Here is a 227,555-nt window from a genome sequence, read left to right as displayed (position 1 = left end):
GTGGGGCTGGGAGCCAGGATGGGCGCAGGGCATCGTGCTGCCAGCTGCAGGGTCTGGACCACAGCAAGATGGGGCAAGGAAAGACGTCCCAGAACTGTGCTACTATTGAGGTGCGGTTGTGTTTGGAGTGCAGGTGCCTCGGGCTGGCTGGCACAATGTGCCTGCTCCTGTCTCTTAAACAGGTTACTGTCCATGTTATTCCTGCACTGCAGGCCTGGACCTTAACGTGGATATGAAAGTTGTTTCTCAAATGAAAACAAATACTGCTTGGTATTAAAGTGGTGTTCAATACGTGCACTTAAAATTCTGTGGAAAAGAGGAAAAATGAGTAACAGTGACATCTTGGTTAAACTTTGTGAAGAGGGAAGAGATTAAGGAATTGCACATCCTCTGTTTCCAGAGAGCAGCTGCTGGCTGTGCGCCAAATACACTCTGAAATTTAACTTAATCAGGAAATTTTTTACATGTATACACACACAAACATGCCTACAGACACTGCTGTTTCCTGATTGTCTTTTCCTATATCTCCTGCTTGGTTCAAGGAGAGGGAGTGCTCTGCAGAATTTCCTTGCTGCCCTCTGTTGCTACATACAACTAAAGAACTGCACCAGAAGCATGTGATCTTAGTATACAAATGAGGTATCCTGAATTATCTGAATATAGTATCAAGTAAAAAAAAAAAAAAGCAAAGGGGGATATTAAATACCAAAGATAGATTATTAGTTAAAATATTAGCCCTAACAATAACTTAAGGTCTCACAGATGCCTGTTTGCTGCCTCCAAAAGGCAGCAGTGTGTAACCGTTGTGCTTCCAGGCTGCAGCGGGCACTCAGTAGGTCAGCTTTGAGGCTCTGCTGTTGTAGCACGGTCTCTCAGTCAAAGCTGATGCAGCATTTCTGAAGGGAGAGCTGTCGCTTCTCACAAGAACCAACTCCAGCTCTTGGAAGTCCTGCAGTCTGGCAACGTCCTTGTCCTTACAAAGACAGAACAGCATTGCCCCTCAGCACACCCGGCCATACTTGGCACATACTTGCAGTAGCTAAAGAAAGTGAAAACTAAAATTGGGGAAGTTCAGATGTGATGACAGGAACACGTGATGGACAAAAAGCAGCCCTATCAGTACGTGCTCTCAAAGCGTGGTTTTGTTCTCTTGAACCTTGTTATCATTTGACTGCGTTTATGTAACTGAACTGAGAGTTGGGCCCAAACACATTTCCTTTACAAACTATAGAATTATCTCTTGGGACCATAAGAAATGCTTGTTTGCTAAAGGCTTGTCTATAAATTATGCAAATACCAATTTTTGGTATTTCTTCCCCTTGTATTTTTCTCCTTAAACAAGCTAATACTGAAGCCCTACACGGCAACCATGGTAGTAGTACAGTAGTGAACCCTGATATATTAAAAAAGAAATAGATCTAACATTTTATGTGCTTGAGGAGCTGGAATAATGGCTTTCTTTGACAATATTTGAAGTGAGGTGCAGGACCAGTCCACTGTTCCTTTCAAGTTTGTGAGCTTAAGTCGGTTTTGTTTTTCAACATGTTACACTTTGCTGATTACTTACAGAAATATCTTTTCTGGTGCCTGCAAAGCACACAGTCAAATCATCCCCCCTCCACTTCCTACCTTTCTCAGCACTGTGTTTGGTAGCTTCCTGATCCTCTCTACGTGCTGAGGATTAACGCCCAGCTCACAGCAGCTCACTCTGAGCAGATCCTGGTACGTCAGCTCCTGTCTGTCCAGTTCAATTTCAATGAAGTCGTCGTCTCTGAGGTTCTGCACTCTCACCTTAAGCACAAGTTCTGATTTAAAACAACAAAAACTGATTAATTATTTCCCTAACAACTGAAGAAAACCAAACTACAATACTACAATTATCTTTTGAGCTCAGGTTGTACAATGCAGTGTCTGTTACCTCACTGCGCAATGAAGGGAAGCGTTCATTCAGAGCAGCTGCAGCTGAAGGGCGCACGCTGGCAGTGCTGGCAGTCTGACCCCCCCTGCTGCCACCAAACTACCCGTGCTCTGTTCTGTGCTACGTCATATTGTGCAAAATTTGAGGTTTTCTGTTGCTTGGTCGTAACGACTGAGTAAAGGAATGGAGTGTGCAGAGCATCACTGTGTTTAAGATACAGTACAAGAGTATTCTTTCTTGCATAGAGCAGGAAGAAAAAAAAGTTCTGTGTATCTGTAGATTTGTGGCCAAACAAATCAACGTCCCCACCTCTGGTCAACATTGTGAAACTGGAACGAATCTTTAACTTCACCAGTAACAAAAACATGGAACAGTGCAACAGAAGGATGAAAATTCCCCTTTGTTACCTTGCATGCTGTATGGGAAAGTTCCAGTAAAGAAGAAGGGCTGAAATGCAGGTGCAGGCCCAGGCGGTGGGCGGCCGCTCAGCAGCGCAGCCTGGCTGGGTGCTGCCGGCACAAACAGAGCAGAGCTGTGTGCTGGGGGCTGGCAGGAGCTGCTCTGTAGCCCCAGCTCTGTGCATTCTGCAGCTGAGGGCACAGCCGGCAGGACGGGCAGCTGTGCTGCAGCAGGAGGGCTCTCACTGGAGCACGGTGTGGATGCGCACACACTTTCAACCTGTGCTGCTGAGGAACGAGGACTGATTTCGCTCTGGGAAGCTGGAGAGATGGAAGTGCTTTCGTTCGGAGACTCTGCTGAGCTGTGCGGGGGGCTTTCATCTGGACAGCTGTGAGGGAATGGCGGGGCGGCCGGGCAGCTGGCAGCAGCTGGGGGTGTCACAGCGCTCACGCCTTGACAGTCCTTTTCTTCTTCTGTGACTGAAGTTCAGCAATGGAGCATAGGGGATAAAGAGAGAAAAGCCACTGTGTTACTGAATGCATCTCCCTCATTTTGAATACAGTTTTCATGTTAAAGATACACCACAGTCCAAGGTAAATAATACAAGGATAATACTAAATTACTGTAAGGATGCAACATCAGGAAGACAAGTGGCTATGAAATGAAAGAAAATCCAGAAAAACACAAATATCTCTGAAATGTACTATTTAAAACAAAGTAGGAGAAGAAAAGCCATTGAAAAACGGCATTTCTAGAAGTGCAGTTCATGTTACTCCAGAGCTGACCAGTGGTATTTTGCTATATCCCATTTTGCAGTGCTTTTAATGCAGCACTTAAATGGTTTATTACGGCCCACACCAGGGTATTAGCCACCGGTGAGGGGATGCAGCTCCAGGCCTCGTCCCGCTCCTCAGCCCTGCAGGAGGCGGAAGGAGGAGTTGGGAACTCGGCTCACAGCGAAACCATCGGGCAGGAGGCGAGCGGCAGGCGCCGTTCCCCGAGGCCACGGAATCGGATGCAGCCCGACCCAGAGCCGCGCGGGCCCACGAGGGGGGACGAAGCCTTACGAGACCGAGAAGACGGGGCGGTACCTCCCAGAATCCTGCGGATGTGCGGTTTGGCCGTCAGCTGCTCGGCCAGCTGCCCCGCGCCCGTGGGGATGCGGCGGTCGGCGCCCGCGTCCAGCAGCAGCGCCACCACCGGCGCGTGGCTCCGCTTGCAGGCCCAGTGCAGGCAGGTCCTGCGGAGGGACGCGGCGCCGTCAGGGCCCGCGGGGCGCAGCGCACACGGCGCGGGCTCCCGGCACGGAAAGGTCCCTTCAACTCCGCTGCTACGGTTCTAAGAACCCCCGGAGCCGCGATGTCCGGGCCGCGCTTTGCCCCTCCGCGGTTCTCCGGCGCAGTGGCAGCGGGAGGAAGGGCGGCTCGGCATCTCGGAGCCGCCGAGCAGAGCGTTTCTTTCCGTGTCACACCGGGATGCGGACGGACCGCTCCACGGGTACAGCGCGGCGGCCCATCCCGCAGCACGGCACAGCACAGCCCATCCCGCAGCACGGCATCCCGCAGCCCAGCCCACCCCGCAGCACAGCACAGCCCATCCCGCAGCCCAGCCCATCCCGCCGCAGGCCCCACGCCGCCCCTCACCAGCCGTCGATCTCGTTGCGGGAGTTGACGTCCGCCCCCGCCGCCAGCAGCCGCCGCACCTCCTCGGCGTCCCCGAGCGCCGCCGCCTCCCGCAGCCGCTCCTGCAGCTCCTCCGGGCCACCGCTCATCGCCTCTCCCGGGCGCGACCTTGCCCGGCGCCGCCGCCCGACCCGCGGCCGCGGATCCCGTCACGGATACGCGGTGTTACGCGGGGCCGGGCGGCCGCCTCCGCTCAGCGCCGCTCCGCCGGGCCCCCGCCGCCCCGAGCCCGGCCCCGTGCTGCTGCCGCCGCCATTTTGTGCGCGGGGCCGCGCGTCGCCCCCCGGCCGTGCCGTCCCGCTACCGCCGTCCGGGAGGATCGCGGCCGGCCGGGACGCGGCGGCGCGTTGCCCCGCGGGCAGCTCCCGCTCCTTCCCGGCCCATCGCTCGGGGCCGGCACCGCGGCGCGACACCTCCGAGCGATCCCTACGCGCGAATCCACGCGGTGCGGCGGCTCCCCGCGGCCACCGCTAGGGGGCGGTGCGGCACCGCCGCGCTGGGCTCCCCGCTCCGGCCCCCGCGCCGCTCCCACCCCGCGGAGCGCCAGGCTCTGCGCGGCACCGACCGCGCGGTTACACAACGCGCCTCTGCCCGCAGTCATAAGATTTCCTCCCGCGAGAAAGGCTGCAGAAGAGGATTAGGACTCAGCGCTCCCGGCTGCCGCCTTTGCCCTTCCTGCTCCGAGCCTCGGCCCAGCCTCGCCCTTTCCCCACTTATTGCCGCTAGCACACATGCATCACAACCGAGCAAGGCCGAGAACTCCCCCTTTCCTCCCTCCTTTCCCCTCTCAGCCGGCAGCCCACCATCCCAACCCGCGTGTGATTTCTGCACACTGAGCAGCAGGGCCTGTGTGACCACGTTGCACAGCAGCAGCTGTTTGCCATCACCTGGGGGCACAGCTGGGATCCGCACTGTGTGCTGGTGGCTCCGCTGCCCAAAAGACACCACTCAGTTGGCTTCCTGAATATCCCTCTGAAACACCCTTGGCCTTCATCAGCAGCAAGCCGAGCCCCTGCTCTGAGCCACAGCAGGAGCCCAAGGCAGTGATACTTGGTTTCCGTTGGGACTCGCAGGTGCTCACCACCTGTATTCAGCTCCCTTTGGGTATCAGTGGAACACATAGCAGTGCCAAGCAGAGCTGAGATGTGAGGCACTTCGACAGCTTGCGGCTCACAGCAGCCATGAGGAACCCATCCACATCTTTGGGCCACCCTTTGTCCTCAGAAGTATGCTGCATTTAATTGGCTAATTTGTAATAGCTGCCTTTTTGCACACTGCTGGCTGGGACCGAGCTTCTGCAAGGATTCTTTTCTCCTTTTTTGGTGATACCACCAGCCACGCATTAAATTTGAGCTCCTTTTTTCTTATTTTAAGGCTTGTGAAGTCTTTCGCTCCTTCTGCATTTCAGGTTTAATTCCCCAACTCTTTGACCCAACCTCTCAGCCATTTAAAGTTATTATTAAGCACTGTTTTAAAGATTTAACCCCCAGTTCATCAATGAGCATAGATACAGCTGTATTACTGCATTTAAAACACCCATTCCCCACCCAAAAAAACAACTCTGAGGATTTTCACCAGCCCTGTACTGGCAGCAGGGTAAATTGGTACATTGGAAAATGTAGGGATAACCCAAAAATGTACCCACCACACTTAAAGTGCAACTGCACACACAGGTACAAAGCCATAGAGCACAAAGGGGCAGGCAGACGGCAGGGCTGGCAGGGAATGAAGGTGAAATGAATGCAAAGCCAAGCCCAGTACTCACACTGGCTTAGTTAGCTCAGTGCCTTTCTTCTGCCCTAACCTCACAGCTCCTCCGGCCGAGATGCACAGATGGTGGTACAAAGTGCTGGGAGCGAGGGCAGCTCTCATATTTTTCCAGCATGTTCTCCTCTTCCCTTCATTTTTGCTCAATCTGCTCAGCCTGACCACTCCCTTCAAAAGTTATGCAGATTATTTATTTTTCCAGTTGTTAGTTTGACATTGTTCCTATCTGCATGGCAAACAAATCACCTCTGAACAAACCGAACTGGAACCTGAGGGGGGTGGTACATCAGCTCAGGGACTTGTGGTTAAGAAGTTGGTAGATTTTGATAACAACTGGAAATTGTTCAGTGGATTAGTGGCTAAAGCCAGTTTGGCTTGGAGCAGCGACAAGCCTGAGCTGCAGTGCATGGATCCAAACTTCTGCCCTGGGGTTGGGCCCAAAGCCCCCTCTGAGCTGAGCGGCATCCAACCCAGAAAACCAAGCAGCTGAGGGGATCTCTGGCTTTTCTCTGGACATTCTGCTGCATTCCTCCCCTGCCCAGGCGTGGAGACCCTTCCCTTGCTCTCTCGGGCCATGGAAGTGGCCTCTCAGGGGCACACGGGGCTCCTGTTCAGTGTCCTGCCTGCGCATTTGGAGCCAAGATGTTTCTGTGGGTCTGCTCCAAGTTCAGCTCCTGATGGCTTGTGTAGGAAATCCACATGCTGTTAGCAAGACACTGGAGATAGTTTACCTGCATTTACAAACACAGCACTAAGGATTTTGCTAAGGCAAGGCCTAAACTTATTCCTATGGTGCTGTGGTTCTTTCAGGAGATCCTGCCCCATGCACAAGACCAGAGCAAGGCCCAGATTCCCCTTCAGTTGCATTTTAACCATCACAGAGGAAGCCACAGATGCGAGTTATAACCAGTCACACTCAGGAGCTTTGCCCTATGCACTCCTCACAGTGCTGAGGTGCAGCCAGCTGAAGCTACACATCAATTAGAAACTCTCCATTGACTTGGATGGGCTTTCAACCAGACGCTATTCAATTCCACAGAGTAATTAGCAGAGCTGTAACTAAAGAGGTCTCCATGGAGATTGACAGCATCACCTCTCAGCTGGTACATTCTCTGCCTCCTATTCTAAATTTGTTCTTGCTGTCTTCCTGGCTCTAATCCATAAGGTTTGCTAAATCTTCCAACGTTTGTGATACATCAAAGCAGTGGAGAGAAGGGCAAAGGCAATGGGGAGGGAGCAGAGAAGGAAATAACCCGGTGCTATAAGGAAAAAAAAAAGAAAAAAAAAACAGGAACTGTTCAGACACACAGTCAGAGTTTTGAGAATGGGATTAGGCAGAACAGCACCTCTGCCTGCCTGTCACTCGCAAATTCTTGCTAATACTTTAGGAGCTTATTGGACTCAGCACCAAACACCCAAACAGACTAATCTGTATTATAGACACATAATCAAAGTCACAAGGTTTTACATAATATATATTGGTGACACAAGAAGTGTTTGTTCGCATAATTTTGTCATCAAGATTAGCAGCCATGAAAGCCCCTACTGTGCACTAACCTGGTTTTCTATGGCCACCCCATTGGTATGCAGCGATTCCTCAAAGAAATCAGAAGGCACTGAGAAAGTGCAAACCAAGTATGTGCTCTGAAGCAGCAGCATGAGTAGATGGCACAGCAAGGATTGGGCTCCAGGTGGATAATAATTCCATATCAACAAATCTGATCATTTTTTAAAATAACTTTGTTTATGAAATGCTCAAAAGTATTTTGAAAGTCTGTTTTTCCACTGCACGCACAGAGCTGCAGTCACAGCTCCAGCCGTGGGTAGCAGAGGTGATGTAAAGATTTTGCAGGCACACAGATCAGCTCATTGTCATGCCTGAGGCACAGCAGAGCAAAGCAGAGGTCCTGTGAGGGTGCCCCACATCCTCCCATCCCACTCCAGGCAGCCTGGTCAGAGTTCACCCCTCTGAACTGAAGCGCCCCAAAGGAATCCCATTGCCCTAAGTGTCCCCGCTGTCAGAGCTGTGCCAGCAGGACGCCTGCAGTGCAAACCGGAGGGCTGAGTCGTCCTCTGGGTTTGCAGCAGTCCACACATTGCTCCCATGTGAAGCTGAACTCGCTCCTGAAAGCTGCTTTGTAGAGCAGAGCTCTGAACTGCCTTCAAGTTGAAGAAAAACCAAGCACTGGTTGGGATCTCCAGGGGGGTTGGCTACAAACTCACCCCACTCTACTTTGAAATCAGGAGAATATTTACCATCCTCTTCCATCAGAGAAAGAAAAAAAAAAGAAAAGAAAAGAAAAAAAAACAGGCCGTCATTACAGAACACGTTTGAAACATTTGCCTCTAATGATGCTACAATTCCTTTGTACCTCACGACTCACAGAAGGCCTGCTGCGTTCACCATTAAAACACAGCCCCAGCAATTGGTTACAATTGGTTCGATAGCACAGTGAGCACAACACGCCCAGGGAGGCAAGAACTATTAAACCACACGGAGCTCTTAAACGTCACCTGCAATTGCTGTGCCGTCACATCAGGGCTGCTTATCTCCAGCCCTGCCAGCAAACAGCGAGTGCTGCGGCTCATCAGGTCCCGCTGCACCGCAGGTGGACTCCTCGTGCTGCACACAGGGAAAGATTAAAAGGAGAATGTGCACTGAATAAGCTGAAACCAGAATGAACAGCAATGAAAAAAAGCCACGAAATACAGACAAACATCCTGTCAGCAGGGCAGGCGGGAGTCCCACACATGAAGACCCATGGAAGCTGAGCATCGCAGCTCGGCGGGCAGCACCTGCCAGCTGTCTGTGTGCTCAGATCCATGCCCTGTTTGTACCATTGTCTGCATTTGGTCACCATTGGCTGTTTCCAGCAGTGGTGCCAGTGGCCCAAAGCAGATGTAGGAGCTGCAGCTGGTGGCCTTCACCCAGGTTTGGGCTCTGCAGGGCACAGCGTGCCATGGAGCTGATGGTGAAGGAGCACACAGAGCAGCTCAGTATTGAGGGCTGCTAAGATGCCCAGCTCTGGGTGTGGGGCTGCTCCAGGCACAGCCTGCACTGCAAATGAGACCCGGGAGCGGGGGTGTGCAGCCAGGCAGAAGAAGGCAAGAACTCTGCAGCGAGGATGATTTTTGTCCTAATTTAGATTTAAATTCCAAAAAGACAAAATGGACTATGAGGATTTCATGGTATTTGCAGAAATAGAAATAGTTCATTCTGTGAACATTAGTTATTGTTTATAGCTGAGTTTTGGATACCAAACCCTCAGAGGAACTCTGGCACTTCCAGGTTATCCATAGAGGCTCCCAGGGCCCCGAGCTGCTGTGGGTTGACAGGTTTGGTGAAACCTCTGCTCTGCTGCAGCCGACTTCGCAACGAAGCACAGAGACGGGCAAATCTGCAGTAGTTTTATTTCACCTTACAATACCACAGCTCAGACCTCCTTCACTAAAAGGGTTTGTAAACTTCCTAAAAGGAGCAGCTCAGAGTGGTGATGAGATACTGCCTGCACATGGAAGTCACAGAGAATTCAGTACAAACTCTGGCTTTTCAGGGGGGGAAACATTGAAGCTGGGGGCTTAAATTAGCAGCACTTGCACAGCAGGTTAAAGCTGTGCTGCTCACATAAGTTGATTCACATCACAAACAAAAGCAACAAGACTCTTCTCTATTAAATTAGGTTTTTGAAAAGCAAACAGTGCCTGTGGGGTTGGAAGCAGAGTCTCAGACTGCAGCCTTTCATGGCTGCTGCTGTGTGATTCTCAGCAAGTGGCTTCCTCCCGGCTTTAAATTCCTTAAAATAAATAAGGGAGGTTGAAATAGGGTCACTTGCAGACTGAAGTGGGTCTGCACAATGGGTTTAATGATACTCATTAGCCTCCTACAGCAGTACATGTGGAACTAAATTAACTGACGTTCCTGGAAGGATGTTCCATGCTCTGGTGAAAGGTGAACTGAGCCTACATCAGGCCAGTGCTGGCACTTTTGTTCTGAGTTTGCACTCAAATAGAGCTGAAAGCAAGAAAATCTGAAGATCACCACTGAAATGCTGTAATGCTATAACGCGATGGAGAGCACAGCAATAGCAGCAGAGTGGCACAACCCTAAGCTACAGCAAATGAGAACAAGCCCAAATGCAGCAACCAAAGACACAGAAAGAAAGGAAGAAAAACTGCTTACCTTTGGAAAGCCTCAGATACACAGAGATCTCCAGCAAGATGCCCCCACCTCCCCTGCCAGCTGTTAAATGAGGGCTGGGTAGGGGTGGATCCTGGCTCCATCCCTGCTGATCAATCAGGTTCATTGCATGCACCTGAGCTCCCCTGGGTTGGCCGTGTCTACCCACCAGGTGCTCAATCACTGCTTCAGGCCCTGACTCAGCATGTCCACTACAACCACCAACAACCAAGGTATCTGTTCACCAGTGAGGATCGCATCTATCATGTACGGAGAACAGCAGTGCTGCAAGACTGGCAATGTTTCTGTTTGCTCCCTTTGCCAGAGTGTCCTTAGGTGCTGTTATCCAGACTAACAATCCTGATGTAAGGCAGGATGAATGCATCCCCAACATTTGACCTTTGCAGTCTTTACAACCCAAAGATGCCAGCTGCATGGCCTCCCTGAATTATCTATGGGATACCTGAGCATTGCCTCTGAAGGAGAGACAGAGAGACAGGTTAGTGGAAAGTAGGCTCCTGCATCCAGCCTTCTGCATATCTCACTGATAACGGGTTGATTCTCTTCCTTTGTACTTTCTTTGCCTCTTGCTGTGCTGTTTCAGACAGAATAAACCTAGCAATAATGAACCATCATCAAACTGGCAATTGCTTCCTGCCCGGCTTACGTTAGCAGAGAAAGAGAAAGCAAATGATGATTAGTCGTATGTCTGCACTCAAAGATAAAACCCCCGAGCAGAAGCCATCTGCCGAGGCATAAAACAATAATTCTGGCACCGGCCTCGTCTGAGAGCAGTGCCATCAGCTCTCACCAAAACCAGTGCAGTGCAGGCCTAATGCTGAGTCCTAGCAGGTGGCCCATAACCCTATAATAAACTCCCTGACATTATTGATTTTTCCCCCCGAACCGATCCCTTTTGTCTAACTACATTAACTTCTACTCACTGAGCATCTGCACGCCAGGCAGGGCAGGACGCACACCCACAGTGGCTCATTGTGGTGAGCAGTCACTGCTCTGAATGTGCCCCACGCCTGCCCTGCGAGTGGTTATCTGCTCACGTGGCTGATTTCTGAAGCCAGAACCAGCACCTGTGGGTAATCGCAGGGAACACTGGCAGAAATCTTAACTAGTGGCAATGTAAAATATGCTTCCATTGCTAATTACACATACAGATAGCCCCACAAATAGGTTCCAGGCACACCAGTGCATCCCTTCAGCCCAAATATGCCTCTGGAGCTTTCTGTGTCCAATACAGCCTTTGCTGTGATGTGCAGAGGTGCATCGCACGATGCCTGCAATCCCTGCTCGCTTGGCCACCCCATGGCCAGGGCGGGTGTGAGATGCCCTGCTCTGAGCATCCCCTGTGGCCCAGGCTCCAAGCAGGTCCCAGTGGTGTCAGTGGGGCCGTGCAGCACTCACAGGGGAAGACGTGGCCCTTTGCAGGCCCTGGGGAAACTAAAGCCAAGGCTGCAGAGTCATCATCCATATTTTGCTGTGGGTCTGGAAGCAACGTGAGACAAGAGCTCGGCCACTGCGCTTCTGGATGGACCTGGCAGTGAGGCTCCCTCTGAGATACTGAGCTACCTGTACATGCAATAAGGCAGAATGCGACACTGCTCCTTTCTGGATGAGACAGAGGTTTTTTTAAAAGCACTTTTCCACTCAGTGACATTCGCATCTGTGAGGTGACCAGGGCCGCCGAAGGTCCGTGAGCGGTGCTGGTGGGGCTGTGGCAGACGGGGCTCCCCGTGAGCTCAGCACCCCGGTGCCCTGTGAGGCCCCACCTGTGAAGCAGAGGCTCCCGCCGCCCATCCCCCGGTGCAGCTGAAGCCACCAACCCGCAGGGGCTCCTGGTGGCACAGCGCAGTGAGCGAGCTGCCAGCCGGCAGTGCTGAGCGATGGCCGGGCCTGGAGAGGGGCCGCAGTGTTTGTGTGTGCTGTGTTTGTGTTGGCAAAGCGGGCTCCGAGTGGCTGCCGGCCCAGGCAGCACGAGAGGGCGAATTCGCAAGGGCCCCTTCGCCATGACAGAGATCAATGGGAGAAGGGAGGCTGAGCATTGCAGGGTGGCAGCTCCTGCCAAGAGCCCTTCCACAGTAACGCCAACAAATCCATCTGCCACCCGCCTGGCAACTCCAGGTGAGGATTGCTCGTTTTGCCTAATAAATACCATCAACAGCTTACTGTTCATTTCAGAGCAGTTTAAAAAGCAACATCTCAACCGTACTTTATCCTGTTTCCCTCCTCAGATGAAGGGGCCACAGCAAACACTGGATCAGTGTTGGCACGGTGGAGAGGAGCAAGGACATCCCATTGGAGCTTGGGAAGAGTAAGATAAAGGGCAAAGAAATTATCGTCAGTGAAAACAGCAGCAGTTAGGTCACAGCCCTAACCAGGAGCCTGGGCATCCTGGGATGGATTTCAAGGCTGTGGTGCAGTGTCAGATGGGCATCTGTGGAGTGTAGAGTGGGCTGCATGAGGAATGAGCCCTCGGTGAAGCCCCAGGGATGCTGGGTGCATTAATCCCACAGAGCCCAGCCAACCCAGGGCTGTCTGTGTACTCGTGTCACCTCCTGGATGTGCCAGGCTGGGTCATGGCCTTTTGGTGATGTCCTGGCTGTGACAAGGCAGCTGACTAGGGTTATTCAGAGCCCTCGCTGCTTCCTCCGGCCTTGGGAGCTGCCTGCCCCCATCGACGGGAGATTTGTGGGGCTGTTGTCCTCACTCTGCCGGCGATGTTTGAGTGGCCAAGGGCTCCCTGTCCCTGCAGCAGTGGGACTCAGGGGGACACAATGTCTGCCCATGTCCATTGGATCCAGACAGGGTTTGATTCCCTATAAGGCTTCTTCTGAAAAGGTTTGGCTGAAAGCCTGATTTCTAATTTAACAGAAATCTCCTGCCTTATTAATGTTAGTCCCATCCAACCGCCCCTCCAGATGGATACATTTACCCACTCCTTTTTTATCTCCATCAGCCTGGAGCTGAATATATTCATGTTGAATATGAGAATACGGAACTTGGGTGCCAAAAGACACAAGGGGAGTTACCTGTTCTGGGAGAAGATCCCTCTGGATGGAGATGGCCATAGCAGAGCAAAGAACTGCTCTGTTTGCCACCAACATGCACCTGGTCCTTCAGAGCCCCGCTCTACTCCCCCACGGCTGAAACACTCATCTGGGCCACCGATCCTCAGTCTGGAAGGGGAAAAATAAATCGGAGTTATTCCTTCCTGCTCATAGGCAGTCTCACTTGGGGTGCACCCCCTGGGTCTCTTATCAGCACAGCCAATGCATGCAAGAAGGTGGCTTTGTGGCACCAGGCAGGGACCGATGATGCAGACCCACATTTGGCCCATCACAGCCCCGGAGGACCTTGGTAGGGAAAAATCACTTCTCCATGGGAGCTACCCCATGGACTGAGGACAAACCCTGCCCTCCCTGTGGCTGTGGGTAAGACCCCGTGCTCATCACCATCACCAGCACTGTGACAGCCGCACGGCGAGCCCCACGTACAGCTGCTTTCAAAGCCCGTCTGTAGTCAGTTGTACAATATAAAGTGTCTTTGTTTAGTCAACAGAACCTCTAATACATGTGATTTTGTTGTTAATAGAGCTGTAAGAATTTTAAGTACCTCTTGGGAATGTGTCATTTTGGGTTGGCTTTTTTAGGCATCGCAGGGTGCTGCGCTTGTCTTTGTAAACAAGTTTTGAATAAAACATTTGCGCACAGCCGCACTTTGTACAAGTGTCATGCAGGTTTCAGGAGTTTCAGAGAGAATAAATCAACTACAAACTGCTGCCTGGTGGTTGACTTCACTCCTTATAAATAGCTAATTTTGACAACTTTTCTCTGCATGTCATATGAAATCTAAATGCTGTGCCTATCGTTCCTGTGGGCGCACGAATCCCAGCAGCTTGAGCCCCTCTCATGAGCCCGGGGCGCTACAGAAATGCCATAGGTGGGGGAAGACCCAACCAGGTTGCTGACCTTCCTTTAGAGGAAATTCTCAGGGTGTACCAGCAGGTAAACACACCGGGGAGGAGCAGGAACATCAGCTCCTGGGGCATTCCCACATTTAGGCCTGTCCACAGCAGCTGGTTTGCAGCCATCGTCACTGAGGAGAACGGGGTCCTTTCTCAGCCATTAGAAGCAGCACTGCTTGACCAAACCCAGCAGCACGGTGGCCATGCATGCCATGCAGATGCAGAGCCTTCCCCACCCCCCGCTCTGCAGAGCCCTGCAGGGATGCAGCTCACCTGGAGCTCCCTGGGCACTGCAAGCAGGGGCTGCTCCTGGCAGGTGCTGAGCAGCTCCGACCTCTGCCACTTGTTTTGAGATTTTGGCAAGCATTCAGCATGAAAAGGATTGGCCTCTTGCTGTAATAATCAGTGTATGAGGAACTCAGTTTGGCTGAATTTCCACCTTTCCACCCCCCCCCCCCCCCTCCTCAAATGCAAAATTGCTGTACATTCCTTTATGCAGGTTTCCATAGAGTTGAACTTTTTTTTTTTTGTGGCCGTTAAAGGGGTCAGCAGTCACTGAACGCCGGGATCTCACTGTTGGTAAATGGGGGGTGGAATTTGGCCACAATTTAACATTTTGCCGGTGGGGTTGGAGGGTGGCATTCAAAGCAGCATCCTGGAAACCTCAGCACCACGGAGGAGAAAAAAGCCTGGAGGAGCCCAGGGGAATTGTGAAGACATTCTGCTTTGCAGATCCTAAGTTTAAATAAGTTATTTCTTCCCTACTTAACTGGGTTAAAATATGATATTCTGGCTTTAATTGCTTCAATCCTATTACTCGTTCCTTTTAGCGAGTGATTGTGCAGCCCCTTGCCGTGGGGAAATCCCCTGATCGCGGGTCCCTGTTATTCAGACAAGTACTCTTTCAGAAGTAAATGCCATTCTTAGCATAGGGAAGTACTTTAGGTCTAAAGGGGTTAAGAAGGCCTCCCTGCATTCAGAAACATGCAGGGGTCCCACCGTGCCAGTTCCAGCCTTTTAAACTCTTTCCAGCTTTTTTTCTTGCAACAAATCTGTCTGACTGCCACCAGGACATAGGAAGCGTGTGCCTGTCAAAGAAATCAAGTTTACTTTTTCTGACTTGTTAACAGAGGCAGGGTATAAATAGGGCTAACTCTGCTCAGACCATTAGCATTTCTCTTAAAATTAGGGGTGACTTCCTAGGACCTTCAATCCAATGAGGTCCAAACCAAGCTGCTCTAGCAGGACAGGCAGCAAAGGAGCTTGCTGAAGCTTTTACAGAGATCAGGTGCACTCGGGTTCCTCGAAAATTTAAGGCTGACCGAAAGCAGCACCCCAGGCAGACAGGCGCTGCCTCCGCTCGGTCACTGCCGCTGCCCAGGAGAAGTTCTGAGATGGTGTTGGTGTTGTTCACGCGGTGGATGTGGATCTTGCTGGGGAAGAGCAGTGTCCTGTTGCTTCTGGAGGTCTCTCTGCAAGGGAGAGCTTTACCCCCGATCCGGTACTCGCACGCGGGGATATGCCCCAATGACATGAACCCCAACCTGTGGGTAGACGCGCAGAGCACTTGCAAGAGGGAGTGCGAAGCTGACCTGGTGAGTGATGCGCTTCTGCACATCTGTGCCCGGCGGGCGGTGGGTTTTGTTGGCGTCTTTGTTGCAGGCAGCAGAGCAGCAGCACCGCGCAGGACTTAATTCAGACAGCACACGTATTTAATTGACCTGTGACCTATGTATGGTAGACAGGGTCTGACAAATTATCAGCTAGGCGAGGAGGTGTGTGACAGCTCTCACTTGTGCTGATGTGGGTACAGGGCTCATTCTGTTGGATCATTTTTCTTGCTTTCTTGTCAAAAGAAACATCAGAATTTGATACTCTGGAACTCAGCGTGCCGTGGGGTCGATCCACAGTATTTTGCAGCGTCACAATGTTCTTTATTGTTGGTAGCTATCATCAGTGCTTAATACTCCTGTGGGGAGCTGCGTATGAAATCATTTGATTTAACACGTAAATTGTCAGCCTTTGCTGCACTTGAAACATGAAGCATGCTTGGCGTGCAGAACAGGAGTGCAGCTAAAATGACCAAGCAGATGTTCTCTATGATGCTCCCAGCTCTAAATGTGCTCAACTCACAACCCTAAAACACATTTTTCAACCTGTCAGCACTGCAGCTCAAGCTGGCATCTGACAATACCTGCTCTTCCTGCCTCTTACAGCAACAGCAAAGCTCCTGCAGCCCAGAGCAGGCTGACAGTGCACGTACCAGGCAGGAAGGAGTCCCTGTGTCCGTGCTCCATGGCCATGTTGTTTCTGCAATGCTGAAAGCAGGGGGAAAAAAAAGAGGGGAAAAAGGCTGGTCATCAAGTGAACAAAGAGATTTGCTCCACAGATCCCACGTGTTATGAATGAAAGTATTCTTTCTACTTTTGCCCTTCTCAATTAAGCCTTCTTTATTTCAACTACCAGGTGCAGCAATGAATATTAAAAGCCTTGTAAAAACCCAGAAGCAGTAGCAGCAGATGATATTGTTTTAATAATTTACTGAAAGCTAGAAGTCGCTGGATAAAAATACTCATTTAGCCTCGTGTGCCTGCGGAGACCTGGGGACTCGTGTGCAGTGCAAACAGACAGAGCCACAGGCTTTGCTAAACCATGCTCCTTAACCTCATCTGAAACCATTTTGCAACTTTCCTTCTGAAACCTAGTAATGTGCAGCTGGAAATGGGGAAAGAGCTGTGTTATTAGGTCATCTTTTTTCCCAATAAGGAAAGGATACTGCACTCAAGGGAAGCTATTTAGTTTGGCAGCTTAAAAAACACGCTGTTCTCACTTACAGAGAAATTTGGTGGACTTCAGGGGGGTTGTGGAGGTTTAACACACACTGGAAGTGTGCCCTGTTTGTAGCAAGGTTCTTGGTCACTTAAAGTGATCCATACCAACACGGCAGCTGTGTGTCAATGGACACAAATCAAATACCTTTTCTGTACAAAAGACAAAAATCCTGCTAAAATTAACCACAATTTAGAGCTGACGGTGGCTAATAAATCATCAGAAGAGCGATGCTGCACATCGGCTAAAATAGGACAGAGAAGCCATAATGGGCTGTTTGGGGTTTGTTTTTCTAAATACCATAGAAAAATTATTTTGGGAGCAAGAATTTCCTTACTTTTGAAATATTCTATTATTTCCTCTACAATGTGAACAATTACAAATCCTTGGCAGTTTCACCTCCAGGAGTAGGCTGTTAGTCTCGGGGAATTCAAATAATACTTTACATACTTTTCTGGAAAATAAGACGGATTACTGCCTACAGCCATATGATAAGTCTTTCCATCCGCTCTTGTTTCTCAAGGCTTGTCCTCGGGCATTTCGGAGAGTGCCGAAGGGGGGTTGTTAGCTCTGTAGTCAAGGAATCCACGTGACTCTAGGAGAGACTTACGATGTTTAAGAAGTAGCAATGCGTTCTCCTCTCTGGAGGCTTCTCTTGGAGACCTTTGCAACCCCCGCATGCTGAGCCTCCTCCTGGGAGCTGCTGCAGAGGGTGACACGTTGCCGGCGGGGACTCTGAGTTTTGGACCACGGATCTCTGTGGCAAAATTGGGTCCACTGAACTTGAAGCCTTGAAAGTTTCTGGGCTCTCTGCTTGTTGAGTCCCTAAAGGGGTCTTAGCTCTGTCCCCAGTAATGATCAGGTTGCTTTCTTTCCCTGCAGGAGTGTGAGACCTTCGAGAAGTGCTGCCCCAATGTCTGCGGGACGAAGAGTTGCGTGGCGGCTCGGTACATGGATGTCAAGGGGAAGAAAGGGCCGGTGGGAATGCCCAAAGAGGCAACCTGTGACCGCTTCATGTGCATCCAGCAAGGCTCAGAGTGTGACATCTGGGACGGGCAGCCCGTCTGCAAGTGCAAGGACAGGTGTGAGAAGGAGCCAAGCTTCACCTGTGCTTCTGACGGGCTCACCTACTACAACAAGTGTTACATGGACGCAGAAGCTTGCATAAAAGGCATTACTTTGAACGTAGTCACCTGTCGATACCATCTCACCTGGCCGAACACCAGCCCAATCCCACCAGAAACAACAGCTCGCCCTACTACGGCCTATTCCGAGACAACAATCATCGACATCTTGCCACCGGCATTAGTGAACAACCCCGTCCATCAGTCAGTCTATGTAGGAGAGACTGTCAGCTTCCTCTGTGATGTTACAGGGAGACCCAAGCCAGAAATTACGTGGGAGAAGCAGGTTGAGGGGAAAGAAAAAGTCATTATGAAGCCAAATCATGTCAGAGGGAACGTTGTGGTCACTAACATAGCCCAGCTGGTCATCTACAACACCCAGCTGCAAGACGCGGGTATCTACACCTGCACTGCCAGAAACAGCGGTGGCCTTCTCAGGGCTGATTTCCCACTGTCAGTCATCAAAGGAGAACCCGCCTCCAAAGAAGCCTCCCAGAACAGAACACACTTTCCAACCGATGAGTGCCTGAAGCAACCAGACAGCGAAGACTGTGGAGAAGAGCAGACCAGGTGGTATTATGATGCAAAGAAAAACAACTGCTTCACTTTCATTTATGGGAACTGTAACAGCAACCTCAACCACTTTGAGACCTATGAGAACTGTATGCTAACGTGCATGAACGGCCCAATCAACATTTGCAATCTACCAGCCCTCCAAGGTCACTGCAAAGCCTACGAGCCCAGATGGGCCTACAACAGCTTGACCAAGCAGTGCCAGTCCTTCATTTATGGTGGGTGTGGAGGTAACGAGAACAACTTTGAGAGCCGGGAGGCCTGCGAAGAGATGTGCCCTTTCCCAAAGAACACGCACTGCAAAGCTTGCAAGCCACGCCAGAAGCTGGTGACAAGCTTCTGCAAAAGCGACTTTGTGATCCTGGGCCGTATTACAGAACTGACCGAAGACCAAGACTCAGGACATGCCCTGGTGACAGTGGAGGAGATTCTCAAAGATGAAAAAATGGGATTAAAATTCCTGGGGAAGGAACCCCTGGAAATAACGCTTTTCAACATGGACTGGAGCTGCCCGTGTCCCAATATGACCACAGTGGACGGTCAGCTCATCATCATGGGAGATGTCCACAACGGCATGGCTGTCCTACAGCCAGACAGCTTTGTGGGGACCTCCAGCATCCGGCGCGTACGGAAACTCCGTGAAGTCATCCACAAGAAAACCTGTGAGCTTCTGAAAGAGTTTCTAGGGTTACATTAACCTCCTTCACACATGTCGGCCTTCCAGACCTGTGTGTTACGTAGGGCTAACAAGGGCTAGGCTAGTGCACAAACTAAACAAGCTGCTTGAAGATACACTGTAGAAATTATGCAGAACCCTTATTTTAATCCATTAATGATGCTTAGCAACAATGTAGTATGGTCTTTGGCAAGCACATAAAACAGCAGCAAAAGGCTATTAATCTTGCATTGAAATAAATTTGTCCATATAGGAATGCCATTTAACTAGATGACTCACTGCAGTAATTATACAATTTTTATATAGCTTCCATCATATATGATGGAATTCATAGCATTTGTGTAGCTAACTGATACACAGCTAAATAATATATAATATCAACTTAATCTGTCTCATTTACAGTATGTGATGGTAAGTTGTTATAAATAAGTCATATTCTTGTCTCCCCATAACAGCACTAATATATTTCAAGAGAAAAGCCTGTAAATTATTGTCTGTATTTACAATTGTGCAAATCTAACCAATCTATGCACTATCAGCTTGCTTATTTTAATTCCTAACTGATTTCTTTGCATTGTATCTCATTTCTGAATGGCAACTACTGCCTGTCCAGTAATCCTCATTTGAGGAAATTCCCACAGAGGAACTCCCTAGATCTGAAATGCAGAACAACAGGTCCATGTAAAATGCCAAGGCACAGTCTCACCCCTGAAATTACTTTTCTATCATAACAATGTCAGCAAACACTCTTACTCTATTGCACTTTTCTATTTTTGTTTTAATCAGTATGTCGTCTGTCTCTCATGCAAACTCCAGGCAAGGAGCTGGCTCTGCACTGCCAGCTGTCATGCTTTTGAAAATCCTTTACATTTGCAGCATCACATGCAGCGATGTGTTGCTTAATTTCATCAGAAAGCCTGTTTCTATAGTTGAGAAAGTAAAATAAAAGCAGCCAGAATGAAGTTCAAGATAGGAAAGTGCCACTCAGTCTGCAGAATGCTTTTTGTGTGCACAGTCATAAAGGCAGTGAAGGGCTGCACAGACACACGCAGTGGACGCTTTAAAGGCATTTATCAATCTGATCATTTTAGGGCACACTTTCAAACTGCTGAAAACGTTTTGCACAGAGCCATGTGCATGAATAAAAACCCTGAGAGGCAGCATGAGCTGTGGGTGTGAGTGTGTGTGTGCTCATTTTAACATTTGCACGCCCAAAATGTGTAACTTTTGCCTATGCAAAAATCCTTAAATAAAGAAAAGGCTGTTCCTGGAAAAATTCCTTCCTCTGATGGGGAATAGCCGGTCTGGCAAAGAGGGGAGAGCTGCATGGTGAGTCTTATCCGTAGCACCCCTTGACTGGGTTGGGTCACCTCGCCCATAGCACCGCCTGGCTGTGTCACCTCATTGCCCAATGTGCCCCACTGCGGCACTGGGGGATCTCAGGGCTGGGGAGGGAATCGGAGAGCAGGGAGGGTAAATTGAGGAGGTAAAGGTGGTGCCCATCTCCTGTTTTCCTAAAGGGTTTTGTGCCCAGCAGCCATGCTATGGTCAGGGTCCCCAGGGTGGGCTCTTCTGGTGGCCTGGGTTGCATTCAGAACACACCAGCAGCAGGAGCAGATGTAAGTCTCTGCTTAGCTGTACAATGCCAGAAGAGGCTGGGTGGGAGGGAGGGGAGCCTGGATCAGATTGCTGGTCAAGTAAACACCTGCTTGTTTTTTCTGTTGTACCTTTCTTAAGTGAATGTAAGGAAAATCCCAGTTCAAGGCTCATAACATTTGTGTGTGTTCTGCTGAGGACTGCTCTCTGGAGCTGAGCGGTGCCAGCCCTGTGTCCCCCAGCTGTGGGCAGCCCTGCCAGATCAGCCTGGGTTGTGACATCTGTCATTTCCCAGGGAAGCAGCAGGACGTGGTGAGCTCTTGCCATACCTTCCAACGCTGAGGCACTGGGGGACAGAGCTTTAATAAAGATTGACTTTATATGGTTCTTTCTTCCAAAAGCTGAAGGATGGGAGTGGGAGTGTTAGAGAGGCTCTGGAGATGCGCACCCAGATGTTCCAGAAGAGCTGAGAGCAAAAAGTGGCCCCTTCGTGGCTTTTCCAGTGAGCACAGCGCTGTGCCTAAGCCTGGGCTCCAACTACACGTCCCTGAGGCAGGAGGAGCCGTGCCATGGGCATCCCATGCAGGGGGAACTCTGCTCCTGGCTGTCCCGGGGCACAGGGCTGCCCTAACCAGGTCCTCTCTACCTCCTGACCCTGGATAGCTAAGCTCACCACTCCAAGCTAAAATTTTAGTTCTGCCTCTTAATAAATCCTTAAGAAGCCTAAAATTCAAGTCTGACCAGTCCTCCAGCTGTCGAAAGCACACGCACAGGGCCAAGCACTACAAGATGTTGTTAAAGCCCTAGCAAGGCTAATGGGTGCCTGCGTGTGGCTCCTGATCAGAAGATTCCTCTTGCATTGCTCACACTCCCTTGTCCATCCTGTTCTCTGGGTGCACGTCTCAAGGTGATCTTAAGGTTGTCAGAAATTTGAAGGGACATGCCCATTTGTATTAAACACACGGGAGAAAAGGAAAAGCCTGTGTGTCACTGCTGGCCCAGGAGGTGGGGAGGAGACCGACCCACGTCTGCTGGGCCAGTGCCATGTGGGGGAAGGTCTGCAAGTCCTGCAACCCACACCAAGCTTTGCAGAAGGAGAGAGCCCACGGTATGGAAGAGAGGGAGCAGGGATGGAGACATGCAGGGACAGAGGCCCACAAAGATGGAGACTCCCTGGGTTCCCCCCCCCAGGGCTGAGGGATGGAGCAGGAGGTGCTGTTGGATCAGGAGCACGCAGAGCCGCTTGCCCACTTCCCAGTCTGAAAATGAAAAGTACAACACAACAATCAGCAAACCCTGCGGCTAAAGCAAGATGGAAACCATCCAGCATATGGATCTGAAAATGAGTCACAGGTTATTGTGCAAACCATCTGCACAGCCAAGCTCTATTAGAAGGACAGAATAACAACAAAAAAGTGACGGTGAGCAGCTTGTGACAGCGCACCCAGAGTGCAGGTCCTGGCTGGCATAAGGGATGGGTGGCAGGGCAGCTACATACAGGTAGGAGATGGCATCAACACAAACCCGGAGTGGCTGAGGTCAAAAAAAAGAAGAAACTGGGAAGGAGGAAATATTCTCATTGCAAGGGCTGGGGATGAGGTCAGGCGGAAGTTCTGATGGGTGATCAGCTCCAGAAGTAGAAACAGAGATGGTGACACCACTGGGGTGTGATTCAGACGGCAGAGGTATTTAAGAGCTTAGCTCACAGTTGTTTGGAAGCAAATCAGGGGCTTCTGCAAGAACTTGTGCCTGCCATGGGCCCAGATGGGCACCACTGCCTCCACCTGAAGCACCTCCTGCCCCACATTGCTGTAATTTACGTGGTGTGTGCAGAGCAAGAAATTCTCAGTACAGACAATTGCTAGGAAAAGAGTATGGCCAGGCTGGATATCCACATCGTGGGTGCTGGGAGCTTCTGGAGTCCACTAGAGCCCTTTGCTGCTCTTCAGCTGTGAGTACATCGCCCAGGGTGGAAGCTGTGAATGTGGAGCCCATGTTTTTATACCAAATATTTTGTGTTTTCCCTTCACAAGCTCTGGTTACTTATTGACTATAAGTGACCTCCAGCTGCCTTATAGATTTACAGTTGCTGTCACAGGACAAAAAATGAGTCCTGTGTCCGGGGCCTGAGAACCACTCTGAATGGAGGTTGCACAACTGAATAAATGTTCCGCCAGCTCTTTAAATCTTTGGAAAAAAAAACAAAAAAGCCAGCTTGGGCTCCTGATCTACAATGCAAACACCAGTGGGATATGAAGATAACACTGTGGCATTATTGGACGTAACTATCAGCTCCAAAAGCAGCCCAGCCTGCTCAGTTCACAGCTATTTATGGCTCGGCAAATGATAAGACATTCAAACTTGAGAGTTTGGAAATGGAATGGAAAGTCTTTCAAAGGTTTGGATTTCAGCCAGCAAACCCCAGTTGTGGCATTTCGCTCTTTGCCTGTCGCAGCCTCCCCTCAGCCAGCTCTCCTTGGGCCAACACCGAGCACTGCTTACAGGACTCACAGGGCAAGTTCTCACCCCATCATTTGTCACAGTGATGGCAGACAGAAAGGAGGAGGCTGGAAAAAGAGAGAATGAGGAAAAGAGAGAGGAGAGGGAGCAGTTCTGCACCTTAAGCTGGCACAGCAACATGGTGGTTGGGTTGCATAACTGGCAGGAAAAAGAACTGGCCCTTCAGAAGTTTGTATCTTCTCTCCCTCCTTTGCTCTGCTCTTAGTGCGCTCAGACCAAAATTGGTATTGTAACATGTGCAAAGGACATTACTTCCTCTACTGCTTGAAATAAATAGAAAAGCAACAGTCATAAATCTCCAGAATCAGACGGTATTCACCCAAGGGTAAAAGTAAGAAATTGCTTAACTATTAACTGCAGCAGATAACCTTTGCTTCAGTCTGCTGCAGGAGCAGAGGGCTGGGGGTGGCACAGGCTAATTTAGGATTCAGTTCCTAGGGACTGGGCACCAAAACTCAGCAAGTCTGGTAAAAAGGGTCAGAGATGGTAAAAGTCACCAGGCTGACCAGAGCGTGATACGGAGAGGAAGAGCCTGCAGATGTCAGCAGGGCAAAGAGATGCTCCAGAACTTTCTTTGAAGCCACCACGAGAATGGTTCAGCCTGGTGGAGCTGACGTCGATTTCTGTAAGGCTCCAGGGGAAGTTCTCATCCCAAAAGTTTAAGGCAACGTGACTGCCTTGCAGCAAGATGAGAGGCAGTCTCCTGAGTCCAGGACTGGTTAACACAGGACAGGGTGAGAACAGGAGGTCAGCTTTTCATCGGGGAATCCATCGGCGGTGCCCCACAGAGCCCTGCGTGATGGCCAGGGCTGCTTCATGTAAGTGGTTGGGAAAAGGGACTGGAGAGGATGGTTACCAGTTCTGCTGCTGGTACAAGATATTTGGGCTGCAAAAAGGGAAGCTGGCTGCAAGGATACTGCATGATGAGCTGCAGGATATCGTAATACCCGGCAGCAGGATGACAGAACAGCAGATGAAATACAATATTGCTTAATAGTCTACACTGGATGGAAAAATGAGTCCTAACTGCACTGCTGCGATACCTTCAAGCAAGCTATCCTCGTCTGAGACCTGAGTGATCCATCATCAAATTTGAGACTGAATTTCCCCAGATTTGCCACGCTCTGTATTCTGGGTCCCCACCTCAGCACACGGGGGCAGAGCCCAGCTCTGCTCGGCAACATCCAACCACAGGAATGTAATTACAGGAGCCAAACCCGAGCAGCTGCTCCCACCGCGCCCCGGCGAGCGGCACCCCGGGTCTCGCACAGCCGCCTTTTCCCATTCGTGCACTGCTTGTGGCTCAAAGTGAAAACTCCTCACGTCCCGGCGCCGAAGTGACGCCGGAGGGCCGCAAACTGGGCCAGGAGCCGCGGCTGCTCCCCGGCCGGACGCGAGATGGCGTGCGGGATCGCGCTGCCGGACCTCTGCCTGCAGCCCGGACCAAGCGGTCTTCCCCGTTGGGGTCAGTTGGCCTCGCCCTGCTGAATTTAACTGTTTCGCAGATGCTTTGCTGTGTAATTCAGATTTTCCGAGGGGAAAACAGACCCCACGGAGCTGGGTCACATCGCTGCTTCCGTCCCTGGCTGCCTGGAAAGACAGCTGGATGGACTGAGGCTTATCGGGAAAAATAGATGTAGTCAGGATGTGATAAGGCAATCAAATCCATCTCCAGAGCCGCAAGAAAAGGACGCAATGTATAATTTGCTCAGTGCTTTTTGTCTCCCTGTTTGCAGATTGCTTGGTTTCTAAATATATTGGTCCAGTTATTCAAAATTACTCATGGATCTCTTCAGTTAATAATACTTGACCTGCAGATCATCCAAAAAGTGAATATTGCAATCAGATTCTCAGTTTCTGCTGTCGTTTCTTGTAGCTAACAGATGTATGTGACTTAGGTAATTAACTCAGGAGGAAACTCGAATTGTATATTTGATTATAATATTTGCAGTTCAGTTTGCACTGTGCCCGCTCAAGAAGTCATCCAATCAAGAGATGGGCAAAAGGATCTCATCTCTGCCATAATGCAAGGGCTGCTTTTTCCGCTCACTACACAGAGCTGCTGCAGGGGGAGAGCTGAGTGCGGCCTCACGGACCCACACAAAGTCATGGCAAACACACGAAGACTGGGCGCCAAAAGGTAACGGCTTTCCACATCTACAGGTGTGCAAAATGAGACTTACACCAAGGGTGTTCTCATCACCAAGGTCTCTGATAACTCTTTCTCCAAGAAGAGACTTTAAACTGGAAAAGACCTTAACATCACTTCCCCAGGCGGCCCATCCCAGTGCCTCACCTCTCTCTCATTAAGTTCTTCCTAGTGCCCAATCTAAACCTCCCCCATCACTTGTGATGTGATCTTTGCTTCCTCACATCCAATCTCTTGCACCTGCCTGAATCAACCCTTGGGTGCTTCGGCTCTTCTTCCAATTTGCCATCAGACTGCGGAGGCCTCCAGCGACCCCAGCATTAAGCTGCTCTTTGCCCCCACCAGCATTAAACGCATTCTCTTATTCCCATTTTTGTTTGTAAATGGAAGTTTAAGGTCTCACTTAATCACATAATCTCCAAAGCAGGAGCTTTAGGAGATCCGTCGGCCACGACAAAGCTCACAGTACTACAGCGGGGTCAGAAAGAGCAGTGTTGCCATCTAGGGACTTGCTGTGAGCTTTAAAAAAGAAGAGGTAGGTTTCTTTGGATTAGATGCTCCAATGTTTTCCATACGAGTAGTGTCAGTTTGCTTGATCACTGTAGGTGTGCTGGGGGGGCCGGTGGTTTTGCAATGGCCTTTCAGGCTTGCCTTTTGTTTTCCTGCCATGCGAGGAGCCCTGCATGCCCTGTGTGCATGCAGGAAGCCGCAGCCAGCAGCTGCTCCACCGCAATCTCAGGTCCAGGACCGCAGCCATCCCCACACGCACTGCGCCTGTTGCTCACTGATGCTGCTCTTCATGTTTACTGGAAGTAATTTTTCAGTGGAGAAAAATGGAAGGAGGATTTGCTGCTTCTGCCCTGGCAGGAGGGTTTACACATGAGCGAATGGTTTGTAACAAACGCACTGTAAGATCAATGGAGCTGTTCCTCTTCTTCACAAATTGTTCACTGTCCATGGGCTTGAAGAGGAAGAAAATTTTCCTTGTTTTGTAGAACACACACACACACGTTTTATTATTATTATTATTTATGACTACATTCGCTGGAAAAAAGCACTCCTGAGAGCACCTTTTGCAGGATTATTTTGGCTAACATTTGTAAACTGGAGAGAGGACAAGTGTAGGGTATTTTTTTCCCCCATTTCTCCCTTTTTTTTTTTTTTTTTGTAATTGTCCTGACCTATGAGCCTTCTGTCACGGGTTTGAGCCTCTGGGCACTGGGAGGTCATAAGACTTTGGCCCACCTTTCCCTGCGCAGTGAGTGTAGCGTGGAACTGCTCCTGAGCGGTGCTGGGGTAGCACAGCTCCTCCAGCCTCACTCCGCCAAAGCCCAGTTTCTTCACAAGGAGCTCTAAAACCTCTGGTTCTCCATGAAGCTCTGAAAACAATCCCCTACACCACAGCATGCTGCAGGCTGAAGCCCTTGTCTATCTCTACTACTGGGGTGGTTTTGTTTCCTGGATAAAGCTTTCTTTTCCTTCCACAGCTGGAATGGAAAGGCACTAATGTGCCCTTGGCAGTGCACAGCTGTGCTGCTGTGTGTGGGACGTGAAGCCCCCCCGGCCCAGGTAAGTGAGGCTGCTCCAAGCCCAGCTCCTGTGGTATCTGCATCCTGCAGGAGTCACGCAGCCTCATGAAACATGCATTGCTACAGCCTGCCTAACAAACCTAGCAGTTCGTTAAAAAGAAGGAAAATATTATATTTTTGCCCTGAAGATCCAGGCAGTACCAGGTGCTAAGTAGGTCACTATTGAAATCCCTGTCTTCGTTCCAGATGTGGGCATGTGTGCATATTCTACATATTGATTTGTGCAAACCATGTAACATACACAGAACTCATTGGCCTGTGAGCTCAGCAAACACACAATTGCTCTGCAAATCCATCACTGGTAGCAGCAGTTGGGTTGATTGCTCAAATAAATGCATTTGCAAACTCTTCTGGGTCTGCTTTAAAAACACCAGTTTGTTTGCATGGTGCAGTACAGCCAGCTCCGCTCCACAGCCCTCCAGCCTCGAGCTCAGGTGCTTTCAGGTTTGCATACAAAAATTCCGAACACAAGTACATTTAAAAAAAAAAAAAAAACCTCTTTTGATTTGTAATGTATGAGCAAATCATTGGTTTTTTGCCCAGCAGAGCAGGAGCTGATGTAGCACCCTTGGCTTGTGCAGGTTGGTTACCTGCTTAGCACCTCCTGGCTTGTCCAACAAAGCAGATTCATGCCATCTTGTTCTCCACACACAGATTTGTGCCACCATCTTCTTCTCTCCACACAGATTTGTGTCGCCATCTTGTTCTTCCCACACAGATTCATGCCGCCATCTTGTTCTCCCAACAGCTGCTGCTGTGTGCTCCTGCTCCACCAGCGCCCCTTCAAACAGCCCCACGAAGCAGCCATCCCCCCATTTAAGCCCATCCTAATCAATCAGAGGTTGTTGTACGGGCCAAAGAGTGAATGACCCGGCTCTCCCTCTTTTTCCAGCCTGCCCAGATACACACCGTGATGGGGAAGGCTGGGAATCTGATACGGGCTGCAGCCCAGCAGTGCTCATGGGGAGGGAAGCGGCGGCTCTGGGTGAGGATATCTGTGGCAGTTATATGACTAATCCCGACATCTACGGATGTTTTCCCCTGCGCCTGTAAGAGTTATGTGATCCTAAGCTTCCTCGAGGAAAACAAGCCCATTCTGGCTAGATGACTAACTGCTAGCAGAAAGCACGTATATTTTTCCATATCTGATGAGAAACCAATGTGTCCAAGAGAACAGTGCCCCACGGAAAAGCTCATCAAAGCCACTGAAAGCTGGGCACCTGAGAACAGCTAGGTGCTCCGCAAAAGCAGCTGGGAGCCAGAAAAGCAGGAGCCCTTTTCCTGATCCTTTCCTCAGACCAACATAACCTCGGGACTGGGAAGAGCAAATAGGTGTTAAATGTCCCTGGGGCTCCTCGGAAAATAGGCAATGTTAAAACTCTAGCTCTGAGTGCTTTGGGAAAGTCACACCAAAGGTTCATGTTCCCCATCTCCACCTCCACGTTGCTCGCTTTCTGATTTCACCGGGAAGATATTCAAGTACGCAGAGTTCATTTCTGCTGGCAGCAAAACTCCAAACCCAGAGATCTCTGACCAATGTACAATGTAATGTACACAGAGCACATTACCCACAGCCCACACGTGGTGAGGAAAAGAGTCTGGTGGCTAAAGGCAGAAACACCTCATGCAGTGCAGGTTTCCCCCTTCGGACTGCCCTGGAGGTGAGCATGGTTTCCTCCTCCCATGCTGAGCTGCAGAGATGGAGCATCATCTTCTCAGTAAGTGTGGGTATTCTTAGACTAATAGGTTCCACAAATTGTTTGTAAAGGAGCTTGCTTTGCCTGAAGCTCCTACTTCTTCTCAAGCCTCCTGTGATGCAGTGTAAACCAGGTTGCTAATAAAAATCAGTCTTTAATTTGCTTCCTGAAAACAGCTGACAAAATACACGATTTATTTGGGAGTGTCTATACACTCTTCTATTTCTATCCTTTTTATTCAACCTCAGAGAGCAGCAAAGAGAACTGTGAGTACAGAGAGAGACAGCCCTGCCCTGAAGAGATTACAGTCTCAATCAGATAATGCACTGCAAATTATACGTGGTGAGGCAGAGACCTCAGACAAGCTGAGTGGGGAGTAGGCTTGGTTTGAGAAAGAAACTGGGAAAAATAAATTTTAAGGAAGACCTTGCAGGAAAGTAGAATGAAAAACTGAGGAAAGGATCTAGGAATATCAAATGGATGAGAGAGGATGTAGTGCAGAACTGAAAAAAAACTGAATAGTGAAGATGAGATCTAGAACCTATGTTTCACTTACTTTGGGCACCAAATTTCACATGGTGCTTACACTTCTGTTAATTGGGCTAACATTACCTCCGCTAACTCATCAAGGCTATGCCTTTGTTTGTAGGCTCAGCTGAGCAGGAATAGGGACAATGGGTGCAGCACCGTGTTGTAGGAAAGACAGTGCCAGATGTAAGTGAAGCAAGGGCAGGGAGCCGGAACATCATTTATTAGGGCAGCTGGCACACTTGGAAAAACTAGACATGCTTTCAGGCACATCAGGCTTCCTTGGGTCTGAAATAGAAGCAATAACCTTAGAGCTAAATACAGGTTGAGAATAATTGTTCTGAGTTAGACTTCATTATATTAATGAATTAGGCAATTTGAGAGAAAGGACGATTGGTTCCTGTTGATCAAAGGGAGGATACTAGCCAGAGGACAACTGATAATGTCATTTATGGCACAGAGTGGGGGCGAGAGAGATGAGAATAATTATTGCCTTGGGATGATTGGCAATAGCAAAAATTATAGTGTAATATGCAAGCAATATCTGTGTGATTGTTATATCCTAGAGTCAGGAATTCTAGTACTCAGATGGTCTTTTGAAGTTCTGGAGAGCTTCCTTAAAGGTTAGGAGTGAGAGGTCAGGGACACGGTGGCTGATCTGTCTCTGCGTGTTTCTGTCCTTTACCATTTTGTAGGAGTTAATTTGGGCTGGTTACCTTCAGTTGTTGCCACTGCCAACTGCTGGATCCACAATGCAAACTGCACACCAGTACAGGAGAGCAGCAGACAGAAGGGCGGTGGTGGCCTCAGTCGTTCAGTATCACTTAGAGATCTGATTCAGTTAAGCAGCTGCGGCTAACTGCCAGCACTCATGAGTTCATCAACACCCATTTTTCTGTGGTGTGCCAGTCCCTGGGAGCCCATGACTTCCTATGGATCTAAATTTTCACCTAACAATTAAGTCTTTTTGTAGCGTTGCATAGAAAAGCTTGACATTTCTCAAATTTATTTACATTTATACCCAGAAGATGAGTTGATATGGTGCAAAGTTGATTGTTATTTATAGTTAGCTCATAATTTCTAAAATATGCTTGGAGGCCTGGATTGGAGCTTCTCCAGTGATTTGGTTTGACAACACTGACAGAAGTCTTTAAGGACAGCACTGTGACTTTCTAGAGGACCCAAATCGAGAACATTGTTCTGTATTGTGCAAGAATGAAATTCAGTCGTTCTCAACTAAAATATGATCTCTGGCTCAAAGCAGTTAATCGCTATAACATGGGATTCACAAATCATCTGCAGGGCAGGGAACTGCTCCAGGCATTAACGTTTTCAACTGCAGTCAGGAAAATCTGCGCTCTTCCCACTAAAATGCCAAACCGAGGTGCTGGATACACCTGGTCAATACTGAGAGATGCAGGTGGAGTGAGAACCTGTTGGCTTCAGAAATAAGCTGCAGTTATCTACAGCATCTGAGACTCAGCAGGGAGCTAAGGCTCAGCTATGGGCTCAGAAGTACAGAAACCACTTCTGGCAAGGCTGAAGCAATCTGCTGCAGACTGCTCAGAGTTCACAGCCAGCGGCAGAACCTGGTAGCCTCGTCTCTCTGCTTGCAGGATGCTTAATATTATGGTCTATTGAAAATCAAAGGGGAATTTGCTTTAGTTTGTAAAATCTGTATGCAAGCCTAATTTTGACCAGCAGCAACTTCAGTGAGTAGGCTGGTGTAACATTTTCACATGATTTGTACTGGAGGAATATATACTTCTATATCTATAGAAACACCCACAGAAATTCTTTTAAAGAATCACAATAGTTGGAATGTGAGATCTCACAGCTCTAGAGGCTTTCTGCTCCAATGGTGGGTGAACCAAACTCCAGAGCATGGACAATGAGAATTAAGTGTTTTACTTGTATATGCATGCCTTACTTCTAAATGGAAGGTCACATACCTTAACTGAACTGTACAACAGAGAAGACTCAGCTAAAGGCAGTAGAAGGGGGGGAGAGACATGTCAACCTCAGATGTTCCTGTGGCACACAGAAATCAGATAAAGTTCAGCAGAATTGACAACAAAAAGGCAGCGATAGCCAGCAAACATCAAACTTGAATTTCAGTGGTGACAGAGACGGAAACCAACACAGAAAAGGGCAGTGACTCACCCAGAGTCTGAACTGAAATGCCGATGCCCAAATTGTCATCCATTGTACCACATTCCTCACTGAGCTGCCACCTCTTGTTCCCACCAACAGGACTAAAACCTCCCAGCCTGTTGTATTATTAGGCACGGCTGTCCAAGCAGCAATTTCACCCAGTTTCATAAGACTGCAAGAACGAATGTAATTCTTAACTGCATTCTGACATTCAGTAGTTCCTTATGCTGCCTTTTTATACAGTGAAGTGGAGCCAGCCCAGAGGAGCTCAGTGCATGCAGTGTACACAAGTGACCGGAAGGGATGGAGCCAGGATCTCCTCCTTTGCAGCCCTCATCTAAGGGCTGGCAGTGGAGGTAAGGGATCTCACTGGAGATACCTGCATAACTGAGGCCTTCCAAAGGCAAGCAGTTTTTCTTCCTTTGTTTCTGTATTTATGGCTTCTGCAGTTGGGCTTGGTCTCATTTGCTGCAGCCTAGGATTGTGCCCCTCTGCTACTATTGCTATACTTTCCATCACATTACAGGAATTATTATATTCTGCCAAGGAAAAAAGGTGGGTTTCCAGGGTTGTTCTCAATTGCGTTAGTCTTGTTGCTATAACCCTCTCAAAGAAGCTTCTCCAAGAAGGTACTAAACCATAATTAAGGCACTGCATTCCCAGAGATCTCTTTTGTTTTATGCTATGGGTAATCTTTAAGCTAAGGGGAACGCGGAATGCAGCTCAATGAGCTCCATGAGGGCACGGAGCTGACAGACTGTTTAAACATAATGGTGCCTCTGCTCTCAGAGGAGCAGAGGATCTCTGATTTTAGGCCTCTGAAGTGCTCAATTACTGAATAAAAACTACGACGAGTTCCCTCAAAACTGCAGCCACCAATGTTACGGATTGTTTTCAACAAACAAAAGATGACAGAATAAAGGATGGGGGTGGGGGACGTCTGCACTGTATGCCAAGGTTTTTCTAAAAATATTTTACACCTGCTATTCGTTGCACACACTGATCATATTTTGTCTGTGAGGTAAAGAACTCGCAGCGCCAAGGGGAACATGGTTTATGTTCCTGAAGCCTTAATGCTTTTTCCCTTCTGTGAGGCAGAACTCCTTACTACCTTCACTAAAATAAAGCCAAGAGGACAAAAGTCACACACAGGCTGCCACAGTAACAGTTTAACCATTCCTCTGGCAGAGCTTTGGAAACAGTCCCTTCAGCGGGATTTTACTGCTCTGGCACTTCAATTTAGCAAACTTTTTATGCAGCTCATGAGAGGAACGGAGCCAACTCTGTACACTCAATTTAAATCAACTTGCTGATGGCAGAAAAAAGAATGCTGAACCGTCGGTTTGCTTCATCTGGTCCAAAACTACCAACACAAACTCTGAGGTATTTATTACTGAAAGTTAATAGAACAGTCTGGGGCACGAGCTCAGTGAATGAACTCTGGTTTGATCCCATGCCGGCTGAAAGAGCTGATTTAACAACTAGTTGTTTGGTTCCTTGATATTTCCGAAGCGCAGAGGACGGTTTGCTGTCGCAGGCCGCTCTGTTTGTGGTGCAGGGGAGCACAGAGCCGTGCTGCTGCTGGGCGAGCATCTGCCTGTGGCCTGCAGCAGGATGGTACCAGCCATGCTTCAGAGCTTGCTGATTTTGCACGGTGAAGAGCAGGGAATGATCCTTTTGTGACTCGAACTATAGTTCGTGTAAGCTGACTGTTTACTTGAAGTTGAGAGAACCACAAAAACCTGCACTCACCAAGACTGCAATGCCAGGCCAGCCCATGGCCTCCGGGTTCACCGCCGCAGGTGGGATGTGGAGAACACGGTGTGGCAATGAAGCAAGATGCGTTGTGAACTCGACCCATGAACCGGCTCTCCCTCATGAAAATAATCACATCCATTTAATTTCGGCTACTACAACGAGATCCAGAGTGAGCTCTGTCATTCATCCACACAACAAACGCAGCCCAGACCGTAGCTGTCAAGCCCTCCCTGCCCCACTGTGCCAAGCAGCCCCTGAACTCAGTTTCACTGATTCCCCCATTACAATTTTCAAAAGTAATCAACTTGTGCTGAACTGAGTCAGCCTTACAAATGAAAGTGCTGCCACCCCTTATCAATCACTACACCAACGCTCGAACACTAACCTTGTTTTAATATAGCATGATTGTTTAAAAAAATCTTAAATGAAAAAGCAAATTAATACAACCTTCATTACAGCTATAACTTTGTCTTCGTAGGGTAGCAGGCATGGCTTAGGTCTGTCAAATTCCATAAATCTGGCAGATTTGATAATTATTATTTTAGGTTTTGCGCTCTGTTGAATTCTCATTGTAGAAAGAATGGATATTTTAACAAATTAACCAGACGGTGGGAAAAAAACAAACCCCGGTATCTACTGATTTTGACATTTTATAAAACCAGAAGAAATACCTTGAAAATACAGCCTTGCATCTTTGAAGAGATCTATACAAAAGATAGGTGTAAGCAATAAATACTGGAAGAGGGAGGCGTGCTGCAGTAAACGTGGGCCTCCAGCCACTCTGACACTGACACGGCTGTAGTCAGGGTCTGAGTCTGGTTCTGGTTCAGAAGTTAAGCAGAACACTATTGCTACTTCAGATTGTTGTAGGGATTGTTTTTGAAACTTGTGCTGCAGACTCTGAACGAAGAGACAAGATGCACTACGGGGGACGCGTCCTTACAGCATCGCCCTTTTCTTCACTGCAAATAAAAGACATCTTCTGAGGTTTAACCGGCACCTGCGATTTTAAGGAAGCGAACTGCACGTTCACAAGAGAAAACACAAAAGAACTCGCACAACTGAGCAATGCTTCCTTTTTTCACCTTCACTCCATTTAGGCCCTTTCTCTGACAGCAAATGTGCTTACCTGAGAGCAGGCTGCAGGAACAGAAATGCAAATCAAACTAGAGATTGAGTGGGCACTCATATGCTGCAGTGTCAATGTTTGAGCTAACAAGTTCAGCACTAAGCTTTAGTAAAGGATGATAAATAAATGGATGAAGTGGACTGAACACAAAACAGTAAAAGCTTTAATTTCTAGAAGGAGTATGAGAACACATTAAAAACGTTATTTGCATTCTACAAGAGCACCAAATGCTTTTTCTCCAGATTGTCTCCTCGCAAAGCACCATAAACAACCCAAGAAGGACAAAAATCTGCTTATTAAGATCTGCTTTATATTACGAGGTGCTGCTGTATGCAGACACATAAAAAAATAATAAGCATCTTTTTTTTTTTCCAGAGTTTTCTCCCAGCAACGACTGCCTTCATTGCAGAGCTGGTTATGGTGACAGTGAACAAATCAGAATGGAAAGAGGGTAGTACTGCTGGATGACCTTTAAAACAAATGATCTTAGCTTAAATCACAGGAACATAATTACAGAACACAGCCTCCACTATCACAGCTGCTCAACCTCTTTGCCAGGTTAGTTAGATTACTACGTTGTGATTATTAAACTTACAGGAGCCTTAAACTTTAGCCATATAAACAGAGTAATACACAAATCAATCAATCTCCATGTTTCAATAATTTTAAAAATTATACACGGTTCAGGGGCCTTTTAGAAGCAAAAGCACACACTTAAAATTAGTGATAACGCTTTTAAGTACAGCTCTGCCCACTGATGTGCCGTTAGTGAAAAGATAAACCAGATGGCAAACTCAATAAAAAGCAGCAGACAGATGAATGCCTAAAAAAACGTTCACTCCACTATTGCTTTGGAATTGGTTGTCATGGCATTACAAATTGATAGCACGGCCAGCCTCACACCTCCAACCCATCCATTTGCTAGCACAATACTTCTTCACAGCTTCACTCTGTCCAAAGCAAAGACCTCAGTGCTGTAGAAATATGCTCCTCCTCACAGCACCAGGTTATTTCCACCAAATCTCTGTTCTCCTCCCACCAAACCGGGTAGGTGTGTGTGTGGCACAGGGCTGGCACTGGGACAACTCACGCCTTTCATAAAAGCAAGTGCATCAGACAAGCAAAGAATGATCTGCATTCTCAAACACCAATTTCAGAACCGTAAAGTTCAGACAATTTTAATTCTGTGCTCCTTTTGTAGCTCAGAATTCATTGTTGTGAGCCAAAGCACAACCCACTGAGCATGCATCTTCTCTTCGTGCAGCTGGAACTGGGATGGAAAATAAGTTGCTGGTTAAGAGTTCGGCATTAAGTAAGCAAGTTTCTCTTCCCCATGACAACATCTGTTAGCAAGGAACGCCATTTGTCAAAAAGACAGAAAAGAGAAAGGGATGCCATGGAAAATCTGGTTTTTGTCACCTTCTGAGTTCTTTGTCCTCCCACTCACGTTCATGTTTTGGAAACCTATTAAGTTAAAATTGGTAAAATCCACTAGAATAAAAACCTTAGATTGCCACACTGTTGTTGCATTACATTTCTCATTTTAATAGAGGCATATAAAATGAAGTTTACAATGAGTGCAGTAACTGTACGTCAGCACTTTTATTCAGCTGAGCTTCTGAGTTATTCATCCCCAGTACAGAACCAGAACGCTGATGCATTGTCTGGGGCCTCCCGAGATAATAGTTCAAATCCACTCTGCTAACACAGAAAGTGAGCTTCACTGAATCACCTGAGTACCTTCTAGATAGGTCACATCACACAACCACTCCACACTCACACCGCTTGCAGTCTTAACTCTCAGGGCAAAAACAACTCATCGCCTTTCGACTGGTGAAGCCACAGCTACAGAAAACAAGCAAAAACATTTGCTCAGTCGCAGGCAAGCAGTTCATCAGGCCGTGTGCTTTGTCAGAAGCGTGTCAGGTGAGCAACCCATTGTTGTGGTGCATCCATATGGAACCCTGCCATCGCTTTGTGATGCACAAGTCACTTCTTTGCACGACGAGCACTGAGCACACAACAACCACAGCACCGCGACCTTCAGCACAGCGGGAGCACAGACCACAACAGCCAAGTAATTTTAAAGGATTTTAATACAAACTTAATATAAACTATTTCAGTCCCTCTTAACATGTAAGACACTGACTCAAAATACTTTTATACCTTTTTTCAAGTATTGCACAATGTAGGTACAAAATTAATATTTACGATTACATTTTCTTCCATAATATATAGCAAAAATCTTTAAACTTTTAACAGAAAATACAATTTGTGTTTCTTTTGAAAAAAGCAAATATTTCGTACATTTTTGATTCCACCACTAAGGAATATTCTGTACACAACTTTTTATATTTTTTTTAGAATCGATGTCTTTAAGATGGATATCTTACAATTTCAGTAAAAAAAATACAACATGAAGCTGCTGCAGCTGTCACAGATCACTGTAGTAAAAAGATATAAATGCAATACCATGTTGTAGAAACAATATATATACTCTGATATTTTACAAACTTTGTACTAAATTAAATTATACAATTAGAAAAAGACCAATAAACCCACTTACTAGTGCCAATTTTTTAATATATATATACATATGTTTGCGTGCATATATATATATATACACACAAAAAATTAGCCATGTCCTTGCTATATCTTAAATACTGTAAGAGGCCATATTTTGAGAGTATATTTTTTAATGTACAATCAGTATAAAATAATTTTGTGCTTGGTTGGCAAATGAAAAAATGATGCATGTTGTATTTCTCTAACCAAGCTTGAATGTATTCATACTACAAGCCTTAAAAAAAAAATATATCTCAAGAGGTGGAAAAAAAGATACACCCTTGGGTACGTGCATTTTTACTTGTACAATAGTATTTACTCGTATGTCACTTCTGTTTTATTTTTAGTTAGCCATAACTGGCTGAAATTGCTGGTTAGAATACTGCATGTTGTTTAAACTAAAATTCAAGCCATCCACAAAAGACTTTTCATTTAGACCTCCATAGGCTGCAAACATATCAAAGGCATTACTGTACTGGAGAGGACTGAGGTTAAGGGGGCTGTCACCAGGAAATACGCTACCGGTGCTACCTTGACCCTGCATGTTGGGGAAAATAAACTCCTTTGCATTAGGAGAAAGGGCAGAAGTCTTCTGCTGTTGCTGCTGCTGCTGCTGATTGCCTAAGCCAAGCCCGTAGAGAGAGTGCATGGAGGAGGAAAGGGCTTTCTGCTTCAACAGGTCATTGACATTCAAGCCAAGGTTGGTGGGAGAAGTGCGGGCGACCTTGTTGCTACGGCCGCTATTCTTCATTTTGGTCGAGCCAAACTTGGTGGCAGCAAATGTGGCAGTGGTGAAGGTTAAAGGCTGAGTGGAGCGGGGCATGAAAGTTGGGCTCACAGCAGCAGAGTGACCAAAGGGAGGAGAAGGAGAACTAGACACTGAAGATGCTGGGTCACTAATTGGCATGAACACCTGGGCCTCTGGGTTAAAGCTGTTCTTGATTTCCTTATCCAACTCACATCCATTTTCATTATCATCCACATAAAGCACTTTCACTGGTCCCTTTTCACCAATTTGGTATGAAACCTCAAACGGGTCAATCCAAACACTAAGATCCTGAGGCAAGTTGCCACGAACATCATCAATGTCCAAACCACTCTCTTTGGATGCTTGTTCTATGACTGGGTCCACTTTCTCCCCTATATGTATACATCTAAACCCTGATCCTTTGTATGGCTTTTCTGGATACCAGTGCCCTTCATACTTCTTCTTAAGAAGTCTTTCAAGCTCTTCACCAAAAATGTTGACACGTCGTCTGGGAAGCTTATTGTACAAATATGAAATAATAAAATTGAGTGCTACTTGGATTTCAAGCTGCATAGCTGCTATGCCACAAAGGTGTAAGTCTGTTTCAAAACACGAAGAAAGTGTTCAAGATGCCACAGGGAAACAAAATTTCCTTCAAAGTGCTGATGCTAGTTGATTATTATCCTTCACCTTGAGTACTCTTGTTCCTTTAAGAAAAAACAAAAGCAAACACATCCAAATAAGGGAAGATAAGATCAAGGTTCAAGGCCTATTCTTTCAGCTTCACTTTCTGCATAAAACAGGTTATGTTTTAAGTGAAAAAACTCGCAAACTATTTATGTTTGTGCCTGCGAAAGCTGAGGGTGTCAGCTACGTTCGGTATGACTTACAAACAACCCTGCAGAAGATGCACCAGGCATGTGTTTACATACGCAACACGGGGCATCTCAAAATAACATGAGCTTGCAGTTTAGCTATTCACAAAGCAGCAAGTGTAATTCTTAAGACATCACAGGACTGCCAGGTCTGTCAAGGGTTCAGTTACCAACCCGCACTTGGCTGATTTATAGTACTCAGCTGCAAAATTTACCACTGGACTATTAGTTTAGATTGAGAGGTCCTAGTTTGAGGATCATTTATCACTTTAAAGTTTGCAAACACAATGGTCACACCGTAAGCTGCAGAGATATAGAAATACTTCCAGTTGCTTTAGAGAACTTCAGACAAGAACTAAAAGCATGCAACACATTTTAATCCCAAGGCAACCATCCGCATAGACTGCTGGAACTATGCTGTGGACTGTGCTGCACTGGTGAAGTTGCATCAAGCGAAGAGAAAACGTCCACTGTTCATATACAACACTTCTTCCTTTCCTCAGAAGAGCTAAAATGATCATGCAGGCAATGCATACCAAATAGGTGCATCGATTTCCTGCACTGGGAATGGCAATGACTGTGAAATTAATTACGTTTTTTTTCCCTACAAATTATTCCATTACATATTAAATATACATACTGCATTTTCTACAGTCCAGATTGCAAAAAGCTACAGCCAACATCGGAGCCAATGGGGCTTCGCAGAGCTCCAGTGAAAAACAATCGCCCTCCTCCTTCTCCGCGACTCCATTTTATATTTAATATAAAATATGGTTGTTGGTCCTTTAAAGGACAAAAGAGAAAGCAGCCATCTGAAGTTAAAAAAGGGGCAGAATGAGGTATCAGCACACACTGCTAAGGAGAATCAGCAGCGCTCCGACAGGGCGCCCAGCCCCCGGGGACACCTTGGCATACAAAGTTCCAAGGAAACAAAACACGTCTATTTTGTGAAACACCCAGCACGAATTTCAATTAAGGGTGTGCTTTTCTGCACTGATCGCCAGGGATAAAATTCAGTGAGGCTGTCAGTAAAGATTAGAGAAATCAAAGTCAATATCAAAATCCCATTATTAAAAAAAAAAAAAAGCTTTGTATTTACGCTGTTGTTTCCTGCTCCAAATAATCTCCTTTAAAGGCTGGAACCCTATTTCCAAGCCACTCGCGCTCTCCCCAAGATGGTATGGGAATATGTGAAAGCCTGCACGATAAGGCGACCTTTAAACGTTTGCTGGATCAGCACTGGGTGGGGATAAGGAAAAGATCAAGGGCAAACAGAAGATATTTACAAAAGGGACACAATCGGTGCAGAAAAGCTGATTGGGTGGTTCAGAGGGGCATTTAAAAATGATTTATTAATCCGTCTGTTTTGTTTCCCCGCTTCCGCGTCCCCTTAGGAAAGAAACGAGCCTTTCAGGGCGCACCGGGAAGCCAGCGGCCCTGGCGGGCAGCGAGCGGTGCGGGGCCGGCAGCCCAACTTCTGCCCCTGCTTAGAGGACAGCGCTCCGACGGCCCCGGGCCGCAGCGGCGTTACATAACAGGCGGCTGGGGCTCATTAGATTTCTGCTCACAGCCCAGGGAGCTCCGGCGGCGGCGGCAGCAGCAGGAGGAGGAGGAAGGGCGCTTTCCAGGCCCATAAGGGAGAAAACGAAGCCAGGTGCCCGAGGCCCGCTCCCTGCGGCGCAGCCCGGAGCTCAGCGCGTCCTGCGGGCGCTCCGTCAGTCGGAACGCCGCCTCCTCCCCGCCGAGAGCGGCTCCTCCCGGCCCCCACCCCGGCCTCGCTCCGCGAGGGTCCCGCCGCCCTCCGCCCTCCCCGTCCCGGCCGTGCCCCCCTCGCCCCCGGGGCCGCCTCGGCTCCCTTCACCCCGCAGGGCCGCGCCCGCCGCAGCCCCCGCCGGTGCTCGGGCCTCCGGGGCCGCCCCGCCCTCAACGAGCGGCGCTCCACGAGCCGTACCGGTACTCACCGGCGGGGCGCGGCGCGAACGATCCCGGCGGGCTGCGAGTGCCGGGGGCGGCGGGCTCAGCAGCCGGCCCCCATCTTCGAGAGCCGGCTGCCTCGGCGAAGACGGGAGGGGAAAGAGAGACGGAAAAAAAAAAAAAAAAAAAAAGGAAAAAAAAAGAAAAAGGGGAGGGGGAGGGTTGGAAAAAAAAAAAGGGGGGAGGGAAAGGGGGGGGAGGGCTGCGCTGCTCACACCCCCACGACGGCCGCGCTCCGCCGCCGCAACTGCGCTCCTTCTGCTCCTGCCCCGCCGCGCGGCGCGCCCCTATATATGGCCTCCCTCGCCCCGCCCCCCCGCCCTGGCCCCGCCCCCTCCCCGGCCCCCGCCGCACACCGCATGTCCCGGCCCCGCCCCGCCCGCCGGGCCCCGCCCCGCCCCTCGCCCTCCCCTACCGCCGTGGAAGGCGCCGCTCTCTACGTCAGCGCGCGGCTCGCCTCGCGGCAGCGCTGCGTCACAGCACGCGTCAAAGCTGCCCTCGTCAAACCCTGCCCTCGCGGCCCTCGGCTCCGCGGGGAGGGGGGAGGGGCCTGCGCCGAACTACAGCTCCCATCGCCGCCGCGATGGCCCCACGGAGCTGGGAGCCCCCGATCACGGCCCGGGGAAGGCGGGCGCCTCGCGGAGCAGCGCAAAGCAGCGCGACCCCTCGCAGCCCTCCCGCGCCGCCGGGGCTAAAAATACTCCCCGCAGGTAGCAACGGCGTGCGATTGGCTGCCTGCCCGCCGCGCCGCCTCCCCATTGGTCACTCGGTATCGAGGAGGACGACGTCAAACGCCCGTTTGAGGGGAAAATGTCCCGGGGGGGCGCGGGGCGCTGCCCTCGGAGCGGCGGGGCGGGGCGGGGGGTGCGACGAGTCTCGGTGCGTTCTGCTGTTTGTCTGATAATAAAGCATTTCGGCACCGGCTTTTCACGGGACCCAGGTTTGGAAACGTCGGAAGGAATGGCAGCCCCGGGGCCTCTGTGAAACGCGGCTTCGTTCGGGTGCATCAGCGGGCGCTGCCCCTCCCGGGAATGGCGGCATTGCAAGCAACGTGAAAATCCCAATTCGGGCCACTGCTTCCTATTATTTTTATTATTATTATTCAATATATAATCCCACTGTAAAGGCTTGCGTGTGCTGTCAGAGCGCTGTGACTGCAGGCGGCGTCACCTGGAGCTGCCAGGACCTGCGGGGCTGGGGATGTGGGCATTGCCACCGCGCTGGGACGGGAAAGGCAAAGACCGCATTTTAAAATGAGAACGTAGCAATCTAGTGGGGACAGCAAAGGTTGGACAAATGGGCGGATAACATCTGCTGGTGCAGCCAGCAGTTCACCTGTGTGCTCGGCTTTCCCTTTGCAGAGGGAGCGCCGTGCCGCCTCATAGGGCCGTGTCTGCAGGTCAGGTTCGGGAAGCGACCTTAAAACCGAGTAACAGCGCTGCTGAAAATGAATGGCTGTAAAAGCCGAGGCTTCCTGCTGAATGGCCTTAATGTGAGCATTAGGAGCTGAGTTAAACATACAGAGCTAATTCTTGTATAATCAAGACTGCTGTGAGACGCTGTAAAGCTGGAGATGTGCTTTCCTGTGGCTCGTGTGAAGGATGCTTCTAATGCGGCCGGTGCTCAAATCGCATCCTGTCGGGGAGACCCGATGCCGGAGATGAGTGATTGCCCTGTGAATAAGGCTGCAGGCCGCCAGGAATCAGGCCCACTTCTGGGGCTCCAAAGAAACTTTCGGTTTATCCCTTTTTGTCCGAAAAACAAATTCTGAGTTTTAAACTTCCGCAGAGCACACATGAAAGATAGGTGGCCAAACTGTAGTAGTGTTAAATTACTAGCACTTAAGAACAAAGTCTAATCCAGGATCAGCGGTATTCTTAAAACCTCAACTGGCTTTCTGGTGCACGACGAGGTGAGAATGGGGCCTGCAAGGTTTTCAGGCCTTTTGAGTAATACTCAGCAATAGCAAAAGGTGCCTCCCTCTTTAAAGAAAAATCTTTAAAAATGCAATCAATACAAAATAACAGTTCCTGCAGCAACATTTTACTCAGGTTGCCAATTCTATTCAACCGGAAGATTCATCAGAAATATATATACATATTTTATATACATATTTCTATTTTTTCCTGGAAGACCTTGACACTTTCTCTCCCCAGCAGAACAAATCAGCAGAAGTATCTCAGAGCATTGCAGGGAAGCAAGAGGGAGATTAGGAGACTTTTAACCCGTATTACCCTGGCAGGGGTTTGATCTCTTTCTTCACAGCTGCATCCTGCGGTGGCCGTTCGACGTCAGCACCAGAAGCTGAGCTGCAATTTCTGCAGTCTACATCTCTGCAATCTAATCTGGAGAGCCAGATCCTTAAAGTAATTGATAGCACTCTTAAAATCTAAAGCAGTATGATGTACTGATCAATTTAAAATACCATTTATTAAAGGAACTTAAAGTATCCAGGATTTTTTTAATAACCCACATGAACATAGATGAGAATTTCAGAGAAGCAGCAAGCACGGCTCACTCTCATCACCCATCATTGTCTTTTTCACCCTTTCTGCTATGTGAATGTTGTTGACCCCTACAGACTATGCAACATGTATCCTAACAGCAGATATAAAGCTTTGTAACATATGTTCCTGGAAACAGTACAATACAGTTCTCCTTTTAGCATGAAAGCCTGCGCTTCAATTTTAAAAAGGTGGGAGGCTTTTCCCCTTGCATTCATCCCTCTTTAGCCCAGTTTTGTCCATTTGCTGACTTTAATGTGTGTCCCGATTCCCCATCATTTATCAGCACAAACACCCAATCCTGACTGGTCTCCAGTATTTCTCTCCTCTCAGTAATTTGGAAATGTAGTGTAGATTCTCTCACATTTCACCTTACTGAAACAAAGCAGTGGTTTCCCTGTTAATGCCTGTGATGGCACATAGACATATCACACAATGCCTGGCCTCATGAACTCTCTGACCAGAAGGATTTTTCAGATGGGAACCACAAAATTAGCTTGGCCATACCATTTTGGTGGACTAGAGAGTAAGAAAAGTAAGAACTCAGCCGAAACTGAGAAGTTCACGGGACACTGTTCCAGGTCATCCTCAAGAGAGCCCCGAGCCCTCCAATAGTGTGCTGTTACTTTGGGAAGCCCCAAAGACAGGGCTACGAATTCACAGAACACGCCGGGATTAGGCTGCCCAGGTGGGTGTGCAACCATACACCCACAACAGAACATCTTTTGCTGTAAAGTATATGACGACGTTGGCTCCGGCGTGCCAAGACATTAAAAACCTGGCCATGGAGAGCCGGAGCTCATATGCCAAGGACGAAGAAGCAAGATATGGCTACCTCCTGCTTTGTGCAGTCAGTACGGTCTGACAAAAGAAACTTCTAAACTGGTGCTTTATTAGATGTCAGTGATTCTTCTTAAAAAAAAAAAAAAAAAGAAGGAAAGAAGAAGGAAAAGGAAGAAAGGGAGGAAGGGAGGAAGAGAGAAAGAAAAAAGAAAAAGGGTAAACATATTATTTTGCTGGGCAAATAAAAGCAACGGGGACTGACCTGCAGGAGCATGGGGCTCACATCATTCACTCCTAAGTGTACTGATGCTCTGCTTTACTTGGCTGAAGTTACTGGAGTCCCAGGCAAGACACAGAAGGCATCTGCCCAGTAAGAAAAAAAATCAAAACTAGGAGAAACCTGGCTTGCTTCAGTTAAGACTTTGCACCAAAGCTCTGCTGTTTCAGCCACCTTCAGGGATGAAGTGAAAAGGTTTTGTGTCCTGAAGCTGCTATGAGGCAGGATCTGTTGCAGAAGAACAGCCTGATAATTGATGATGTGAGAAAGGGGAACCGATCCTGAGAAGGCCAGGCACAGAGTGTGAAATGGGGGTAGTGAGTCCAAATAAAACGGCCGAGACAGTGAGCACTCACAGGCAGACAGATACTGTGATAAGGGCGAGGTGGAGAAAAGGCAATGGGAAATATTCCACGAGGATGAGAATTTTCTGTAGCTATGAGAAAACAGACTGAAGTAGAAGAAGGGAAGAAAAATCGATTTTATACCTTAGAGAGGTTGACCTTTGAGGAAAGTTTTATTAAAATCCAATGTAATTTTTTTCTCGAGTTAACTTTTGCTCTGGCGTACAGCCAGTCTAATGCCTGTCAGTTCTGCAGGGTCTGCTGACAGACAGAGCTTTGAGGCGAGGATTGTCCTAGCTGATAGCCACATAGCTTCGTCAATCAGCTTCAAATTACTCGTTATTCTTGTTACAATGATTCATAAACAGCCTTAAAGAGACAGAAAGCTGCTTGTTAAGCTGTGGGGACTGCTAACCTTAATTATTTTATGGGGATCAGAAACAAACACTGAAGATGAAAGGCTGATTTTCTGCCCTTTTAATTTATGATAGATGAAGGCAGACTGAAAAGTTACTTCTAAAAGTAGGTTTCATTAAGAACTTGCTGAAGAGTTTTGCTTACTTGGTATTTTCCAAGAAAACTGTTAAATCTGTTTCCTCTGAGGTGGAATGCAGGCAAGCTGGTCAGTCCTTTTAACTGAGAGATACTAAACGTGAAAAAGGAGATACTAAACATTAAAAACTGACCGTGAAGGAAAAGTGCTTTCAGTCAGTCTGTTTAAACTAACAAAGGAGCAATGCAGGGGCATTTGCTTATAAAAATGCCTGATAAACACAGAAGTTCTTCTCCTGATTTTCTATCATTCTGATTATCTTCAGTTAGGGTAAAAAAGATGCCTCAAAATGCCTGGGGGCTCTCTTGGAAGTAAGTGGACGCTCACCCTTACTGGGGCAGTGATCCAGCCAGTGCACGCTTTCCTTGATGCCTAAACCACTGCTCTGAATTCACACCCTTGGCTGTCCCAGCCATGGGAGCTTTGGCTCTGCAAGGGCAGCCCTGTGCTGCTCTCCAGCCTTCTGAGAAGACAAGGGAGGCATCTTGAGAGATGAAAAATGTAGGGAAGCCAAAGGTTACATGTCCTGAGTTTGAGAGCATTCATTTGAGAAGAGCCAAGTCAACCTACTGTGCTGCCAGACCCTGACAATTTGAGTGATGGTGGCTTCCAAGTAAAGGAAGTTCAGATGGCAGCACTGTGATGGGTACAGTATGAAATTCATTCTCACGAGAGGAAGATCATTGGACACTCTCTTCACATTAATAGCAAACCGAGGCTTCCTTTCAGGGAGCAGGAACCTAGTGGCTCTGAACACGATACAGTTTCTAAGCAGAAGACTTTCAAGACCTAAACATAAGTTTAGGTATGTCTCTGTGCAGCACTGGCCTTTCTGTGCAATAAATCAGAAGGGGAAAAAATAGTATTTGTGGGTAAACTTGGCCACGACAGCTAAAATGCACTCATACTTAGAGAACGCTGAGATTCGCCAAGGGAATTCCAGGAGCCTGAAGTAGACACAAAGGTTTAACTGGACAAAGAGATGCCAGCTTATGGGGGAGGAGGGTTTGACCTTGGGTCTTTAAGGGCATTGTCCATGGAAAAAAATCCAATGGAAATTTCTCTGGACTGTGCTCTACGTCTGGCTCTTATTCAACGCCTTAAAGTCTATGGAGTTACGGCAGTAGGAATGGTGGAATGGAATTCAGGTTCAAGCTACTTGGCTGCTCCTGGGATGTGAGGAGCAGTTTTTAATGCAGACCCATTATCCTCTTCATGTAAGGAGCAGTGCATGGAAGTCTGAATTTCTCAGCAATACTGAAATGATCATCCAGTTTGTACCACCAGTTTAAAGCATAGCAAATTGCTCATTTCCTCTCCAAGCTTTGATTCCCAAAAGTATAATTGCTACAAAATAATATAATAGATGCTTTAAAAGATGAAGGAAAAAAGTTAAAATCAGTGTAACATCTTTCCTGAACTAATGGCAATCGTCATTTAAGCCCAAAGCCACATCTAGAGATCTCCCAGGACTCTGCGCTTGTGGCTTTTCATGCCAATAAAGCTGTGGCGGGGAGAGAACACAGACCTTGTATTTCACTCATCACAGGTCTTCACCATGTGATGGACAAAGGAGCAAACCTCACGTACCTTCATGTGTACCTTCACTTCGTTACAGCAGAGTGTTTTCTCTCAAGTAAAACCAGTAGGAGCTCTTATGCAGCACCGTGATCAGTGTGCAGGGCAGCAGACAGCAGACGGTGTCTGCACGCAGCAGCAGAGCTGTCGAGTCTCAGGAACAGCCATAAGCAACGGCTTCAGAGAGGAGAGAAAGCAGCCGTGTTGCACAATTACATCGGCAATGGGAAGAAGAGATTTCTTCTGTATCCCACGCGGTGATTATCTGATACGCTGGAAAATGAGCGCTGACATACTTTTTATTTCAGCTAATGTAACTCAGACTTGTAAGGAAGGTGATTCTGCTATATGACCGTATTATCTAAATTGCTTTGTCGCCAACGCATCGAAAACTGAATATAAAATTGACTGCACGTAATTGAATGCTGACTCACCCTCCGATTGGGATAAACGGTGCAGTGTTCCAGGATGTCCTGGAGCTTTCTATAGTCTCACAATTCATATGTGAAAATTTCTGATGGATTTTTCACCACTCCAAGCAAACTTGTGTTTCGTGCTCCCATTTGGGGCTGGATGGAACAAATCGTCCCAGTGTCACACGGTGTCTTCTCCCTGCTCCCTTGACTTCATCCATTTTCTGCTGAAGCTCTCATCTTTCATCCTGGCTGCACAGTTGCCTCTCTTGTGATTTTCCCATCTCCAGGCTCTCCATATTCATAGCCCTCTCTGACCTCAGCTCTACCTCCCTGGTTTCTAAGGCTACATAGCTGAGAACAGTTTTCTCACAAAATGCTTTTCCGTAAAATCTCCAGTTCGGTCAGATCTGAGGCTGTGCCATTTTACGTCCATGATACAGCTCATGGCAGACCATTTTAATAAAAGCAGTGCAAACACAAAGAAGCAAACACAGGAAATCTTTTTTCGTTCCTTGAAAATGGCCTCATATCACAGAACTCCATTAGGAAGTGTCAGTGCGTGACTGTCCTGAAGAACAGAATGCTGTTTGGCTTGTGAAGTGGGGTGGAAGAAGCAGGGAGCAGTGGCACAACAGGGCTGTGAGCCCTGGGCAGAGCTGTGTGCCATGGGTCACCTCTTTGGGCTTCACCACACAGGCAGGGGAAGGGAGGGAAGGGAGCAGAAGAAGGGTCACGACCTCCGTAATGGGGATAACAACAGTTACTGACCAACGGTCCCACTGTAAGTTCTCTTCCAAGTTGGTTCAGCTTTTCTTCAAGGACTTCCTCCCACAGAGTCAAAAGAGGCTCAGTTGGAGTTGTATTTCCAGAAACAGGTGAGTCCTCAAAGTAAAAGAGCAAAATTCATTGTAAAAAAACGTGATATGTATGTATGGACAGTGTGAAATCCAGACCTGATCTGCACCTGGGTCAGAAGCTGGTCAGAACTGAGGGTCTGCTCTCCTCTGGTCAATGCAAACAAATGTGGTACTATTGCAAAACACAGAGAGATTTAAAAGACGGATAAAAAAAAAAGGGGGGGAATCTCCAGTGGTGATGAAAGCAACACATTTCAGGGAAAAAAAAAAAAGAGAGACATTAAAAAATAGCAGCAAAAAATATTAAAGCATTCAGGTTGTTGCTGCTTATCCAGGCTGCATTGAACAGACCTCTCACCTATCTTACAAGCAGCTTGTATCCAAAGCAGAGGAAATTAGGGAATTCTGCAATCCAGCTGTGTGGAGGCAGCACCCAGGTGGCTCACAGAGCACCAGGAGGGACCTGGGGGCCTGGAAACACGGGGCAGCACAGATGTCCCATCCCTACAGCCCCGCCAGCAGTTGCAGCACCAGTAGCATTTAAACCCTAATGTGCAGCGCCTGGTGGGTCACTCGATGCCAACTTTCCATTGCAGTGCTCAGCAAGGGCAGGGCTGGGAGCTGGGGCACCCCTGGCTGGAAACCTGAGCTCATTCTGCAGTGAAGATAAGCCCTTGGATGGAAGTCCTTCAGAGGGCTGTGAGCAGGCAGTGTCACTGCGGGGTCTCGGGGCATGCAGGTGGTTCTCCCTTTAATATAGAGAAGACGCTGGGTGGTCAGGAAGGAGTACACTGTTAAACATGCTGGAGAACCAAGGCAGCTGCAGCTCTTCTTGCCAATCTGCCAGGCTACAGGGTTCCAAAGAAGCAGCAATGTTCACGTAATCAAGCAGGAGAACTGTGCTGGTCCTGCCCTGAGGCTTTGCTCCAAACTATAACTAATGAGGGCAGAGTCACCGACAAAAAAGCTTCCACAGAATCCCTTTCTCAGGCCTTTGATTTTGCTGGAACATGCACAGCAGAAAAATTCACATAGCTGATGGAAAAGCCATGTCCCGGCCTGACCCCGCTACCGATGACAGCCAGACAAAGGGGCAGCGATGTGGGGTCACGTTCAGGGAGGATCCGTGATTCAGCACATCGGCTTGCTAAATCTCCTCTAATTTGTGACAGAACGAAGGAGCGGGGCAAACATCTGCAGCTCCAGGCTGCTGCTTTACTGCCAAGAGGTAGGGCAGGCAGTAGTGAGCTTCTAAAGAATACACGATGCTCAATTAAGACAACAGGTCAGAAAGAGCACGGTGATTCATAGTCGGGACACACTCAAACCATCCACAACAACACGCAGCAGTCCCATACAGAGAGCCCACAGACAGCCTGTCCTTCCGCAGTGCTGGCAGTAACAGGCTGCAGGGCAGCACCACGTGCTCAAACCCCACTGATTCGTGGAGCAGTTGGGCTGACTGGAAGGAAACGGCTCCCAGTGCTTCCCAGAGACAGCAGGGCATGGGATGGCTCTGTCCTGGTGGCAGCCGACCCTTAAAATCAGGGGATGCGGAGGGGCTGAGACACACACACACAATTAGTAAACGAGGTTCCCAGGATGAACAGCCCCTTTTTGAGAAGGGCTGCACGCAGTCTGCCCAGGAGCGAGCTGCAGGTTGCAGCGGGTCGAGTTTAGGATTTCTCGGCCCCAAGGGAACGGGGACTGACAGTGCTCAGCTGTGCAAATGGTATTTTCCTTGCCTGGCAGTGAGCTGCTGGGCACTGGGTGTAATTTTCCATGCTCGCAGTTGGCTGTTGGTTTTACCTTGACTCGTTTTTGATAGCCTAAGCTCCGTCAACACTGTTTCACCTCTTAGAAAATGATAACTAAGAAGGCCAAACGAGGGACACGTTAGTACCGAGCAGATCGGTGGCCAGGTTTACCTTAGCCTCGACAGCAGCTTACTACTGTGCAACAAAATGTCTCTCCCAGATTTACCCAGAATATGGAAAAAGCCGGGGATGCAAGGCATACGCTTGGTTGACTTTCATCTCTCTGAAGACAAATCCTTTAAAATTTAGATCAAGGAATCTTTTAATGAAACAAAGAAATTGTGCCACTTGTATCCGTTCCAGATATAAATAAATCAGCTAGAAATAAACAGGAGCAAGGCAAATCTAAAGGAGACAGACACGCTCTGCAATGTCAGCCCAAAGAGACCGTCTGATGGATGATAGTATGGCTGGCTCAGAAGAGAAGTCAGGGTTTAAAAGACTCACTGTCAGCCATCTGGCACATCTTCTGAAATACACCACAGTAGAACTTCACTGAACTGCTGCCTTTTTTGCATCTGCTCGGGTTTGAAGCGTAGTGAGGATTGTGACATCTCTGCCAGCACTGCCTCTGTGGGACTCGTCACAGCCCGTGGCTCAGCCCCCAGCCTGCCGCACGTGATGATGGCATACCATCAGTGCTGGCGGTGGGACCTTAATGATTCCATGGTTCTGTTGTAACCTTCCCAAAGCAGTGATGCTGTTACACATTTAGGGTCATGGAGATGCTCAGCACAGCCGGCTGTGCTCACAGAAGCGCCGGCTGTTGGGAACCCACAGCCCACCCCCTGGTGCCCCCGGGCAGGCAGGACAGCAGGACCTGCAGCGCCGATGCTCCTGCTCCAGGAGCATCATGCTGTGTTGCTTTGAACTGAAGGGCAAGGCTTTGTGTTCTAATGGCATAGGCCTTATTTTATACCACTGAGTAATTTGGACTCTGTATATTAAATATCACCACTTGCCGTTTCCTAATCACCCATAGCAACACAGTGATAAAAATCTATGGCCCCTTAAAGAGATTGTTTTCCTTTTCATGAAAATAAAATCAAAACTTACAGAGCCGGCTGCCCTGCCGAATGTTTGTGGTTTTTTTCCCTGCTTCATCAGCTCCTCCCTCCTGGTCCCCAACCAGCTGTGCTCAAGGCTATCGCCCTCCCTTCCTGACATGGAGAGCAGCGGCTGCGGCCGTGGTGAGGGATGCTCACCACCTGCATGCTGGATGGAGCTGAGGGCTGCTGAGCAGGCACCCCTGGGCTGTGATGTGGATCCATTAAAAAGCTATTTTCAGCTTAAATGATCTTTGATACTGAAACCAGAGTTAACCTGAGTGGCAAGTGGAGATCATCTGCCCTGAGAAATAAACCCAGGGAAGAGGAGAGAGAAAAGCAGGAAGATAAGCATAGAGAGAGACTCTTTAGGGAGGGAAATTAATTTGAAAACATGCACTGATGAGAAAAGAAGCACACAGGAAAACAGTGTTATTGCATCCCCTGAGTGCTGATCAAGTCCCTGTCCCCCCTCAGCTGCCAGTCAGGCTAACAATTTGTAATTCTCTTCCTAGATAGATGGGGCTAAGCAACAGGAGCCATCTCATAGCAGCTCCACGCATCTCACCTTTGTCATAGCTGTTCTCAGCAGCTGGAGCCAAACTGGGCTTGTTGCTAAGATGGGTTCCATTCAAATTTCACCCATGTGCAGCAGTGACTTGTTAACAAGCTGCTCCAGGAGATCTTTATAGGACAGTGGAAAGCAGGGAGAGGAAATAATTACAGCATTTCCACCTACAGCAGTCTGCTTCAGGGCAGGTATAAATAGATCCGTAAGTGTTTGTTCACTTAAGGGAGAGCTCAGCCTAACTGCTTTTGCAATTGCCAGCAGCAGAATTGATGGTTTGTTGTTTTTTTTTTCCTTAAAAATGAGGGCAAAGATCATTGACTAAATATCACCCTCCCTTCCTCTCAACCACAAGGAGCATTTAAGAAGTTTCTGAGTTTTTACCAACTCCAGATGCCAGGTGTACAAAAGAACAGGCAATTTTTCAAAGCTGTTCTATTTGTCTGGGAAAGGAAGGATAATTAGATCCGTTCTGCTTCAGAACTGAGGAAATTAATGGGAGAAAAGAAAACCAAAAGCATGCACATTTCGTCCGCTTGAAAGGCAAAGAAAGCACCCAAAAAGCTTTGGAAGGATTCATGCAAACAGTGCAGGAAGGAGGGGAGCAGAGATCCCACAGTTGCATCCCTCCATCCATCCCTCCATCCATCCCTCCATCCATCCATCCATCCATCCATCTGCCCATCCATCCGTCTGTCTGTCCTTCCATCCATCACACAGCCCTGCTGCTGTCCACCTTCTCTGAGCAGAATTGACCAAGAGCAGCTCCCCGCTGTGGGCTCACAGAAGTGCCACAGACATCATCACGCATCCTCCTGGGTCACACTGCTAACGGACAATTAATGGTGTTCCAGGAGCCTTGCAGGCAGATCTCCCCGCTTTGCCTTCAGCCTCATGCATGGAAACCTCATTCATCCCCAAGCCTGCTAGGTGGCTGCAGAGGGCAGGGCAGTACGTGCAATATGGAGAACTCCATGCAAACTATTTCAGTGCTGTAGCATCATTAACATTTTTGAATGTCTAAGAAGCTGGGTTTGGGGATTTCTTTTTGCCTGCTGAGACAAGGTGACTGACAGAAGGAGCTGAGGAGTTCTCAAAAAAAATAAGTGACATGTTTTTACACAGCCCAGGCTGCAAGAAAGCAATAATTGTCCTAATACATAGGACATAGCATGAGTCTCCAGAAGGGCTCGTGATTTATTTCCAGAGACATCGCTGACAAAAATGCCAGGCAAGCCTTCCTAGGCCAAGGCGCAGCCTGATGCTGCTTGGAACCCGGCCTCACGCTGCCCGCTGTGCCCACCCCACCATGAGCACAGCACTGGCTGGGAGCTGCCATCCTCGTGCCCTGTGCAGCCATGCACGAGATTCCTGCAGCCATGCACGAGGTTCCTGCAGCACCTGCTCTCACTCTTCCCCTGGTGCACACACACCCAAACCCAGCCCCTCTCCCTGCTGTCCTCCTCTGCCCGCTCTTCCACCTGCTCCTCCCATTCTCCTGCACAGCTCCCAGTGGCTTTTCCATATGCTGATGCCCATTCTGCTCTTCCCATTCAGCCCAGACTTCCCGCAAAGCTTTCTTGCGCTGATCTTCCAGTCAGCTTTTGTCTTTCAGACTTTGAGGTTCTCTTTGTTTGTACTCCTCTGCCTGGATCTGAGAGCTGTTCTGCTTCTATTGGCGTTACTGAATCTGGATCCTTATATTTTGTTAAGCTCCTTGGGATAAAGGTGATGGCTTTCAGGGATAGAAGCATTTCATGCCTGGCAGATGGGGCAGAGGCTGATAGGTATCACCAACCACCCAAGTCTTACCCTGCACTAGGTACTGGCTCAGGAAAGATGTTTTCATGGCAGATATCAGCTCCAGAGAGCCGCTTCGATGGCAGCCCTGCCAGGAGCAGACACTGACTTCATGGCAAGCTCAGCAGCCGGGTGTTGGGAAGTGTTCTGCCCTGGATTGCAGCAAACTGCTCTGCTTTTTCTTTTTTTTTCCCTCCTATTCATTTAGTTTGGAAGCATTTCAGATGGCACTTTCTTCTGTTATATGGTGATAAAACCCTGAGCTCAATAACTGAGATCTGATGTCTGGCATCAAAGCAATACAAATAACAATAAAAGAAACAAAATAGTGGTGAGTCAGGCTGGTTTCTGCTTGGAAAAACATCAGTTCTCCTTATTACTCATTGGCTTTGCCATCTCCTCTGGGGGACTCTGCCGACCACGGCAGGCTGCAGCAGAACAGAGGCTGGACTGAGCTCCATCCTGCCAGGACCCGTTTTGCTCGGGCTCAGTGGGTTGTGTGCCTGTGCTGATGGCACCCAGAGCACATGGGAGCACATCAGCAGTGTGCCCAGTCAGCCCGGCCCTGCTGTTTTCTACCATCAAGACTTTTACTGGTTCATGTCTAGCTTGTTTGCTTCCTTTTGGCACCACTTTTTCTCTGCAAGTGAAAAATTTACCCTGAATCACAGCACGTTATTTCCACTTGTCAAGATAAAGGTTAATGAAGTACTGGTAACTGCATCACGGATCTGGCTCTATCTGAGATTTTTATGGTGCGCTGTGCTGTGCAGCTCATGCGTGGAAAAGGATGAGATTAAAAAATGATAATAAAAACAAAATGAAGTGTTAGAGGTCAAGAAATTCGCGATGGCAGAGCTGAGCCGCTGCCCATCGCTGCTGCCTCTCCCCCTGGGGCCGTGCAGTGGCACAGGGTGAGGTTTACCCCAGCATTCCTGGTTCTGCAGCACCGCGGTATTTGAGCAGCATTTCCCTTTGCAAACATTGGCTACCTCTGGGTAGCGGCTGCTTGGACATCCATACACCATATAAGTAATACAGAAAGTACGTAGGTATGTACCTCCTGCAAATATATATATATAGGATTTAGAAGCAACATCACGATGTATTTGATGTGTAGCTGTCTTCAGAAAGATTTGCACTGGAGTTGCAGAAGGATTTTGCACGCTGGCTGCACAAAGCCTCCCATGCCCTGAACACAAACCAGGAGGCACAGCAGAGCTGCTCAGCGCAGCGGGGCTGCGAGGCTGGAGGAACCGCAGCCACCAGCTCCTCTCAGAGTCCGTAGGCACGAGATCAGCACCAAATCCTGCTGATACTAAGGATGCACTGGCTTAGCAGCAGCCCCTGCGGCTGCAGGAAGGAAGGGAGAGGCAGCCTTGTTTTCTTCCCAGGGAAGGCCAATGACTTGTGGGATGGGTGTCAGAAGCTGCCGGTTGGGCTGAGTCATGAGGTTGGCATTTCTCATTAAGGGGCGTTTCTCATTAAGGCTGGCTTGAATGCGTGCCAAAGAGGATTTCCAAAATTCACAGCTCGTCATAGGGTTAAAAATCCCACGGTCTGCTATTCTGCTCCATCGCGTGCAACTGAAAGCCTGGGGAGGTTATGCAGAGGTTTGTTCTGTAAATACATTTTTAAAATCTTGAGTACAAGTGAAGTTTAAAAGAAAAAACAGCAGAAAACCCCACTTCTAAAAGAGTGAACCCTCACAGAGGACCTTTTCCCTCTCTCTGAGGTGGATCCAAAAGCTGTTGTGAACCCTCAGTGTGGATTTTATTATGGGCTAAATCGAGATGCTTTGGAGTTGCTGAAATTCAGATCTGAAGTTCATAGTTTCAGCCCATATGCTGTGTATAAAAGGAAGAGAAAGAGAGGCATGTGCTTTTTCTTCCTTTTGATATGCAAAGATTTAGACAAAATACTTACTTTCCAATTTTCTTTTTCTGTAGAAACCCGCCAGAGTTGCTATCGAACATGAATTACCCTGCGATGCCTGAAGAGCTCCTGAAGTGATGGAGGACATCGAGAGCCAAAGGGATATGTGCAGAGCAGCGGAGGGAGCGGCTCCTGGGGCTGCTGGGAGCCTTGCTGGCTCCTCGCCATCCACTGAACTTAAAGGTTGTGTTGTCACGGACCTAACCTCAAAATCTAAAGAGCTGCTCACAGAAAGGAGATCTGCCTAAAGCAGCGGTGCTGTCCCTTTGGCTGCAGGCATCCCAGTATGGCCGAGTCAGAGCAGCAGTGCATGGTGGGACCTGACTGTCCAAACACTGCCAGGCGCAGCGCCAGAAGGAAAATATTTCAGATTTTATGTATTCATGAAAAACAGTAAAAGCGGATGCAAAAATGAGACAAAACAAACCTTTGCCCACTAGGTGGCTGTAATTGTTATGGCCCTGCTTAGTTTTTGGTATCAAATTGTCTTCAGCAGAATGCTTTCCTCCTTCCTGTCCTGCTCTGTGTGCTGGGGATCTCTGTTGTGCCGGGCAGCAGAGTGCTTCTCGCTCAGTGATCAGTGGTCTTTACCAAACATCAGTGTTCAAACCAGCTTGCTGCACTGTGCTGGAGGCCCAGCAGTGTTCTGAAGGATGGAGCGCACATTCATTTTTCACTACCAGAAGAAGTACTTCATTTTCAGATGGCATAAGTAACAACCAGAGATGAATAACCCTTTGGAAAGGCTTTCCCCATGTTGTGCCATTAAGCACAAGCAGCTTTCTATTACTGTTGTATCACCAAAACTTTGCAAAGCTGATGGATGAAAGCCCAGAAGGCAGGATTGAGCATCTGTGTCCTACATTTAGGATCAGCGCTGATGTGAAAAAGAAGCGGGATCTGCAGGAAAGGAGGCTGGAGTGCTGCAGCACAGGCAACACGTTGCTCCGTGCTTGCACCAGGCTCGGTGCTGGGAGGAGGAGCGGGGCAGTGCTGTGCCCACAGCCTGCAGACCCACCTGCCCACAGCACGGGTTGTGTCTCATTCTGGTGGGATTCCCCTCACCCAAAGGTACTGCCCTGGTACCACACATATATCCAGCACCTCTGGATTTCAGAGTCTGGAAGCGATGGCACAAGGGGATCTGACTTAGAAGAATTTCAGAATGGCTCTGGCGGTGGTTTAATATCAGTCAAGGAGACCATTCCACGTATCGCTCGCTCTTGCTGAGGTACCACAGAAAAGCGCTCGGAGGCCACAATTGCAGTCAGATCAGTTGTGTTCTCCTGTTTTAACTGTTTCTTCCTAAATGAATCCCAGCAGAGCGCTCTGTTTTGTGCAGGCCCTACAGAGGGAGGTGTCCCTGGCACTGAGCTCACCCAGCTGCACGCCGGCCGTGCCCCAGGCGGTCACAGTGCTGTGCTGCAGGCTGCCCCTGCCCTTCCCACTGCATGCAAAGCCATGCATTTAAATCGAGTTCATCACCCGCTGTCTGAACACCGTATGGAATTATGTTAATCGAGAAGGCATAATGAGCCTTCACATTCACCTGACTGTAAGTAAGGATGAAGTGCTGAACTAAAGTGGCTCTTTCATCCTAAATTGGTCCTTATCCCCAACACCTCTACAAGATTGTCCTGTGTGCAGAGCACTGAACTAGGTCATTGTGCCTGCCTTCTGGGGCTGTCCTCAGTGAACCGTCACCGTCCTGCACAGGCATTGTTTTCCTAACTACAAAATAGGATAAAGCATTTCTGATTCTGCATCAAAATATTGAGACTAATGGCTGAAAGAGATAGGTACCATTAAGGGTGGAGGTCTGTTTTTCTCTTCCTGTTTCTTGAATTAGTTCCTGCCATCATCCTTTGAAACAGCCTGAGCACATTTCCCAGGCTCCTCTGGCTCGCTGACTCTTGGTCTCCCTGCGCCTGCAGCAGATCTTGCTGAACAGGTTTAGGTGAAATATTCTCCACACAAACATTCTGCAAACAGATCAATTCCGTGTTTGATATCAAACATCCTTTCTGGAGCCCACCAGGTTAACAAATGTCTTAGTTATGAAACTATCAACCAGAACAGCAGGCAGCATCAGACCATATAGATCTGAAATAATTTAACTTCCATCACAGAAGTTTCAGCACCGCAACATCAGCAGTATGAATAGCTGCCATTTCTGAGGACAGCAAAGGACAAATGGTTATGGTCTGCAGCTCCACGGCTGCAGTTGGTGCAGAGCTGAAGACTCCCGAGAGCAGATTTGGAAAGGTGCAGAACAGCTGAGGCTGCCGACATGCTGTGATGGAGTTATGGATGCCTCGTGTGCTCAGCCAGGAGACGCACAGCAGCAGAGGCATGCAGACCCAGCAGGTATTTTGGAATGCCGCACACTTGCAGCCCAGAGAGAGCCGCAGACGTAAGGGTAACAGAGGTGTGTGTGGGGCTGCCCCCAGGGTTGTCCGACAACCGAGAGGCCCAGCTGGGAGCCCAGCCGCGAGGCACAGCAGCGAGGTGGGCCCCAGCGTTGGGCAAAGGGATGGGGACAGCAGCCCTGGGGAGCCCGGCCCTGTGCCAGCCCTGGCGCACGCCTTGCCCGGTGGGCAGGAGCTCTGTGCCCTCTCTCATCTCACCTGGGCATCGCTCTGAAGTGAAGCATTCCTGCCCAACACTGCATTTGGTGGGGAGTTCTCTTTGCATGCTCCCTTTTGGTTTTGTACCATTTCCAGCATTTCTGGCAAAAATATTTCCTCTGACTGTTTTCCTTCTAGAAACAGCCTCTTCCAGACAGGGCTGCTCTGCCACCGCGCAGCGGGCAGACGTGTGGCTATTTAAAACATGGAGCTGGAACGTCAGCCAAGCACTTGTCTTGTTCCAAGCAGAGCTGGAGCTGAGGGCACACAGCGGGATGCACCCTGCCCAGCCCGGGGGCTCAGCAGCATTACAGCCCCTGTGCTCAATTCAAGGCATCCGGGGACCAAATCAGTGACAAAACCCAATGAGGTTTTAGGAGCAGGTATTTCTCAGCCTGGTATTTCTGCCCTCGGCTCCCAGCTCCTGTGAACTCTGTGCCCAGCAGTTTAATTAGTTGCCAAGCTGTATGCAGCTGTGCTTGGCAACTCCATCAAATCCAACATTTTGCTAACGTGAGGGTCATTGGTGATTTTTGTCCCACCCACTGCAGCCCCCCTGTTCTGCTGGGAGATGCAGAGTCATGGCTCTGCCTGCCTGGCTCCCTGCCACCCAACTGCTCCTTTAAAACCCCATACCTCCCATTGAAAGAACTCGGTGTCCTGTTCGCCAGGAGGACGTCAGTGTTTCTATGGAAACTCTTCCCAAAGATTCTCGCTCGGCGCTGCTGCTGCGTATTGTATGACCGGCTTTGTGCATGGCAATTCATTATAGAGCCTGTGACGAAAAGGGAGCAGCTTTCTGCCCAGAGGGAAAAAGCATTCGGGAAAAAAACAACAACAACAACAACAAAAAAAACCAACAACAACAACAAAAACCACCTCCGTATTAATAAAGTAAGCCACTAAAATGGAAGGTGCCAAAGCCATTCGGTATGTGAGTTATGAATGGAATCTGCTTGCCTGCGCTGCTTGCAGAGAAGTGAAATGTACCGGTACCCGAGTAATTAGCTGAGCTGAAGAAATGGACACATTCCATATAAGATATTTTTTGTTTGAGTCGCTGAGGAGAAAGTTCTCCAGCGCAATCACCGTGATCAGTGAGTGCCACGCAGTAAGGAGCGGACCCACACAGAGCCTGGGATGTGCGCTGCTGTGGGTGCAGGGCTCTCATCCAGCTCAGGTTTCACATTTGAATTAATGTCCATGAAGGGGACAGAAGATTCACATTACTTTCCCATTTTCCTCAATAGCAGAAAATCATGGGGACCAGCAGAAGACACACTGATGGCACTTACGTCAGTCTCCCTTGCTGGATGTGTCCAAAGGCAGCCAGATTGCTCACCCCATGGAAATGAGCAGCACACATTAAAGGGCAGCAAGGCAAAAGGTCTGTGTCTCATTCTCACCTCTACCCCAGGCTCACCCTGTTGTTTCCTATGGGGAGGCCTCTGCTGACTTTGAAGATGTGGAACTTTGGGAGGTTGATGTGACGGTGCCCAGGAGTGGGCTGGCAGCAGGGCTGTGCTCCCAGCACGCAGCTCCAGGCATTGGGCTGCGCAGTATGGGAGTGGGAAGCTGCCCCTAACCCAGCAGCAGTCTGAGATCTCCTGAAGAAAATGCAATGCTCATCCACCGAGCTGGGAAATGGCACCCAGGGAAAAATGGGCAGAGAACGAGAAGAGACAAGTATTTTATTTTTAAACCTTATGAATTTCTGAGTGGTTCTGCTGTGTTGCTTTCCTAGGGAGGAAGGCAGAGTTGGGAAAATAGGAATTTCAAACCATGCTCTCTCCCTGATCCTGCACTAAGGACTTGTATTACCTTTAACTGACGTTTCTGAGTGCATTCTCATTGATCTACCACAACTGTGCTCTTTGTGCAGAGAACATTCTATTCTGAGAGTGTAATCTAGACCCATGCAAACCATATAACGTTTCCTGATAACATAATTTAGAAAAAGAGGATGTAATCACTGCCTGTGCTGCATGCATGGCGTCTTGCACTTTACGCCCAACCCGTGGCCCCGTTTGGAATCTGCACCGGGGAAATCTCCCAACGCCCTCAATGTGGTTCTCGTCTCCATCCTATTAAATATGTAAGCCTTCGTGCCTTTGATTTTAGCTTCCTAATGATATCTCATGCTGAAATTATTTCAAAGGATCTTGGAGGTTCTTGCACATGAAATTCAGGGATTACTCCTGAGGGAATGTCTCTGCTCTTGGAGTAGAGGAGAGCAGCGATGCGGGCAGCAGCTGCAGAGCGATGGGGACAGGGCAGTTCTACTGGGGGGAGATTGTTCCTGGGAGCACAACAAAGTGGGTTCTTGCTTTCAGGAACTACACTTACACATAGAAGAGCTCAGAACTCATCTGACCCGCTCCAAAAAAAGATAAAAGTCTGTTTGCCTACGCAACCCATGTGGTGCTGTTGTGTGAGTTAAGGTGAATAGCTGGTGTGTTCTGCTCATAGATCAAGCATTGCCATTCTGTTTCATTGCCTTCTTGGCGATGGAGGGACACGTGGGGTGGGGCACTGCAATCTGGATTTTTGTTGCTAGGGCCAAATCTGTCTCAGTTCAGCAGTGGCTGCAAAGTATTGTCCGCAGTGGTGTTTTGTGTGAAGTAAGCACGCTCTGGTCACGATAGGAAACCAAACCAAAATTCAATGCAATTCAAATTAAAAAAAAAAAATCAATTTCCTTGGAAGACAGAGTGGAAATATAGGTAGAGGTGGAGAAACACAGATAGAACTACGTTTATCTTAAAACATTCCTTTAAAGCCACAGGAAAACCATTTAGCGCATGCGATGCCTGAGGTTTCTTAAACAGGGAAAGAAATTAAAGTGCTGATCTCCACTGATTTCATTGTGTAGCAGCAAAAATGAGCGTGGCTAGGAAGGCTGACCCGTGGGAGATCAGAAAGTGAAGTCATACACTGGCAAAGGCAATGCCAGCGGGGTGAGCTGTTGTTTGAACGACAGCACAGTTCGGGGCTGCAGATGAAGGAAAGGTCGGTGCAGCTCTGGAGAAGTGTCCTTTCAGATGCTGGCACGTACGTCAAGTCATGACAGCCTTGGTATACAGCTGTGGAGGCACTGGGCTGCACTAAGCTGGCATGAGGGTCACCAGGTGCCACCAGGAACGTACGGCACTTCTATTCTCGAGTTTCCAAAGCAAATCACCTTCACAAAAGTGGTGGCTCAGCTCTCACTATACACCACGTCTCCTCCAGCGAGGCGCCCGGCAGCACCGTGTGTTTCTGACAGTCCTGAGCAAAACCCAAAGCGCGGAGCAGCCCGGCGCTCCGGGGAACGGACAAACCCACCCCGTGTATCCTTCTCATCTCTGGTTTCCATGACAGTTGCATAATCAGACATTTATGTAAGTAGAGGTTTCCTCTTTAAATAGCAGGCTGTGATCTCATGCGCACCTACATATCACCCATCTGAACGGAGATGATGTGCCAGTCGTGTAGAACTCGCTTTGCTTCCAACTTATTTTCTCGTATTTATGGTGGCTGATGAGCCTGGAGAGAACCGCTCACACACAGCTGATTCCTCAGGGCCCGAAGCAGCCGCCAGCCCCAGCTCTGACACGTGGCTGTGCTCAGCATCGCTCAGGCCCTGGTCCAGCACCGGCGGTGGGCAGATCTTCACCACATCCCCCCACTGCTGCAGCTGCACCATCGGCCCCTGGGGGCTCCTGCAGGCGGGGGTCATTCAGCCAGCACTGTGCTGGGCCTTCTGCAGGGCTCCACCAAGCTCACGCCAACACAGCTCCATCACACAGTGACAGAAATACAGCCCTCCTCCCAGGTGTGATATTAGTTGAAATGAAGAGAAGCAGAGCTGCTCTACAGAGTTTCTGTCCTGCTCTCACCTCAGCTCATGTAATGAGATGGAGATGCACTCAGGGGTAACTGCAGTTACATCTTCTTGCTAAAAGATCTAAAGAGAGCTCTGATCCCCGGAAGAAGTGGCAGCAGACACTGCAGTCCCAGTGCCAGCAGCTCTCGGTGTCTCTGGGTACTGTGGTGTGCTCCACATGTGTGCCCATGTCCTGTAAGCAGTCAGTCCTTCCCAATCCATCTCTTTAGTACTTTTTGCACCACTGCAGCACCGTACGCAGAAATGTGCTCTGGGATGAGAAGAGAGGTGTGGGGAGGAAGCTGGCGGCCGTGCCAGCCTTCAGCCTCAGCTCAGGGCGACAGCAGCTGCTGCACAGAGCCTGCTCTCACTGACAGCATCACAGCCTCTTGTTCCCACTGGCAAACAATTGGCAAAAATATCTCCCTTTGCTCCTCAGCCTAATCCTCCTCCTCCCTCTGAAGCTGCAGTAGTGACCCAGCAGGGCGGATTGGGGTTTGCGGGTTCAGTTGGGTTTTGCCAACCCAGCCACATCTCCATGGTGCTGCCATCCCCCCGCGGACCCGCTCTGCCCACCTCAGCACTGCCTCCAGCCCCAGCACAGCCCAGTTTGGAGCCGGGGTTCCCTGCTGGTGTGAATCCCCTGGAGGCAGCACGGCTGCTCTGCCGCGGCCGCTGCGACGCAGTTATGTAAGGGGATTGTTAATGCTTTTATACGTTGGCGGAACTGAAATTAAAAGAGGAAATTATTCTCCTGATGCTCAACTCTAATCCCCATCTGTCTGTGTTTTTACTTTTCTGCACTTGCAAAGCTCCCTGATCAAAAGGTCTTGAATAGATTCCAGATTTCCAATTTAGTTTGCTTATGCAACCCAAAATATTATGGCAGTCTTTCCTGGGGGCGATTAAGCATATATTTTCAGTTCCTCCAATTCTCTTGGTTCCAAGAGCGCTAAAAATGGCATAAAGCTTGAGCTCATCCCATCCCATTAGCACCACAAACAACCTTTTTTTTTTTTTTTTTTTTTTTTTTGTCTTTTAAAAATATGGGAATAGTCATCAGCTTTGCAGGGAAGGAATATATTCTGAAAAAACATGATTTGCTGACCGTTCCCTGTGCTCAGCACAGAGCAGTGTGTGCAGATGGAGCCGTGCAGCCGAGGCTGCCAGCAGGATAGGGCAGACAGGGGCAGGGGCCCGGGCCCAGAGTGCTTGGGAGCTATTTGGGTCGAGATTTTCTTTGTCCCATCGTGAGGATGGGCTGCAGCTGCACAGCTGGGAACAAATCTCATCTTTCTTGTGGTTCAGACAGCATTCGTTCATCCGCATCTGAAAACTGGCACTGAGTGCTTTGATCCTTTTAATCTTCTGCTTTCCCCACCCCTAGCCAAGCACTGGGACTTTGTTACCCCAAAGGTTTCCTTTGGGGAACAAGCAGAGTCCTGACAATGGAAGATGGGGCTTTTACCCAGAGCACAGCTGAGGTTTCATCCTGCTGTGCTGCTTGGCTCGTAGCATCTGTGAGTGGTGGGGGGACCTCAGCAAGTTTCCAAAATGAATCTGCTGGGTGGGATAGGGTGGGAGGAGGCCAGCCGCTCCTGCAGCTTTCAAGGGCAGGATGCTTGATCCCAGGAAGGTCCCTCTCTGGCCACTGTTCTGGATCAGAAATCTGAATGGCAGTTGGTCCAAATTTGGGCTCTGGAAGCTGTTATTCATGGCTGTTGCTGAATCCCAGAAACTACCAATATCAGGCTCAGCCAGAGCTGGGCTCCAGGATAGTTTGCTTGGAGAGCTCAAGTGCTGTCAGTATAATGCAGTGCAGAGGAACTCTGTGCTCGAGGTGCCCAGAAGCAAACAGAGATGGCAGAGGATGGCGCACAAACCCCGAGCTGCTGCATTGTGCTGGAATCTGCTCCAGACCATCTCTGCTGACTGCTTAAATCAATTGCCGACCCGTACCCAAAACATCCCCAGCATGAATTTTCCCCTGGTGATGTTTTCGTCTAAATCACAGAACTGATGAGCACACCTGAAACCTTCAAACAGAAAGGATACGCCAACAGAGAGCCATCCAGCAAAGGGAGCAGCAGCCTGCGTGGCTCAGACTTACTCAGCAAAGCGGCTCTGCCTGGATCATGTAAGCCATTATTACCTGCACTTCAGCATCACCCACAGCTTCGGGACCGGCGCTCTGCGTGTTCAACAGCAGCCAAATACAGAGCAGGGAGCACCCAGTGCCACCACACAGCATCACCCAAAGGGATGCAGCAATCCCCGCAGAGCAGCAGTGCTGCCGGGGGTGAGCTGCTCCGTCTGGATGCCAATAGGATATCTTAAGAAATCTTTGTCGTGTTTTTAGCGGAACAGAGGCACCAACTGGTGCTGGAGAGGCAAGAGGGGAAATCACTAAACTACAACCCAGCAGCAGGCTCTAAGAGGAAACTTTGCCTTGTGCTGGCTCACATCTACACGCAGATGAGAGGTGCTAAAGAGCAGGAGAGCTGAGCTGTGGGGGTTCCCCCTGGTGCCACAGGGCCCAAAAGCAGGCAAGGAAACCCAGGGCAGCACACACCGCACAGGGCGGCCCCCGATCAAATGTTGCTGCTCTCAGCGGTGAGCAACTGCTCATAAATAGCACCGGATCCCATTACTTCATGACCTTCACTTCCCAGCCTGGCAAGGCACAGATCGTGGTGCCCGCAGGCTGTGCCATGCAGGCAGCCCTGCACCACAGAGCTCCCACACGAAGCGCTGGTGATGCCCCCTGGGGAGCCGGCCCACGGAGGCCATAGTGGGCAGCAAGGTGGGGCCACCCACACTTATTTCATAGAATCATTTGGGGACGGTTCAGCCAAGTCTGGCTGTTGGTGGCTGCAATGGCCGCCCGCAACACCGGGACACAACTCATGGTGCTCCACGGTGCCACTTTGAGAGGACATCCACACAGAACATAGAAAAGGATGGGCAGATGGGGTCAGTGCCTTCTCAGCCATCTTGTGATAAAAAAAACAGGCAGATTTGGATAGATCTACATAAAATGCAGCTGTGCTTTGCGAACCCTTTTTTTCTTTTTTTTTTTTTAACTAAGTCTTTTGAATGCTAACCAGCAGATGAGGTTATTTAAGTGCACGCAGCACACACAGCACATCACTGCCCTACCCCCCCCCCATACTTCCATCAGGAGGAGATTTCCTGCTCTCAGCTGCAGCTCCTGGCCAGGCAGACGGCTGCTGTGCTCACACACAGTGACTGGAGGGCAGGGAGGGCAGCTGCAGCACCCAGAGCTGCTCCTGTGCTGACAGTGAGTGCTGGACTGAGGGACACACATGGAGACACGTGGAGAGAAAGAGTCTCCAGAGAAATAAGCGTCATCCCAACACCTGCCCCATCACACCCACTGCCACAGCATCATCCCATGCAGCACTGCTCAGCAGCTCCATAGGAAAGCTCAATGCCCTCAGGACAGATGTGTGTCCCAGTGGCTGTAATTGCCCAGCGCTGTCTGCAGTACAGCACAGCTGGACTCGTGCTGTTTGTATCTTTTAAACTCACCATAAAGTGTCTACCACCAGGGTTGGACCTCAAAATATGATTTGGAAATGTTACTAGGATGATGACGAGCAGTGTGCAATTCCTGCCCAAGCACTTTGCTGTAAATATATAAAGGCCTTTAAGGAACAGGGCTCTGCCTGTCTGCTCCTCTGCTGGGCTGCCACAGATCCACCAGCACGGGTTGCAGCGTTGGCTCTGCGACTTCACAGCCATTGCAAACAGCGGTCCTGCTGGTGCTACTGGGGAGTGTGGAGGGAATCCCAGCTCACCCCAGAAATGTGTTCTGCCCTGAGCATCCCCTGCCCTCACGTTGATCCTATGGGCTCTGTGCCAGCCTGGTGTGTGCCGGGGCTGTTGTTGCTGAGGGGGCAGCGCAGGGCTGACAGGACAGGGGTGGGCTTCTCTCTAGATGGAAATGTGTTCTTCTTCACAGGGTTGAGGTTCCCTCAATAGAACTCCTCGTGCCTGGGGGTACCAAAGTCCCAGTGGAGCTGGCTGTGCTGGGTGAGGACATGGGATACAGCAGGGCCACATTCTGCAGAGCTTCCTGGCACACCGCCAGGCTTTGAGCCTCTTGGATTCAACACTTCTGCAAAATTTATTTTGATGGGGATTTTTCTTGTTGCAACCACAAGCCCTGCCAGCTTCAGGAAAAGCAAAGCTGGTCCAGCTCATGGAGAAAGCGTGCAAATTGCAAAACATGACAAGTTTTAATGATGGAAAGAGCCCAGATGGATTCTCCCAATGTGTTTGCAAGGAGGAGGAGTGACTCTGAGCATTCTACGGGATGTGCTTGGCACGTGGATGGGGCACGGTGGCTGAGCATCATGCAGCCCCTGTCCAAGAGCAGAGCACATTGCCCTGAAGGGGATAAGCAGAGCTTTTTTGCCCTCCACAAAGCCTGCTTTTCCATAAGCTGCTCCGTGTTTCCTTAGCAGAAGCGGTGGTAACCTGAACGTGGCTTAGCAGTTCGGCCTTGCACCCCTCGCACCCACCTGCAGTGCTCATATCCATGGTGCTGCCGCTATGATGGATGGGAGTGCTGGGGAAGGAGAGGTGGCACGAGGGGTCCCTTCAGCAGAGCCTCACGAAGAGCAAAAAAAAACCCTCGCCTGTCCCCATGGCAAGCACTGCTCCCAAGGGATGGGAAAATGGCACAGGGAGATGTGTGCGTGCTGCTGCCCACGCCCCGAGTGGGAAGAGTTTAATGGGAGCTGAGAAAGAACGGCATGTAGGAGGAGAAGAGATGTTAGCAGCACCTTTTTGTTTTCCTGGACGGCAGAGGGAGGTGGAAAGGAACTCCCCTCCTGTGGGAATGGGAGCTCAAGGTGTGGGACAGGGCCGCCCGCCCAGGCCGAGCACCAGCAGCACCGCAGGGGTGGTGGCAGCAGGCAGAGCACTGCTGCCTTGAAGGGCCTGACCTGGAGCTCATCCCTCACCAACTCATACAGACAGGAGAGATTCCCTCTGCCCTGAGCCACTCCGCTACAACAGTGCTGGTGACCTTGTGAAAACTCATCACTGCCCCTAAAAAAATAGGCACGTGTGATGGAGGTACCTGCAAAGGGAGGTGCAGCGCCGAGGGCTGCACAGCCCCGTAATGCAGCACGGCTGATGGCTGCATTCAGTTCCCCCATCGCACTCTGCCGCGGCGCAGGAGGGCCAGCACTGCCCTCAGCACACACAGCTGTGTGAAGGAGGCTCTCACAAATCCCATCTTGGAGAAACTCTGTGTCCTTTGGTCACGGAAAGGAATGAAAGCTGCATACAACATTCAGTACTCAGTAATCCCGCCGCACAGCCCCGTGCCTGCATAAATCAGAGCCTCTCATGAATATCGCACTGTACCTGCGGCCGCCTGTCCCACCCGCTTAACAAAGATAAATAAAACGTGAACAAAGCAACAGTCACAGGGCCCAGCAAACAGCACCTGCGTTCTGAGAGCCTGAAAGGTCACAGGGCACAACAGGAGACGGATCCCAGTGCCATACAGGAGGGCAGTGTGACCCCCACAGCGCGGTGTCCCACCAGGAGCACACAGCACACAGGGGAGCACTGCCCTGCGAGCCGGGCCGCCGGGAGCTGCGTGCTGGGGTTCTCCCCCACAGCATCCCACAGGAGCCCAGCGTGTCAGATGTGGTCATTCAGGCACGGAGTTGCCTCGTGCTTGTTTCCCCAGTCCTAACATCACATGGGATTGCTGCTGCAAGCCCCTCAGAATCCACCAGCAGCCCCAGAGAAGAGCTGAGCTCTGGCCCAGACTATTTTCTACAGCAGCTTGTCCTTGCTGCATGACTTCCCACCGAACAGCAGCTTCTGCCTTTAGGAACAGCAATTCCCTCCAGCTCCTCACCCTGCAGCCTCTCCTCCACCAACACACCGCTGCACCCCTATCTCTGGACTGCAAAATCCTGTCTTAAAGCATGCAGAGGAGGTTTGTGTTGCAGCCAGTGAACGCTGCTAAAAGGGCATCAAACGCTTTTTCCATTGTCATTAATTGAGTGAAGAGAAAACAGACTCTGCTGCTGTCATATCACGTCAAAATAATTAGCTCTGCTATAAATAGCATGGCTTACTCACTTGTTTCTTCTCTTGCTTTAAGGTCAGGGCTGCAGCCGGACGGAGCAGCACATCGCAGAGCCACAGCACTCTGTGATCCCACGGCCATGCACTTGCATCACAGCAGCACCAACCAGCAGTCACGTTCGGATAAGAAGAGAGGAAGAAGTGTGTTAGTGACCACGCGTATGCAGATTTGCATGGGCTTAATTAATGAGCATTTTCAAACCAAGTTTTGCTAAACTGCCCTTGTTTTTGTTGCATGATGCTGTGATGCTCTGCACGTTTTTTTCTCCAGGTCACTGCTGAAGCTCGCAGCAGATTTCTAGGAGCAGTTCTGCACGCTTGCAATGGTTCGAGCCCAAGGTCCGAAGCACTTACATCAAACACTCCAGATCAGCCTTGAGACACAGGAGAACCTTCTACAGTCCTTTTACAGCTGAAATGAGTTCCTGCTGGAGCTCAGGATTCAAAGTGCCCTCCCAAATCATGCTCTGTGCACCCATGGGTGAGACCCAACCTCATCCTAATGCTGAGAGTTTCTGGAGCTGTCTGTGGTAATGGAGAACTGTTTCTTTGAAATACAAAGAACAACTCAGTAATTATATGACTCGTAATAGAGACATTATGAGAGCTATCAGATGAAACTCTGTACGCTGAATCTTTTAATACTGAAGAGAAATGTAGCAGTTTTCTGCCCATGCTAAGCCTGAGTTCACTGGCAGCATCTCCTGCCTTGCTCCTGCTGCTCCCTGTCTTTTAGATGAGCGCATGAATCACAGTCTAATAATAATTTTTGAAGAAATCCTTCCTTCCTAGGAAATCACATTCAGTCACGGTTTGAAATGAATTCTGTAAGTTTACCAAATATTTAGAGAATACATCTAGAAGCCAATAGCAACACGCTTCCTTTACCTACAGATGTTGGGCATGATGCAGCAACCAGCACTGGATGGGCAGCTCATCAGGGGAGTATTCAAGGGAAGAGAAAAATTGCACATAAAAGCTCTTTGAGCTAATTCCAGCCCCCAGAAAGCCAGTGCATGCTCCAACCTGGCCATCCATTCCCTACTGACCCCTTCCCTACTGATCAAAGTACCTCCAACCCAGCCATTCCCATTGAAGGCTTTCCAGCAGTCCCTTTTAAGCTCCCATTCCCCACTCTGCAGCACAGCACCAATACCCAAAGACAGTTTCAAAGCTTGAAGGCCCACGTGAAGTCTGTGCACTGCAGCCAGTTTGGCAGTTGGCACTTTAAAAATCAGAGCCAGCTCCACAGCAGTGATTTGCACAGCACACGGTGCCTAAAATTAGCGTGCCTCCATCTCGGAGGAAGCCGGATTGCCGCTGCAGGTTTCTTGGGTTTGAGAGAAACCCACAGCATCTGAGGAACACTGAGTGTCTGCCAGGCTGTGCTCTCCTGGCACAACACAGAGGCATGGCAGGATTGGTAGATGGATTTCTGCTATCTGTAGGATTCATGAGGGACACCCATCCAGATTCTCAGTCAGTGCCCCCATTACAGCCCTACATCACACACAGCTTTTCCACGATAACGGTGCTGCAGCTGAGACTTGGCTGCCCAAGCAGCTCGCACGCTGCCTCGTTTCATTCTGCAGATGAACGGATGCCCATAGGAGGATGCACGAGTCCAGGGCGGGCGTCTCTGACTGATTTAAATTATTCAAAAAGTCAATCAAGAGCTAAGTGCTAAGCTGTTTTTATTTCAGCTTCAGATGTGGCTACAGCCGCTCCCCCTGAGACGTGTGAATAATGAATGCAGCTGCGTAGTGGGATCACTCAGGACACGCACAGCACTGAGCTGCTGCTCAGATTCACTGCTCCCCTCTCCAGCTCAGCCCTGCAGCCCACCCTGTGCCACGCTCCCCAGGTCAGGCCCTGCTGGGTTTCTCAGGGCTTTGCAAAGTCCCCGACACCCATGAGCTGATCGCAGGTCCCTGAGGTGCACAGCATAATGCTTGCATTAAATTTGCACAAAATAAACTTGCTGTACCAACAACCCAGTGAAGTATGGGGCTTTGTATTTTACATGAATGCTAGCCAGTATTTAATTTCATTTTCTGCTCTGTTGTAAAATTGGAAGGTAATGACTCTCTCTCAAGAATACAATTAAAATGATTTGCCTATGACTTTGACTGGAATGTACATCTTACGGAAGGAGCCCAGAGTAAAAGCTGGGCCATGGGCTGAGTCCTGCCTGGTTGCAATTAGGAACAGAACAGCCCCATGACATGAAATCTGATGATACAATGAACTTCTGACCTATAGCAGAAATCCGACCGCCACAGCCCAGCTCCTCCAGTGCAGCTCTGCAGGAAAACAGAAGTCCTCATTCAGCGTTCACTTTTCCCCACCCTTCGCCAATGGAATTTTTATATGATGTGAATTAAATATTGCAAACTTTGAAGGCAGAAGTTATAAGTGGCTGTGTGCAGTCCAGGCATCCTTCTGCTCCTGTAGCCGCTGCCGTCACACCTTGTACTGGCACAGTGGTGCCCAGCAGCAAAATGAGACGCTGCTGTGTCCAACTCCACCAGGAACGAAACACTGAATCCAGTACTTCTGGGCTCATCGCTTTTTGCCCACCTTGGCTTCATGCTCTGCTCCCAAGACTGAGAATTAATCCTATATTCCTCACTCAGGATTTCCAGTATGTGCAGCAAAGCGCAGAGCACCCAGCTGTACACCAGCAGTGAGCTGTGGGAGGAGCACCCAACAACCTGGAATGTGTCAGAGCCACGGAGCTGACACCTCCACAGCACTGCAGGAGCACCACGAGCTCTGGGGAGACGTGTCACCATGCTGGATGGAGCCCAGCACAGCAGTGCTCCTTATCTGAGCTCCTGCTCCACTTCAGGCAAGTGCACTCTTTGCTCACAAATGCTGACGGCCAATGCACACAGAGCTGGGGGTGCGGAACCGGGCGGCTCCCCCCGCAGCTCTGATAAGCTAAAAACAGATGGAAGGTCTAAGCCAGTTACGTGGAGCACATGATAAAATTCCTTGCTAAACTGGGGCCCCAGTCAGTGTGAGCTTAGGGTGGAACTCCAATAAACGGAGGAGGAAGAACAGGCGCAAGAACGGAGCCAAAGGTTCTCCTGGGGTGAGGGCTGGGCCCCGGCGAATGGGGAAGCAACGTGACCCAAGAGGAGGACGGATGGTGTGGCTGCTCCACGCTGGGGCTGCAGAGCAGGAATTTCCTCGTGGGAGCGCTGCCAGGAGGGTGAGGAAACAGAGGAAACAGCTTGTTTGTCAAAGCACGGAGCGACGGAGAAAGGAGGGGTCGGAACAAAGGCTCTCGAGCAGCGCTGCAGGCACCGTCAGTGAGACGGAACATTCGTGGTGCTGCGAGCTGTGCTGCCTGAAAGAGCTTTAAAGAGCTTTCTTTTGGCTTTTCGAAGTAGGGTGAAGTAATAGAGCTCATCTCTTGCGTGCGTCCATGCTCAGCATTCAGATCTATGGCAATGCCTGGCGGAGCCAGGAACAAAAATAACCTGGGCCTAAAATCTCAGTGCCAGAGTCCATCCTCAGTTGTGATGCCCAAGCATCAGCCAGGTCCGGGAACTGAAATTAGTAGAGCTGTGTATGCAATAGCATGGCTTCGCTGTGCAAAGATGCAATAGATCTGAAAAATCCACGAAACCAAATCCCAACGATGCCCAAAACAAAGCTCTAAGGGAGCTCCATGCACTGCGCCAGCTGAAAGCTCAGAGCAGCGGTTTGGGGACGTATTCCCACCACACAGAGGGAAAGAGGACTTCATGCCTGAAGGATCTTCACTGCTTGATTGCATCACAATTCATGGCACCATCTGCAATAGTTAGAACCTAAAAATGGGAACTTCCGCTCCGAGCAGACAGCAGAGGCTGTGCTGCTCCCCTTCTACCAGAGAAATTGTTGTGAATTGAGTCTTCTGCAGCATGTGGAGGGAAACACAACGCTCACACTGAGCATGATGTAGAGGGTCTCGGTCTCTTTTCATGCCAAGGATCACAAGTCAGTTAAGAACTCCTTGTCGCTCGGAAACTCCAGTCATGGCCGTATCAAATTGCTGTAGCAGTAGCTTGCATGGAAAAATAACGTTGGGGATATTTTTACTTTTAGTTGCCTTAATGAAATATAGCAGATGGAAATAAAGAGGAGAAGCCCATCCTGTGTGACTCGCCATCTGTCTGGGGATCAGCAACAGGTCCATCATGGATCACAGCTAGAAAATTACTGCGTAATTAATGTCAGTCTTCAAGCTACCTTAGAGCTCTTCAGTCCTTCACTCTATGATGTGGGTTTCAGTGCCACTGCCAGAGACATGCTCGCAGCACAGCCTTCATTTCAGAGCACAAGACCTCAGGCTGAGCCCCAGGGGCTTCTGCAGTTCCCCATGGAGGTGGCAGCAGTCTCAGAGCCATCTACTCAGTGTGGGACACCCTACTGGGATCCTAATGGTTATTCCTGATCCGGATGTTTGTATCCTGCCTGCAGTTCTGCAGCACTGCAAGCACAGGGCCATCTCCTCTATTGAGTTGGTAATGTCAACGCGGGGTTAAGAGCTCTTACCCCAGCGTTGCCTGTTGGCTTTGCTGCCGAGTCAGTGGAGGAGCTGCTCAGGAATCCGGCCCTCCAAACTGCTCTGATTACCTCTGTGCTCCGCTCACTGGGAGGAAGCCTGTCATGGTTTGTGACATCCTAAACAGGCGCACGGCTCCGAGCGCTGCTAAAGGTCAGGAGCTGGGCTCCGTGCAGGAGATATTTGCTCAGTGCTGTCATCGCTACCCCCCCCGCTCACACTGCCGTGTCACTGCAGCTGGCTCTCGCTTTCCTTTCTGGGAAAATCAATGCTTTGTCACAAGAAAGTTTGGTATTTCACCACTGCGGGATATTGGTAATTCATCTCCTGTAATGGGATGTTATCAGATGGCTTTAACTTTGCTTAGTGCCACCACTCTGCCAGCTCCTACAGTTCGCTTGATCCTGTTCTGGTTACTTTCATGCTCTGACTTAAGAGCACAGCGCTCCGGGTCTGCGCAGTAAGAAAAGCTGTGAGGAACGGCAGTGTGCAGAGCTCCCTGTGCTGGGGGGAAAAACAGCTGCCCCAACCCCTTCTGAAGATGTCACCCAGACCAAAATTGCATCTTGCCCAGCAAGCGGCAACTGCATTACCGTCAGGCAGGGCTCAGGGGACGTGGCACAACCGCTGCTCCGGGGGTGCAGCCATCAGACAGGGACACACAGCACTGTCCTCTCACTGCACCCACAGAGCGACCCACAAATCTACAGCATCTGAGCCCAGAGAGTTCTGTAAGGAAGTGGGTGGGATTTGCACAGCAGAGCGCTAGGAGTGTGCTGCTGCCCTCACATGCAGGCACCGAGAGGCTGTGGCAGCCGAGGGACAGAGCTGTGCTCTCTCTCAGCCCGGCCTGTGCCTTTGGAGCTGGAAACACACAGTGGTGCCTGAAGTGTTCCACAGCGCAGTGAGCATCTGCCTGCTCGTGTGTGAGGATGGTTTCCACTACAGCAGGAAGAAGCCATCAAAGAACCCCCAGATTTTGAGCTACTCAAATACCCAGAGATATATTTAGAAAATGACTGCCAGGCTGATCACAGCTGTAATTGCTGCCAAAAAGCTCCATCCCACCCTTCAGCACTGGATCTGTATCCTCTGGCACAGCATCCCCAAAGATGCCCGCTGCTCTGTGTCTCCCACACGACCTCCAGCCAACATCTGCACATCCCCAGAACCGCTGAAAAGCCAGTGTGAGCAGGTGGGTTCCCCGAGTGCTGCTTCCACCAAACGATCAGGAGGTCACCCCAAAGCCAACGCACCGCCCCATTTCTGCATCCTCCTCATTCTGCACTTGGAAGTGGCTCTGGGTGATGCGGGGGTGCTGCTCCCAGCTGTGCCACACAGCTCTGCTGCAGGAGGTGCCCCAAACACAGCTCTGCACCCCACAGTCTTGTGCCCCTTTGGCTGCAGCTGCTCCGTGAGCCCCTGCCTCCCCCCCAGAACCTCTCCACATCACACAGAGACAAAAATACATCAGCAGCTGCTGCCCACCTGGTGCTGGGCCAAGATTGGGAAACAGCAACAAGAAACTGAAAATAAAAGACCAAAGAGAGACAGATAGGACCGTGCAGCAGAAGTGAGAGCACTAAAAATAGCAGTGATGTGATGTGGCACCACAACGCATCCCGGCCCCCCCCACAGCCTGTGGCTGCCCCATGGCTGAGCTCCAGCAGCAGCAGCACAGCACAGCACAGCACCTGCCCGGCCCTGAGCACAGCGCACCGCACGGTGCGGAGCTGCGGTGGACACGGCCGATGGAAACAGCAGCGCCAGCCCCAGGGCTCCTCTCCAGTGCCTGATCTTTGTCTGCTGCAAAGAGAGGATGCCGTGTGTGAGATAGAGTAGAAAGTCTCCTTTTTAATTCCTGCAGAAGCAGGATTATTTCACAGAGCTGCTGTTCCCTGGGAGCACTGACCCAAACACTGCAGCCCCGGGTGGGACATGAAAACAGTCCAGCCCTGGTAGGTATTCACAGCCAGAATGCAACTGGACAGGTTCTGACAGTGTGTGTGACGTAACCCACTGCGACCCAGACCAAAGCCCACATGGAACACAGAGGATGTGGGCTGCTGGTGGTGCAAAGCCCCGCTCAGAGACCGGCACATGGCACTGGGACCCAAGAGGTCCAGTGCTGGCGGTGAGGACAAGGGACAGGCCCCGGAGCTAGGTTTGACTCAGAAGAACTGAAAAACCGCAATTTTCTCTCCCTATTTTTGGCCTCGGGTTTTTGAATGTCTCTGCCTACTCCCAGAAGATGTGACAAGGAGTGGGTTTGAGATAGTAACAATACGACAGTGAGTCCAAGAGCAGCTCAGGATGAAAGTCAGCACTGCCACGGGGTGGGAGCTCCCAGATGTAGGGGCTGGGGAGGGGCCTTGGGAACAGACATAGGACAGAGAAACGCCCCATGGGGACAGTGGCACCACAGGGCCCAAACCCCACCAACAGTGGGACCCAGCACTCCCTGTGCCGGCCTCTCCACACGCAGCAGTGGAAGTGAAAAGCAGATGTGGAATCCAGGAAGACTTCCAACTCACTGTTTTTTTTTTCCCCCCCTCTCCTTATTTAAGTTCCAGACCTGAGGCAGCTGACACAGGACAGAGGCAGCAGCCCAGGGCAGCGCTGCTCTCCTTCGCTCAGCAGCCACCTGAGAGCCCCAAGGCCACGGGAGGAAAGAGGTCAGTGGTGCTTCTGCTCATGAAAACAGGTGTGAGGAGCACCCACCTGAACCCTGCCCATATTTCCCACCATCTGCAACAAAGAAGTGGGTTATTCCAAGCTCTGGCTGCAGTGGGCTGAACAGGTCCCAGAAGAGAAATCCCTGCAGCACGACCTAAACAACAACCTGGGGGAAGGCAAGGGCAAGCAGTTTTCTGAGCCTTTTGATAATCAAACGCCCAAATTCCCATTTCCTTCAGCCGCTGACAAAGGAATTCACCCTGAAGAGCAGCTAAAGGAAGCCTGAAACTTGCCTGCTGGCAGAAGGCAGGGAGCAGAGCGGCCTCCAGCATCATGACTTCTCTCCCCATGTCTCCACGTGGTCTGAAGGTTCTTAGAGCACCACCTTGTGTTTAAATACAAGCTGTTCTGAGTCCCCAGTGGTTTCATCCCATTTAGAACCACAAGCAGACAGTAAACCATCCCCATCTCACCACGCTCAGGTGTTCCAAAAGGCACAGGAACTACTCTGCTCAGAACTGGGTTTTCATCTCAGCGCTCTTTACAACCACACAGGACAGCACTAAGAAGTCCCGTACCCAAGCACAGCCCAAGGCCAAAAAGCTCCTTCCTAGTATTCTTCTACAGCAGAATTAAGGGGCATAGAGATGACCATAATGCTAAATAACATCTACAGACTGCATTGCTCAAGGAGCTTTCATACAGACGTGAGGAAAATGAACGGGAGTGGATGGCAAAAAAAACAATCTCTCAGTTTGGTTTAATAATCCCTTGTAGGAAAATCTGAAGAATCAAGTTACTTACCCACACGCACAGCAGGCTGGGAGAAATGAGCTTTAACCTTGCCAGAGTGAAGGCAAATGATGCTGCTTCCTATTTAATACACACAGTCAGCACAGTGCAATGAGATCCCCGTGAAAGGACGCACTGAGAATCAACACCGAGAAGAGGGAAACTGTTCTGTGCACCTGCCCTGGGGAGGCAGCAAGGCAAATGACTGGCAAGAAAACCCCAAGACAAGACCACAAAGAAAACACCAACCCAGTGCATGTTTCATATACATATTTATATATATATTTCATGTACAAAGTTACATTCTGAACCCCATGGATTCAATAATAGAAATAAATACTGAAATAACTACACTGCTATATGAGCTTTTCTGCTCACAGAAAAGAAGCCTCAACTTTTAACAGACAGCAAGTGTAACGCTGTAGTATCCATCTCAGATTACAGAGGCAAGTAAAATTCAGCGTAAAGTGTTCAACAGACAAAACTTCCAAAAATTACAGACCATAAAATGTTTAAAATATGTTTAAAAGATTGAGAAATGTGCATCAACAAAACTAACAAAGGAAACTTAATCTTGTTAGAGGGCGGGAGAGGCATTTAGTGTATAGAAAAATGCTTTGAGGTGCAACATAGGTTGTTACAATATGGCATAACCCTGTTAGAAAAAACATTTCCTTAAAGAGCTGTATTTGAGTTTACCGTGTGGTGTTTTACAGAGCAGGGCCTTCACAAGACCCTGCTGAGACAGGGTCCCTTACAAGAGTGCTAAGTCAGGTTTAATCCTTTGGTAACTTTTATAATACTCACATGGAAATAAATAGTTACACAGCATTTTAAAAGACACACGTCCTTTAGAACAGTTCGTATAATAAAACAGATTGAACGTTTGTTTGTTACTAAGGCAGCCTATGATAAAGTGTCTATGCTCTGCCAGCTCTATCTGATCCAACGCAGGAAGACCTTGACAAGAAGTGGACAATGCAGCAGCTTACACAACGCGTCCCACCTTTACCATACAAACACCCTCACCTGGGCAAGCACTGCACTGCACGTTTTGTGCTCAAAATGTTTCCAAACTACTAACAAGCCATAGCTATCAAGAGATCGGCTCCTACCTATATGATGCTTTGATCACGAGTGTATGCACAAACATTCTGGAGACTATTTCTAGGGGTGTATGTCAGCTCAGTGCCTGGGGCTCTGCTCAACTCAGATTACCTCAGGCAGGGAGTTCATAAATCCCAGTGCACTGTGATGAGAACAGGGAGTCATTTTGCTGTACCTTAGGACAGGGGACAACATTTTTAAATGAGAAATACAGAGAAGTGCACATGCCTTTCATCTACCACAGTGGTACACAGTTAACCTGCTGTCTTCTTCAAGAACCATTCTACTTTTGGACAGAAGCAATCATTGCTGAAAACCAGCAGAAGTTGGCCTGCTGAGGTGACCGAATGGCACGGAGGACCGAGGTGTTTGCTAAAAGACCAGGTAAGTGCCTGCCAGATTGAACTGCTCTGCTTCAAGGCAGTCAAACTGTTCAGAGAAAACAGATCATTAATTACAAATAAAATGCCATGCGGGCACCAAGGAACAGAATTGTGCGTTTGTTTTTCTTCTGAGAACATGAGAACGTGACAATCAAGCAGTGAGTACAAGCTTTGGAAGCTGGAGAAAAGTAAATTTAGGAAGACGGCAAGAGAAGCAATGGAGCTGCACCACTCACAGTGAAGGTTCTGCACAACCGTAAAGAAGTGTAGACAGTTTTTTTCTTAGACATCCAATTGCCCAAGTTAATTCAGATGTGCTTCAAGTTCAGCATACATGGCTACGTGAGTTTTAAGTAGAGAGTTAAGTCAGTTTACTTTCTGTATTCCTATTCCAGACTTTAGAATTAAGCCGAAGTAGCGTAAGAGTGACTTCAAAGATGAATTTGGAAAGCAAATTATGAACAACATGCTCTCGTCACTTTTGGCATTCTGAAGAGAAAAATACTACCAAGATATTAGACTTCTTTAATAAGGATTTTTTACTACATAATTCGTGTCCTAAATACATATTTACGAGAGGAACAGTTGCATACAAAATATGTTGCTTAAAAAGTATTTATACATATAAATCTAACCAATAGACCTGAATGGAGTTTTTCTGGTTTATCAGCTATGATATGCATTTGAAAAAGCTGCCTAAATATATATTTACACAATAGACCTCAGCTAAATGTGTTCATTTAAAAAAATTAAGAAAATATATAAACACACATGTTTGCCTGATAGACCAGAACTGCTCCTATTGCATAAAAATGTTTAGGCAGTTTTAAAAAGTGTTTCTACACTTACTTCTCTGAAACTGTTCAGCACTCAGACATTTACCCCAGAAAGACTGGGACTAATGCTGGATGTTCATTAAACCCCTCCAACTTTTGCTTTTTAGAGAACAAATGAAAGAACAAATTTGTGTTTTACAGTATTCTGAAGAACAGAAATCATGAATTGGTCGTTAGGTCTGATACCAATATAAGAAATTCAATGTAGAAGGAAGACAGCCTTCAACTCACACTTATGGTTAAAAAAATAGATGGTGAGTAGACAGAATGTCACCCTGATATTAGAGTCTCCTGACTTTCAACAATTTATTCCATCCTAGTCTTACCTGCTAACATTGCTACACGTTTTGGGCGGGACTAAATGGGAGTATGCAGCTACAAAAAATACACTTTGTACCTTGCCATCTGGCACTAAAGTTCATTCACAATCTCACTTGGGCAGGATGCATTTTTCCTGTACACTCTCAGTCTTTTCTCGTGCTCTAATTGAGGTCTTTAACCCTCACACACGTAGTGACTCATGAGTTCGACCAGCTAGGCAGAGAAGATCATTCTAGTGATTAGGACATACGGAGTTAAGACAAGAAAAAAAATAAAAACAAGGTGTATCCCCTGTTCAAGAATTCTGATCATTTATAAACTTAAATCATCCTAAGAACACCCTTTGGAAACAGAGTTGTTCACGTGTAACTGTGTCAGGGAGATGGGAAAAAATACTACGTTTGAAATTGCTGATTGAGGGCAGCAGTTCTCAAACTTTAAGGTTCAACAGTGAAAACATGTCATTTTATTTAAATATCATCACTTCTGTACAATCTCCTCCTTCCCCCCAGAAATTTTGATGAAACAAATTAATCTGTATACATGATGTAAGCAAGACTTTCAAGGTTTGGAAACAAAAGTTGGAACAATTTGCTTTAGCTCTCACTGAATATTTGGATGAGCCCTGGTAATCCTATGATTTGCCCTTTTTTTTTTTCCCTAAATACTCTGGGAATAACTTTGCTGTTTTACTCAATGCATTATACTGTGAAATGAAGCTCAGTCATAGTAAAGCCAAACTCAAGTGAGATTACCAAAGAAATGAGCTAATTAGATTGTTGTGGTACAGTAAAACTAACGTCTCGATTGCTTATTATGGTGTGCACACCAGTTTTGAGAAAGTTCTGATTTCATTATACTGTTCCATGTAACAAAGGTGCAGTAAAACAGCACAAGCTAATTCCTGTATAGTTAAAGGTCTGACAGATTTGCAATATAAAAGTTAGATAGCAAAGAAATGCTTCAACATCATGTAGTGAAACAGGTCTCACAAAATAAAAAACATGCAGAAGCGCTTTTTTTTTTCCTTTTCTTTTTAGCTTAAGGTCTCCAAGCTGCGTCCTACAGGCTCACTCAGTGCCATACATTACTTGCCACACTATTAAGTGACTCCTCTCAGCTTTGGCTACAGAAGGTTCAAGTTGTAGAGCTTCTCCAAGAAGTTCAGATTCTCCACCTTCATCACCTGAAAAACACCAGCTTTGATTCAGGCAGACAATGAAGACATAACATCAAATGGAGCTAAAGAAATGACATCTAGATTTATAATACTAAAGACAGTAGTTGCCATACACTCCTAAGAGAATATTCACAAACTTGAATATATACATTATAAATAGAAAGTTGGTTGCATAGTTGTTTCAGAGCCTGCTATTCTACAGTCACATTCTTTAAATCTAGAAGAATGTTAACTGTGATTTTTTTTTAATCACTTCAAAAGAGAAGAGCAGTTTTACAGCTGTGCTCAACTCCTCGTGACATGAGGCAGCTTGGATCAAAGGGGACAAAGTAACCACTAACAAAACCACATTCGGGCTGCGATAAGCATCACTCCAGTGGCAGTCTTGTGCTACAGAACAGTGTCAGCTCTAACAGGTTAAATGGGAGCTTACTGACAGCTTCAGGACAGTTCCAAGTCACACCTTAGCTAATTCTCTCGTGGCAAAGAATTGCCACAGTCCTGCGGCACTCCACAGGGGTTACCAGCAGAACATGTTTCACACTGGACATGACAGAATTTGGGCTGGTGTTCATGGGTTGTTGGTATTGCATGTGCATGTGTTTTTCTTGTTGTTGTTGTTTTTTTTAAATAAACACTAGAGATCAATGAAAGGTCAGAATGAAGAGCTGGGAGTGCTTTTGGAGCACTCTTCCCTCACACTCTCCAGCCACAAATTCTAAATATTGAACATTCTTGTTATATTTTCCTGAAGTGTCAATTAAAAAGATGTTTACACAAGAGATCGTTTATTGTCTGCATCATGCAGAAATGCTATCCAAAAAATGTAGTGATCATAACAGGATGGGCATTTAAAGGTAACAGTGAGTTACTCTTCCCCTTTTTCCTTAAACACAAGTACATTTGTGTTTGAGTGTTGTTCACCTAATACTTTGCTTAAATATGAAAACCGATCATACTTTTAGTCATTTAACTAAGGACATTTTCTAGCAGCTTGAGTCAGAAGGCTTCCATCTTTCCAAATAAGATTGAATACATGAACTCCCATGCACTGTTTCAAATGAATGTTTTCACAGTTCCTCTCAGAGGTCATGGTTTACTGGAAGAAGTGGAAACTGAAGATGCGTGTATGAGAATAAAGATGTTTCTATATACTTGCTTAGTAAACACTCAAGAACTATCTAACCACAGAAATGCACTCTGCAGTCACAATGGAAGTTTTGATATGGTTAACGACCCAATCTAAGGTGCTTTCATCATGAAGAGGTCACAAGTGGATTTTAAGCTCAGTATTTCTTACCCATTCTGAAGTCAATATATCCTTCTCCACCACTTATCACCAGCATTGATTTTAAGGGACCCTGGTTGAAGGACTCTTGGGCTGGCTTGTCACCTGTTAGCTCTGTTCCACCACTGCTCTGTGGGCAAACAACCTGACCTGTATAAAAACACAGAACACATTGTTAGGCCATGTCTCACAGTAATGCCACCTGCACTTGGTCACCTAATATACCCAGCTATGGATTCCAGCACCTCTTCAGCAAGAGGCAAAAAAAAAAAAAAGAAGCTAGCTGTGCTCTGATTTCCTCTCTCTAAAGAGATAAGTCAGGTCAGTTCAATGCAAGTCAGAATTAAATGCCTCTTGGTAGAATTCACAGCACTGGCAGATCTAGAGAATGACATTGAAACAGACTTAAGGACTTTTTCAGACACACAACTGAAATGATTCAGCACATCAGCCCAGTAAGCAAACTTCTGTCATTTACTTCCAGCACCAAGTGCATACACAATCACTGAGAGGGTAATTTCATCAGTACTACAGCTTCTAGAAAACTCTAAGCTTTTTTTTTTTTTTTTAAACAAAAATTCTTTCTTTTGGGGGCTTCTCCCTTGGTAGTTGTTCTTTTTTGCAGCAAGTTAGATTCTTAAATCAGACCTTAAGTCACCTAGGATTTGACCACCCTCTCAGCAGGGAAGTACTCAGATTCAGGCAGCACCTTTTCCCAGATGAAAACAAAGCACTTCTTTGTTACCAAGCCCTTCCCTCCCACCCCCCCTCGCATCTTTAAGCAGCACCGTACCAGAGAATCAGAAAAGTCTCACAAATCAAAGTGTAGTAAACCTGTTTCTGAGTATACAATGTCATACACTTGCTAAAAAAACTACACTTAAGAAGCAAAGGAGGGCAAAAGCTTCATTTGAGGAAGGGTAACAAAAAGCTCACCAGGTACTGCGACAAAGAATTTGACAGCATCACGGTGCCCATGGAAGCAAAGCTGTGCGTGTGCCATTGAGCAATACGGGATGAAGGTTCCTGGGGTCACTTTGTCACTGTTCTCATCTCCATATACACGAATTACACTACCTGGACGGTTTCCAGAGCCTGCGGCTGCTTTATTAGCTGTAAAAGAAGAAAACAAGTGTTTTCTACTTGAAAATACAAATTGCAGAAATGATTATTTGTTAAGGAACCTTATGGTACCATCTAAAAGCTACAGCCAACTCAGATAAAAATGAAACAGGAGGGCAGCAATGCCAATTCAAGACAGAGCTGGAAAAAAAAGAGATTGCATGCTTCGTTATTTTAAGTACATTAGAAAATGGAGCAGGATTCTTATTAGTCTAGCATAAACAACAGATTTTAATATCCTACTTTCGGAAAAAATAATTTTTGAAAGGACTGTATCTTCTATAGGAAATAAGTACCTCTAATGTGCTTCAGCACAAGCAAATTCAATACACTTCAACACGTAACTTATGTTTTCATTGCAACTTATCATAGGGTATCCCCGTGCAAGTATGAAAATCTCAACAGCCACCTGCGGCCATGCAGGAGCTACCCTATTATCATTCTACATCTAGTTTTTCTTGACAAGTTTTAAAATCAATTAAAACAGAAATACTCATGCTAGACATACAAGCCATCTCCATTCTACAGACTACCAAAGAAGTGAAAGAAACAGTGATTTGTAACAAGACAGTAAATGATGTGGATTAATGACAAAGTTATAAGATATGGTATCACATTGGCTGGAAGAAAAATAAAGTCTGTATGAAAGTTCAGCTGCAACACAGGATGATATGCTAAACTGCTGAGCAGACTGGTGGCCATTTAGCAAACATAAAACTGCTGCAATGCAGTAACTGCAAGTGGAAAAACATTTAGGAACATACAGAGGGTAGATCTATAGGGAGTGGTAAACAGCCTCAAAGTGGCTATTAGAAGCCTGGAAATAGATTTTTGTTCAGGATCTGCACTTACCCCTCAGCCCCAGTAAACGTCCCTGGTGGAGGATTACAGCTAAAGTGAGAAAGGAGGAAAGGGGAAATAGATAGGTATGACAGTAGAGGAGAAGGATTAATGAGAACCCACCACTCTTTATTTTGGTTTTTGATAAGACAGAGCTTAAATTTTAGCTCCTAAAAACCAGCAAGTATTTAATTACAGAAGATTCGATAAAAAGTCAAAGAACAGCATCTTGTTATAGAAGTTGCAGTATAAAATGGACAACAGAAGCACTGCCATTTTCATGTGCTTTATCACGACAGAATTTATTATTCATTAGCAGTGTTTCCCCTTTCTCTCTTTCCTTGGCAGAAAACTACCAAATACATAACTACTCATGATCTCAAGTGCCCTTTTGAAACAGCATCTGCAGATCTGGAAGGTACCCTGCTAATGAGACCCAAGGAACTGAGATATGCAACTGATTATGCAAGGATGTGACTGTTTTTAAAACCATGAATATTTATAATAAGGGTTCTCAAACCCACAATCAGGCTATCCACAAACGGTTATTTCAATTCATCATCAACTAACAAGACTGAAATTAATCTGAATAACTTTCCTAGGGATTTTTTTTTCCATGTTCACTGTTGTTTTAAAACAAACTCTACTGGAAACAATAAATTAAGCTTGATGCAAGAGCTATAATTTCTGAAAGCATGATTTAAACTAGTTCAAATCAATGACAGTCTGTCCTTCCCTAGTACACATGCAATGCAAAAAAGACAGTTACCAAATGAACAGACAATGCAATGGAACAGTATGAGAAACAACGCATGTATGTGCTGTTCAACAACGCAGATACAACACGAAGAGCTTTTGCTGTTAAGTTAACCTACAATGTCACCCATAAGACTGCACTACTTTCTATTCAAAACACAGTACCATTAATTACAAAGTGTTGTGTTTTATTTTCTGGAGCTTCTGCCCACGTCTTTTATGATTAGATTATGATTTCAGCATTAGCACAAGTATTATTTTTTGCTGTTTGCTTTAAGTGGCCGAATATACAGAGAATCTTCCCAAATTTATTCTTTAAGATTCAGTCTGCCCTTGAACAGGATTGCTGCCTTCTCCCAGGATTCAACCATATTTCCTCTCCTATCCCCAAGCCGTTTCAGTAGTTTCAACAACAGTTCAATCAATCAGTTATTAAGCAGATACTTGGATTTACAGTGCTGGAATTCTACCTAGAAAATTGTGTTCTACTTAAAGAAACGGCTTAGAACTCCCAGATCTTCAACCGTGTCCTTCAAAGCAACTGGTACCAGTGCTGTTCCAATCTTCCGTATCAACTTTGCGACGAATTCTCAAGAGCTAAAGCTGATTTAATTGTATTAGCAACAATATCAATTTGCTCAAACCAAACAAAAAAATCTACTCTGGTGATCACATGGCAATCATACCATCAGTTAGAAAACTTTTACACGCAAATAAGCTTCAATGAACACTGCTACTACTCCTAACACCTCTAAGGTTGCATGGATGCCTTCCAAATTCAAGCCAGAGCAACTCCGTTTGAATCAAAGAGCAAGATGCTTTGGAGAGGGGCTGTTTTTTGGTTTTCTTTTTTTCGGTCTGTTTTGTTTTTCGCTCAGAGACTCGTAACCATGGACATAGCTTGGGCCTCCATAATGTTTAGCAGCTAATCTGTCACAAACCTGAAAGATTCAGACCTGTCGGTAAAGTTTTCTACCCAATAGCAAGCATCTGAATGACCCTCAGCATTCTTTTTTCTTTGCACTTACAGCATATTGAATAGCAGCTATTCATTTATATTTTACTTACTTTCTGTTAATGGAATGGAGATGATGACACCATTTCCTGTTCCTACCCATAAACGATTACAAGACACCATAAGAGCTGTGATTCTCACAAATGAGAATCCCAGTTTACCAGTACCTAAAAACAAAAGATGCTTTTCATCAAAAAATTATGAGCAAGAATAATTTTATTTCCATAAAAGAGATTCTTAACTTCAGTTCTCAGCTCATGCAGACAAGTAATTCCCGCCCACCTCAAACAAGCAAGGCAGAGGAGCACATTCAAGTTGTGAAGGCAAAATAAAATGCTAAAACTTCTGCTAAGTTGTGAACCTATATAGGAAGAGACAAACTCATACTGGGAGAAAGCACAAAAAACACAACAGCTCCTTAATGTTGCACAGTAAGTTATTCTGGGGCTTGCAGCACCACGGCAGTCTGTCAAACAAAAAAAATGTCATTCAACTGTGAAATAACAGTTTCTTGCCCATTAAAATAAAGGGTACTGCTTCTTCTACAAGGGAGTTTCAGAGGCTATCATTAGAACTATACAGGAAACAGAAGAAAGCTGTCAGAAGAAGGGGAATGTGGGCTACACACTAGTCTCCTTTACACCAATGACACAATAGTTAATTGTGAAAGACTTCTAATGGACCAATTACCTTTTCAGGTTATGTAGGTGGTCAAACTACTCTTATATAAACACAGAAAAATTCAGGAAGCTTATTAGCTTTGACAGCAGTAAGAATTTGCTATTTTGCATTTGTACTTTCTTAGAAAAGAAAAGGCAAATTCTGCAGGAAAGTAATGGGTTCTTCCCACTCTGAGAGGCATCGTTCCAGTAGTAAAGATTTTACTGTCTGTTATTCCTGCCCAAACATCATTTTCCTCATTAGTTCTGAGTTTTAAGGGACAGCTTAGACATCTGATAGGATCAGACCTTACCAGAGACAGACTAACTTAGGTTTCTACTTGCAGAACCAAATTTTCACATACAGCAGGATTTGACTAGCATTCCACCCACCCTTCAACTTCATTTGAAATGAGAATTGCCTGACTCATAACAGGAAAAGAAAGCCCCAGACACAAGAGGTATAAGAACACTAGTTTTTCTTATCAACTTACCTAACATTTTGCTTACATAAGGTTCAATGTCCACATCTTGCAGATGCTGATACGTGTGTGCGTGATAGAGACGCAGAGTAGAGTCCAAACGAATCGACACCCATACCCCATCACCCACCCATGCCAGCTGTCTCACTTGGCTTTCTCTTCTTGGGTGTGCATCAAATGACTTCTATAAAAGATGGGATCTTGAATTAGAAAATAAATAAAAGAATACAAATTCTGTGCCAGCCTTACATGGTCAATACTGGCAATTTCCTTAAGTCATCTACTACCCTCTGATTTGTAAGACCACTAGCAGACCCTTAGTGCTTAGCTCAGTTAGTATTACAGTATGATGCTGATAAACAGTAAAAAGGCTGATTGCCTGCCCTGAAGTGTGATCTGAAAGCCATCTGCATCTTCATTTACGTAACCTTCCCAGCCTACTGCTATTTCTATCTGTTTTATCCTGGATCCTCTTCAGTGTGGGGTCTTCTAGTCACTGCAGAACATACATATTCACCAAAGGTGTTTTTCTTCCCAGTTCTGTCAAGCCTTGCTCTTGCATACAAACTCACTCCTGCTGAACACGAACTATCCAGCAAAACAGTTCACTACTGTATAAATTCTTACAGGTTTCCTTGCATATACAGTAATCTTCACAAACGGATTACAAACTGGGCCCTTAATATTTCCAAAAGAGCTGAGCAGTCATCCTCCCAAAGTCTGACCCATTTCACAGACCAAGTACAAAAAGCTGAAGTCTTAATATTGCTAATTGCTTTCAGAAACCACGGGCTCTTCATGCACTTGTAAACTCAGAACACTGCAGAAGCCAGCTTACACACCTTACATAAACATAATACTCTATAACTGGAGGGAGAGTACATTCAAGATTAGCACTTACAAACCCCTAAAGTATGCAGAGAGATTCTGGAGAAGGTTGTGTGTGGGTGGAGAACATAATGAATAAGTAAATATGCATAAATGAAAAGAATGAGCTTGGATCTAGCATTGCAAGCTCTACAAAGACCTAAAAAGACACTTACTAGTTTCTGGCTAGGACAAAGTAGAGAAATAAACTCCAGAATAATCAGTTTCAACAAATGAGAACTGCCTTAAGTTTTTCCAGAATCATTACATCCTTGGAAAATTAAGAATTGCTCCCTAAAGCAAATTTGCCTGCCTATATATGTGCTGATGAACAAATAAGTACTCTCTGGAGTTACTCAGGAGTTTGCTGTAACATGAGATGGCATTAAGACAAAACATATAATTATTTTAAACACCATTTTAACTTGCCTCTATTTTCATGGCCTTTGGTTGAACAACATAGATTTTGTTCCTGTAGCCACACCAGACTTTGTCATGCACCACTGTCATGCATCTTATAGAATGATGCGGCCGGCCCAGGTCTAAGAGGTGATAGTTTGTCAAATCCCACTGACCATCTTTAAAAACAGAAGCAAAATAAGAAAAAAAAAAAAACAACAAAAAACAAAGCATAGGTTCCTATCAGTTTAAAAGTAACTTAAAAGCACAGGTAAATACCTTAAGTATAGTTTCATTTTTCAAAAGCACTCTAACGATCTGGGTAAGTCAATACAAATGTATGGGTAGGCTCCACATTAAAAAAAAAAAACAGCATTTACTTGTATGAACTACCAACACCCCAAATGCTACTCTGTTTTTATATAAAGTTGTACTATGACTCACGTTCCAAACATGTCAAAACACTTGTAAAAACAGAAAGTTACCTAGTGTTAAATGCTTTACTTGGACAGGCATCAGTATACATAAGAAGCAACAACCCACACGGCGTGAGGCAATTACTGCTTGGCTGAGCATAGAAATGCTGGTCAGTGCATCAAGATTTTTTTTATTTTTACTTTTTTTTAGACCTTAAGAGTGGCACCTGGTATCCACTGGGAATCATACTAAAATTGGTCACCCAACACCAAATAAAACTCTGCTGTAGACTAAGCTAACACAGAGATCACTGATATTTACTTGAGATACTTTAAGGGATTATAAACCATCAGAATTTAAAGGAAGAAAACATCACAAGATCACCCTAGATGCATCTTTTCCAGTATTTGCATCAGCGCTATGCAACCTCTTAATTCTCCTGAACACCAAGAAAAGCGATTTTAACTACACAAGGGAAAAGAACAAAAGAACAGGGAGTCTGCAGAGAGAAGCCTCTAGATGAATTCCAATTACTCTTCAGACATTCCCCAGTAGGTCCTTATTCCAGAGGCTGAAGAACAGAGTCCCAGAGTGATGTGGACAGAAATTCTACAGAAGGACTTGGCCACATACTATTTCTAAGATCAGTAACAGAGCAAAAGTCAACTATTGGGCAGGATGAACAGACAGTGATCAGTGCAGACTCTATCAATGGGCTTTCTGCTGTTACTGCAGATACCTGTACTCCCTATTTTCTTCCTGTGATAAGAAAGAATTCCAGCTACGTACCAGAACAGCGCAAAAAATTCTGTGGGAGTCAGAATAAGCCCACATTTTCCTCAAAGGTCATTAGTAACACCTACATTGCATTATATAAGAACCTACAAACAGGCAGCCAGAAGGGCTGACAGGGTCACTTCTTTCTTTTTGGCCACATAACAGACAGAAGGACGACCTGAAAGAAGAAAGCCTTAACAAAAGCTGAAAGAACCAGAGGATTACAGCTCTGTGAAAGATTAAACAAAGCCCTAAAAAACAAGAAGAAAACAGGAAAGATTCCACTGCAGACCTATAATCCAAAGGAGACTAACATCAGAGAACAGGGCAATTCAATGCAACTCAGCATACTTGATTTTCCTGTATTGTGCATTTAGGATGCTTGTAGTAGAAGCTACATATAGACAGAAAAGTCTTGTGCTTCCATTAAAAAGAGAAACAGATGACCATGAAGTCTCTCCCTCACTTTGACAGAAAAACTGAAGTATATTCAAATAACACCATTCTACCTTGAGATTTCTGATAGCATAAATGGCTCTGAAGAATTCTCTGCTACCTTATCAGTTGGGAAAAGGACAAGAAAGCACTTTGAGATGATACGGTGTACTTTTCAAGACTAAAGATTGAAGGTGGAAAAGTTCAGTAGCACACTTAATTTCTAAATAATACAAGAAAAAGCCCCTGCAAGTATGACATACATACTAACAGCATCAAAGAATAGAAAACCTTAACATTTGATAGCTGTAATTAAAAAGGTACCCTAACATTTAAACAAGTAACTCTTAAGAAACAGTCAAGTAACTTATAAAAAATGCAATCCTGGTGCTGTGAAAGTACAAACAAATCCAACCAAAATCTAACTTGAATCTCAGCATGACCAAATTTCTCCAGTTACCACACTGATTGGAGTTCCATTTTTTATATCCTTAATGTTTAACTATATCAATCTATAGCAGTGTTTGTAAGCAACAAGAACAGTGCACTCTTGAAGACAGATTGGAAAACATCAAAATCTAGTTTAGCTGTTCATGGAAAGAAAATCTGTAGAGGGTAGAAGATGCATAGAGGTGCAGGGAAATACGTTGGGGCACACAGCTCAGATACCACATTCAGTGCTTCGCTCACTCTGTATGCCTTTAAGCACCATAAAGAACTTCAGTCAGAATATTGGTCATGAGTTCAGTAAGAACATGGGTGTCTCAGATCAAGAACAGAAGATTCCTAACTGATGCATTTATAGTTTCCCTGAACTGAAGTACTAAAAAAGTGTAAGTACCTGAAATTACAAAAGAAATGAGATCAAGTAGTCTGCAAAATGGTCATTAGGAGAGCATTTTTAAAATGCTATTTATAAATGGCACATTTACTTCAGAAGTACTGTCATAACTTCACTTCCAAGACCCAACAGAATGCTTACCAACTCCTCGGTGAAATATTGCTAGTGTTCCATCAGCTAGTGCAACTAATACTATTCCTTTCACATGTCTGGTAAAAGAAAGGAGGTACAAGAATATACATCATTAGATCACATTTCTCAAAATGCAGGTTTAAAGTATAAATATTCTAAATTTCAGTATACTTCTCACACTAGCATTAGCTCTAGTGTTTTGGTCTCTCGCTCAAGAAAAGGCACAGTAATTAGTGACTCAAAATTCAGTTCAGATAGTTTTAAAAAAGTAGCTACCATGTCCAGAGAGAACCCTGAGGTAACAATCTGTAACTGTTTTGAGTACGCAGCCACAAAGGAACTCAGTTGATTCATAGCATTTTCAATATATAGAAAGTTCTTTTTACTTTCTCACTCCCCAGGTGTTCTCCACTGCCCCTCAAAGAATACGCATTCCCTTACAGGAACTGACATTCACAGTGTCTGAAGAAATATAAAACTAAGAATTTTAAAAAAAGTTCATTATGATTTACATGACATTCTTTCAAGACTTACACAATACTGAGAATAGAATCTTTAAGTTTAATGGCATGAATACATTTCCTCCAGTGAGCCACTGACGAATGAACATAGAGGCTGCAAAGACAAATCAGGAAGGATTAAAAGCACTATGAAAGGTCTACTGGGCAAGAGAAAAAACAGAGGCAAGAACCACGTAACTGAGATCCACAGATAGAAGAAAATCAGGTTTTCATCTTCTACTGAAAACTACATAAAGACTGAAAGAACTATATGAGCAGACAGAACAATTTGCCAGATATCTAAAAACATTACAAAGCCCTTTGTACATATGTCTGTAGTAAAAAGATAAAAGATATTTTCTAGCATAATACTGAATATTGTATCCTAAAAATATCAACTATAATTACCCCCACTACTAAACATTCAGCTGCAGGAAAGTATTTATCTGTCAATAAGAGCTTGCAATGTCGCTTACAATGCTTACTTGGAATTCTGTAATGCTTAAATGAAGTGCATAAGGTTTAGGCTCTCAAGAATTCCTTGCACTTAGTTTTGACACAAGACAGTTATTAGCCTGTATAGGCCCAAGATGCAAGTTTAAAATAACTTTCCAAATAAAAGTTAGAGTAATATTTTCTTACCATCCATTCTGTGTTCCAAGCCACATCGTTGGTAAAAGGCTACTCATTTTCTGTGCTTCTTCTCTCACTAGATCTTGCTCATTTGGCAAAACTGCAACATCTTTATATAGCTCTGACTCAGTGCTAAAAGACAGTTTAAATATGTTGAATAAAGCGTGTGGCTTGCTCAGAGTAACACAGGTAACACAGGTATGCACTCTGTTGCTGCCGGCATCCACATTTGCTTTTGAAGAACACAGTCTTTAAGGAACAGTAACTGTACGTAACATACATTAATGATACTAACAAAAATGTATCAATTTCTTCCTCCCAAGTGTGCCTACAAGCCTGACAGCCTTACTGGTATCTCAGGGGAATGACAGTCACAGCATCCCAGGCACATAAGAAAAACACTTATCAAAAGACTGCAATGCCCACCTGTATGAGGAGAACGAAGATTTCAAACATATTACCATTTGAAATATTGTTTACTTTCGAGCTTGTTCTCCACTCCTGTAACTAACTCAGACTGATTATTCCGAGAAAAAACATACATTTGAACAACTGGTTGGTCAGGAGAAAGGGAAACAGGAAATTTGAATAGGCATTTCTAGGCCGCTGCTATTCATGTTAAGTCTCTAAAATGACTCAGTGACAAACTGGTGGACAATCATTACAGCATTCTGGAGGTGTCTGTACTCATGTCATATGAATTCACATATAAGAGACACTGTACAGAGATGACCACCTCATGTATGCAAAGCATATATCACCTTGTACCAAAGTTACTTACATAAGCCTCCTTTGCAAGAGAAACAACTATTACCTTCTGTCCCCATGCATTTCTGAAAGTGTTTTCCTTACCAAATATAATTCAAGAGTTATGACTCCAATTACATACCCAGGCTGGTACACTGGAGATGCCTCTGTGTTCTGCACTCCCAGAGGATCTGTAAAGACGTGCTCTGTATAGACTCCAGTTTGTCCAATATCAGTTATATCTTCTGTCCCTGCACTGACTTCTGTTGCTTCTGTTGCCTCTTCTGCAGTTGGAATGTTGTCATCTACTGAATTACTTTCATTTGCAATATCTGTGGAACAAAAGACTCGAAAAACTAAAAACAGCAAGAGAATTCTCAACAATATAAAGCAGCCAGAATTTGATGCTTAGATCTTAAGCAATGAGCTGTAACAACCAACCAGACAGTCACAGTCCAGCTATCTCAGCTAAAAAAATAAGATCAGAAACACCAAAGTTTTGGTATCAGTAAAGCATCAAATGCACTTTAAGCAGCTTCACTTAAATCTCTACTGAGACCTTTCAGGATAAAGCAACATCCACATCTTCTCCAACCATTTGTCAAGAGGAGGTCAGCATTTTAAACAATAGGTGAAAAAATTTATCTTAAGACCATACTAAAGACTGACTTCATTGAAAGGGATTTGAAAGAAGCAACTGCCTACACCCACGTGATAGCACTTCCACAAAGTTTTCAGCTGCAAGTATGTCAGATTTATAAGCCATTTCCCATAGAATACTTGTTTTACACCACCTTTTAAAGACAACTTATTAAATACCTGCCCCATTCACTTTCTCAGCTACATCAGGAACAACCCAAGTGCATTTGTAAGATTTTCGTACCTGACTGTTTCTCTGCCATTGGCGAGGCACCATTTGCACTATGAGCTACAGGTGCTCCTGTAACACCCTCTGCAGTACAGCCAACCACTGTTATTCCTCCCAGCATGCTATCAGTTTCTGCAGAGCTGTTGCTAGTCATACTTCCACACAGAGATGACTTGTCCACTTGATTGGGATCCACTTCTTGAGACCCTTCCTCTCCCACAGGATAGTCTGTTTCCCTTGCTCCTGAAAGAGATTAAAGTTGCATGTTTCCATGGGCATAGAGGCCATCCACTTCTGTATCTAACAACAATCTAAGCTTTCAGACTGAGGGAACTGTCCAGCATGAGATTTAACATGGAGAATACCCCCCTACGAAAGAATTTTTAACGTGAGGGACGCTAAAGATGCTATCACTGAGTAAATTTGTTCAAAAAGCAAAAGCAGCACCTACATACGCTGATATCTGAAAGTCATAGCCCACAATCTCAGTGTGCAGAGTTCTTTAACTCCTTTATTTCCATTTCAAACAAATTAAATTTCATGACAGATACTTATACGCAGGGTTACCTACATCTCTATAGATAATTTCACTCCAAAACATCCTTTGTACTAGAAAAAAGCAGGTTCTTTTCTGCCTTCAAATCCTCTCAAATACTCTTAAGTCTTAAAAACAGTAAAATGCTATAAATGCCAAGAAACTTTTTTATGCTCTCTTCATTTTATAGGTTACATACAACTTTAATGTAGCATAACTTGCAACATCAAAGCTTACTTTCAAGAACTTATTCCAAGTTATTCTCCTCACTTGCCAGTTTTGTGGCCTCCTATTTCTCATAACTTCCCAAATATCTGAAACTACCCCCTCCTTTGAATTTTATCATTTTGACAATACCAAAAGATGACTTGTTCAAATCTTCCTTGGGAGGAATTTTCTTCTATTACACAACACTACTTCACTGAAACTATTACCAAACGCTTTTACAAGAAACAAGAAGCCCAGAAGCACAGTTTGTTGTTTTCCAAAATCATGACTTGCTATTACACTGCTCTACATACACCCTTAATATAACAAAGATTCCCTCTACAGGTAGTTCCAAGATTTACTACTTAAGCAAGAATAAAATCCAGTATGTTTTTCCTAAATTATGTCCACGGTTCTGTAAAACAATGGCACTGCTGTACCATTTATAATACAGCAGACAAAAACAATTCTCCCTAGTTCTTGACATCTCACTACCTTTTACTTAATTCAAGTCAAAAGCCAACTGAAAATCAAAACAAAACAAAGATTTCCCTCAAGCTAAACACTTCTTAACGCTATGCTACAGAAATATTTTATCACACTGATCTTAGATTTTATCACTGTTTAAGAAAATCTAAACATGATACACTTCAAGAAGTTTTAGGTCTTGCTTATGAAGTCTTTACCTGGTACACTAGCAATACAAAGCACGTGAGAATTACAAACAATGAAACTGTCCAGAATATTTCCTGGTTGATTAGCATCAATAATGATGACTTTTGTAGCAGAATGTGTGCTTGTACAGATCCAGACTAGACTGGATAAGTCTTCCTGATGTTTCAGCTCCTTCTGCTGGTCCTGAAGGAGAACGAAGCAGAGCAGAAGTGAATGACAAGAGGGACAAGAATAAAAGTACCCCAATTGACCTGAAATATATTACTGTACTTGATCACTTACCACATGCCAATATAGCTTTAATGTCACTGTAAAAATAAGTTATTTACTTGCTCCAAACCCATAGAGAACATTAAAAACCCTCGTATTTCATACTCACATAGACACAATATAAGATAGTTCTAACCACACAATTACACAGCCAAACAAGTATAATACAAAGTAATTAACACGTCAGCTACCACAGTCATCACCACAGACTGTGATGCTGCAGTGCAATTCAAACTAAAGTTAAGCCTTCATTTCTATGCCCTCAGTAAGATTTCTGTTCAGTTTACTACATTCATGAATGCATTGTGCCATCACTTAAAAATGTTAGTCTCAGACACCTTAGTATTTTTCCTGCCCCTCAAAGCAGGCAGCTCTACTAGCATAAGGAACACATTGTTGTGTTCTAAAATGGACTGGCTCCTAAGGCTTAACAACAAGCTGAGACACAGAAAAGAATTAAAAATATTTTAGGTTTTTTTCTCCTGATGCAAGTACCCTGCATGGATGACTTCCCAAGAAATAAACTGTTACCACTAATAATGTGTTTGGTAATCAAGTTTAAGCAACAGATAAACAGTAAAGGTATGTAACTATACAAGCTCTTCAACATCCCATATAGCGATCTTACCTTGAGCTCCTGGTCGAGTCTGTCTAAGCTACTTTGAGATCCTGTGCGCTGCTTGTTGCCATCTGCATCCGTGCCAGCCACATCATTGTAAAACACGCTGGCACCAACCACAGACCCGCCATCCCGTGTCTTCCCTCCTGACAGGTTTACTCCCACAGCGCACCACAGCTTGGAAGAAAAAGATTTTGTTTATCTTAAACTAATAAAAAAGACATTAAGTGCACCAATATCAAAATTAGGATCTTTCTGCAGTCCAGTTTAAGGAATTCATTAATGTTGAAGTCATATATGTTTCTACTGAAGCTTGAATTCTGATTCACTTGAGCTTTATTACAACCTGTAAAACTTGCAGAATTTAACTACAACTGCACTACAGAAAGAAAATTAAAATTATAAAACAGAATCATGCTATAGACTGCCTAAAACACAGTCTCTATAAACAGCTCCAAATATTCTACCTTCATAGAGGTATCCTTCTCATCTAAAGGTCTCAGGTAAACAGGTACAGGTAAGTTTTTCATCTTATTGTCACCTTGGCCACCATTTGCCACCTAAGCAAAAAAAAAGAGACATCCAAAGATATTTACAGTTGTCAGAATCAGTTGACTAATTTTGTTAAATATGCTTAAAGAGTTTTGCTTTGTGGATTTTTTCAGAAAGGCTGCCTTCAAATGTCAAAGTTAGAGCAAAACAAAAGTGCTGAAATCAGCTCAGCTGCGAAATAACAGTTCCCTAGTCTGTCAGAATTTCACAATGAAATTACCACCATTACACTCGAAAATGAGCACAATACCTGTTTGTACTTTTGAGGTAGACTCCAGCCAAATGCTTGCACTCTACCATCCTCTTTCTGGACATGGGCTTTCACCTGACGATACTGCTCTCTTTTCTGCTCTCTGCGTGAGGCTAAACTGGCTTCAGTTCTAGGAAGGAATCGTTATTAAAGAACCTATTACTTACATTTTTTAAAATTCTGTGTATCACTGAAGCTGTCATTAAACTCATCTGTATAACATCAGATTTCCTGGGGGCTATTTTTAAAGAACTTGGTTAAGATAGGCAAACCAGAAAGACTACTGTCAGTATCCTTCCATAAAAATTAACTGCATGGGTTACGCAGTTACTGGAAGTCATGAAGCTGTAAGCCAAAAGGATGTACTGCCAAAAAGAAGCATGGATGAAAAAATAAAGATACCAGTCAGCCTGACACATGTTGTCTTTTTGTACCAAACTGGAAGTATCTGAATAGTTATTAATTCCCAAAGTATTATAGCTAAGTAAGTGTACTGATTGCTGCCTCCTATGACTAAAAGTGCTTTTATAAAATGCAGTGGTGTGTGCTAAACACCACACTACTGCTGGCTGCCCAGAATCAGTCACTGCTGTGCAACTAAACTACACTGATCTCCCAGGTATCAGTATTCACTTCAGAACATTACAGTTCTCTTAGCAAGATTGTTTTTTTGACCTCAAGAGAACAAAAAAAAAAAAAAGGGGCAAATACTGGATAGATCATATCTAGTATTATGAAACCAAGCTGCCTTACTCGTCACTGAGGAATTCAAAGGCTTTAGATTTGTCACTTGGCAATTGAGATAAGGTACTGCTTCTTTTCTTGACTGATGGAGTAATATGTGAGGTTGGAGCATTATATTTAACGTTGACAGGAGGTTCTGGTTTCTTAGCTGTATTGCTAGATGAACTGAAGAGCCTGCTAAAACTAGAATAGAATAAGAAAACTGTTAAGATTAAGGTACATTCAGACTTAACTGTGCAGGCAAAGCATCACACAGGATAGCCTTCTCAAGCCAGCTGGACTAAAAGTAGAGACCAACACAGCAGTCATTACACACTCAAATACTTTCAAAGCAAAGAAAGTCATGTCAATAGAAGTTCTTGAAGAATTACTGACCGTTTGTATATTGAATGTAATAGGATCTTGAATGAATAATTCAAGAAAACTAGGATGTGAACTTACATCTGGAAGACAGTTTTATGATGTGCGTTAGTTCATGCACAGTGCATTCTAAAATTTCCACCATTCCCTGAGCTAGAAATATATTAGATATCAGCAAACCACAAGAGGATTATTTGCCAGGTATCTTGTTGTGAATAACACCATTTCAGATCTAAAGAGCTTCAAGTTAGAAAGGAAAATTGATAGAGTAAACCATACTTCATAGAGAAAAAGGAAGCTGAAATAAATGCAATCCACACAAGATATTCAAGTTTCTATTGTTCATCATAAAAGAAATCAAAATCAGTTCTGGTGCATATCCAGCTACAAAGAAGTTACAGCACTTTGGCATTTAACTTCACAGAGTGCACAGCCATTCATTAGAGGATGCAGCTTACGATGTATTTGTCTTCAAGAACAGTCTTACCGAGCAGGCATGCTAGGTAACGAGAGGAAAACGATTAAGACATCTCCATTTGCTGAAAGACAATTAGCTAACATATAAAAATGTGCCAGCTAATTGGTTAGGGTCTTTTATTTACTGTTAGTGAGTTGTATCTTAATACTTACAACTGCCAAATGCTTGATCTCTTCTTTTCTTGCATGGCTGGATTTTCTCTTGATGCTCTACAAGAAACACATTTTAAGTTTACTGAGTAAGTGTTAATAAAAATCTGAAGAGGGAAGGAACAGGACAGCATGCGACTTACTTTTACAGAACAGAACAACTGATATTGAAAGAATCAAAGCCAGTTTCTTCACACCAGCACCTCTAACAAGCACAACACTGCCATCACCAACATAAACATGCATCACAAACAGCTAGTAAGTACTCTGTAAACAGGATGGAAAACTCATGCAACATTTTACAATGAAAACAGATTAAAACAAACTTTAAATTCTTCCACCTGAATATTCTAACCACTGCTTTTTATTTTAAAATTTTACTTTTTGACACAATAGTAAATAAACGATGATGACTGCCCCTGAAGTCATAAACCCAATAACAGAGGTATGAGATTTCTGGAGGAGACAATAACTATAGCTACAGAAAAGCAAGCCACAGCTGCTTGGGAATACACATTTCTCTCAGACTCAGAATGGCTCATGGGCATTAAGGACAACGACAAAAACGAATGTCACCACTGTACCTGACCAGCAGGCGGCAGCAAATGACACCACTGGACATGGAACCGACTGGGGGGTGGCATCCCCTCCAGGTAACTCAGTATTCAAGATGCAAGCTAGACCAAGTTCACTAATTAATATTTAACAAATCTTGCGATTTTAAAATTGTGCTTTCTCCTGCACTATTCAAGATCTTATGCATGGATTATACTCAATCTGAAGGCTGACTGTATTACTTTTTTGAGGTTTCAGCTGCTAACTGAGCGCACTGCTTTAAGATGCACGCACACGATGTTAACTTCTTACCCCAAGAAACACTGATGATTAAAAAAGTTTTATAACCATTTCCATTTTCTCAAGGAGTGTTTATTTCACATCACGTGAAAGAATACATTTTCAGAGGTGTCACCAAGATCCCATTCTAGCAAATCAATACATGCACGTAACTTCAAGAACTTATTCATGGGCAGGCAAGGAGACAAGTCTACCGACCAGATCACACATAAATAAAGCAAGTGAAATCCAAGGAGCTAAGTGTCTTTTACCTTATCATTTCAGTCCATCGGACAGCTTCCTGAAGTTCCATCAGCCTCTCTTTATACTGATTTCTTTCCATCAGAACACGAGCCATTTCAACACGAGTAAAGCGCTTCCGCTGAGCGGTGGGGACATCACTCTGAACACAAAAAAACAAACACAGAATGAACAAAGGAGCACAGCAGGGCCTTGCAGAGTCAGCCTCTGCCTTCAGACAAGAGTCAGTTTGGGGCACAATTCCAGATTCTAAACTGTTTGGAGCTTTGTAAAAACTAACTTGATTTTACTCAGCGCTTTCTGCCATACCATCCTCTCCACCCATCCTTTCAAATTTAGTACAATCTGAATAAAAGCAGTTCTTCAGGAAAGATAGAGATAGTGAATTTAAGTTCACTTGGGCTCTTTCGATCTGTTTTAACATGGAAAAAGTTTACCACTTAAGCAATTAGCAGCATTCACTCAGTGCATGCAGTCTTACGTCCATTTGTGAATTATCAATACAAACATACACATGCACACATACACCTACATCATCATCCTCTTTAGCTTTTTGTCTTGCTTCCTCTGCTTCTGCACGAGCTCTAAATAAAAAAAACAAAAACAAAAAAAAACATAAATAGCTGCATTGAATACCACAGCAATTTTCTTTTTCAGAGTCACAGTATTAAACATACTTTTTAAGCTCTTCTTCCAGTTCTTTATTCTTCTCTTCCAGCTTTTGCTTTGCTTGTTTTACAGCCTCTAATTCACCTTGTAGGACATCCTTCTCACAGGTCAATTCATCCACCTTTGCTATTAAATCATTCTTCACCACATTCAGTGCATTCCTAGACAAACATTTAAAACATCATTACAAGGACTGACTACGGCCTCACAGCACATTCAGCTTCAGTTCAGTTTTATTCTTGACCATGCTTAAGTTTCTCATGTAGAGCTACTATAAAAAAAATCAAATTTTCTTAAAACAGGCCAAATCCTCCTGCCAACCTCCAACATTCACAAAATACATTTGTACCACTGCAATTAGAAAAAAAAGTAGAAAATTCAGAAGAGTTTGTGGAGTAGTTACACTCCTCAAGATAGAAAGATGCAGAGACTGGTACAAGTCTCCATGTAACAGAGGAGGACAGGAATATATTGCTATTATTTTTTACGCAGCCATTCACACTTACTTTGTCTCCAACAGCTGAGTGTTTTCCAAAATAAGGTTTTCCACCTCACGACCCATTCCTTTCCAAAGGAAATAAACACACAGAATTAGCAGATGAAACTGATTTTCTCAAAGGCTGTTTTATTGTTATCCAACAGTAGCTGAATTCTAAGTAAGAAGCCTGGCAAAAAAAATTACAAGCTACCTGAAATTTCAGGATCTACCTCCTACAGTTAGATTTCCCCTCCACCTTCTTCCCAACCTGCCTTCAAATAAAGACTAAAGGAGCCCTGGCTAACAGGCTAATGCTGCCTCCACCTACTAAATACATATTGAGGATGCTACGGTATTACCAACTCAACAGAAAATAAACAGGAATGGTATCAGTGGGGAAGCATTAGTCCACAAAAAGTTAATTTTACAGTGTTCCGATGTCTTTTACATCAGGTAAGAGTCAAAAGTATGTAAGTTAGACAAAACATGCTGATTAAAGCTCACATTGTGAAAGCCCTGCAAATTTCCCCAGAGCAAATGATACCTTACCAAAGAAATTATGGTCTTTAAAGCCCATGCATTCCATGTAAAGCAAAAACAAGAACAAGAAACATTTCATGTAAGGGGTAATATGGGTGAAGAGCAGTAAAATACTTAAACTTATGAAGTAAGAGTGAATTAAAACAAAGCCACCACCAATAACTGGAAGTGAAATGTGATGTGGTTAGAAGCAGGACTTTATATGAAAGATGTTAAATAAGATTTGTCATAAGCATTTCTATTGGTTGGACTTATAAAAATTCAGTAATTTAACAGAAGTCTATTGTCTGTGAAAGAATTTAGAAGCAGGTAATCAGAAATGCTTAACTGTTCAGTATGCTTCATAGGAATATGCTATACAAAAAATGAACTTAACTCTTCACGTAGCTGCTTCAATATTATTGCATTTCTGGAAATTAATTTCTCACCCCTATTGTAAAGTAAACAATTGCAGGGTTTTAAAAATAAGGTAGATATGGTCTGTTTATACCTGGTACAGCAGAAGTATTTTCAGATTAAACCTTCCACTGTTACCACAATGATGACAGTAGTGCTCCTGATTCAAGATCAACACACAAAAAAGTCTCTTAATGGTGGAGGCTTATTTGCTATGAACACAACTTCTCAAGTAACTTTGCCAACAGACTTAAAAGACAGTTTCATAACAATTAAAAGGGTTACTCTAAAAACAGACATGCAAGTCTAAATTCCTCAAGTTTTAGATTAAAAACAAATGATATTGAATACTGAAGGAGGTTAGATTGGCTGATGGTACTTTGTTAATAATGGGAGAAACCCATTCACTGCAGCCGTAGAGGGATGTTACTCCAAGAGCTCCTTCTAAACATTTTCAGAAGTCACAGAAGTAGCCAGGACCACTTCAAACACATTTCAGGATCCATTATAACAAATGACCAAAAACTAGAAAGCCAAAGGAGTGCAAGGGCAAAAAAAAAAAAAAAAAAAAAGTGTTACCAAGCAGGGAAAAATGCAGAGAATGTATTTCATGAGAGCAGCAGCCAAGAACGCCTAACTGTAGAAGCAACAAATTTCAATTTGTTTTTAAAAGAGAAGCATACACACCAGAATATTCCCCTGGGTATGCAGCCCAAGAGAAAACATTAGAGAATCCCAATTAACTACTTTCACAGACCTCAAAACAAGTGCTTGAAACACAGCTACCCTGGATGCAGATGTGGCTACTGAGTGGTACGAAGTAGTTTGGACTATGGCTGTGTTTTAAGTGAAATGGTCTTTATGTTGTCCATCTATTAGATCACATTCTGCATAACAATCATTACTGCACGTTCATTTTGCATACACTGATACTAACAGCAGTGGTTTTACTGGAAGTGCTAAGGAAGGCAATAACAAACCTCTGATACATTAGGCTAAGTAGTATATTATTTTTGCCTACGGAAAACAAAGTATTTATCATCAGGCAATCTGGACAGAAATTTTATTTCTATCATGCAGATAAGGAGCACAAGTTCCAATGTTTGTACTACTTCTCCAGCACCTCTGGTTTTGCACGCAGAACGCGACACGAGCTGCCCACATGACAAAGTGCAAGAGTTTGGGTGAAATACATTTGGCAAGGATGGCATGGCTCTCCCTGCTCAGGATTCCAAGCAGTACAGAGTAACAAAGAGAAGTCCTCTCTCAGACTGAAAATAGGTCTCTTAGTCCAAGTGGGAAATAGTCTCAGAAACGTCCCCTGCTTGATGTAAAGTAGGTTTCTGGTGGAATGCTTAGCCAGAAACTCACCTGCACACATAGTAATTCTAAATGCTATGCATCTGTACCTCTGCACTGTCAGATAACAGAAGCTGAATGATTTTCTATATACATTTCTAACACATGCACACACGAGATGCACCTGCACTTTACAAACTGGAAAATGAAGCCTAAACACTGATATGATCAAAACCCCCTTGTGATAATACTAGACAGTAATCATTTATAGAAAGATTTTTTAATGGCCTTTTTGCTCCTGATCAACTCATATCCCCCAAAACTGCAACCTGTTCAGTGAGCATACAAGCAGCAGCAACCTGTTCAATGGGGAAAGAAGAAATGTTCCTTTCCCTCTTCCCTGCTTTTAATTAATAGCTTCATTCTCAAATTACCACCACTGCATTATACTGTAATTTTCTTACAAATCATATTCCACAGAGTTGTGATAAAGCCAAGCAATTACATATGGGCATAACCAGCATTAAGTTATCCAGCACTAAAAAAAGACTGCTTCAGTTCAAGACAAAATCCTTTTGTCAGATAACATATATGGAAAACTGGAATAAAGAATAGTACATCTGGTGCCCGAAAAGATTAAAGAAAGACAACATTTTCTTTTTTTTGTTCCATAATTCCAATTTAATTAACTTCAGATAAGACTCAGATACTTTTAAATTACTCCTAACAGTAAACCTAGTAAGTATAATGAAACATTTCACTCCCAAGGAACACTCCTGTAAACAGCATCATTAAATAACCCTTCTTACCCAGTAAGTCTGCACCTTCATCCACATCTCCAATTAAGCCAGAACCAGCAGATGACAGCTCTTCAAAGAGTGATTCTGTATTACGGTCAAATGCTTTGTTCTCTATGCCTTTGGTAGGAGTGCTATGCAAAGAAATAAAACAAACATCACCAAGAAGGCAGAAGAAAAACATATTCCCACTCCAAAGAAAGTTCCCTTTATGTTGCTATGAATAGTTCCCCATAAAAACAAGTAACATTTTCAGAAACTTCTGGCTTAGAGTCCCAAATTCTGTTTTCATATCTTCTCTAATGTTACCCTCCACAAGCAATAGCCTGCAAAAGAATCAGACTCAGGCATGCTACAACTGGGATTCCTCCTTCAGAATCTGATAAAAAAAATGCTGTAATACTCTGAGAATCAGTCATAAGTCCAGATTTTAAATGTGCAGATGAAAGAAAGCACAAGAGGCCAGGAAGGCAAACACAACAAACACAAGCATCTTGAAAACTAGATTTAAGGGAAAAAGACCTCCTGGAGTAGAACTTCTGATCAAAACACGGAAAGAATACTGAAACATTCTGAAGTTTGCTGTATAATGAGGTTCAGGTGTAGAAACAGACTAAAGAACTGCTGTTACACTTAAAACCTCCAGAGGAATTTGGGGAAAGAAACAGGGTCATAGAAGTAGGAGATTTTATTATATAATGCATGACCTCAGTCTTAAAAATTCAAAACAAGTCATGAGTTCGAAACTGAAGTCTGGTACCTTCTAAAACTATTTTTCCTACTCAAATCACACTATTCAACTTACCTGGAACCCTTATATCCACTGAGATCTTTATCCATATCCAGCTCTGGAGTTGACTCAATGATTGCTTGAACTTCAGATTTTTCTTCATTTTCATTTCCACCTAAAGAGAAGTAAGTAAGGTGTCTAAATAAAACAAAAATCACTGTGAATTGTGAGATAGGGCATTACATAAACATAATACCACGTTGACCATCAACCTAACAGACTCATTTAAAGACTTATTTAGGTAACCACATGAAAAGATACATGGATTTTGATATCCTGGTGCACACTGGAATTTCTAAGCCAGTTTCTCTTGAATTTAACTTAATTCCTATCAGAGAAGACATCTATCTCATTTCAAGACTTTGCCTGGATGAGTGCCACTTCTGCTGTTCACATGGGAACATCAGAAACAATTCTAACATCACCAATAAAAAACAGACTTGTACCAAATCACTGATAGGAACACCTAAAAAAAAAGAGTAAAAACACACTTGTCATTTGTGGCACAAGAATAAGAAATTCCACAATGACTACATGAGATCCTTAATGATAACTCACTAAAAAGGAAACACAGCTTACCAGTGGACACATTCCTTGTCTCTTGAGCTACCTGTACTTCAATATTCTTGCTTATGTCCGGCTTCTCATTCTGCATGTCTGTGTCCTTAGCAAATCCTTCAGCATCTTCCTTTTGAGGAGTTTCAGCAGGCAGTGCAGGTACATCTGAAGCAGCTGTGGATGCTGGAGTAGTGGTTTTTGAGCCTGCTTGGCTAACATCAGAGAGCTCATCCTAAAATGGAACAATTATTGAAAAAAAATAAAAACAAGGAGGACTGGAAGAGTTACACTCTTCATTAAGGGACGAGTAATAAAATGCCTGCATTTTGCTGAAGAACATGCAAATATAAAGAAGCAGAAATAGAAAGAATACCTTCATTCTGTACCCACCAAATGCATCTTTAGACTATGGGTGTGGTTTTTCACTCCTGTTAAGGAGATTATAGCTACATAACACACATCCTTACTTCCATGCTTTTTCAATATCTAAATTAATAAAGTATATCAACAAGTTTATTAGGTTTTCCAGTTAAGCCTCGCAGACAGCAGGCTGCATCACCATCAGTAACTCTTCTAGCTGAAAAGTGAATTGCTGACAGTCTTTCCAAAGCTGTTCTAGAATCTGTACTTATTCAAAACATGTATGATGTCTTAAAATAACTTCTTTAAGAACAAATTCAGAAGCACTGGTGCAGAACACGTATTTAACTGGTATAAAAATATAGCATAGAGAACTGTATTAGCATTCAGACATCTTAACTATCACTTGAACAGCAGCATACCAGTGAACAAGATCTCACTGCAGATATGAACACAAACTGGTCCATTTAGGACACTGTCACCAGCAAAACTTAATGAGATAAAACTTCATATTTTGTGATGCTTTAATTTATTGTATTTCTTGCGTTCTTTTTCAAGAACAAAATGAAGATGAATTGTCAGCCTCACTAAAGAACAGAGACCTGAATAGAGACATGTCTTCTTTCATTTGTGTCAAGTATAAGGTTACCAGGAGTTGTCATTTTAAAATTTTTTTTACTTCTGCTTCTTCCTTGCCAGATAAGACTTCAGTTCATCAGAGCGAGGAGGAAGCTACACGTTCACATATACCTGGATAAATGAAAAGCCTGCATCTCACAGTAACAGTAACAACAGTAACATTCCTGCTTAGACACAAACTCTGCTGCTTCAAGCATCTTCCTATCAATTACTTCATTTTCATCCCCTTGGTAGTAAATTCCAGAACAAGCTATTATTGTTTAATGTTCTGACAAAATTATTCAGAAATCTCAACCACCAAACACCTTCAGAATAACTTACTGTGTAGTCATTCAAGGCAGCAAAACCCATATATTAAGGTGTTACATGAGATACTTGGTGTCCATTAAAAATAAAAGACACTACTCCCCAGCTAGCTTTTCGAATAGGTACAGTCCAGCTGCCGACAGCCGAGTGATTCAGCAGGCACTTACAGAAGGGAGGGAACAATGCCCTTCCCATGGGAATCCAGAGTTCTCACAAACACAGAATAAAACCTCAAGAGAGCTGTTGGCTCTGTTCAAACATTTCTACATCTTTGTATTCCAAAAGCATTCACTAACTGCTGCAGCATGGACTGACCACCAACTTTCGCATGCAAAGCTCAAGAAAAATGGCTTGAAGTACAAAAGAAAACACTGAAGAGGATGGTCCTTGGCTTACAGAAATCTCAAGTTATGTCATATTTTACACTTCTGACTTTACTGTTTGCTGAATTTTATTTCAGGGTTATCCCCCTCTCCCCCCCCAATAAACACTGCTCATTAAACTACTGTGTTTGTTTGGTTTATACTCACACCCAAGAAACTGTTCTGGACCAAGGCAACTTAGAATAAATAGGTTTAAACGATCACAGTTCGTACTGTTCGCCAACAACTGTTTTTAACAGTTAACTATTTTGAGAGGAGATACAACAAGAAGCCTATTATGACAACATATGGTAATCAGTGTAGTTTTCTGAGCAAAGAATCAAAAACGTCCCTTTGTATCCCATCCCTACCTATTCCTGGTTTTATGTAATCTGTATCTCAATCAGCTCTCCTAAAGGGAGACCTCTGTCAATTTACTTAAATTAATTGGCGTGGGACAAAGGGAATAGGAAGATTTTAAGATCCAACATGGCCCTAGCCAAGAGTGACAAGTTTTTAGACTCTCACTCTTGCTGCCACTGATATTTGTTTATAATCAATCATTACTCACACTTCCCATTACTTCCATATGACCTCTCGGGGAAAAAAAGTCTGAGTTTCAGGTATTTCTGCAGAGCTTTTTTTTTTTTCTTATCAGTTTAGTATTCTCACACTGGTAATTAGTTTCAATTCGGAGGAGACTAAATCACTTAATCTCCACGTATCAGAAATAACAGTGCATCCCTTCTCCTCAAACCCTTTCACTAACATAAGGAGGCAGAGATTACATGTCCTGGAGTTCCTCAAGCTGCACTTCCAGACCCACTGTGCACTTCCAGACTTGCTGCACTCCAGCATTTTCTCTCTTCCTGCAGCTTGCTCTGTGCCACCCTCCCACTGCTGGAACGCAGGACAATTGGAGGAATTACAGCCAAGCTACATGTAAGGGAAATCATATCACAGGCTAATTTAGGAAAGTTTGGTCACCCACCTCTGTGGTATACCCATACTATGTGTTCAAGTAGGCAGAGGCTGCTTCAGAATATATAGTAATCCAAGCTTTCTCTCCAGAAGAATGTTAAATCAGCAGATCTGCTTACTCTATTTACATATCTGGTCAGTAGAGAACAAGCTAGTGACCTTTGGAAATGGTCCTTAGTCAGGAAAAAACACTTGTGAATACAAGAACTGTATTACCACTTGTTTGGAAAATGCACCCCAAACTGTTTCTACTCTCGAAACTCATTTGAATTACCACACCTTATTCGGTTTGCACAAACATAAGTCACAGTTCTACCTCCTCCCTTTCAATTCCTTCCCTCCCCTCCCTCCAGCAACGAACCATACCTTGTTCACGGGGTTCCTCCTGAAGCACAAGACACTGATCACTTACCTTCAGGCTTGTGTGGGACCGTGGCTGGCTTAGCTCATGGAATTTCCAGTGCTCCGACCCAGGTGTTTCCCCTGCTTCTCTCTGAGCTTCAGGTGTGAGCAGTGCATCTCCAGGAGGCAGTGGGAAGATGCCCAGCGATATCGGCCGCTCCTTTCTGTTGGAAAGAGACAGATATCAGCCATTTCAGTCACACGCCTTTTGCTGTATGCCTCTGAAATCAGTAGGGAAGTTCTAAGATTACGGGTCAAACATGCATATGCTTTTCTCTACTTAATACAGAACACAGCATATGCAGTTTGCATTACAGCATATACTAATTTTTCCTTTTGCATTATTTGATTGTAAATAGGCTATTCCATGGCTTTAGGCAGTAGTACTGATGGCACCAAATCTAATCTATTGCAAACTGAAGTTCTACAGAAACAGAACAAACAGATGAAAATGTCAACTTTGGAAGATTAGTCTTCATCAACCACTGAAAACACCACAATGCACTTGTTTTTGTATACACCCCCAGAAAACTTCAACTTAATCATTAACTGAAGCCTTTGGGAAAGTCAAGCTATTATCCTGAAGTCTGACTTTAGGGTCACTTTACTTATATGAACTTGTGTAACATGAAGAAAAACAAACAGGTCAGGGAATTACCAGAGTCAAAGCCAGCCAAGGCAGAAATGCCATCATTTCAACAAACATCAGTTCAACTCTGCTTCACCCTCCAGTCATACAAAAGCTTGAGAAAAGCTAGAGACGAGCAGCCAGTGCTACCACACCACTCTGCTTCTGCGAGCAGCAGCACTGGTTTCACATCACAACTACAGCTTCAGCTTGACTTCATCAGTAAGGAAGGCAAAGAACTTCATCCCTGCTCTTTGCTATCTTTTGTCACTTCTCCTCAACAAACATTTCAAAGTTCCAAAGATTCACATGTTGCATTTTCCCCAAACGTTCCCATATCCAATCTTGCTATCAGTAACGTTATCAGTGAACAAAAAGGCCTTCTTAGCAGCATGAGGGAAAAACATTGTGTAGAACGCAATCCATAGGATGCTACAGCCAGCCCTGAGAACGTATAATATCAGCTGGGCATAGCATTAAGATAAAACAGAGGATTTGTTCAGACAGAACAATGAAATACAGAAAAAAAGAGCCATAATCAACTAGTGAAACTCAAGTAAACCTTTAAGTACACTGAAGACAGAAGATAAACGCACACAAGCGATGGGAGATTACTTTTCTCAAGAGAAAGCACTGCAGGTGTCCCTGCAGATACAAAGAAAATACGAGCATTTGAAATATCCCATGTATTTCAGCATTACAAGGATAGTCAAATCTCAGTCACACAGCAATTTTTACAAGGCTTTTCACAAAATAAACATAACCTCAGACTTCTAAGCAGAATTAGTGACTACATACAAGATATACGGAAAAGCACAGAAGGCAATATTGAAAAGCATAGGAAAAACTAAGCTTTTTTTTTAAGCCTAGATAAGAAGGTAGTCAAGGAGAGATTAATAAAATAGAATTATTTAGCAATCAAGCAGCCAAGTGCCATTTGGCAGATTTTGACATCATCAAAAAATGCTCTATGTGAATAGTAAGTGATTTTGTTCGTCAAGAACCTTCCCAGAAGACAGGTATGAAGATGCTGTTAGGGATGTCTGGAAATTCTTACGTGCACACACCTTGGTCTTTCATAAACATTGGTCCAACTTCAGCTGGAAATTCAGAATTAGAGCAAAATGTGCAGCAAAGCAAGTAATGCAAAAATCAGTCCGGGTTACAAAATAAAAAGCATCAGATAGTTGATAGTTGTTGGAGCAGTAACTCTGCTGAAAAGCATTCAGGAAAATAATGGCCAAAGAACTAAAGGATTGGATTCCAGCTGTCGCTGCTTTTCTTTACATTTCCCACAACTCCACTGTGAACAAAAGACGACAGAAGCTTAAATTATGATAAAAGAAAGGCTGAAGACATGCCATTGGTTGAGAAGTTGAGCAGCAAAAAAAAAAAAAAAAAGATCCCTTCAGCCTCAAAGAAGGGCAGCCATAAAGGCGCATTGTGCAGAGCCCTGCGCTCCAAAACGCCTCCTGCAGCGACTCAGAGCAAACAGAGCTGCCTGCAGGACAACCACAAAGCTCATCTCCTTTGTGCGTGTCAGAAGGGGGAATCTGGACAAAACGGGGAGCAGAAAAACAGTTCCCAACTGAAGAGCGCTTCTTTGAGGAATAGTTTTCTATACATTTTATCATCCTTTTTTCATCCATTTAAAAAAGCAGTTCAGGTGCACTGCAGAACTGCAAGGTGAATGAAGCCTGAAAAGAAGCTTCTGTTGGAAATTAGGGCTTACTGTGAGGATGCCTGCATTAAGTGATCTAATTAGACTGAAGCAGTCTCAACTTATTTAACGGCTGCTGCCTAGAGAGCAAAGAGCCCCTTGTACTGCCTCCACGTCCAAGAAGTACCTGAAAATAGGACAGTGAGCAGAAGGCAGGCTGATGTTTTAAAATCCTAAACTAATACTCAGAAACAACATATTGAGGCATTTCCAGGAACCTTCAGAATATGCAGCCAGATGCTGTGCTGTAATAAGCCACTAATGGTAAAAAAGCCACAACTGGTTTACAATTAAATTCCTTCATCCTACATCTTTACTGTTTTCATATGAATAATGAGCTAAGGAACTGAGCTTAAATTCCTGTAACTCCTAGATGCATTACTGGGAAAAGATGAGCCAGGAAAAGCATAGCTTCCAAAAACCATTTGGATCCAACATACGTTCACCTGGGAAGCAAAAGCTCATCGTGAAGAACAAATTTTCTTAAACCATCTGACTGCTTAAATATAGGAAGCCTGAAAAAGTTACCTGAATTGAAGCTCAGTATTTTGCTCTGCTGCTTTTGTTGTGGTCTGGGTTTGTTTTCTGCCCTTTTTTAAACAAATACAGCCTTAACAACTAAATCAGTCTAGAGAGTTACAAACACTTTATTTCTCTGTATTTAGAGTGCATGTTTTTACGCTGCATTACAGTCTTTCATCTACTGATAGATTTTAAACCTTCAGAAAAACGTTCCTGTGCTCAGACTTGGGTTGAAAAGCATTCTCCCATACAACATCCACACTCACCATGTATTACAGAAAGTCACATGGCTATTTTAGAGGACACTTTCAGCATTCTCCTCTCTTTCAATAAAGTTTGTTATTAAATTTTGAAGTACTCCAAGTTTTCAGGTCAGAAAGCTACATTTCAAATTTTCCAGTTTCCTCCTTCTGTAATTCTGGTAAAAAGCATAAATGTTACTTCTGGTAACCATATTCTAACGTATGCCTGCTTCTGCTCCAGGCAACCAGGACACAGAACGTAGTGTGAGGGAGGGCAGAGCTGGCAGTGTGCCATACAAGTACAGAAAAACGGGGAGAGGATAACATTTGGCTGAACAATAGTGAATAGGCTGTAAGAGCTCTAATGCCTAAATGAGGAAAGACTTTTTCCCCCCCCAGCCAATAACCAAGGTTATTTTTTTTTTAAAGAGCAATTATAAGGTATTTGAACAGTCTATCAATTTGAGAATATTCTATAACTTATTAAATTAAAAAGGAATGAAATGTGTTAGCATAAGGCTTCAGTATGCATGTGTTTATGGCTACACACATCCAGCCCGTAAGCAGCTAATAACACAACAAACGCAGGCTTTATCCGTGACATTCACTTCAGCTTTTTTTGCAGATTACTATAGATCAATGTAATAGCTTTCTTTAAAAGGAAAAATACAGGCAGATCTCGTACTTGCTTAAACAAAAGGCAAATAAATTCCAGTGTGCAATGACCATACTACCACATCCCTGTCCATAAATATTACAGTTATAAAAGAATTTGAAATTCACGCACAGTCGACATCTTTCAGTGATCCTTGCTCTCCCTGTTTGAAAAGGAAAGAAAGCAGAGAAAAAGCGAGAGCTCGTGCAGCCAAGGTTCAGTGGGTCAGAGTACCTGAGTATCCTTGGGAGGTTCTGCGTCAGAGCTGGCACGCCAGTAGAAATAGAAAAGTGCACAAGCAGCAGAACAGAGAGAGACACCAAGATAGCCGAGTTAATGACCACCGCCCCGCCAACGAAGCCAAACACAAATAGCAGCATGCATCCGGGATTCATGGCGCTGCGCTGGCATGGTGAAACGCCGGGACCGAGGCGGCTACGCGGGGGCCAGGGGTGTATCTTTGTCGGCAAAGTCTGTCATTCAGCCGCTGCCACAAAAACAATGCCATCAGCAGCAGCTTTCCACTCTTCTGCAGCAGCTCCACAGCAATGACATCACCTCTCCTCCCCCCTCGCGCCGGAGCTCCTCGCAGCACTGATGCGGACGCAGGCACAGCCAGCCCAGAGCTGATCTCCCCTCCTTCCGCACGCAGCTCATAGGCTGGAAAGCTGCAAATCTGCATAATGTATTCACATCAAGCCCCCAGAACAAGTGAGTATCAAGATACCCACCTCCATCAACCTGTACACAAAGCAGCAGCGGACTGCAATTATTCCGGGATATTTTTTGATACCTACCTTCAAGCAAACACCCAAAAGAGCTGAAATTAAGATAGCATACAAAGGATATATCTCAACGTTCAGCAGTACAACAGCAAAAGCTTTTCTCTACTGATTTCTACACTATTCTCTTGCTGCATTCCAATCATACAACAAATCTTCCTGATTCAGCCAAATCGTTGTTGTAGGATTAAAGGACAAAGTCTTGCAAACACAAACGAATGGATTTTTCTTTCATTTCAGGGTGAGAGCATAATAAATAGCTTACCTAATTCTACTGTGCGTTGTGGATTCTAACTGATCACCCCCTGTTAGCTGATGAAGTTTGGTTCTTTCCAAGTGCTCCATGTAATTGTGAATCATCTGTTTAAAATGACAGAGAAACAGCAAAAAAAAAAACCAACAGCTTAGTGCTAGTTATTTCTATTACAGTTTCATAATTATTGGCCAATAAAACCTAACCTTTCCCTCTACTGCTGCTAAAAGTAGAAAGAGCATTCAGAAACATTTAATAGGTGAACAAAGGAAGAAGCAACATTACAGTGTTTAAAGCCACAAACCAGAAGAGAATCCCATAATTAAAAAATTAGAGAACTTGTGCTTTCATGCACAAGGAACACTGTACTAGCATCCAAAGCACACGTGGTATTACAGACAACATTTCTGAACCCAAGTGCCACATTTAAATGCATGTTAGAGGCTAAGAACTCTAATCATGTCAACAGATATTCAAGTGTATGATGTGATGTGCAGTACAGTTCATTATTGCCTACCCACAAAAAGGAGTATGAAGATGAGACAGCACACACTCCAAATATTACACAAGATCAGATTTTTTTCTGTGAGCAAAAATGAATTCAACATCTCCTTTCTTTCTTTCAAAACCAGTATCAATTTACTTCACTTAGAGAACTCAAAGCTTTGGTTTCAAACCATCTAGACTGACTTCTCATCAGGACTCCGGGTTTTTAGCACAGGAGGAGTTCTGCTTGCTTGCTCCCTTCCCATGAAGAGATGGCCACAGGCCAGCGCTGACTCCGGCAGCCATGACTTATTTAACAACTCGATTCCAATCTGCCTAAGGATGGTGCTGCTCAGCACCCAGTTGGTCTGGGATGCACGTGGAAAGCAGTCACAAGTACTGCCATCCTCAAAACGAAAGCTGGGGAAGTATGAAGAGAGCCCACGACTTCGTGCATTTCCAGCATTTCTACGCTGACGATGAAGGGGGCACTGAGAACTGAGAAGTCACAGATGTCCCACACAAGAGTTCAGCAGATATTTTTCTCTGAAACATATTCAAGTCACAGGTTTCATCTAGAAAAAAAAAGTCTGTTGAATGAAATTAAGAAACCGGTTTTACAGAATATCCTGAGTTAGAAGGGACTGCAAGGATCATGGAATCCAGCTTGAGTGGACACACTTTCAGACCAGCGTTATTAAACAGATCTGCACAACCAACATTACAATAACCTTTGCTTCTGAGGGGTATTTACACACACTGGGACTGCAACCTCTATCGGCATGATACTTGCAAGTCAGGGCCATCTAAGGCCAGTAAGACTGGAGCTCAGTGCTGTTATTCTGGATGTCAGCTTCCCCCCGAACACCAGCTGCCAGCATGGGCTACAGGCAAATATATACTCTTCACCTAAATATTCTTGTATTGCAAACTAGTTTAAAATACCCCAATTGGTGGATAGCCTACAAATCAACAAATTACATGCTAAGGTACAAACAGATCTTTTGTGCCCCACATTCAACTGAAGTAATAATTCAGAACAGAAAAAAAAATTATCTTTCTATTTTTAGAGGAACATTATATAATATACTTTAACTGCTGTCAAAAGCTTACAAAGTTTATCCTCCAACAAAATGATATGAATGCAGTGGTTTACTATGACCATTTCATTAGTTCTCTGAATTATTTCTAAAAGCTCGTTCACATGCAGAAGCATTCAAAGGAAATGAAGTCTCCACCTTCAGCTACCAAGCTGATTGTTTTAGCTGTTCCCATCATGCAACCAGAGCCAGCTGTTCCAATGCTTCCCATGCACAGCACTACGTGGCAACAAATTTATAATTCAAATGATTTTAGAAATACAATGAGTTACTTTTTCCCTTCTGGGATAACCTTGAAATTTAAATAAGACCCTTCTGCATCCCATCCATTCGTTCCCTCATCACAGAGGGAATTACTGATCAGAGGTCAACCTACATGTAAGTAACCAGCAACTTTCCAGGGAAAGTTAGCATGCAAAAAAAAAACAGTTGGGTCATTAAAATATACAGCAAAGTATACGACCTAACCTACTTTCTACCATTCCCCCACTCTGTTCTTCTTTTGTTTACTGACACGTCTCATCACATTTATTACCCGCATACAGAGGCTAGAGGGCAGGTCAACTTAAAGGACTCAGTAGTTGAGCGCTGCTCTGCGGGTGAAAACAGTGCTGATGGTAAAAGCAGCAAAGCCTCAGATTGCATACTTCAGCACAAAGCCTGTAAGCTAGAAGACACAAAAGTAAGATGAGAAAGGCAAAGGTGTGCATCTCATGCGCATACAGCACAGCAGTTCCTCTGCAGACCCAGACTACACCGCCTGCAGCATCCCAAAAACCAGGACAGCAGCACCACTGTGTGAGCCCACACACTGCCTCCACCCAGCTCACAAACACAGAGGCTGACAACAGCAGGATGAGGCCCCCAGGAGTGAAGCTCCTCATCCTCCTTCCCTGCCCACAGGGAGCAGCAATAGACACAGCATGTGGGCTCTCAACTTGTAAAAATCAGTTCAGTCAGAAACTTGACATAATAAATTCAGCGTTGCAATTAACTGAGAAGTCAGCAGCCCAAGTGCTCCTTTACAACAGAATTTTGAAGACTCCCTCCAAAACTACTGGGGTTCAAACCAGATGACATCCAGCAGCCCTTCCCACGCAAAGTGCACCATCCCCATCCATAACAAGTCTAACAAATTAACGTGCTTGAATTCTGAGAGCTCAAAATCTGATCATGGATTTTGCTGTGTTTTATAACTACGCATCTATCCAAAGATTGATTATTACTGACAACTGACTAACTGGAGCATGTACTGTTCTCACACGTCACAGAAAAGAGCAGATAATAAATACAGGACCCAGCTACTGTCTTCCTTCACGGAAGTTGGAGTCAAAATATTTCATCATTCTTAACCTTTTGCTACTGACCATTCATTTTGCTGCCTACAAAAGGACAGAAACATTTTGAGTGACTGATAACTCCAGAGATGACATAATAAACACTGACCACTCCACCATTTTTGTGATTACATACATTGCTCAGTTACCATTAGCTGAAAGGATTAAAGATAACTCAGAACTTGGAAGATTTACCTTACATAGCTAACAGCATTTCAGAATTCACATCAGCACATCCCAGGGCACAACACATGCTAACTGACTGTAATGAGCTTTCAACATATTACAACATAAAAAGCAAAGCCATTTCCCTTGAGCATAAAGCAACAGCCATGTGTTATCTTTCCATCACAAAAAAAAAGAGTTGGTTTTGTCTCCTCATGTAGCATGTGACAAAATCTAGAACTGTAAGGCACTGTTTTTTCTATCTCATGAACTTCAGCAAGTGCTCAGAGAACGGCAGCAAGCATCCTGGCACTGGTTCCTATTCCCACCCTTACAAACATGCTCACTCAATACAGACACACAACTATGTACGAAGACAATCCCAGGATGGTAACTGGGACTTTTTTCTCTAACCAGGTTGTGGACATCCCCCTTGCACCTTTCTTTCTCTTTCACTTCACTCCTTTCTGTATCAGTGCCCCAGCTCCCCTAGGACAGCTGCAGCAGCTCTTTTGCTGTCAGCTCAGGCTTTGCACAACAGCATCACTGCTCACCTGGCAGAGCCAGCCAGGGTCAACACAAGCAACTCCTGCCTCTGGGAATGTGTCACCATATATATAGATCTTCGTGTGCCCCACATAATCTAGATCTAATAAGGTAATTAATATTTTTAGAATCTCTGTGATTCAGTACAGAAGTCCTAAATATGTTCCCATGCAACTCTTACACCTGTGTTTCTGATAAGCTTGTCACTCAAGCACCACTGCTACTGATGAACCTGATGCATCTTAACCCACATAAAAAAAGATGTCACTGATGGGCACAAAACATGTAAAGATGCTCAACTCAAGCTTTACACATGAAACTATTAATGCTTAGCATAAAGCTGTAGAAAAGTTTGTGGAACAGAAAGCCTAACCTAAAGATGCTAAGACTGGCACCCGTGCCTAGCCACAGCTGTAAACAGAGGTCTTCACTTAAGCCTTCTCTTCCAGTTTCCCAGCAGTGGGATTCGTTCAGGACATGTGCTTATCCAAATGAACCTGACAAAATGCATGTCCATGCCAGAGACAGGCTCACTGTTCTGTCACATTGTATCAGTGCAAAACAGCCAGCAACTTCCATGGCCCAATTATGCTTCATTAAACTAAGCCCTTATTCTGTGTGTCAGGAAAAGAGATATCGAACCATCTTAGTTAGCCTTGTGCATCCCAAAGGTTGTTTTTGTTGTTTTATAAGTGCTTGCTTGAACAGGAAAGGGCTTTACTATGAGCATCTGGGCAGAGAAGTGTTACAGGTGTTAGTCAACAGTCAAGTAAATGTTGAAGCACTGTTTGGCCTCAGTTTTCCAACTGAGTAGTAAACAAAGTTTTTAGCCAAGCCTTTAAAACAAACAAAAGAAAAAATGCTCCCCATCAACTATGCAGAAAAAAATACTGTCATCCTACATTGGGCTTGCTGCAAGTCACTGCAGCTCGCTGCAATGAAGGTAAACAAATGCCAGTAGGTGTGCGCAGGAAACAGGTCCCCTGTAACAGGTAATAAAAGGAACCAATTTCATATGAAATAGAACAGTAGTCAAGATAAGCTACAATTAAGAAATAGAATTTTTTATTAAAGTCTACACAACAAGGATTCAAAGATTTTTGGATTAGACTACTGCCAACCCTTCAACCTTCTCACTTAGTGTCACTGTGGCTGTATCACCATTTCCTGCATCTGGTCCTTTACAGCTATAGAAAGAGGGAAACAACAGTTTGCAAAGTCAATTCCAGCAGTTAAAACACAGCTCAGCACACTGCTTTACTGCTTATCTGTTCTGGGTACCCAAGCAGAGCAAGATCAGAGCAAGACCTGGCACATCACTTGTCACAACAGGGAGGTGAGAACACGTTCAAGCTGCGTTTATACATCCGCTCTGTCTGAAGATGTCATCCTCCCAGCCACCTACTGCAAGTGTCCAGCTATGCCATCTGCCTCCCGGTCTGCCACTCAGCTGCTCAGGTAACCACATCCTCATCCATTTACGATCAAGCCAGTTAGCTCACGCACAGGCTGACTTGCAGGGGAGGAAGCTTACAGAATACACTGCACTCACACTCATTAGCTCATCTCTCACTGTACGTAAAAGAGATGAAAGACAGGGCTAATTAGACAAAAGGATCAAGGCTAAATCCTGTCTCCTGAGCTTCAGCAAGTCGGGGCAGTGCTGCTGTCCCCACAGCTGCAGGCAGTTCCTCACACAGCAGGCTGGCAGCCCGGAGCAACAATGCAGAGCCACCATGGCCAGCAGGCTGAGCCGGATGGAGCACTCCAACACAGCGTACCAGAGATTCAGGTCTCTGCATCACACTGCAGGCGTAACTTCCCATGGCCTGGCCAGTTTAAGAAGATGTTGGTCCATTCTGATAATGGGGAACTTGCAGGAGTAGCCCAGCCACAGCTGAAAGAAGACATGGTCACAGGGCCTCAAGAAAGGCCAGAGGGAAAAGAAGCCATCCACGCCTGAAATGCTAAACTGTATTTCTGGGAGGGGAGACGAAGGGAAGCAAACAGCAAAAGCAGGGGGAATGGAGAACAACTGCTAGAAATTAAGATTGCAAAAATTACAGTCACGTTGCATTTTCAGTGTGACATCTGTCAGTGCAATCATTGCCAACATCTTAGAGCTAAAAAAAAAAAAAAAAAAAGCAAACCAATGAAAGCTCTGTTCATTATTTGGTTAACTGAAAGAAAAAGAATCATTATTTCAATATGCACCAGAGATTGATCACTTGCAAAGACAATGGTGACGCTAATTGAGAAGGAAAGAAATACTCCTTCCTAGGAAAAGGCCAACATAAAAAGAGGTTTTGGAAACACTTACTGTAACAGAAGCATTTAACCCAACATACTTGATAACTGCAGGCTTAAAGTAGGCAGAGTAGTGGCCAAAATATCTGGCATTTAAAAAAAACATGTTGATTTCCTACATAGACCTAAACCATTTGAGTATGTTGGGAGAAAGGGAAGCAGAAAGTTTCAGAAGGGAAGGGATTATTACAGACACTCCGTAAGTCAGAAATACATGCCAGAAACCAGCATTAAAACACTGATCTTCTGAGACAGTCCATGACCACAGCAAGGTATGTCAAGAACTTCAGATCTTGCAGAACTGGCAGTGATCTAATCGCAATCAAAAATGTCTTTGAAAGCAGAGGTAAGGAATATCTAGTTCACTCCCTGAGGACTGTCACACAGCTTTTAAAAGGCTCTTTTCACAGACAATCACTTTGCTGGCATCTGTTCTTTGTTCTTAGTCCCAACTCTGGAGTTGAACTTTCTCAGTCCATAAAACCACCACCTCATCCAGTTGCGCACCTCACCTTTGATCTACTGTTGTATTTCTGCAGCCCTCAGCCGATGGCCTGAGAACTGTGCATCTCTCTTCAATATGTACCACACACTTCTTACCCAGAGACAGAGACCAAAGCTTACACAGACAAAAGCAGAAACATCTTAAGGCAAAGCCGCTTGTTTTTACAGACTACGTGATTGTTTTCTGCACCATCCCGATTTCCTTAGGTATTCTGGGTTGTCAACTTGGCTAAACAAAGAGAAATGAAACATGAAAAAAAATGAAAACACTGAGACTAAGGAACAAAAGAAAAAAAGCAAACATGCTGGAAGTAGTAAGTATAGAAACAAGAGACTTGTTTTTAGGAGCAGAAAGGTGTGAATATATCATGTTATACTACAGCTTATTTCCTTATTAAGGGAGGACATAGTCACCTCGGTGATAATAAAGCCCAACGAAGCCTTTCCCTACACCAGAGAAAGCGGGTGAAAGAAGTAAAAGCATTTAATAAATTGGAATCAAACCCGTAGAGGCCGCTGTCCGTTTTGGAGCAAAACCTATATAAAAAGATATTTGGAACATTTCATTAGCATTTCATTGAATTAACGGTGCCCAATACACTTAGTTAACTCGACACTGCAAAAGAAGATTCAATAAAATCCAGTGCCATTTCCACTGCGATAGCACTCAGAGGTTCTAACCACAGCACGCCAAGCCTTTGCAGGCACAGTACTTAACTGCTTCCAGCTCAAAAGCAGGCAGAACTTAGGCAGCTGAGCAGCATGAAGCTCTGTCACTTCTTGTTTCAGTTAAATTTCTAGTTTTCAACAGGTGCTGCATTCTGAAGTAAGTATTCAGTACCAAACATGATCTTAACTACAGTAAGATTTCAACAAACACAAAATTTAGGAAATATGAAGAGCAGATGTTCGGTGCAATACTCAGAACTCTTAACCAGCTGCAGTTCCAAACCACTTCCAGCTGCTGTCTTTATTACAGGACGTTCATCTTAGAATTGCCATGTATTAAAGGCAACCAAAACCAACATTCACACTTGCTTCTTTCTCCACATCTTTTGAACCAGGAACAGTCAATACTGCTCTCCCCTCTGTCAGCAGGGATCTCAACCCAGCTATGTGAGCTTTCAGGGAAAAAAGCAATCAGAATAAGGGTAGAATAGGAACTGTGCTCAGTGATGAACTGTTCAAACTAATCAGAATTATTAACGAAACTTAGTGATTTCCTTACTGAAATAAATACACTAGCCAGGTAGCAAGCCTCCCTGCATGGGAGAAGACAAAGCATTTCAGTCCCTTTTTGCTCTAGATCTGACTTCAGTTGCAGAACTGACAAATGTATAAGCCAACTATTATGGCAAAACATGCACACAGATGTGAATGAGATGAAAAGTACATGTTGAATAACATCAGTTTACAATGAACATTAACAATACAAACATCCAAGCATTAACTAGTCAACAAAAACATCCAACAGTTTTCCCAGTTGTTCAGAAGAAGAATGTTCATCTATGGGAAAGTCCAAAAAGGCGTTCTGAATTCATCTCGATATAATGACCTACCTCTGTATGTCTTGAATGGAGAGCATTGTATTCTTTCTTGAGTTCTGCCTCCCTCTCCTCAAGTCTGCTAACTAGAAGATAAAATTGAAAGAGGAATTAAAACTAGATTCATGAATTTGAAAAAAAAAAAGTTTTGATTTGTTCAGGATTAGTCAACTAGACCAGAGACAAGAATATTCTTAGTAATGAATAGGAAAGAGCAGAATAAAAAGGGCAGTTTTTCTATTCTTAACCTCTTGTGACTTGAACTTCATGAAAACAGCATCCCAATCTTACAAACTGCAGTCCTTGAAATCCAAAGCACTAATTATTTTCCCCAGCTGATCTCCAGCCCAACAAAAACATTTTCACATTCAAGAACAGCTCACTGCTTGCATCAATCCAGATTTTTCCCCACACATGAACAAGGAAGACCTAAAGAAAGGCAGGAGCTGCATCACTTAGCTGCACTCAATATAAGGTGAGAACTGTGAGCTCTGGTTAAGGCTTTACAATGGTCTCCTAAAGCACCACCACATCATATTCTCTATAGTAAATTTATCTAACAAAGTATTTTTTAATAGCTTCAAGTCACATGTTGTGGTACAGAAATTAAGGCTTTTATGCTGGCATTCACTCCTATTTCCCCGAGTACTAAGGTAATCAATTCACTGAAAAAATATCTGAATTCTTCTGTAAGCATTGCAAGAAGTTAAAATACATCTAGCAGATTTAAGTAACATCTCAGGAAATACATTAGTGTTAAGGGAGATGAACCAGAAATAACAGATTTTTTTTTTTTTTTTTTTTGCTGTTAGTCCTACACGTGAATTCCAACATTCTCTTTGGGTATACCACAGCATGATACTTATGTGACATAAGCAGGTGTTTCAAGTTCTGTAACTGAGGCTCCCTTATTCCACCTCCATAAGGAAGCTTTCCATATTCCATTTGTTTAAATACCCTGGGAAACTTAGAATTTATGGTTACTCACCCCAGAGACACACTGCCAAACACATTATCTGAAGACAACTGCCAGCACTTTCTTTGCTATTTGCATTTTGCTATTGCTGACTGGGTATTCTGAAAATCAATTCTCATTCCTTTTTGCTCCAACTATCTGTGTTTTGGCTCAGTACTTCATTGCACGTAGGTTCCAATCAAAAAATCTTTGCCAGAGTTAAATACTGGAACAGCAGCACACAGTTGTCTCTTCACTCCAGTCTGTACAATAAACACCTTGAGCTCCTAATCTAGCCTTGCTCCTGTAAGAACATTAAATTCCTTCACACCACCTTTTGCACTCCACCTATAAATATCTCGCCAAAAGTATTAAATCAAGTTTCATTTCTACTAATGGAAGATTGAATGCTTTCCTTTCTGCACCATTATCAGGATGAATAAAAGCTCTTTGGGTTCAGTAGCAGTCAAAAACACAGCAGTTTTTACATCTGCCTATGTATTTTTGCTGCACAACACTTACGCAAATCCGCATTTTTGGGAGGCAACGAAGGACACAAACATTACATCTAACAAATGGAAGAATTTAGTTTATTATTTTTAGGCAACAGATTTCTTAAGTTTCCTCCTACAGGAGCACGTTATATGGAAATCTGCAGTAAGTGCCCGCAGAAAGAAGTGTCAGAACCAGTAACTACAAGCACGACATGACAAAACAAATTTTACTCAGTATCTTAGACTGATGGGCAGTCAGAAAAACAACATTTTACAAGAGATGCCCATCAGACAGCCTGGTTTATTCCAAGCAATAACTCATTCACAGCTGCAAGGCAGAGCCCAGCAGCTCCAGCAGTCCTCATTTCTCTATCCACATTCTCCTGGCTTTGCATCCAAGTTCTCTCCCTCACAGACCATGGATCCGGCAACCTTTCAGCTGTGCAAGACCTGCTTTAGGACAAGTAAGCAGCCTGGAAACACAAAGCATGTCACTGACTGTCTTTGTCTTTTGTGCAGCCTGCTCCCTTCCCAGAAATGGTGTCCAGGAGCCATGGAGTAGCATGGCAGCCCTGCAGCACCCACTGCCTGCCCCATTCCGAGCCCACACCAGCCCTCAGCCCAATGCAGCCTCACCAGGAGCTAGAGGATGCTGGCGATGCACTCTGACCAATGCAGCCTCACCAGCTCTGGACAGCTGACTCCAGGAGATTACTTTTTATCAGGAGGGTTCTGGGACAATTACTTCACACAATGTATTTCATAACGATCAATTAAAGCACCACACTACACACTGCAAATACCCTTCCTTTCCTCTGTGAAACCCACAAAAGCTGCCCGCTGCTATCTGCGTAACAAGCACTTGCACAGTGGCTGCGGTTCCATAACAAAGCATGCTGTTTTCTCCTTTTATCATCCAATTTTAAATGTTTCCTGAAATCAAGTCATAGAAAGCAGCAATACACAGACACAGCTGCTGCACACTCAAGGAAGACATCTTCAATAATTCTTCTCTTAACTGTCGTTATTATGCATGGAAGTTCCAAGCCACAAAGGCCCGGAGGGATGCACACATGTTACAGCTGTACAGCTGGGAGGTTCACTCACAAGCACAAGTAAACTAAGCTTACATACCCTCTGATCCACATTAAAAGACCTCAAAAGAAGCCTTTCCGATGCCAACAGGTAACCTGTCCTGGCCAGACCATGCCTCCTCGTCAAGGAGGTGATCCTGACCACGCGAATCCACTCAAACTCACTCCCAGCTGAACAGTGGGGAAGAGATCACATATTCCCTCCAGATCACTGCACACACACAGTACCTGAATCTAGCAAAGAACAGCACAGAGGGCTTTTGAAGACTACCGTGAGGTTCTGGCCCCAAAACCTAACAAACTCATTAAGTCACTGCTAAACATGCATTCCCATCAGCAGGAACAGGAAGTTAATTGCAACAAAACAGGAGACAAAAAGCCTCCCAGTAGCACACAGAAGCACATTTAAACTGAACTGCTGACTTGCTGTCAGCTCTGTTTCACTTTGCCACTGCATAAAGGAGTGGATGACCGGAGGTACCCTCTAGTGCCCAAGCGCCAGTATGAGAGCATCCCATGGGAACACTGCTACAAACTCATGCTCTGAGTCCAACTGTAAACTTCTCCAGCCCTACAAATACCCTAACACATTCAATCTTGAAGCACCAGTCCTAACGCAAATCCTCTCAAATCAAACCAAGCAAGCCTACAAGAGGAGCTTATACATTCCAGTAAACTATAGAAGCCTCTGGAGTGCCTACATCTTGACAGCACTACAAAGACCTGTGTGACAAGCTGCCCACCCTGCCTCTTCAGGAATCAGAGCTTACCTCCCAAGTCTGCTGGCTTTACCAAGTTTGGACACCCTCCATCTGTATGTTGTCCTCTGCCTCAAACTGCTGATAAGCCTGAGGGGGAGAAAGAAAAACAGGCCTGCTAGAACACTAAATCCAGCCCATGGGATGCTTCGGGATGGAACTAAGCTCCTGCTACACAAGGCAGGACAAGGGCCCAGCTCACTAACGAGCCCTTCCTGGCATATGATCACCCAAAGGCTCTCCTTGCACACCGTTCATCCAACTCTGCTCCTAAAAGCTGGTCCCACTGCAAACGTACAAATCAAGGATAGCCAATCCTAAAAGCCAGTAGGACTTCATGATCCAGCAAGCTGCTACAGATCAGACAACATCCACTGACTGAAACAGGGACTGAAGCTATCAAACAAGTATTTAACCTGAAAGTGATAAGACCTGGAAACACAACAGTAAACTTTGCCATCCAAACCACTAGCACACTACTCCCTTAATTTAAAAACACACGTATGCAGTTACTAATGTCAGCTGGTTTCAGCCTACTCTCACACTTTTGCTCAGGCACGTTAGCAGATTTACTCTGAAGCAGCTCAATTGCTGCTCTATTTTCCTACTCCATTTTATTTTAGCCTCCGGTGTAGTAGCACCAGTCTTTGTGGGCTCCTGAGCTAACTGTACGCTCTGCTCCATCTAGTGGACTGTCGATTCCCACAAAGCCCAGGTAATGTCTCAATCTAAGGCAGCCAATAGATGCCCTCAAAGATTAAACAGTGGAAAATGACTAAGTAAAAAGCAGCCATAAGTACAGCTGCAGTGAAACTATTGCTGCTCTTCACCTTTTTCACAGGACTGGCAGAGGCTAAATGCAGTACTGAGGGTATAGATGAAAATTCTACACTCATTCAGATGAAAATAGAATACCAACCTTTGGCAGAAGACTCCCAGCAGTAACTGCCCTGCCTTTTCTCCTGAAGCAGTAAAAGCAACAGCTCTGAAGAAAACCAATCTGTGTGGTTACATCAGCTGCCAAAATGTTGGCCGCGTGTCCCAAATAAGACCTGCAGCAAGCAATATCAATTGCTACCTTGTGTCACCTGATGTGGGAAATAGAACCAGCCCAACAGCTGGGTCACAATGTTTGCAGCTCTAAAGTCAGACATTGTGTTTGCTGGATTTTTCTGTTTGTTTGTTTTCCCCCCAATAAAAGCCATCTCAAACTTGTAATGAAACTTATGCTCGATAACCCTGCAAGGTACAGAACCATATCTGTGCTCCACCTGTTCTGTCAAATGCAGTATGCTACCTTGGTTGTACTGCAGCACTGGGCAGACCCAGACCAGCAACCAATGCTTTCACCCTCAGAGCCCACTGCCTCCATTGGGAAGCTTTCCAGCTATCCAGACACAGAGAGTTGTTTTAGTTTCTCTTGTAACCAACCCAACAGTCCTTTTAAATAAGTTAGCCTGAAAAGGATTCTTCCAGAAAGCATATTCCAAAGTTGTTCCGCTCTTGTATCACAAGATACACTGCAGTCATCTTTAACATGAAAAAGATGTGACATTCCTAAAAAGCCATCTCAGCTAGACAAGAAAGCTGCAGGTTATTACTGCAAGGTTTTAATATCTGTGTGCCTGACTTGCCAGCTTCAAGGTTGAAATTTGAAATATTTTAGCAGTAGTTACAAGCAGAGCTAGCAGCATCATTACAGTGAAAGTTGATATGAGTTCATTCTGCAGGTATCAACAGCTCTTGTAGAAGGCGTTTAGGATTACCAGAGACTGGTGTCAGCCTCAGACACCCACCTAACATGTGAGGGAAGAGAAGGGGAAGAATTTAAGCGTTAAACCTCTGATTTAAAGAAAGAAACAACAGCATGTCCTTGTGCTGCACTTCCCTGTAGAACTCAGAGGTGCCCTCTGCTGTCACAAGAATTCACAGAAGTCTGATCAAGTTATAAAACAACAAAAAAAGACATTTGCACTAACAGTAAATTTTTCCTAAAGACTGACAGCAAAAGCTTCTGAAAACTGCATGCACTGACTCTGTCTCTAAACATCCATAGGACCTTCCTGCTCCTTAACTTGCTTTGAAGCTCCCACAGCACCCTGGGAGGGCTGGCACCGACCCTCCCTGCTCAGGTAACACCAACCCAAGGACAGAGGCACAATGGAAACTTACAGAGAAAACCAGCAGTGCAAAGTGAGAAGATGGGCTGCCAGGCCACAGAGCCACACAACAGCAGCACATTTCTGTCACAAACCCTTACACCTTTGTGCTCCTTTCAGCAGGAGTAGCTTACCAGCATATCCCAGAACGCAATTCCTCACACCTTCCCCCTGCCCCCACCCCAAAACAAACTGACACCACACCACTGAACACAAGCACCAAGTGCTTTATCTCATGCATGGGCACTAACGCAATGGGCATCTGCCCCTGCCACTCAGGCTTTCATTACCTCCTCAGCTCCCAGCACTCCCAGGGCACTGCTGGCCCAGGCTGTCACCTCTTCCCTTCTCCTATTCCTCCTCCAGAGCAGCAGTGTGGCAGTTCAGTGATTTAGGCTGTGGCTGACAGCAAACAAATACATTTGTAATAGATGGAGGAAAAATTGAACCACGGCAACTAGTAACTGGTTGACACAAAACAAGATGCTTTTCCCACTTCTTCAGTTTCAAATGGTAGGTTTGTTCCAGCCCAGCTGGTTGGACGTGGCCAACCTAATCCCACATGATACTTAAGTGCAAAGAAAGATTTTCTTTTTTAGTTCCCCATGTCATGAACTGGGAGGAAGAACAAGAAAACCTCGATGCAACTGGCACTGAATGATTCTGCAAGGCAATACAGACATAAGTGATGATTATTTCAATACATTTGAGTGTAAAATCATTAATATTGCAATGGAAAAAAAAAAAAAAAAACAGATCTCCAAGTTTCACATGGGGAAATCTAAGTCAGTAAAAATCAACAATTTTACTATCATTTTCAGCTGCAAAACAATGTAAATACTGTTTTCATGCTTTTCACAGCAGTTCATTTAATTTCTGAGGTAACTCAGTTGCTGCGAGGTACAGCACATAAACTCTTAAGTAGGAGAGAACATTATCTCCTCTGCTCAAGGCTTGGATACCATTTAGCACAGAGTCACCTTCAAAGGTGCACTCCCATGCCTTACCTGCTTTCCATTCTCCATTATTAAGCATCTCCTGGAAAACAGCAGAAATACCAATAATGCCTACAGTAACATTTCACTAACTCCAACTTCAGGGTTAAGCAGTAGTAAGAGTTTAAACTACTTATTTTGCGTCAAAACAAATCATTACTCACTCTTACAGTTATTCTTCATCAGAAGGCATCAAAAAGGTCACCTTGCATCTGAACTCCTGTATTTGTACATAGTATTTTAACAGCAAGAATTATAATTTCCAGCCCAAAGGCAGCAGATAGCTATCCAGTCCATCTCCATGATATAATACACACAGAAATGTTTAAATTTCACACCTAGGCTCATGCTTTGGTAAAACCACACAAAGGTGTTTCACAGAGCTGTCTGTAAGGCTCAAGAACACTTTAATTCTGAGACTGGAAAGTAGATTGATAACTGCATTTTCTCATCCCATTTTCATCTACTATCTACTGCGTTCCACTGACACTAATTACAGGTAATGCATTAAGTGGTATCCAATAAACTGATGTTGCTATCTCAGACTCTATACTCTGATAAAACCTGGCTTGGCCTTTTTGTATTTGCTTACTGATCCCTGTGCCAGGCATCCCCAATTCTATTATCAATGATAACTCTACCACTACTCAGAATGTTGACATGGTAGCAGTCAGCAATACCACAGACCCATTTAAACGCACAGATAGTGGTATAGGAAGTTGAAGAGAAAAAGAAACATAGCTGGAAGACTCAAAATCACATCCACTGAATTAAAATAATATTGGCATCTTTGATAGGGTTTGTCTATAAAATAGGAGAAAAGAGAACACAGTAAAGTTGGACTAGCTTGGGAATATACACAGCAGTATGGCTTTCATACCCTAGAAATGTACATCACCAAAAACAGTTCAGTTGCATAATAGTCATGAGGTGTTCACAGCCATGTTTGTGCCTCTTTGATCTCACAGCATCGGCAACATTTCAAGGATTTGTAAGGCTTTCATGTTGTCTTAAACAAGTTACCAACCCAGATCATAAGCAAAACCCAGTGTTCCATACAGCTCTACCATTTCTTGAAAGTTACCTTTCTGCCACCAAGACAAAAGGTTTTCCTCCATTACAAAGATTTCTGAATGGCTTAAACTGAACCTAACTCCAGAACTTCATGCCAGTGTGATAACTCTTTCAACAACAATATTTTTCACAAAAAAAACAGTACCAGCCACAATTCGGTGGTTCCACCAGAACAAATGAGTTTGTCATGCAAACAGTTTTATTAACAATACATACACAATGTAATTAAAGGCCTAAAATTGTACATACAGACACACCCAGTGTTCAAGGCAAAAAGCACTTCATGTCAACAGATTCACAGCGGTTCACGATGGAGTATATTGATGTGCATAACACCAAGTGCAATTCCTGCAACAAATCCCCAAGCCTGCTGCCACATGTATACCAGGAATCCAAATGCCTCTTCCTGTGCAATCTGTTATTTTATTGTAGTGACAAAAGTGACAGTAGATGTTATATGACACAATCTCATTGCCTTAATTCTGTTGTCAGAGCACAGAGTCCCCCCACTAACAAGTTGTCTGGGCTGTGGACGCAGAGCGCAGGCATTCTGGACATACTGTCCTTTGTTACCAAAATAGACCACTCTACTTTGCCTCTAACATTTGTTTTTGACTGCTGCTTTCAACCATACAATTTCCATTCACAAGAACCTTCGTATTTCTGATACTGCAGTACACTTTACAACAACCAGTTTTTATCCTGACCTGATCTACGAACTACTGGAAATTAATAATCCTGGTTCCATCAGAGGAATTGTCTGTACAGAATCTGAGAACATGAAACTGCAACAGACCTGTAAAAGTACCTGCCACTAAGTTTTGCCAACAGCATTCAAAGTCACCAACAGATCATGGAGTCTGCTAAAAAAAAAAGTCACAGCACAGAAAGGAATTTCCACTGTTCTGACAGTTCAAAGTCTGGAAAGATTAAGCTGTGCATACCATCTACTTTCATAGCAACACTAGTGCACCGGTACTCCTACCTGGCTGCAGACCCACTCACAACCATGAGAACTAGACTTCACAGCTGATAAAAGAAAGCTCTGTCTTCTTGCACTACAGGTACAAAAGGTGACTAAGAAGGAACAAAAGAGGAAAAATCATTGAAGGAAGGGGTATTCTGACAGCTGGCAGCTCGCTTCTAGAAGCTGATCTTATCCTGACCTGTCCAGGCTTGATATAGGCTGTCACTGCATTTGTACACAGCCCAGCAATAAAAGCTGGGTATTAACAGACATTCTAGTCTCAGGTCAATAGAAGTTAGCTTTGAAGCACCTGTCATCAGCTGGACAAATTGATCTCTTGAATTAATATGAACATTATCTCTGTATTCTGCTAAATGAAGTTTAATGAAAACAAAAATCATAACCTTCATTGAACTCTTAACAGACTCACAGCAAAATAATGAATAGCAGCACAGGTCTTTGTAGGGGCAGGGGAAATGAAATGAGGGGATTTTTAAGGCATTTTAATGTATTACTTCTCTACTGTTCATAAAACTAGAAGTAGACAAACTCATGATCGAGTTTCAATGAACCACTGGTTCAGCCTGCAGCCCAGCAGGAAGCTTAAGCTACACTACATCCCTAACTCGCTACTTCAGGCGAACAAACCATTGCTACATTTTCTCCAAAGTTTCTTCAAGTTCTGTAATTTCACAGAACATCTCACAGTAGAAGAACTCAAGTCTTTTTCTGTAAAAGCTAAATGCATCAAAAATAATTCAGAAATCATACAAATGCCAATTAGAACGAGAAGCATTAATCAACCCAGCAGCACTCCTAAAGTTAGAGACCACATTTATTTCTTGGACAGACAATGGTTTAATAAAACAAGTTTACTTGTGAGAAAGAAAGTTTATTCCATAGTTATTTGTCGTAAAATAAATTCTGAACATCTCCTGAGAAAGTTGTTAAGCAAGAACATAGCATGATTTAAATGGAAAGCAAAAGAACAAATATCAGAAGAATCAGGTTAAAAATAACGTAGCCTGTTTCTAATTGTTTTGCCTTAATCTTAAGGAAAACAAACTTGCACAGGAGTTATCTGTGAAAACACAGATCAGCACAGATATTTAGCATATGATTACCCATGTACAAAATAGATTTTAAATACAATAATATCACATTAAATGAAGTGCATTGTAGTTTTACTCACTTTGATCAGCATAGTTTTTTGCTTTTAGTTCAAGCTGTCGAGTCTGTGATTCTAATGCTTCCACTCTGGTCTGCAAGTCCTTTTTCTCTTGTTCTTGAGAATCCTCAAACTCAATGAATTTCTAGACAGAAGAAAACACTGAAATTAGATCCAATTAAATAAAAAAATTAGAAGCCTAACAAAGCTACTAGATCATTCAGAAGCAACAGATACAGCCATTCCCAGATTTGTTTTAAAGTAGAAAGCCCTGCACTTCAAGCAGCACGCAGGAGAACGTACAGAGCTCTTTACTGCAAAGAAGGGTAATAAGCAGGTTTCCAAAACAACAGATCTGCAGCCCACACTTAACCATGAAGGACACCAATTATGCTCCACTCTGGCATCCACTGGTCAAGCATCCTGCCAGCTACCAAGGATCAGCCTGGGACCAAGAGTGTGAATGGTTTCATTCCACCCCACCTCCACGCACTGCCTGCCAACCCTGCACACAAACACAGCCCTCAGCACCCTTTGATTTGAATGAGCACTGGCCAAGCACACCTTCGCCAGGAAGCCACAACCACCCCACTGCAGCAGGCAGTGGCTAACACAGCTGCTTATGGATACACTCCAGCAGTGCCCATCACATTCTCTGCTACTTTGGTTTACCAAGGCATCACTCACAAAGTCCCGGAGTTCACGACAGTCACAGTTCCATCAGTTACAGGGTAACAGCTTTGTGTGGCAGTGGGAATTGGTTTAACCAGGTACCATTCCTTGTTGGGACCACGAAAAAGCAACATGTGCAAGCAGTTATGTGAACCCCTTACAAACCAGCTTTTCAAACAGTACATTACATGTTATTTGAAGGCAAGAATTTCCAAAGCCTTAACCAACACAGGGATCACAGCTTTTCGCTCTATGAAAGAGCTCAGCTTAACGGGGTCATCAGAAGGGAGGAATTATCATTAAAAAATAGCTCAAATGGAGAAATGCATCAACATCTATGTAGTGGAACAAGAGTTCCTTTCAGGCAAGCTCTGCACAGCTATCACAGGACCACACATGGCATTCATATGACTGTGCCTGAAGCAAAAGCAACTGAGCAGCAGCTGACACTAGCCCAGGTACAGCTGCTCTGGGTTCTGCAACTTAAAAATGAGTTCTTCCCTGCTCTGAAAAGACAGACGTGAAAAAGTCTTTGTAAGTCACATCCTCCAAGATGTTTATGATCATTACTTTGACAGTGTATGAACAAAAATCTCAAACTCACAACCTGTTCATTCTCTCCTTTGTAGATGACACAATGGCTTTGCCCCTTCCACACTGAAAATTCAAGTCATGTCCAGCTTATTCATTCTTAGCAGACTCCCTTTTATAAAAGGGCTTCAAAGTTTGACACAAATTTGGCACCAGGGCTAAATGCCAACACGGACTGCTAAATTAAACATGGGAAACATGAAGGAAGAACTGTAACATGAAACTGTAACATCTCTGTCTAGCTGGTTCTCTGATGATCAGTCAGATGCGTCCCATAACTTGGGGAAGGCTGGTGACAATTATACTTTTGACTAAACAGCCGTTCAAAGCCTTCAGTATCACTGCTACTAATGAAACTCATCATTTCACCCTGGTGTTCCTCAATTGCACGCATTAAGAGTGGTTTTGTTTTAAAGTTAAATGATTTGGGTAAATGTTCCATGGATTCTGCCTTCATTTTGTTAGAGTTAGAATCTAAGTTACAAATCCTCAAAGAATTTTCTGAGTAGAGCTGGGTCAATTTTCCCCCCTCGCTCTGCTGTGCACTATTCCAGACCAAACCACGGCCTGAGCCCTTCAAACTGAGCGTCTGTGCTGCCGTGCCCTGCCACAGCCTGTGTGACTGCCACGGGAAGGCCAGGCAGGCAGGCACCACTGCAGCCAAGGACGTGGGCAATAGCTTGGAGCACTGCTCACTTCTGGCACTGCTTAAAGAAGATGCAGCAGCACACGTAGGAACACGCTGGCTACTCGCTGTACTGTTGTTACTGGGTATTCTCTCATTTCAACCCAAGCTATTGGTTACACAAAATACTGAAGCAGGCAAAACCTGGCATTCTCCATTCCAAGTGACTTCCTCTCTAGCCCACAAAGTCATAGCTTACAACTCCCAAGAGAAGTGAGTTTTCTGGCTTTTTTTTCCCCCCGCAAAGAACACGCTGAAGAACACCAAGATGTCTTTAAACACTCATTCCAATGACAGAAGACACTGCAACCAAAGGGCTCAGCCTGCCCTTAGAAGACCACCTTGTTCAAGGCTCTTGGTCTGTGATGATCAATGCCAGTCTGCATCCTAGTTTTGACATATAATGAGGTGTAAGCACAGGATCCAAAGCACACCTCCTTCTGCTGAAATGCAAACCTCAGATACCTTCATAAGCTATGTTTAGCAACTCCCTTTTACTCCTCCCCATTTTCTCCAGGCAGCATCAACTATGTCACTTCAGACAGACATTTGTCTGACCTGCTCTTAAAGGCCTCTGGTACAAAGCAATATGATTTACAAGTTTTTATATAGATTTATCACTATATTAAGCGTACTGCAATAATTATTGCAATGAACATGAACGTGAATCACAGAACAGTGTAGCATGTACAATTTGAACAACCACCCAAGCAAACAATCATTTGATGACTCGGTAATATACAGTCACCAAAATTAGGCATTTCTTCCTACATTTGTCTTTATTGCCTCCTCCCTTACACGCTGGCATGCTTCCCTGACACGTGATCCAGGTGCAGCACTCAGCAAATCTGACTTGAGGGTGCCTCCCACTTGGCTGCCTTCATCACCCTGTGACAAACACTTGAGTAACTTCCACTGTGACGATGCTCCCAGCCAAAGGCAGCTGTGTTCACGTACACATGGAAGGTCAGCTACAGAACCAGCTCAGCTAGACACTGTGCAGATAAAAATACATGGAGATGAAAACAACCGAGGATGAAGTTGATGCTGTTGTAGTAAACTGCCCATGTTTCCAGGTCCAAGTGAAACTCCTGCTAGACATGCACAACCACAGCAATAACAAGTTCTTCCTGCAGAAGTAAGACATAAGATCACACAACACCAGATCTCTTATCCTCTCCCACTTCTTTGTTGCAGGGCTCACTGCCTCATTACTAGGTAGGAAGGTTAAGCTGTGCGCTGCTGTGAGCAGAACAACCCAATAGGAAGTTCCTCTATTTCTCCAGCTCTACCACAAAGTGCACCATGTTAAAGCCAGGCAAATTACAGCAATTAGAAAGATCACAATCGGTATCAAAGGGAACTGAAAAGATCTGGTACTTCTGAATTCTTCCTTATTTTAAAGTCACTGTAACAGAAGTCCACAGACAACAATTTTGAGAACGTTTCTTAAACACTCAGTTCAGGAACTAAGAAGCAAATTAGGACATCGGTACATAGATGTTTCTACTCAAACAGCAAACCATTAACATTCATCAAGGCGCTGCCGCAAATAAGAACTTCTACAATGTCAGGGAGAAAATAAAAGGCAGCTCCTGAGTTTCACAGAACAGAAAGTTCCTCAGGACAGCCCAACAGAGAGCATGGGATATCCAACTGCATGGCTCCCAAGTGTCCGTTTTGCTACCAGAGCACACAAGGAACCTTCACAATGAACAGAAACAAAAACACACAGCCAATAACCTGCTGTGTCCAAGAAAATAGCGCTATATTCACGTTCCTTCCTTTTCTTTCAGAGACACCACACAGTGCCCCAGTATCAGAAAAAAGTCACAACCATCAAGTCTGACAACATATATCCCAGGAGCATGCAAGGCCTTATACAACACTGTCATGTATACACAGCATAAGCAACCCCAAGAAGATGACCTTTGTGCTTACAGCAGAAAATGTGGTCTTTGATCCAGCTGCACTTTAGAAAGCATCAGTGAGCTGTCTTGGGAGGAGTAGTTTTTCAGACAGCATAACGCTGGTCCCTTTAAGTTCATTTATCATGACACAAAAAAACAGTGATCACAGCAAGGGTCTGAGGAACCACAATAACAATTAATACCGTATTCTATTTCACCATAATATTGTGGTTTCTGTTTTGCTGCCCAAGGCCTGCTTTTTTCAATCTGGCAAGTGCTGCCTGCATTTCAAGCTTGATTGATTTTTCCTGTGAATCAGTTCAGAAAACATACATCACTCCCTTCCTCTTACCCTCTTAAGAACAACGTCTTAAAAGAAGCCTTTTCTATCGGCCTGTATCAGAATGAGGGATTTGCAGCAACAACCTCCAGACCAAAGTCCACAAAGCAGTTAAAGGTGCTGCTGGACAGGGACAAGGAACGGTTTATTGGTCCAGGAGGCTGGGAACACCTGACACCACATTTGCAGGGCAACACTTTTCACTCAAATCCATAACATACACATATTTGTACAATGCAAACAACGCTTTGCAAATTCAGCTGTCTTCAACAACGTTGCCTTCATCTTCAGTGTTATTATTTTGATTTTTCAAAAATTTAGAAGGGAAACAACCCCAGAGGCAAACACGGGACACGAAGTCTGGAAATAGAGTCATAAGATGGTTTGTTCTATTACAGGTAATGCTGTCAATCCAATTTCCTACAGTGAGGGACAATGGGCTGAGAGCAGCCATCCTGCACAGCTGCCTTCTATTGTACTGCTTTATGCTCCAGCAGAAAAAACAAACAAAAAACCCCACAAGTCAATGGCAAGGGTATTCTTAGGTATTTCTACCCTTTTTTGTGGCAACATATGAAGCCAGAGCTCGATTTCGAGCATTCCGCACCACCTGTTGCCGGCCGCAGCTTTGATGCGCCAACTTTGACGAGCCGCAGTCAGGACAGCAGCTATTCCCACGCGTTTTGCAGCGCATCGCTCCGCTCCGGGAACGCTCCCTGAGTCGAGCCGACGGAGCGCCCCGACACGGCTGGGACACACGGCTGGGACGGCGGGCGGGCAGCGCAGCCAACGCCCGGCCACCAGCCAGCAACGCAGCGCCGCTCCGCCGGGCCCGCCGCCCCGAACGGCGCCGCGAGGCCGCGGGAACCGGCGGGGAGCACTCCGCAGCGCCGCACGGCCCCGACCGCGGCGGCCTCGCCCCGGCTCCCCCCGCGGCCCCGCAGCCGGCAGTAACGGCAGTAACGCCGCCGCCCCGCCGAGGAAGCGCGGAGCCGCCGCCCGCGGCCCCCCCGGCCCACGCACCTCCTCGGCCTGTTTGCGCAGCGCCTTCTCCCGCTCGTACTGCGTGAGGAGCTGCTCGTTGTCGTCCCGCAGCAGCTCCAGCTCCACGCTGGTCTCCTGGCTGTGGGCGCACACCGAATCCAGGTTCTCCAGCACGGCCACCACCAGCGGCATCAGCTCGGCCACCACCTCCTCGTCGTAGCGCCCGATGAGCCGCTCGAACTCGCGGTAGATGGAGCCCGCCAGCCCCGACACCCGCTCCGACATCATGGCGGGGCCGGGGCCGCCGGGGTCCTCCTGGTACACCACGCCGTCCGCCAGCTCCATGGCGAGCGCCTGGCCTCGGGGGGCGGCGGCGTGTGGCGGGGCGGCGGGGCCTCGGCTGCGGCCGGGCCGAAGGAGGGACGGAGACGGGCGGGGGGCGGAGAGCGGCGGCGGCGCGCGGCACTGACCTCACCGCCGCGCCGGGGCGGGGCGGGGCTGCTCGTCACGTGGCGGGGGCGGGGCCCGGCGGTGAGGTCACGCGGGCGGGGCTGGGCAGGAAGCGGGGAGCGGCTGAGGGCGATCACGTGGGCGGAGCTGGGCGGGAAGGCGGCCGGGGGCCGGGCTGGGCGTGGTGCGGGTTGCCGCTTGTTGTGAGGGGACCGCGGTGCGGCCGTGCGTGTTACGGCGTCACGTAGTGCAGCGCGGGGCGTAAATAGATCGAGTGATTTACCTAGGGGTGACTGACGTGGCTAAAACTAGTTTTTAGGGCTTAGCGGCACTGAAACGACGCTGAGTTCGCTGTTCTCGAATCCCTGACAAAAAAAAAAAAAAAGGCCTTGTATTTTTAATGAGCTCTGATAAATTAATACCGGAAATCCAATCTGTTAGCAGGAACCTTCAATGGAAAGCAAGGTCGCGCTTGCTGATAGAGATGGATTTCCTGGGATTTGGGGTGGTGAATTCCGTGCTTTCTCACGGGAATGCTGTCAGCTATTTCTGGCATTCATTGTAAACTGGAAAGCATCTACAACGATGTGACAGCGTTAGAGATCTCCGTGTTCACAATACAATCCATCGCTGCGGAAACGGCTGTTTTCCCTCGGGAAAATATCTTGTGTGTGTCACGGAGGGCGCCGAACGTGCGGCGGCGCGGAGCCCCGCGCTGCGCTGTGGTGGCCGCAGTGATTCCCGCTGCGGTGGCCGCAGTGATTCCCGCTGTGGCGGCTGCAGTGATTCCCGCTGCCATTCAGCAGAGCTGCGTGCTGCGCGCCCTCCTGGCCGGCTGGCACCGCACCGCACCGCACAGAGCGCACAAGACGCTGCATGCAGGGGATGGGCGCAGATTTCGGTCCCTGTGTTGGATTGGCGTGTGAGCTCTGCTCAGACATCACTGATACTTCACATGGAAGTGAAACGGATATTGAACCGCAGCCGGGGCAACTGAGAAAAGACGCGATGTATGCTGCCCTGCTCACATCTCTTCACGTGAAATTTTCATTTACATTTTTGGAAATCACCTCTGATGTTGTTTTGCATTTCTCTTCAGCAGTCGTGCACTGAGAGAAGAACGGCAGCTCCTCCCTGCTGGCTGGCAGGCCAGCTGCTATGGACAGCAGCCCTCTGATACTGCCTGCCCAGGGGAGCTGGCTGAGAAAACCTCTCTCCTTTTACATCCCCCGTGGTTTCACGTTTACCCCAGTTGTTGGTATTGAGGAAGATGCTGAGAGCCTTTGGGATGGGTGTTACTGCCTTATGTCTGCTGTTTTTTCTTTCCTTAAATTGATCCTGAATAAACCTTGCAGGAGGGATGCCGGCAGTTGAGAGGTAGCCCCTTTGGCTCTACCTGGTTGGAAGGTCAATCCAATAGTGGGAGACTTCCAACCTAGACCTCACTGCACTGTTCAGGATTGCTTCTGCGTGATGTGGACAGCTATGAACACCCACAGATGATTGTAAAGATAACAGTACCAATCAAATTGCTGCAAAGACCCTTCTGTCTGTATAGTTTTATCAGCATTGCCATCATACTTGGCTAATCACACAAATACATTAGCTCCTTTTGGCAGAGAGCAAAAGTGGGTCAAGGTGTCTGCTGACAGCCTTTAAGGGAAGGGGTCTCTAAGGATATACTATTTTTATCCTCTTTCTATTAGCAAAATTGATAGATGTGGTTTTATTTTCAAGTAGCTTGAGTGAGTCCATCCCAGAGCAGGCAGGCTGCTACCACTGCAGTCAGAGCAAGGAGCACAGGGAGAAGGGGCTGTTTGTGCTCCTGTTTTATTTCTGGTCACCTGGAAGTTTTCTACTGCAGATAAATGAAGTATTTAAAAATACGAACATTGGCAAAACTACCTGGGACAAGCTGCAGGTAGTTTAGGGATGTATCTTGTTGGCATTCTTACTATTTCCGATCATGTTTTATCATGCACACAATCAATGTGAGATCGGAAACTCAGGGGTATATTAAAAATAGAACAAGATTTGGAATTGTATCCTAGCTGCTTGCCAGCAGGTTAAGAAATATGGAAGGCCCCGTCAGGTTAGTAAACTAATGGAGCTTTTGTTACCTGAAAGCAGTGGCTGTCTGTGGTGACAGCATGAGGAGAATGCAATTCACACTCATGGAAAAAGAACTCCTTGAAAAAGAAATTTGGTTTTGGATAATGAAAGTTATATTCCACATCTCTAGAAATAACAGTTTATCTGAAAGTAAATTGACTTTGATTTACCAGGAAAGAGAATTAACTACTGAATCAGTTTGAGACGAGAAGAACTTAGCTGGGACTTTACCCAGAGGAAGAAATTAATTCTATAGCCTTTTTTGTCTTAAAGCACCACAGGATTCAAGCAAGAATCGGGTGAAGGATGATGGCTGAAATAATCAGACGATAGCAGTAAGCTCAATGGAGGGCACCAGGCTGGCCATGAGGAGCAAGATGTGCACAGCACAAAATGTAAGTCGGGGAGAACTCCCCGATTTGGGGTGGTATGGAAGCAGGATTTCAGTCGAGATCTTCATAGAGCTGTGCACAAAACAAGGCTGGGAGCTGCGTGCAGATCCTCCTAATGGTTGAAGCCGTTCACAGGCTGTTACCTCCGGCTTATTCAAAAGCCCTGGTTTTAGGTGAGTGAATGGCTGGGGCTCAGTGATGGACTCATTCATTCAAACTCTGTTGACTGAACACTTGGAGGTCTCTTTTCTCTCAGCCTCCGCTTGGCTGGGCTGCCTGGGGCATGGCAGCGGTACATAAAAACTAACAATAGTTCTGTGGTGTTTTATGCCCTAGGTAATGAACAACGTGTGCTGCTAACTATGGCACTTCAGAAGTGCCGAAGACGACCCCTATTTAATGAGGGTACGAGGCTTGGCAGGGACCACACGCAGCGCTGAGCTGAAGCTGCCGCCTGCATTGCCCACCCCATGGCAGCGCTCTGCCTCAATCGCCTGGCAGCTTCCAGCAGGGCTGTAAGTGGTGCCTGCTGCTGCCTTTGCTTGTTCGTGGGGATCTCTTCTGTTTCTAAATACCGCTCTGCCTTTGCGAGAACTACAGCGTTAGGAGCTGTAACAGTAGTGTGAAATATCTTAAAAAAAGTTGTATTGAAGCAACAACGTAAGCGCAATACTCGTTTGCTTTCAGGAAGGCCCGCGGAGCAGAGCGCGAGGAACCCCGCCGTTCCCGCTACCAACAGCGGCTGGGCACGCGCTGCTTTCGGCCGCGGGAGCAGCGGGCTGCGGGCGGACCCGACGCGCCGAGCGTCCCCTGCTGGCCGGAGGCCGCGCCGTCGCCATGGCAACCGTGCGGGCTGGATGGCCCGGGGGCGGCCCGGGGCTAAGCCGGGCTAGGCGGCCGCGGCAGCGCCAGAGCCGTGCGGGGCTGCCAGCAGGTGAGACGGAGCGGCGCGGAGCGGGACGAGGAGCGGGGCCTGGCCGGGCTGGGCGGGGTCTGGCTGTGCTCGCGCGTTTACCTGCGTGTGTGTGCACGTGTGTGTGCTGTGCTCGCAGCGAGCCGTGCGCCGAAACCGGAGAGCAGCCATTGACAGATGAAAATGATGTTTATGGATTGATATTTTGCCCTGAATCGCAGCCAGCAGTCCCTCCGTGGTCCTTTGCTTTTGTTTTATTTACAGCTCTTCTGCTCTTCCCACTTGCTAATTGCACGGTTCTGTATTTTGCAAACTTACTGTTCCCTAGTTACTTCTGTAGCATTGTGCCCGTCGTGCAGATCGACCTTCAGGTGCTGCCGATGTGCACAGCGCGCCAGGTAAGAATTTCAGGTCTAATGATTGCAGCAGGACACAGGAGCCGGGGCTGGGGCTGCACTCGCTGCTGACCCCGAGACGGTGGCTGCCCCTGGCCAGGACCATGGCTTCCATCTCAGAGCGCACCTTCATCGCCATCAAGCCTGACGGCGTGCAGCGGGGGTTGGTGGGAGAAATCATCCGGCGCTTCGAGCAGAAGGGCTTCAAGCTGGTGGCCATGAAGCTGACACACGTAAGCTGTCCTTCCCTTGTGTTCTTAATAGGAATATCAATCTGAAAACAGAGCAGCAAATGATAAAGAGGAGTGCTCAGAAGAGTTAAACCTGGAACTCCGATAAGTCTTTGGGTGTTCTGGAGAAGTTCCAGTTGCCAGCTCTGGCTAAATGCTTTAGACACGCTAAGCACGCTAATTTTAGTAACTTGATGTCCTTAGTCTGAGGAGAACATTCTTGTGCACCCTATTCTCAATTGATATCTCTGGATATATTCAACAAATGCCAGGTCACATAAGCTACCTGCATTGGCAAATAGAGACTTTCAGAAGTTCAGATATAGTTAAGGCCAACAGTTGAAACCCACATTTACTAAAAGTTCTAGGAACTTAGTAGAAATGCTGAATTTCAAAGTGTGTGCAGCTAACCTATGTGATTTCAGCATACTCTTACAGAAAGCTTTCTGTTGTTGTGGGGGTTTTTTGATTATTTGTTTTTTAATGCAGGCCTCTGAGGACCTTCTGAGGGAGCACTACATCGACCTCAAGGACCGCCCGTTCTATGACGGCCTGGTGCACTACATGCACTCCGGGCCTGTTGTAGCTATGGTGAGTCCTTACAAATGAAGTTTAGCTGAGAAAAACAAGGTGCTCAGCTGCCTCGCAAAGAGGCTCGTGTTACCTACTGGATACTAATTTACCTTTAAAAGAGATTTTAGAAACTTAGATTTAAATAATGTGGTTAGGAAGCACAGTCAGGAAGATGTACTGCAAAGTCAGTTTAAAAAAAAATAAGTTTTTCCATAATCTTTCTCACAATTGAAACAGTATGTTGAGGAAGAGGGCAAAGGAAATTGAGAACCAAAGCTGAGACCTAGAGACAGTAAAGCTGCATGAAAAACCCACTATGGAATAGCATGTGTTAATCAAGCAGAGAACTGATGGTGGAATAGAGATTACTTTCAAGTTAAAGTAACTTTTGAAAACCTTGTTTAGTCTAATTTTATTAGAAGGAATTTTTCCCTTTATGATGTAGTTGTGAAATAATTGAACTGGAGGTCGAGATCCTCAGTGAGCAGAAAGCTTTTCTGGAAGAGTGCTTCACATCCTGAGATTTAAAGTCATTCTCTTCCCATGAGCATTGCAGATGGGTACCAAGAATCTCACAGAAAAACTGGAGATAAAATAAGCCTTGCTGTTGGGATGATGGTTTGTGCAGTGATGGACAGCACTGCGTTGTTCTGGAACACATCATTAACTCTGCTTTGTCTACAGATAAGATTTTATCATCTTAATGCATTTTTTTTCCCTTAGGTGTGGGAGGGTCTTAATGTGATTAAGACTGGAAGAGTGATGCTGGGGGAAACTAATCCCATGGATTCCAAGCCTGGCACTATTCGCGGCGACCTCTGTGTGCAAGTTGGAAGGTATATTTGCACAGTATTGATATCACCTGCAGATAGGAAAGGGCAGTGGTGTGTCATGGTGTGGCAGAGCTGTGCTGCAGGCTGCCCTCCCTGGGGCAGTGTGGCAGTGTGCAGAGATGGAGAGAGAGCTGCAGTCCTCACTGTGACAGAAACGCTGAGCAAAGCTGGCACAGCCTGCTCTGTGCCTGCCTGCTGCTGCCTTACCATTACGTACAACTTCTGCGTGCAATGGAGACCACTTAAAAATGGAGTTTGCTTTGCTTTGAGGTTGGAGATTACATTACTTTTATATCAATCTTTTCCTAGGAACATCATCCATGGGAGCGACTCTTTAGAAAGCGCCGAGGCAGAGATCAACCTGTGGTTCACTCCTGAAGAACTGGTTGAGTACAGGAGCTGCGCTCACGAATGGATCTACGAGTAGAACTGAGGCTCTGCCTTTGGTATCTGGCTGTGCTCTAGTTAGCTCCAGCCCTTGCATCACCTCCTGCAAACCTGCGTCGGAAACCTGCCACTGCACCGCTGTGAATACTGAGCAGCGGCCGCTGTTGCTTTGGTTAGAAAACTACCAAGCTGTAGATAGAAATGTGCTTTAAAAACGTTTCAGATGTTTATGTGGGTGGTAGAGATGAAATTAAACTGTAGAGAAGCAAAACGTTCCTCGTTAATAACACAGAACACGGCTTCACGAAACGCTTTGCAGCTGCAGGGAGGCAGAGAGGAGCGCGCAGCCGGGGCGGGGCGGGGCGGGGCGGGGGGCACGGCGTGGTGCTGCTGGGCTGCCGGGCTGCGCAGTGCAGCGCTGCGTGCGCGTGGTGGGGCTGCGCGGGGCATCCGCTCAAGCGAACGCTCAGACCCAAAGCAGCTACGGGAAAAGAAACCTTATTTCTCATTCCAGAACGTGCTGTGCCTGTATGCAGAGCTCAGTGAAATGAGAACTTGTCTCCAGAATGATGTGCTTTCAATTCTTTTTTTTTTCTGCACAGGATTTATGTAGCGTTTTGAGGAAGGATTATAGGTCAGGCTTTTTTGAAACCCCCTTTTTATGTGAAAAGAAGATTTAGTAGGAGAACGGATGAGTGCGATCCACTTTCAGCCAGAAAGCACACGGGGAAAAATGGAATGGAGTCTGCTTTGCTGCCCAAACTGCTAACAGCTGTGATGGCTCTGTCTGTGATGGCTGCACGTCCAGCACGGCCTGCTTTGGGATGAGGTATTTCAGAAGTGACTCCAGTATTGTTATTTTTAATCGTGTAAAGAAATCCGTTCACAATAATGCTGAGCATCTTTCAGTAGGGACGGCTGCTCCTGCCGGGGAGAGCATCAGCCAGCACTTCCACTGACTGCATGGGTGTCGATGCCATTTATCAGCCCATCTATCCGTAAATCAGTTTATTGTAGCATTCCTTAAAAGCAGCACTCGTGTGTCAGTAGTTGTTTGCACTCCGCAGCGCTCAATTATTTCAAATACTGAACCACAGTGGAACTGAGATCATCTCTTTAATGTTATGGAGGCGCTGAGCCCCGCAGAGGAGATGCTCCAAAGTAAATGTTTGCCGTTTCTTACGTGAAATAAAGGGTTATTTTCAGCACACTGCCTTAGGGCTAATCAATTAATGAGTCTAACGAGCGGGAACAAATTAGGTACTAAAGTGCGGGTGAGGCCGTCAGGCTCGTGCCGACACGCGGTGCTGCACGAGGTGCGTGATGAAGCTAAATATCCTGCATCGCTTCGCTTCTCACTATGGGGAAAAAAAAAAAGCATTTCGTCACCCGGCATTCGCTGCTATTACCGCGCTGTCCATCCCCCAGCTCCGCTTTTCATCCCTCATTTTCACCGCAGAGCGCAGCGCGGACTGCAGCCCCGGCCGCGGAGCCGCAGCGCCCATCACCGCGCACGGCCGCATTGCAGCCGCCCCGGCCGCGCCGCCCCTCCGCCCCTCCCTCCCGCAGGGCGGCCTTCCGGCGCACGGCCGCCTCCTCCTCTTCCTCCTCCTCCTCTTCCTCCTCTTTCTTCGGCGGCTGCGGAGCTGCGGGAGGTGCGCGCGGCGCTGGGTTCGGGTCGGCGCGGCGGGAGGGGATGCGAGCGGGGCGGGCGGCTCTGTGCGGGCATCGCCCTGGGACGGGACGGGAGCGGGGCGGGGCAGTGCGGGCAATGCGGGGCGATGTGGGGCAGTGCGGGCCGGGCGCCACGTGGGCCGTGCGGCGCAATGGCGGAGGGGCCGCGGGCCGACCTTGAGCCGGGGGGCTCAGATTGAGGCTGTGCGCTCGTGTTCCGCAGCGCCATGGCTGCCAGCTGCGAGCGCACCTTCATCGCCATCAAGCCCGACGGCGTGCAGCGGGGGCTGGTGGGAGAAATCATCAAACGCTTCGAGCAGAAGGGCTTCCGCCTGGTGGCCATGAAGTTCGTGCACGTAAGTCGAGGCCGGAACTGCCGGCCGTGCCCGGCGCTTTCTTTCCGCCGTCCCCACGGGCCCTCGGGTACGAGTCCGTCCCGGCGGCACGAAATGCTCCCGAACGCGCGGCCCGGGCGAACCGGCGGCGGCCATCGGCGCTCCGCCTGCCCGAAGCGGCGAGCGGCACCGCGGTGCGATGCGGCCAGCGGGGGAGCGGGGAGGAGCCGAGCCGGAACCGCTGTGCCCCACCGCCGCCCCGCCGGGAGAGCGGCTGCTTTTCTCGAGGCCCGCGGGCGCCCGCCGGGCAGCAGCTGCTGCAGTGCCGGTAGCGTTTCGGAGTGCTGGAAACAGTCGCGGGTGTTAAATCTTACAGCCGTGATCCCTTTGTGGGTTGGGATGGGGGATGACGTACTGACATACTCCCTTCGTGCTCCCGCAGGCCTCTGAGGACCTCCTCAAGCAGCATTACATCGACCTGAAGGATCGGCCCTTCTACCCCGGCCTGGTGAAGTACATGAACTCCGGCCCCGTTGTGGCCATGGTAGGCAGCGTGCTCGTACTGAGGGAAAGCTTCCTCACACGGATCTGGGAAAGATGCGTGCTTAAGATTCCTGCTGAGATGCTTCCTGTGTGTTAAAATTCCCCCAAACTCACTTTCTGCACAAAAAACCCCTTAAGGTTTGGGGGTAAAAAAGGAAGCGAGGGTCACTGTCCCACAGAAACCCACCTGAAGGGGTTTCTGCTTTGTGGTGAAGCCCTCACCTTGGGCCAGGTGTCACTGCTCAAGGTGTGGAATTCTGGCCTGACGGTTGGTTTGCTGTCTTTTCTCCCCTGTAGGTGTGGGAAGGGCTCAATGTGGTTAAAACAGGCAGAGTGATGCTGGGGGAAACCAACCCTGCGGACTCGAAGCCCGGCACCATCCGTGGGGATTTCTGCATCCAAGTGGGAAGGTTGGTGCTCAGCTGCTTCTCTATACAGATCACAGTTAGCAGGGGTAGGCTTTTCTCAGGGAAATCAAACTGCTGGTGGCTAACCTGGTCCGATGGGGTTTTATTTGCAGGTTGCAGCCTATAACAACCACTTAGGACAGTGGCTGGGTACAAAACTTCTTAAAATTCAGCTACGTGGCAGAGCTCCATGTAAGATCAGGCAGTGGCTGCTGCAGTAGAATAGCCCCGTGCCCCCACCCTGCTGGGTGTAGTGAGCAGAGCTTATAGTGGAGCTGTGCAAGTGCTGTACCTGAGATAAGGGTTGTAGCTTTAGGTGCTTCATCCCCACTTTTTCCACTCGTAGAGTTTTTTTTCTTTATATTAAACAATGTTGCACTGTTCACAGAAACATCATCCACGGCAGCGACTCTGTAGAAAGTGCCCAGAAGGAGATCAACCTTTGGTTCAAACCAGCAGAGCTCATTGACTACAGATCGTGTGCACATGACTGGATCTATGAGTGATGCCAGCTTCCACAGTGAATTGTGCCTTCTGACTGTCATCTCACTCCAGCTAATGATCTGGGAGCAATTAGCACAGCGGTTATCTTGACAACGTTTCAGAACCATCAAAAATAAATGGATGATGTAAATGAACTGCTTACGGTGCATTCATTGTAGAACAGACCTGTTGTGCTGAACTCAGTGAGCTATGAGAAGTGCTCGGTTTTCCTTGCAGAAGGAAGAGCTGTGTTTCAATACAAGCTTCTCCACCTGGGTGAATGGGGAGGGAAGGGATGCTGCATTTCCTGGCACAGAACTGCACTGGAAGGAAAACCCAACACTCCCCCACGGCAATTTCCAGCACTATGCACAGCTATTAACAGCAGCTGTAAAACATAAGGCCAGGAGTAAAACCTGCACTGCATAGAGCCTCCACCTGACACTGCATGGCTCACACAAACGCCTTCCCAACCCCCTGCTTGCAGGCTGCTCAGCTGAGCGCTCCTGGCTCTGCACTGTCAGGGAAGGAAGGACTGCAGTACAGCCAGCTCTGTGCTGAGGAGCAGCTCTTCAAGGAAACGACATTCAAGAACTGACTTGTAACGTTTTTATTTTGTGTAAAAAAGGCAAATTTAGTGAATTATTTTCATCTTGTACACAAAGTTATAATTTTAATGCTTTTCACATCCATGCTGAAAATCTGCGGTCTCATAAAAATGAAAGTAACATTTAATTTCTCCAAAAGCATTTTTTCCACTTATGTACATTGCATGAGAAAGTCTTAAATACTCTCTCATTGACCACACAAGTTACCAAGAAAATAAAAGATAAATTTGTACAGATATTGATTTATATATCAAATACATACAGAAATGATGTAAAAACCCCATTTGTTTCACCTCCATTCCCGCCCCAACGTTTCCCCAGGGCCGGAGCTGACGCCCATGTGTATAAATGGCTGTGGCTTTGTTTTAAATATGAAAATTAAAAGGAAGAAAAATTCAGTTTAAATCACAGTTTTTAAAAATCCCTTCCCAATAAAGGATTGTTACCAAATATATTAGCACCATTGTACAAATATTGACAGGAGAGGGTATTCACATCACATAAAACAACAAGAATAACAAACAAACACTGAAACCCGTGTTAGTATCCGTAGAACAAAGAGTTGATAACCGCCTTCGCTTCCTCAGGTGCAGCAAGGAAAGGGTTTGAGCTGTGTTCAAACGACAGAACTCAAAGACCACCAGGAGGGTTCCAGCAATAAAAGGGAGCTGCAGACAGGCACGGCATCCTGCTCTGCCAAATGCTGCCAGTCTGACCCCACCGAAAGCTCACATCGGACACGGCTCTGCCTTCCGCCCAGCCAGCAGCTCAGAGCAAAGCTAAGGGCAGCAGAAGCATTCTGCTGATGGATGCTTCCCACGCACAGCAAAGCCTACGCCATGGGTACCAGCAGGGACCTGTAACCCACAGCTGAAGAGACATCCTCTAAACACCACGCGGGATTTGCTCAGATTTCCATAACCTCGAGGCAATGACCCGAATCCCTGACGTGGTTTGCTTAGCACAGATTCCACCACACCTGACAATTAAACACCGCCGGTATCTTCTGAGCACGGACACAAATGTCACTCCTGTCTCAACTCCGACAGAGTCCCGTGCACATCAGAGTGCAGGGCAGCTCACACACGTAGTGTTTGATCAAAGGAAACTTGTTTCTAAAGAACACTTTAAGGACTGACAGACTTCCAATCCCATTCCTACGTTTCTCCAGCACGGAGATGCATTCAAAGTGCCACCTTTGCCTCTCAGCAGTCTAAGCTCACAGGTCGGCTGTGCCTGGGAAGCCAGGCTCTGACCTGGGCAATGCATGGGAGCCCAAGGTTTCCTGGCTTGGCAGCATCCCTTGCCATCATAGCCCAAATTTTCACATCAAGAAACAAATTAATGCATGTTTTTCTACTGTATTGAGAAGCAACTGATGAGAGAAGAAAGCAAGAACGTGCCCAACTCATTCCAGCTGCCGGTGGCAATTTGGAAGTTGTCACATCAAAAAACATGAATAAAATCAACAGTGATGTACTCACCAAATCAAATCAATGCTTGCAGAACTGGATTCTATGGCAGCATAAATGAAGAGCAGAGGAAAAATAATAAAATTAAGGTTCAAAATGTCATCAACAACGGTCTCTAAACCTACTCCTCCAACTCAGGGTGTCCAAAAGAAATGCCCCATGAGGGTCAGGCTCTGAGAGGACGGATGTGAAGCCTACCAAACAAGAGAAAGTCCCTTTGCTATGGCTATTGCAGAGAGCTGAAGTGTCTTCACCACCTGAAGTTACAGATACCTATAATCCAGTAACCAGATGCTGTTAGTGTACGAAGCTGTTGTTAAAAAGGGGTCATTACAGACATTTTTACTGGTAAGGGAAAATTCCAGACATTCCTATGCTATACAGGACAGCTTGGTTTTGTTTTTTTTTTTTTAAATTCCAGTAGTAAATACAAAACTTTACATAATTAACTCCTCTTGCATAGAATGAGGTAAACCTGTGCATATTACCAATACTATGTACCCAAAGTTAGAGCAATATTTTAGAAAAGAATCAATTTGCTGGTTTTCAACTTTCTATGCACTTTTTTCTGTTTTTAGGTTTGGACAACAATATACAAAAATGGTCTCCTGGGGCTCTGTGGGTTGATGTCCTTAAAGCATTTCTTAGGCTGCAGGAACACAGAAGTTAACTGTTTTGATCACCAGTTTTCTAAGCCCTACCTTATGGTTAAGAGTCAAATAATCACTGTACTGCTCTGAAGGGGACCTACTAAGACCCAGAAGCACTTATAGAACATATGCAGTTAATTCCTGAGAGTTTAGTTAATGAACCTTACTGGTAAAAGCTAAAGCTCTTGATGCACATTTTTCCAGTCACAGCTCTGCAGGGTGATTGATAATTTTACTCATCAACTCCATCAATGAAGCCATCTACAAAAACATACAAAGTTTAAAACCAAGGAAGGAAAATCCAAATAATTAAGGGCTCACGTGAAAATACTTTGTATTACACTACTAGGCAGTCATTTTCACCCTTCTGCTTAACTTTTGCCTTTAAAACATCTGGACAGACAAGCAGGTGGGATTAATGGGATATCTGAAGCAAGACGCAAGGATTGAGGCAACAAACACATCCAGCTGGTGAGTTACATGCTATGCTGTATACCATCCAAATAACATGCTCAAGTCTCAATTTCCACCTCACAATACTGCAGCAAGAAAGGAACACTGCAGGCTGTGCGCAGCTGAACATCTGGCTCCTTTTAGGTCAACTGAAACCACAGGGAACATCAGTTCTGAATGGTCAGGAATAAACTTTTCAGATGGTAAGGAAACAAGGTCTTTCTGAATGGAAAGATACAACCAGAAGAATACAGAGAAGTTCCTTCCACCACCAAGGGAGGCCTGAGTTGCTGTCTGGGTTTCTTTAGCCTAAATCCGTCGTTATCTCTAATCTTCCAAGGCAGGGAATTTTCTGAAGTTCCAGTTTGGCAGAGATAGGGCTCTGTAAACATTTGCTGGAGCGTTCCAAGACAACAGATATCCACGTAGAGACAAGAGAGCTGCAGTCCCAATCCAGTGCCCACTGCAGCCAATGAACACAAGGCTACTGGTATTACTGGGCACTGATTCAGACCCTAAGGAACTATATGTTTTAATTAAAAAAGTATCATATAAAAAAAAAAAAACAACACGTTTTAAACTAAATAAAAACACATTGAAAAGTTAAAAAATCTCCCCCAGGTGATGGCTCCATTGCAGCTGGGGCTACTCACCAAGTAGAGCTCTACAGGGCGATCCTCCTCATACCATCTGTGCCTCCAGATCAGGGCTCAAATGCCTTATTTCACAATTAAAAAAACAAAAACAAAACAGAGGTGTGACCAGTGCAGTTCACAAGAGTTTAAGTATCTCCCAATTTGTACCAAAAAGGTTCATTTGTCGTGACAGTTCATTTGTATTTGCAACTATATCTTCCTCCAACCGCTTCCCACGATCGTGCTATTTAAACTTTAATCTTACAAAAAAATTAGATTTTCAGTTCTTGTTAACAATGCACAATAGATCTGAACTTGAAAATATTACAAAATTCTTGCAAAAGCTTCAAATACAACACAAAAAGTGTCCGTTCTTGTTTTTAATAAATTGAAAAAATCTTTTTTCACTAAAATAGTTTCCCCGTCCTTCCAAAAAATTCTGAACCGAGTCTAACTCATCTACAGATAGCAAAGTGCCCCCGGTGCAGCCATCCATGCTGCGCCATCGAAGTGGGAACAAAACCAGTCAGTCTTGGAGAAAGGCTCCTTTCCTATCACCAATCCTGTGCCCCTCACTTTCCCAAGCTGCCTTATGGTTCTTGCTTTATGTAGTAGCTGGCAGATCCGTTGCTCTCCTGATCAGACGCTCCTTGCAGGAAGCTGTACTCCTCTCCATCCAGCATCTCCTCCTTCAGCTGCAACGAAGTCACTGGAAACAAACGATGAACAGTTAAGATCTGTAACATCCACAGTAAGCACAACTCACTCTTCATTTTACTTCGCATGATTTAAATTGGGAACGGGCCTCAGATTTCCCATTTTAGACATTCTTCTTTTAATGTAGGGTAACCCACAGAAAACAGATGCTTCCTGACCCTCAACTGAACCTTAAGTCCTGCTCCAGAGTTTTTCCTCAGTAATTCAGTATTTTAAAACCCTGGTTTAAGAAAGCAACAGAAAATGTTGCTAAGAAGAATGCTTACTTTACTATTCTTTATTTCATTTACTGCCCACTTCCAAATTTAATCTTCATCCAAGTAAGAAGAAGATTAATTACTTGCCATTTACAATCAATCACGTTGTCTAGTTACTCTAATCAGTCCATGTGAGACAAGAAAAAAAACACTGACAAAAGTTTTCCATCACATCCTCAAATCGCTAAAGGTCCCTGAGAAAAATGGCATTCAAGCAACATTTTTTGTAGTTTTAATCATCTTCTTTCTTTTGTATGAAAAAAAAAAGAAATGTGATCAAAGGCAAAAAGAACAATGTTATGAAGAGCAATAATGTCACAACTGCTTCTCCCATTTCATTAATGGACAATGAAATTATCAAAGTATGAGCAGAAGGAAAAAAACACTGAAATAAACGAAACAGACCAGAACTTCCTTTAAAGGTGCAGTACCCACATTTAGGGGTTGAGCATACTAAAATATAGAGGATTTTGTATAAAAAGTTCTCTCAAGTCACATTAGAGGACAGTTAAAGATTTGTCATCCAGAATTGCTGACTTGCACTTCAAGTAACTTTCAGCATCCAAGACATTAGTTTTATTTTTGCTAGGCTATCCCACTAGAAAATATCTTGGCACAGAAGCAGAGCAAATTGCTAAATTGAGACAACACATTATAGACCTTTGCTGTAGCTGATCTGCCCTTGTGTTGGCAGCATGAAGTACTGCATCTTTGCACTCCACTCTTCCAAGACAGCACCAAGAGAATGAGTCAGCAGAGCGAGCTGATGCTCCAAAAATAACAGACATAGTTGGGTTGCCTTAGATGAGGTCATCGACTTCTGTGAAGACAAACTACTCAACCCTACGTGGCAAAAGAGAACTGCCACGAGTTTTAACTGGTTCGTCATTAAAAACAGCGTGGCAGTTAGCAGGACTAAGGGCTTACCCTGCATACTTATACTGCTACAAGTTATAAAAAAAACAGATATTCTCGGTTAGTTATAAAATTCCTTTTATGGCATACTGCACCTTTAAGCTCAACACCTGCTTAACTTACAAACAGCACTTCTAAGTAGAAGAGAGACCACCAGCTTTTTAAGCAACAGGGAAATTGCAAGCACTGTTTTGTCACCCACTTTTCTTATGTCCTTTGTACTGTTGTGATTTTGACTTTTTCTTCTGTTTTGATGAACTTGACTGGTTATCTCTTGATGCTGCAAAAAAGTGTGGAGTACAAAATTTAAGTTTACTATTTTGGAAATACACTTCAGAACATGACAAAGCTTTTTTGAGAAACTTGCCATTAAACTGCAATCAAACCACTATCAGTAGTCAGTACTACTAACAGTAGTAGCATTACTCTTCCTACCTCCTTTCCATTACACAACTAACACTCTTGAAACAGTTATCAATTGCCATAAAAACTGGCCTAGCACACTGAGTTTTGATGTACTAAATGAAATGTAGCCTTCTCACACAAACACTTCTGCACAGGAATAACCAAGCACACACTGAGGTCCACCATATTCAGCATGCAAAGAATATTTATTTGCTAACTTCAACCACTACAAATTTCTCTCTCCAGACTCGTCAGGTAATTAATAGGGTTTTTTTTCCCTACATGAAATAAATATCTTCTGGCAACAAAACAGAAAACTGCTGAGTTGCCACAGAAATGCCCAGAAGTACTTTAAAAGTTAAGGTGGAAGAGATCAGAACTGTGTACTTCTAAGCATTAGCAAGAATTTGTTCTATTTCTGTTACACTCAGTGACCTAACCTAAAAAGCAGGAAGGTAGGAAAGCATCGCGTGTGATTGAGGACCAGAATTCTTTACAGTGCAGAACTTACACTGTGGTGCTGGAGGCTGCAGCTGATACCCAGTTAGCTGACACCATCCCACGGGGTAGAGGTCTGGGGACTCACAGTCCACCCACTGGTCATACTCATCTTCCCAGCCATCAAAGTGTATCCTCAGCAGACGATGGATAATGCGAGTCACTGTGGCCACACAGACCAAGCGAGGTTCCATCAGATCAACGGCCTCCAGTTTCATTCCAACATGAAACCCATGGTTTGGAACTTCCTGGAAAAAGCAAGCACATCAAGGCAGCAAGCACCAACCAGGCCAATTGGATCAGTTAAGCACACGGTGCTGAAGCAAACATTTCAATCACTTCAGCTTAAGAAATTTTCAAGCATCATTTATGAAGTTCTGTGCAGTCCTGTATTTAACGCTTCAGAAACACTCAAGCTCTAGAAATAAGGGCTGTTAGATTATATTAAAATCTGTTGGCTTAGTTTTTCACAACTGTACTTAAAGAAATGGGTTAATCCCATAAACACACAGATTAAAATGTGAAGAAAATCCCAAATTGTATTTCAACATGGATGCTTAGTGCTTATTACCTTATTGAAGAGCTTTACAGGTGCTGCTATTGAGTCAGTTTCCCTGAGGTAGTCAAACCATTTGAACGGGAGTTTTGTATAACCTGTGGATTTTAAACAATACTTTCATAAATCAACTGTAAGCTTCTTACGTTAGAACATCAACAAGAATACAACAGTGGCACTGTGCTATGGCTAAAAAGACAAAGAAGCAAAACATTAACATCAGAAATCTCCATTCTCTGAGTTCTGGTCTAATGGACAACACAGTCAACTGGACACTGCCTTTTTCCAACAAGGATGAATGAATTTCTGGATAATACACAAGGCATCATTTGATGTTAAGATCAACTGTCGACACTTGAAGCTTTCTGTTCACGTAGATCCTTCATGACTACAAGGCCCCACAACACATAACGTAATTAAGCACATCCAGTTCTTTCCTGTGGGGAAAGAGCTCCACTACTGAAAAACTTGATGTGTTAGGAGCAGGTTCGTGGAACAAGTATGGATATTTAAAACCTTAAATAATAAAGTTAAGGTTAGCAATAGAAGAATAAATTACAGGATTTTTTTCCCCAATCTTTTAAGTTATTGGAAAGGTAAAAAACCAATTTCTTATATATTCAGCTTTTGTTCATCTGCTGAATGTGCCTAAAAGTCTTATGAGTATCAAAGCATCTTCAGCTTCTGCTGGTTTCAGCAAGAGATGAAGATATTAGAAAGGAATAAACCTAAAAGCATGAATTGCAGGGGTTTAACAGCAACTTATTTAACGTATCCATACTGCTGAATGCAAAATAAAAAATGGTGTTCACTTTTGGTACGTAACTGTCTGCAGGAAGACATGCAGCAGGAAAGTGAATTGATAAGGGTAATCTATAAGTTTTGAGAATTAATGCTTGTTAATGTACAGCTCCTCTGGCTGGAGTAATATACACAAGTCCTTTAGGCATTAAAGACATGTGCACGTGGTCCTAATGAAACAGTCAAAATTAAGAAACTGTGCATTTGCAAGCTCATAACTTGGAGGGTAGAATATACCTCTCATAAAAACTAAGATGCTTTGATCACTTCAATCTTATTAAATCAGTAATAAAACTGTGTTAAAGGGCCTTATGTTCTCTATTTTACTCCTAACTTCTCTCTCAAATGACTTTTAGATTATTGCATGGGTGATTCTGCGATTTTAGGATTCAGCCATCCCTCAGTGGATGATACAGCACTGCTACAGAAAACTGCAATATGAAATGGCAACACACTTGTAGGTAAACAAAGCTGCCAAAATATGAGAAACACAACAGTATGATAAATGTGTTAACAGAATTTGCACACTATTGTGTAAAGCCTTTGAAGAGTTGAAAAAAAAGTTTCATCATAAAAGGGAATGTGATTTCTGTATCATTTAATGCAGTCACTTCTAAACTAGCTGCTGTTGATACGGACACTTTGTGCCCCATGCAACAACTACCACTATTGCAAGAGACTCCTGCAGCACATTTTGCAGGTATGACCATGCTCATGAGTTTCTAGGCAATACATTCACTAGATGAGTTAACTGGAAACTAGTAAATCTGCCTTAAATGCACTTAAGACATACTCAAGGATGACAAATTCATTAGTGTGCAATAGTAAAAGTATGATATTCTTCTTGTTGTGTTATGTAGTTATTACCTAGAAAATCATTCAATAAATACAAATAGAAGCCTGCAAGGAGAATGAAGAAAAACCATCTTAGAAAACCATTTGCTGTTACACGCCTAATTAAAATTCTCTTTACAAGCTGCTAGACCTTGATAACACAAATCAAAAGATGAAGGCAGTGAGAGTCTTCTGTAGGCACAGGTGCTGGTGGACAGACAGCTTATTCTCACAGAAGGGATTATGCGGCAAACAGCTCCCATGGCTACTTCCCTGCAGTTCAGGTTTGTGCACATCCTGCAGAAATTTATGGCTATTGCCACCGATTAGGCCAAGTCTGAGATTCTTTACAATGTTCATTAAACCCTCTGGTGGTCTGGACTTGCCAAGCAATTTATGAGCAGACCATTCAGTGACTTGCATATTCATACTTCCCATTCACATTAAGGCTGTGCTACTCAACTAGTGGCTGTCCTCAAATTACAGCAGTAAAGGCAAATTATTTTAGCCAGTGTATCATAAGGATGTTCAATCTTCCTTTTTCTCAGTTAGAAGTTTGTCTCTGTTTTGAAGATTACTTTCAAGTTACACTGTTTTATTTGTTTCTGACTTGATAGTGTCCTAAAAAGTGAAATGAATTTTGTAGACTGATTTAAAATACAAAGCATATGGCACATACAATATCACTGAAAAATATTCAAAATAAAATGTGGTCAGAATTCTATATGTACCTCTGGGTGGAGTTAGTTCAATCATGTTAATTTCACAGAAACCAACAGGGAAAATAGAAGGGGAAGTGGCATGGTAACAAAACCAATCAGACCCATCTGCTGCTTCTGAGCCATCAATCCCAATCATAAGATAGCCATCTGCTAAAACCTTTGTAAAGAAAAACAAAATTTTACATTAAATACCTTTAACTGTGTGATAAGGCTAGAAAGAAAGCATGCCATGTTTCAAGAGTGAAAAATAACTAATAATGAAAGTACTCAGAAGAACATTCAATTACAATAAAACAGGAAAAGCAAAACAAACTGAAATCATACCTGTCTCCAAGATTGTGTGCTCTACTGTCAAATGTACCTTTGTTAACTGCAAAGTTATGAGATGAACATTTCCTTTTTCTGAGCTCTAGTTTATTTTTGTGAGTATATCAGTTCTATCTTAAAGCTTTATGTTTCAGTTTACTCTAGCTTGAAAGATATTCTGCACACTATTAAGAAAAAGAGATTTGAAATAATGACCACACTCATTGGTAAGGTTATGCAAAGTTGCTAAGCTACTCTTTTTGTCCATTTTCTTTCCCTTTTAATAAAGATTTAATGTTGATGAGATCCCTTTTAATCAATTTAGAAAAAGCTTATCTTCATAGATTCCAGCAAGCAACCAAGATGAGGCTTTTGTTTTGAATACAATGGCAAAATACTTGGGATAATTAGCAGTAGACTGTCTTGAAAATTAATCTCACAAGCATAGCATATATTAATTAAACGTAAGGCTGAATCTCCAGATATTAAAATCAAAATTAAACATACGTGAGTATGTTCTTTTTCACAGTAGTTGTATATAACAATTAATGGATTCATTTCCTGAGCTTTGTTTCTGACCCGAACAAAGGTGAATGTAAAATGGTCCTGTCTGTCTTCTGACAACAAACATTGGCTTCCTTACCTTCCTAATAGTTGCCACACATATTGCTGAAAGGTTTAAGGGGTCTATAGCTTCCAGTTTCATTCCTTCTTTAAACCACTCTCCAGCTGTGTCAACCTCTTTCACCTAAAAAAAATAATAATCAAGTCAGATGACAGCACCAGAAGCTCAGAATCCAATAACCAGTCACAGTAAAGGAACAGAGTGAAATACCTGTACTATCACCTCTGTTTATGACAAGAAGGACAAATTATTAAACTGTGTGATTAAAATTCACCAGTGCTTCTGCTGGGCATATTTCCACGACTTCCAAGTCTGTTTCACACACACCAGGTCCCCAGTTGACTGACATAAGAACATTCTTGGTAGCAAACTCACCTTCATAAATAAATGTGAGGGTGCATCAAAGTGTCCATCCTGTTTCTTTGTAATATCTGTAAGGAACCATAATACATATTAATAACAGTTTTTGGTAACAGAGTAGGCAATATTTTTTCCTTGACATATTAACTGCTGGAATGCAATCACCTTGTTAGCGTGTAAAGTTTATGATAAGACTACCACAAAAACCTGGGGAGCACATCCATTCTCCCCACTGACTTCCATCTGAAAAACCTCTATAACACAACCTCATTTACACAAAAAAATCCAATATTCACAAGACTGCTTAACTGCATCCCCACTTTGCTACCAATATATAGAAGCTTTTCAAAAAAAGGCAAAACCACCTCTTTTCTAACAGATTACATTTATATAATCACAGTTTCTATACAGTATGTCTACTCTCTGCACATACATACAGCTTATTTTTGCCAAGTGTTGAGTCCCACCTTGCAAGGGAAATCCTTGAAATCCTATTAGAGACATGAAGACAGTACTTCTGGAAAATAGCACTGCTCTTTGTGTCTCTACTCTTATTTATAAACAGCTCCAGTGAAAATTTAAGTAGTTAGAAAACTGTCCTGAAGGGCTGTGTTGGGAAATCTTTTATGGAAATTCTGTTTCTGACAAGGTATGCATTCACAGTGAAAGACAGAAAGTTTCAAAAAAAAACCTATTTATGGACCTCAACTATTTCAAATTAAAAGTATTTCAGATAACAAGGGTCTAAACCACACACCATCTATTAAACCATCGTGTCATCTTCCCAGCCCATTTCCTAATGGCCTCTACAACATCTAGGTCTTGCAATACAAAAACAAAATATTCCTTACACTTCAGAGAGACAGAAATCTGTATCCCATTGGATACTTGCTCATGTTGCAGTGTACAGAAGAGACAAATGCAGAAAGTAGTAGAGCAAAACAGTATAATTCCAGGTTTATTTTTTTCATAAAAAAAGAAATTTATAACATACTTGAACATTGCAGTTCAATTTTCCTGCAGACCAATTGTACACTGAACTGAAACTCTAGAATGGCAGAGTAATTGGTAAAACCATTATGCAGCATTAGAAAGTAATTACTCAAACTATTTTTATTAACTGCATAAAGCAACAGCATTGCTTAAGTCTCTCCACGCCAACACTGCCCACAGACACCTTGACAAGCAATAGGCTTACCAGATCTTTTGAATCTGTGTCCTATGCTTCGAGACCAACCAATGTGATGGATGAGTGGACTGTACATATGGCACCAGAAATCATCAGTTTTGTCTTCGCTTTCTTCATACACCAATCTCAACCTTCCCCCAATGACATTCTCTACAACAGCTACCCTCGTTCGACAGAGGTGTGTTTTGTCAACAACTTCTACTCTCATGCAAGTTTTGAATGGATACTGCATGCTCTCAGACACCTTAAAATAACAGGAAAAAAACTCTGTAAAAATATATTGTTTTAGCTTAGTAATTTGTCTTCTATAAAGCACATCAAAGAACTTTCCATTTAATTCAGGTACTTGCTAAGCAGCCTGCACAAATGACACGTGATTTATCTGGTACCTCCTTGCAACTGCAGCAAGATGCAATATTTTAACAAGACTAACCTGAATAGATCCTACAATGGTACTATTTTATTTAAGTACAGCCTCATCCAGCTCTCACGGTGGTTAAAGGACTTTGCCCTTGGCTCAATGAAAGCTTGTTCAGTTAATAACAAATGAAATTATCTTGACCAACAATTTCAACAAATTTATTTATTGCTTTATCATCCACTCAGAACACAGCTCTTCAAATGCAACATCAAAATATTTTAACATATTAGCAGTGAAAAATAAAATTCAAACATAATGAAAGCTTACCACTCAAACATACTTCATCATATACCAAAAATAAAGGAACAGAATGACAATAGTGATTATCCTGCATTGTGAGAACCTATTTTGTTTAAAAATGCTTTCCAGTGAACTCAGCATTTTGTAATCTCCACCAGAGCTTAGGACTTGCCAATTTGATTTGGCTTCCACTGAGCCAATTTTTAAATACAAATGAACATCTTCAGAAAAAAATGGGGAGGAATACTGGCTGCAGAGTAAGACAACAGTACTTCTTAGATTCCCATTGAAAAAGCAACATACCATCCCACAATATCAATAAATAAACTTAGAACACATCATGCAGGCAGCTACCATACACGACAAATACAGCAAACAAATCTAGCTTGGAGCAGATGAAAACTATTAACATTTGAAAATATCTACTTTATTATATCGAGATATGTGCACAGTAACAAATGGTTTGGTTCCTCGGAACAGTTTACAATTGAAATCATTTCTGGATTAGAGAAATCAGATTTTTTCTTACATATTACAAGGTAGCTTATTAGCATTTTTGAGTACTTTAAAATTAAAACATACTAACTAGTTTTTAAAGAAAATTACTTTTGCTGGAGGAAACAGCTTTCCAAACAGAACTGCATACTGATAAACATGGAGATAAACGGAAAATAGAGATTTCTGTGAAAACTGCATTAAGAAATTATCATCATCTTTGCAGAAGGAGCTAATGTGCCACTAACAAATACAGTTCTTCTCTCTGCACTGCCACTTTGTTTACAGTACATCACTGATACTGCATCAGCCTTACCTTCTGAGAAAAGTCAGGAGGAAGTGTTTTGGCACCAGTAAGTCGTTTCACTAGAAAAGCTTTCCAGTTTGTGTATTTGTGTTGGATGGCTGTTGCAAATGAAGGGGACAAAATAAGCCACTGGATTTTTAATTGTGTCCATTAGAGACAATGTTATAGTCTGGAATAGGTAAATAAGAAATCCTAGATGACTTTAAAAGCTCAAATGAAAATAGTTCAGTGAGGAGTCAGATTAGATGTATGGATATGTTAGGGCAAAGAGTTTAATCACAAAATATGAATAAAACTTGTGTATATTCACAACACTGATTAGCTAAGCAATTCCACCTTGATTTAAAAACAAAGTCATTGTGGAGGGGTACCACAGGAAGCACTTTCAGTGTGAGTCAAGTCCCTATTTTTCCAATGATTTATGAATAATTGTTGGCAGAATTGCTATGGAAAGAATGCTGATATCAGAACCACCAGCAAATTAACCTAAAGAAGACTTTTAATTGTAGCAACCAGTAAGACTACTATTTACATACTTCGAGGAGGGACTAAAGGCTTCCCACTGGTTGCACACCAACCAACTGGGTGGATATCAGACCCACAAACATTGCACCAGAAGTCAAGGTTTGAATCATTTTCAAAGCCTTCGTATCTTAGCAGAGCGTTGTAGCCTGAAAGTAAAATCACATGAAAAAATATAAGATTATAAAAAAAAATCAATTAAAATTTATCAATCATAATAGATATTACATTAGATTTTCTAGACTAGAACTTTCTAAAGAATGTTAGGCAGATGCTGCATGCTATCAGAGCATTTTAAGTAAAACTCTTGTATCATGAAACTTTACAAGTTATACAAGAGGAAAATCACAGAATTGTAGGACTTGGAAGGGACCCCTAGAGAATGCTGAGTCCAACTCTTTGCTAAAGACTACAGGTCACGTAGTTGGGCACCAGATGAGTCTCTACTATCTCCAGAGAAGGAGACTCCACCACCTCTTTGGGCAGCCAGCTCCAGTGCTCCATTATTCTGACAGTAAAGTTCTTCCTTGTGTTAGCATGGAACTTCCTATGTTCCAGATAAGAATTCCTTTGTTACTTGCAGCCTCTGCTTTTTGATAATTTAGTTATGTGAACCTTGAATTTTTACCTTTGCTTTTAGCCAAGATAATGATTTTTATAATGAGACTTGCTTGCTATTTTGCAATTTTCTATCCTCTCATCCAGCACCACTGCAATGAAATCTAGCAATAAAAAACAAACAAACCAACCCAACTTGAAACTATTGTAAAACAGCTCAATACTGATAATGGTGGAAAATATAATCTTGTGACCCCCTAGTCCCCCTGACCCCCAAACGGGGCCAGCATTCTGCTAACCAAATGACTGCTGACTACCTTATAAGCTATTTATATTATATATTTATATTTATAAAGCTTATAAGCATTATAAGCTACCTTTGCATAATTATTTTGACTACTTTAGTAATTTCCATCAAAATATATTCACCTGCTAATTTTACAATTCCAGCTATCCAGAAGACTTTGGTAGGTAGGCTGCAGTCCGTGTTTGGAACCTCCACTCGCACTCCTTCTGAGATATCACCCCAGCATGTCCCCATAGGTGCCTAGCATGTAAGGTAGGAGGAAAGTGAACAGTTCATCACTCTGCTTACAGCACAAGATTTTTGTTGTTGTTGTTAATTATTGTTTCATAAGTGACTTAAAAAAGATGACTATCAATATACATGATAACACAAACATATGGCAAGAAAATAGCCTATGGAAATCTAGTTTGGTTTTGATCTGAAGTTTGTGCATAGTGCTGGTTTACTACTATTACAGTCTATTCCTACAAGCACCATAGGCTTTCAAGTCCAAACATCCATAAAGCACACACTGTATATTACCATAGGTCCTCTTCCTTCCACTATGCTCTAACTACATGATACCCACTAATTTTAGGTGGGAATGGTATAACTCCTCTGCAATTCTATTAGCAGAAAATTATGGCACTTAAAATCCATTCCACAGACATCAAAACATTTACGTTCTGTAGATCTGCAATGTCTGAAAAAAATGGTTAGAAGTTATTTCTCAAATCTATTCTGAAGTTTTATTCTGATGGGTTTTTATCACCCGTTAGTTCACACCCTCTCAGAGGAACAGGCTTCCATCTCACCTGCATCTGATCATTCTACTGAGCAGCCAAAAAGAGAAGGAGGTAGAGTTCTACCACTTTAATGAACATCAAAGGAAAATGCCCAGCTAAATTCCTCACACACTGTCGTGAAAGCTTAGACTAATATGTTAATAACAAAAAGAAATATAAGCTCGATGAAGTCTGAAGTGTTTTTGGAAACTGGAGATAAAAAACCCAACATTTAGTTTGATTTCAGGAATCTTTTTTTGAACAGAGCATCATGAAAAAATTGTCAAAAATTCTATAGTAGAGATACCAGAAACACAGTGTTCAAGAATCTAAAACCTTAAAAGCTACTCAGCTGAAGTTAACAGTAACAAAATACAGAGTGAGCCAGTCTAAATTAAACTCCATCAAGAATGGCAATGCTTGGATTTTGGTTATTTTAGAACGACAGTCATAAGAAAGATTTCACATTCTGAGAAAAGTCCTAACCAATTATTAGGATATGCACATAAAGGGATAGTTGAAGGAATCTTGGGTTTTTTTTTTGTAGTGGGCAGACAGTATTGTAAGGCAATGTTTCATTACAAAGCTATTTGGAAACGCAGAGAACTTAACAGCTCACTGGGAAGCCTCCAGCTTCATTGATTTTTTGCCTGTGACCCACAGGTGAAGAAAGCTGGATTAACACTTCCTGAAAGACTGGAAATTACAATAAGGGAATTTTGCTGGCAATGTCCAACTAGCAGCTCCAAAGCCCAAAATCTTTGAAGGGCATAGCACTCACTTCCACAAAATTTGAGGTTAGGCATGCAAAACTTAAATCAGGTTTTAACTATTAAAGGAAAAAAAATCAGTCATAGCAAGTTTTGCTATTTTCTTATTCTTGAAGCCTGGTCTCTTCATGCTCTGCTATGTCCCATCTACACCAGCCCAGCCTGCAGAGCTCTTTTCTGCCATCTGGTAGACTGGAAGAAAACAACTTTCAAGATGATGGTTTATTTTCACACACAAAGTATGCAGATGCAACTTCTTAATCAAGTCCTATTACATATCCACTCTCATCTCTAAATTGACACTTGTGGCTTTTTGAATTGAAAATGGGGAAATAACTTTTCAAAGAGCATATTTCAGAAAATCTGGTTGCCTTGTATAGAGACACAAATCTAAAATCAAGAATAGCAGAGCTGAATAATTTTCTAATCCAGCTGCACTTCACTAAAATAAATGTTACTGCCTGCTCATCTACTCAATTGATTCAGAGGAAGAGTGTATCAAAGCAGTTCTCCCCCTTTCAACCGATTACAAAAATGTCACAAATATTTTTATTTCTAGAACATGGATTGGTATAGAGGGAAATAGCAGAAAGTTAAATTTGTCCTTGTCTGTGAAAATATTGGTTCTGCTAGTTCTCCTACACCAATCCTTATGGCTCACCCTTCAGAAGAAGGAAGCCATCCTGTGTAGCATCACTACTGAAAAGCCAGATAACATTACTGTCCTGAAGTGATGGTATACCTGGTATACTATACACGGTAATTATTCTTAAATGAGGAAGACTGGATAAACCAGGGCTGTAACAGCCATCTTCCTTAATGCCTTCTCTGTGTTTGTGCAATTAAGCAATTAGTATTTGCACAATGCTTTGGAGGAGAAAATAAACCAAAAAAATCAAAGTACTACGTAAGTCTAAAGTCTTATTCATCTGCTGGCTGGCAAGGTAACTCTGAAGTCTGGATTGGCATAGCATGAACTAGCAGAACCATAATTTACAGGTAAGAACAAATTTACCTTTCTGACTTATGATGAAGAGATCCATTTCATGTTATTCCCAACAAGGAAAATCTGCTTCATTGCTTCCTGCTCCAGGTGAGGACTTGGGAGAGTTTATCTGTGAACAGCAGATGCCTTCTCTGCAAGGTAAGTCGCAATCAGGAAGGTTCAGTTGGACAGGGTTTGAAAGGAATGCCTAAACTCTACCTATTCCCATATGCTTAACCCAGAAGATCCTTGTTCAGCTAAATAATTGACTCCTAATGGCTTTGGATGGCACCAAAATTACCACGACTCCAGACTTGAAAGTGGACTCAGAATTTAAACGGCAAAGAAATTCTACCAGTCCCTGAACCATAGGGATACTCTGCCACTAGAGTGCATCAACAGTATCTGCACCTCTGGCCTTACCACTGAAGGCAATGTGAAAGTGATGAAAAATTCAAGTTAAGGCAAAGCACCGCCACCTAGCGGGAAATCCTGGAAACGCTCCCCTGGAGCAAACCAACAACACAAGGAATCAAGAGAATAAAAAACTTGAGGCGAGAGGGAGAGAAATATCTAACAAGAAGAGAGAACTAATGTGTTTCCAGATTCTGACTGGTTTAAACATGCTTTTCAAAGATGTTAAATAAACAACGCTCATTTGCAGCCACTGCCATATAGCTTGTGAAAGATTCTAAGGTAGAGCACAAACATTACTGTGCCCGTTCACATCACTGGTGTACTACTCAGGTTAATGAGTGAAGCAGTAAGAAAGATAAGGCTCCTTTTACTACAGAATGTTTTGGCTCCATGTATCAGTGATTTAACTGCTGTCCATGTATCCTAGCTAAGGACACCGGGAAGTATTTGTTGTAACAGCACAGGTTACATTATCAAACACGGCCTTGTGATACACACTTATGAAATTACTTGTTACAACACGTACATAATTATGAAAGCAAAGTGCAAACATGCTTAAGCACATGAAATTCAATACAAATTAACAAACCTATCCTAATGCAAGACTGTTCTGGGCTCTGTTAAGGAGCATGAAGGGTTCTGTCAACTGCCAAGAGCCCTTGCTCTGATTTAGGAACCAGCAGGGCTCAGCATGAATTCCAGAGCTGGAGAGAATTTCTCTCTCTTCTCCATTATGAAAAAATTCTAGGAAGCAAAATTTTTTAACTTGATACAAATTTTTAACAGATAACTGAGCAAAACCAAAGCTCTCATTGGAAGCCAAAATACTTCATCTTCCCATATAATGAAACAAAGAGTATGCTGAGAAGTGAGACTTTTTCAGAATGTTTTTACTTAAGAGATGATTTTACAACACAATGTACTGACAATATGTTAAACAATAAATAATAAGTAGATTTTAACAAACACATTGAAGACAGATGCTGGTAAATGCTTTCCTAATCCCCAAGCTACACTCTGTCATGACTTTAATAGCTGAGGACCTTTTGTTTGCAATTTCACAATTGTAATACAAAGAAAAGCATACATTTTAATTTCAGGTTTATGAAGAGGCTCCATCTTCCTTTATTTCTACACTAGTCAGCAGCAGAGCTGACAGGGAGAACCGACTGAAAACTAATAAAAATAATCCCAAACCAAAATAGTTAATGAAAAGATCAGTTGTATACACTAAAGCAAGTCTGACTCAATCTAAATGGCAGTTTGTAACTATATAGCATAGAGTGACCTGGTTGGTGTGATACCTATACTGAACTCCATGCTTTTGTGCCCTGAAGTGAGGAAAAAAAAAATAGTATCACAAGTGTTTAAGATTCCTTCTGTTTTTAATTTATGAAAACAAGCATGATGAGAGTAACTCACAGCATTCAGAATGGTTTAAAGAACAAATAGAAACATATGTATGTATCTAAATGATAGTCATACTAGCAGAGTTTATTATAAAAGTTTCACAGTCTGAAGCTTTAAAATGTATTTTGTGAAAATGCATTTAAGAATTAAGGTGGATTCTCTCTCTAAAACATGTACACGTATGTACACAAAAGGACAACACACTGAAAAAGTACTTACGTGTTTAAAACAAGTGACAGGAGCTGCTGTAAAGCTATTGCTATTGATGTAGCTACCCCAGCTGAAGCCTTCCACGGGGACAGCTGCTAAGAGAAAGTTACTGCATTTAGGAAGCTGCCAATGAAACCAATTTTGTATTACTAAAAATGTTTCGGCTCTTTTATTTGACCATACCTGCTTTAGTCTTTGCCTGGTTCTGTAAAGTTGCTTGGTACTGAGCATATGCTGCTAATTTAGCCACCAGTGGTTGTTTTTGTAGAACTTTAGCCTTCTTTGTTGGAGGTTTGCCCTAAAACAAACAAACAAAGAAACCGTAAGTAAATAAAACCTTCCCAAACTCCCAGCAGAAGGATGTCCTTATGCCTGACAAAACTATTTAAAAACAAACAAACAAAAAAAAATCACTGAGAAACAAAGAGCTGCCACTAAAATAACTGAAAAATAATCTTTCAAATATTTTTTTCCAGAAGATTCAACTAAAATTGGCACAACACAGAATGGAGTTGATCAAGAAACACAAAACTACATATAATATGGAAGATGCTTAAAAATCAGCAGCAAAACAGTCTCCAAAAATTCACTTCTCTATTAGTACTCCAATGTAAAGAGCATACAGGCTCACTGCTCTACCTGAAAAACAAAATGAAATCTTTTGAAAGCAGGTTAAAAGGAAGATTTTTCTTTTTAAATCTGATTTATACCGATGCAACTTCCTGGCATGTTGCATATGCAATGGAACATGAGATAAGATATAATGATATTCTTTTTATTAAATGTTACAAAAAAATTCTCATGATTATTTGATTCACATCTTAAATGAACAGATCAAACCTCATTTCATATATCCGCATAGTTAGAAAACCCTCAAAAGCAAACCAGCAGTGCCAAATAAACCTTCATGCTCTCTAAACCAGAAAGTGTCTTGGGGATAAGATGCATGGATTTTCAAATCACTACATATGTAGGTTGAAAATTTTTTCTGATCTTTTCCTTGCAGGTGAAAGTGGGGCACTGCAGCAGAAATGAAATAAGGAGTGAAGATTTGGTGGAATTTGCTCTGCTGAGCAAGGTAACGTGTGATCAGTGATACAGTTTTGAATTTTGTCTTACAAAATCATTTGTGAAAATTTTACTACATTAAGAATTTGGGCTTAGTTATTTTAAAGCATCCCAGTCGTTTTACAAACACACACATTTTACAGACACAGACAGCAATAAGTATATAAGGAAAATGGTGTCTGTACCGCTACCTGAAGTCTGGCCAGAATGCTGGCCTTCTTGGAGTTGGATGAATAGCTTCTAGAGCATGATACACTGCAGAAACGTTTCGTTTTAGAGTAAAAGGCATCACGGACACCAACCATTCCACACATCTCGCATGTAGCTAGTCAGAGGAGAGAAAGAACACGTTAAGAGTCTAAGAAAAACCTCTGTAAAAATTCTGAACAAAGACGGCGTGACGAAGGTCCTGTAGGTGGCACCATCAAATCAATTTCTTACAGCTTTATCCTGAGAAGAACTGCACCAAAAGCCAACTAAAAGACAACCATCACCACCACTGGTGATACAGTAAGAACCTCAAGTTCACAGGCAGAAGTCTGTCTCCACTTTGCTCCCTACTAGTTTTACCACTGAAGTGGATCATCAACCCAAAGCCAATTTCTGAGTCTTAATGGCTCTCAAGAAAATGCCTACTTTGAATCAGAGCCAGCCAGTTCCAATTTTTCTCTAAATATTTAATACTTGCAAACAAATAAAAGCAGATATTTTTCTTTAATCTTAAATTTGGAATACATCCAAAGTACCTTTGTCTACCAATAGTCTCACCTATAGCTGGAGTCATATGCTTTAGAGGTTGATGGCACAGTGCACTAAGTTGTTCCATGCTCAGTAAGAGTATGGGACCAACTCACCCCAGCAAGACACAAGATTCTACCCAGAGGGAACCAGTAACCAGGCCAAAATATTTTCCCCAATGGCTAAAGCAATCTCTCTGCCTCTCCAATCTTTTATTTCTTGGTGTATACCACAGCTAGTCAGTAGTGAATACATATACACTGATGAGATTGATAAAGTAGTGGGAATTAAGTTTTTTTTCCTAGTATAAGAAATATTTTTCTATATTGTAAACACACACAAGAAGAGACAATATGCTTTTGTGTAAGAGAGCACAATGACATTTTCAACAAAGCTCAAAGAATAAAAACAACATGCATGAGAACAAGTGTGTGTATTATACACAACATTCTAGATAGGGAGGGTATTCATATAGTACTTTCCTGATAGCAGGATTCAAATTTTATCATATTTCAGTCTGGCAAAATCAAGAAATCCACTGTATTGGTCCATTTTCAGGGGGACCAACATTTGGGTCAGGAATCCCACAAAACACAGCGCGGGCAGAAAAAGAAGCATCAGTGTTTATACTCACATACCACATACTCACCCATGCCAGATTTACCATCTGGGTAAGTATAGACCTGTCCATTGTTCTTTATGATTGGGAGACTGGATGGCAAAGGAGAAACCTCTTCTTCACTCTCATCTGAACTGGAGCTGCTGCTGGTGTCCTCACTACAACTGTCATAACCGTCAAACATCCCGAATGAATCACGTCTCTTCCTTTCTGTTTGTGAAAGATGATCTGTCTAAAAATTTTAAAAAAAGCAAATAATGAAAGCAAACAAAAAGAATACCAGAGCATCGTGAACACAGCTATCTCAACACAAACTTGAAAATTAAAGGCCAGCCTTCAAATGGAGATACACTACAAACTGCTCTATCAGCATATAAATATGAGCACGTATTACAAATTAAATTAGCAGAGTCAAAACCAGATAACATTTTGGTACAGGTATAAACAAAACAAGCTCAGTCCACCAAGAATACACAGTAGCAGTCCATACATTTTTTTCTTGGTTTCTCCAGAGATCATTAATCCTAATGTTCTGATTAATGACAGCCACGCATCTTATATGCAAATGAACACATTCCAGATGGCTGCAGCCAATTTCACTAGAATTCATTCATTCGAGAAAGCTGAGCAGAGAAAACAGTTCAACGAGGAGGGCACTGCTCTCCAGGAATGGAGCTGAGCTGCTCTGGGCCATTAGTGGCTCTCAGTGCTGGGGATCAGCTCTCAGCTTCTTCAGGATTCAGCTGCTCACGTGCACAGCACAAATACTTCACCTCACAGGGGTGTTCTGAGGATTAATACATTAACAATTATGAAGAGCTCAGTTACTATGGCAATAGGGTCTGTATAAATGCTAAAAGATAGAAAGGTGACTAATTTGTAGGAAAACTCTATTATGTAACAGGTTTCTGTATGTGAGAGTGGCAATGAAAAACCTGAGGTCAAGTGCAAACACTGCTTTGAAGAATGTCCAGCAGCTGAGCACTTTCCAAAGACAATAAAGACTACAACAAACAATAGATTAACTTTTTTTTTTTTTAAAAAAAAGGATATCCAATAAATGCTTTTTAATACAGGAACATTTTTACCTTTATTGCCACCTGACACAAGCCTACTGCTACATATGTGAGCTGCTCTCATTAAGCTAAAAGAAGAAATTTCAAAGTATTTCCATTATTCTTAACCATACCTATTAAGGTTGAGAGGCATTAATAAAGCAAGAAAAGACATACTACAATGCAAGCACAAGTTAGGAGAATGCAGTAGAGCAAGAAGAAATAAATAAGAAAGCCTGTGCCTCTACTTTCCTCCCCCTTCAAACCTAGAAGTAAGTTTTATCTCAAAAGCACCGCAGATAGAAAATATGATTGGACTTGTTCTTAAAGTGCATTTGGATTCATAGCTTTAAGATTTCATCACAATAATTCCCCAAATCCCTTTCCTAGAGAGGATCATTTGAACATCTCTATTGTTGCATCTCATCCGAGCCTTTCTGTGCCACATTATCACTTTATTACAATATTCTCTATTCTCCTTTTCAATCTAAATCTTATTTCAGAAGGCTTTCCTCGTAGTTAAGAGGGAAAACTGATTCCTACACGGACCCAATCCTAGCACCCAACTACAAAAAAAAGCACAAACAGTAAAAGGTTATGCAATAAAGCAAACACCTGTAAACACTAAAAACAGCTCTGAAGCGTTAAGAAACCAGCACAATGTTGATTGTGCCGTAGCCAACCACACAAAATTACACTAAAACAAATCAAAGCTTAGGGCAGGGCATGACATGACATCTTTTCCTGAAGTAGGCAGGATAGCAATTGCAATCGTTAAAGGAACACTGGGGGAAGGCAGAACAAAACCCAGCCTTGACCTGTGCCAGGAACGAGCCGTACCTGCACAGCACTGCTGGTACCAGCAAGACGCTCGCTCAGTGCTGTGTGCACGTGTGTGCAGATTAAGACAGAAGCTGAACACATTGCCATGGATACGGAGTTCTGCAAAGTGTCAGCAATTCACACACCAGAACACGAAGACCTCGTCACAAACTCTGTAGTGCTTCAGAGTATTTCACCTTCAGCGACCACAGCCTAGGAAATAAAATGCAGTGCCATTCTAACTACTCACAGCATGCTGCCCCTCATCACCTGCACACGAGCTGATTGGATTCCCGTAAGGGACCAAGGCCTCGACCCACATAAAGGAGGACTGGAAGTCCTTACTGGCGGCTGCAGCACCAGGCAGTCCCAGCACACTGCTCTTTCCTTACAGACCAAAGACCTCAGACCCACACAGCAGCTCGGCTTCACCCAGAACTCCATTGGTAGAGGCCTGAAGTGCTGCCGCAGCTCAGAAGAACAAAGAGAAACAGCCCAGTCCCAGTCCTCCCATTCCCAAGGGCACCAGACGTTCCCCTCCCAGCACCGCTCTCTGCACAGGAAGAAGCAGCAGAAAGCTGAAGGCAGGCTGGAGCTCCCCCGGCACACACAAGAGTCAAGCTGGAGCATGGCTCAAGATCGCAATCGCAGATACCACGACAATACTGTTGGCTCTCCCTTTTTTCTTCCTCTATCACAGATTTAGAATCTCAATAGCACTGCCAAGGCCTCTTTGCCAAAATACCCACAGATGAGAAAATATTTCTGCTTTCTGTAGGAAATTACAATCTCAAAAGAGAAAAATCATCCTTCAGCATTATAGAGGCTCCAAAGTCTCCAACTCATCAAGTTTGTTTAGTTTATCTAAACTGAGGAAGCCTCACAGATCACCTTTCCTTCACTTTACATTTAGTCACATTGTCCCAGCTGAAGTTCTGAGCAACTCACAATAGTTAAAATAACACTCTGGTTTTTATAAAACATTTTTATCTGCGCGCTTGCCAGAAGATGAGCATGTTTGCCAGATAATTTACATAGGATGTTCCCAGTGTTAATTTATAACTATTATTTGGATTTTAAATTCTTGGGAAATTTGATCAAACTCCATTTTGTGCAACTTGGAAAAAATTCAGATTTTCAGTACAAAAATACAAACTGCTTTGTTCACGGAGGCAGGTGAAAGTCAGGGCAGAACATACACAAATACCTTCACTGGAATTTTGCTAGAGCAGATCAAGACATTTCTATTTTGATAATAAACACCAATAAGATTCTTTTCAGCCCATGTTGAGACAGCATTTGTAGAAACAAGTGAGTGATGCATGGAACTTCTGATAGCCCTCCCTGCAGATCTCAGCAGTCCTACTCTTTTGTAAGCCCTGTCTAGTGCCTGAAACAGAAAACAATTAGGTTACAACTCTGGACTCACAGGTCAAAAATCACAACCTTACACAAAGGACAACATCTGCCTCAAGCAGAACCACAGCTAAGGACAAGCCGCTGCTTCAGCAACAGCAACAGCAGCAGCTTGCAGCTCCTGCCAGTGATGAGCAGCAGCAATGCTCTCAGCTGACTGTGCTTAACTGTGGTACCTGCAGGGCCTCTGGGTTGTAAAGCACTGCCCACAAAAATGCAGCCCTACATCCCCATCCCCATCCCAGTTGTTACTGCACCAAAGTGTCCTTTTGTGACCACAGAACTGTGGGCTACCATGGGTACAGCAGGGATGGATTATGCATAGTTTTCACATTCACACCCTTCTGTGACCAACTTTAGGTGGTAACTCTCCCAGAATTTGTTTTTGGCTATCAGAGACAGTAGTAATAGATTGAATTATTCAATTTAACAGTTACAACCCTAAGATCAATCCATGCATTTCACAATACATGCATAATGACAAAAACTGCCTACTGCCAGGAGCTGGATTTAGCATGAAAAACCACATTAGGGTTACCTTTTATTTAAAACTGAAATAGATGAGCGTTCTTTGCCTCCCTGCAAAACACTGAGAAGGAGCCTGGCTTACTGCAGAGCTTACAGCTGTGTAAGTGGCCAGCAGCAGAACAGCAGCTGTTCCACCTCATGATAAGCACTAGCTCATTAAGCAGAAGGCGTATGCACACAGAACAACAGGCCAAACTTCTGGTCATATGGGTAAGGCTCATTTTCCTAGTCAGATTACCAGCTCCTCTATAGGAAGGGTTTTTAGAGTGATACAAAATCTAGGTAAGTGAGACTGGCAAATAAAAGCCTGAGTACCTACTTGCTTAGGGGATTTCTTGCACGGCTCTTTTTACTGAAGAGAGGGGTGGAGAGAGGAACTTTTAAGAACTGCTTTCTTATTCTGCCCAACTTCCCATTTTCCTGTTCTTCCTCTCCCCCTTGTGAGCACTTGGCAGCAATGTATTTTTAAGAAATATTCTTAATTAACCATTACACAAGGCAAATGGTATGATAAAAGAATATCGTTAAAGAAACCGGTTTTCCTAAAAGCTGGAAGGCAACTCCAAACAAATACCATTAACAGCCACTTTCTCACTCCTTTAGCATACACAGCTGAATTTACTCATCACATCAGAGCTCCCTGAAAATAGCTGCTCTTCCAGCATAAAAGGTTGGTCACAAAGGAGGGACAACGCGTGGCCAAATTGCAAAATAAAACAGTTCAACCTTAGCTGGACATGAAATGCTTGGGAAATTGTTTTATTATATCAATGAAGACTATGCTCGAGTGTTGGCAACACTTAAGAGAAAGCATTTCATAGGTGAAAATTTGCTACAGAAAATATTATCAAGCAGAAAGTATTATCAAGCAGCCAAACTGTGCCTCCAAGTCAGCACATCCTGACCAAAGGCAGTTGGTACAAAACCATCACAGAAACGTTTCAGCCTGCTCAAATGGGCAGTCACTACTATTCAATCACTTTGGTGCTTAAATTCACTAAGACAGCAGTTTAGAAATACAAGAACTGCAGCTTAACCAACGCGTCCCAGCACCTCATGCAGAGATGCATCAGTTTCTACACTCAGATCTCACTCACAGAAACATGACAGGAGTAACAAGGTCGCCACCAACTTCCAGCCACAGGTGTCTGATAAAACATTTACTTTAATCACATAACCTTAACAAAGCATGCTTTTCCAATAGCATGCTTCAAAGTCGGTGTTAAATTTGATACAATAGTTTTGTATTTGAAAGTTCATTAATGTTTTATGCCATGAGTGTGGTTTTGGCTCTGGATGTCAGCATTAATGCACCAAGAACAGAAAACTCATTTATTGCAACTCTTCTGAACTTAAGCTGGCCAAAACCACCCCGTGCAGAAACAGCAGGCCACCGCCTGCAGAACTGAAGCCCTGCGTAAGCCTCAGCATGGCAAAAAAGAAAAACTCCAACATGGTACCAATTTAAAGAAAATATACTTTCAGCTTTCATGAAAAACAAACAAACAAAAACCCCCAAAGCTAAACATCTTGGGATTCCTGGAAATCAGAACCAGCCAAACTTAGTTTTTTATACATAAGCAACTCACCTCTATCTGGAAATGTGCCTTCCACTCTTATTACAAGTAAAATCTCAGCTGGAAAATTACAGAAATGTTTTTTCCTGTCTCTTCATTTGCTACGTATGACAGCATTTTGTCTGAAGCCAGTTTCTGCTGTTTGCCAATGGTTTTGTCCATAGCCTCTTCCCCGGGGGGTTTCACACGAGAAGAGGGGAGACTCTTACAAAAAAATATATCAAATTAGCAGGCAACCTGGAGGGGTGGGGGTGATGTAAATATGTGAAATATTTGAATTTGAATAAAACGTGTTTACGTTACAAACTTCATTACGTTTTTACAAAGCCCTTACACATAGGAGCACCTGGAAGAGGCAGAGTCTAGAAGGCAAATACTTGGTTCAAACAATTCTGTTAACATTATAAACAACGACAAAACAACAACAGTAAAATAACACCGACCCCAAACCAAGATCTGCTACACCTGAATTCCTTCTGCGTGCTTAGGGGCAGATTCAGCAAAATATCACATGTCCAATGTGCACCAACTTACCTGAGAAACGAAGGTGTGCTGCAGCAGTTTGCCGAAGGTATCGAGAACGTTGTGAAATTAAATCAGGTTTTAAAAGGCAAGAGAAAGGAAGGCCAACGTGGGATTTCCTTTCCCCCGAGGTACCGTTACCACCACAGCTATTTAACTCTTTAGGGAACAACAATGAAGATAATCCTTACTTTCAGCCTACAATCCTTGTGCGCTCACAGGTCTCCGCACTCTCAGGAACAAGAGCCAAACCATGCATCAACAACAACTTCCACCCAGGAAAGCATACACCTCTGCTGTGCCTCCCTGCGGCTTACGTTACACACTTCCTCAAAGCGATCCCTAGGCAGAAGTAACAAGCACAGATTACTGCCTACATCTGTTAAGTCCCACGGATCTCGTAACGACTGCATTGTTTTGGTCCCCGTTTAAAGGTCCCGATTAGGATCTCCCTTAACCTTTTCATTCCGTTCCGTGCAAGTTAAAACCGGACCGTTACGAACCAACGTAACCAACCAGTAACTGAGCGCAGCTCCTCGAACACGCAAAACCTTCGTTTAAAAAAAACAGAAAACCGCCTTAAAGAGAACAGCGGCGTTACGGGCACCGCTCTCACAGCCTCTCTCCCACGAAGCAGCGCCGTGCAGCGGGACGCTCCGCAGAGCCGCCGCTCCGGGACACGGCGCAGCAACGGCCCGAGCGGGGATCGCCGCCCGCACCGGGAAGCGAGACGCGACGGAACGACCCCAGGACGAGCTCGGGCTGGAAGGCGGCGGCCGGGGCTTTAACTCGGCAGGAAGGATACGGGAACGCCGCTCCGGCGGGGCGACGCCGAGCCCGGGCTGCCCCGAAACTTCCCGCTCCGAGAAGGGCCGGCGCCGCGGGACAGCGCGGCACAAAGGGCCCGGGGCCGCCCCACGTGCGGGCTGTCAGGGCCGCCCCCGCCCGCCCCGGCCCGGGATCGGCGGAGCGGAGCCGCCCCCGCGCCCCGGTGTCGCTCCCCGCCCGCGCGGCCGAGGGACGCGCGGCCCCCGCCCGCCCCTGGGGGCCCGTCCCGCCCCGGCGGCCCCTCCGCCCGCCCCGGAGCCCGGCGGCACTCACCGGCTCCTTTGTGTTTTCCATCAGGCCCTCGCGGGCAGGAGACGCCCAGCCGCCGCCTCCGCCCCCTCCCCTCGGCTCGGCCCCCTCCGCCCGCCGCCTCCCCCTGCGAGGGGCCGGGCCCGGCGGGACGGGAGGCGGCCCGCGAAGTTCAGCGTCTCCCTGAGAGAAAGGAGCCCCGCTCCGTGCGCCGGGACATCAACAACACGAGCATCGCCGCTCTGCGCAGGCGCGGCGCCCGGCCCCCCGCGCGCCCTCATTGGGCTCCGCGCCGCTCGGGGCTCCTCGCTCGCCGTACCCACCTCGGGGGGAAACCATCGAGCGACGGGGCGGCTCGGCGGCACGGAACGGGCCGGACGGGGGCGGCAGCCCCGCTAGGAGCTGTTTGGCTTTGTAACGGACGGCGCGACGAGTGATGGGGCCGCTGGGCCTCCGCTGAGGGGAGCTCGGCGTCACGTGAGGCAGAGGACGCCCCCCCCACGCGCGGAATAGAGAGCGCCAAGTCACGTGGAACGCGGAATGGGAGAAAGGGAGGAAGGAAATAAGGCGAAGAAAGGAGGTCACGTGACGGCCCGTGCGGCCAGGGGAAGCTCCCCGCTCACGTAGTGCGGGGCGGGGCGGCGGCCGCCAATCGGGAGAGGGGCGGGTACGAGCGCGGCCGCGTGGATGCTCGGCCGCGCTTCCGGTTCCGGTGTCTCTGCGGGAGCGATGCGCGCGGCGGCGGCGGCGGCCGCGGCGGCCCCGGCGGCCCCGGCGGCCCCGGCCCCGCGGGTTCTGAATGTGGCGCGGCGGCGGCGCCGGCCGGCGGAGCCGAAGCTGATGGCCAAGAAGAATAGTAATAATAATAACAAGAAGAAGAAGATGGTGAAGCGGGCTCGGCTGCGCGCCAAGGAGATGCAGGCGGCGGCGGCGGCTGAGGAAGCGTCACGCCGCGCCCGGCACTTGCGGGCCATCTCCGGCGCTACGGCCGCCGAGCGAGAGCTGGAGGAGTTGGTGTTCGGTGACAGCCTCGTCGCGGAGGAGGCCGAGCTGCTGCAGCGCCTGGCCGGCCCGCAGGTACGGTTCGGACGGGGTGGCGGCTTTGGCACTGCGGGGCGGCGCGGCCCCGGTTCCCCTGCGGGAGTTGAGCGGCCCGCCCCGCGCTCAGCGCCCGTCCCGATGCGTTTCAGCAAAGCGCCGTGCGGAGCGGGGCACGGCCGGGCCGCTCCGGCCATTCGGAGTCGGAGAACGAAGCCAAAGGAAGATCCCCGTCTAAAAGGCCCGTCTGGGTGGATGAAGATGACGAAGCCGAGGAAAGGTGCGCGCAGGGCACAAGGCGGCGGCCGGCCGCGTCGGAGCGGCTGCGGACGGCTTCCAGTGCAATGAGCTGTGCGGCTGTTGTGTTCTCGCTCTAGGGTTGACATGACCCACAGGTACAGGAGGGAGCTGATGAAAAGCGATGCCGAGAAGACACTTACTAAGAAAAAGCTAAAAGCACGACTTGAAGAGCAGTAAGTTCATTGACGCTTTTGTAGTAAATTGTGCTAAGACATCTGTGGATGCACACAGCATTCTGAGTCCCTTTGGTCTTTTCCCCCTATGAACTGCTTCAGTCCTGGAGCCGTTCTTGCACTCAGAGGCACTCTTCAGTTAGTGCTTCTTACGGCATTTATGCAATCTTTAAATCCAGAGTAATGCTGTTATTTGTTTTGTTTTTTTTTTTAAATCGACTTAATGCTTGTTTACTAATTAGAAATTATTCCATAAAGCATCTGAGGTGACGTGCTGTTTTTTAGTTGGGTGATGGAAGATGTTAATGTGTGATACATAAGAATGACTGAAGCATGGATAGAGTTGGATGCCACAGTAAAAATTCAGATCTGCTGGGGTTGCATGGCTATGCAGTGCATTGCCTAAAGAAGTCATCTTGCAGAAGTGTAGCAATCTCTTCTAAGTGCTTACCAGGTAGAAAGAAGTGACTTTGTTTGTTAAACAAAGTGTTCCTTTCTTCTCTCCCCTTCCTCTTGCTAGATTTCAGCAAGCTATGGGAGGAGTTCCTGCATGGGCTGATAGAGAAAACAGGAAGAAATCCAAGCAAGCTACAAGTGATAGTAAAGAAACCTTTTACTGCTCTAATGTGACTTGCTGTGCTAGTCTATTCAACTTGTGGAAAAAAGACTTGTTTTTGGTGTTTGATAAGTCTTTGTGTGTATAAAGCTGGATGGTCAGCTTTATTCTTTCTTTTGGTGTGTTTTGTTTTTTTCTTATTTTTGTTCTTGTAGGGAGTTCATTGAGCTTTCCAGTATGCTCTGTTTTTAAATAGGTGGTAGTGATGAAGATGATGATCTGCTGTGCAGAACTGGCAATTTCATATCAAGCTCAGAATCCCTGCCAAGGGGTATTTTGGAGGTAAAGGCAAGCCTGTAATTGCACCTTTGTTTGGTCTGTGAACATGCTTTGATTTCATTATTGCTGTTCAGGCAGTAAAATTAGCTCTTACACAAATGTCTTTGTTCCTGTAATTGTAACTTTTAGATATTAGTGTTTCAGAGAAAGTGGGTCCTTCATGTTATGAAGGCATGAAACAAATTGAGATACGTAGGAATTATTTAATGTACTCTTAAATAGCACTTTGGAGTAAGATTTCAATCTCTAGGGGGAGGATGGAGTTCTCCCATGACTGGGTGATGAAATGGTTCTTGAGAAGGGAGCCCTCAGATGAGTGTTTCTTTCACTATCTCCTTTACAGCTATTTCAGATGAGCAGGAGTGCAAGTAGTCTCAGCTAGCCTTCCTTCTGACTTCATCAGCAGGCTGACCAGTTTTATGCCTACCCTGCTGTACTGAAGCAACTTAGCAAACTTACTTTGTTTGTCCTGCTGGTGTCAAACTGTTGAAAAGTCATTGTAGGCATCAGCATAACCAAATGTGTAAACTGTTGTTTTTGTTTTTGTTTTTTTTTTTGCTTGATCTGTGTCCTAGATGAAGAGCTGCTTGCCTGCTAATCAGGAACGTCTTGCTGATGGAAGACTGTCAACCGTGCAGTTCCATCCATCTGCTCAAGTTGTTCTGACTGCTGGCTTCGATCGATCAGTGTCACTCTTTGAGGTGAAGAATTTTAACTCGTACAATGTGGATGTGCTCTTAAATGGAATACTCCTTTGATAAATGTACTGGAAATACCTTGGGAAGATAGACTCTCTTTTCACTGTTCCTATGATGGTTTGCACACGAGGCCTGTAATATCTATGGTTAGAATGGAATTAGCTTGGAGTTTTCTTGGAAGATTTCCCTGTCTTCATACCAACTATCTGCAAAATATAGGCAAAATAGTTTCATCATCTGTAGCTGAAGAGTAACAAGGACTATTGAGGTTATGTTTCTTATTTTTAATTAAATTGTTTGCAAACATTATATTGTGAGGAGCTCTCTGCTTATGTTTACAGCTGTAATATTGCTCAGAAATCCTTGGGGGGGTTGGAACGGCTGTGTTGTAGGAGGAAGTTTCATATCCCAGCTCTATTAGGAGCTTGATGTTGCCTAGTATGAGTGAAGTGGTCAAAGGCACAAGCTGAGTGTGACATCTGTGAGGCTGCAGGAAAAGCATATTAGAAATTATAGTTTATTTGAATAAAGCATGGGCAAGACAGTAAGGACAAGGGGTTTGAAGTATGTCCAGAAAGTCTGGGAGAGCCTCATTTACAGGGTGAGGGGTGAGAGGTGGACTGTTTGTGGATTGGGAAGGGAAAGATAAATGCTTTCAGCTGGGTACACTTTTTATTGTTTCTCTTGTACTGGTGAGTTGGTAAGAATTTTTCTCTGTAAAAATACTGGATATGTTCATTAATGTGATAATCTTTTAATTTTTATTTTAAGGTTGACGGCATAAGGAATCCAAAAATACAGAGCATCTATTTAGAGAGTTTTCCAATCTATAAAGCTCGCTTCAGTGCTGATGGAGAACAGGTTATAGCCACTGGTACTCACCATAAAGTGTTCTACGTGTATGACATGATGGGTGGAAGTATTATTCCTGTACATCAAGTAAGAGGTAAGTTAGTGATCTAAGTGTCTCAGTGCATTTAAAGCTGTCCAAAGTAGCAAGTGCACGTGGATTTGCTTTAAAAGGAAATGTAGTGAGTGCTTGGAGGTAGTGATGCCTATTGTTTTACTATGGTCCGTTCTAGTTTCTTTGATATAACCCCAAGTTTGTGTAACGTCTAACCCGTAATGTTATCTTGTTAGCACATCACAGAAATGAAAAGGTGGAGTCGGGTCTTACTTACGTTCATTGTAGGCCCGAAGTTCAGGCAAGTGAGTAAATCACACCAATATTAAGTTCTGTTTCACTCATTTTAAAGGTATGGAGGAAAAACTTGTCAAAAACTTTGAAGTCTCTCCAGATGGATCGTTTATGCTTCTCACTGGAACTTCAGGATATCTTCACTTGCTGTCAATGAAGGTGGCTTTTTCCATAATTCATGTAGTTTCAGTTTCTTGGTATCCTTTTCCTTTTGAATCTGGTTGCTTGCCTTTTGATCTGAGAAGCAGTGCAGCTTTTCAGTTAAAACAGGTGTGACGTACTGTGACAGCCTTTGAAAGTGAGCTGTTCTATGAACTAACTGCAACTATGGAAAATGGTTTGGGGATGTCAGACAACTTTCTTTGATGACGTTCTTTTTGGGACTGGTGGTGGAGTGAAGTCTAGAGTTTCCTGGGGGTGTTTTTTGGGGAGGGAGACGGTGGAGGGTGGGTTACTGGAAAAAGCTATTTGTCAATGATGTGTTACAACTGATGGTATAAACACTGTGCTGACAAAACCAAAAGCCTCAGCATGGGAACAAGAATCTGAGGGTGGAAGAAATGTAGGACGTGTTTTTTGGGAATAATGTTAGTGTGTGTTGGTGTACCGTGGTCATGAATCACTCCATCTGCTGTGATTCATAGGGAACCTAGATATTTTTTTAATCTACATTTTAAAATGCCACATGATGGCAGCTGCACTTGTTTCAAACTTGGAAATAACTAGGAAAAACAATTTCAGTTCCCTTTAGTATTGAGATCCCTCTGTGAGGAATCAATGAGCATTTATTGAACTGGCATCAATTGGGTAACAATAAATTGGTTGACCATGAGCTTGTGTGCTGGGCTCTGAAAACGCCGGTATGTTCTTTTAATGCCAAGTTACTGTGGCTGACTTAAGGTTTGTGTGGGACAGGAGTATGGAAGCAACTTTCCTACTGACCTTACCGTTTCATAGCACATCTGAAAGCATCAAGGATTTGTTGAATGTTGCCTCTTAAGACAGAATTTTGTTAATTTCAGCCAAAAAAAGGAGGGTGATAAAATGCCTCGTCACGCCTCTTAACCTGCATTGTCTTGGTCTGAATGCTCATTGCACTCATGTTTCAAACAAAGCCAATGCTTTGCTTAGGTGATTAGGTGAAGCTGAAGGATACCAGTTCCTTTCTTGTAATGTAGAACTTGTCTTAGCTGCTGGCTGTCTGACATTATGTTGTGTGATAATGCTGCCGCTTCAGGCAAAATAGCACAAAACTGGATGTCTGTCTTGAATTTACATACAGATATTTCAATGTAGACTTTAGAGATGTGCTTTAAACAGACTCAGGAATACCTCAAGCCAGGAAGGGTTGAAATGGCAGATTTGGTCACCATTATTGATTTCCTCCTATAGACAAAAGAACTGATCAGCTCTATGAAGATAAATGGAAGAAACGCCGCATCTGCTTTCACTTCAGACGGCAGTAAAATATATAGCTATTCCAGTAAGTGCTCTGTTTAATAGTACTAATTGTAATTCCATTGAAATTGCTTAAGTTTTTGTAAATCAGTCAATGTTGTACGAAGTTAGACCTCATCTGACCTAGAAATCCTAGCAGGTGATCCATTATTACCAATGAACTGTTCTAGTATGCTCTTCTTTTTTTGAAAACGGACAAAACCTCCTTATTTGAAAGCTGTATATAAGTTAACTGTCCTTCTGAAATCTATTCTGACAATTCTGACAGATCAGTGTATGTTTTGTATGCACGAATTCTGTAATCTTCTCTATTCTGCAAATAGAGGAAGGTGAAGTTTTCATCTGGGATGTGAGAAGCAGGAAGTGCCTGCACAAATTTGAAGATGAGGGCTCTTTGGAAGGAAAGTGTATTGCAATTTCAAGAAATAACCAGTATGTGGCGTGTGGGTAAGTGAGTAACTTAGGTGATTTACTTTCTTCCTATCTCACTTTTGAAGCTCTTCAGAATTTGTGTCTGGTAAGAGTGTAGGAAGATAGAATGAGTTTGGTTTTAATAAAGTTATAGTAGAAGTGAATAGATGAATGTTGCTGTTTCTATGATAATCATTTATTTTGTTCCATGTACATATCAATTACCATACATGCTGAATACTGGTATTGCTCTTAATATGTTACTATTGGCATGCAGTGATTTTAGCAGTTAATTTTGAAATTACGCAGCTGAAATCACACAGAGTGAATTTCTGTAGTAAAGTGTCAATTTGGGGCCTCATTTCTTCCACATTTCTAGTTTACTCTCTTCTGTGCTCCTACTTTGATTGCTGTGAGAGAGCATGTTAGCATTTATAAAGATTTTTTGACTCCGACAGTTGCAGCAACAGAGCCTGAATATTTCTTCAGAAAATATTTCTGAATTAATGGTTGCTAGCAGCTAGCGTGTCAGTTCTAACAACTAACTAATGTTTAAGTACAGTATGCATTTTCTGAGGAAAAACTTTAAGAAGCTTAAATGACTACAGACGTGATACTGAGCTCTCTCTGGTTTGAATTTGTTGTACGTAAGAGATTGGTGTACCAAGGATCACCAACTAAGAGTCTGTCTCTCAACCCACCCATCAAACCCCTCTACTAAATCCTGATACAAACTCTAAAGCAAAACACAGTCTTCAAAATATTGTTACAAACCACACTAAGTAATTACTTGCTGATGATCTTTAAGTTGACTATTGGCCACAGATAACAAGTCAAACGTGTACCATAAACGCTGTTTCTCAATATGGATTTTGTTAATTTCTCATTGTAGTTCAGTTTCTGGAGTTGTGAACTTGTACAGCACTGATGTTTGTCTCAAGGAAAATCGTCCTAAGCCAGTTAAAGCCATAATGAACCTCGTTACCTCTGCTACGACCGTGACCTTCAATCCTACCACAGAGATCTTGGCTGTGGCTTCCAATGAAGCCGATGAGGCTGTCAAATTGGTATGGTCAGCTTCTTTTCTCAGTGTAACACTGCTTGTATCTTCTTTTAAAAAAGTGAGTGCAATCCTGCTGACGTGGTCAAACTGATTCCAAGTGGGTACATGCACTACAGAATTTGCTTGATTGGAATGTGTATGGGGTGCTGTACCTATATCAGAAAATGTTGGTTTTTTTTTTTCTTGGAGAAAGTTCTTAAGATAACCTTGTAGTCTAACTTAATTCTTTTTTTTTTCTCCTCTTTTTTTAAAATGTTCTTGTTTTGTTGCTGCAAATACAATACAGTTCTTAATTTCCAGCATCTGTTACCTGTAACAGTCTTTCTGGGTGGTGACTTTTCCTTGCTAAGAAATTTTGTCAGCCTTGACAAAATTCTGGGTATTTCCTACTTGATGTGACTAACTATATCTTTCTTAATAGGTACACATTCCATCATATACTGTATTCTCAAACTTCCCAGTGTTCAGAAGAAAGAAAATTTATCTTACTCAATCTATGGACTTTTCTCCTAGAAGTGGATTTTTCTCTATAGCAAACAACAAAGGCAAAGCTTTGTTGTATAGGTATGTACTAAGTTTGGCTGCTCAATCCCAGATAACATATTTATATTCAGTAAGATGATGCAGATGACTGTAAATGGTGAAATTTGACTACTTGATTTGATTTTTACTCGCTGAGTTAACGGTGTGGCACTGAGTTCCCACTCTGGCAGTTTTTTTTCTGGTTATTGACTATGCGCTACTGCAGACGTGCCTGTCAAAAGTGTTATTGTTCCTTGCTGAATAAAAGTAGGAAGGAAATAGCAGATAATGGGTGGTTTTTGCCATTTTGTTTTCTTTTTTAGCTTTTACTATGTCTGTATTTCAGATTAGTAGTAGTAGTAGATTATTGGAAGAATACTCAGTGCTACTAAATATTTATTGCTTGTTATATTATGTGTACAACAGGTTACTGAGAAGCTTTACATCCATCTCAACTGTGTTTTTTCTTCAGGTTGAAACATTATTCAGATTTCTAGAAGATCCAGGAGAAAATGGACTAGCATCTCAGGTAAAAGTAGCACTCAAGCTGTTCACAGGATTGTCTTGGCATTTCTTCTTATCATTCAGCTACCTCCACCTCATCAAAGGTGGCAACAAGAAGTTCTCAGTGTGTAAAAGTGAAATGGTACTGTCTGGGTTAACAGAAAATGTCCATTACAAGGGACAGGCTTGTTTGTTGAGCTCGGCTTTTCTAATAATGCTCTTAAGGGTGGTTGGTAATTCAACCAAATGTGCCCAGACCTGTTGACAACTGCTTTAAAAACTTGTAAACATTAAAAACAAACTCCTGAGCAGTGATGGTAAAAACATCTGTAGGCTGCCTTAAATTGGCCCTGTTGTGTGGGCCATGGCTTCACAGGTCTGTGTGAAAATTTAGGTTAATAAACAACTGAAATTTTAAGCGTAGCCTGTGAGAATTTTTGCCTTTTCATGGGAAACTGGAATGTCCTGTAGCCTTGTCAGAAACACAGTAGTGCTGTTTGACCTAAAATCTGTTAAAGGATGGAAGCTCAGCCCATTCAAACTGAAAGCTGGTTCATCTTCTGTGCATTAAGCTTATGTAAACTGTTGTGATAGGTAAATGTTCTGAGCATGCTAACAACATTCTTTGTGCTGATCCTTCCCCAGGCATTGTAACCTGCAACTACAAGTATGCTGACAAAATCAAGCAAACCACTTGCAATGGAAGTTGAACAATATTAATATAACGTCTGTGATTTGTGAATGTTTTTTCTTAATAAATGTACCTGATAAATTTCCAGGCGAGTTCTTTCAGCTTTTTTCCTATGTTTTGTGTGCACAAAAGCTCACATTAAGCTGTGAGCCCAGACAAATCTGACTATAGATCTAATTGAGATGGAAGTTTTGTCAAATTTCAGAAATCTGGAAGCTGGAACTGGTTTGTACCTTCACTAGAGGGCAGCACTCAATCACTTGGATGCTTTGTATGTATAATAATATGAATGTAATGATCAGTTTTACCTGAGAGAGCCTCACGAGTAGGGTTTTGATTGTAGTTCTTAACATGAGTCAGTCTTTTTTAATCCTTTCTGTACTTCCCTGTTAGCTTTAAGTAATATGATATAATCCACAAGACCATTAAATCTTTTTTTCTTGGAATTCTAATGACTTTTAAAAGGGTAGGCTTTAAAAATAGGAAGCTATATTGTCTTTTATCAGTCCCACTTAAGTAGCTGTTTGCTTTAGTACCATTGAATCTACTCCTAGTTGGCTCTGCTCCTCTTCTCCCAGTGTGTCTTCTCTGCACTTTTCCTATAAAGAAATAATCCTGAATCTAGCAACTAAAAGCTATGGAGTGAGTCATTAACAGGTCTAGAATTTGCACTCAGAATTATGGGGTTCCTGGCCTTGTTAACAAGTCCAGCAGTTTCTGATGCTTTTCTCCATCCATCCAGCTGATTTCTGGTGAAGGTAAGAGGCTGAGAATGGAGGTGAATGGAAAAAGTGTTTTCAAATAACGCCAGGAAGGAGAGTTTAAACATTTTTAACAAATTCTGTGATGTAAGCTGCAAATATTCACCTCTATAATGAGTTGGGGAAGAGAAACGCTGAAGAACAAGAAGTTTTAACCTTTGCACTCAGTATCTCTTTGCTATTGTAAGAATTGTGATTGTGTCTTCTGCAAAGCGTAATTTGCAACTCCACCCAAAATGGAATAGTGAAGATTTGCCTTTCGAGAGATGAAGGAATCCTCAAGGTGGTTGTGCTGCTGTTTGTGAGGAGTTATGAGTAATGGCACTTCCACACGCTGGCCAGATTGCTGACAGGTGATGCTATTGCAAGAAGTTGATGTACTGATGCGTTGCAATGGGACACAATTACCACACCTGAGCTGTTTGTGCCAGTTTTCATCTCACTTTGAAAAATGCAGCCTTGTCCATTTGCTATGTGTTAATAGTACTTGTGCTTCTGACCTATTTAAAGCGTTGGTATTTAATTCCTTTTTTCCTAGCGTGGCTTTTTTTTCCCTGACATTGCTCAGCTGAAGTTCTTTTAATGAATTATTTCTCTGCTTTTCCTCTTTTGCCATTCTCCTTGGCAAAATAATTTTTATTGATGTGACCCATTAAATATTTATCACCGTAGCCTTTCCCCTTCGGGCTGTGATCTTGTCCAATTTTGCAAGCTAAAGGCAATTAGTCTTGTGCTTAGAAAGGAAATCTCCAAGAAAAAAAGCCTGCCTGATGGCAGTAACACTGGTTACTTAAAAGTTGATCAGCTTTGCTACTGACTGTCTTGAAGCTGCTGTTTGCCCCTGTTCTCAGGGCTGGGTTTGGGGTGGAGGCGGTTCAGCAAAATCTTAAAGGACTGAAATTTCTTTTTCTGTGTCTCATCCAATGCTCAGGAGTGCTGTGCTGAGCTATTGGGGAAGCTGCCCCTGTCAGTCTTTTCCTTGTGGAACTGTTGCAGTCCCTACATGATTTTTCCAGTTGAAGGGGAAACTCTTGAGATTTGCCTCCTATGTTTAAGTGATGTGTGGGATCTGATCTCATAATGAAAGGGTAACTTTACAGGTGGTGAGGGATCGGGTCATACACAGGTTATAGTGCAGTTAAGCAGAGCTTTAACATTTCATGTAGTTAAACTTCTCGTGCAGAACTGTGTGGTTTTGGAGTGTGAGTTGTTGAAGCTTATGAAAGCCTCTCTTCAAATTTGGGGCTTTAGCCAATAAATACTCTTTCCCGTTCTAAAATGGGATTATCAATTTTATTGCTGTGTAGCTTTTTTCCAGGTGCTATGACTCCTGACTGATCCTTCTCAAGGGTTGTAAAGTTGTCATGTTTCTAACATTCCTCAAGGTATTTGAATAAAAAAACAGTGGCCATAGACCAGTGAATGTGCAAATGGTCAGAAGTGAACCCAGGGTTTTGCTTCAAACTCATTCTGTGTGATTAATGTAATAGCAACTCATACTTGCTGTCAGTACAATGTCCACTTAATCTCTGAGCAAAGGAGGTCTGCTTTCAGCATCCTGAAGTCTAACAGGGATGAATTATGGAAAGCTGTATTGCCTACTGCATGGAGGCCTAGGAGGACTTTAAGACATGGAATGGCATATAGCAAGTGACACTAGGCTTGTCTCAAGGATGGGGGGCGGACTGCAGAGGTGAAGTGACATTCTGAGTTAGGATGGGGAATTTAAGCTTAGTTTCTTGATTCCCTGTCACTCCTAAAGCTGCAGACTAGCCCATCTCATTACAAGTTTTGCCTTGCTCTGTTTTTCACATGCACCTGCTGTGTCCTTTCTTACTGCCCTGCAGTTCCTGATGGTACTGTGTCATTCTTTCTCCAATCTGCCCTCTTTCTGCCCATATTAAAGTGACTCTGCTGACGAATACAGTACATAGACTGTGCACAGTTCTGTGAGAACAGGCACTCGGTGTTTCCAGCTGATGTGCAGCTTTGGGAGGTGTGGCAGAGGTGCACACCAAGGCTCAGGTTGGTGCAGGAAAGTCAGACTTGTGCAGAAATCCATCGGTTCCTGTGGTTCTTCTGGGAGTCAGTGAAGAGGCAATCCGGGAAAATAGGGGAAAAGATAGGGAGCCATCTAAAAATAATTACCTTAATTATAAACATACATAAATATCCCACTGTCTTCATGTCTAATAATGCTCAAACTGCTTTTGAACAGAGAATTTTTATTTGTCTGAGATCCTAGACATTTTGAGACCATCTGTCTTTTCTTTGTATGTGAGAAATTAAGTCAAGCCTTTAAGTGCTATGCAGCAAAATTCCCCCTACATCTCTGAGGTTTTTTACACAAGGTGAAGGAGATCAGGTGCTTTCTGGTCAATAAAGCAAATTCCAGTGACGTTGGAGGTATAACTTGGCCTAATAATAAGGATAGTGAGCAGCCCAGCACTCAGCAACATGTCCCAAAGATGCTCTATGCCAGAGATAGAGCGTGATGATCTCTATAGCCCACATGGATGCTCTGCAGCAAATACAAGAAATAAAATTAAGTAGTATTCAGTAATACAGTCAGAATGATACTTACTGCTAAACTATTTGATTAATACTGTTGCACACTCGGAGGACCTCAGTAAACCAATGTCTCATAAGGACTTGGAGTGCGGCGGGGGCTGGACTCCTCCTGGCTCCTCTCCATAAGTTGCTCCGTCCCTTCTGAGCTTTGCCTTTTCCTCATCTCTCCTCTGATCTTCCACGGTTTTCTGGCCACCTCAGAGGAACCCCTCGGAAGAAACTGAAGTAAATCTGCAGCTCAGCCAGTGCTCTTAATCTAAAAATATGAGGTGCATAATTGCTGGTAGCGCTCATAGCAATTTTAAATCTGTGGAAAGTTAACCAGTGTTTTTAATGGAGCTACTTTGCAGCTAGATGATGTTCCTGATGAGCGTGTCATTGCTTCATTAGGTTTCTCCCCTCCTTGTTTTCCTGCATTTTGTCAGCAGACGATTGCTTGCTCTCAAGGACGTGGCTGGAGCTCCTGTACCATGTCTGCAGTGCACCCATGGCTCTGGTCCCTCAGCTGAGCACCTGTGCCCCTTCCACCCAAAGACCACTGGGAAGGGCAGGGAAGAAAAATTGCAGAAAAATATATATATTTTTTTAAGGCAATGATTTTGTATGCTTATGTATCGCGGTGGTGGAAATGATGAGATTGATATACTCCAGACAGTAACTTATCCTTCATTAACTTTATTAAGCAAAATTGCTTCAGACTCCATAAATACCAAATGGCAGTCTTTGCACACAGTGCCAGCACAGCATTTATGAGCACCATTAACAGCGGAGCGCATGGCTGTGTGTGTGAAGTCACACTGAGCATCTCCAGGTATTTATCTGCTGAATTCCTGGGGGCTTTTGAAGGAATTCATGTGTCTGTGCATTGTGTTATCATGTGTATGAAGGCCTTATTCTGAAGTGTTTACCTGGTGAAATACCAGCTGGGTGTTGCTGTGTAGATGGGGGCTCATGGGGTGTAGTGGACATGCTGAGTCAGGGCCTGAAGAAGTGATGGAGCAACTGGTGGGAAGGCAGGGCCAACCCAAGGGAGTTCAGCTGCATGCAATGAACCTGATTGACTGGAAGGGATGGAGCCAGGATCCTCCTCAGCCCTCATTTAAGGGCTGGCAGTGGAGGTGAGGGGGTCTTGCTGGAGATTCCTGTGTACCTGTGGCCTGGGTCAGTGGATTCTTGCCTTTGTTTCTGTGTCAACATCTGCTGTATTTTAGCATATCTTCACTTACTGCAGCCTAGGACTTTGCTGCTCTGCTGTCTTTGCTGTTTACTGTCAAGTTACAGCATTATATGGAGTCATGGCATTGGGTTGCAGAACCCCTTCGCTTTGGGATGCTGAGCATTGATGTTCTGGCTGGAGCCAGTGCAGTGGGATGTGCCTATGCTGGAGCTCACTCCTTCTGCACTTATCAACTGGAGCACTCATGGAATTCTCCACCTGAGGTCCTTCATGTTGGCTGTTCACCTCCAGATGAAGCAGAGTTTCAGCAGGTCTTCTCAGAAAAAGTGAAATGCCTTTGAAATGGTGAGACCTCAGCCCTGGGGCTGTGTCTGGGGTCACAGCTGCTGCTCTGCCCCAGGGCTCCCTGGCCCAGCCTCTCTGCGTGGGGTTTGGCTCTCCTGCTCCTGATAGCATTTATTGCAGAGCTAAATCTTTTTAGTTGTGATAAATTTGGCCTTTTTTCCCCCACATCTCAGATCACTTTCTGAGATCTCTTTATTTTTAATATAACTAGCACAAGTAGGATAGAGGCAGACAGCGAGTTGCTGCACCCTGGGTGACACTGACAGCCTTTGATCAGCTTCTGTGGCTCAGGATAGTCGTTCTGATCTGGGCTGTTGCTTAAAGAAACAACTTTTTAATTACCTGAGCTGGCACTCTGCTGCTTGTGAGGGGAAAACCTCCCAGCCTTCCCTAGTGGTGCCCCTGTGGTGTCTCAGCATTGACAGCATTCTGGTTATGGCACAGAATCTGAAGTGTATTTAAATCCTAAGGATAGTCCCAAGAATGTGTATGTGTACCAAGAGTGGCTTGGATTTTTTCCAAAGTTTGTGCAAGGTTTAGTCTGTAATAACGAGACAGAGTGGTGATGTACTGAGGAAGGGGTGGGAGGCCTCAGCACGGCTGTGAAGGGGAGGGCTGCCTGCCTCCTTGTGCTCTTGCTCTGCTTCCTCCCTCTTCACAAATCCAACTCTTCTGTGCCTGTCCTTCCTTGTGGGAAATCCCTTTGGCTTTGCCCCAGACTGACTTCCCATGTATATTCTTATCGTGCTTAAAGATGGGATCTCCAGTGCGAAGTGAGGTCTCCTGCCCCAGAAGGTCTGCAGGGCTGTATTTTAGCAGAAATCAATCCGGTTCTGCTGTTTTTATTTCTTGTTGCGTGGGGCTATGTTGATCTCTCCTGCTGCTCAGCCCACTGTGAGTCTACAAAGTCATTTGAAGAGTGCACAGGAGGGTTTTTAAAAAAAAAAAAGTAAGAATCTTCCAAAAATTTAAAATGAGCAGGTTTTGTGACCCAGCAGATTCATTCAGAGGGAATCAAGTGCTTCATGGCAGAGGTAAGACATCTGATGAACAGCTCCAGTACAGAAGGGCAAATGATGTCAGCTTCATTTGGAAGTAATTGTTTTTGTACGTGGCTGGCATATAAACCATGGTACTCTGATGCTACTGCAGCCTGGCACTACAACGTGTTCCTTGGTACAAATAGGTGCTGAACACAGATGTCTTCTTTTAGTATTCAAGCAGCAGCATTTCAATGGCACCTAATTAGCTTACAGATAGATACAGCCGTTAGAGAGGAAAGTATTGTAGAGCAGAGATGTCTCTAAGTATTGCTCTGCAGCCCTCAAAGTGTTGGTGTGTTCCTGGGGCAGGTGTGTGGAGAACGGCTAGTGGCCCCAGAGCAGCCCAGGGGGTTGGTTCTCTGGGGGAATTTCTGCTTGGTGGATGGAAAATAGTTGCTGTTTGCTGGCTGCCAAAGCAGCTCTTAGCTCTCAGTCTCATGCTGTGCTTTAGCAGACTGGTATGCTTGTACAAAAAAGCACTGATCAGCTGCTGCAGTGGAAGCCTGGAGAGACAAGATGCGAGAGGGCAGCAGATGTTAAAATGCCCATTTGTCCTCCATTTGCTCACTTTGTCTTGCCTTTTAGTTTGTCATTTATGTTTGTGTGGTGAAAGATGTGGGGCCAGGCATGGTGTTTCTAGGAGAGCCGTAGGGAGATGGCTGTAGGTACAGTTCATGTGACTGCTGCTTTGCATTCAAGGCATCAGACCTCGTGTTGGAAAAAGGTGTTTTGATGTTTTTAGCAAGTCTTGTGGTCTGCTGAGCCCAGTGGTACCAAACTGTGCTGAGCACCTGCTGCAGGGTGGATTCTGCAAGCTCTGCTGGAGCCAATGCACCCACCAGGATGTTTGTATTCCTCCATGTCATAACCTTATCACAGTCTGAAATGAATTCATCCTGCTTTCTCCTTCCTCAGACAGAAGCTGATGAGGTCTCACTTTTTCAAACAGGTTTTATTTGCAGGTGCAGAAACCTCTGGGGAGGCTGTGTTTGTTCTCCCACTTGAAGTCCCAGAGAGTGAGCAAGTGCAGTGATACGAAGAACACAACCCAGAGCTTTGCATTTGTGAAGCCCTGTGTTAATTAATGTGTTCTATTTAGGCACTTGTGGTATAACATGGGCTTGTTGTTTTCTGTAGTGACTTCTCTGGCTGTGATTTTGTAGCCGTGTGTTTTTTTTTTCTGCTATATGGAAGGAATCATATTTGTAAAGCAGCATAACCCATTTTTCCTTTATTGTAATTGTTTTGGAATAAGAAGTAATCATCCAGGACTGACCAACTTGCTCTACCACACGTTCTGTTCTCAATTCTAGTAAATTGCTTTGAGAATTGAACAAAGCTCTGCTCAATCATGCAAGATATCCATTCTGAACAGCACCAGGCAAGTAAACCTACTTTAGCCTGTTGCAATCATCTTTAGTTCTACTTCTTAAAGATAAAACTGTAAGAGCATGATACCAAATGTGCAGAACTTATGAATTTTCATTCATTCAATAAGGAACTTAGTCTTCGTGTCCCTCATTCAAATTTCCAGCGTTGGCAGGTATTTAATTTCTAATTTATTACTAATAGACTCAGGCTTTGATGGAGACTTCCACTGGTGGATGTCAGCATTCTGTGGTTATGACTGTAGCTGCCAAGCTCCAGCTGGGAGGGCCCTGTGCAAAGCTGGTGGGCAGCAGCACGACACACCTCTGTCTCTCTGGGACATCCCCCTGCTTTCCTGTCTTAGATGCTGCCAGCCTGTGCCTACGTGAGTTAGATGATGGTTATCTGCTGGGTGCCTGCTCATGTGGCCAACCAATCCTTTTTGCTTGATGAGTTTGTGCTGTTAAGATGTCCAGAGCTTGGAAACTTTGCGTATTAGTGTAATGTTAAGCCAATGTGGATCAAACAACAGCTTGCAGTAGTATCTGTTGGCTGGAATCTAAGAGGTAAGTTCAACTTGAATGTTTCACAGGGCTAGGTAGGACATGTTTCCTATTCACATAGGACCTTTTGTTCCAAGTTCTTTTCAAGAGTTCTGATGAATAAAGAGTGTTGTTTAATCACTGGGTGTGCATCTCTACTCAGGGGTCAGCTTCACAAAGCAGTGAGGCATGTGAGATCTTCTGACTCTATTCGTTGGTTTTATTTGCTGTTTTATGTCACAGTTAAGTCTGAGATGAGATATACAGGCTTAAGTGCCATATTGAATTCTTGTTCTGATGCAGAGTGGCACGTGGACTTTCCCATTTTATAGGAAGGAGAAAGAGTGAAAGCTTTTGAAGGAATAGTAAAAAAAACACCAAAGGTAGTTACTGCACACAGAAATGCTGCATTTTTCAGAAATATTACATGAAGGTTCTTATCTTGTATGGAAGATGAGTCGTGACTGCTTCAAAGAAACCAACCATCTCTTGAGTAAATGGTATTTATGGGCTTCTATAGACGTTCTGTTTTTTTCTTCTAGAGATAATAGAGCAGTGGGAACAAAAATTAGGGCTTTACCATCACTCATCTGTAACAAGCTAATAATGATAGAGCCTTTAAAAGGGCAGCACACCTGGGAGAACATGGGCATGTTCAGGGCCAGTGTAAATTCAGGTTAGTAAAACTAACTAATTAATGTTACCACTGTGAGGGTCTTCTAACACTAGACAGAGCACTGCTATGTCTTTTAGTTTTTTTTTTTTTTTTTTTGAAGGAATGAAATAACAAAAAAACAGGTCTGTTTTTCATTATAAATAAACCCTTTAAAGATGGTAAAAGTGCATTTATTAAAACCAAGTATTTTAAGGGTTGCCCCTTTAAAATGGGCACTATCAGAGCCATTTAATGCTGGAGGTAACAGATGCCTTCTGCTGTGATGCTCTGGAGATGGCTCCACAGACATGGCAACGCGATGCCGTGCTATTTTTCCATGCTGTGTACGCATACGTTGCACTCTAACCTTGTGAACAACTAAAAGAAATCAATGTTAGAGGAGAATGACGTTGTTTCAGCGAAACAAATATTCTCCTAGAAGAGAATCCTGGGGTGGCTGTGTGGTGCTGGGCCAGGCGCTGTGTCCTCAGCACAGCTGTGCCCACCAGGTCCTGCTGGAAGGTGCTGTGCCTGCAGCAGGGCGGGATGTGCAGGGCTGGGAGGTGTTAAGTAATCTCTAAATACTAATGTGTCAACAGCCAAATTGGGAGCTGTAAACAGAGTGTCATAATTTCCCTTTGGACTTTGGATAATGGGAAAATAGATCATAAAAACAATTCAATAAACTTCTAATGCTTTCAACTAATGCTTTTTGTTTCTTGCGATTAAAATTAATTGCACTGTTTTTCATCTGTGTAGAAAAACGGGCTGAATTGTTATGTATTTGTTACTGCCAAGGACTTCTCTTTGTCTTCATGCTCTCCTATGCAACACCCGACTGCTTGGGGCAGTCCTTCAGAATGGCAGCTTTGTGGGATGGTCCCAGCAGCACTGCCACACGAGGGGCTGCAGTAGGGCTCTGCCTGGTGCAGTGTATTCAGGACTTCTTTTACTGTCCCTGCTAATCATGTTATTTTGAAACACATCACATGTCTGGGTGCTGGACGCTGCTAATCCCACTTTGGTGTTTATGTTCTTTGATAAAAGTTATGTTATTGCACTTCAAATGTACTGAAGAAAGGCAGCTGATGATTTGTGCTGTCCTCATGAAGGGATCCTCATTGCTCTCTTGTTTAAAAAGTGCTCACTGTCTGACCTGTTAATGTGTTCCTCATCTATATATGGTGAGTCCTCTGGACACTGCACTGTCACTGTTGTAATTGGGCTTAGGGACTCACCTGCTGGTCTCTGCTGTGCTGTTCTCTCTCTGGCTTCCTGCTGCTGTGTGGCTTTAAGACCCCAAGATTTCTCTTCCCTGGGGACACAGGGAGTGTGAGGCTGAGAAGGGTGGCCTTGGCTCTCATTCCAGCTGTCCACAGCCTCCAAAGCTTGTTCTCACACAGCGACTTTCTATTTAGAGCCCTTGATGACTTTGAGCTGTGGGGACCTTTCTGAGCTGGGCTTTGGTGGATGATTTCTGCCCTACATGCTCTGCAGTCTGTATTTGTGTTCTTGATGTGCTGGGCAGCAGAGGGGCAGATGCTCTTTGCCCTCTCTGGTTGTGCTGTGTGGAAGAGGGTATCACAAACCACTGTTAGAAGTCCACGGTTCTAAGTTAATTAAAAGTAAGCTTTTAAAGTGGAGAAAAAATGATGCAGTTTTAAGGAAATAGTGCAACAGAGAGAGTGGCTGCTGGCTGGAACCTGAGGGCTCTGTGCCCTCTGCTCATCTCTAGGGAGATCTGTTTGGGAGAGATCACAGAAACGAGGAGGAAAGTCTGCGTGTAGTCATCACTCTTCCTCAGCAGTTGTCCTAACAGTAGGTTTGGTTCCCTTGTGGCTGTGGGGCAGGTGAGGGAGGCTGAACCTGCAGAACTACTGCTGGGTAGGGCAGTGCTGACCTCAGTCAGAGGCCAAGCTCTGCCTCTGTGGTCTTGTGTTAGTGAGGAAGCACTGCTGGAAGATGCTGGAGGAGAGAGAAATTGGGTGTGTGGGATCTGGGGGAGCTGGCTGAGCTTTTTGCCGGGATGTTGTAACCTGGCTCTTTAACAGCCAAAGCCCTGTGTGATCCCTTGTGGCTCAAGGAACGCAAAAACACTGTTTGCCAAGATGGATTTGTTTTAATGCTGAGGAGAACTGGTTTACGTGGCCACAAGATGGCAATCGCAGAGCAAACTTGTGACGCTTCTCTGCAGCGCCTGATGGAAATGGGTGCTGTGCTGCTTGAACTGCAGATGCCTATAAAATAAAAAATAGCATTGCAGGTGAGAAAGGTGCTGTGCAATGGATATGTAAGATGTGCGTGTGTTTATTTAAATGGTATTTCTTCTCTAAGCCCCTCAAATACAGAGTGCCTTTTGTAAATGTCTTTCACTGATTCACGCAATCACCAGGGATAACTCTTCCTGCTTTCTCTTGGTCACTTTAGGACTTGGGCAAATGGAATATCTATGTGCGTGATGGTTCTGCCCTGCTGTAGCTGCTTTAAAGCTGTCTAATAGTGGCCTTTTTATTTCAGCCTTTTCAGCAGAAGCTGCACAAATCGTTTGGTTACTTTCATACTTCAGTCCCAAGGGAAAAAAATAGCTGTAAAAAATTGGTTTGGAACGTTTCCTGTTAAACTATTTTCATGGGTCAGAGGCATGACGTGAAATATTCCTACAGAGAAAATAACAAATTCTGCAGTATGTCCCTGCTATCGGCTCCGTTCTCACATTCTGTGAATTAGTTCCTATCCTTTTTCCCCCCTGTTATTGCTGTGAGGATGGAAACAGAGGTATTATTCAGGTTGGCTGAGGTGCTGTGTGCTGATTTTGATGAAACTATTACAGAAACAGCAGTTAACATTAGCCCCTTCTGTGGGGATTTGAGTAGAGGGCTTGCACCATGTGATCACTGCATTAAAACAACTCCTTTCTGCATCTGCTTCTCTTAGTCTGCAAAGGCCAGGTATTGTCTGGTGTGAGAAAGGAACTTTGATAGGTGTGGTACCTTCTGGGGGATCCCTTGGAGCCCTGATGCCATCCTGGTGAAATCTAAATCAAACAAAAATTAGCAGTGTACAAAAAACAATGGCAACGCAAGCAAGCATCAGTTATGTAAGTATTGTTTCTTTAAATAAATGTAATCTAGGAAGCTAGGCTCTAGGAAGCCTGAATATGGGGAGTGATAATGCCAGTGTTTCCATCCAATCCTACTGATATCTCCTATCTAACTAGTTATGAGGGCATGTAGGATAGGAACCAAGGCGCAGTAAGCATGAAGGTCTTGAAAGAATTAACTTTCTTGATTGTAATATGGCAGGTATGGGAAGACTAGATCTTTGTCTTTTGCTTCCTTGTTTTGATTGAACAGAGTTACAGAAGTTATTGCATTAAATCCTCTCTGCTCTGTGGGATCCAAGTTGTAAACAAGGTAGAGTGGAAAGTGCAGATAAAATCTGAATGCTGAACACACTTGATCTGTATCTTTCACTGTAGCTGCTGCTCAGAGGACATCTCTATTTTGCTTTGTTTTTGACATTGAGTGGAATATGGCTCATGCTCCCTAATAGAGCTGGCACAATTTCAGGTTGACGTGGCTGTCCTGGCAGTGTCAAGCCTAGCTTGAGCCATCAAGGCACAGTAGCTCGTTACATACTTGTTTTTATCATCTCCTGCTTTATTCTGTTGGAAGCTTACAGCAGAGGTTAAAAACATCATCTGCACTGGGACTCCTCTCCAGCTGCTACGGGCTCATTTTCTCCCTGACCCTTTATGGTACTAAAGCCAGCCTGCTTCGTCTGTCACTGGCTTGAAAGGAAGCCTGTTCCCTAGACATGCTACATCATTTATTCCTGTTTTTCTTTTTGATCCAGCAGACTTGAAATACGTTCTATTTCCCATTAATAGGGTTCTACCAGATGCACAGAAAGGGTAGGGACCTTCTGACGTTAGAGGAACACCAAATCTCTGCAGGGCTATCAGATTTTTTTTCTGCACTATGACACTGACTAAAAAATAATCTGTAGCTTTGTAAAGAGAAAATGTACTGCTAGATGCTTTAACTAACTAAGATGGTTGCTTGTTAGTTCTGTTGGTTTATCTTTTCAAAGTGTTTTACTGTGAGCATTCTGTAATCATGTCTGTGCATGGTGAGCAGTGTGGTGTGTATACTCTTTTGGGCCAAAGCCTTACTTTGTAAGTTCCCAGTTTGAAGCTGATGAGAAGAGAAGCCTGAGGCTCATGCAGAATAGCAAGCTTAGACATTACAGTAAGAATGACAATAAGCATGGCTATAAAAGAAACTTTAAATCAGCAGTCCCTCTCTTTCTTCCCCCTCCCTGAAAATGTTTTGTTTCCTCAGTCTTCTGCCAGTACTGCTTTTAGGTGCAGTTAAGGACTTCAGTTCTTCCGCTTGTTCAATTACAATATACATTAAACTTTGTCTGAGAGGTCCATTGGTTCTCATGGCTTCACCATAAGGACTTATATTTGTAATAACCATAGCAGTACCCTTGAGGATCCTTTTAAATAGGAAAATTGGCCCAAATTATTGGAGTTGGCTTCAGAAATTGCACCTGTTTTTCTGCGTGACTTTAGATATTGTCTTTCATTATGCATTGTATGATCTGGATTCACATGGGGCTAAGCAGCTTCCTGAATCTTGTAAGCATGGTAGTCACCAAAGCCAACAGTATACAGATATGCATGCAATGAGATTGTTTCCTTACTGGTGACTTGGAAAATTAATCAAATTTGCTTTCAAAATGTTTCTGTCCAGAAGATGATATGTGGCAGTGGATGGGCTTTCCATTCCTTCCTGCATTATGGGCCATGCTTGCCAAGTGGGTTTTATTTGTGTATGCAGGGTAAAGCTGAGGAGAAAAGGAGCTCTTTTCTGAAGGTATAAGTTCTTCCATGTGTGAAACAGGTCCTCAGAAGACTGAAAACAGGCTATGGAAGAAATTAGACTCATGCTCTTAGTCTTTTTTCACTATGTTTTTGTGACTTTGTATGTGTCATTTCAACCAGTGGTGCAATAGCTGGTCCTCAGCACGAAGGGGGTAAGTTTTCCTTTCCCAAGAAAAAAGTGTCATATTCCATCCATCAGTATGGAGGAACCACTACTGCTATTTTTACACTGACAGCAGATAGCAGCTCAGGATTTGGTGCTGTAACTTAGGAAGTTCATCGTTGTGCTGCCAGCTGCCTCAAGTGAACCGAGGGGAGGGATCCTGGGACTGCATCTCTCTACATCCTATTAAACTATGTTGTGTCCAGCCAAGCACCAGAACTCTCTTGGGACACATCTTTAGCTGGGGAATCTCATCTCAATCAGGGACTGATGTCGTATTTCTGGTGCACAGATTACTTACTGCTCTGTTGCTGAGGGCACATGCGTTGGACTTTGAAGCCATTCCCAGTGTCTTGGTAGATTTAACTCTAAAAACCTAAATCTGCTGGGTCGTGTTCCTACAGATGTGGTAATGACAGTAAATGCTGAGGACTGTGATGCCATTAGACAAGTAATCACATAGTTTGCATTTTCTGTGAGTGTCTCTTAAGAGACCTCGAAGTACCTTAATGGATGCTGTTAGCACAGTTGTATTAAGGATTATTAAGTGCACTCTTCCCTGTTACAGGAGTGAGGCCCGAAGTGGTTAAGAAATTTGACCAGTGGTGCTGAGAGAATCTACTGAGCTGTGAAAGCTGCTCTCTGGGTCTTGATCCCATTTCTGTCCCCTAATCTGAAGTCCACATTTGAGCTTGAGTTGCAAAAATAACTACAGCAGCTTATAGGCACAGAGTTCTGCAGCTTTACAGATACTTCTGCCGATGTTGGTGCTCAGTCTCATAGATAGAAATGGCTGGAAAAACTTTTTTTTTAGCTGCAGTAAGGATGCATTGTGTCAGTGGAGTTAATGCAGCTTGTAACTGTGATCCTCTGCTAGAAGAAATCTAAAGGGAGAATGGTGTATTACATCAGGATCTGATTAACTTTTAATTGGGAAATGATGAGAGTAGAAGGTTTCCCTGAATAAATACGTAAGTGTCCATTGAAACACTTCTTAAAGAGAATTCTAATTCAAGCATTGTTAATAGTCTACAGCATGTAACGTGCTATTAGTCACTCAATAAATGATGATTAAAAAGTATGGCAAAGTCAACACCTTGTATGAAGGTTAGAATTTATTCTGCTTGGTAGAGGAACAGAGATGAAAACAGAAAGGAATCCCTTTCTCTTGACTGAAGGCATAAGAAAAACGCCCTGTTCTTGGCTGTTGTCTCTCTATTGCCAGTTCTCTGTGTGGTTGATGCAGTAAAGGCTGGTAAGCATTAGCACAGTTCCCTATCTTCTCTGCATGCTGTGGTGCCTCTGTACCTCCCTGGAGTCCCTTTTTTTTTTGACTGCCAAGGAATAACCAAAACAGCATTTATATTAATATCTAAATATTACAATATATTTATACATTTTTAATATATGAATTTTTATATTTTATATAAAATATAAAATTTTTATATTTTATATGTTTATATATTATACTTTTTATAATTATAAAAAATAGGAATAATGTGAGTTGTGACCAGATCTTCAAAGCAGTTAGGAAGCGTCAGGAGTGGTGGTTCCCCTACTGCATGCTGTGCTGCTGTTATCCCCTGAGCACAGCAAATATTGGAATGAAAATGAGAACTGTCCAACTGAGAACACCTGCTGGACTTCACTCATGAGAGGGCTCTGTCCTTAATGCATCTGGTTCTGCCCATGCTGGGCTTGCTGTAAGCTCCATCAGAGCTGAGCCTTCTGTGTTTCTAATTCGTTTACTTAGTTGATTGTGTGTGTGTGTGTGTGTGTGTGTGTGTGTGTGTGTGTGTGACAACAATTATAAGCCTCTTTAATAGACAGAGATGTGAGCTCCTCTTTAGGGGCTTCTTGAGTGGTTGCTGTTGCTTGGTGTTTATATACGGTATCATCGTAAAACAGAAATAGACAATTTTGAAAGCTTTTATAATGCTAGGAAATGACTTGGCAGGATTTCACATAATGATCTTTTATTAGAGAACTGGATCTGTGTGGGGAAATAATTCAGGGGTTCACATGCATTGGCAAGGTCCTGGAAAGAAGGTGATGTTAGCACTTTGGCATCAGGTAATCCTAAATGCCAGGCAGGTTCTTATGTAAGGGCTTTTCTTGCTCTATGTTGCTTTCCTCAGGGATCTTTAGTTGGGATGAAGGCAACCAGGAGCAACAGATCAGTGTGAAGGAAAGCTGTGTGAGCTCCCTGTTTGACCCTCGCAGTGTGCTTCTTTGTGAAGCGCATGAAATTGTTTCCCTTACAATTGGGGCAAGACACTGGTAATGAAGCTCTGTGTATCCCAAAATCCAATTCTTATTTTTGTTCCTAATTTACGGGCATCAAGGCTACATGCATCCATAATGTTCTTTTCAGTACTTAATTTTTCCTGTAACATGGGAGTACAAGAGCACAGCGAAGCGCATATAAAGGATACCCCTTTATGTGGGTATCGAAGTACTTATTATTTTGTGAACAGCGCTGCTTCTGTTATTTTTGCAACCTAAGTTCTTCAGTTCGTATCACATTGCCTGTTTACACTAGACATTGCTGAGTATTGGCATATGATGTACTTCAATACAGAGAGTTAATTCACGAAAGGGTAAATGCTTTGTTTTACTGGTCATCAGTTTTGATCAATACTTGAGGCTAAAATTAAACCAAAAAGGGTATTTATCCATGAATCTGAGAGGCAGGAAATAATGCTTAAACCAGAATATAGCTCTGGAAATGTGTGCACAGGACTTGTCTTCTGTATTCATAACCTGCAAGTGCCCTGAAGGGATTTATTAAAATTCAAAGCATGCTGATCTCAGACTGTTGAATTTCAAACATGAAATTGGGACCTGGCTTTGATTTCATTTATATATTTTTGTATGTGTGTATGTATAATGTATGCATATATTTAAAAAATTGTATGTGTAAATACAAAACCCCTGCATTAAAATGGAGATTGCTCTGTGAAGATGTTCATAAGCTGCTTACAGTAGAATAGTGGACTTGATAAAGAAATCATGAATCTGGAAAACCAGACCAACCAGCATTTGATTTGATTTTCTTCAGAATTTTACAGTGTATGAAAAAAACGTAGATTATCTTCAGTAGTTATAGCTGGTTTTGAATAATGAGGCCCTCCTCCTCATAGCTGCTAATATTCCATGAATTGATGGAACATCAAATATTTGAAGCTCTGAAATGGACTACAGCTCTTACCTGCGTCGGGAAAACTAGAGGGCAAAATCTAGATGACCTGGATTGTGTGCGTTTATTTCCATGGATTTATTATTTCCCCCCTTAGATATGACTGTTGCTAAAAAGATTTGGAAGACATCCAGTTCTTCTGGTCCTAATCTGGCACTTGGTTTTGTTTTCTGCTCTTTTAAATTAAATTTGTGAAGACTCTTTCTGAGTTGGAGGTATATCGCTCTCTTTTATGGTAATTGCAAAATATTAGTGAGAAATACTTAGTGCCGGAGGGATCTGCTCTTTGCCATAGGCTGGACAGATCAAACAAGTTGTTATTAAAAACAGATTCCTGATTGATAATATCCACCATCTGGGAGCAGTGATTGCAGATACAAAATTGGTTTCACCAGGGGAGGTGGTTGTGGTGTTTGATGTTGAAATAGCCTTTGATAGAATAGGAAGACGAGCTGTTTACTGCAGATAGAATTCTGTGAATTTCTTGCACGAATCCATTAAAACTCTCCGTCTTATCCTGGGGGTAGTAGTGATAAGCCAGTATTTTCCAATATCATTTCTAACCATGAATGGGGAAGGAAGGTTAGGTAAACAAGCACTTCCCTTTCTCATCATCACATTTCCTTGCTTATTACGGAGTCTTGGCAGAGTAGGTTAGGACAGCCACCAGATTAATGATGCTTAAATGGATTTTTCTTTGTACAGATTTTTTTTTTTAAGTGTGGAGTACTTAGTGCTATCAGCAGATGTTGAACAAAATCACTGCGACTTATCCTTGTTTTCTAAGGCTGCCGAAAGATTTGGTAGAAGAGGATGAGAATGGAGAGGATTTTAGCATTCCCTAGCACTGAGACAATTATCTTTTTCCACTGGGGACTGCACTGAACTGCCCTTATGTGTTTGCTTTGCTTTTGGATGACAAATATAATGGCTGGAAAAAGATGTGAATACTTTGTTTCTGAAGCTGTATTTGTATAATTAGTGCAATTTTGGTGGAGTTGAACTTTTCCGGAGACAAAAGGTTAATAAATGTTCCCCAAGAATATGCTGAAGTATGGCCACCAAACGTGAGCATGCGCTTGGATCATATCACTCTGCACAGAATTTCATTCTGTGCAAGAATTTGGCAGGATTTTCCACCCTTACTCTCACAGGTACTACAGTTATCAGACCGGATAGAAATAGAATGCTTCCACCAAACGATCCACCAAATGCTTCCTGCCCAAATTCTGATCAGCCATCAGCTCAGCCGTGCACAGAGTGGTAGAGAGGAAGGCAGACTGAGGCCAGGCTGTCTCTGGTCTGGGTCACAGCAGCAGAATATCTAGCTTGACTAAACCTCACGTGTGAGTTTAATAAGTAGACCACATAGCATGGCTGGGTTGTGAGGCATGTGAAGTTGGGTCTCAGGCGCAGAACTATGATAAATATTTGAAATAATAATAGGCAATTTAACAGATGTTAGAGGACAGTAACTTGAATTTTCCTCAACAAGATTCATTATTGCATGCATCAGCGATTGTTCTTAGCAAATAATGGTAAAATGTACATGCTTCTAACCCTATTACCTTAGTGATTCCGGGTTCATATAAGTGTAAAGAATTTATGAGCAACGGAGGATGCAATATTCTGAGCCTGAGACCTTCTGCTCTGTTTCTCCTTTCTCATTAGCAGCAGCAGGCTCTCTAGAGCATCCCATAGATGTTCAGACCATAGCTGCTCCTATGTGGGAAGGTCTCATGCTGCAGTGTGACAAACCTCCAGAGGGAAAAGCACTTAGCATCTGTGTGCGGTTGTTTTTCACAGATCAGCGTGCATCTGTATGCGCTGCTCTTTCATCACCTCTTTTATTAAAAATGGTAGTAGTCAAGGAGGAATGTCAGGTTGTGTTTTCTGACAAACATACAAAAAAGGAAGTACAGATGTGAGGTTTCAGAGTGCTTCTCTTTTAAACTTCTTTACATATAACTGAAGGCAAAAAACAAAAGCTGTGATTGCTCTGCATCTTTGCTTCCTTTTTGAATGACTTGTTAAGGCAATTTAAGCAAAACTTCATTTTAGGTGAAATTTAAATTCTAACGTGCAGTGTGTGGATGTAAGTGAAGTAAATTAGCAGCATTTCTGTACAGAAAATCTACTATTGTTCTAGAAAAATAGTGTTCTATTAGTGTTATGTAAATACTGGGAAGTATTGCTAAAGACTGAATAATGCTGGGTTTCAAAGCAAGCTCTTGTTTAAAGTTTCTATGTTCTGTGGTTGGCTTTTCCAGAATTTGTCTTTCTGTCAGACCTCCTGAGAGAGGTGCAGAGGGAGAGGAGGGGCTTTGCTCAGAACCTTACTTCTGAACCAGCATGATAAATAAGCTGGAAGATTCGCATCAACCTTTCTGAAATTTCTAGTAATCCTTCCTGTTGATGAACTTGGAAGCAATGTGGAAATCTTGCAGTTACTGTTGAATATAATTTAAAAATAACTGAGGTTCAGCAGGCTTAAAATATTTTAAGGCTTCCTGAAGAAATTGTTTTAGGAAAAAAATCATATGAGAAAATATTCAGTGAAAATATGAGTTTCCTTTGTGCACCATGCTACAGCTGCAATGGCAGGGACAGGGATGGGGCTCCTGGCTGCCAGGTGACTGCTGGAAAGGGTTCATCTTCACATTTCTCCAGTTTGTTGTTTTTCCACCTTTTGTGGTAGGAAATGGCTGAAGAGCACAGCACATTGCATAGTGTTTAAATGTGTGAAATGTATTGAAATGCTTTGGGGCTTGGATGCTGCAGGGCTCACGCGTAGCAGAGATTTGCGGGTGCTGCACGAGTCTCACAGTGGTGCCATTTTCTTTCTTTGTGGTGGAAAATTGGGGGAATTGCACTATTTCAATGCGGGAATGTAATGTGTCTCTGTAACAGAAAGAATTGTGTTTCCTCATCCACCAACTAAAGTGCAACAACTGCAGCATAACTTCAGCACTGAGAAGCACTCAAAAGTGATGCCTCTGCAGGGGCACTGCCCTGAGCTCTGTTCTCCATGCAGTCCCTTCCCCGTGCTGCCACACAGGGGTGCTGACAAAATGGCGCCCAGCATGGAGGCTGTCCTGCTGCACTCGGACTGACTGAGCAGGGCCTGGCTGTGCTCGTGCAGCTTTGGAAAAAAATAACAGCTAGGGTATTTTCTCAAGTAGTTTGGGGGCAGGAAAATGATCCTTTTGGATGCTTTTTGATGCTTCCCATGCAGTTTACCTCCACCTGATTGCCATGCATGCAGGTGTGGGGACTGAACCTTTTCCCGCCACAAATTGCAGCATCCTAAGCACTGTATGGGAAGGATTTGTCACCTCATGGCAGAGCAAAATCCATGCTCAGTCCTCCCACCCAGATATTATCAATGGAAAGACAAAGTCTGTCAGGACTGTGTGACTGTTCTTAAATCACAAAAATCACTCTGTAGAAAGTGGTTTTCCAGAACTTTCCTTCGAGACGCAGGGAGGGACTGTGCTTCCTGGTCAGGCTCCATCTGCAGCTGAAAGGTAGGCTGTTTGTGCATACATAGTTCTGCTTAAATACAGAAATATGTGATTTCTGGTCAGTTCTTAATATTCACGTTGAAAATGCCAAGCAGCAGCCACGTGGCTGGCTTGCAAAGCTCAAGGAGAGGCTGTGAAGAGCTGTGGGGCTGGAGGCATTGCCTAGCAACAGCAGCCTCCCATGGCTGGACCTCCTGGGAGCTGTGGATGAGGCTCTTAAAAATGTATATTTAAGATCATAGAATCATTTGAGCTGGAAGGGAACTTTAAAGGCCATCTGGTCCAACTCCTCTACAATGAGCAGGGAGACCCACAGCTTGATCAGGAGCTCAGAGCCCAGCCAGTCTGACCTTGGGTGTCTCTGATTGGGCTTCCATCACCTTTCTAAGCAGCCTGTGCTAGTGCCTCACCACCCTCAGTGTAAACAGTTTCTTCCTCATGTCTGACCTAAGGGGTGTGTGTATATATGTCATGTTATGTATGTTTCTGGCTCACTGCTGCACAAGGTGCATTACTCTATTATTCTAAAGGAATCTAAGTACTGTTTTGCTGCATGCTCTCTTTGTTTTATGCAAAAACAAAACAAAAAAAACCAAACCCACCTTGGTATTTGGCAGCTCTTTCTGTTGGGTGCCAAATGCGGAGATTTGGCTTTACAGATTGTATTGATATTTTTCACCCGGCTCCGCAGCTGTGCATGTTAAAAATATCTTTGGAAATAATTCAGCTAGGAAAAACCATTAACTACATAAAAGGATGTTATTTATTTCTAGGGTCTGAATTGCTGTTAAATTTCACCCCTTTCTGTTTTTCTTTCAAATATGCATTGAGTACTCTGTATAATGTTGACAAGCATCTGGATGCTGTCAGCTAATGAGTTCTAGACAACGGTGCGTTGGTCTCCTCAGACTATATGGGATGGTGTAGTTACTGAGGTAGAAGAAATTTCTCAGAAAATAGGGAGAACTGCCATGATGAAGATCATCCCTGCTTTATTAACAGTCTCTGAGTTAGACCTTGAGCTTTCCTTTGCCATATTCCAAGCATGTGCTTTCACAGCCTTCCTACCTTGCTCCTGTGTGAGCTCCAGTCCTGTGTCCATTCCTGTAGCCTGTAATCAGCAGTAATGTTGTTCTTGCTGGGAACCATCCCTTTCTTGTGAGCTCTAATTTTCATCTGCCTAAGTGTGGAACTTTTTTTTTTTTTTCACCTTCTAAGAAACGTGTGTGGAAGTGAAATTTTTTTGCTCTGGGTCAAGGTTTAAGCAGAAAAAAAGGGGGGAAGGGTGTGGTGGCAGGAAGATTTGACTGAAATGTGCCCATTCAGTCAGGACCCTCTGTGACAGACTATTAGACAAAGCAATGGTAGAAATATGAACTTGCCATGGAGAATATCCTTCTGCTTTCTGAATGCCTTGTGATGTCTTTAGTGATCTGATTTTCTTAGACAGGAACCATCTGGAAGGTGAGTAGATGGAATCTAAGCTTTTCCCCAAATTTTTGTTTTTGCTGTTTGGCAGCTTTTCCTCAGCTATTGACTGTAGGGTTCAGGTGGGTTTTCAGTGCAGGATAAAGAATCAAGAAGAGAACTCACTATGGAAGTGTAACAACTAGATGGATTCTATAAACTTCTGACTGGATTCTTATTGTAAATGAGGAATGACCAAAACATAATCTAGGTCCTAACTCCATTCAGTTTCAGGGAAAATTCAGACTTAGATTTGCAGAAGAAAGCTCTGCTTTGTTACATCAGGAATTCCTGCTGATCTGTCACAGGATGTGTGCCTGTGTGAAATAGGGCAGAACTGAAGTTCTGAAGCTTTTGAGGTTTCCCTTTACTTCGGTTAAGTATTTCTGGTCCTCAGCCTACCTTAGAATTGGACTTTAAATGTCAGATTTTTTTGATCACATTTAAAAAGGTGACTCATTTTGAACGCTTTATTGTATGTTGGGCTGGGAAGGACAGATAATGGCGTTTTGATAACAGAACAGCAGAAAGTAGGAGCGATCTCATTATTGCATGAGCTGGGAAGTTAACATATTTATTAAAGTTCTGACAACTGTGGCAGTCATCCTTGCCTGTAAATGTCAGAGCATTATAAACTTTCTTAGCTTTCTTCTTGTTTTTCAGACTCTTGTCAATCATCATAATTATTACGTAAATTGACACAAACAGTCATTATTTTTCTGCTGTATTGTTTTTAACTTTAATGTGATGGAAACTGATTTTCATTCCAGGAATATTTGATGACTACTTCCTATTCGATAGAATGCTGATGACAGCATTGGCTTCAAATCCTACACACTGGTCTAATTGCCCGGCTACGCCAGTCCTGCCCAGCTTTATTGCTGTTATTGCACATGAATTTTTACAAAATATTGTGATTAGGATAGTACAGAAACTTATACGTAGAAATCTGTTTTGCATCATGCTCTGCATTTTTCTAATCATATGCATAATGTCGAACCTGAACTGTTTTAATTAACCACTTCTGCAATAGCGTGTTTCAAAATAAATTCTGATGATGCTGAGGCTTCCCCAGCAGCTTACAGCTGCAGGAACAGACACAATCCTTGAAGTCCCTCACTGAAAGGTTTTTCCTCCAGAAGAGGATAATAGTTCTACTTTTCAAATTTTTAAAATTCTTTTTAATGACTGTGTTGGTAGTGCATCTAAAATTTTAAATTAATTAGTTTCTAAATCCTTGATAATTTTTTTTTCTTGATCAAAGTTGGTGGAGATGCAACTACATACTTCAGTGAATGTAAGGACTGTAGAGGAGGCCATGGTGCTCTGCTGGGTCAGTTCTGTATGTCGTATCTGTCATTCAAAAGTTTCCCAGTAAATGTTTTTCCATATTTATTCTGGCAAAATCCAAATGGAAAGGATTTCTTGAATTGGCACTGTATCTTTATTTTCCAAGTCCTATTTATATTTGCATCCAAAAAGACAGCATTACTTAGTCCACTAAAAATTACTTAAAAGATTAACAGACAGATCCTTTCTGCTGTTTGGGCTGGTCTCTTGTGCACTTCGTTGTGTGGAGTTCCTTGGAGCAATTTTCTCCTCTGTCATTGTAACATGTCTGCTTCAGTCTGGCTGTGTGAAGAAAATAAAGAAGTCTTGAAGTTTTTTTTAAATGCGGAAGTTCTGTAGTTCATAGTTTTCCATATTTAAATATATGAAAATTAGTGATTGGTACATATAACAGCTGAAGTGATTAAATAATTTGATTAGGCACACAACTTGATTAAGGAAAGCTGAATTTTTCATCAAGAGTATGAATTATAAAATACATAGTCCAAAGTAGTTGAGTACATTTAAAACATAAAAGTAGTCTGAGTAGCTGAGATGTTATTTACTGGCTTTCCCGTTTTATGAGAATTGAATCACGTTGCGGTGAGAATTTTATTATCAGCCATATGCTATTGAAAATGTGACAGCATCCCTTTACTGAAGCCAGCAGCAAAGGTTTTCTGGTTGTCTGCGGGTTCAGAATTTCACCGACAGGTTGTAATCCTCAGGAAGGTTTCTCCATCCAGATCCAAATGTGATGAAAAGTAATCAGCAATTTGTCCCTGAACACAAACTTAGGAACTCCTGCTTTTCGGGATTTATTGGTAACATAATTCAGCCATATATTACTGTGTATCTATAGGGCATCCCATGGATGCATTTACAGAGAATGTATTTGCTGGAAGAGTTAAAATAATTATTGCGTTTCTGTCAGGACTCCTTGCAGGGATCTTGCAGTTGGGGTGGATAAATTGGACACTGTGGATGCTCTTATGTGCCTTTATGTAGAAGTGTAAGTAGGATTTGGAGTTGACAGTACATGTTCCCTGTGTCATTGTGCTGGAGGAGTTTCAGTTGTGCTGTAGAGGTACCTGGGTGTGCCAGGGCCATTTTTAATAGCTAATGTACCTTGAATATTAGATTCCCAACTTCCCTCTGTTCGCCAGACTCTATTCTGAGTGGTACAAAGCAATGGCACTGAGGGTGCCTCATGCTGCTATCACTGAACATATCTTTGTTCATTCTTTGTTATAAGGCTGCTAGAGTATGCAAATCCAGACCCAAATTAACTCTGCAGTGGAAAACACACTCCAACAAGCCACGCTCCTTATGCCTGATTAGGTAATTGATACTGCTACGTGGCTGTAACTTAAAGAGCTTGTTTAAGTTAGATTGAGAGAAAGTAGGATATTTAGTTTAATTTCTTTTCTTTGTCTTGCTACAACTTCTAAATAGGAATGTTTTGTTTTAAGAAGGCTTTTTGTTCATTATCACTGGTTGCAGTTACCAAAAAGAAATGGTGCCTTGGTCCCATGAGTTTGATGTGTGCTGAACACCTAAATTCAGATAACTAAAAATATTAGTCATGTGGAATAAATAGAACAATATGGTTAAATAACGAAATAAAAGCCACAATATGTTGACAAACTAATAATTATTTATTAAGTGTAATGTGAATCTTGTCATTGCTAGATGTAACCAGCAGCCACACTTATTGCTTTGTCATTCACCTGTTAAATAAAATCAATGAAGACTGGCAGCTTTTCCTGTCTAGTCATTGGCAATTAGCCTTAAATCTTTTGCTGATGACATTGGAGTCTCAATCACTCTTATAATACAAGTTTGTCTTGTACAAATTAAGAAAATAGGGGGTGAAGGCTTTGACTTACTAATGACAAAATTAGGCAATTTACATATTTTGTCAAGGTCTGGATGATACTGGCATTACAGGTAGTGACAGTCATCTCAGCAGCATTGACACATCGTGGTCGGGATGTCTGGTAGTGAAACATGGTATGGTTACAAAGTACTGTGACTGAGATTCTAATTAATTCCACCTGAGCACTGATACCATGTCATAATACACTTGCCAATGGATAGGTTCCTCTGACAGGGTGTCTGCCTTATTCTTCTGCTAAGCTTCACTGATCATCTTTACTGGTTCCACATTGCATCATTTTCTTTCACATTGTAATTTGCTGTAATTTGTCTCTGTGTACCTCTGAAGGTTTGTAGTACCTATAAAGGATTTGCCCCAGTGTGTTTGATCAGTGGTATTTGTGACTTGACAAAAATTAGAATCAACTGTTCCTTTTCACATAATGCTTTTCTTTTATGTATGTGCTATTTATATTTTCTGCCTTGGGGGTGAAATCCTGTGTGAGAAATAACATGAAGTGAGTTAAAACCTTCTACCAGTTACAGGAAAATTGTATCTTTGTACTGTAGTCATTCATGTCCTTACAGATTGTTCTACTTTCACACTGGCTAACATACCGTTGATGGGAATAAATAGCAAGTGCCATCCTGAAGAAATAATCACTTTTGTTTGCTGAACAATTGGTACAAATGACAGGAATGTACAAACCTGTTTTAGTTGTCTTTGTTATAAGTTATAATGGGAGATGTCTGCTTTTTTGGCTTGAAATTCCAAAACACTGGAGTTATATCAGTGACTGAAAGATCTAGGCTTGCTTGATCAAATTGTGCTTGCGCTGCCCTGCTTCACTCGCTGCTCTCCCCGTCTGCCTACAAGCCTGAGCAGATCTGTGATGTCTGTGTTCCTGATGAACCATCTGGAAACTGAAACCTTGATAATATGAAAGTGTTGGAAGGATTCAATGTCTGTAATTGATAATTCTGTGAAGTCTTGTGCTGCTGTGCAAATGATTAACAGTCCTTTGAAACAGGTATTTGTTATATAATTACGAATTCCTAACCCTTAGAATAACAGTGATGTTTAATGGTGCTCACGTGATTCTTAGGAAGTGATATCTATATCAAAATATTTTCAAGTGCTACCAAAGGAAAAAAAATTAAATAGCTGGGAATTTGCTTTATCAAAGTGTTGTTCTGCTTTTTGTATCTATTGTGGTTTTCTTGGAACAAAGGAGGCATTACTTTCAGAGCAATACTTTTTCTCTACTTAAAATGTAAAATGCTTTGAGATGATTGATCAGACCATTTTAGTAAATTACTCTGACCTTGTCATTTACTTTAAAAGCAGACTATGCATCTAGACCTTATTCTTGTTCCTTTTCATTGAGGATGCTTTCCATTTACAGTCTGTACATAGGTTTGTTTTAAGATTTTTCAGTAAGTTGAAAGCTGTATATGAATAGCTGCCTCTGCAGGAAGGATTTGGAAAGAGAATGAAAAAGCAATGAGTAGTTCTGGTAAGGTAGGCCAATATCATAGATACATTTATCATCAGCAGTGGCTTTTTTCCCCCCTGAAGATTACAGATGTTATATTAAATGATTCTGCAGCAAGATTTTGTATGTGTGTCTATGCATACACTTGTATATAGATATGTGCAGAGATTTCCAGATTCAGTGCTCGGTTTTGAACAAGACCCAGCTTGCTGGAAGTTTCTCCCAACCCTTAATTGTTTCAAAACCCCCTCATAAACAAACAAGGAAACAAAGGCCCCCATCCCAGCACCCCATGCCCTGCCCCTCCCCATTACAACAGCAGTCCTGTACATACATCTTCCTGTTTATTTTTTTTAAATCCTAGACTAGAACTTTCTGTACAGGGGAGGGAGGGAGGACTAAGTTCTATCTGCAAACTTTGTACTCTGAACCTTGAGTTTTCTCTCTTTATGAAGAGACAATATAACTTTAAGCTCACTGATTGTATTTTGGCTGTATGCTTTCAAATAAAATGGTACTCTTCCAAATAAACAAGTGTACAAACAGGTTGTTTTCATAGGTCATTTCAAATGTGAAACTGTACATTACTACTACATGTACAGCAAGTGCAAAGATAACTATCTGGTGATGCAGGTACAGGGGCTGAATTGCCACGTTCAGAGTGGCTGGTAGTGCCTACAAGTGGACAAAAGGTCATTTGGCAGATATTTTAAACTTGTACCTGTTTTCAGTTCATCAGTAGAGAGCCAGGAGAGTTTGAGAGGTACTGCTAAGGAGTGTTTCTTTCAGAGGTGTGTACGATGCTGCATTCATATCCTGTTATTCAGAAAACTGTCAATGTTGAGTGAAACTCAAGTGTGTTTTTTTTTTTTTTTTTTTAAGGAGCTTAAAGCAGATGCTTTCCAACTCTTCAGCAGTATGGAAGAGTATTAGTAATGCTACCAAGTGCAAGTAGGGTAACAAACATTAGAAGCTGGTTATGTTTGTATTACAGTGAATGAGAATTTCTTCCTGAGCCTAGAAACCTGAAGTGCCTGTTGCATCCAATTTTGGGTAATGTTTTGTTCATTTTGTTGCAATGAAATTATTTCAGTCTTTATTATAATTATTGCCGTTCAATTTTAAGAACGTTGAACCATTTAAAATGCTCTAACAGCTTAAAAGATTACATATTGAGTAAGCCAACTGGCAAAAAACCTAAACATGGAATATCTGTTGCGATGCTCTAGGAAGCAGCTGACTCCCTCCCTTGACTCATCTGGGTGGTTTCTTAGGATTCTAATTCCTTCATAATAAAGCATGTAAGCCCTTTTAATTGAATCAAATTTTTTGAATTGGGAACTATTGTTTTTTTTTTTTTTTTCATCTTGACAAGCGAGATGAGGAAAACCTTGAATATAGTGGGCTTTGTTCCTCCTTTTTCTCTTTTATTTTTTCTTTCTCCTGATAATATTTTTGTGTACCAGGTGTGCTGTTACTTGCTTGTTCCTGTTTTTTTTCTCTGTTGGACAGACCTGGCACAACCAGCATGAATGGGACTGGCTTGAATTTGTGAGTGAAAGGAAATCTTGTCACAAAAATGCAGTCTTGCTGAGTAGTCATATTCAGCTCAGTGGAGGCATCAGCAAATGGATTCTGTCCTGTGGTTCAGGTTGTTCAGATTTTACTTGTGACTCGGGCCCCTAATTCATAGAAACAACTCCTCTGAAATGAGTAATGTTAATAGTGTATTTCCTTAATTTGTGAAATGATGGATTTCAGTTAGCTCTTATGCAAGAGTCAAACTTTTCTTTATTTGAATATGTTAGGAGTTAGTGATGTTTCTGCTGTGCTCTTGGTTTTTCTGCATGAATTCCTCTGTAAACTGTATGTGTGAGTCTGGTTATCTGTCTCTTGTAAGCTGGGCAAGTCAAGAGCTGCTTCTGTTTTAGAGTCAGGAACAATCAATAATACAGCAAGTAACTCCTGACAGTTATTAAATGAATTTTGGCATCATCTTGTTGGCAAATTACTTGTGAACAGATGGCAAAACTTTAAAATTTAGTAAAACATCAAAGTTTTTCCTATTCTGCCACCTGAAACTATCCGATCTGAAGCTAGTTGAGGTTTAGACTAAATTCACTGCCAATGCGTGGTGGAATAACTTATTCTCTTCAGTCTTTTAGGTGATTTGAATGCATAGAATATTATCAGCTTTCCAGCAAAGGAAGATTTTCATGAGAGCTGGAGCTCTCTAGTGGCAACTTTGTGGCTGTGTTGGTTAGTTCAAGCTGTGCTTGAAATTTTGTTCCCCCAGTTTTCTTAGTCTGATATAATTCCCACTGAATTAGTTATCTTCGATGAAAAATTCATTTATTCAAGTTCTTCAATGTGTATAGCATTTCTTTGATGTACATTGGTTGATTGTTGTGAACAGCAAGAGGGAGGTAGGGGATCCTGTATCCTATAAGTAGTGTCATGAGCTGTTGAATAGCTAAATAAAATTAATTTATTAAAATGAAATAGACATTCAAGTAATTGAGAAACGCTTTGAAAAGTATTAGAATAATAAATGCATCATTGTAACATTAAATACTTTACCTTAGTTCTGTAATGAATTGTTGAGTATCCTTGATTTATTTTCTTTATAGTGAAGAGAGTAGAAATTCCTGAAAGAAAAATTAGTTGCTGTTCTATAGTTGAAGGAGTTAGCTAGTAGGGTTTTTAGACAGAGCTTTCTATACACTGTGTACATTTTTGTTTACATGGAATTTTATCAATAGCTGACTCTATAGCTGATTTATCATGGAGTATGAAACCATTTACAAGATGATCACAAACTAGGGAGAGTCACTGAGGCAATAGAAATAACGTATGACTAATGGATTCTGGTGAAAGTGGCCTTGAAATGAGAGGTTGTATTGGTAATGTAACTTAGCCAGTTTCAGTGCTGCAGGGAAAGCCAACGTGGGCAAGTGAAATGAGTTGCACAAAGCAAGTAATGATGTGTTTCCATTCTTTCTTGTACTTCTGTGGGTTTTGAACAATCTCAGTCTTCACAAGTTCTAGATACATCTCTGTCTGTGAGATACATCCATAAGTGTCTTACCCAATTTCCATGGTAAAAGGATAACTTCTTTGTCCTTTGCACTACGACTTTTGTCCATGATCTGGTAATTCCACATGAAAGACAAGTGTTTTTTTCAGGATGCATAAATCCGATTCATATCTAAAATAAAATTGGAGGGAGTTAGAAAGTTTATAAAACAATGGTTAAACTAACCATAACTATATGGTTTCTTTTAAAGTAAACTGTAAGCAAATGATTTTCTGTGTAAATATAATTAATAAGCGTAGTTTTAATAATTTTGATAAATGGTGTTTTTTCAAGCCTCAGTCATTGTATCTCAGATGATCTGTGCTGTGCCCAGAAAGGTGTGGCAGAATGAATTTGCACAGTGCAGTATTTTAGACCAGATCACATTTTCATGTGGTTAGTAGCTCTTTTGAAACAGTGTGGTGTGGTAGGAAGGCAATGGGCTGTAATAATGTAGATATTTCTGAGCTTGGAACTAATGCCCAGCTGACATATCAAATCCAAGTCATTTCTAATGCAGCTTTTCCTGCCCTGTGGTAACCCTTCATGCCTTTTTATTCTTCAGCTATCTATGCTTTATATGCATAACAGTCCACTCTTAAGGGTTGAATATCCTGGCGAAGAAAGCTTGCTGGTCTGTAGCCTAAACATGTTCAGCACATTCTTCTCAATCATGCTGTGACTGATACAGCATACTGGGTGTATGCTGTACGTGACTGAAAACAATGGAAAGAACTGAAATTCAAAGCTAGTTTGATTCTGAAATAAAATTTTTAGTTGCAGTGATAGATTTTTTTTTTTTTTTTTTTTTTTTTTTTTTAAACTGCATGTCAGAGCCTAAACTTTTGCTGGAAAAGATATGATGCCACCTTTGGTACTACCTAGAGATGCTACAAAAGATCATGACTTCTTGTAGTAAAGCCAAGGAAAAACAGGTGGTTTTCTGTCTATAACTTAGTGCTTACGTGAAGCATTTGATTTGAGAAGTTCAGAGCACCTGACAAATATTAAAATCTCATGACCCTGCTGTATGGCATTCTCCTCATCTAGAAGACGGATTTTCCCTACTGTAACAAAACCAAGTGCTTGATGCACTGAACTTCTGAACACAGCAGTAGGAGATGCTTACAGGGAATTCTTTAAAAGATTTGGCACTTTCCAAAAAGTCTCTTATTTTTTCTTTTATATCTTATTTTCCATCACCATTGTCACCTCCTCCTGGCATTTTCTAGATGTAGTCTTATTTTTCCAACCATTTATGGTTAGCAGTAAAAGGTTTCAGGGAAGAATTGTTGTATTTTAAATATACTGTCACATCAATTTGTTTCAGAACTGATAGCAGGGTGCCAAGAAGCACCTAAATGCTCCTGAAATGATGCTTGAAGCATCTCTAGCATTTGCTGAAGGAAGTGTGATGAGACACTGAAGGATATTACAGATTAGGACTTAATACAAATATTTACCTTGTCCCAGCATTTGATGGAAGAGATTCTATCAGTGGGAATTCTTTACAGGTATCAAGCATCTTATTTTTTTTTTTTTAGATAGCATTGCTCAGCCTTTCTTGTTTTGTCTGTTTATATCGATGTTGACTCTTGTTGTTTCAGTCTGAAGTAACCTGAGAAAGAGCCAAATCCTCAGAAGTGGAAAATGAGTATTCTCCATTTAATCTCATCATATAACATTCATAATTGAGCAAACCAGTGTATGTACTGTTTGTACTTACTAAAGCTGTAGTTTCATGAATCCTGTTAAATACTGTAGGTGGCACTTCTGTTATTTTGCTTCCATGCTCATTTTACTCCTCATTTTGTGCCAGAAGAAGCATTTACTTGAGGAGCCAGATTACAGCTAGATAAATACTTTTTAATGATGAATGTGTTTTCATGTGGTTTGCTTATCTAGTTTGTGTGTCTCACAAATGTATCTTCATACATTAGGGTCTGGGAAAGAGTTAGCAGTTTGTGGAGAATATAACAGGAAAAGGCTGTGATCAAAGTTGAAAGCTGCCTGTAATTTTAACATTGCCTTGTGCATCTTCAGGTGTTTGCAAAATTTTTGCATTGAAACCAGATGAGCTCAAATGGGCCAGGTCTTTTCTGTCTAAAGAGATGCTTGTGTACCAGCACAGGGCAAGAGATCTCCAGGTGATGAAAAAGGAGAAGAAAAATAGAATCCAGAAATGCTATACATGTCGAGCGATTAAGAGCTAAAATGTGTACCCTGATGACTGACAATGAAGTGTGATCAGCCTCTACCCCTTTGCATCTCCTTTTCTGTGGGGAAAAAAAAAAAGTATGCTTCTTAAATTATGAAATCATGTTTAATATGCTGACTTGCGATCTATATGTTTATTGTAAAACAAAACAAACAACAACAAAAAAAACCACCTCTGAAACTTACTGCATACGACAGAAAACTAGGCTTCGAATTATTCCTAAGCAGTTTAAATTCCCCTTTGCAGCAATATAGTTTTACTTCCTTTGCTGTAGAAGCTACTTTATAAATTAATTGCCTTGTTCAAGTATGCGGATTTATACATGTTTATTATCTTGTACCCATTTTTGCTCATAAACAATCTTAAGCACGCTGGTATAAAATTGGTGCCGGTAACTTGTCAAGTTATGAACGCAATTAAGTGTTTTTTGTGGGACTTGTTTGGACCATAGCACCATAGAGTTCATTGGAATATATTGCCACAGTGCTATCGAACTCGTACTGGGCTTGTGGGTTTTTCTTAAACCTCTTTTTTTTCCTCACCTCTGTATCTGGGCTATTTAGGATGAACTGAAAATAAGGACAGGAACATATAAGCATATGTTACTTAAATGATCATTACACACAATAGTTTTAGCAATACAATTTCTGTACCAGTGCTACTGTTTTGAAGCCAGATGGCTATCAAAAATCCTAGCAAACCATAATGCTTAACTGTTTGCATGATTTATTCTCTAGAAAACGAGCGTGATGAATATTTAACAAATAAGTTGTAGGAAAAACAACATGTATTTAATTTAAGACATGTCATATGTTACCGTATGGTGAATTTTAATATTATGCTGTTGAGACAGATGTACTGACAATACACCATCCACCTTGGCACAGTAATTTATGCAGACTTGTTGCACTGCTGGTGTTCTCCATTCATTTAAGCGATGCCATGAGCTCTGTTGTGGCACCCCACATGAATTCATACTAAAGAAGAATACCAGTTTTCTTCAGTAGCTTTTGGAACAGCTGAATGTCAAACTAATACATACTAAATCATTATTGCCTTGCAGCAACTAAGAGAAAACTTGAAGTCAATTGCTATAGTAACTTCATGAGGCTTTCTGTTTAATAAAATGTGCTGATATATTCATGTGTATTTTGGAAATGCTAAAACAATACAATATCCTCTTATAGTAAAGGCTACACCTGAGGAAGTTGCCAAGTTGCACTTAATCCAATAATATTTGTATTTGAAAACCCTCTTGGAAAAAATTTGTAATTGGCAAGTGAAACAGGATAACAACATCGAACTGGAGCAGGATTTGAAAGTAAAACTTGTTGTTTAGTGATTGTACACTGTTTATACTTCTAAATCAGCACACCCCTTCTGTCTCCTTGGTCTCTACTCACCTAAAGATGGCATGAAAGTATTGCTTACTTTTACAGTTTTAAGTATTTGGAAGAACTGCTATGTATTTTTTTTTCCCCTTTGATTCTCTTCAAATAATGGATAAATTTGTTATAACTATGTGAAAGTTTTTTTTTTTTTTTTTTTTTTTTTTCCAGTGAAAACTTTGAGCATGACTTTTCCTATTGATTCAAAGAAATGAGAGCCTAGGGCTTCTTAGTGTATGAGAAGCTCTGACCCATTGGACAAAAGGATACTTCTGTACCCATGGAAGTAATCTGGCTGTTTATGCTGCGGAGAGCCAAGGTGCTCAGCTCTAATCCAAGAGTGTGAGTGCTAAGGATGCTCTGAGTAGAAGCACTGTGCTTGTAGCAGATCATGTGATGTTTTAATGGCATCCAGGTGAGTGCCTGAGTGTATGCACAAAGGCATAAAGATGTGCTGGAGGGCTGCTTGGTACTTCCAACTTCGCTATGGATTTCCTGACTAATATAAATGAAGTGATATACCATGTCGAGCCAGTGATTCAGAGCAGGTTGGAGTCCAGCAGGGTGATTATATCTAGCACTTGAGGGAAGCAGAGGGTATGGAAATAATTGTCAGAAATATAATTAAATGTTTTGTGCTGCTGCTGGTAGATGTCTAATTACAACCTTGCCAGTATCACGTACCTGCAGAGAGGAACAATGAACAAGGCTACATTTGTCAACTTACTTGCTCCCTAGGAATTCCCCAGCTTTTTTTTTTTTTTTTTTTTGTATCTCACAATCCTGCTGTTCCCTCTTTAATTGAAAGGTTTTCTCTAACACAGATACAAAGTGGAATCATTCAAACTTATATGATTTTTCTAAAAACCAGTAAAAACAAACAACGTCCCCAAAACAAACAAAAACCTCACTAAACTGAAACCAAGCTGTCTGGTATGGTAAAGATATAGCTGAACAGATCATTGTTTGCTATGGATTTGTTTGCCATGGCTTTGATGTAGACAGTGAATTAATTTAATGCAAGCATTAATAGTGGTGTTCAGGGTAACCTTTCGATTAAAGAGAGTTGGGATCTTGTTAATCAGCTGTAGCCACCACGCCTCTGGCATTACAAATAACTGGCTGAATTTTCTGTGCATGTGACTTTGCTGTTTGCCCTTCAATTAAAAATCTGTTGTTATACGCTGTAAATATTTGATCAATATATGTGTTTTGCACTTCTTTTCCTTCTAGCTGAATGAACCTAGGATCTGATCAATGCTTGTGAAGACTTAGAAGGAAGTATTTTGTACTGTTTGTAACTTCTAGTGCAACTTATAGTTCCAGTGAGAACTGGAAAAATATTTCAAGTATTATCACATCTAAAATGAAACAAATGGTCTACATGCAGCATCTTTGATATTAGAACAGAGATTTATACTACCCATAGGCATGGTACCTTGAGTTCTGCATGAATAATAACTTATTATTCTTCAGGTTATCACTACATTACCTTGATGTTAGAGATTAGTATGCAGAGGCGTTACATGTTAAGTAGGGATGCTGTATGTTAGGTATTAAAATGCTTTGTAATTAGAGGAAATTGAAATATAAAATGAACATCGAAACATAAAGGTGTCATAAGATCCTATGCTTAAATTTCTCAGTGCTTTGAAGTAGTATAGGAAGGTTTGTATTCCTCCTGCTGTGGACAGTTTTTCTAGGAAGTTTGTTTGCCACATTGTTCTGCTCTGAAAGAGAGAATAGGTGGTTTAAATCAGGCGTTTTCACTAGCAGTGCATAGGCCTTAATATTGTTCATCTGCTGGCACCTCTTGGGACACGTCATTAGTTTACATCTTAAGGAGTGACTGTAAATGGGTGTGCTCGTCTTCAATCGGTTTTTATTTAAGTGAAGGACTTCTGTCTTGGTTCTTGCCCTTCAACATCGTTACTAGGTACCAAGAGTCACTCAGTGTGTGTAGGTGACTTTGCAATGATACTTGTCAACAATTCTTCACATTTTCAGAGGAGCTTAAGGCTCTTTAAAAAAAAAAAAAAAAAAAAAAAAACTATTAATATCTTGAAACAAACTGGGATTCAGATTTTTTTTTGCTGAGGAATCAAACCTGCATTCTGTAGGATTCATACCTTAATGTTAGAAAGGGTTATGGGCATTAAATCTTTGGGGGAGGCTGAGGATAAAAACAGTTCTGAAAGTAAATATACACAGAATCACAGAGTGAAGAAGGACATAAGTGCAAAAAGCAAAGAAGATGGAAGGTCAGACTGATCATGCCTACAGTGTGTGTAGAGAAAAGCATATTAGTAACAGAGATTTGAGCTTCTCTGGAGACAAGATTGTAAAACCTTAATTGAAACATCAGTTCCTTCCTCTATGCTGTGAGCATGGAAATCCTTCTCACACACGCGTACGGTCATCAAGAAAGGAGGGGATTGAGGCAGATGTAACTTTAAAGGAATACTTTAACTTATTTTTAACTAAGACATGTTGGGTTAGCTTAGACTGCAGGGATTTTTAATCAAAAAAGAAGATATATCTGGCAGATGTTGATTCAAGTGTACTGCCCAGCCCTGACCCTCTTACCTTTCAAAATTGGATCAACCACTGTAACTTTACTTCCACAAGTGTAATTACATCCACAAAACTCTCCTATGTGTGTCACAGCTGGCAAGAGGTAGAGGCCTTCAAGATGTTGGTTTTTTCTTGTGTGAGGAAATTTTTGTAAGCAATGTAGTCAGTATCTTTTGATCAAAATGCTCATTTGTTGTGAGCAAAATACAGATTTGGGAGGTGTTCATTTCAGCTGGATTGGGACAGCATATGAGCAGAATCATTCCCATTGAATTTGGTGCATTTAGTCAAACTCGCAAGCAGGTGTCCATTGTCTTCTAAAGAGAAAAAGCATAAAAGCTTTGTCACCTTGTGCTTATGATCTACTGGAAATTCCATAAATATCAATAACTTCTGTTTCTTACAAACAGCCACCTGTGGCAAAATTTGCACCACAAGTGTGTACAAGCCTACCATGGCTAGCTTTAAATGGTCAGAAACTATCCTCAGTAACTGTGCAGATTTTCCTTTACACAGAGTCCAGTGGTGGTTACTGAAGTTACCATGTGTACGTTCTGTGTTCTCCAGAGCTGATGTTTTTTCATGAAAATAGAAGTCAGATTTCAAGAAACATTTCTTACAGTAGGTTTAGTCTTAGACTGAGAAAAGCTATTCTGTGAAAACTCTGTTGTGTCAGAACAAACTGCCACATCTTAGCGAAAAGAAACAGAAAATGGGAAGATTTGATTAAGTGTGAAGTCTCATCCCAGGAGGGATCTTTGATATTGCTAAATAATGTCTAATCAGGGGGATTGGGATCATTAACAAATTGAGTGTTTTGTAGTCATCGTGACCAATTTGGTTTGAACTAAAAAGCCATTTTGTTATTAAATTGTTGTTCTCTTCCCCATTAATCATTTTACTGTTCTCTCTCTGCTACCTGGGTGTCGTACTGCATACGTTTGTCAGCTCTGTGAAGGCAATATCTTGACTATGGTTATGGTTATATATGGGAGCACTTCTTAGTTTGAGAAGATTTTTGGGAAATGTCGTGTGAATTCCTATTTATTAGCTGTTGAAAGGAAGGGGGGAATGCTTATTTTTTTGCTCTAGATATTACCCATAGTATTTTCTATTATGGTGATATTTGTGGTAAAGAATAGTAAACTAACAGTGTTAATTTTTAATACGAGATTTGAATTTTGGTGTAGATGTATAGGAGGTAATCTAGTAAAAAAGCTCATGGAGCTCTTGCTTCTGTCCTGGACCAGAAAGGTGGATTTAATTTGAATGCTAATGAGCCCTTTTAAAAATGAAACTTCATTGGAAGAGAACATTGTACGTTGTACTGTAACAAGAGTTTAAATGCATTGTCTGCATTGAGTTTATTTACGTCCTAAGGGATAAATAATTTTTCTCATTATTTGAAAAGCTTTGAATAACCGAGGGAGAGAAAATAAATGCATGAAAGGCATCTTCTTGACAGTCCTGTCAATATACGTGTTTGGAACTGACAACATGAGAAATTACAGTACCAACCTAAAAAATGAAAATCCTCAGGGCTCCAAAAGCATGAGATGAAGACAGTAGCATTTGTATGCCACAGCTGTGATATATGGATCCCTCTAACAGTCATAGACAATCAGTGGCTGCTGCACGTATGGCACACTGTGGGTGTATGTATGGTTAAACGTTTGGGGTAATGGGGCACTGAAGTGAAATGGAAATGAGCCATGCAGTCTGAGTGTAGAACTTGTTGGCTGGGGTGGTCGCTTCCAAGGCTAGGGCAGGGCTACTAAAAACCATGCATCACCTGAAAAGGCTGGTGTGTCATTTCCATGGCTTAAGGCAAAATCACCTCATTAAATAAATGCTTGCTGTTATTTAAGTGTTGCTGACTGCAGTTTGATGGCTCAGATTTTGCTGGCTATGTAGATAAAGCAACTTCTTGTGAAGTTGGATGGGGATTAAATTCCTTGTGGCACAGAATTGGGATTAGGTTTCTGTCTCATCTCTGTGGAGGTATTTTTTTGTGTGCTGTTAATCTCCCTGAAACTCCATAAGAGCTTTTGTTACTGCAGTGTCTGAATTGTTTATGTGGTTGTTCTTGCACCAACTCTTCCCTATTGTGCTAATGTTTTCTATCGCATTTATTATGTTTGCACAGAGACAAAGAGGGGGCAGTGATTTGTTGCAGACTGCAATTACAGGGTTTGATGGAACAAAAGTTTCCCAAGCCCCAGGCTGTGGGGAAGTCCTGGAAAGATGATTGCTTTTTTTCTTTTTTTTTTTTTTTTTTTTGAGTGACCATATTTCCTACTGCTGTGCTGTCAGCTTCTCACTCTGCTCAGTTCATGTTATAAATAACGTTCCGAATGAATATTTTAAGATGGCTTCTCCTATTGGGCTCTTATTCCCATAAAAAAAAATACTGATCTCTGTTAAGACAAGTCAGCTCTTCCAGTTTTTTTTTTTTTTAACAGTATATACTCTGCCTTGTTTTTATGGATTTTTAATCAACATTTTTCTGGAATATTACTCACGTTTGATCTCTCTGTAGCTTGTAGATTACTTTGAGGGTAAGAGGAAAATCATGAATGTTTTCATGAATTAGTACCTTCAATTAATACTCTCCTGCCCATTAAAAAGGGAAGCAGAGATTTATGTTAGTGTATTTATCTGTGTTAATATAGCTCCGGCATTTATTTTTTCTGCAAACTTTTCCAACCCTCAATGAGAAAATATATTTGAAGCTAACTTGATTTCCAGTGACTGCACATGGTAAATAGGGATAGGTTAAACATAATTATCTTTTAATGCATTGAAACACAAGAATGATTGGGGACATCAAGGCAAAGCTCAATGAAGAATGATGGTACTTCAGTAATTGCCCCAGATTCAGTTGTTCGTTAAAGGCAAGGGTGTTTATATGGTAACAAGGTAATCTGCTTTAGGAAGAAATGGGGAAAGGATAACAAGTAACAGTATGTTGTCTGTAACCAGTAATTTTTTAACATATTTTTGTAGCAGCATGGTGATATCCCTATTCTTATGGTAAATAGAGAAGTTCCAGTAAGACATTATTTATATTATGAAGAAGTTATTCACTGGAGGCACAGTGCGTTTGACATAAAATGCATCAGAAGAAAATATTTCACATAAGCGATAACTGTTGGAGTTCCAGATCCAACATACTGAGGATACAGTTTTCAGAAGAAAAGCTTCATCCAGAAAGCATTAACAAAAAATCCTTCTGTGAATTTAGTGCTTTCAAATGCACTGTAAAATACAGAGGAAGTGTTACCTTTGTTTCCTGAATTAATCAGGTGCAGGACCTAAATAATGGCCCTAGAAGTACTCTTTTCTTTTTCTGTTCACTTTTGGATGAATGGATCAAGACTGATACTGAGAAATAATAGGAAGTGAGCAGCTATACTGAGGAAAGCCTGGTCAGTGTGAGCTGCTCCTAGTCTGGGTTATGAGGTTACCACAATGCTGAGAGGAATTTGAGCTCCTGGCTACAAAGCAGAAGCGATCTTCAGCATCAGCCTCCCAAGCAGAGGAATTTTAGGCCAATCATGGCCAATGTTTGATTAAAATATTTCAAAAATACTAATTAGTATGAGTACATTTAATGTGCAAATGAATTTGGTAGATGTTGCCACCAGTGCTTCTTTTTAAATAAATTTGTCTTCTTTTTAAAGTTGGAAAAGAATGGATAGGAAAAAAAAAAAACAAGCAAAAGACATCACAATCCTGAATTTCAGTCATTTGCCACTAAGCTATAATAAAGTGAAAGAGGCTTTGTTTCTGTGCTAATTTTTTCTCTTAAAAACCTGCTCAAGGTCATGGTTTGTACAGAAAAGTAATTGGATTTGAGACACCATATGTTATGGGATGCTTATGACATCGCTAATGAATGTTACAGGGTACTGCTTCCTCCAGAAAAATGCTGATGTTAACATTGAAGTGACTGGCACAAAAACTTTCATTAAGAGAAACAACATGAAGTCAGTCTCTTCTGATTATCTTTTTCCAACATATGATACCTGCTCTAGTAATGCAGAGGGTTTGCTTACCAGCTTTGCCCTGTCACCACTGCTCACCACACTCTATTGCCATTTCAGAATATCTTCTGATTCACAGTGACAAAAGCCAGACCGTAAAAGCAGGTAGATTCCATTGCTGGATCTCCTGTTAGTCATTTCTTGATGTTTATAGAGCTGCTTGTAGGGAACACTGTTCCTTGCTCTGCTTAGTAAATCAGGTCAGGGTAAGTTCTATTAACAGGAAATGCATTTTATAGCAGTAGTTTGGAGAAGTTCTTGTTTTGTGTTCATCCTTTCAGTGGTTTTGCTTTGGGAATGATGAGTTTGATACCACTATGCATATAAACCTCATTCCTGTCCTTAAAAGTTTATCTCTTATCCATTATATGTGGGTAGCAGTATCACACAGTCCTTTTCAGATCCCAGTGCATCATCACTTAGATGTAAATAAAGCACTGACAGTTTTGGCATTACTGAGTACAGTTACTTCAGGTTTGAACAGAGAGGTAAGGAACACCAGGCTGGTTTTCTGGTGCGTGGTACCTGCAGCAGTGTGGGCAGTGGCACAGGCAGGCCATGGCTGTGTGTGTGTGCTGCTCTGTGTAGCTGACAGCTGTGTGATGAACTCTTCCATGGATTACGTTGAGGTGTGAATTCACAGGGAGCAAAAGTAGTGCTGTGTGCTCTCAGCCTTGCTCCCTGGTAATAAGTCAGTGACATCTGTTGCTTTGCTTGAATATATATACATGTATATTGGCGTGTGGCAGCACAGTGAGCCATGACAGCTCATGTATCAGCTTTTTAATACGTTTGTGGCCATGCAGTGGGGGTGCTGGGGACTTGCTTGCTTTCAGGCTTGCAGCCTCAGGCACTGGCCTGTGCAGATGAGCCTCCTGTGACTTGTAATTCATACAAAAGCGTAACAATCCTGAACGCCAGTCACAAGGGTCAGCTGGTAGCTTGCTGTGTAACAATGCAAATCCTTGCACAGAGAATTGATCTTGCCATTTTCCATATGCAGTGTTTACATCTGCAGTGAAAGTCCAGGCAGTGTTGTAACTGCTTTTGTGAGCCAACCTTTTTCTATTTAGTTTGATTTTTTTTGTTCTTAAAAGATAAGGCTAATAGGCCTTTATGCTCCCTGGGTCAGCCCAGTGGAAGGCAGCATTGCGTTAACATTTCAACTCAAATCAGTTAAGAGTCTTTAAGGCAATATTACTTAGGGTAGCAGCTATGTCCTCTGGTGTTCCCCGTTCTTACTGGAAGCTGTGTCATATGAACACAGTTCTATTTTTTATACAAGCTCCAAGCTATAAGGAGATAGGAGAAAAGCCTATTGCCAGAACTTGGAGATGAGAATTGACTGCTTTGCTGTGTGGATTCTGAATGATGCAGGGAGGCGGGGAGTCATCAAAGCTTATAAGAGCCAAAGTCTTGTTGGTCTGTAACTTTCAATTAGATCACATTAGGTCTAAAAGGAGGATGCTTAGTTTAATTAGTTTACATGCTGTAATGAGTGGCTACATAGAATGGTTCCTCTTCCTGCTGCTTTATAGTATGACAGAATTTCAGTTACTTAATACAAGAATTTCAGCTTGACCATCTGTGTTGGAGGAATGAGGACAGCATTTGGGTGAAATGTTTGTCAGTGGAGTTCCATTTCTGGCAGTTTTTTTCTGCAGCTTATACAGTGTGGATATAAATGTTTAATGAATGAGACCTTCAGTGTGGCAAAAGTTTGTGGTGAATGTCTCAAAATGTCACTATTATTCATATTGCTGTCTATTTTTAAATGATGCCTGAAAGAAGGCAGCTGAAATCAGCTTGCTGCCCTATTATATTCTACAGGGAGAAATTCAGGGTGGACAGAAAAAGTCTTTTTTCCCCATTGTTATCCTCCAATATTCATTATTTTTGCTATTGTAATTGTGATGCTGTGGTGTCTTAACATTCCTTCACAAAATCTGTTAATTTGAATAATTTTTGTCCTCATCATGTTGACACGTTTTAACTTTTTACCATGTGTACTAAGGTGCAATCACACCTTTTACAAGGTAAATTCACAAGTTGTTCAGGCCTTAATCCTGAACTGATATTATTATAGAAGAGTTTGTTACCAAGTGGTCAGCTGTGTGGATGCATAACATAAATACCACCTCTTTGCTCTTTTCATTTTGATTTAATCATCAATTTTATGATGAACTTACTTAGTACTGCATGGAGAATCTCAGGCTTTTTTTTTTTTTCCCATTCTTTTGCCTTTGGTGAGGAGAGAATGAAAAAAATAATATTTATAGCTTTCTCAATTTTTATAGTACTTTTAAATAAAATCTTTTGCTGGGGACTTGATCATTTCACAGCCAAGTGTTGGAGGGTTCTTACCATTTTTTTGTCATTGTTAATCCTTTTCAGTTCACAGCCCATTCCTGTCCTTTCCTTTTTCTCTTTTTTTCTGCTGTTGAATAGTTCAGTATGCCAAAAGATTTTAGCTTAAGGGATTTTTCCTCATAAGGTGTCTGACTGCTGCCAGAGGACCCTTAGGCTTAGCTGAATAAGGCTTCTTAAAGCTTTAATTTTGTCTCAAAGACAGCAGAATTTCTTGGGTGGTGGTCTCACTTCTCCTCCCCCTCCCAAGGGAACACTATTAAGATAGAACAAAACCATCTGGAGTAAACCCTGAATCATCTTAAAGTACTCTGAACCTCCCTGCATTTGGAAGAAATTTGTAGATAGCATCAGCAATCCATTTTTTGTGCCCCTGAAAGACACAACCCAAAGCAGGCAGGTCAAAGTTCAACACTTGTATTTTCAGTAGCTCGTAATTAAGTCATCCTTCATTATTTTTGCCTGATCTCTTTTCTGCAGCTAATATTATCACCAGTACAACAGAAGAGTGAGGTCGACTTGCCCTTTGAACATAGATTGTGTTCCAAAAAGTCTCAACCAAAGCGTATGTGTGCAGCAGGAGAGTAAGGAAAGCTCAGCATGAGGTATTTCTGGCAGCCTCTGATATCTTGGCAGAGTGCTAGACAGAGGTTCACAAAATCACCTGCTACAGCACTGCGGGGGCACATCCAGGAAGGAGTAGAGGAATCAGGAGGGGCATTGTGGATGTGACTCAGCACTGCTTTTCCTTGATCAAGTACATACATGATGTGTGTATGATGTCTGAACATATGCTCTGCATGCAGATAGTCGCAAAAAATGAGATTTTTTTTCTGGGTGTCAGTGGCCATCTGTGCTGGAAATAGTTACACAAGGCTGAAGTTCATATTGTTAATTTGGGATAATGGTGGCATCTTGCAGCAGTATCTTTGGCTCAGATTTACTTTTGACTCTAGCTCTTCCTTCCCTCAAGGATGGAGTATCTACCTGAATTCAGACTGTCATTTTCCCGCTGTAGTTCTCTTAAGGACTTTGTTCTATTTAAATGCTAAGGCTTATTTCCCCATACAAGATCTGTTTTCCTGTTTTTCTATATTGGCTAACTTAGCTGCATTTTTAGTTACTGGAGTAGAAGCCTGATTCCTGTAGGAAACAGAAAATATTTGCCTGCATCGAGTTTCAAATTATAAGTGGTTCTTGCTCTTTACCATACAAACAGACCCCTTGAATAATTTCGCAGTATGCTGCTGAGAACTGTGGCAACCATTTAGTAGTAAATCAGCATTTCATACAGCAAAGTCTCTATGCTTTGTCAGCCATCGCATCCAGGTATTAAAGTCTAATAGAAAAATAAATTAAACCATGGAAAAGTTATGGCTGATCTCCCCCAAAAAGATGCACTATTTTGATTATAGGAAAAACATCTGGGCTTTTTTTGGATAATGTCCAGGACTTTAAGCTGTGAGCTGTAATAGAGAACATGCAAAATATCTGCCTCTTTGCTGCATCTTCAGTATTTGCTGTATAAATAATACATAGAATAATAGAATAAACTTAGAATAAAAGCAGAGAGTTTGCCTTGCAGTTCTTGACTTTTAGGGGAAATTCAGATCCTGAAAGCTCCTGGTGTATGAGAGATATCTTAAATATTGGAACCATTCTATTTGCTTCTGATCTTAGCTTCTTAGGTGAAATAAAGTCTGTCTCCTAGCTTATCCTCAGCAAGATAATTTTAAGGCATGTATGGGAAATAGCAGGATCTAAAACCCCTGGAAAACCAAAACAGGGAGACTAACAGCAGGGTGTGTCAGAAGCAGGAAGGACTCTGAAGTATTAGCTCCACTATTTAAGTTCTTCTGTACTGTTTCAGTTAAGAACAGGTGTTTTGAGAAATCCTATGATTTTGAAGCGCTGTTGGATGCAAAGTACTGAAAATGATGGCTGCTGGCAGCCCATCTCCACCAGGGGCATGGAATCTGAGGTGCCCAACAAAGTAATGCCATGTGAGCAATAGTTGTCAATGGTTTTCTTTTTTTTCATAATTGTCAAGTGAACTTTTTAAGTTTGGTGCCTGGCTTGATATTATTAATATAATATTCATAACTGTGGTAGAAGATCAACTTTGAGAAGTCCCTCTCAGGGTTGTGTTTCTTAATGCCTGCCACCATCATGGCATGGCAACATGGTCCTGCTTGTGCTGGTGATTTTTTTTTTTTTTTTTTTTTAATTCCTTACCAGGTAGCACATGCGTGTTTTGAGCCTTACCACAAGTGAAGAACCTTGTTTGTACTCTGGATGGCTCAGACACTGCTAGTACTGAAGCCATGACAGCACAAATCCAGCTCATACCACAAAGCTGTGCACTAGCTTCATGTATAGCTGGGCTGTTCATGGGCAGCATGGGTACAAAACACTCAAGTCAGAGACTTGCATCTGTTGCTGTGCTGCACAGATTCTGGATACCAGAATATCATTTGTGCCAGTTGTTTGATTCGGATTCTTCACTTTTTTTGATTAAAGGCTTTCTAATAAACTTTGTGTGGCTTTCTTTGGATGCTCACTGTCTTTACATGGAAGCAAGTGTTTGATTTGAAAAACTGGAAACTGCATGTTTAAATACAAGTGCTACTTAAATCTGAGGCGTGTGCAAGGTATTTAATTCTAAACTTGGTCTATTTGGTTTGGTCTTGGTTTGGTCTATTTCTACTGCAATAAAACAAACACCCAAACAAATCACGGAGTTTGTTAGTTCACAAAATGGACTTGGGAGTGTTGACAAATGTGTTTGCAATGTCCCAGCATGATTGTCATGTTTCTCTATTTGCAGGGTTTCTATACTGCAGCCTCACCTAATCCAAAGCACAGCATGACTCCTCCTTCAGGACTAGTCTCTTCTATCATCTCTCTCTCTCTTCTTAAATCCCTTCAACCAGCTTTCACTAAAATAGCATATAGGTTTTATTACTGAAAGTTTTATAATGGTGGCCTTGCTTATCTTCCCTACCTTCTGTCACTGACATAGTTGGATCAACAATTGTCAGGTATTTGTCCAGAAATATAGTTTGAGCCATTGTGGACTTTGTGCTCTCTGTAACTTCTCTCTGTAATAGTCAATTTTGGCATTTCTGTGGTGGTTTAGTGAACTTTTCAGATCAGTACACAATGTTAAGCTAGTATATGTAATTAATTTGAACTGCTCAGACAGAAGTAAGTTAGGGATCAGGTGCTACACCTGTGTTAGCAGGATCCTGGACCAGGATCATAAGCCCAAAACCTTTCTGCACGTATGACATCAGTGTGCCATGTCCCACATGGTGATTCCTCTGCATCTTTCACTGAACGACACTGAATTGTTGGTAGTTTCAGATTCCTTACAGATTTCCCCGTGCTATGTGCTTGCTTAATTTGAGGGTCCTCTGAATACCAACTCATGCATGTTCTCACTTTCCTGATATCTTTTCCTTTTGTGCCACAGATGAAATCACAGTTTTTAGCTCACACACTGTAGTCTTTCCCAACTCTCATCAACAACAGTCTCTTGAGTTGCCAGAGATGCTGTCCATGCTGTTTGCTTTGGCAAATGAAATACTATGTCATATTAAAGGTAGTTGTTCTCCAATTGGATTGGGCCTCTACATTCTTTACTGTGTTTCATCTTCTCAAACTTCTTGTAGT

General features: G+C 43.8%; 8 protein-coding genes and 3 long non-coding RNA genes across 33 annotated transcripts in view; 5 read left to right on the top strand and 6 right to left on the bottom strand.

The window, feature by feature from the left end:
* LOC104913824 (ankyrin repeat domain-containing protein 40-like) overlaps window positions 1-4,881 on the bottom strand; it is a 7,439-nt gene extending 2,558 nt beyond the window's left edge. The window contains exons 1-5 of one of the 2 annotated variants that reach the window (XM_085240322.1): window positions 3,961-4,881; window positions 3,385-3,557; window positions 2,326-2,796; window positions 1,630-1,805; window positions 1-973 (exon numbers count right to left, since the gene is read on the bottom strand). The exon at window positions 1-973 is cut by the window's left edge and continues 2,558 nt beyond it. In XM_085240322.1, the coding sequence (XP_085096448.1) occupies window positions 830-973; window positions 1,630-1,805; window positions 2,326-2,796; window positions 3,385-3,557; window positions 3,961-4,088 (1,092 nt within the window). In that variant the 5' untranslated portion in view covers window positions 4,089-4,881 and the 3' untranslated portion in view covers window positions 1-829. The remainder of the gene's footprint in view (window positions 974-1,629; window positions 1,806-2,325; window positions 2,797-3,384; window positions 3,558-3,960) is intronic. The other variant, XM_085240323.1, reaches the window with a different exon arrangement.
* Window positions 4,882-15,030: 10,149 nt separating this feature from the next.
* WFIKKN2 (WAP, follistatin/kazal, immunoglobulin, kunitz and netrin domain containing 2) lies at window positions 15,031-20,228 on the top strand. The gene is made up of 2 exons (XM_003211581.5): window positions 15,031-15,517; window positions 17,634-20,228. The coding sequence occupies exons 1-2, from the start codon at window positions 15,317-15,319 to the stop codon at window positions 19,143-19,145; spliced, it is 1,713 nt and encodes a 570-aa protein (XP_003211629.1). The 5' UTR covers window positions 15,031-15,316; the 3' UTR covers window positions 19,146-20,228.
* A 16,094-nt stretch (window positions 20,229-36,322) lies between these two features.
* On the bottom strand, window positions 36,323-40,665 carry TOB1 (transducer of ERBB2, 1). Of its 3 annotated transcripts, none has more exons than XM_085240091.1 (2): window positions 40,384-40,665; window positions 36,323-38,264 (listed from the first exon to the last, which is right to left on the bottom strand). In XM_085240091.1, the coding sequence occupies exon 2, from the start codon at window positions 38,128-38,130 to the stop codon at window positions 37,153-37,155; it is 978 nt and encodes a 325-aa protein (XP_085096217.1). In that variant the 5' UTR covers window positions 38,131-38,264; window positions 40,384-40,665; the 3' UTR covers window positions 36,323-37,152. The 3 variants fall into 3 exon arrangements, with proteins under 3 accessions (XP_085096217.1, XP_085096216.1, XP_010719907.1); XM_085240090.1 differs by having other exon boundaries at window positions 40,394-40,665; XM_010721605.3 differs by lacking the exon at window positions 40,384-40,665 and adding an exon at window positions 39,073-40,194.
* A 1,762-nt stretch (window positions 40,666-42,427) lies between these two features.
* Window positions 42,428-58,733, bottom strand: LOC146543095 (uncharacterized). Its single transcript, XR_014887418.1, has 2 exons — window positions 58,148-58,733; window positions 42,428-56,866 (listed from the first exon to the last, which is right to left on the bottom strand). It is a non-coding gene; the product is annotated as an uncharacterized LOC146543095 (long non-coding RNA).
* Window positions 58,734-70,031: 11,298 nt separating this feature from the next.
* LOC104913821 (uncharacterized) lies at window positions 70,032-76,379 on the top strand. Its single transcript, XR_014887420.1, has 2 exons — window positions 70,032-74,030; window positions 74,640-76,379. It is a non-coding gene; the product is annotated as an uncharacterized LOC104913821 (long non-coding RNA).
* SPAG9 (sperm associated antigen 9) lies at window positions 75,796-134,793 on the bottom strand. 4 transcript variants are annotated; one of them, XM_085240077.1, is made up of 30 exons: window positions 134,333-134,793; window positions 129,136-129,256; window positions 119,463-119,533; window positions 111,471-111,565; window positions 106,667-106,820; window positions 103,628-103,838; window positions 103,064-103,163; window positions 102,271-102,392; window positions 99,255-99,312; window positions 98,757-98,909; window positions 98,612-98,663; window positions 98,091-98,221; window positions 96,988-97,044; window positions 96,007-96,180; window positions 95,254-95,383; window positions 94,919-95,011; window positions 94,461-94,628; window positions 93,574-93,745; window positions 92,161-92,388; window positions 91,420-91,609; window positions 90,540-90,662; window positions 89,932-90,012; window positions 89,407-89,474; window positions 86,826-86,974; window positions 85,542-85,713; window positions 84,442-84,555; window positions 82,630-82,668; window positions 81,592-81,768; window positions 80,668-80,805; window positions 75,796-79,373 (listed from the first exon to the last, which is right to left on the bottom strand). In XM_085240077.1, the coding sequence occupies exons 1-30, from the start codon at window positions 134,636-134,638 to the stop codon at window positions 79,258-79,260; spliced, it is 3,963 nt and encodes a 1,320-aa protein (XP_085096203.1). In that variant the 5' UTR covers window positions 134,639-134,793; the 3' UTR covers window positions 75,796-79,257. The 4 variants fall into 4 exon arrangements, with proteins under 4 accessions (XP_085096203.1, XP_085096204.1, XP_010719904.1 ...); XM_085240078.1 differs by lacking the exon at window positions 82,630-82,668; XM_010721602.4 differs by lacking the exons at window positions 111,471-111,565; window positions 119,463-119,533; window positions 129,136-129,256; window positions 134,333-134,793 and adding an exon at window positions 110,658-110,981.
* A 3,250-nt stretch (window positions 134,794-138,043) lies between these two features.
* LOC104913819 (nucleoside diphosphate kinase) lies at window positions 138,044-140,849 on the top strand. 3 transcript variants are annotated; one of them, XM_085240092.1, is made up of 6 exons: window positions 138,092-138,181; window positions 138,489-138,558; window positions 138,656-138,788; window positions 139,275-139,376; window positions 140,082-140,194; window positions 140,501-140,849. In XM_085240092.1, exons 3-6 carry the CDS (start codon window positions 138,660-138,662, stop codon window positions 140,616-140,618), a joined length of 462 nt encoding a protein of 153 aa, XP_085096218.1. In that variant the 5' UTR covers window positions 138,092-138,181; window positions 138,489-138,558; window positions 138,656-138,659; the 3' UTR covers window positions 140,619-140,849. The 3 variants fall into 3 exon arrangements, with proteins under 3 accessions (XP_010719902.1, XP_010719903.1, XP_085096218.1); XM_010721600.4 differs by lacking the exon at window positions 138,489-138,558 and having other exon boundaries at window positions 138,044-138,181; window positions 138,587-138,788; XM_010721601.4 differs by lacking the exon at window positions 138,489-138,558 and having other exon boundaries at window positions 138,055-138,181; window positions 138,590-138,788.
* Window positions 140,850-141,675: 826 nt separating this feature from the next.
* Window positions 141,676-142,165, bottom strand: LOC146543094 (uncharacterized). Its single transcript, XR_014887419.1, has 2 exons — window positions 142,033-142,165; window positions 141,676-141,936 (listed from the first exon to the last, which is right to left on the bottom strand). It is a non-coding gene; the product is annotated as an uncharacterized LOC146543094 (long non-coding RNA).
* On the top strand, window positions 142,076-144,175 carry LOC146543093 (nucleoside diphosphate kinase). Its single transcript, XM_085240093.1, has 5 exons — window positions 142,076-142,233; window positions 142,476-142,608; window positions 143,030-143,131; window positions 143,428-143,540; window positions 143,926-144,175. The coding sequence occupies exons 2-5, from the start codon at window positions 142,480-142,482 to the stop codon at window positions 144,041-144,043; spliced, it is 462 nt and encodes a 153-aa protein (XP_085096219.1). The 5' UTR covers window positions 142,076-142,233; window positions 142,476-142,479; the 3' UTR covers window positions 144,044-144,175.
* Window positions 144,176-144,615: 440 nt separating this feature from the next.
* On the bottom strand, window positions 144,616-173,373 carry MBTD1 (mbt domain containing 1). 15 transcript variants are annotated; one of them, XM_019621783.3, is made up of 19 exons: window positions 173,175-173,373; window positions 171,966-172,116; window positions 171,265-171,456; window positions 168,939-169,121; window positions 165,885-166,086; window positions 164,683-164,822; window positions 163,613-163,727; window positions 163,439-163,524; window positions 158,996-159,113; window positions 158,023-158,157; window positions 157,496-157,584; window positions 156,033-156,267; window positions 154,850-154,905; window positions 154,493-154,597; window positions 153,553-153,700; window positions 151,202-151,284; window positions 150,644-150,878; window positions 149,930-150,007; window positions 144,616-148,547 (listed from the first exon to the last, which is right to left on the bottom strand). In XM_019621783.3, the coding sequence occupies exons 4-19, from the start codon at window positions 169,053-169,055 to the stop codon at window positions 148,429-148,431; spliced, it is 2,061 nt and encodes a 686-aa protein (XP_019477328.1). In that variant the 5' UTR covers window positions 169,056-169,121; window positions 171,265-171,456; window positions 171,966-172,116; window positions 173,175-173,373; the 3' UTR covers window positions 144,616-148,428. The 15 variants fall into 15 exon arrangements, with proteins under 15 accessions (XP_019477328.1, XP_085096205.1, XP_085096206.1 ...); XM_085240079.1 differs by lacking the exon at window positions 173,175-173,373 and adding an exon at window positions 172,876-173,136; XM_085240080.1 differs by lacking the exon at window positions 173,175-173,373 and adding an exon at window positions 172,876-173,136 and having other exon boundaries at window positions 163,439-163,521.
* Window positions 173,374-173,517: 144 nt separating this feature from the next.
* On the top strand, window positions 173,518-181,887 carry UTP18 (UTP18 small subunit processome component). Its single transcript, XM_010721685.3, has 14 exons — window positions 173,518-173,928; window positions 174,042-174,169; window positions 174,267-174,362; window positions 174,883-174,962; window positions 175,175-175,260; window positions 175,833-175,958; window positions 176,727-176,901; window positions 177,212-177,312; window positions 178,546-178,636; window positions 178,935-179,058; window positions 179,915-180,089; window positions 180,507-180,649; window positions 181,080-181,136; window positions 181,757-181,887. The coding sequence occupies exons 1-13, from the start codon at window positions 173,539-173,541 to the stop codon at window positions 181,102-181,104; spliced, it is 1,740 nt and encodes a 579-aa protein (XP_010719987.2). The 5' UTR covers window positions 173,518-173,538; the 3' UTR covers window positions 181,105-181,136; window positions 181,757-181,887.
* The last annotated feature ends 45,668 nt before the right edge of the window (window positions 181,888-227,555 follow it).

This window comes from Meleagris gallopavo, chromosome 20 (genome assembly GCF_905368555.1).
Source record: "Meleagris gallopavo chromosome 20, MGAL_WU_HG_1.1, whole genome shotgun sequence".
Classification (NCBI taxonomy): domain Eukaryota; kingdom Metazoa; phylum Chordata; class Aves; order Galliformes; family Phasianidae; genus Meleagris; species Meleagris gallopavo.
Note: the sequence above shows the minus strand (reverse complement) of the source record. Positions and strands in the feature narration are given on the sequence as shown.

Coding starts and splice junctions, on each gene's coding strand:
- SPAG9 (XM_085240077.1), bottom strand. CDS start 134,638: ATGGAGCTGGCGGACGGCGTGGTGTACCAGGAGGACCCCGGCGGCCCC. Junction 92,389..93,573: donor TTGTATTGCTAGTGTACCAG/GTAAAGACTTCA, acceptor AATCTCTTTCAG/GAGCAAGGGAAACAGACTAT. Junction 91,610..92,160: donor AATGGCAGAGAAACAGTCAG/GTACGAAAATCT, acceptor TTTGTTCCACAG/ATATTGCAAATGAAAGTAAT.
- MBTD1 (XM_019621783.3), bottom strand. CDS start 169,055: ATGCATCACTCACTTGTTTCTACAAATGCTGTCTCAACATGGGCTGAA. Junction 157,585..158,022: donor GCCTTTAGTCCCTCCTCGAA/GTATGTAAATAG, acceptor CATTTGCAACAG/CCATCCAACACAAATACACA. Junction 148,548..149,929: donor GTACAAAGGACATAAGAAAA/GTGGGTGACAAA, acceptor GTTTGTTTCCAG/TGACTTCGTTGCAGCTGAAG.
- LOC104913819 (XM_010721600.4), top strand. CDS start 138,660: ATGGCTTCCATCTCAGAGCGCACCTTCATCGCCATCAAGCCTGACGGC. Junction 138,789..139,274: donor TGGCCATGAAGCTGACACAC/GTAAGCTGTCCT, acceptor TTTTTAATGCAG/GCCTCTGAGGACCTTCTGAG. Junction 140,195..140,500: donor CTCTGTGTGCAAGTTGGAAG/GTATATTTGCAC, acceptor ATCTTTTCCTAG/GAACATCATCCATGGGAGCG.
- WFIKKN2 (XM_003211581.5), top strand. CDS start 15,317: ATGGTGTTGGTGTTGTTCACGCGGTGGATGTGGATCTTGCTGGGGAAG. Junction 15,518..17,633: donor GGGAGTGCGAAGCTGACCTG/GTGAGTGATGCG, acceptor CTTTCCCTGCAG/GAGTGTGAGACCTTCGAGAA.
- LOC146543093 (XM_085240093.1), top strand. CDS start 142,480: ATGGCTGCCAGCTGCGAGCGCACCTTCATCGCCATCAAGCCCGACGGC. Junction 142,609..143,029: donor TGGCCATGAAGTTCGTGCAC/GTAAGTCGAGGC, acceptor GTGCTCCCGCAG/GCCTCTGAGGACCTCCTCAA. Junction 143,541..143,925: donor TTCTGCATCCAAGTGGGAAG/GTTGGTGCTCAG, acceptor CACTGTTCACAG/AAACATCATCCACGGCAGCG.
- TOB1 (XM_085240091.1), bottom strand. CDS start 38,130: ATGCAGCTTGAAATCCAAGTAGCACTCAATTTTATTATTTCATATTTG.
- UTP18 (XM_010721685.3), top strand. CDS start 173,539: ATGCTCGGCCGCGCTTCCGGTTCCGGTGTCTCTGCGGGAGCGATGCGC. Junction 174,170..174,266: donor GATGACGAAGCCGAGGAAAG/GTGCGCGCAGGG, acceptor TTCTCGCTCTAG/GGTTGACATGACCCACAGGT. Junction 179,059..179,914: donor AACCAGTATGTGGCGTGTGG/GTAAGTGAGTAA, acceptor TTCTCATTGTAG/TTCAGTTTCTGGAGTTGTGA.